General features: G+C 43.1%; 23 protein-coding genes across 44 annotated transcripts; 10 read left to right on the top strand and 13 right to left on the bottom strand.

Moving 5' to 3' along the window:
• Positions 1–26,977: 26,977 nt before the first annotated feature.
• Positions 26,978–44,796, top strand: tbx21 (T-box transcription factor 21). Its single transcript, XM_029527994.1, has 6 exons — positions 26,978–27,820; positions 36,427–36,581; positions 39,153–39,274; positions 39,466–39,624; positions 40,099–40,160; positions 40,407–44,796. The coding sequence occupies exons 1-6, from the start codon at positions 27,273–27,275 to the stop codon at positions 41,224–41,226; spliced, it is 1,866 nt and encodes a 621-aa protein (XP_029383854.1). The 5' UTR covers positions 26,978–27,272; the 3' UTR covers positions 41,227–44,796.
• A 1,012-nt stretch (positions 44,797–45,808) lies between these two features.
• Positions 45,809–53,489, bottom strand: osbpl7 (oxysterol binding protein-like 7). The gene is made up of 21 exons (XM_029527677.1): positions 53,358–53,489; positions 52,251–52,394; positions 52,056–52,109; positions 51,865–51,978; positions 51,639–51,791; positions 51,454–51,556; positions 51,256–51,374; positions 51,086–51,175; positions 49,993–50,143; positions 49,784–49,890; positions 49,523–49,691; positions 49,136–49,279; positions 48,910–49,046; positions 48,139–48,276; positions 47,777–47,840; positions 47,595–47,673; positions 46,832–46,976; positions 46,593–46,743; positions 46,355–46,481; positions 46,155–46,277; positions 45,809–45,917 (listed from the first exon to the last, which is right to left on the bottom strand). Exons 1-21 carry the CDS (start codon positions 53,487–53,489, stop codon positions 45,809–45,811), a joined length of 2,553 nt encoding a protein of 850 aa, XP_029383537.1.
• A 3,288-nt stretch (positions 53,490–56,777) lies between these two features.
• Positions 56,778–59,140, bottom strand: mrpl10 (mitochondrial ribosomal protein L10). The gene is made up of 5 exons (XM_029528031.1): positions 59,047–59,140; positions 58,670–58,839; positions 58,181–58,345; positions 57,563–57,707; positions 56,778–57,413 (listed from the first exon to the last, which is right to left on the bottom strand). The coding sequence occupies exons 1-5, from the start codon at positions 59,084–59,086 to the stop codon at positions 57,184–57,186; spliced, it is 750 nt and encodes a 249-aa protein (XP_029383891.1). The 5' UTR covers positions 59,087–59,140; the 3' UTR covers positions 56,778–57,183.
• Positions 59,141–59,741: 601 nt separating this feature from the next.
• On the top strand, positions 59,742–62,183 carry pnpo (pyridoxamine 5'-phosphate oxidase). The gene is made up of 7 exons (XM_029527937.1): positions 59,742–59,940; positions 60,406–60,530; positions 60,603–60,702; positions 60,775–60,828; positions 60,912–61,040; positions 61,123–61,193; positions 61,914–62,183. The coding sequence occupies exons 1-7, from the start codon at positions 59,749–59,751 to the stop codon at positions 62,077–62,079; spliced, it is 837 nt and encodes a 278-aa protein (XP_029383797.1). The 5' UTR covers positions 59,742–59,748; the 3' UTR covers positions 62,080–62,183.
• Positions 62,184–63,278: 1,095 nt separating this feature from the next.
• prr15lb (proline rich 15 like b) lies at positions 63,279–67,962 on the bottom strand. The gene is made up of 2 exons (XM_029528069.1): positions 67,809–67,962; positions 63,279–64,328 (listed from the first exon to the last, which is right to left on the bottom strand). The coding sequence occupies exon 2, from the start codon at positions 64,299–64,301 to the stop codon at positions 63,963–63,965; it is 339 nt and encodes a 112-aa protein (XP_029383929.1). The 5' UTR covers positions 64,302–64,328; positions 67,809–67,962; the 3' UTR covers positions 63,279–63,962.
• Positions 67,963–69,234: 1,272 nt separating this feature from the next.
• On the top strand, positions 69,235–74,074 carry cdk5rap3 (CDK5 regulatory subunit associated protein 3). Of its 2 annotated transcripts, none has more exons than XM_029527849.1 (14): positions 69,235–69,374; positions 69,602–69,647; positions 70,001–70,132; positions 70,393–70,493; positions 70,674–70,722; positions 70,982–71,160; positions 71,294–71,427; positions 71,669–71,813; positions 72,046–72,153; positions 72,379–72,460; positions 72,554–72,642; positions 73,192–73,397; positions 73,515–73,686; positions 73,941–74,074. In XM_029527849.1, the coding sequence occupies exons 1-14, from the start codon at positions 69,369–69,371 to the stop codon at positions 74,004–74,006; spliced, it is 1,515 nt and encodes a 504-aa protein (XP_029383709.1). In that variant the 5' UTR covers positions 69,235–69,368; the 3' UTR covers positions 74,007–74,074. The 2 variants fall into 2 exon arrangements, with proteins under 2 accessions (XP_029383709.1, XP_029383708.1); XM_029527848.1 differs by having other exon boundaries at positions 71,294–71,430.
• An 844-nt stretch (positions 74,075–74,918) lies between these two features.
• On the top strand, positions 74,919–84,303 carry nfe2l1b (nfe2 like bZIP transcription factor 1b). 3 transcript variants are annotated; one of them, XM_029527351.1, is made up of 6 exons: positions 74,919–75,098; positions 76,077–76,912; positions 77,947–78,168; positions 80,178–80,267; positions 80,363–80,527; positions 80,756–84,303. In XM_029527351.1, the coding sequence occupies exons 2-6, from the start codon at positions 76,355–76,357 to the stop codon at positions 82,133–82,135; spliced, it is 2,415 nt and encodes an 804-aa protein (XP_029383211.1). In that variant the 5' UTR covers positions 74,919–75,098; positions 76,077–76,354; the 3' UTR covers positions 82,136–84,303. The 3 variants fall into 3 exon arrangements, with proteins under 3 accessions (XP_029383211.1, XP_029383213.1, XP_029383212.1); XM_029527353.1 differs by lacking the exon at positions 74,919–75,098 and adding an exon at positions 75,502–75,718; XM_029527352.1 differs by lacking the exon at positions 74,919–75,098 and adding an exon at positions 75,502–75,968.
• A 462-nt stretch (positions 84,304–84,765) lies between these two features.
• Positions 84,766–89,051, bottom strand: cbx1b (chromobox homolog 1b (HP1 beta homolog Drosophila)). Of its 6 annotated transcripts, none has more exons than XM_029527359.1 (6): positions 88,892–89,051; positions 87,848–87,929; positions 87,345–87,501; positions 86,988–87,141; positions 85,650–85,744; positions 84,769–85,563 (listed from the first exon to the last, which is right to left on the bottom strand). In XM_029527359.1, the coding sequence occupies exons 2-6, from the start codon at positions 87,900–87,902 to the stop codon at positions 85,422–85,424; spliced, it is 603 nt and encodes a 200-aa protein (XP_029383219.1). In that variant the 5' UTR covers positions 87,903–87,929; positions 88,892–89,051; the 3' UTR covers positions 84,769–85,421. The 6 variants fall into 6 exon arrangements, with proteins under 6 accessions (XP_029383215.1, XP_029383219.1, XP_029383214.1 ...); XM_029527358.1 differs by having other exon boundaries at positions 84,771–85,563; positions 88,877–89,051; XM_029527357.1 differs by having other exon boundaries at positions 84,773–85,563; positions 87,345–87,549.
• Positions 89,052–90,062: 1,011 nt separating this feature from the next.
• On the top strand, positions 90,063–97,568 carry snx11 (sorting nexin 11). The gene is made up of 7 exons (XM_029527403.1): positions 90,063–90,236; positions 91,659–91,698; positions 91,997–92,083; positions 94,047–94,147; positions 94,468–94,563; positions 94,651–94,875; positions 95,145–97,568. Exons 2-7 carry the CDS (start codon positions 91,675–91,677, stop codon positions 96,220–96,222), a joined length of 1,611 nt encoding a protein of 536 aa, XP_029383263.1. The 5' UTR covers positions 90,063–90,236; positions 91,659–91,674; the 3' UTR covers positions 96,223–97,568.
• On the bottom strand, positions 93,701–126,605 carry skap1 (src kinase associated phosphoprotein 1). Of its 2 annotated transcripts, XR_003842220.1 has the most exons (14): positions 126,347–126,605; positions 125,168–125,273; positions 124,555–124,580; positions 124,277–124,384; positions 111,755–111,835; positions 111,460–111,543; positions 111,251–111,375; positions 110,780–110,843; positions 108,843–109,025; positions 106,474–106,527; positions 106,222–106,319; positions 98,911–99,013; positions 94,326–98,569; positions 93,701–94,235 (listed from the first exon to the last, which is right to left on the bottom strand). XR_003842220.1 is itself a non-coding variant. In XM_029527404.1 (13 exons), exons 1-12 carry the CDS (start codon positions 126,384–126,386, stop codon positions 98,921–98,923), a joined length of 1,062 nt encoding a protein of 353 aa, XP_029383264.1. In that variant the 5' UTR covers positions 126,387–126,605; the 3' UTR covers positions 93,701–98,569; positions 98,911–98,920. The 2 variants fall into 2 exon arrangements, 1 of the variants encoding a protein (XP_029383264.1); XM_029527404.1 differs by having other exon boundaries at positions 93,701–98,569.
• An 8,859-nt stretch (positions 126,606–135,464) lies between these two features.
• Positions 135,465–136,604, bottom strand: hoxb1b (homeobox B1b). The gene is made up of 2 exons (XM_029527845.1): positions 136,052–136,604; positions 135,465–135,778 (listed from the first exon to the last, which is right to left on the bottom strand). Exons 1-2 carry the CDS (start codon positions 136,602–136,604, stop codon positions 135,465–135,467), a joined length of 867 nt encoding a protein of 288 aa, XP_029383705.1.
• Positions 136,605–138,047: 1,443 nt separating this feature from the next.
• LOC115060421 (homeobox protein Hox-B3) lies at positions 138,048–139,555 on the bottom strand. The gene is made up of 2 exons (XM_029528353.1): positions 139,306–139,555; positions 138,048–138,586 (listed from the first exon to the last, which is right to left on the bottom strand). The coding sequence occupies exons 1-2, from the start codon at positions 139,553–139,555 to the stop codon at positions 138,048–138,050; spliced, it is 789 nt and encodes a 262-aa protein (XP_029384213.1).
• An 8,440-nt stretch (positions 139,556–147,995) lies between these two features.
• Positions 147,996–149,474, bottom strand: hoxb5b (homeobox B5b). Its single transcript, XM_029527121.1, has 2 exons — positions 148,835–149,474; positions 147,996–148,243 (listed from the first exon to the last, which is right to left on the bottom strand). The coding sequence occupies exons 1-2, from the start codon at positions 149,472–149,474 to the stop codon at positions 147,996–147,998; spliced, it is 888 nt and encodes a 295-aa protein (XP_029382981.1).
• Positions 149,475–150,720: 1,246 nt separating this feature from the next.
• On the bottom strand, positions 150,721–152,486 carry hoxb6b (homeobox B6b). Of its 2 annotated transcripts, XM_029527119.1 has the most exons (3): positions 152,036–152,486; positions 151,107–151,139; positions 150,721–150,977 (listed from the first exon to the last, which is right to left on the bottom strand). In XM_029527119.1, the coding sequence occupies exons 1-3, from the start codon at positions 152,484–152,486 to the stop codon at positions 150,721–150,723; spliced, it is 741 nt and encodes a 246-aa protein (XP_029382979.1). The 2 variants fall into 2 exon arrangements, with proteins under 2 accessions (XP_029382979.1, XP_029382980.1); XM_029527120.1 differs by lacking the exon at positions 151,107–151,139.
• Positions 152,487–157,315: 4,829 nt separating this feature from the next.
• On the bottom strand, positions 157,316–164,739 carry ttll6 (tubulin tyrosine ligase-like family, member 6). The gene is made up of 15 exons (XM_029528158.1): positions 164,611–164,739; positions 163,362–163,555; positions 162,605–162,723; positions 162,088–162,218; positions 161,848–162,004; positions 161,605–161,748; positions 161,359–161,444; positions 161,036–161,261; positions 160,394–160,572; positions 160,088–160,276; positions 159,336–159,498; positions 158,758–159,012; positions 158,601–158,681; positions 157,961–158,096; positions 157,316–157,614 (listed from the first exon to the last, which is right to left on the bottom strand). The coding sequence occupies exons 2-15, from the start codon at positions 163,552–163,554 to the stop codon at positions 157,316–157,318; spliced, it is 2,358 nt and encodes a 785-aa protein (XP_029384018.1). The 5' UTR covers position 163,555; positions 164,611–164,739.
• Positions 164,740–168,804: 4,065 nt separating this feature from the next.
• On the top strand, positions 168,805–174,198 carry calcoco2 (calcium binding and coiled-coil domain 2). Of its 4 annotated transcripts, none has more exons than XM_029528041.1 (15): positions 168,805–168,883; positions 169,344–169,535; positions 169,623–169,725; positions 170,180–170,340; positions 170,624–170,743; positions 170,842–170,967; positions 171,075–171,188; positions 171,272–171,378; positions 171,468–171,537; positions 171,688–171,855; positions 171,933–172,121; positions 172,411–172,527; positions 172,604–172,793; positions 172,881–172,903; positions 173,688–174,198. In XM_029528041.1, the coding sequence occupies exons 2-15, from the start codon at positions 169,350–169,352 to the stop codon at positions 173,850–173,852; spliced, it is 1,839 nt and encodes a 612-aa protein (XP_029383901.1). In that variant the 5' UTR covers positions 168,805–168,883; positions 169,344–169,349; the 3' UTR covers positions 173,853–174,198. The 4 variants fall into 4 exon arrangements, with proteins under 4 accessions (XP_029383901.1, XP_029383902.1, XP_029383899.1 ...); XM_029528042.1 differs by having other exon boundaries at positions 171,269–171,378; positions 173,691–174,198; XM_029528039.1 differs by having other exon boundaries at positions 171,269–171,378.
• A 523-nt stretch (positions 174,199–174,721) lies between these two features.
• snf8 (SNF8 subunit of ESCRT-II) lies at positions 174,722–177,164 on the bottom strand. 2 transcript variants are annotated; one of them, XM_029528043.1, is made up of 8 exons: positions 176,799–177,164; positions 176,655–176,705; positions 176,143–176,281; positions 175,934–176,038; positions 175,790–175,862; positions 175,544–175,685; positions 175,271–175,345; positions 174,722–174,898 (listed from the first exon to the last, which is right to left on the bottom strand). In XM_029528043.1, exons 1-8 carry the CDS (start codon positions 176,850–176,852, stop codon positions 174,761–174,763), a joined length of 777 nt encoding a protein of 258 aa, XP_029383903.1. In that variant the 5' UTR covers positions 176,853–177,164; the 3' UTR covers positions 174,722–174,760. The 2 variants fall into 2 exon arrangements, with proteins under 2 accessions (XP_029383903.1, XP_029383904.1); XM_029528044.1 differs by lacking the exon at positions 176,655–176,705.
• A 933-nt stretch (positions 177,165–178,097) lies between these two features.
• msl1b (MSL complex subunit 1b) lies at positions 178,098–183,014 on the top strand. Of its 2 annotated transcripts, none has more exons than XM_029527772.1 (9): positions 178,098–178,233; positions 178,749–179,461; positions 179,558–179,757; positions 179,887–180,203; positions 180,351–180,415; positions 180,499–180,566; positions 181,238–181,362; positions 181,456–181,528; positions 182,226–183,014. In XM_029527772.1, exons 2-9 carry the CDS (start codon positions 178,841–178,843, stop codon positions 182,314–182,316), a joined length of 1,560 nt encoding a protein of 519 aa, XP_029383632.1. In that variant the 5' UTR covers positions 178,098–178,233; positions 178,749–178,840; the 3' UTR covers positions 182,317–183,014. The 2 variants fall into 2 exon arrangements, with proteins under 2 accessions (XP_029383632.1, XP_029383631.1); XM_029527771.1 differs by having other exon boundaries at positions 179,887–180,245.
• A 1,654-nt stretch (positions 183,015–184,668) lies between these two features.
• chmp2a (charged multivesicular body protein 2A) lies at positions 184,669–187,119 on the bottom strand. Of its 2 annotated transcripts, none has more exons than XM_029527773.1 (6): positions 186,982–187,119; positions 186,054–186,221; positions 185,791–185,970; positions 185,583–185,713; positions 185,261–185,322; positions 184,669–185,151 (listed from the first exon to the last, which is right to left on the bottom strand). In XM_029527773.1, exons 2-6 carry the CDS (start codon positions 186,219–186,221, stop codon positions 185,030–185,032), a joined length of 663 nt encoding a protein of 220 aa, XP_029383633.1. In that variant the 5' UTR covers positions 186,982–187,119; the 3' UTR covers positions 184,669–185,029. The 2 variants fall into 2 exon arrangements, with proteins under 2 accessions (XP_029383633.1, XP_029383634.1); XM_029527774.1 differs by having other exon boundaries at positions 186,957–187,094.
• A 642-nt stretch (positions 187,120–187,761) lies between these two features.
• Positions 187,762–189,687, top strand: mrm1 (mitochondrial rRNA methyltransferase 1 homolog (S. cerevisiae)). The gene has a single exon (XM_029528066.1). The coding sequence runs from the start codon at positions 187,926–187,928 to the stop codon at positions 189,069–189,071; it is 1,146 nt and encodes a 381-aa protein (XP_029383926.1). The 5' UTR covers positions 187,762–187,925; the 3' UTR covers positions 189,072–189,687.
• Positions 189,688–190,124: 437 nt separating this feature from the next.
• Positions 190,125–206,291, top strand: fbrs (fibrosin). 3 transcript variants are annotated; one of them, XM_029527763.1, is made up of 18 exons: positions 190,125–191,932; positions 194,085–194,261; positions 194,633–194,659; positions 194,813–194,842; positions 195,113–195,161; positions 196,032–196,377; positions 196,478–196,749; positions 197,129–197,373; positions 197,505–197,549; positions 197,696–197,794; positions 198,126–198,194; positions 198,417–198,455; positions 198,900–198,971; positions 199,096–199,249; positions 199,633–199,713; positions 199,833–199,916; positions 202,165–202,381; positions 202,970–206,291. In XM_029527763.1, the coding sequence occupies exons 1-18, from the start codon at positions 191,630–191,632 to the stop codon at positions 204,540–204,542; spliced, it is 3,882 nt and encodes a 1,293-aa protein (XP_029383623.1). In that variant the 5' UTR covers positions 190,125–191,629; the 3' UTR covers positions 204,543–206,291. The 3 variants fall into 3 exon arrangements, with proteins under 3 accessions (XP_029383623.1, XP_029383622.1, XP_029383624.1); XM_029527762.1 differs by having other exon boundaries at positions 198,111–198,194; XM_029527764.1 differs by having other exon boundaries at positions 196,514–196,749; positions 198,111–198,194; positions 202,970–206,290.
• Positions 206,292–207,349: 1,058 nt separating this feature from the next.
• srcap (Snf2-related CREBBP activator protein) lies at positions 207,350–237,506 on the top strand. Of its 2 annotated transcripts, none has more exons than XM_029527214.1 (33): positions 207,350–207,571; positions 210,024–210,100; positions 210,479–213,573; positions 214,725–214,988; positions 216,131–216,316; positions 216,423–216,563; positions 216,762–216,954; positions 217,728–217,897; positions 218,103–218,196; positions 218,295–218,384; positions 218,478–218,651; positions 218,768–219,003; positions 219,160–219,337; positions 219,495–219,631; positions 219,820–219,989; positions 221,559–221,888; positions 222,133–222,319; positions 222,420–222,589; positions 223,982–224,133; positions 224,333–224,548; positions 224,665–224,829; positions 225,095–225,250; positions 225,349–225,678; positions 225,996–226,162; positions 226,849–227,162; positions 227,258–227,460; positions 228,364–228,533; positions 228,635–228,831; positions 229,322–229,436; positions 230,098–230,223; positions 230,637–230,813; positions 231,127–231,210; positions 231,376–237,506. In XM_029527214.1, exons 3-33 carry the CDS (start codon positions 210,718–210,720, stop codon positions 236,122–236,124), a joined length of 12,897 nt encoding a protein of 4,298 aa, XP_029383074.1. In that variant the 5' UTR covers positions 207,350–207,571; positions 210,024–210,100; positions 210,479–210,717; the 3' UTR covers positions 236,125–237,506. The 2 variants fall into 2 exon arrangements, with proteins under 2 accessions (XP_029383074.1, XP_029383075.1); XM_029527215.1 differs by lacking the exon at positions 207,350–207,571 and adding an exon at positions 209,243–209,394.
• Positions 237,507–238,837: 1,331 nt separating this feature from the next.
• stx4 (syntaxin 4) lies at positions 238,838–243,648 on the bottom strand. 3 transcript variants are annotated; one of them, XM_029528152.1, is made up of 11 exons: positions 243,452–243,648; positions 242,788–242,790; positions 242,239–242,343; positions 241,525–241,624; positions 241,373–241,447; positions 241,227–241,297; positions 241,002–241,110; positions 240,377–240,450; positions 239,959–240,096; positions 239,769–239,879; positions 238,838–239,383 (listed from the first exon to the last, which is right to left on the bottom strand). In XM_029528152.1, exons 1-11 carry the CDS (start codon positions 243,479–243,481, stop codon positions 239,306–239,308), a joined length of 894 nt encoding a protein of 297 aa, XP_029384012.1. In that variant the 5' UTR covers positions 243,482–243,648; the 3' UTR covers positions 238,838–239,305. The 3 variants fall into 3 exon arrangements, with proteins under 3 accessions (XP_029384012.1, XP_029384011.1, XP_029384010.1); XM_029528151.1 differs by lacking the exon at positions 242,788–242,790 and having other exon boundaries at positions 242,239–242,349; positions 243,446–243,648; XM_029528150.1 differs by lacking the exon at positions 242,788–242,790.
• Between the last annotated feature and the right edge of the window lie 11,430 nt (positions 243,649–255,078).

Genomic DNA, 255,078 nt, shown 5'->3' with positions numbered 1-255,078 from the left:
TGAGCGTGATTAAAAATAAATAAATAAACAGACGCATAAAGAGTCACTTTTACTTCCTCTTTCTGTGTAAATATTCGAATAAATAAACAGGAACTTGCACTGAAACGTGGCGTGAACTGACTTCTTTACCTACAATTGATGTCATTTGTTCGTGGTTACATTTCACACCCTGCACTGACACTCATTTTAGAGCCTGTGCTGCACACAACACTTCAAATTGTTGTTGGTACAGTTTGTGAGACATCAGAATAAACTGCAATAAAGATGAGACATGCTCAGCCATCTCTGAAGCCTCATCTGAAAATTACACACGTTCAATAACAAATTTGAAAGTCGAGTCGTTTCTCATTCATTAGGTTCAGTGTGCGCACACAGCCCCCCTCACAGATCAAGGCGTGTGTGTGAAGGAACCAGCGCTGAAGAGCACTACTCATGCTGTTTGTTGCTGCATTGCTGTTTTCACACCAAGTGTCTCAGCCACTTGGTGTGAAAACACACGACACCCAGTATGCACCACACAGTCATCGTCCAGTCACTTCCTCCACATCTGCCTGGAGCCTGAACGAGGCCCCAACATCTGTCCCAACAGCCAGTCAGGAACGACTGCTACATCATCATACAAATGTAACAAATAATGACACACTTATTTCGACTTTAACGATGATGGGCACGGTCTAATTAAGTGTTTTATTTTATTAATAACAGCAGCTGCTTTCGAGGACGAAATGAATGAATTTAACAAATGAAGTCTTGTTGATTCTTTTACTCAGATGTGTTTTCACAAGCTAAGAAACATAATTTTGATTAGTCTTCCATAACAGAACATTGCTTTATGAAATATGAATTTTTATTAACCGTGAGAAATGATTGTTTTAGTTAAAAGAGATTAAGTCAAATTAGTAAAAATGTTGCTGTTGAAATATAAAAAAATTATAGAGTTTGAAGAAGTTAAGAAGCCCTAAAAAATACTAATAATAACAACCCATAAAACGTGAGAAGTCAGGGTCATTTAGTTTACCTCACATCATGGCCGCTTACCAAGTTAGTTTCCTCAAGCTTTACTTTTGTGCCGCTAACCTCAATATGTAGTCTACCTCAGGAAAAAGAAAAACGCACCCACCCATCCGGGCCACAAAACCACAAACCTGGTACAGGCAGCAGAAACCTGCAGGGAGAAGTGACAGAGAAAAACCACACGGACTCAGTCAATAAGTGATGAAAAGCTGCACTTTCTGCTCACCGATCAGAACAACAACTTTTACACGACACGCACAACACAAAACACAGCTTTCTGGCACTATAAACACACACCAGCATGCAACAGGCACACACACACAAACACACAATTCTTAGAAGACAGGTTTTTTTTATCATCTGTGTATTTCCGATAATCCTCACCACATCACCTGTCTGTTGTTTTACTGTTTTTCTAAGTCCCTCGCACTTCATTCACATTTCTCATGTTCTGTGGACAAAAGTTCAAATTTATGGATAAATATAAACATCTTTAAAAACTCATTTTGACAGCATACTGTCTGAAAATTAAATACTGTCTAATCTGCTGAAAATTATCCAAAAGTACTGGAACAAAAAAAAAAAAAAAGTCTCTAAATATTCTGTCAATTGATTTTGTTGAAATTCACCAAATTAGGTAAAACTCTGCTAATGTGGTTTGAGGTTTGATTTTTTTTTTGGTACGTGCTACAAAAAAAAAAATGTACCAAATATCAGATGTATTTTCTGTCCATGTTGTGGTCCAACAGTATTTACGCAACAGTGTCACTCACTATGTAGTACGCTGCCTTTTAAAATGTGACTACGACATCTTTTCAGAAAAAGAGTGTTGCTGATGGGACCAAGTTGGTGAAAGTGAAGATGAAGGACTTGTTGGTTGTTCAGCCTGTCAGAAGTTCACCTGATCAGCTCTGAGGAATGAAACTGTGGTTTGTGTAAATTTGGGCTGAGAGCGATAATAACAACACTGAAAAACCCAGAGCTTCATCTCACAGAAAGTAGAAAGACATATTACACTCATACGAGTTTCAAATGAAGACTCACTGTCATGTAGAAGTTAAAAATACTGAGAACCATTGAAGAAGTTCCGCTGAAAAAGCAGCATGTGGCTGCTACCAAAAGTCTAAATAGGGATTGAATTTTGTTTGAAAGTTGCAACTCCCCCGTCATCAGGTGAAGACAAACCTCTCCCACTCTTGCTCAGTTTCCATGTGGGAGGTGTCCCATGAGCCCACTAGATGGCCACATAAACCACATCAACCACAAAACGTCAGGCTGCTTCATGCCACAGCGGCAGATTCAGGTCCGGTCTCGTTCACATTTATGATATTAAAACATTTAACAGGAAAAAGAAGTCAGAATGAGCTCTGCTGATTCGCTGTCCATTGGATTGATAATTAGGTGTGACGCATGTGGCTGCATCTCATTAGTTCCTAACCCTGATGTGGAGAAACGACAAACAAATGATCAATAACAGATAATAATAATAAATCTGCAATTAGATAGTTACATACATTTACAAAATAACTGTTGTCTTCCAAAATGTGTCCTTTCCTGTGCTGGCTGTCATGCAGATATAATGTAAAACCAACAAAAGTTTAGTTTTTCTGAATTAAATAGTGTGTGTGATTCTGAACCGATCGAAAGGCCAAGCGATAAGAGTACTACCACAGTACTGACTGCTGCATGACATTTCCCTGTCAGTCTCTGCATTTGTTTAGAGATACAGCTGATCCAAAACAGATTCCCCACCTGCTGGTCTAATAGGAATCAGTGCCAGGGTCCCATATCACTGACTGCATGTTCGACATGCAGGCTGGCAGGAGGCCCGAACCAGAGATCGAACCCTGAGCGAGTAAACACACAAAGACAAAAAAACAAAGCGCATGTACAGTACAATGACACACATTCACACACAGCAAAGCAGACACATCTGCACTAACACACGCTTATACGCTCTGACACTCCAGCGCACACAATCTGCACGGGTAGAGGTGCAGCGAGTGTCTGCGGGAGGCGGTGAACTGTGTTTGAACCGCTGACCTCTGTAACTCACCCATATTGATGGCAGGCAACAAACTCGCTCACTACACAGCGCTTCAGCAAGCATAGCATGGCCCCGGGGGAGTGTAGGCGTCAGAGTGTGTGTGTGTGTGTGTGTGTGTGTGTGTGTGTGTGTTTGGAGGAGGGGGGGGGCTGGATGGATGGATGGATAAATGACAAATGAGTGAAAAATATTGCTGGTCAAGTTTATTTTGTTGAGGTGTTAAGGTGGAATAACAAAGAGACAGACAGGGGAGGGAAGAGTGAGCACTTCGGACTAACTGGACCACACTTATGCAGACAACACAATTTCTGTCTATCTATCTATCTTTGGCCATGTAGTGTTTATTACAACTCTGACGAGCATGTGTGTTTGTTTGTGTCCCAGTTGTGGCATGTGACTGGATAGAGTACCCCCCCACCTTCACCACCACTCACGTCATGTGACCTCGCCTGTGTGACACCGATTAGTTCCCTCCCCAGCGTCAGGGGTGACACAGAGGTGACCCACCAGCCTTCATGAATCATTCACCTCCATGTATAATTGTCTAATTTTGCAGTAGTGTTGCACCGTAAAGCCAAAGACTTTACTCTCATATGAAACATTTAGCTCCATGCAGGCGTCTCTGAGGAGTTCACACGTTGGTGGTGGCGTGTTCTTATCTGTGACACGTCCTCCATTATGCATGTTAGAAGGTAGTGGCGGTCAGCATTAGGGCTGAGCTGCTCGAGGAGGTACGGCTTTTTACCCACAGCTCTGCCTCCTGCGTTAATATTTGATCAACGACAGGCAGCCACGGACGTCTCACCGGGGTCTTCGGCAGTACACCCCTCTCAGATGCCCGTCCCAGTGACATGGAAGAGATGACCTTTGTAGCGTTCCTGCCGAGATCACTGTGGATATTTTCAGAGCTCAACAAAAATCATGGACATTAATTTTTCTTGTTTTGAAGAAAGCTGGGGGTGGGTCACTTTAATGAAGGCACCAGAAAAAGGAAGAAGAGTTTTTTAAAGTCAGATGACACATATATATATATATCAGAGTTTTTAGATGAGGCTGAGCAGGCCAGTCGAGTTCTTCCACAGCAAACTTAAAAAAATAAATAAATAAAAAAATAAAACACGTCCCACTGACACAGAGACAACTCGTCCAGACGGCCGAGGGAGCTGAAGCAAAACAAATGGATCCTGTGGAGCCCCCAACCAGATTAATTTGGGTATTTAGTGTATTAAAAGCTCCAGACTGAGATTCACAGGGTTGTGAAGGCCTGAAATATTACAGTGTGTAGGCTACTTCATCCTGCTCCAAGTCTCCTGGCAGCTTAACGTGCCAAGCTTCCAAATATAGTGGAGCTTCAGTGTTTTAATACTACCGTGTGCTTTTCAAATGTCTTCCTTTTCCATTTTTGTGGCCTTTAATGATTGTTTATTATAGAAACTGGGGGTGAAAACTGCTCCAAACAATCTTTGAGGCAAACAAACGGAGGCAGGTGCTTGAGAAGCTGCCAAATCAACCATATGGCCCTTAAGGTGGGGACGGAAGCTCTCATTTCCTTCCCACAGTGAAACGTTCAGCTCAGCAGACTCCGTCCGAGCTGTGGATTCTGGGAACAGATGTGACAAAAGGTGTCGTAGCCCGGAGCAGCCCGCTCGACCTCGGACGTGGACGTCTTCCTGGAAAAGTGTTGATCCCGTCTTAACGCTTGTGGCTTTATTGTCACTAACAATATGGAGCTGAGCATCACTGCGGCGAGGAGCAAGGCTGCACCGGTCTCTGCTCCCTGACAACGCAGAGACTGATAGGTGGCCATATTGCTCGACTCGGGGAGTTTTCATCATTAGTCTGCGCCGCGTGGCAAACGGGTGGTGTGGCGCCCTTTTTTTTCCCCCTCCTTCTTCTTCCTTACAGGCGGCAGTATCACAGCTCTGATCTGTCACCCTTCGCTTGCCTTAATGTGTGAAAGCAAGACGTGTTGCGCCTATTAGCACTTCTTGCCAAGGCTGGCATGCTGATCCTTCATCCCCGGGGAGCCCGGCAATATGGTGCCGCGTGGTGACCGCCCGCCAGCCCTGGATCCCGCTGTCACAACACATCACACATCCCTCCACACTGTGGCAGGGGCGCCAAACAACCAGAGCCAGAGGTCTTCTGGGGGGAATAGGACCGAAAACTTTCAGTGAGCGGGGGCCGATTGAGTCAGTTTTATTTTCAATTAACGATAACAAAGCTGTCACGTTTGGGTCGGCAGAGAGAGTGACTCGGATCAGGTCAAACTCTGCGCCCACACTGCTCATCCTACAAGAGTTCATCCACCCAACTGTGAAGCTGAAGTGAAAACTTTTTAGTCGAGTAAAGATGGCAGAAGAGATTTATACTCCAAATATATTCCGATTATATTCCAAATTAAACTTATTAATAATTGACTGCAGCCTGTGTGGCCACTTTCAGATCGGTCTGCTGCCCAGAAGACGAAGCTCTGTTCAAAGGGTGTATTGTGTCTTTCACAGTTCATCGTCGTCTTTTAAACACAACAACGGTAAAAGTTTTTGTCTAGAAATAATTTCCATCGTCCGCTCCTGGCAAGAAACCACGTCTGATGGCAGCGAAAACGTGAGATTGATCAAGAACAACAACAACAAAAAACAATTATGCCAATCTGTAGTTTGTAAATCAGCAGAATTCAGTAATTCTGTGAGAGAAGGCGAGAGAAAAGAAGAGTCAAAAGATTTGAGCACACTCCAGTGGGAGCATGTCATGTATACAGTAACAGCTGATTTTCACACCTCCTGGTGCTCAAAGAGAAGATTCTGTCACTTCTTCTGTAGGTTCAGCGCTTGAGACATCCAGTCTATCTCCTTCATTCTGGGGCTTCACAGCGGTGACGTACAGAGGGACAGGAAACAGGCAGGCAGAGGTTATGACCTGGTGAAGTCTCCGATTCGTGTCCGTGCATTAAACTATTCTGTCTTCCTAAAACCAGAACACAAACCGGACCGGGCTCTGACTGAATCAATCTGTAGCACCGAATATTGAAATGGTACAGTTAACGGCAGCACACTTTAATCAGATTCAGTCGTGCAGTCAAATTTGAATATTATTAAGGTTGCATGTTCCCAAACAAACATCATTTCACATCATGGTTTGTTTTGTTAAGAAAGAAAGAAGTTGTTGAATGTGTTAATTGTGTCTTTTTTTAGTAAACCGTGCTGTTTTACTATAAATGGTGACTGTCTCTATGAGGACTCTGACCAGTCTGCTGAATATACTCCCTCTGTATAGCAGTATGAGTCATGCAGCTACTGTCATGTGTGTAGTTTCCCTCATCCTGTCAGCGGAGCCAGCATGCTGTTATAATAAATCATACATAAAGTGACAATTCAGATTAACTAACCATCAGACTCCATTGGCATCCAACCAGAGACATCACCTTACAACCAAACCAAAACTGAAAGTAAAGTGACTCATACCCAAAATACTCCACAGAGGTGGACACCCACAGTGCAGGCTGGCTTGTAGGATGATGGAAAAACAGTTCAATTGCTGCGAGCAAATACACAAATTGGAAAGATTAAGTGACTACACAGGATATTAATGGCATGTGCATGCAATAGTTTCCGTTTTGTGTGCACAATAAGCTCCGAGGTCAGAAAGAGCCAATGATTCTGCTGCCCTGATCTGGATCTGGTGGTGATGATGATGATGGGTGGTCTTTGCCCGGCAGTTCATCAGTGTTGTGAGTCACAGAGGCTTCCACTGACTAAGTTGGGGTTTTGCAGACCACGAACAAACAGCTCAACCACAAATGTGAGTGAGATCTGCCCACAGAGTCTCAGTTCAGATAATTTAGAGCCTCTAGCTGCTGGTAAGTCCTAAAATTCATCTTAACGGATCTCTATTCCATCCTGCTACTTTATAAATTCATGTAAAGGTTTAGCAATCTCACTGTAAGAACACTCACTGTTAAACATGATTTCCATCATTCATCATTTACTAAATTCAGCTATGACTCCTTCAGACATAAAGTCATGGCGTGGGAGTTCCTGAACCTTTAATCGTGCAAAACTTAAAGCTGAATGATGTTCATGGTGCCACATGTAGACCAGCACAGATGCTATCTTTGAAAACTGTTATCATGGTAGAATCTGAGGTCTTTTATTTCAGTATCTCACACAGCACTACATCGCCCGAGCCACAAAGCCACACGTTTACCGTGTACACGCTGCTCTGCACACAGCTGTGTAATGAAAAGGTCATCTTAATGGAGGGCATTCGCCACACAGCACGACTCCCTGTCACAACTGTACTTACATGCACGCCATCTATACCCGTCATGTACATGCTGTAATAATCAAAGCAGGTTAAGAGCCTCTCTCAGCCATGAGTGTGATGCCTGTGAGGTGCCTGTTGTGCACAGCTAATCACCACTGATCCACTGTGCCACCGCGGCAGAGCCCGCTGGGCAAATTTTGGCGCCGTGATGCGTTGTAGCCCGAGCACCAGTGACGGACGGGTTCTGACCTGAAATTAAATAAAAACTCTCCATGCCAGTGGTGACGCCCGGACAGTAAAGGATATTTAATCTCTGTGCTGGAAGCAGTGGGGGGAGGGCTATAGGAGGAAACAGGATGAGGAAGCAGGGGTTCGTCTGCTGAACTGTCACAGCTCCACGCCTGGCTGGCCTTGCTCACATAAACACTGACAAGACAAAGAGGTGACACATCCCAGCCTTCAGGCGCCCAGGTTCATGCACAGGGAGGCTTTTACCAACATGAGCACACGGCTCGAAGAGGAAACCTCTGCACACACAATGTTTTTAATACTGAATTCTGCTTCCCTCCTCATGACGGCTGATCAAAGTCCAGAGTGCGTTCCAGCATAACATGCATGTTTAAAAGCTTCAAGAGAGGACACTCTCACACATGGACCCGCTAAGATCACACATGAAGCACAGACAGACACGTTATGGTCCGCAAACGGTTCGTCTGACAGATGAAGGGTGGCAGAAAACGATGCCAAAACAGATTGAACTTTGGGACGTTTCTGCTTTGGACAGCTTCAACAAGCACAGGGCACTCCGCGGTCACCGGAGGGCGAGGTGCCGGTCAATGCTGGATGTGGGAGTGAGAGGGGAGGGGATGTGAGGATGGGGGAGATGGGGGGGGCCAAGGCGTTGTGGTGTCACCATAATGTCAGCCGGTGTCAAGTGCAATCTTCGTTAGCTGTAATTTTCTGAGCAATTAGAGAGCTTATATTGAGAACGCTCGGCAGCTGACAAACACCCAGACTGGCTGAAGGAATCCCTCACAGCCACACTGGACGGATACACACACACACAGCCAAACACTGAACAACAGCCAACAATCAACACTTTCCTGCTCTCCTGTGTTTGCTCTGCGTAGTTGCCTTCTGTGCCTTTTTCTCCATTGACATCAACTCACACCAGTGTATGTAAAAACACAACACAACATACAGGCACAGCTACACATTAATATCAGTGTAATTTTGTACTATTGTACATTTAGCTAGGTTACACACACACACACACAACTTCTAAGTAAATTTAAACCAGCCAATCCCAAAATACAGGCTGTTATCAAGTGAAAAGTTTTACGGGCCAAAAAAATTGTAAATAAAAAGGAAGTGTGTCATTTATGATGCTGCTGGTGTGTGACGGGGACGTGATCCGGAAAAGCCACCTCGATATGACACCGTTAAAAAGGGGCATGTGGTCCCAGTCCTCTCACACACAAACTGGGTGATGACTGACTGACCCCCCATCATCATGTCACCCCCTTCCCAACACACACACACACACACACTACAGTGTATCGTATGTGACAGATGCACACGAACACTGAAGCATGAGCAGAGATGATAAATTCAGAAACACACTTGAAGGACAAATACACACACAAAACATACACTTGTGTCTTTGTGAGGGCACTGATGGATGTAACCATGACAACTGAATATTCTCATCCTGGAATGAGTTGAGTGTGAAATGCATAAAACAAGATTTGGATTCTACTGATATTTAATGTTGGTAAAGTTGAAGCAGATTCCTTCATTCTCTTTTTCTTTTTTTTAATCTGAAATGTCCATTTGGGACATTTTAATCACTTAATTATAAGAGAGGAGTGTAGAGAGACAGGAGGAGGAGCAGGGGAATTACCTTCAATGTGCACTTCAACTCAGAGATAAATAAAAAAGGTGCTTCTCATTATCAGTCAACAAAGATTCTTTGTCAGACTGTTGAATGGAACGTTGAATTGCTGGTTTCTCTATAAATGACACTGATCGGGCCCAAAGACACACACTGAACAACACTAACACGAGTAGCACTGCAGACTAAGAGACCACAGAGGAAGAAGAAAAAGAGGAACAATAAAGTGACTCACGATGAAAAGATGGACAATCTGATAACCCACAAACTGTGTGAACTTTATCTGGTTTGGATCTGTGTGTAATCCAGGATATGCACATGAATGTGTGCGCATCCCCCCTGTGACGGCCTTCTGGAGTGACAGGCGTGCCATGGACTTAAAAAAAAAATAAAACTCTCACTCTCTCTCACTTTCTCTCCATCTCACGCAAGCATCCTCTTTCTAATACTTTCAGAAAGCCTTAGCATCTCCAGTGTCACCCACTGTTTTTACTGACATGCGTCTATCTGGGACGAATTCGCTGCCCACATCCTGTCTGCTCATGTTGGCTGGTCCCTCGTCACCAGCAGACGCCAGAGCACCAGCATCTGTCTCCACAGAGCCCGGATAGTGAGCTGATCAGGATATGACACTGGCCTGAAACCCGGGCGGCGCCACCAGCTCGCACAACTGCTTCAAAGGGGAAAGTATAACTGTGACGCAGCTGTGGTTTCAGACGACAGTGAGAGACAGCAGTCCGACAAACAGGAGGCAACAGGCTGAAGATGGGCAGAGAGGGAGCTCTAATACATCAATTTAGCTGCTGCTGATTGGTCTAAATGTTTATCCAGGTCACTGTTCTTGCACAGTGTTTAAAAAGTTTGTCTTCTACTGTTGTCTTCTACAAAGTTAAAGCTTTGTGAAGAAAATAGTTGTTTTGTTAGTTTTTATTTCTTAGCCATGAAACATATTTTGGTTGAGCACCTGAAGACCTGAGGGGTGTGAGATTAGATTTAACATTTGAGGTGCTTCAATGTGTAAAACTAAATGGAAATCAAGACATTAAACAGTCAACTACTGTTTAATGACAGTGGCCAAGCCAGTCATACCTCAGGACTATAAAGACTGCCATAGCATCTGGGACATCTCTCACAGGTTTCTGAGTGCTTTTGAAGCTCGGGGCGGGCTGCTTCTCTGTCGCCATGTTGGCAGCGCTGGACGCCGCCCAAGTCCCAGCTTCATGGCAAATATATTCATAGTATGCAGAAATCTAAGCCTTAATAAGTCAGATGGAAATTCTAACACATACAGTTGTCATGAAGCGGTGAAATTATTTTGTTTGTTTTTATTTAGTTGTTTTTGTTTTTCGTTTTTTGAGTAAAAGATTGTTCATGTATTTCTGCTTTGAAATTGGACATTTGAACAGGACAGTCAATTTGGGACTGACTCTTTTGAAGGCAGACTCTAATGCTCTGAAGAGGTACTGCAGGATTTGGTAATTTAACGTCCCAGACCAAATGAAGATGAAGACAAACCTCCATGTTTATAGAGCTGAGGTAAGACGTGTGTGTGTTATTAATTAAAACTCTTGTTCAGTTACAATTCACATTTTTAAATTTGCATATTTTCACCTCCTTCGAACCAACTCTGCGTGATCCTGTCATTTATGAGACTTCTGTGGTTGTACATCCTTGTCGGATCCTGTATCTCTTGTTTTAGTCCAACAGTCGGGGTGAGAACGGGTGAAAAGGAGGCAGAAAGAGACAGATGGAGAGACGCACCGGACAAAGACAGAGGAAGACAAACACAGGAAGGAAAAGGATGTACAACAAACAAACAGGAAGAAGGAGGAAGGGCTGCTCTCATCATCCGCCTCCCTCCCTCCATCTTAAGGTACCGGCTGTATAAATACCCCATTCCCCCCCCTCCAGGGCCAACTCAGCCCAGCAGGGCCCTCTCTGCCCCCCTGTGCCCCTCTCTCCTTGTCCAGCTCCCTCTTACGTTGTCTAATTAGGATCCTGGGCCTTGTTAGGGCCGGCAGCCCCCGGGGGCCCCGCTGATACAAAAGCTGATTCCATCTGACGTAACAAGTCAATGCCAAGGGGACAGATGCTAATTTTAATTAATTAAATGGAAGGGTCAGCTCGTGACAAACGAGGGCCAGAGGGAGGGTCGGTCGCCGGTGTGCTTGGACCAGCCGGACCCCCCCTCTTCCTCTGGAGGGGGTGATCAGCCCGGTTGTTGTTATTCCTGCTGTTGTTCATCTCACAACGCTGGAGCTGGCGTTCCCAGATGAGAACTTTACAGGCAAGTCATGGCTGGTAGGCAGAAGGTGATTGGAGGGGAAAATAAAAGATCTTGGCATTTCAGCTTGTTAGCACAAATTACGACATGCGTTAGCCTTATTGGAGCTCAAAATTTTCAAGGAAACGATGCTTCCCCTCACCGCCATCTCCCTTGTTAATTTTCATTAAAATTACAATAATGGGCAATTATATTTGTCCTTTTTCTTCTGCATCAGTAAAGTGGACCAAAACAAGAAGAATTATATCTGCCTCTGTGGAAACAGAAGATAGTTTTCTGATTATTTTTTTAGGTTGATTAATTGATTGATTGTTCAGGAGATCCAGTTTGTAACAGTAATGTATATAATGTAGAATAATTTAACCCAAAGGGTAGAAGAATTTAGCTTCTTAAATGTCTTTGAATTTGATTAACAGAAACATCGTGCTATTATAGACTTCCTAATTCACTTACAATTTGTTTTATGACTGTTTAGATATTTCACTATAATGATTAGAGCTGGGAAGGATTTTTGGAAAATAAATACATTTTCTAAACACAAGTCCAGTCCAACAACCCAACCCCTGTGCAATTACATTTACACTCCTCTACTTTGCAATGTTAATGAGCAGATTAATCATAACAAAAGACAAACCCCCCCTCCCATCAACTGAAACATGACTCAGGAAAAGATCATAATCTTGGTTTGATATTGTAAAAGTCAACTGTGGAATGAAACAGTTTGTTTTTACTTAATATTTAAATGAGTACGCAAACGTTCCCCGAGCTCAGCCAAACTCCTGAATACATGTAGGACTGAAGATTCAAACCCAAAGCCTGCCTTCTGTCCTGAACTTCCTATGCTGTACAAAGACCACGAGGTGAACAAGAAGGTAAACTTTGATGTAAATCTGAAATTAAATTTACAAAAAGACATTTGATGCTCATCCTCGACATGAAGACCTGATTTTAACGGGTTCCAAAAACCATCACGGTCCGACACGCAGTCCCAGATTCAACTTGTTCTGTGTCGCGTCCTATAAAACAGTCCTGAGATCAGACTGAGCTGAAGTTAATACCGTGCTGCTGTCAGCATCAAAAGCCTTTTGTCTGCATGTGTGTAGACCTGCAGAATCAACCACAGGTACATTCTCAACAGTACAGACCAAACCACAGCTCTTTCACTGTCTCCTGGCTACTGAGGTCTCATTTTTGATAAGACAAGCTGCAGAAAATAACCCAAATGGTGGCGATAAGCACACTTGACTTACTGTACATCCTGTTCTGATTAAAGTGTTGAGCTCTAAACGTATGAAGGATCCAAACTCGGTCCCTCCCTCCTTGCCCCTCTGCTCCTCTCTTCCCTCTGACCTAGTTTTGGCATTTGATCCTGACTGGGAGATCAACCCCTAGAGGGTGCACAGTGTCAGCCTCGTACCACGTCAATTCCCACACAAAGGGCACGCTTTGTCACTTCATATTTTCAAGGCTCCAAAAGCCTGGCTTTTTCCATTGTTGTTTCTGTGGCAGGGGTCAATTCGTGGTGGTGGCCCTGCCTCCCTGTTGTCCCTCCCGATGGTGCACCTGCTGCCATTGTTGACCATCACACAACAGGGAACCAAATGTCTCCGTTCACAGCATTCCACCTATGGTGTTTGAGATAATCTGTTGTTTTTAAACCGCAATGTAATTATTTCAATACAGCACTATCTCTTCAGCAGAGGCTTTTACATGAGAGTTATTCAGCTTTGACGGGGAAATAAAAATTTGCACAGAGACAAACAAGTTGTAAACAGCAAACATCTTAGCTAGATCTGGATGACAGTTTTGTCTCCCCACAGAAGTGTGTCTGATGTGGTATAGTTAAAAACCTGTGTGATCATCTGATTGCTTGCTTGCGTCTAACCCTAAAATTTCTGCAGAGCTCAAAGTAATGAACTCCATGTTAACAACTGATGAAATCAAAGGGGGAAAAGCAATACAAATTAGATTCAAGTTGTAATAAGCTGCAATGATCCTTAAAGTGGAGAAAGTTTTACTCCAACTACTTTCCTGACACTCCCTCCCTCCGCTCCATCTCCTCCATGGTCTATGACTCAGAGAGATGGGGCATTTTATCATGGTGTCCTTGATGAGGACCAACACAAATTACCCAAAGTGCCATCTTTGCCATCACCACTTACTATTCGACAGCAGGAGAGTGAGGGCTGCTCCTGGCAGGAAGTGAGCCCATAACCTGGCATTATCGGTGCCAAGCCGCGGCCAAGCGAGCGACCGTCACAGCCAACGCTGTGCCGGGGGTCAGCAACCATCACGCACGGCGGCCTAATGCTGCTGATGAGAAAGAGCCCGCCTCACAGGCCTGCACACCCCCGAGGTGTGGCCACTCAGCGTCAGGTTAACCTGAGCTGACAGACTGTCCACCACGCTGCACTCACATGGGCGTGCACGCACTCACACATGCACAGATTCATAAAAATACACACATGCACAGATGAGCAAATGAACACACACAAATTTGTAATAAAAATACTTACAGCCACAAAGCCTCCTTTTGCACACAGACACACACAGCACACTAAAGCACAGAACAGACTTTAACATACTTCATATTTGATTGCTCTCCCCTCTAGTTTTCAGAGAAATATGACACAAAAACATGACGACAAAGCCAGTACCACTTTGAGCTAAACGTTGGCCTTACTGGAGCAACGTGTAGAAGGCAGGTATGATGCTTAACAAAGCCACCATCTTAGTTTGGATTTTCCAATTCGTCCAACTTCCCTAATTAGTGCAAAACACAAAGAACAGCCCAAACTATTAGGTCATAAATCAAAGTGTTGTAGAAATATACATTACATATTCACTCAGAATCAAAACCACTAATGATTCTTGAGGAAACGTCACCGAAGCATTTAAAAATATTTTGAGCCAATACCTTTAGGACAGAGAGCCATTTGTCAAGATAAGTAAAAACTTCAACCTGGTGGTGTCACTGCAGGAAAAGTCAGCGTGGCCTGTCGGAGTCATCCTCTGTGAATCTTATAATAATCAATCCAGTAGTTGTTGACGTACTTCAGTCAGGACAGAAGTGGTTGGGCTGACTGAGATTATTCTCCCCACAGCCTAAAGTTCTTAGTATCACTGAAAAATGTCACTCTTTGTACGTTCATCAACTGAAACAAATATATTGAAGAGTGAAATGCATTTGTTGCAGCTGACACTGATGGGAAAATGAGGTAAACATTCACATTAATAAAGGACGAAGGTTGGATGGGTGGGGGTGGTAGTTTCATACCGTGTGTTTGTGTCAGCTTCTCAGTGTGGTTACAGACAAGATTAGAAACGTAGCGTGGAAACCATAGCAGGTCAAAAGCATCTGATGTGAGATGCATTGTATTCTAAGACCTTTAACTCCTCTGCTGTGTGGATGTTTCACATAACGTTAAACACGTGATGCTCCACATCAATCATTTTGAAATTTAAATTGTTGACAGCGACATCGATTCTGGCATTTCCTGCATAACTGTGCTGTTTGAGTTCGGGTCACCTCAGCCGGCCAGTTTAAGTAGAATCCATTTATGTAGGTGAACAAACTGACGCACAGGATGATGCTCGCCGTATCCGCTCTGATGTCACAACTATCCACACGTCAGGACAGGACGCGGTGATCTACCTTACCCAACACACACTGTGCACGTTAAATTCTTCTGCTGTACACATGTCGCTGTTCATTTCCAACCAAATCCACATCACATCATCCTGCCGGCACAGTCAGAAAGTGGTGCCACACATTTAAACCAACAATCCACAACACAACAGAACCCACACAGAGGAAGGCAAATGGCTGAATCCACAAAAACTCATGACACAAACGCGTTCATAAGCAGCAGCTGTTAATTTGAGTAAATGTGGCAGCATGAGTGTGAACAACAGCATAGAACCGATGCTTTAGTTACTGTAGATACAATTACTGTACAAACTGTACAAACAGCGACCTCTGAAAGCTCTTCAGCCCAAAACCTCAAACAGGAGAAAACTACAATACATCTCAGATCACAAGCCAAACAACAAACAAACAAACAAACAAACAAACAAACAAACAAACAAGCCACACTCAGCCACTCACAGTAAATAATATGAAGTCAGCACCAAAACTAATGTTGATAAAGAGCTGAGAAAAGTAGTACGGACTTATCTGGAAGAGGTGAAGTGATGTGATGCACCTTTATGGAGGAGGCTTCAAGGTCCCCAACAAAAGGCCCAGGTCCGGTCTGAGGACAAACAGGTCCAGGTCTGGTCTGAGGACAAACAGGTCCAGGTCTGGTCTGAGGACAAACAGGTCCAGGTCCGGTCTGAGGACAAACAGGTGGTGTGGAGAAACAGGTCCAGGTCCGGTCTGAGGACAAACAACAGGTCCAGGTCCAGGTCCAGGTCCGGTCTGAGGACAAACAGGTCCAGGTCTGGTCTGAGGACAAACAGGTCCAGGTCCGGTCTGAGGACAAACAGGCCCAGGTCCGGTCTGAGGACAAACAGGTCCAGGTCCGGTCTGAGGACAAACAGGTCCAGGTCCGGTCTGAGGACAAACAGGTCCAGGTCAGGTCTGAGGACAAACAGGTCCAGGTCCGGTCTGAGGACAAACAGGTGGTGTGGACAAACAGGTCCAGGTTCGGTCTGAGGACAAACAGGTGGTGTGGACAAACAGGCCCAGGTCCGGTCTGAGGACAAACAGGTCCAGGTCCGGTCTGAGGACAAACAGGTCCAGGTCCAGGTCCGGTCTGAGGACAAACAGGTCCAGGTCCGGTCTGAGGACAAACAGGCCCAGGTCCGGTCTGAGGACAAACAGGTCCTGGTCCGGTCTGAGGACAAACAGGTGGTGTGGAGAAACAGGTCCAGGTCCGGTCTGAGGACAAACAACAGGTCCAGGTCCAGGTCCAGGTCCGGTCTGAGGACAAACAGGTCCAGGTTCAGGTCCAGGTCCAGGTCCGGCCTGAGGACAAACAAAAGGCCCAGGTCCAGTCTGAGGACAAACAGGTCCAGGTCCAGGTCCAGGTTCGGTCTGAGGACAAACAGGTCCAGGTCCAGGTCCAGGTTCGGTCTGAGGACAAACAGGCCCAGGTCCAGGTTCGGTCTGAGGACAAACAGGTCCAGGTCCAGGTCCAGGTCCGGTCTGAGGACAAACAGGTCCAGGTCCAGGTTCGGTCTGAGGTGACCTGGGAACAAACAGGACTGATAAGCAACATGGCGGCCTGTTGATTGTGCCATTATCACACTAGATCTGGTCGGATCGTAACAAACATAAAACAAACGGAGAAGTCGGGAACTTTTCTAAGTGTATGAAGAAAAGGAAAAAGTAATAAACACACGGCTGTATGATTTCTTTGACTTCATCTGTTTTCTTTTTTAAATATATATCTAAATAAAAAAACCGCTCCGGCTGCCCGCACCGACTGCACGGCGGTTGTTATGCAACACAGGCGGACATTTTTATTGAATCGCTTCCTGGTTTCCTTTTCTTTCTTCGTCTTCCTGCTCAGATTGTTTACAGTACTTTTATTTTATTTAACTTTTATTTATTTATTTTAATCTGAAGTTTCTAATCTGTTCAATAATCCCCGTTTTCTGTTACTGGCGTTCTCAGTCGCGGAGTGATACGGGTTTGTGAAAAGTAATTCTACGTCACAGCTGTGAACCAATCAGATCGCTTTGTAATTGATAATAATATGTTCACTCGTTCTTTATTATTATTATTAGTAGGAGTAGTAGTAAATAATTCAATTAAAATTTGTTTTGGATCAAGTCCTACATTTTTGTTGATTCTCTCAAAAATGACTATGATGAAGCCTGGCTGAATATTCCTCGTCCTCAGATTCCAATACATTTCGTTTTTTCTTAAATCAATTATGATTTATTGGAATATAAAAGCGGTACTGATGGTGCTCTGGGGTGGTTGATGTGGGTTGGGGGTGAAAGGAAACACCGTGGTGTTGATCTCCTGGAATGTGGCATGCCAGAAAGCTGGCTCGGCTGGCACCAGACCAAATGCCTTAAGCCCCCCCACCACCAAGACTCTGGCTCTTTGCTCTCCTCCTCATGGCCGTCGTGTCCCCAAACCAACTCCCCCTTCCCTCTCCTCATTTCTACCTCTCTCTGTCCCCCGTCAGCCACGACCCATGAAACAGGAGAGCTGCCATCTCTGCTTCCTCTGCCCGGATCAGCGTTCTCTCTGCCCAGGCCTCCGGTCAGAGGCATTCCTTCCCCCCGCTGCTGTTGCTGCCCGGCTGTCGCAGAGGGCATCCAGAATAGATCTCTGACGTCCGCCTGGTTACTAGAATACGCCAACGTCCCAGGAATCAAAGGAACACAGGGGAGAAACACACACACACACACACATACACTTCGCAGACTTAAAACACAAGTAAATGTATTTCTGCACACTGACACAAAGGTCCAGGGACACTGGGACCTCCAGTACGTCACGGTCAAACGCACAGTCACGAATCAGGCTGCCATGAGTCTGTCACTTAGAGAGGCGGCTGCCAAAGAGAGTCCTGCGGACAAGAAGCTGAGAGCCCGAGGGCCAAATAGTGACTGGACTATGACCCCATATGTACATATCTATACTATCAATACTGAACCGCTGGAGCTGAAACATCATAGATGTGATGTAAATGTCCAAACAACAGTATGTTCCCAGAGAGGTTAACTCTGTTTCTGTTATTTCACTTTGATTCTCAGCAGCTATCGGATGGATATCTATGATCTTCATCGAGTGCCTTCAGCAGATGAAGGTTTTCACTTTCTCTCCTCTGAATCCATGATTTTTGGATGGATCCCACGAAAAGGAGAGTCATGATGGTGACCACACGACTTTCGTCTGGTCTGACTATTGGAAGGAGTCTCGTGAAATTTGGTCTGCGGAGGAGGAAGGACCTTACTGATTTTAGAGATCCTCATATTAATAAAACTGCAGTCTTAAGGACAAACTGAGTGAACAGGAGCGGGATCTCAAGGAGACAAATCAGTAATGATATCAAACCAGCATTTTCTTGATTGATTCACCTGTAAACTTCTTTTTTTTTTTTTTTACTGTTTCCTTGACTAAAGGCCACATACCAATGAAATACTGCTGCATTTTGTCCTTGGTGCTAATAAGCAAAGCTTAGCACGCTGTCATAAGCATGTAAGTATGCAGATATTAGCATTTAGCTAATACACACAGTCACAAAGCCACTGAAGTGGCTGAAGACTCCATATGCATCATGTTTAAAAGGTGTAGTGTTGCATGGCTGTAATTTTTTGCATCCATTAAACATGACACATTGCATTGTGGGATGGATATAACTAGTGTGCGTGCCACAGATGGTACTCTTTCATATTGCACTATGGGAGTCCTTGAGTTGTCTCACTAAGAATTAGATCATTCGAATCAAAGTGTGCAGGCTGGACAACATCAGTAAAAATGGATGAAAGGAGGGCGAGAAGATGCTGCTGCTTTGATGAGGAAACTTTTAAAAAGGCTGGGGGAGGAAATGGAGGAGAGGTTTGGTGGTGGACAACGCGGCTGTCACTTTTGCCATGGGTCTATTTGCGTGATTCATGTTGACTGAAGCCCTGCGTTTGTCAGAGGAGGTGTCTGCAGTAAAAGTGCCACAGCCCTCCAGATTGACACTCATTAGTGAGGAGCTCCGAGGCAGAGGGGGCCCACAGGGGGCAAGAGGGCAGCAAGGAAGGCGAGAGGCCTCATCCCACTAAAAATAAATTATTTCTAATGATTGATACAGATAGCAGTGGACTGATAGGATGAATCAGAGAGCTTAGGTGTTGGCGGTGGCAGGCAAGACCTCTGGTTGGCAAGCTGTTGTCAGCTGAAACGCAGCTTTAAGCCAGCGTGTCCGGCCGAACGTGTCTGAGCTGAGTCCCACACACACAACTGCATGTATACAGCACCTCACGACCAGTACACCTTCCCCCCTCGTCCTCCCCCTCCGCCTTTACTTGTTGTGCTTGACCACCCCTAGCAGCGCCCCTCTGCCTCCTGTCACTCAGGCCATAGACACAAATATACACACTCGCATTACACACATTGCACACAAATGCCAGCGCTTGCCCAAGAGCGAGTAAAACAAACAGGGGCTGCCGGACTCCAGCATCCGCCTGCACACACACACACACACACACACTGCAGAGATGGCCTCGTGTGTTTTAACCCCGTTGCACTTTCCGTGTCTTCACATCCCCCAGAAAGGCACGTCCATCACTGTGTTTGTGCATTAGATCTGCGGCTCAGGTCATTCATCGCTCATGTCTGGAGCTGCCAATCATTCAATCAATCCCAGCTTCATTACAGTGATTGTAATATCGAGGCCCCCAGCATCAAGCTTGCAGGATGTTGAGGAGCAAAGGGGCAAGATAATTTTAATACAGCGTTCAGATCAGATTTCCTTCAAAAGTAATTTTCTGCTGCACCTACCCAGGCGGTGTTCTTCAAACACAGAGTCAGGGCACAAAGGGGGTCGAAAGTGGACCATCAAGTGGGAGTTAGTTAAAGTTGATCAAACTGCTGTGATAGCAACAGCAAGATCCACTAAGATATCTTTGATTCTTTGTTTTAAAAGACTGACGTTGACAAAAGTCCAACAAAAGGCTTTTGCTTGTGGAACATTTCACTGACTTCAGGAAATGTGATGTAATTCACCAAATATTTCGCTGCCAGCAGCAGTTAAACGTCTCATATTTCTGTAGGACATCCCCTGAATTCCACCAGTTACGTTACAGCAATTTAAAGGATGATAAAGTAATTTTTCAAGTGTCAGTGTGGGATTAGGAGGGCAGGACAAGCACTCACACACAACAGAAACCATGCGAGGTGACTTTAGGGCCTCGGTCCCCGTACGAGGGTCGTCATGCCTGGATAGGTGACAGACTCATGGAAATCCCTGACTGAACCAACAGCACCTGACACCTAATTCAGGAGGATTTATGGCCTGATAATTGGGCATTAGAACAGGAGCCCATCCAGAGAGGCAGCCGGACATCAGCTGCCACTCCGGATCGACAAAGACAACAGAGCTTGTCACCGACGGAAAAACTCTCCATAACTGAGAGAAGTTCGTCAGGCAACACCAAATGAAAAAAAGTGGAAGGCGTGGATTTTTCATTTTTCATTCTATTCTTTGGTTTAGTTCTAAACTGGAGTTTAATTCTCCTCTCTTGTCTGTAAACTAAATGTAAAGCTTTAGCCTGGTGGTGGCTAGCTTAGATTAGCAGAGGGACTGGAAACAGTTTGCTTGGCTGCATCTTATGGTGATGAAATGTGCCTGTAAAGCTCAGGTTAAATTAAGATCAGTTACAGAGGACACATCTAGTCTGACTCACTAAGATTCAGTCATGCACATAACTTATCCAATAAAACAAGATATATCATTTTAATTGGTGATCTTTTGAAGTGCTGTGAGGTGGATTTTGTTACCTAGGCCAGCTGTTTCCTGTATTTATTCTACGACGAGCTGTAGCTTCAAATTTAACATACAAATTAATGATCATCCCATGAACACCCAGTAAAGTAAACACAAAAAATACCTCAAGACTAAACTGAACTCCTGAGCTCATTCAGTCTCACTTCCATATTCTCAGTCTTACTCATATAAAAACATACTATATGAACATGGCAACATGCCAAGTGCGTAATCTAGGCCACTGGCCAATAGAAACACACAACCAAACCACACAACCACAACTATTCATTCACAATTTCAGTCATATATAGAAAAGGTTACCGCCAAAGCAACTCTGCACAGCTGCACAGTCCGAAATGCTTTTTATGTTTTACCTGCAACTGACTTTTCATTTGGCTGTAAGGAAATCCCCAACAGTGTCTGCAGACGTGCATCTGAGACCTGCACCAACTGACCCCAACAGCAACGTTCAGTATGGTCGGGTCAGCTCGGACCTGACAAGGGCGATGATTTCTTAATGTAGAAACAGGGCAACGGTACGGCGGCCCGCTTTGGGGGGGGGCACTGTGGTTAGGGTTACCCTAACCCTAACCCTAACCCATTCATGGAGCAGTCCAGAGGAATGTGTGGAAGTGCACAGCTGCCCTGTTTTGTCATGGCCGTGCACTGCGCTGTCTGCCTGAGAAACATAAAGCCGCCAGTGTTGTGTGTTGTTGAGCAGGACCTCCCATGAATCCACGAGCCCCAGACGCACAACCCAGCATGAATGAACCTACACGGGCACCAACTTACACAACTAAGGCTACGCTCTAAAGCAACACCAGTCATCAGTCAGGCGCTAATTTATTTTAGTTTCGCTCATTAGCTCAAATTTATAACCTGCTGACAGTAAAACCGGTATAAATGCCAGTATTATGCATGTGCACCTCAGTTTCTATACAATTTGTGTCCAAATACTGTATCAGCACCTCGAAAAGCTGATTAATTCACCATTTTAATGGCACAGAAAGGCACCTCAGGAAGGAAATGTTAAAGCCTTAGAGCGGTAAATGATTCAGCTGCTTTAAAATTAATCAGGGTTTTGTAGAAAATGAAAAGATAAATATCTGGGGGAAAAAAACATTGTGAAAGTTTTGTTCCAGGTTGCATGTACGACAAATGGAGCTGAGGCAAGCTTTAGGTGCGGTGGCCCAGTGAGCATCGATCACACACCGAGGCTTAAATGTTGAATCTTGATGACGTGACACGGGGAGATAAAGCAGAATCAGGACAGATGATCTTACAGCTTCAGCTTCAAAAAGGAAATTTGAAATTCAACCACATGGCTGGGGATCTGAGTATGAAGCTCTACTGTACGGGTCGACCGTTGAGTTTCAGGTGATGTTTCCACGCCGAAAGGTCAAAGAGCCGTCCAACGCCGTGCTGCTGCTTGATGCCTTTGGTGTTTAAAGGGGTGAGGTCAACCAGAGAGGGTGCACAGCCTCACTAACCCCCTTCCTTGAAACAAGCTCAAAGAGAAAGTGGTAATTGTGTGGTGAAGGGTGGGGGTCACACCAGTCAGGGTGTATGAGGTCCACCGGGGTCAGGGAGGCGGCTTCAGACCAAAGGGCTTCCTGATAGGAAATAAACCTGAACTCATTTTCAAACTTCTGTTCCATCCTTTAACCAGGCGGTGACAAACACTTTCTGAAAACTGTTCTCAATGCTCTTGATGTTGGATCGTCATCTGAGCCTGGAGGGTGCAGCTGCAGGTCTAGTGTTGCCCCCACCATGGCTGGGGACGTCTGACAGGACAGAAACCCACCCAGCATTGATTACCAGCTAATTATAGGCTAAGGAAGTGGCAGCTTGTTTGTTTCTGGGTTGCTGAGGAATACATTTGCACTTCACGGAGAGTTCATGAGCCATCATGTGTGAATTCCGCTGAGCACTTAGTGTTATCGTTTCTATCTCACTCTGCGAGGAGCTCACAGGAGTTCTCTGTTCTCTGTTTCCTCACTTTATTCCACCACCCTCTGTTTTCACAGCCTCTGTGGGTGGTGCCTCCTGAAGCCCTCGTTCACACCCCGTGCAGAGATTTGAATAAACATATGTTGCGTTAATTATGAACCAATGCAGTGGCGGGCCTGCGACAGGAAGGCGTTCTTCAGGAGCCACTTCTAATGAGAGCATTTGCATGGTTATTATGAGGGATGCTGTCGCTCCCAAACACCTGCTCCTCCGCACCGCCTCGCTAACACACCCACACCCGGGCTTCATCACTTTTCTACCATGGGCCTTCAATAAATCCATCAATGCCTCAGCAGTTGTCTTCTGTGTGCTATAACTCAACATTACGTACAACATATAAATAGCAGAATGTTAAATTTACAGGCTAAAGAGTCTGTTGCCATAAAAGATACTTAATGTGGTACAGTCAGATACTGGGAATGTCTTTTTCTCTAATGCCTAAAAGTGCACAGAAAATCTCAGGATGTTATTGAATGAATGTGTTAGCTTTTTTAAATATTCCTACAGTGCTGATGTTTTAAATGTTGTGCCTCTATATTTGAATGTAACAAGACGTACAGCCTGATTTCTAAAAAAACAGATTTTTGAGTTCTGTGTTTACGGAGGTTGGAAGTTTGATTAAGATATCAGGGACTGATGAGTCGTTTTGTGTTGTTAGTGATAAATCTCTCTCGTCTCTCTGTGATGATGATAAAGTCATATTTTTTTTATTTCCCTGCTTGTCATAAGCGCCAAACTGCTGTTTGACTGGAATAAGTGCTACGGCTCAGTTGATTTGTGAACTCTGTGTCAGGCATGTCATGCCCACCCACGTCGGCTTAATGTCAAGATGAGGATATTTATGGCCGGGCAGTTATGCACCTAACAGGGACAGTTGACTTAAAACATGAGCGTGGAGGATAACAGCTAAAAAAGACATAAAAACACTAAAGAAATGAGCACTTTGCAGATACAGAGAGGTCTCATTGCAGACATTTCGATAATAGGAAGGGGATATCAACTGCACGCTTACATAAGCCTGACATGGTGACGTGGTCAACATTGTGGTCATGACTCGCAGCAAAATGTTGCCTCCTCAGATTTCAAATGGGGGACTTGGTGGGTCTTTCTGCTGCAGATTCAGCAGGAACAAGTTGTAAACTGGCGTCAACCTGCTTCAAGGGTCCAGCATACTTCAGACCAACTCCTGAGCAACGTCTCTTCCATGAGGAGGGAAAAGTGTTTATATCAGATGGTTAAAATTATAGAAAACGTTGTGGGTTAACAAAGACGTGAGAAAACATGCTAATGAGGCAGAGAAGAAGAGGAAGCCAGAAGCGGAGGGGGGCTTTGAACACTTCTCCTGCAACACAGTCCCTCCCCAAGCTACACAACAAAGTCAAGAGGATGGTGAATTTCCTCATTTACACATACAGCAGCTACAGAGCGACATTCATCGTCAGCATTCATTAGCCGCTGGGGGCACTTTATTATAAACACCAGATTAACACCAGGTAGTCTTCTTCTTCCACTTTCGTATCCAACACTTGATTTGAGGCGCACAGAGGCCTTTAGTGTCTGCCAGGAATCCAAAGCATCGTTAACGATGGGAGTTATGGTGTAATTCCCACAATCTAATAATCACCGTCAACTCTTCCTCTTCACAAAACCTCATCTCTTTTAACGGGTCGGCGCAGTGATACTGTTAATGAAGACATGTTGAGACATCTGCTGATGTGCTCATCACGTCTAAATCTGTCGGCCCACAGAAGCAGTGTTGAAGCCGGCCACACTTGTTTTAACTGCATTCTTTTACAACCATCAAGGTTTTATATCAGCGTCCAGTTTCAGAGCACTTCCTCCTCTCATGTCTGTGAGCATGAGGGATATTAAAACTCGCTATTTATAACTCCCGTTGGCCAACATTGGCTTACGTACAAAAAAAGGCAGCAGAAGAATTTCGATATGTGATAAATCATAAGATCAGATGTGTGCTTCGATTGAAGAGATGGACGATCCTGCTGCCCTCTGTGGATGAACGCCACCTGACCTGCTAGTAACACATCCAGGAGCAAATGAAAGCTGATTGTGCCTCGCAAGGTGATGGCCTGGGGGCTCCGACCGGAAGCGGGAAGAGAAAGTGGCAACCCCAAGGCCTGGAGGTGGAGGGGGTGGAGGGGGCGGGGGCAGGATGGACACGCCTGGCTGGCCGTGTTGTCGCCCGTGCTGCGGCCCCTCTCGCCACCCGTGTCAACACTGATGACTTCAGCCGGTGTCCTTGTGAGCTCACCTTGCTGGAAGAGACACAGGAAGTGGGATTAGAGCGGTGACAGTGTCGAGGTGGATAACTGTGTCATACCTGCACTGGAGGGAGGGGGGTGGTCATCAAAGCGTGTGCACTCACATGCGCATGCAGCTGCTAATACATAAAGGGTTTATCTCCCTCAGCTGTGTTTACGGAGCAGATCCTCCGTCCAGGCTGCTGACCGCTGAAAGGCCTCAGAGGGCAGAGGACGTGTCCGTCTCACCGAACTCAAACACTTTCATCCACACTGGGGTCAAATGGTGTGTGATTGGCCACGAAGCGCATGACATCACGAAGACACGCTCTGACAATCACAGCAAGCGTTTGTGGAAGTGCACTTTGCATACAGTGACTGGTACTGAAACCTTACCTAACACACACTGAGCTGTTCTGCACCCACAAATGTCACCTTGTTCAGAGAAAGAACAGCTCAACCTTATAAATCTGGTCTTGCGTAGTCCAGGTCTGGGTCTGAGTCTGGGTCCAGCTCTTTTTCTCTGTCATGGCTGTGGGATGTGAAATTGTGTCCTTCAGCTGCCGAGAGATTTAAGAAACAGGTCCAAATTCCCCAGAAAAAAAAAAAAATCCAGCCATGACTAAAATGTATATTCTTTCATTTTACTGTATTAACACTACATGCTGTCATTCTGATTATATCTGAATATCCACATATGGGGGGTTAACCCTTTTTAATTGGCTACTAAATAATTTATTTATTTTTTTTACATCACAAATAATCACTTGAAGCACTTGATGTAGAAAAATTATTTTAGAAAAGTTTCAGCTTTCTTTCTGAAAGCCAAATTTAAAAATTACATTTATTTTATTTGGCAAGATTTCTTTTATAGCTCTCTTAACAGTGACAACGTTTAAGCAGAATAAGATGATAATGTAATTAACACTTGGCTGGCACGGTGGCTTTGTTTCTGCTGCAGAGGCGTTTTAAGGTTTTTGAGCTGCTTCGTGATTCAGATGGAAAATATAAAATCAGGTTCAAATCTGGTGGATGATTCAACATCTCAGCTCGTTTATGGTAAGAAAGGAGTCAATAAATGAGTGAACAACCGTCTTTCATAGAATTGGCGCAATCGACTTCAATTAAAATAAATCACGTTTTTGTTTTTTTGTTTTGTTTGCTTTTTGAGCGAAATTAAAGTGAAATCCACCAATCAGTGAAAGAGGAGGAAATAAATTACATTTATTTTCCCATAATATTTAATTTAAAGGATTCGAAGAAAATGTTTTAAAGACTCTGAAGTTATTATTTTGCTGTTAAATTATAAAGTGAATTTAAAGTAGCAGACAACGTGTGAACCAGGTGATGTAGATAACTAATTATTAAACTAGTCCGTGATCGTTAGTTTTAATTGCACATTTGTCTTTCATTTAAATTCAGTATTAATTATTCATTACCCTTTAATGGAAATGCAAAATATATATATATATGTATTTATTTTTGTTGTAGTTTTTATTATTCTACAATATTTTTAATTATCGACATTTAAAATTCCTTCTTAAATACATGAAAAGCTGTTTGCATAATGTTAAAGAGTAGTGTGTGTGTGTCTGTGTGTGTGTGTGTGTGTGTGTGTGTGTGTTTTGCACGGGGACCCGCCCCTTTAATATCTGGGGCCAATCACGTCCCGCAGCTGATCAGACACACCTCCAAAAGATGACCACAATCTAAATGTATATATCTTAGTTTGGAGGAATCCGTCTGAGCCAGAGGTGGGGGGTCAAAAAAGACAGTCAGACAGACAGTCAGACAGACAGACAGACAGACAGACAGACAGACGGTTATCTGCCCAGGCCATAAAGAAAGTTTAAAGAGCCGGAGTCTCTTGAGATTGACCGAGCCAGACTCCACATGAGAGTCGGTGATGTCAGAGAGCTGAGCCGTGAGAGAGGACAGCACTTCAGACTGGAGTTTTGATTTTGTTTTGTGTTTGTTGTTTTTCATTGCACATGCTCCTGTTTGGCTGGACGCGGCAGCGGAGCCTTATGCCATTACGCACAGACCTGGAGCGGGGCTGCAGATGGGCGGCATAGGTGGAAACCTCTACCTCAGCATGTTGAATGGGGCTGAAACGCAAACTTTCGGAAAGAGCGCCGACATCAGCAGTCACCTCCACCGCGGCGGGAAGGATCTAGCCGACTTCAAAATGGGGATTCAGGACGCGAGGTTTTACTACCCGGACCCGGTCCAAGGCGGCCAGGACGCCCTGGCTCTGCCGCACCACTCGGAGCAGGTGGTGGGGGGGTACGGAGCGCAGCCCGGCCGCTTTTACGCGCAGACACTCAGCAGCTGCCCGTACGGCGGCGTGCGCTCCCCGCCGAGGAGCGCGGCCGGGCAGGGCTACATCCCGGCGGCGGGGGACGGCTTCCCCACGGCCGGGAAAGACGTGTACTGCCCGTCCACGGAGAATTACCCGGCGGGCTTCCAGCACGGCTACCAGCGGCCGCCCCTCTACCCCCTACCTGGGCTACAGGTGAGCGGGAAGACTCAGGCTCTGCTCAATAACTACCCGCTGTGGGCCAAGTTCCACAAGTTCCAAACCGAGATGATAATCACCAAACAGGGGAGGTAAGTGTGACAGAGCAGCCCGGAGCTCCTCTCTCTTTTCTCCACCTTTCTGAGTGCAGGTGGAGCAGCTTGTTGCCGGCTCTGCTCAGATTTTGGCTGAAAAAAGGCAGCGCCAATTACGCAGCGCTGCGCTTTTGGCTTTCAGACACGCTCCAATTCAGGCTGCTAGTTTGATTATCAGCTGCCACCACATCACAGTGAGCCCTAGAATTAAACTCTAAACTATATATTTTTTTAAGAATGAAATCATTTTATGGCCTTTTTCTGCAGAAATCACCAACACTGATCAGGTGGCAGCTTTGGGTTTTTGGTTCCGGTTGATTCACGATTTTGAATTAATTGAAGTCCATTTCTGCACTTCTTGTTGTTTTTGGTCAAAAAGAATTAAATGAACAAGAAAGTTTCGAAGTTCACCTGATGCTAATTTAAATATGTCTGAATGGGGTTGAATTATAATTTAGGCCTCGTTTAATTCGGCGTAAATAATTTTTTTTATTCCAACCTCCATGTTTGGTTTTCCAAACTTTCAGGCTGTAACAATTTGACCAGATCGAAAGTTGCTTTGAGCAGAAGCAGAAGGAGAAACCAAGATGGAGAAAAGTTCAGCGACAGACTGAAGCTGATGGGAAAACACTTTGACCTCCACAGTTTAACACAGCAGGCGAACCAATAACAGGCAGAGAAGACAAAACTTTACTTTCTCTCCGCGATGGAAGCAGGAGGGGCACAAACCCCCTCAATCAAATTTCCTCCATTTAGTTTCACATATTTTGATCTCTCATTTTTTTTAAATACTAACGATTTTATCAGTGACATTCTTTTTTTATGTGTCTTTTTAAAATGAAGCTCGCTTTTTTGATCATGAAATCTCGGCTTTTTATCTCGAAGTGGCGGCTTTGGAGGCAGATAAAGTGAAACTGTGATATGAGATGGCAGTAAACAACAAAAACAACAATAATAATAATAATAATAATAATAATGTGTAGGTCCTGGCCTGGGATGGGGGTGTTGGGGGGGTGAGATGGGTCACCGAGCATTAGGACTGAGTCATCACAGAAATCCAGCAGCTTGTTGGTTCGACAGAAGGTTTGGGGCTCCGGGTTTCTGCAGATCGGTGGACTCTGATATCTGACTGAGTTCAGCCAAAGCTTTTTACTGAATAAATACATGATAGCATTTAAAATAAGACCCCCTATTTCTAAACCCTTAAAAAGGAGGAGTGGTTTTAGCCATCTGGAGGAATTACTGTAATAACAGAAGAATTCCTATTTTCAGCTGCAGGTTCGGGTCTTTCTCAAATATTCCCTTTGACCTGCTTGGCTTTCTTGATTTTCTGGTTGACTCCTGTGTGGCTACAGCTGCTGTCAGGGTTTTTCTGGGTGCAGTTAGATTACATTTTTTGGAAGTTAGAAATAGTTTGAACACAGTTCCTCAAGTTTTACTTTGAGTTTCCTAAAGCCTTTCACCTTGTTGCTCCATCTGTGCAGTAACCTATGATTATTATAAATGTCACACCGAGCGTTGGTTGGTGAGGGAATTTTAGCAAAAACAGAGAAAGTTTCAGGTGGTTTGTTGCAACTTTTGTGTTTGTATTGTGTTTCTTGTAATTTTTCTGTGTGTGTGTGTGTGTGTGTGTGTGTGTGTGCGTGACATAACCAGCCCCGCTATATTCCTGACATGAAACAAAAATAATATTAACTGTATTTTTTAAAACACACTTTTTTGTCTACTTTCAAAGCAAAGGCAAGTCAACACACAAAAACACACACCTGTTAGATTTTCCCTCATAGCTGTGCAAATACTACCCACAATAATAGCATGATCGGTGTAATGGGTGCAGAGGTGTTATACCTCCACTTGCAACAAAAAAGCATATTTTCATGCTGCATAAAAACCACAAACCTCATATTACAAAAATTTGAAATCCTCCCAGTGAAAATGTGTTTTTGTTTGTTTTTTTTTTCCTTTATCTCTTGTCCTTCCCCAATAATGCAATAATCACATACGGCAGTAAGAGATAAAGGCACATCATGATACAGACTTCTTTGCAAAATAACAAAAACTCCCTGCAAGATTTTGAGTTGAGAAGAGCAACAGCAGCCCAAAAAAAAAATTTTTTTTGTTTTTTTTTTTTTTTATTATTTACAATATCAGAGGTTATATCCTTCTTAAATTTTCATCCCGGGTTCAGACTGCCACGGTAATTTTGCAGTGTTTTTCGAGGGAAGTCTGAGGGTCTGCAATGTTCATCAAAACCCCAGTTTCTGGTGGAGTCAGGGTGAAAGACGCTGCGGAGTGGAGTAAAGAGCAGGGTCAAACACCACTGAGCCTTCAGATGGCCACGCTGAGAAGCTGAGGCATCTTTGAAGTTCAGGAAGTCAGAGAGCAGATTCTCTCTCTTTTTTTATGCTTTCTTCAGTCTGCACTAGATGTTGGCTGCACTGCCTGACAGATCTCTCAGAAGTTTTGCTCATGTACCACACCTGGGCTTTGAAATCTGGAGACATTTTCATGGGTCTGCAGCAAAAGAGAGTTGGGGGTGGGTGGGTGAATTCATTTACTCTTCTCACGAACTAAATTCAGATCACCACAGTAGATGATGCTCCCTCAGCTGCACGGTCTATGCCTGACTCGGAGGCAGAGGTCGACGAGGCCGAGGTGCAGCAACATTTGGAGTTGTCCAATTAAAAAAACAAAAAAACAAAAAACGACAGATTCTAAATAACGTGATTTTATGGTTTAGTAATAATAGAAGAAAAAGTGAAGTGAGTCAAAGTGAGAGGAGAGAGAAAAGTTTTCTCCTTATTAATTTGTTTGACCATTGATCCTCCAGCTGGTTTCCAGTTAGAGACTTCAGATATGAGTCAACACAATAAAGTTTTCCCTACGGTGGTTTTCAGGTTTTCAAGCTTCACCAAGGGACTTTTTTTCTGGAAATTATAAATTAAATATAGATTGATGGATGCCAAATTACAAGTTCCCCCGTACCCCACCGCACCCCTCCCCCTCCCCAAAATAAAAAAGCCCAGGCTAGCACAAAGTGTCTCTAAGTTTATAAATTCATTGAATGACCAACCTTTTTTCCAGAGTTGGTATGGCACATTTTGGAAATGATCACTTCACATTACCAAGGAAATAAGAGTGGGTGTCATCTCTGCCATACAGTTTCAGTACAGTGATGTCAAACATGGCTTTCATCATCATGTTCAGGAGCCATTTATTTCATCAGTTAGCGTTAGAACATGTAGTTTATAGGAGTGTTTGGCCATCTTCTGCATTCCTTCTCTTTCTCTCTGTCTTTCTGTCTGTCTAAAAGCAGAAGTGCAACTATTTCAAGGTTTTGGCAGTATGACCTGTCACTTCCTGTTCAGCTGTTTATGTGCACCGATACAGCTTTTCGCAGAAACATCTAGTGCCAATATTTTTCAGAGAGCTAAAGACGGGCTTCCTCTAACCACGTTATCACCTCCACTAATAACTCAGCGGTGAATTCTACAATCTTTTGAGCCCCAACGAGGGGCCTACGCTGCCCCCACCCATTTCTTTTTTCAATGGTGTTTCTCCATTTTGGTTTACGAGGGTGTTAATATAAAAACAAGCTGCTGATTAGATACCAAATACTGAAAATGTGGTATGACGTGAGTTTTTAGTAGTAACAAATTTCATTAAAAAAAAAACTAATTATAATAAATTTAGCAAGTGTGTGTTTATTAAAGCTTCACACATCTTTTGAGTTGGTGCCAATGAGCTTCAATGGCTCCAAAAAAAGAAGCTGCTGCACTGCAGCTAAAAATAGTCTCAATGAAAAACTCTTATTTTCATTTGAGTGAAATTCACTAGAAACTACAGTGCTACCTGGTGTAGATAATTACAGCTTCTATTTTTAAATGAATACATATCTTTATGACCAATTGTGAGGATTTGAATCTTCATCAAAGGAACTAAATGACTTGAGTTGGTTGATTTTGATCAGGTTTGATGATGCTAATAAAAATACAGGCCAACGTCAGCCTTATCCAATATGAGGCATGAAACAGTCAGAGATGACACTCCAATAGAGGAAGGAACCTTCAGCGTGGTGGCTGAATTTCTCTGATAAGTGCAGAGAGTCGCTGTGCTGAGGACTGCTTGTGTCCGGCAGCAGCTGTAGACTGGCATGTTTTCGTCACAGATGATCAAGCCGCACACGCGGTGACAAAAACTGGACCTGAACTCCTGTCCGGATGAATCAGCGGGTGCGCTCATGTAGAAAAGTCTCCCTCCCTGGTGAATGTACAGCTCGTCTCCTCATCTTCAGCCTCCGCTTCGCATCCCCAGGACAAACCCTCCCTCCCGTCACTCCACCCTCTGCTCTTTCCCTTTCCCCACTCTCTAACCTCCATTTCCCCCCGCGGTTTCCCCTCCTGCACTCTCTGTCTACCAAAACCCAACCCCCTCTTCTTCTTCCCCCAACATTCACTCAGTTTATTTTGATGTTTTTTCTCTCTCTCTCTCTCTCTTTTAAATGTCACCACCACCAGTACTGCCTCTGTATTACTGGTTGGTTCACCACACTTTGTCTGTTTTGGAAAAATAAACTCCAGTTATGAGTATTCATGTGCGTATATACCTGGATCAGGCTGACGGGAGCACCAGCCATTTGTGGTTATTGTCAAGTTTTCCACTGAATCAGAGTGGCACGCTGGCAGGTTGGTTAGGGAGTGTGTCTGCTAGCTGCAGAGCTGTCGGTTTGATTCCCACTGGTGTCCAAGCAGGTCCACGGATCTGTCCTCCAGCCTACCGTAAAATCATCTGTGAAGAAACAGCAGACACTTCAGTTCTCATCGTGAGTGTCAAGTAAAAATAAAATAATATATCTGTCAGCCTGTAGTCTGAAATGGCACCACATGGCTGTCGCCACACGCTCGATTCATGCACGCCAACATTTGTTTTGTGTTTTTCAGCTTCTCGCCATGAACTCAAACTGCCGCCCCCACATGCAAATACCTCTGTGTTGTGTTTTCTATGGTTTCCCCCTTTGCAAAGTACTGATTTCCTATAAAAGCCTAAGTATAAGTGAATCGACAATATCAGTGGAGCAAAAATTAAAACAACTCATCTAATTTGTAGATTGCTATGGCAGAGTGTAGGTGGGTTCAGTCAGTGAGCTGAAGAGCAGAGTTTCTGTTTTCACTTGTATTAAACGCAGCAGTGGAAGAGGAGCCCTGTCACCTGTTCTCTGCAGGCCGCTAAAGAGCTGCTGCCACGATTGTGTTTCATGCACTACTGTGATTGATTGTTGAACTGAACTCAATGTGTAGCCAAAAAGACCCAACTGAGACCAACCAGTGAAGGGTTTTGTCTTACCAATGAAGGGCAAGGAAGTGTGTGTGTGTGTGTGTGTGTGTGCTCAATGAACAACCATAAAGACACATCATCTTAAAATGGAGAAAAAATTTGTGAATGTGACGCATCCATTTTTGCAGAAATAACAACTGTGATACATACAAAAAATAGAATTGTAATTGTCCTTAATCTGAAAAGTTTTTAATGTATAGCTTTGGTAAAATAAGAGCAAAGCATTCTATTATCATCAATACGTTTATCGGTGATTTTCCTTTTAGTATTCATTATTTCCAAAGAATGACATCTGTGGTTTTTAACCCCATTTACTCAAACAGGACCAGTGGGGACTATTTTCAACTGCAGGTTAATACACATGTGACCCAGTATGGTTTCTTTATCCTGGGAATTTTTTATTCTTTTCTTTCTTTTAATTTTTTATAATTTATTCTAATAGTAACAGTAAGAATGAAACATGAAGGTCAAGGAGAAAGTGGGAGGAAGACAGCAGCAAAGAGCTGACGGTTTAATGGATTATTATTTTTTACTTATTTCACTGGATATATTACGATAAAGCTCTGAAAAATAAGATCTATTCATTGTAGGAAACATTTACCCATCAGATCAATGACTAATTTTACAATTTCTTGATGATGAACAAATATAGAGACTTTTCTTTTCAGCAGCACCTAAACGAAAAAAAAAAAAACTATATTAAATATTTGGCCAAATTTAAATACAGTCTGGAAGTATCTCACTAAACAAGGGAAGAAGCACCGCATTAGATTACAGACATGTCAGTCAACTCTTAGATCTTCAAGAGTCGGTCAATGTGTACTATAAACGCAGACTAAATTTGTTATAATGAAGGGACTGATTTATGTCCAATTTTTACAGCTGCAGCTTCATGACCTTATTGTTTTTCACTGGCGCCTTTTTACTGTATAAACACACACATTCATAAATACTATGAAACAGGGATGCCCTCGCTCCAGTCTGCTGACAGTCCTCCCTTTGTTTTTACACCACTAAATGGCCAAATGACTTCAGGGAGGACACGCTGATTTAAAGTGAGATGAATTTCCTGCCAGATGAGGTAACAGTGCTTGTATCTTAAAACAAAACTGCACATTTGTATTCCTCGTCTCTGAAGATGCTTTGTCAGACCATCTTATCTCATGTGCAAAGACATCAGGGTGTCAGTGCATTTACAGCAATGATGAAACAATAGATCTTATCGTTTTTGTTTCCCTCCACACCAAACACATTTCATAAAAGAAAGAAAACAGCATTTCTTATAACAAAGGAGTTTTTTTTCTAGTATCAAGTCAAACGTGAACAATGACTAATATAAGCCACTGTATTACCATCTCTGTGCATCTCATCTCCCTTTTCTCATTTGTTAGGAAATTTGGGCAAACCCCTGTTAGAAATAAACTAAAAAAAAAAAAAAGGTCATGAATTTTGAAATGAAGTGGGTGTTGAGTTCAAAGGTCAAAGGTGATAACCTGATTTATTTACAAACCAATGACCCACAATAGAAAAGGCATTGATCGGTGCGTTTAAGGCCTGTCGGACGTTTCGTCTTCTTTCCCATTATCAGTCTCCTGTCTGCTGCAGTCCGTAGCAGCTGTTATCTTAAGACTACACCTAAAAACCGATTGTTTGATTTTTAAAACGTGTCTCTTCTGCTCTCTTTAGGAGATTCCCAGCCCCCCCTAAAAAAAACAAAACAAAACAAAACAACGCAGACTTTTTGGAAATGGTTGTGAAAACAACATGAACGACGAATTAAAAGTGACACTGACCTTGTTTGTGTCGCTGTTGTGGAGTTGAATTCTTCCACGTTAACGTTGAAACTTCCTCGTTGTCTTCGTTTTTCTAAATTTGAGTCAAAGAAATTTATTACAACGAAACAATCGCGGAGACAAACAGCTTCCTGTTTATAACGGCCGGCGCATGCTCAGTGCACCCGTGTACGTAGCCTACCTTAGCCTAGCTTAAGCTAGCCTAGCTTAGCCAGCTAGCTCCCTATAATACATAACTTATTTTTTGGCATTTTAATGTTTGTGGACGTTATTTAGTCAGTTTTTTTTAGATTAGACTTTAAAACATCTCCGTGTTTTGATTGTTCGCTATTAGCTGTCGCCAAAACATAATTTTTAAATTTTTATTCTTCCATATTTGTGCAGAATCCAAACTGGGGTTGTGTTGTCTTAAACATGATGACAACAAAGTCCTGACAAACCTCACAGTCGCAAGCACATGAAGCAGTATAAAAATGTCAATAAAATAATAACAATAAAATAAATAAAATAACAACCATCATGTAATGTCAAATAAAAAAATATCAAGATGCACATTCTTGACAATTAAATGAACAGTTGTATGAAATGGCCATTTGTTCTACTCACGTAGATAAAAAATGCAATAACGTTCCATTCAAACACAGTTTGATGCTGCTTTGTGTTGATTATAATGTAAAATGGGAATTACCCTGCAGGGTTAGCAGCACACACTGTAAGTGTTTCTGTCAGTATTACGTGCATTCTTGATATTTAGCATATGCATCACTATCCCAGTGTGTGTTTCCTATTTTGCTTCTCAGTGCTCAGGTCTTATTGTTAGTTTAACTCATCCTCTGCCCGTCTCCTCCCAGTCACCCCGTCTCTCCGAGGCCTTCTCTGATCAAAATGAGTTCATGTATGTAAAGCTCCTGCAATCAGGAGCAGCTTCTGGAGCATCTTTTATTAACAGCAGCATTAAACATTCACCTACATACCCCCACACTCTTTTACTCAGCTGGTGAGAAAGCAGAAAGAGTCATGAGCTCCAAATTTGAATCACCTCCGTGCTGTACCACAAAGATCGTGGCCCTTAAATAGCTACTCACTTATTTTATCTCATTTACAGCAGGACAAACTGCACAGATGGAGTTAGGTGAGTAAAGCGAGAGCGCTGTGATGAATATGTCGAACTAGGTTTTGTCAGCTTTTGCAGAAATTTGGGATTTCTTTCAAGACCTTGTGTTTGAAAAATACTGAATGCAAATTAAATACTTCATGTGAGTCAGGTCCCCACGGTAGAAATCCTACATGCATTTCATTTTTTTACTTTTCTTTCTACATTTTTAAAGTTTCAGGATCCTTTACCTTTACCTTAAAATGTCTTTTCATTTTAGCCAGTGGTGGAATAAAATGTAAATATAGCTATAAATATCCAAAATAACTAAGTCTGATTGAATGTTATGTTTCTGCTGTTGTTCTTGTTGTGTGGTTTTCCAGGAGGATGTTCCCCTTTCTGAGCTTCAATATCAGCGTGCTCGAGCCCTCTGCTCATTATAACGTCTATGTGGACGTGGTTCTGGCAGACCAGCACCACTGGAGGTACCAGGGAGGCAAGTGGGTCCAGTGTGGGAAAGCAGAGGGCAACATGCCAGGTACGATAAAACTCACAGTTTTGGTTTTATTCTGACACAAACTGCGTTCATCTGATAACCAAAAGTGATTATGGCTTTCTGTTGTGAAAGCTGCCACAGATATGGTTTCATCAAAAAGTACAGATTCATTATTGAGAAAGTTTAGACAGCAGTTTCAAATCTAATTCTTTTAGTGTTATTTAAATCAGCGGTCCCCAACCCCCGGGCCGCGGACCAGTACCGGTCCGTGGGTCTTTTGAACCGGGCCGCGCAGAAAGAATAAATAACATACATTATTTATGTTTTATTTATTATCTGAATCTGAGCTATGTTTTATTTTGAAAAATGACCGGATTCTCTCCGTTACATCCGTCTATGACTCACTCTTGAGCTTGTCTCGGTCACGTGATATGTTACTGCTAAAATTAAACCCACAAGCTAGCGAAATGATTAAAAAAGGATAGTTTCTTTGTGAGGGGGAAAAGGCCCAGTGAGGAGACAGAAGAAGAGCCTGTGACTTCCATGAAAAAGAAAGCTGCATTTAGGTTCGGGGTCAGGGGTCAGAGAGGATGTTACGATGACGCTGCTAATAAAGTTGCATACGAGTGCACAGCGGATTCACGTTTATTATGACATTTAGAAAATAGCACGGTTTTTATGCCGATCGTATCATTTTATTTTGTTGCATTTATACGCCACACCTTAAAGGCTGGTCCGTGGAAATATTGTCTGACATTAAACCGGTCCGTGGCACAAAAAAGGTTGGGGACCGCTGGTTTAAATGATTATTGCTGTTTGTATTTGAAAACATCACATCAATTCTACACAAAACTTTTCCCCAAACATCGTAGTTTTTGGTTCCAGGTTTCATCGGCGGCCATAAATGGAAAAAATAAATAAACACAACCTCACATTTCTTTCTGTGGTCAATTCAGGCACAAAGTATATGATCTAAACCTCAACTTCACTTCTGGTCAGCCAGTCAGCTAGGTCTTCTGCGTGCATGTGAAATGGAGGATCTTGAGGAAGTGGTTTCTTTAGCAATATTGTAGCAGACCTACATGCAAACAGTAGGGAAACCAAGACATGTGTGATGACAAGCCTTCTGAGAGGTTTCTGTGGACTATCTGATACTTTAGTTAGCGCTCTGCTGCTGTTTACTCTGCAGGGAGAGTGTCGGTGGGTGCCATGTTATTAAATCTACTTTAAAGTCCTACAAATTATGAGCTACATTCATTTTATCTTACATTAAGATCCCTGCCCTCAAATTACTGCAACTTTTATCTCAGATGTTCAGACGTGATAAAGATCAGGTGGCTGGTGTAAAATATGAATTTTAATGTCAGCATCTTATACTCTGTGTGTGCTTTTTCAAATGAGATGATTTGGGTGTTTTTTCTTTTTGGAATTTAGAACCGCCTTATAGCAGCTGTCTCATAAAAAAAAAAAAAACTTTTCCAGATAGAAGTGAAACTGTTTTCTATTTCTTACATTTAGTTTTTTTCAGCCAATGAGAAGACAGATTATTTTGTTTCAGCCTTCTCCTTAAAGCTTTTTAGAAGGGCAATATCAGATTCTTTTGAACTTTACAGAAACTGCATGATTCTCATATATTGTGCACTTCAAGTGTTTTTTAACTTAGCATTGATCTAATTAGTCACCAAATTCATGCCAATGACTGTTTGGATTTATCAGAAATCTGATTTTCTTTTCACCTGTCTCCATCCATCCTCTCCTCCTCCTTCATTCATTCATTCATTCATTAATTATTTCTTCCTGTTCACACCTCAGGGAAAAAAAAAAAAAAAAAAAGAAAAACACAATTGCAAGTCAACCAAGACGACATTTTGTGTGTGATTGATGATAGACAAACCACAATTTTATAAATGAAAGAAAGTGCAAAGTGTTGTCACACATGTGCCAGGTGTTGTGGAAAGGAGATTCTTGGTGCACTACAGCTGTGGAAATTGTGGTGAAACAGCTTCACTCAATTAGATTTAATATTGCACTTATGTGGTATGCACATATAAGGTTAGCAGGTCATTGTGGTAAATGCTGTGAAAAATCATGGCGCTGAGATTGTATCCTGCAATAAGAATGCATCTAAGATAAAAGGGATGGAAACAATATCATCTCTGTTTACAGAAATGAGATCTCGATTTCAACCAAAATCTATTCCTTTAGGTAAAGGTGACTGAAATGTGGCTTTTATATCCAACTTATTGAACTGAGTCAACCACACAGAGGTAAATTATTTCTGAAATGAACACGACAAACGTAGCTATCTATACGACAAGATGAACGTTTCTTAATAAATATTTATATTTATTGCACTGCCCATACTGGTTGCCCTGAGAGGGGGAGGATTAAGTTTCATGGCATCCATTATTGTGAATTGAAATATATTTAGTTCATCCTGTTTTTATCTTCATGGCTGACGCTGGGACTGCAGCTTGATAAAGTGACAGAAAGCAGAAATCAGAATGTATTTTTTCACAGTGACAGGGAATATTTTAACACTCTGAACGTCATTTACCATCTGGAGGGATCACAGATGTACATGCGGCTCATAATTTGCTTTGGCGTGTGCAGGGAACAGGATGTACATGCACCCCGACTCCCCCAACACAGGAGCTCACTGGATGAGACAAGAGGTGTCATTCAGCAAACTCAAACTCACCAACAACAAGGGAAGCACCAACAACGTGGCTCAGGTACGACCCTTTTTCCTGCTCGCCACCTTTTAGTCATCAGAGTCTGTTTGACTGTATCTGCGTGTTCTACATTTAGCGGATGAACGAACTAATTCTGTTATTCCAACAACAAAACACAGACATCATGTAGTAGCTTCAATTATAAACAAGTCCAAATCCTTCCATCCAACTTTCCCTCTGATTATCTCCAGATGATCGTCCTGCAGTCGCTCCACAAGTACCAGCCTCGGCTCCACATCGTGGAGGTGAAGGAGGACGGCTCGGAGGACCCCTTCCTCTCATCCAAAGCTCAGACCTTCATCTTCCCTGAGACTCAGTTCATCGCCGTCACGGCTTATCAGAACGCAGATGTGAGTCACCTCGATCGCAACGAACAATGGGCGGCCTCGGCCCGTTCTTCGTGCTCATCCTGTTTCAGAAAACCTGCACGACAACACCTCCATCACCTTCTGTGACACCGTCACAAAAGGTCAAGGATTTATGTCGCAGCTGTGTTTCAGATAGAAGCTCTGTTTTATTCACGCAGGCATCAAAAATGCATCCACACTAATTTACATTCCTATAAGCAGCTCTAAGTGTTAGCATGTGCTCAAATGAGTCTGCTCACCTCAGCTGACCTGAATTACTGCCTCCCCCCTCCTCATCCTCCAGAGTGTGCTCTATATCTTCCTCAGCTCCTCCAATAAGCCTACATTGTGTGGCTCCCAAACCAAAAGAGGAAGCTGCACGTTATCCTCATGAATTATTCGCCTCTTGTTGTTCGTGTGCGGTCGCTCACTACTTGTGTTCTTCCTGTGTCTACCCTCCTCTTATTCCCTGCACAGATCACTCAGCTGAAAATAGACCATAACCCCTTCGCTAAAGGTTTCCGGGACAACTATGACACGTGAGTACATTTCTGTTTTAACAGCGTTTGTAAAAGAGAAATTATAGTGAATCCTGTAAATATTCAGATCAGTGTTTATACTTTTTCTAATAGAATGGCTGCAGGCCGTGCTGAAGTTCTCAGCAGTGCAGGGTGTGAGGGGCTGTGCGATGTTTGATAGATAGTTTGAGGTTTAGGCAGGAAATAACACCTTCTTTATTTTCCTTTTCTTCTCACACTCTCTTCTCTTCTCCTCCTCCTACCAAGGCTGTACGCTCCTCCTGACTCTGATCGGCTCACCCCCTCCCCTACAGAGAGCCAGCAGCTGCTGCCGGGGAGCTGCTATCCCCAGGGCTACCTCTCTGAGCAGTACATGAGCCCGCTGCCCCAGAGCCGCTTCTATGGCCGCGAGCCCATCGGCATGGGCCAGCAGCACAAAGACCTGTCCTCCAGCCCCAGCCCCCACAGCCGCTGGTACCTGCCCCCTCAGCAGGGCGTGGCCCCCAACCGGCTCGACTTCCCTTCCTCCTTTGAGGGGGACTTCTCTGGAAACGGCTTCTATAAGCCCTTTCCCTTGCAGACGTCCGCTCACCATGCCCTCAGCTACTACCAAGACCACCCTTTTGCCTCCACTAGCGTGTCCGTGTCCGGAGCCACCTCAGCAGGCTGGAGCACCAGCCGCCCCACCCCTCAGTACCTCAGTCACCCCAGCAAACCGGGCCCGAGTCTTGGCTGGCTTAGACCCATATCGTCTTCTTCCTCCTCCTCGTCCTCTTCCACGTCACCTGGGAACCCCAGGCTGCTCCCCCACTCGCTCCTGGAGCCGCTGCAGCCGGCCCTGCTGCAGGACAAGGCCAAAGACACTGTGGGGGCGGTGGGGGAGGACCCCTGGCTCGAACCCCCGTCTGTGAAATCAGCAGACTCTGCAGACTCAGGCTTGTTCGAGGGCAACGTGGGGGACAACAAGAAGAGGAGAGTGTCGCCGTACACGTCCAGCACTGAAAACTCCCCACCCCCCCGCAGTGGAGACATATGTGAGAAGGACAGCAACAGCAATGCAGACTACTACGGCTATTACACCCACTGAAGACCTCACACATCGCCGCAGTTGCCGCCATCTCTCGCGGCGTCTTCCCACACCGCCCTCATAGACACACAAAGGTCTGTCCAGTCAGGTTCAGATGCAGCAGAAATGTACCAGAAGTGTCAAACGATTACAGGAGGAACTCTTAAGGTTTCTGTCAAACTTACGGTTGAACTGGAGTGGATGTGACTGGGACGCTGCCCCGGAGTCACATAAACACCCAACAGACACACGGACCTGTGACTGAAGTCTTTGAAACATCTGGAGATTTGGGGAGGAAAAAAAAAAAAAAGCAAAGATAAACATCTGCATATCTGCTAGCTGACAGACGCCTGCAGGGATTGTCTGTTCTTTCTGCATCAAACGCTCTCTCTGTCTCTTTTCCTCTGTGTCGTCTCTGTCTGTCTCTTCCTCGCACAATCTCTAAATATGCTCACCTTCATTTGAGCTTTTTTCACGGCCTGCCCTCTTGATCCAGCCCGAGTCATCTGCAGAAGACCTGCTCGGTGCAGAGGCCAGAGCGGCTCAGCGAACTCATGTCAGGGGGGTTAGGAGAGCTTAGCAAGCACATGCTCCGAAGTGAGGCTGCTAATCTGCCTCATCTGTTCATTTCAGTGTGTCACAGCAGAAACACCGAATCTGTACAACCAGAGGCAAAATTGGTTTCTAGGAAATCCTGATGTGGCGTTCGAGTTTACATTTCCAAAAACACGCTGCCTGGCTGCTGTCAAAGAAATGCTGGCTGATATGATTAAATCAAAAGGTTTCAGTGGTTGACGGATAAATAAATGTCTGACAGAAAGAAAATATCTTCTATCTTAATTCCATTCCTTGAATGGATTTCACTAAAACCAATTAGAGAATTGAATAATTGTTTTAGTCACTTGAAGCTGGTTGCAGTGTCTCAGGTCTTGGGCCAGAGGAGGAATTACAATTCTTAATATAATAATAATGATTCTCTCCATTTACTGACATATCACAGACAAAATTACGAGATTAAATCATCAGATGAATAAATTATATAAATATTCAGCAGTTATCTAATGACAAAAAAGTTTTCAATCACGTCATGGTCTTCAGTATCATCCGATGGATGACCTTTGACCTGCTGGGGCTGATATTGGTCTGGGATTTCATCAGAGTCCACCAGCAGCGACGTTAAGGGGTTGGGTGGTGTGTTGGAAGTGCTGCCTGCCTTTGACTGTAGCCAGATGAGTAAAGATGGAGCCCCATGGGGGCCCTCTGGTGGCCGACCTTCTCTGCTTTGGATTTAAATGCTTTTAGCTGCCGGTGGTTTCACATCAAAATAAAATAAAATAAAAAACCAACAGTTTGCAGTTGTTTGAAAATGAAAAATGCATTCGCCGTAAGTGCAACCAAACTTGGTGCAATTTTAATATCTTTAATTTAGAGATAGTTGTGATGCTTGCTGCCAGCTCCACATTGACTGTTCTGATCGATCAGGCCTCGGCTACTATCAGTCGATTTTAAAAACGCTTCTGTCACTACACACAAATAAAACCCCGGATCAGTCAGAACACTGACATGGTGCAAATGGAAAACTCAATCTTACTAATCTTACTCTTCTCAATGCTCTGCCGTGCAACGTCTTAGCCTCGCTTGTTTGAATGATATAAAAGGATGTAAACGGTTTTTGGTCGATGAGTGAACTGATCCTGAATGTGCTCCGTTACAGCAGCAGAGCCGCAGCACTAAAAGTGGGTCAGTGGGTGCAGCCACATGAAGCTGCAGGTAAACAGACGAGACTCCGTCACCCTCAGACCACCAGAACAGGAATCACAAAGTGACCAGACAGCCACTCTGCCCCCCCCCAACCACAACCCCCCCATCCCCGTCTGCTGGCCTATCATTTGGTGACACTGGTTGACAGAGGCCCGGCTCTCAGCCTGGTGACAGAAATGAAGACTGAGGCTGCAGTCGGCGCTGATCAGAGATCTGCTCCTCAGTCCTCCCCAGGTGTGCTAATGGCCTCGGACATCACTGGGGGAGGGGGGGGGGCAAGGAAAAGCAGTTTTTTGTTTTTTGTTTTAACTTCAGAAGAGATGAAATGACTTCTCTTTCGTGAGCTGATGAAAAGTGTCCATTCTGTATATACTGTTTTATATTTACTATCTTCTGATGCTTAATTTGAGAGAATAATGTGTGTGTGTGTGTGTGTGTGGGGGGGGGGGTTATCTTAGCTTAGCATAAAGACTGCAAACAAGGTGGAACAGGTGGAAGCCTACCAGTATGAAGGAAAACAACCCTTCTTAAAAGTACAAATTGTCATTTTACTGTTTAGATTTTAAAAGAATTAGAGTCCTGAGTTTGTTGGAACCGGACGAACTCAGATGAAATGATTTAAATTAACTTTGTCCATATTATTCAGCTCTCTGCATCTAAGCAGATTTTCCAAAATGCATATTCCCACACAGCAGTAAAGACGAAATGGAAAAAATCAAAGCACATCCAAGATCTGCATTTTGAAAACTTCAGGATGTCTGGAATACTTTAGGGACCAGACGCAACTTCAGGCTCAGCTGAATCAAAAATGGCAAAGTTAAAGACAATAAAACTTTAGATAATGAAAGAATTCACATCCTGGCCGAGTGGAGGCATCAACAAACCAGCATTTAGAGCTGAGTTTATACTAATATGAATTTCAGTTTCACCTTTTGTTTTTGGTGTTTGGTCACTTCTCTAGAAGGATTTATTTCTTTATATTTCTAAAACCTTTGGTCCTGTTGGCCTTATTTCACACGTTGACACTCAGTTTAAGACTTTAAGCTCCTATCTGAGCTGATTTTGTGATGAAGCGTTCTATAAAGACTGGGACTTAAACTGGATCCACTGGAAAGTTAAGATCATCACAGACATGATGCATATAGATGTAAAAAACAACAACAAAACAAAACAACTTCTCTTCTGCAAAACCTGATCTTCACAGTGATGTTGATGCAAAAAGGACAAACTGTGTGACAGTTCAGCCCTCGACCTCAGCATTTAAGTAATAAAATGAAATGAGGATAAAGTGTAAATTTTATTCTGAGTGGAGAAGTGAAACAGGATGAAAAAAATATGTATGTTGCTTGTGTAACATTTCCAAACGTTGTACAGTTTCATGTTTATGATGAGAGAAAGGTGTACCTTAAGGTGTAAAATGGGCAATTCTTGTTTCAAGTGCAATTAATAGACAGAAAATTAGTTTAGAAATGATGACTGAATTTAAAAACACCTGCGGACGATGTCAGATATTCACTGTTCGTGCTTTGGTGTCCGAGGTTTCACATCAAACAGCTTTCACGCCTCAGGAATGACCCCTGCTGGAAAACTCAGCTGTTAACCCCCCATTTCCCATAATCCTGTGTTTCCCTTCAGCGGGAGATGAAGACTGTGAGCATGGAGAGATTTTACTGTAGTAAAGTAAATAAGAGGAGAAGAGGACGGTTTTGTTTTGTTTTTTTGTGTGGTCCATGTGAACTGTCTGTGTCAAGGGAGCAATAATCCTCCTTTGACTCCTTCATTGAGAGTTCAGAGGGGGACACTTATTTATTAAAGGTGACTTCAGTGTGAGTGTTGTTGTTGTTTTTTTAATTATTATTATAAAATTAAAGCTTACACAAATCTCTGCCGTTTTTGTTGTGTTTTAAGTGGGAAGGTTTATATGTAATTTCATCTGCCGGGCGCAGATCTAATAAATTCATTTTCACTCAGAGTAAAAACACAGTTGCATTATTGACAGTAAATACGGTATTTTCATGTCTCCAACCAGCTGGATATCCTTTTTACTATATTAATGAAGTAAAAATACAATATAATATCTTTCCTCTTCTTTTAAATATGTATCTATAGTGTTGGTAAATGTTATTTTAAGGTTTTGTTACATGTTCACAAAAAGAATCAAATAAAAAACATTAAAACACGACGTCCGTTCACAACAGCCAAAGTATTCAGACAGATACTGTCTTGAAATGTTTCCTCCTTTCGGTCGATCATCTTCAGCATCATACTGTACTTTACATCAGTACTGGGATCTCATCACAGACTCATATTTGTAATTATCAGGTGAAATAAAGAATCCTTGGAGCATGAACTTATTTGGGTTTATGCTTCATGCAGAGTTCAGGCTGCTGTCATCAGCATCATCACCATAAATCTGGTTCTCTGTCTCCTTGGGGTTTTATGATCTGTTCAAGCAGAAACATTTTCTGGCTGAAGTTTCTCAAATCTGACGATTTGATCTTCTTCTTTGGTGCACATGAATCTGAATGAAATGAAAAGACCCGGCCAGGTCTGGATCAGTGGCTTCGGTACATTAATACAGTAATCTGTCGGATCCGATCTGACTAAGATAACAGACCTCTGTCTACCCCGACAGGAAAACTTCAGACGAGTTTTCAACTGTTCATCTCAGAGTCAGCCAGTAAAGAGAACAAAGATACATAAGCTGGGTGATCTAAGAGCTCCAGGTAGCTCCACAGCTGACCTCCATGAGCCAGTCATGAGGAGCGCTCTGCAGCACCTTCTCCACTCTGCCCCTTCGTCTGAGCGGTTCATATATGCTGCTCAGAACGTCCAGCGCTCGTCACCACAGTTTTATGTTTTCAGTGTGAGCAAAGCCTGGATTCTCCCTGAGCTTCCAGTACGTCCCGTTGGCCAACCACACGTCCCGTCCACAGGAGTCTTTGGCTTTCCTTCAGGAAGAAACAAAAATAACATTTAGAAACTCAACAGAACTTCACAAACACAACCCGAGAACGTTGTTGTTGTTGTTGTTGTTCGTTTGTTTTTCTGATTGTTCAGGAACATCACTGGAGAGCAATCTTTGGATTATTATTGACATTTGCTATTAACAATTAGAATAATTTTCTTTACACAAGAAGAAGCACCATTTATGGATATCTCTGTAACAATCAGGTGTTCAAACTTACTTGAAAAAGCGAGGAGCGTGCTCTTCTCCCTTTTTGCCGAGCTCTTTCCTCCGTTCTCTCTGAATTCCCTCGATCTCGTCTTTCTTCAGGTCGGCTTCTTCCACCTTTCCCTCTTCCAGCATTCTAGAAGAAGAGAAATTGACATCAGCCCTGATTTATTTCCTTTCCAGAAGATGGATGTTCCCCCGGCTGCGGCTCACCTTTGGTCCGGGCGCAGACGGGAGTCGGTCAGCGGCAGGAGAGGCCTCAGGTCCGGGGTGAGTTCATTCAGCTCCATGGCGAAGGTGGAGAAGCCGTAGTAGAGCAGATAATCCTTTGGTTGGGGATCTGTGGGGGGGGCACAGGCCTCTCAGGTGACTCTTGGATTTGTGCTGATTAGTCTCATTCTGATTACACCGACACCTGTTTGGTTAATGTTGTCAATGCTTTGGGACTCACTCGGCTTCCAGACACACTTGGGGGTCGGCAGAGTGTCGCAGAAGATGCCTTCATGCCACAGGCCGCCGAAGCGGTGGATGACGCTCCCGCTCTGGTCCAGCACCGTGCCCTGCACCTCGTTCTTATTTGTGTCTGAGCCCCAATAACGAGACTGAAACACAACGTTAAGAAAAAGTCACCTGAAAACCAGAGCGGGGGAAAAAAAAGAACTACATTTAAACGTTAAACGTTTCAGTCACCTTGACGAAGGTGATCTTGCAGGTGCAGACGTTGCTCTTCAGGTTCCTGATGGTGACCTCGCCGTAGTGCTCCAGGTACCGCTGCTGACTCAGCACGTTATGGATGCAGGTCACCACTTTGTTCCACTCGTAGTGATCGCCGTACCTATTGAGAGATAAAACCGGAAATGAAAGTCATCAATGGGAAAACTACTTTAAAGTTGTTCAAGCTGCGTTTCGGTGTTTCTGCTTCATTGTAAACTGAATATTTTTGCGGTTGTTTAACTGTAAACAAATTAATGTCGGTCCAAAACGAAAACACTGGATGTTCCCCCAGATGCCTAATGGTTAAAACGTTAACCATCATTTGGCCTCAATGTCCCCTCAACTTCAACTGGGAACGTTTTTTTCCCCACATCGTAACCTCCTGTCTGTCTGTCTGTCTACTGCACTCACTGACAAATGAAGGCAACAAAAAATAAAAAAATCACTTCAGCCTTTCATCCTCATGTGTGATCAATCAAACGCAAGCAGCATCTGGATGGATGGTTTGAAAGTTTCGTCTCGTCTGTGGCTCCTGAGCCTGAATGATGATGATGGCGGTGATATTCACACAAAGTATGTCACGTCTCATTGCTCCCATTTGATCTCTAATGGGGAGCTCCTTCGTCACTTCACATAAAGCACGATTCTCCCGCACACCTAATGGCTCGTGTCACGCCTCATCGAACACAGACACTGCCGTACATTTGGAAATGTAGATGAGTGAAGTCGGGCTGTTTACCTCGGCAGAGTCACGTTCACCATTCCTGTGGGCAGGATCTCCAGGGACTTCCCCCAGAATTTGTTTTTCCATCGTTGGTCTGTTCCAGATATGAAAACGTATTACTGATGAGACACACAATACAGGCGTCTTCACCGGAGGAAAAAAATATTTATTATTATTACGCCCACTGAAAGTCTCACCTTGCCAAAAAGTGAAGCTGTCTGAGTCTGCGTGGCAGGCAGAGATGGGCGGATGGTGGCAGACCTGAAAGAATAAAAATCACTCCTTTTTATCCAAAAATAAAGATTATTATTACTGAGACAAAGCAGTCACTGAGCTGCTGCTCAGGAATTCAGGACTGAAATGTTGTCATTTTCACCTGATTGCTGTCTCTTCTGAAGTGTTTGTGGTTATTTTTTGATGGCATGATTAGTGAACACTTTCATTAAAGCCATAAATCAGCTCACAGCTCTGAGCGGCCCAATTAAACCAACGACCTTTCGTTGGTTTGGAGGCAGCTCAAGTCTTCTCTCATTTTAAAACAGTTCCATCTGTTGGTCACCTGCTCGCTGATGAAGCGGAAGCCCCGGTCCTCTCTGACGCACTCGTACGTCTCCCCCAGCACCGGGTTGAAGGGCTTGTAGCGGTTTCTGAACGTTGCTGTGGAGTAACCGGAGATGGCAAAGGCAGCAATATAAACCTGCAAGAGATAAAAGACACAAAACGTGAAAACATGAAGTTTAATTTTTCTTGAACTGTGTGGACAACAACAAATGGACTGCACTGTCTTGTACACAGCTCTCTTTTGTGTATTCAGATTTTTATTAAATTTTATCATTAATAATATTTATTCTGCTTCATTCATACATTTACATTCATAATTGTTTTATTTTATTTCAGTTTTATTGTGTTTATCTTCCTTTTATGCATATTTACCAGGTGTTGTAAATTTAGCTATGACCCATTTTAGTGGTTGAGACAATTATCCTTATTATGTATTTATTTCCATATTACTAGATTTTGTTATGTATGATTGTCATGTATGATAGGAAAAGGACATATATTGTATTATTTATGTAATTGTACACGGTACATAATCTTATATGTAATTGTCTGTAATGTGACCCAGTTCCTCCTGGGGGGTCAGTATTCTGATTGTGAGTCACTTGTTTGCTCACCTGCCTGTTAATAAACAAAAGAAATGCTTTCAGTTTAATGAGGATGAAGACAGCTGCTGTTATAATTACCAGAATAAAAAAATACAGCTGGAATCTTGAATATATTCTTTTTTTTTTTTTTAACTACAGGCAGGTGGGGGGGGTGGGGGGCTCACCATCCTCTGGTAGGGGTCCGTCGTGCTGTTGGCGGTGTCCAGCAGCTCGCTGTACTCCAGCTCCTCACACAGCCGCTGCAGAAGGTTCACAGGCTCGTTGAGAGCAGCAGGCATGGACACCCGGGCCAAGTCTTTACCTGGGGGGGGGGGGCAACAAGCACATGAGCCTCAGGGAAACTGCCCTGAACTAAAGCAGAATGACTGGGTGGGTGTTTGAGGTCCGGACCTATGTTGTTGTAGAGAATAGCCATGAGGCCCACGTGGCTGTTGTCGGGACAGTGAGCGGGAAGAGTGCGGCGGCCCCTGCTCTTCGGGACGACACTGTTCGGAGTCCTGGAGATGCTCGCACGGTACTTCCTGGTGGCCGAGGCTGCAACGATGGTGACAGGAAATGAAACAGTGATGTAAACCTGAGGCTAACTTGGTGCAGGAATGTGTCCCTGAGGAAAGAGTAAAGTGCAGGAGTGGGTCATCTCCGACTTGAAGTGTGATGCTGTGTGTCTGCTGTTACATTCAGCTTGAACTAAGAGACGCTGACTTCATGAGACTTTGAGGGAGAGCGCTGATTTGGGCCACCATCACTAACAGCAGCTCTCAGGAGGAAAACACCCACCGTGTCCTTCCTCAGGCTCCGAGTTGGTGGTGCTTCCGTCACTGAGGCCTGACTCTTCAGACACCTCGGAGGAGCTGCCACAGAGGATGTCGTCGCTGGCGTCGAAGTACTCCGCCGCTGAGTCTGCCACTGAAGGGGGCCCGTTTGATGAGTGGCGTCCTGCTGCGGGCTAACGAGGGAGGAGGAGGAAGAGGGACAAAGAAGAACCAGCCATCAGAAATCAGACGGGGCTCTCCGTCAGAGGATCTCCTTGAATCGTACCTCGGCTAACGCATTGGACTGGTGGATGTTGTTGGAGTCCCAGACTTCCTGCAGTTTCTGCCTCTCCTGGGACAGAGTCTCGTGAACCATCTTCAGGGAGGCGAGCACTGAAGGGAAGTGAGACAGAGAAGAATCAGCTGCACGTACCATTAAATCTTCCTTTCCTCCATCACTCTCCCGGTTTTATATCTGTATCTGTCTTCTCTGACCTCGTAGCGACATGGCGCAGATGTCCTGCTGGATTTTTTTGCCCTCCGGCGATGTGGCAGGAGGAGGGGACAGCTGAGAGTAGACATAGTCAGGGATGGACGGGACGGATGCACCGAGGTGAGACGAGCTGTGCAGGTGGCTGGAGGACAGCTGTGAGGTGGACAAGAGGAGATATCCACTTCTTATCTGTCCATTCAGGTTTGAATCTCCCTGTCCTGCTATCCAACGTGAAGAATGAGGCATGAACCATAAAACTATACAAAGACTGGATTAACAGCCTAAAGCTTTAATTGAGATGACAGAAACATTTTGTATCAACAAACTGTTTTATTGTTGTTTGCATTTTCTGGTCTTATTCTTGATGCCAGCGATTAAAGAAATGAAATGGAATTAACCAAAATGGAGCAGAGTCTTCATTAAGTCCCAATCATTGCAGAGTGGAAGGTCTGTGTGGTCTAATGTCATTACAGTAATCTCATCAGCGACTTATTCGCTCACCGAACTAAATGTTGAGCTGGAACATCACAGCCCTGCAGGTTTTCTGTCCTACCAGCTTCTTTACAGCGTCCATTTGACATTTCATGTTTAAATCAGGCGCTGATAGGAGAGAAAACATCCAGAGCTGTGATTCTGTGAAAGAGCAGGAACCAAAACTACGGATTAAACATCTAAACTAAATACAGGTTAAACAGATTTTCTAGAGCTACCAAATATTGTTCTGTTCTCTGGATGCCTGATAAAACAGTTTACGTGGAAATTAACTTCAACTACGCTGGGATGGATCAAATGTCATTACTGATACAGGTACAGTTCAGTTCCAGGAAGACAATTTTCATGTATTTTTAGAAATCAGGTTGTTTTGTGTTCTGCCAATTGGCCACTCACCGATTTAGTAATCCCACGAATAGGCTTTGGAGAAAGGCCCCAAAATGTTACAGGAGGGTCGAGATATGAAATTACTTAAACCCAAATGTTCAAACGAATCACCAATAATCAGTCGAGCAGTCAGAACTTTCAATAAGCTGAAAAAGTGAATCTATAGATCAATATAAAATGATAATATCTGTATTATTCAGCCTGGTTAGGTCTTACCATTCCCAGGGCCTCCACTCTGGACAATGTCCGAGAGTGGCCCCACATCTTCCCCGACTTTGGCTTCTTCGGCTTCTCAAGCGACAGATTCTGTAAAAGGAACGGAGGAGAGGTGAGTGAAAACAGTCTGAAAGGAGAGGTTTGGGTTTGCAGCCTCCTCAGCCGGCTACCTGGATGCTGATGATCCGCTGCAGGTCTCCGTTAGTGAACGCCTGGCCCACCTCCAGCGCCTGCAGCCTCTGGATCAAGCGGTTCAGCTCAGAGAGGTCCAAGTGGCATCGGTTCAGCTCTGCAAGAAAGCACTCCAGTTTTTTACCACAGGGCACTGAAAAGTGTCACCTCCTCCCAGTTCGGACCTGCAGAGTCACCTTGGACGCAGGCATCCGGGTCGTGGCTCTGCCGCAGCCAGGCAGACACTTTGTGGTTCACAGCGGTGTTGGCTGCAGGCAGATCTGACCCCCCAGCAGAGCTCTGCACACAGAGAGGGGGGGGGGGGTTCGTCTCAGGCTGGCTTTCATTAAGACTGTTGACTTCACTGATTGTTTTTCCTCACCAGGTCTCCGTTTCTCTGAGCCTGGCCGGCTGCAGCACTGTGGGGCAGAGTCTGGACGAGGCCGCCGTGAAGATGAGCAGCCTCGTTCTTCTTGAAGAAGCGGTGTGCTTGGAGCTTGGTCACCCAGATGTAGAAGAGTTCGTGGTTCTTTGCCTTAGAAGAGAAAAATAAAATCATTCCCCTGCAGGCTGGACACCTTATTCCATGACTGCATTCATGTCTTTACCTTCATGTGATAGAGGATGTCCCCGGCATCCAAGTCAATGCGGTTGGACTTCTTATTTATGGACATGACAGAGAGGCTCACGTCGAGGGAGCCCTGGACTCGTCCTCTGGAGACCTGCAGGGGAAACAGATGTGTTTTCAATGATTTAAAGTGCTGGCAAATATATACATATAAAAAAAACGTTCACTTACATCTTGTTGATTTTTGCAGTAGCGCAGGATCCCAGCTTCCAAGACAAAGTAGCGCTGGGAAAGATCCGACATTATTGTTTGAAAGGTCAGTTTTTATTTTTAAGGTTAGGCAGAAATGAAACGTTTCTACCTCCAAAGTTCATGGAGAAAAGAGAAGAAATGAAGTGAAAACTCACAGACTTTTTCATTCCTCACCTTGTGCCAACCTTTAAGCGGCCACTTCCTCCTCTTCAGCAGATACCCCTCACAGATGCCCGGGGTGGTCATGTCCGGAGGGTTGTCTCCTCCTGAGTGCATCTCTACAGGAAAGTCATCAATCACTTCCCAATCTTTGATCATCTGTGGACCAGAAAGAGCAGGAAATCATATCCAAAGGCCAACATGACCTAAGAAGCTTGGACCAGGATTCATTTTGAATTTCTGCCTGTAAAAAAAATGTGAAAAAACCAGTGATGGATTAAAAACAGTTGCCAGCTAGTTTTCTGTCGGTTGATTAACCGACAAATTGTCTGTTAACAGTGTAAAACCTCATTAATGTGGATCCAAATGCAAAAATACTAAATGGAGACGGTTAATGGGCTGTTTTATTTGCTGTTACATTCATTTTATGTTCATACTTCCAATTTTATTAGTAATCTCTTAATTTTGAAGCTGATATAAACGTATGAAAGTCTGATTACTGCTTCATAATTGGTCCTCTCTTCTTTCCTTCATTTTTTATTTTTCATGTCTGCAGAAACTCCCACATTGGAAGACCTCGTCTCTGGGAGGAATATTTTTAGCTACAATATATTTAATCATCAAAATCATTTACAGATTAGTCACTAACGAAAGCATCATACAATAAATGAGTCTGTGGCTGCTTATCTCCATGACAGAAGTAAAATCCAGCTGATTTAAAGCTTCAGCCTCACTTTTCTGAGTTGTTTCAAACAAAACAAACTCTCAGTTGTGATGAAAACAGTCCGGGTGAAGCTGCAGCAGAAGTCAGATGTGATTCTGGGTCTTGTTGTGGTTCAGGGTGGGCCCTCAAAGGAAGGAAAACCCTGTTCACGGTTTCTGCACTGGCTTTATTTTGTAGCTACAGCTACAAAATAAAACAGCCTCCACAACCTCTTTTTCAGAATTGGCTGGCAGCACCTCCACTTGTGTAGGTTCCACTCGAGGCCTGTATCTCCCTCTCTGTCTCTTTCTCCCCAACACGCTGTAAATTTGGTCCAATGACCTCAGATGAGGATGTCGTCAATCAGCCGTCATGGCCAGTCAGCCATCACCCCCCGCAGCGAGTGACCTGCGACTCACCTGTCTGGAGTGGCGGGACGACACGGTGCTGCTGCTCCGGGAGTGGGACGGTTTGTGCCACGTGGGGGAGGTTTTCTCCAGGCCGCTGGCCAGCGACTGGCTGCGATTGAGCGAGGAGCCGTGAGAGTCCATGTCCCAGACCGGGCCTCAGGCTTGTGGCACCGGTGCGATCGGCCGGTCCTGTCAGATCTGCTTCAACCGAAAGACGTCTGAAACGACAGGACGAGAAGAGACGACGATGAGACAGAAGAAAACAGATCGAGTGGCTCAATCAGTCGGTCGGAAATATTAATCCCAGATATCAAACAGCCTCTTTGCTGTTCCAAATTCTAAAAAGGCATCACCATGTCTAACAGTTTACTGACAGATCTCAGACTTCTGTTGTTATGTGATTAAGTAATAAAACTGAGTCATTTAGAAGAAATAATTGTGAGATAATAACGAATGGACATTGTCAGCAGCTGAAGGTGTGTAGCAAAGACGCATTTTCAAGAATGTCCTGTTGAATCAATTCAATCAAAGATTGTTTTCTCAACAACCTGATTCACTTCTCAGTCATAAAAAGCTGAGAAATACAGGAAATCGTCAGATTTGATGAGATGAAACCTGTTTACTTCTGATAAATGATTTTTCATGAATCTGGCTGTTTCCTACAATCTAAGTTTGATACGGAAACAAAACAGAAAACTTTCAAATGCACCAGCAGGGAGTCCAGCTCTGAAAGTGAGGTTGATAGTGTCCTTTATGAAGACTTGTATGATGAGTGAAAGTGCTGGACAGAGCAGGAGATCGGACTCTGTAATCCGGTTACCCAACAGAGGTGAGAGCTGAGCTCTGGGTTCAAGCCTGTGATGGCGTAAAAGCAGCCTACAGTCCAGAATATCCTGGACCTGGATCCTCATCCAGATCACTCAGGATCTTAAAGTGCCTTCAGAAAAACAAAACTCCAGCCAAACTCACACAGCAGCAAAAACTGCTGCTTATTTTCAAATGAACAAGTCAAAGTCTGAATCTGCTCGAGGTAAAAACAGGAAGTGAACCTTTGAAGGCCTTTTGAAGCAGCGTTCCATAACGAGCCACAATCCAGCCGTGGAACAAAAATTTTAGAACAAGTCAGAGAATTACTCTGCAATACACAGATGTCTCCGGGACCTTGTTCCCTCCCCTTTAGGACCAGACTGTCTGAAATGAAAACATCCTTCATTTTTCTGCTGAAATCCGATTAATAGCATAATAATAATCATAATAACAATAATAATGCTATTTAAAATAATAAGGATGACTTCAGAACCAAATCTGGGCAAAAAGTAAAACAAGAGATAGATATGAAAGAATTAAAGGAAAGACTGAACACGAACATGAAGTCCTCGGTTGTGCTGCTGTGTGGCAGCGTGGCCTGCACCGCCTGCAGAGAGAGGATTACCAACTTCTGCTTAATTGGTTTTTCAGGGATGTTTATAGCAGCTCGTCAGTCGGGCCTGAAGCAGCGGGATGCCAAAGACCACTGACCAGCGTCACAGCAGGACGACGGGCAGAGGAGTGCAATCACACTGGATCAGAGCACTCACAACAATAAGACGAGGAAGGAAAAGAGAATATCGAAAGGATGCAAAGTGAAAGATGTTTCATCCTAAATCTGGGCTTGCTGTTACGTAAGGCCAGCAGAGGATGAGAGTAACTGACCTCAGTGATGGGAGCATGTGGTGGAAACAGGATGAAGGGATTTGCAGGTTTCTGAGCTCACTTACTGAAGGAGGAGCAGAGAGAGAAACGCGTTTTCATGTCTCTTGACATCAAAACCCCGAAGAGATGTTTTCAGATTTGCACAAAAAAAAAAAAAAAAAACACACACACACACACACACACCAAAAAAAGGTTGAAAGTGTTTCCTCAGAACAGATCAGCGACAACATGAACTCATTACATCCAACAAAACAAGTCAGAGGCCTCCAAACTGGGGGGAGGATTAAGATGCAGAGATTATGACCATTATAATCTCTTTGTATTTGGCGGAATAAAAACTGCTGCCAGTAAAATGTGGATCAGATCAGTGGAGGATGGAATATTTATGAATGAGCGTATTTCTGAACGTGACTCTGATTTACAGCACAAACACGTTAAACTGACGGAGTGGGGCTTATTAAATAGAAGCACAGTGACTCAGTATCTTTATAATCAAACATCAGATGTAAGGGAATGTAAATAATACAACAGTGTGATCGTTGGCAGAGAAACACACTCATTACATAATGAGGAGGCAGGCAAAGTGATTTTACTTCCTTATTGATGTCCCACGTGTCCTTCTCACCTAAAGCCATTAAAAAAATCACAGCGAGAGAAAGCTTCACCTCATTTATCCAACTGTTTTGTTTTTTATTTGAATATATTTAACATGTTCCCAAAAAAACCCAACAACACAGAAACAATACTGGACAACATACAGATTCTATAAATCACACTGGCTGTTCTGGTGCAATATTTAGTATTTTCATCCGAACATTCAAGTTTTCATTTGGTGCTTTCTGAATCAATGTAACAAACAAGGAAAGCTGTTACCTGAAAATCAGCGCCGACTCTCATCATCTGCTGCGGATTCACCTGATAAATCCAACTGGAGCCGACAACCTGGACAAAACCGACATTTCGACAAGCAAAACGTTTTCCCCGTTGAGAAAAAAAGGGGAAGTCAAAGTACACGTTTCACCCACAGATACTCACTCATCTCTGTCTGTCTGTCTCTCTGTTGGATGACTCCCTCCAAATCCAAGGAGAGCTGCTCGTTGTGCTCAATGTGTCCTGGACTTGATCCGCATTAGCTGGAATTACAGAGTCCAGCAGGGATGTGATGGTGGAGGGTAAATCTAACCGACCTCCACTCACGTTACTCATTTTAAAGCCAAAGAGAAGGGAAGGGGGGGGGGGTGTTTTAGACAGAGTATTTTGAGGGGACATTTAGGTGTTATGTTTATTTTATGGGCTCTTTTTGTTCATCAGAGATTATTCACAAACAAACAAGTTATTTCTTTATGCAGATAAAAAATGTTAAATAAAATTAGACTTTATTCTCATGTGTGTAGCTTTTTTTTGCCCCTTTTTATTTTCAGGCAGTGGTGACACTTGCTTTTTGCAGAGTGGCTGTGCTTTTGGGTTCAGTGCCTGAGTAATGTCTGTCTCACCCAGAAAAGCCATAATAGACTAACTGACCCAGATTAACAGCCATAATCTGCAGATTAGCGTATCAGGATCTGTGACCGCTCGTGTTTATTTTGGCTGGAGTGGCTTTCACGATGCCGCTTATGTTGTGTAATAATGAAGCCACTCAACCTGCGGCTGTGAATCAGACAGAGATTCTGCATTTAACTACGTCTGAATCAGGTTTTTAAAAAAGGGGATTTTTTTCAGCAATGCTGTTGTCGCCAACATGAGGCTGGGGGAGGAACTTCTTGAATGTAAAAACTTTATTCTGATGAAGCAATTGAGTTGACAACATTTATTTAGATGCGACATTAACTTTAAATAAAGTAAAATCTTGGGCAACAATGGCATTTTGCAGCATCGACCATCCAAGACTTCCATCAACAGGTTGAGCACTGACACCAGTCAAGCCTGCAGAATCCTTCAGTCACTACAGTGAATGTACAGTTCTCCTCCAGGCAGATAAACACGAGGAGATTTAGTCCAATGTAGTGCCAACTGGACCGCTCCCGGAACCTCGTTGCTAAATGAAAATAAATGCTAAAGTGTGCCCCGACTCTGCAGCCCCTCGTTGTTCAAAGCAGCAGCAAACCCACAAGGCAAAACAGTCCCAGAACCCTCCTCTGTGTCTCTACGTGGCCTCCTCGGCTTTATGCTCTTTGCTGTCCGGGCTCTGCTGTTTGACGTATTGCTGGAGCAGCGCCGACAGGTGAGCCGGGTGATGCTGCAGCATGGAAGCAGTGTGGGAGGTGAGCATCGTCAGCCCACTGACCAGCTGACCCTGGGCCACAATGAGTGATGGCATTTTGGAGTAGCTCACTAGCCCTTCCACACTCAGCAGTGTGTTCTCTACACAGCCTCCTGTTGAGAGAGGAGCAATCTGTTGCAGTCAAAGGCTTCTGAAGTGTCAAGTTTTGTTGCCTCTTTTTCTTTTATGATATCAAATACAAACTTTTGCATCTCACCCAGTGAAATGTACTAAACAAACAAAGTGTGCAGGACAAACATACCCAAGAGCGTCATCTGTGGGCTGGACCTCAATGTCATCAGCAGCTCCCTCACCTTTGGATCTTTACTAACAAGCAGGACCGTTGGGCCGATGAACAGGGGAGCCATGTTGCAATAAATACTGCCTTTAAGGAACGTCTTCATCACCTGAAATGAGCAAGAATAAAGAGTTTAACTTCAAATGATCTTAAAGCTGAAATTCCCTTAAAAAAAAGTTGTGCAGCATCATTCAGAGATGATGCACTGTTTCACAGACTGACAGGAAGATAAGAAGTTCAACCCTTAACAACTCTACTGTGTGAAATATCCATATCAGAGGAGGTTAAATGAATGTGGCTGAAAAATGTTAAACAAGAAATTGTTTCATATTTTTAAAATACAAAAGTTAAGACATCAAGTGGCCTTAAGGCGCTTTCCATGATCTAGTGTTCTACTTTTATATCGCTACACAATTCTCTCCTCTCAGATTTCCTATCATTCCTCAGATGTGCTGAGTTCAGTTAACAAAAGAGCACTCAGGAATAGTTTCCCCTGAGAAAACTGAAGAAAGACTACCTGTATGAAAAACTCACTGTTACAATCAACAACAAACAGTCACAAAAATACAAACATTAACCCACCTGATTGGGGAAGAACTTGACCAAAATGCCATGTTTATGGAGTCGGTGCTTGAGATTCATCATGTCTTCAGATTTGCTGCCGTTATTCTGGACCACGGCGACCATTTTACAGTCCTGAAACAAGCTCGTCAACTCCCTCTTCATGAGAAGCATCAAACCAGTTTCCTGATCAGACAAAAAGACAAGTGTTTGTCTCACAGTGATGCCAAATCCTGCAACAATTATTATTATTATTATTATTATTACATTATAACCCATAATGTATTGGATGTAATGGATTATTGTGTATCTGTTTTTGTGACTTATCTTTAAACTTTAAATTCAACAAAAACAAGAGAAACTTTTAAAACTGTATGTAAACACAAGCAGCTGAGAGAAAATGTAATAATTGTGAAGTGTTAACTGTTGAAGAACTGTTGAAGCAGGAGATGGATGTTGGTTATTTTAGCACCAGGTGTTCAGACTGTGCTGCTCTGTGATGGATGTCACCTGCTGGAGCTCTTCGTGTTTGGACGGATAGGCGCCCGGAGGAACGGCCCGTGTGGGAGGAATGTACTCTGTAACGGCCAGGAGCTTCTGCCTGATGATGTGGACCGGCTTCCTGTGGCGGGTCACCGCCTTGGAGCCGTGTCGGACCGTCTGAGTCAAAGGAAGCCATCCTGAAAGACAGAGAGAGACCCGCTCACAGCTCCGCTCTCCGTTAGCTGCCGTGCTAACAGCCGTGCTAACTGAGGATTAACCGAACCGAGCTAACATTAACGAGCTCCAGGAAGTCAGACACAAACCGCCAACCCGCTCCAAAACAATAAACAAATAGGAAACGAACAAATAAAGCCGGTGATACAGTTTAAAGTCTAAATAATTACCCTGTTTGGGCAGCAGTTTCACACACAAGGTCGCCGCCATCTTCGACAGGAAACCGTTTTTCCGGAAGTGACGTTGTTAGAAAGCCTGCCTTCATTCACATCGGTAAAAAGCAAAGTACCCATTTAATTAACCAAAATGAAATACTACTACTACTAATAATAATACTCATCATCATCATCATTATAACATTTGGTCACATTAGGGATTTATATTTTCAATCACCACTGAACCGCTGACATGACATTTAACTGTTGTCTTTGTAAAAAAAAAAAAGGAGTCACAACTGACTTTTTTGTGAGTTAAGTGGGTTAAATTAAGTAAAATTCTAAAATTCATAATTCATCATTACTTATATTGAGATGAATCGTGCGAAATGATGATATTTTATGTATAATTTATAATTGTTGAAGGCTTTCCCACTGTGTTGCTCCTAATGACTGACGTGCCCTGAATGCAGCATGGCGCATCGATGTGTTGTTTTAATCATCGCTTCGTCACCGCTTTTCCGCTTTATCTCTCCTCTTCCTCCCACAGCCTAATTTAAAATTTATAGCAGAATAAAACGCGCTTTGTAAATCATGCATTAAAAAAAGGTCCAGTTTGTTGAATTGTAATGAAGTTTTACAACACATCCCACTCCTGTTACAAAATCTGTTACGTCACGGAGCACGCAAGGTTACGTCAGCGTCTGTTTGACAAGCATGAGGCGCAAACTCAGTGTGGATTTCTGCAGATTAGTCACTTTTTTTGGGAGAAATCTCCGTCCAGCTGCTGTGTCCCGGACTGCGGGCCAACGAAGCGCCTTCTCACCGCGTTTCTGCAGGAAATCAACGACCTGCAGGTCAACAATGGACCTGAGCGACATGAGGAAGAAATACAAAGGAGACGAGGAGGTGAGCAGCAAAAGTCCAGCCATCTGTGTTGTCTGCAAGGTGACTGTGACCTGTATCTGCACGGCTGGGTGAGTTTCGTGTGCAAATGCTGCACATGAGTTCTGCGTTAAGGTCAGATCGGTTTCTGCAGCTGGCTGCACAGCTGCAGAAACTGGGGTCCGCGTTTTCGTGTTCAACTGTCTGGACTGCGCAGCCACATTCAAATAAAGCTCTTTCAGACCCCAGATGCTGATGTTGAGTTGATTATTCAAGAGAAAAGAACTCTCCTTTTTTATGGGAGTGGGAATAATCGACTAAATATCCTGATAGAAATGTCCTGCAGTCAGTGAAACTGAAGAGGCTGGACTCTACAATGTGACAGTGATCCAAAGTGGATGTGAAAATGAGGCTGACGAGGGGCCTGAACATACAGAAATCAGCTTCTTCCTCTTGGATTCACACAGGATGTGTTATTTTTGTCCTCAGTGCTTTGAAGAGAGTCAACTTGTGTCCCTGGATCCAATCAAGCAGTTTGGAAACTGGTTCGACGAAGCCACAAAGTGCCCAGAAATCGGAGAGGCCAACGCCATGTGCATCGCCACTGCCACCAAGTAGGTGACTTTTTTTTATTTCTGTCTTCTCTCACAGTTTATTCTTCACTCTCTCCATCTTTGTCTTCTCAGGGACGGACGCCCGTCTGCCCGAATGGTCCTCCTGAAAGGTTACAGCAACGAAGGTTTCCGCTTCTTTACGAACTATGAGAGCAGAAAGGGTTCAGAGCTGGTGAGTGACGAGCCGCTCGTTTGCTCTTTCTCTTTTTAGCATCAGCCCATCTCATCTGTGTTTTGTCCACAGGGGAGCAATCCGTACGCATGTCTGGTCTTCTACTGGGAACCGTTAAACAGACAGGTGCAGTCATTTCCACCTTCCTATCGGCTTCTGTCTGTCTTATAACAATTTAGTGGATTTTATATTAAAATGTTTTCATCCAGATCCGCATTGAGGGCAACGTGGAGCGGATCCCCCACCAGACCTCCTGTGAATACTTCCAGTCCCGACCGAAGAGCAGCCAGATCGGGGCCGTCGTGAGTCGACAGAGCACTCCTGTTCCCAACAGAGACGTAAGAACCCAAACTGTGCTGCGTCGAGTCAGTAATGCATCACAGGTTGATAAGTCAGTCTTCACTGTGTCCTCTCTTTTAGTATCTCAGGCAGAAAAATGCAGAACTGGAGGAGAAATACAAGGAAGCAGACGTGCCGATGCCCGACTACTGGTAAACTTCACTAATTGTTCTCTGCAGGAGGAAGGTGAACAAGATTCAGTTGATTAAAGTGTTAATTTCACTTCTGAGAATCTCAACACAACTTTCACAACAACTCCAACAGCAGTTTGTGTTCACAGTCTTCTCTTTTATTTTGTACAGGCAGCAAACTGCATGTTGTGGTCATCTGCTTTAACCACACAGTAGGCTGATGTGATGCTCAATGCTAAGCTAAGCTAACGTTCTGCAGACCCGTCAGTCTATTGTGACCCAAACAGCATCAACATATGGGCGTGTTGTTAAATAGAACGGCCCCAGTCTCAGGATTCAAATGAAATCAAATCAGATTTATTTTTTATAGCACCAAACCATAACAAAGTTACATCAAGGCACTTTACATATACAGCAGGTCGAGACCAAACTCTTTATAAAATTATTTAAAGAGGCCCAACAGATCCCCCGATGAGCAAGCACTTGGTGACAGTGGCAAGAAAAACTTCCTTTAAGAGGCAGAAACCTCGTGTAGTGTGAGAATGACAGCAAGGGAGGGAGATATTCAAAACAGGTGTAGGCAGGAACATGATGCTGCGTGGAGTTCATGGAGCTGATGCTGTCGTCCAGAATCATGGCGATAAGGGAGCAGCAGGCTGCAGGACGAGGACAGGGAGAGACACAGACTTTGGGATTCGAACCCAGAACCTTAACTCCACCTCTTCCGTGCTTCGCCAACAGGGGCGGCTACATCGTGAGGCCTTATTTGATCGAGTTCTGGCAGGGACAGACCAACAGACTGCACGACCGCATCGTCTTCTCCAAACCGAAGGATGGCGAGTCGGAGCTGGAAGAGTTTCAGCATCAAGCTGAGGGCGGCTGGGTTTACCAGCGACTGGCCCCTTGAGAGGGGCCCCCTGAGAGGGGCCCCCACAGGGAAGGGCAGAAACTCACCTGGAATATGCCTTGACCATTTATATATTAAAAAAAAAAAAAAAAATCTCCTTACCTCAGTTAAAGTAACTTCTCATCTGTGCAGTACTGATGGAAACTGTGTCTTTGAACCTGCAGTCACACTTCAGTGGGTAGAAGAAGTGTGACACAACCTGACCGTCCCGTGCACCTTTACGTTTCCGTGAATTATGAAATGAAAATGTCCCATACAGGAAGTGCACTGACTGACACGAGGGAGCGAACTCCACCTGGGTTCGTTCTGTAATGATTGACTGTAATGTCGGTTTTTCAGCAGTCACAGTCGACCTTTCGGGCCAGGAAACTCATTTTTCTAAAAGCATCACAGTTCTCCATTTATCTCTGTTAACTCCACAAGGAGGATTTTATTTTGCACCATCTTCAGACCTGCTGAGCTCTCATTTAATATCCTTTAAATGATGAGTAAATAATTTGTGGTTTAACTAACGCTCTCTTCACTTTCCCTCTAATTGATACCAGGTGTTATTGTGATTTCCAGGAACTTTCCTGTGAATATTATTGAATTTCTGGGAAGTCAAAGGAGAATATCTGACCCCTAAAGTTAAGTTTTTTCTGCTCATACAGGTCGCCCTCAATGTTAACTGTAATTAACTGTGTGTTGATTGTAACAGTCTGTGACAGTTGATCCAACTGCCTTTTAATTACGAGATTAAAAGAGCTTATAATGTTTTTGTGCCAAATGTTGTGGATCTATCTTTTATTATTGCTGTTTATTGTTCAATGAAGGAAATTTAGTTTTCCAACTTGATTTAAGTGAAATAAAGTTGAATTTGGAACATGAAGACCGATGAAGACTGTGAATTTTGTGCCCAGCAGATGTCAGCAGTACAGCATTTGGATCAACAAATGAACGGCTCAAAACATGAAACATTTTCATGCATTAACAGCGGGAAGGAGTTTTTAGATATTTCTTGCAGCGAGCGCGTCGACGTGATGAAAGTTGAAGAGTGGAAGCACCGAAGGTTCAGATGTCTTACCATCATCATGCCAACACTCAGCTGAAATAACAAACTGGCTTCAAAGATGGACGACAGCAACATCAAGCAGCTGTGAGATAACTGAGTCCACCTGCCTGCACAAACACACCACACTCACATTAACACATCTTTTTTATTTAACATTTATTAAAAACAAAACACAATGTTTCTACAGATTTCATAAAACATATAAACAGTTTAGTTTTTTTTTTTTTTTGCCATCTGTGTGCAGTATCAACAGCAGTCATTAAAATCAAGTTTCTATTTGCTTTGGTCATAAAAACGTCATAAAAATTTACTTTGCTTTGGTTACACACTACAAAGACATTTCTTCACTTGTGTATTGATTGAATAAGATATAAAAAAGAGGTTTAATTCCAAAATCACTACATCTGTAATAATAAAAATAAGAACCTTAACTACAACAATGTTGTTTTTTAATTGTGGAGAAGGAGATGCATGAGCTTGTTTTGTTTTTTTCATTTTGCTTTTTTATGTCAGTGATCATTTTTAAACAACAATGAGAATAAAACCTGTGATAAATCAGAAGGGAGGAAAAGTCTCCTGCTCTTTGTTAAGCTCTGTGAACGCCAAATGGCCGTCTGCTGATACTGGCTGTTTGTTTAGGTGTGAGTCCACTGGTTACAGTATCTGCTGGGTGTGGTGCACTAAGTGTTTCTCCACTTTGCACGCTGCACATGTGCTGCAACATGGTTGTGTTCTTGTTGAGCTGTCATGGGTGTGATGCTGACATATGACACTTTTGCGATCAAATATGTTTGCTGTTGTTGTTGTTTGTTGTTTCCAGGAGTGTGGGTTGTTATTTGTCACTCTTCTTTTTGTGGTTCTCGTCACTGAGGTTGTGCTCTGCAAACAGATTTGGGTTCTCAGCCAAAGTGGCACGGACTTTCTTCTTCTCCTTGAAGCGACCGGAGTGGGAGACCTTGACGTGGCGGCCCTTGGTGGCTGATTTGTCCACGATCTTCTCCAGTCTGGCGTTGAACTGGCTGTCCATGTGGTCCGGGGGCGGACTGTTGCCCCCTGAGTGCTCCTTGTTCCCGGTGTTGATGCCATACTCGGCTGGGATCTCGTACAGAACCTTGGATTCGGATTTCTTCTTGCGGGAGAAGGTCAGTTTCCACCAGCTTTGGTCAGCCATGGCACCAACGGAGACTGCAGGACTGACCTGAAGAGCACAGACCAAAAACCAAAACTGTCAGTTTACACACCAAATACAAGTTTCCTCTTCAGCTGACAACATTTGGGGACAGTTTTTACTCCAAAACGTGTTGACTATGTCTGAATTTGGTATTATCAGCAGGATTTTGTGCATGTAGGTGATTTAAGTCAATGAGGCCATTTTAAACATAATTAACTGCTGAACATGAAAACATGTTGCCACGTGGAGTAGACCAGAACAAAAAGAGTTTTAGATTATTGAAACATTACTCTTAATGTTTAATTGAATTAAATGGTTTTGTGTATTTATATTGTTTTCTTCTTCTGTTTCCTATGAAAAGTCTGGATCTGTTAAAGTAGAACATCCACAAACTGTAAAGTCGCGTCAGACAGAAATAATAAAACACCTCAACGTTGTAGTTTAGTGTAAAAGATACACATATAAAACTGAATATATGAATTACATACATTTACATTTAAACATATGAATGTTTCCTGACTCTTGTTTGATAAAAAAAAAACTTAAAAACTTAAAAAAAGGAACTACAATCCAGAATAACTTTAATTTTAATGTCTAACTGTTGATCTCCTTGATGAGGAGGTAACCTAACGGAGTTGGGGGGGGAAACCTGACACTCTGCTCTCGGCTGATAAATTAATGATCATCTGAACAGGATCCTCTTTCCCTCCCAGGTGATCTGATATGATTGTCCTGACGTGGCTGCAGGAGCTCACAAAGTTATGTAACAGTGAAGTGAAGGCGACTGGATGACCCATTTATGTGATTTCATGTGTGATCCTCAGTCACATCGAGACCGTGTGCTTAAAATAACTTCCTCACCAAACAATTATTGACCCAGCGAGGGATGATAACTTTTTATGTGTCACAACATCAATCGACCGTGCAGGACTGAAGACAGGGAAAATTTTGATCCAGATTTTTGTGTTTGTATCTTTTCTTGAAGCAGTTATTTGGCCTCACTTTGAGTTCAACTACAAAAAAAGGCTCTTTAAGTGGAGCTTTCAACACATCTTACCATCTTCATCAAAATGATACTGCAGACTTTGCTGTAATTTAAACCAACTTTTTTTTAGCTAGCAATAGATATTAAATCTTTTTATTAATTTTTCAGCACTTTCAAATTATTTCCAAGCATCTGTCTCAGCCTGCTAGTTAATGTGAATACTAGCTGCATAATTAGTCTTTTTGTTAAATTACTATTTTGCTGATTTAGCTTTTAAAATTTGACGATATCAAATTCACATATGTGAGATTGGCTGTTACTCTTTGTCATATCTTAACACGTTACTGAGGCCATCTCACACTTTAGGATGCTGTAATGAGTCTGAACAATGATTTAACAGCAGATGAATGAATAGAAAAATCAGCAGCCACAGGCCCAGTTCAGACCACGTTATCAGCCCATCACCAGTTTGATTAAAGCTGTAAACCTTCACATTTCCTGGGTTTCTCCTGCTCAGCTGCTTGACAAAGTCTTTGAATATAAATCTGAATATCAACATGTTTAATTTGAATTATCACAAAATACAACTCTCACTGCAATGCAACATTAATACAGATAGTTAGTACAAATATTGTTGGAATTATACTCATAAGGACTGAACACCTTGACCTGAATGTTTCTATTTAATGCATTTTCATACTTAGCTCCTAATCAGAGAGACATGCATGTCACTCAGCTACGTTTAGCTTTCGATTCAAACTTAGCATCTCTACTAATATTGGTAATAAAATGATTTTATGAGCTTCTCAAAGCCTCCAATCCCAGGTTTACAAGGGCCACCAGGAAGCAGTAAACCCGCTCTGCTGTGGTAATTTTTTATCATGAAGCACCTATGCAAATAAAGAGTCCATGCCCTTTGCAGAAACACTCATCTTGCTCTTATCTGAGCCGTGTGATGTCAGACGGCAGCTGGCATGAACGAGCGGAGCAAAGGTTCAGGACTGACGCAGTTGAGCAGACAATTGACTTTTTAATTAGTTTTTTCATTTTTCAAAAAATTGCTGAGAAGTTTAAAACTGCAATCACAGAAGTTTTAGAGGAACAACTGTTACGTAAGAGCGCCTCTGCCCTAGGAAAGCCTAATTGTGTTTATTTGTGACCCAGTTGTGTACAGACAACAGATAGTGCTGCTGACCAAGAGGACCTTTTATTGGTTCCCCGGCGGCTGCAGCTGCTGACTCACACCAGCATTTACTTCAGTTTAAAATCATTTTTGGATTCAAGCCCTAAATCTTAAGCTAATTTAGCTGAATTCAACAAAGCGCACAGCGTTTCTTCTTGTATAATGCGAGCGCATCTCCATGATAAATGTTTACGCAGCATTCGCATAGTTTTGTTGATCTTCCATCAAGCAGTTTGTGCAGAGCAAAGTAACCGAGCGGCACTTTCACACCGTGTTAAGTCCGAGAGCACAGCGTACAATGTGAACACATATTTCTCTTGGTCTTCCATGTTTGACTTAGATGTGACCTTTGAGACAAAAAGCCCTGTTGACACAAAGGAGGCCCTCCATAGTTCTCTTTAATAAGTTACCATGTATTTTGTCATATGTGAGCGAGCTGGCCCGGCAAAGCTCCAGAGATCAGAGTAGGGAGGGAACGCTGTGGCAACGTTCGGAAATCACTAACCACTAACCAGCTGCACAGTCGTTTCAATGGCACAATAATGTCTGAGCCAGAGAGGGAGAGAACGAGGGAGAGGAGGCTCCAAGGGCACCGACGACTGAGCTGCCCTCATAATTGAGCTGAAGGTTCAATAGATTCTCAGGTTTCATCCTTTGTGCCAGCTTCACTGTTGACCCATGACAACAAAGCTGAATGAGTTGATGAAGGGGCCTTGGCCCTTCTTTGTCTTATCTTTGTGATAATACCAATATGTATCTATGTGATTCTTAAAAATAAATAAATAAATAAATAATTTTCTCAGTGGACACCTTGTCAAGCTGTAATAATGACAGCTAAACTGTCGTTAAAACTTTGTGTCTAAGTACAAAAATCCTATCAAATTCACGACTGTGTGACTTTCATGATTTAATTAAGGAAGAAATATTCTCTTGGTCACCCACCAACTCATACAGGCCTCAGACATCCATCTGCACCATCTAATGTTGCATGGGTTTGGTCACATGATGCACTTTTCTTGTGTTTTAGTTTTTTAATATTTCTTTACATCAAACACTGAAACACCGACCTCCTTCTTTTGGCCTCGATAATGTCATTAAATAGCCTGTAAGGTCCGACCAGCAGTCTGAAAACCCACAAGTTGAGAGTTTGGACTCATTTTTGTCAGTTTAAGTCTTTCAGTAATCAGCTCTTCGACTGTTGGGTCAGTTCTACCATTGGCAGCTGCACAGAGGCCATGACAGAAATAAGTCCTGGACTTCGTTGATCTGTGTTTGTCGCATTCTGACATGTTGTGTTATTAAATATGTAAAATTGTATGTATGTCAGAGCAGTTCTTACCTTGTTGACGACGAACCGGCTGAAGAGATTCTCTCAGATGTGATTCTGCGTCGCCATGATGACCAATTCTTTCACTCCTCTCTGTGTGTTTTATTTTTCTTCTTCTTCTCAGGTGATCATGCACAGGTGCAGCATCTCTTCCTCTCTGCCTCTCACTCCCTGACCTTGTCCTTCTGTACACCGCTCCAGCACACCCTCCTCAAACACACACACACACACACACACACCTAAAGCCCGCCCAGCTGCGTGCATGAGTGAGTAAGTGACTGTTGTAACCATGTGATTTAGTGAGACCTTCCTTCGAGCCAGGTTGCTTAAAACAGGGTTAATGTGAACTTGAGAGGTGAGCAGCTTTCCAAAGTGTAAATAAAATCCCTTTATCAGTGCCACGTTAGGCCCGGTCTTCTTTTAATGTTGAATTTGCAGTATCAAGTTGTCTTTGTATTTAAGTTTCTGTTACAAAAGTCTTTGTGATCTCTTTAAATTGGAGAGAGAGCTTCAAAGAGAGAGATCGTCTCAATGAAGGGAGTGTCACTGGCGTTTTGCATCAGGTTGTGCAAAATCACAGACAGTGAATGTACGCTTACTTTGCAAGTTTGGTCACCAGTCAAATGACCTAAAAGTGGATCACTGCTGCTGCTCACACAGGGACTTCTGTCCGATCATTCCTCGTGGTAAAAGAGGTTCACAGATGATTTAATAAAACAAAAGTAAGAAAGTTCCTTTATTCAAAGAGTATTGAATTTTTTTGTCATCTAGTGAGTTACTAACTGATTAACTGTATAAATGCTAAAGATGTAAGCTTCTTGAAAGTTTTTTAGGTTTTACCAACCAAATTCATGAATTAAAAAAAATTTAAATAAGCTGCAGCTCATCTACAAATGGGAACTATTGTTTCTAAAACTAATAGTGTTTAAGTGACAGGGCCGCTCTAACACTAACCCACGCTGACACTGAATATTAAAATGTACTGAAACATTTTCAGTACAAGACCTTAATCATTCAATCAACACGAAGCTCTTTATTTTACCACACCCTGCTCATATCAGGTAATAAATAACTGTTGAAAATAAAACACAACATAAAAGTCAAAAATAAACCCATAATGCGGAACACCTTTATCAGGCTGATAAAGATAAAATAAAAAAAAAAAATCTGGGTGAATAATCAGCGTAAAACTACAAATATTAAAAAGGAAAACTTCGATAAATATAAAATACAAATCTGAAATAAAATTATAATTACAAGAATTAAACGGAAGACAATCCGGCCTCTACGCGACAACACTCCCCTCTGCCGGTGGACCGAGTAACTGCAACAAGTCACAAACACCAATCAGCTGCAGGCATCAGCATAGCGCCACGCCATTGGTCAGTTCTTTCGCCGAACGTACCAACGCCCCTTCCTATTGGCTCTGCTCTTTGTAACGTGTCGTAAACAGTGAGATCCGGATGGGGAAAACAGCGTGAAGTAAACTGAATTTAAATCGGATGATTTAAAGATGACACCGTAAAAAACCTCCGAGGAGAACTTTAGTTTTATCGAAAAAGAGAAAAGAAAATGGAGGTGAGGGGAAATAATCGCTGCGTGACTCGGTTTTAAGTAGCCTGCTAGCTAGCGTTAGCCTGCTGTCACAGGCAAAGCGAAGTTAAACGTTCAGAAATGAGTGAATATAAAAAAATTTTGTTTGTTTGTTCAGTTTTTTATGTTTTTGTTTGTGAAGCTCCTTTAGCTGTTGGAAAATAAAACAACTAATGATTCATCGCTGATGTTTGTTCACTGTTTTCTCGCAGAGTATTCAAAATCTTCCCATCGATATCCAGACCAGCAAACTTCTGGGTATGAAACACTAACTAAAACATTTTTACTGTATTTATTCTGTTTTTAATTTTTTTTAAACATATAGCACTTTATTAATGGTAACAAAGACAACACAAGTATGCATTTCTACGTATTTTTATACAAATGTTAATTTCTCCAAAGATAGCAAACTGTTCAGACATTCTCTTCTGACTGTAAACAAATGAAACTCAGGAAATATATTCAGTTTCGACACAAATAGTTTGGCTTGTAGCAATAGTTTCCTGAAGGAAAAATCCCAACTCATTATTTTCAAAGAAAGAATGAATTCAGTGTTATGTAAAGTCACAAAGAACAGATGTTCATTTTAATGAAATATTCCTAACACACAGATTGGCTGGTGGATCGACGACACTGTAATGTGAAATGGCAAAGTGCAGTAAAAGTCATCAGAGAGAAGATCAACGCTGCCATCCAGGACATGCCAGAGAACGAGGAGATCAAGCAGCTTCTCTCTGGCTCCTGTAGGTCCTTTATATCCCCCTATAGACCGTCGCTGTGCCCCTCCTCTGCTAACACCTCAGTTTACAGGGCTCAACATCCATTTTTGTGAAACATAAATTACCACAGTTTTCCAGAATTTCCAGAATTCTGCCCATTTGGGTTTTGTTAATATTATTATATTATCTTGAAAGTTTTTGGAAGGAAGTTAGTTTTCTATTTAAAATGTTTGGACTAAAATAATCATTTTAAATGACTTTTTTTTTTTTGTTTCCATCATTAGACATTCACTACTTTCACTGCTTGAGGATAGTGGAGATACTGAAGGGAACAGAGGCCTCGTCTAAGAACATTTTTGGCAGATATTCATCTCAGAGAATGAAGGTGAGTCAGGAAACCTTCTATTGTCTGTCTTACAGGATGTCACTCAGTCTGTCAGATGTATATCATTAGTGCCTCAAACCAAGTAGTGTGAAAACATCCTTTGCACCGCGTGCTTCAGCTCTTTTAACTGCTAAATAGATCCTAAGATTTGGATTTGAATTCAGGTTTTTGTTGCTACAGGACTGGCAGGAGATCGTGTCCCTTTATGAGGCAGATAATGTCTATTTGGGTAAGTTACAGTAAGTTACATCCAGAAAGGGAAATCCTCTGCCTTGTGTATTCATTCTAGTATGCCAACATATGCCAACACAGTTTGAACCTGTAAAATTGTGTGGCACAAAAACACAAATCTATTCAAGGGGAATGTGGGTCCAGTAACAGTTGTTTTTGCACCATTGTGAAAAGATAAAGGGATATAACATACAGCCTACATATTAATGTCTGCACAGAACAGACAGACTAATTGTGTATCTGTCTCTCTGGCCCAGCGGAGGTGGCCAGCTTGTTGAGTCGCAACGTGAGTTATGAAGGCCCGGCTCTGAGAAAGCAGCTGGCCAAAGCCCAGCAGCTGCAGCAGGAGCTGAGCAGACGGGAGGTAGACTGCCAGAGCTCGGCTGCACATCTGAGGGAACAATATTATGCTGCCTGCAAACAGTATGGCATCACAGTAAGTACAAACACGTCTTTTGGAAACAGTCACCTTTTTATTAAAGGACAGGTTGTGACATGCTGATTGGCCAGGCTGTTGCTCTTTGTGCTGCCATTTATCATTCTTTTGCTCTAATTTTTTGCTCTTTCAGGGAGAAAACGTGCCTCGTGAGCTTCAGGCTCTGGTGAAAGACTTGCCAGCGGTTCTCAATGAAGTCGGGAAGGATGCAGCAAAATTAGAGGAGCAAATTCAACTTTACTCTGCTTTCACAAACTTCGTATGTGAGTGGTGAGTTCATCATCAGCACCATCACTCTGGCTCTACAGTTCTATTCCTTCAATTTTACTGGCTCACACTGTGAAACTTGGTCTTATATGAAACCAAGATGTTTTTAAGATCATAATAGGTTTCAAAATATTGTATTAGTTGCTGGACTGGTACATACATACATATCGAAAAACACAAATATATTCTTCAGTGTATATATCACATGATTTGTCATGAGCTCACATTTTGTCACTTGTAGGTCTGATCCGGTCCTTCCTATGCTGACATTTGCCCAGAAAAAAGGCAACACAACATTTTATGAGTGGAGGACAGGGAAAGTCCCCACAGTTGTCGAGAGGGCAGTTGTCGAAGACGCAGCTCCCGATACCACCACAGAGGACGCAGTTAGTTTTATTGACTCTTTACTCATCAATCAGTTATATTTCAGAAATTTTCCGTCTTGGAGCTGAACTAAGAATAATCCAAGTCAGATTTAGCTTTGTTCACTTATGAAGTCTTATTGTATCCATTTTATTATACAGTCCAAGGCTGAAATTCAAATGAACAGATTTCAATGTCTCGAAATCTCAGTTCCACTGATTTTGTGTTGCTGTTGTGTTTTAAAACCCGCTTTAGATCGACTGGGGTGACTTTGGCCAAACAACCGACTCTCTGGGTGTTAATGATGCCATCAAAGTTGAGGATGGTATAGACTGGGGTATCAGTCTGGAGCCGAACGCTGAGGTATTACTTCTCAACCTGCATCGTCTTTATTAACCTTATATTTTACAATGTTTGTATCTAGGTATTCAAATAAATAAAGAACAGTCTCTGCAAAAACAGATTTCATTCAGACCTAGTTGAGTATTCAAGCATTGAGTAAAAGTTCCTCCAGTTTCTGCTTTTATATCCACACTGTGCTCTTGTATGTAATTAACAATAACCAACATCTGTCTGCCACCTCTACAGGACACCAGTGCAGGTGGTATCGACTGGGGTGACAGTGAAGCTGCTCCCATAGAAATTGAAGTTTTAGATGCAGGCACAGACTGTGAGTATTTATTTATGGCTTATAAAAACATCAGTATGTCTTCTATGAAGCTTAACCACATGCTTAGTGGTTAAAATGTGTGTCATCTTGCAGGTCCTGAGGGAGTGGCAAGAGGTGACGATGCTTTGACTATACTGGAAAACTCTCAGTCACGCTGCCAGTTCATTGACGAGCTAATGGAGGTAAAAAGTTTGTCTATTTTTTTAATTAATGAGTCAATCATTCAATCATTCATGTGGTTACGAATAGAAAGTTGTGACAATATCCCTCTTGTCATGGTTTTGCTCAAAAATCTGATCTATTGAAGTGATGACACTGAATGCTGAAAGCCATTCAAATTATACTTCAGTGTACATTTTTTATTTTATCCTGATTAATGATTTTTAAAAAAATTAATCAGTCATCAGAATTGTTGCTTGTGCAATATAACAAGCCATGCCCTATTTTGTATGTGTCTTAAAATGAATGTTACATTTTCTTTTTATGTCTAAATCTAACAAATTTTCCTTAATAACTATCATAACATTTACAGCTCTTTGCCTCCAAGTGGCCAAAGTAATCAATTTATGTTCAGGATGACAACTTAATATTTTGTTTGCATATTTTGTTTGAAGAAAGTTACAGTCAAAATAAATGGGAATGAATTATTGTTAGGTCATTTAATGAGTCAGTATCTAGATTTTTGCTTATATATAACAATGAAGTGACACTGGTTTCATATGTCGGTGCAGCTTGAAGTGTTTCTAACCCAGCGTCTAAGTGAGATGCAAGCTGAGGGGGATGTGGTGTCTATGAGCCAGTTCCAGCTGGCTCCTTCTGTCATCCAAAGACAGACCCCTAAGCACACCCGGGAGATGCTGTCTGTGGTGCAGGACCTTCTGGGCCGGCTCACGACTCTCCGGATGCAGCACCTCTTTATGATCATGGCCTCGCCACGGTGCACTATACGTTTAATCTCTTCGCAGAATTTGACGAAATGCTTAATAATGCAGAAATCTGGTGTTGATAGGTGGACAATAATTGTAATTATCGTTCATCTAAAATATGTGTTCAGGTATGTCGAGCGTGTGTCAGACGTGCTGAGACGGAAGTTGAAACAGGCTGATATTCTGGTGCTGAAAGGTATATCAATGGTGGAGAAAAGACAGGAAGCCCTAGAGGAGCAGTCAAGGCTGGAGCCTCGTGTCGACCTGCTGGCAGGATGCACCCGGGAACTCCAGAAACTGGTATTAAGTTACTGTTTCGTTTTATTTATGCTCACGGGGTTGGTGATTTCCCAGCTCAATAGAAAGAGAGTGAGGTTATGCAACACTTCTGTCATCCCCAAGAGTTCAGTTAAAAAACTCTGCAGATAAGAGTTTATATTAATATAAAGGATTGAATATTTTGCTGAAATTTTAGAATTAATATACACAGTTATTATACACAGTTTGTATTCCTGCAGTTATTTCTAACTGTCATCTGTGATTTGTTTTTGCAGATTGAAGCTGACATTTCAAAGAGATACCACAACAGACCTGTCAACCTGATGGGGGTTAGCATATAACGGACACTCAAAAAATATTTTTTTTTGTCATGACTTGCAAAGAGAAATAAAAGTGGTATTTAATTTAATGTCTTCTGTGTTTTTTTTTTATGTTATATGAATTTAGACTGAGATTTCACATTTAAATTTTTTTAAACAACTATTTGGACAAATTAATAAAATGGCTCAGGTTTCTAAACAAATAGCCATAAAATTGATTTGTAGCTTACAGTAACTTCTTATAATTATCATATTTTCATTTTAATTGAGTATTACTCATGTAAATTACATTACATTGTACATTTAAAGTGAAGATTTTTCTGCTTCTTTTCAAATAAATAAAATTCAAGAAATGACAATGGTCATGTTTCTGACGTTTTTGAGTTTTGTTTTTTATTGTGTCTGTGTTCATCAGATTGTGGTGACATAAATGAGCTAATGTATTGTCAGGTTACCATTGTTTTGTATTCACTTTTTATTCTAAGTATCTGCTTCATGATTTTACATTGTTATTAATATTTGTACATCACATGCTCTTTTGCACTGGTACATTTATAATGATGTTTATTAATGTGCATGAGAAGGAAATATACACAAATAAAACTGCTTAGTTACAGTTTTGACGTTTTGTAGATGTGGACTTTAAAGCTAAATGCAACATTTTATTTTATTATTGATACCAAAGTAAACCTGAGTGCTTCTCCCAATGCTGACTTTTTAAAACGTGATTTTTATTCGGAAAACATAAACTCAGTGGGCAGACCGCTTATCCGCCACTGAATAAGACAAACTTTGCTTTAAACTTTTTATTATATTGACTGTGTTTATTATGTATATTATATTTATTATGTTTATTTTTATTGTTAGTCGTGTTGGAAGCTGATGAAAGCTTGCCACTAGAATGTTCTACGCATGCTCAGTGCAAAAGCGTGTTTTGGTGTCAAGCGGCGCTGCTAGGCTAGCCGGGCCAGCTAGCAATTTTGCAAGTCATGGTGGGCCATTCAGTGAGGAAAGGCTAAATCGGGGAGCCGTGGGGAACTTTTAATAAAACCTGGATTTTATTGTCGCTCTTAGCTGATAGCGGGATTTTGGGCATGGATGCACCGTTCATGCGTAAGTATCAAATCAAGAGGTTTTCAATTTACTAATACGTTACAAGCCGATACATAACCTGCACTGATTCGTAACATTAGCTGACGTTTAGCGGAGCCGTAGCTGGGCAGGTAATATTTATGTGCCGGTGATCGGACCGAGCAGAGTGTGTTGTTTAAGTTACTTTTCAAAGTAGTTGGAATTGTTACGGTAGTTAGCAGCGAACTAGCTAGCGAAGCTAGCTCCGCGCAGGCTTCCTTCCTCCAATGGTAATTCAGAGTTTCCTCCAAGCCCCGCCCACGGTGTATTCTCACTGGCCGGGCCGGCTGGAGTCATGTGTCGTCACTACGTCTGAGCGCCGCGATTGGCCGGATGAGCCGTCAGTCAGCTCCTCACCACTTGTTGCCAGGGAGATTGTTTGATGCCACTAGATAAATGCCAGCAGACGTTACCTGCCACACTTTGGAGGGTAAACAGAGATGGAAGCCGACTAGCCGAGGCGACCGTACGTGTCATTACCGCCAAACATGGCCGGTGTGAGCGTGTAATGGCCGTGGCCGGCGCCTGTCGACATAATGTAGCCTCGGAGCTAACGTCGGAGAGGAGGGAGGGACCCCGTCCGCCACCTAACGCCGTCGTTGGTGCGTGTGCTAGCCAGCCCGGCAGCGAGCTTTCTCGACTCCCTCATTCACCTTCAGCAGCCCCCACAAGAAGTAGTTGTCCTGTCGAGGGTGGGGTGGTGTCTGCTGGTTTCATTTTATTTTCATGCCAACAATGAGAAAGACATTGCGCCGTGCCAGCAGACATCACTTCTCGAGCGGCTGCAGCGGGCTAGCAGGTCCTGGTTTCTGTAGGTTTTTATTTACGTGTGCCTAATGCCAATGTAGGAAGGTAAGACCTGTGTGTCTACAGGCTGAGAGCAGGCTGACTGTAGTGTGGATGTAGCACAGTTTGCAGCAGAGCAATAAAATGTCATGTCTTACTTTCCTCTTTTGTCAGGAATGGGAACCTTATGAAGAACAAAGCTCTGAGCACAAACCGGACCCTTGCAGAAGTGGAAACCCCATCTTGGATGCTAAATACCTTTTAAACTTAAAGAATCCTGTTGAAGACCCTGTCTCTCTCCCCCACCCCACCTCCTCACCATCTTTCATCACTTTTAATGCTCATGTATCCACCTCCTTCTTCTAGTGCTAGTACAGAAGTAGTGATCCAAGGTAGTTGGCCCCATTTTTGTTTTTATCTTTTACTTTCACCTTTTGTTCCTTTGTAAAGAAATGCTTTACCTGAAAAAGTACTTCACAGAGGGCCTGATTCAGTTCACCATCCTTCTGAGTCTCATTGGGGTGCGGGTGGACGTTGACACCTATCTAAGCAATCAGCTGCCCCCACTGAGAGAGATCATCCTGGGCCCTAGCTCAGCCTACACCCAGACACAGTTTCACAACCTGCGCAACACGCTGGACGGCTATGGCATCCATCCAAAGAGTGTGGACCTCGACCATTTCTTCACCACTCGAAGGCTGCTGAACCAGGTACGCCAGCTGGATCGCCTCTCTGTACCGAGTCCTGAGCTCAACACCTGGCTAGTGCATCGCGACTCTGAGACTGTGGTGTCCGCCAGCAGCCAGTCCAGTCCCAGCATCACCCTGGACAATGGGGCCGGCCTAGAGGACGTTGACAACCTTGACGCTACCCCGGCCATGAGGGGAGGAAGTGGAGCACCTGAATCCACGTACAACCTGAACGCAGCGGACAGCAGCCTGGGTGCTGTGGCCCTTGAGGGCAACCAGGAGCAGGGGAGCAGGGATGGCAACGACGACCTCACCAAAGAGGTAGTGCAGCTGACAGATGGGGGGGCAGCTGTCACAAGGAAGTGAGCAAACAATTCCTTATGACAGCTGTGGCATTAATCAATCATGTTCTTGTGTTAACATATGAACATGGGCAATTATATGTATATTTTTTGACTGGCGTAATTTTGTGATTAACAGACAAAGGAAAAGCAATTATATATTCAGAGAAATGACTGTTTTTGCTTAGTTAAGGTTCCTGATGACAGCTGCATATTATTTTAGTTACAATTTTGTCTACAGCTGCTTAAAAGAAAAGTTAAATGTAAAAGCAAAAAGTCCAACTTAGCCCCGGCAACATCACAGTCTTGTGTCTCTCATGGTCCACACCCCTGGTCTTTCTATCAGTGTCAGATATTTTTAGTCAAACCAGTTGAGTCACATTCACTACAGCTGTGATTCTGGTCACATTAAATGTGACCATTAATGGTGCAACTTTAAAAAGCACATAGAAATATATTCTCCCTGAAATTACTGGCCTGAAACAATAATTACAAGACGTTTTCCTCTTTATGTGTTAGGGTTAGGGTTAACCCTAACACTATAGCAACATTGCATAGTTTGTTTGTGTCACTGGTTATTTTTCTATTTGCCTTTTACCTAAGTTACTGAAGAAAACTGGCACAGAATGGTCTTATTGATGCCGTGGTATGTTGTCCTGAGATCAATCTAGATTTTCATCTAATCACATGATAACCACCATGCCAAAGTGTGTATGTCATGGTTCAATCATCTGACTATATTTCTGTTACATGATCTGCCTCTCTACTTCTAAAATTACCCCCTCCATAGGAATAAAAGCTAAACTGCTCATATAAAAGATAAACGATATAAGTGCAGGCTTATCATCATAAATAAGTAAATATTTTCAGCTTTAATGCCCAAATGTTGGACTTCATTTTTCTACAGTACTGCTTTGGCTTCAACACATTGAATGTCTTCACAAACTCTGGGCATTAACGTAACTTCTCGCTGCACAAGGCCATTTTTCAATGGTTGCTATTGTGTTTTTCTAGGACATTGACTTGATTGACATCCTATGGCGACAGGACATCGACCTTGGTGCAGGAAGAGAAGTGTTCAACTACAGCAACCGTCAGAAGGAGAGTGAGGAGGAGAAGCCCAGCCCACAGGAGAACAAAGACGGGAACGAGGAACAGGAGAGCTGGAGAAATGGAGTGAATCTACAAGGTGCTCAGCCAGTGGATGGGGAGACTGGAGAGAGTATCCCAGAACAGGTTTGTAGAATTAACGGATCTTCATATCAGTGTGTTTTGTCCAGTGGGAGGTGGTACATTTAACTGCCTTACGCTGCGTAGGAACAAAATGGAAACCTGGGAGCTGCACAGTGGTAATAAAAGATCATTTTGCCTGCTGGAAATGAGGTTTCATTTATGTGGAGACATATTCACCAATAGCCTAAGACAGTGTAGACTGAAAGTTTGAAGCAGGAACACTTTTTAACAAGCTGTTTTATAACTGCCTTAACATCCGCCCTGACAGCTGCGGATGTTAGGCCATAACATCCGGGGGAACTTTTCAGAGTCCTTAGACCACTAATATATAAATCAGATCCAGACACATCCAGCCCATCTCGCACTGATATCTGTCTTATCTGTGGTATTTGTGGTATTGGTTAAGTTTTTAGAATGTTCTCCTAATATTACGTCAGAATGGTCTGACTTGACCGCAGCAGTTAAGAAATAACTTGGCCACAGTATTTACCAACAGAACAACATATTAATAATGCAGGAAACCTTTGTGATGATATAAACATGTGTCTGTTAAGGGCCTTGCAGTGAATTAGCCTTTAATGAAGACATAAATCACTAAAGTGCAGATTTGGGAACTAGACTGTCAGAGCTGACCGGTGTGGTTAACACAGATTCTTTTACCCTTCATAAGAATTCGCCAGGACACGTGAGCAGTCAATATATCTGATATTATGGTGAATTCAAACGCTAAACTTCCATTAAATCCATCTGCTGATCATAAACAACTTGTACAGAGTCATTTTTTTGTTTCACTTTTTTATTTGAATATGGAATCACAAAACGAATTGTTTCATTTTCGTTCACTAGAAATCACCTAAATTTTAGCAGGAGGGAAAGGTCTAAATATGAAAATACTCACAAGGCTTCACCACTTTTGCCATGGAGTCAGCGTGCCGATCATACGGGTGAATTCACAACTGTCTTTGTTACAGTTAATAACAAAAACTCACTCCGAATTTAAAGCTGAACTACTTTAAACTTGACATTGTGTTTTAGTTTTGTCAGGCAACTCCACCATTGGCTGTTTGTTGCAGAACTGCACCTTGGAAGTTGTAGTTGATGTTATCCTATAAAAACTAAACTAAATAAGCCGATATTTTCAACGGCAGTAGTTCGATGTTTGCGCTGATGATTCAAGCAGAAGAGTTTTATGCTGATCACGCTGCCGAAGTCTGAATCACTTAATGGCATCTAATGTAAAAGAAATATGGAACCAGGGGCGCCCAAAATAACTCCTATAGCCGAGCCTATATTTACACAAGATCATTTTACAACTGTTGGAACAATGTGCACCAGGAGAGTAGTGGGATTTCTCCTGATAAATCAAAATGGAGACTGAGTTTGAACTTGCACTCCACGTATCGTAGCTGTTATCTTGTAAAGAATTTATTTTCCCATAATGCTATGCTACAAATAGCCCCTATCTTTGGCACTATTAAGATTTACAAAGACCAGCTGCACTCCTGACTTAAATTGCTCAGAATCAGAAATGTCCTCGTCAGCCTTTTTTTAATTATTATTATTATTTTTTTTTACATCAGAGAAGGTACATACATCCACGGCCAACTGTAAAACACTTAAGTGCAGCATTATCCTAGTTGGAGCAAACTTATATACAACTTGAATAAAACCTCAGTTGGGTTGAAGATAACCTATCAGTTTATGTAGAAACTGCTAATTTTGTTCCTGGTAAGTGTTTGAAATATTTTACTTAATACTTTATCAGTTTTTAAAGCTTCTTTCATGAAGCTGCTTAATATGAGCTGCTAAAGGGAATGGTGCCGACTTTATTTCTATTCTGTGCTCATTTTGTCTAAGTGTTACCTATCAGTCTGTCTGATTTCATCATGATGGTTTTTAAGAAGCAGACATCAATAAAGATGCAATGATGTGTGTAATAAACAGATGTGAGAGCAGACTAAAATCTGTATTTCTTATAAAACAAATAATCCACTTGTGTGACGTTGTCCCAGCTCCCAGGTCTGGGCTCACAGACGTCTCTGTCTCTACAAGAATGTTTGCGGCTGTTGGAGGCCACTTTCCCTTTTGGGGAAGAATCTGAGGTAAAAACATAACGTTTGTTGTTTCACATGGAATCTGAGCTTGTAAAAGGAGCTGTTTGGAGTGTTTTCATTAACTGGTGGATTGTTTTAATCAGTTTCCAGCCCCGGTTGTTGCCCCAGAAATACCAGTTTCCAATGAAGAAGTTCCCTCTACATCTCAGGGCCTCCCTCTGGCACCACAGCTGCCTGCAGCAGAGCCTAGAGCAGAGTTAGACCTGGAGCAGCAGTGGCAGGACATCATGGCCATCATGGAGCTACAAGTACGTCCCTTCTTTTCCAATTCAGCAGCTTCAGCTGTTCACATGTTCTTTGTCCTCATTTGTTTTTCTTTGGAGAAAAATTGGATCCAAAACAAAAGTGAAAGCAGTGAAAGTTATTTTTGAAGTATAAAAAATTAATTAAACCAAAATGCAGATTTTTCTCATAAGCTTGTGCTTTCTAATCTGAGGAATATATGAATTCCCTAAATATAATCTTCCTGTTTGAAGGCGATGGAAGTGAACAGCACTTCGCTCCCAGCTGACTCCGGCACTGCTGGTGGCACAAATGGGACGACTGAGTCAAACACGGCGGGAAACTTTGGACTTTCTGCTCGCTCAACACCAATAAACCAGGATGTCAGCCTTCACCAGGCGACCCTCCCCAGCTGTAGCCAAGACTTCCCCCAGATTTTCAGCCCTCAGTTGGACTCTGTTAGCATCACGCCAAGAACCACCATGCTCAGACTTTCCTCCAGCAACTCCAGCAACATCAACTCCACGTTTGGAGCCACTAACCTGACAGGGATCTTCCTCCCGCCTCACATTAACAGCTCCAGCAGCAACATCACATCCACGCCCATCCTGCCTGATCCGTTCAGTACGCTGCTGGAGGAGTCCATGCTGGATGAGATCAGCCTGCTGGACCTCGCCATGGAGGAGGGCTTCAGCCAGGCTCAAGCTTCCCAGCTGGAAGATGAGCTTGACTCAGACTCTGGTCTTTCCCTGGACTCCAGCCACAGCCCGGCCTCGCCGAGCAGCTCCGAGACATCCTGCTCCTCTGCGGCTTCTTCCTCCTCAACATCCGCCACCTTCTCAGAGGAGGGAGCTGTGGGCTACAGCACTGACTCCGAGGTGGCCACTGTGGAGCCGGAGGAAGGCGCTGTTGGGGGCTATCAGCCCGGATACAGTAAGCTCTGCCGTTTGAGCTATCAGGACCCCTCCCAGTTCCACAGCCTCCCTCAGCTGGACAGCATCGGCCACAATCACACCTACAACCTACCGCTCTCCTCCACGTTCACAGAGCACCCGGAGCTGCCTATCTCACCCGTGAAGAAAACTGTCCGTGACAAACAGAGCTCGAAGCTCCAGCCCGCTCAGGACTTGCTCGACAAGCACTCCAGTCGCGACGAGCGCCGAGCCCGGGCCATGAAGATCCCCTTCTCCAACGACAAGATCATCAACCTGCCCGTCGAGGAGTTCAACGAGCTCCTAGCCAAGCACCACCTGAGCGAAGCCCAACTCGCCCTCATCCGTGACATCCGCAGGCGTGGCAAGAACAAGATGGCGGCGCAGAACTGCCGCAAGCGCAAGCTTGACACCATCATCAACCTGGAGCAGGGCGTCCAAGACCTGAGGCGCGACAAGGCCCGGCTGCTGAAGGAGAAGATGGAGTTCATCCGCTCCATCCGGCAGATGAAGCAGAAGATGCAGAGTCTCTACCAGGAAGTGTTCACTCAGCTACGGGACGAGGAGGGCCGGCCCTACCCCCCCAGCGAGTACTCGCTCCAGTACAGCGCCGACGGCAGCGTGCTGATCATGCCCCGTGGCGTGACGACTGCCGAGCAGAACCGGAAACCCGAGAAAAAACAGAAAGACAAAAAGAAGTGAGGGCGGACAAACTGCTGTTTATTCTGTCACTTTGCTAAATCAATAAGAAAGATTTCTGCAGATGCAAGAGAAATGTCCTTTTTTCCTTTAAGAAGATTCTGGTGAGTAGAAAAATGGCATTGTTGACTACTCTTCCTGCATTAGTTTCTCCCTTTTCATTCTGTTCCTACATGTTTTTTCCTGGAAAAACTTCGAAGCAGAAGTCGCTCTTGGTTCGAGCACTGATATTTCATTATTTAAACGGGGGGGAAACAGTCAGCGGGGGAGAAGAGGGATATAAAAGGACGTAAAACGAGCTATTAGATTTTTAGCTGCTCTTTCCTTTTGCACCAAAACCACTGAGGATGGAGATTTGTAGGGGTGGAGACAGGACTGGCACTGAGGAACGTGGGAGGGAACGAACACTGCGGACGTGGACGGGTGGAATACCTATGCACTGAAGGTTTTAAAGGACTATCAGACACATCCTACCCTGGAGACTTTGAGTGATTGTCAGTCACTGAAGCTTTTAAGTTGCATATCTTCAGGCAAGCAAAGGCGTGGATGGGTGTGGGAGTTTAGATACCAAAGGCTTAAAGGAAGTCCATCATTTTAGGATGCCATTAACACCGACACTAACCAAAGGTTGAATGGCGCACCTCACTCGATCCAAATACATCTGAAATGCTCAAATGCTGCACTCTGATCCTGTAGGTGTGTGTCACAAATTCCAGTTTTTGAGTTGGTTTGTGGGTGGCATCCGAGTTCAGAAGACAGGTGGAGGGAGGATGTTGAGAGGAGGGTGAGTCAGAGGCTGCTGAGTGTTTTCGGGTTGGTCGCTGCTGAGACAGGCTTGAAGGGGAAGTCCTGAAAGAGGAGGAGATGGATGTTTTTCTTTTTTTTTTTTTTTTTTTTTTTTTTTTAATAAGGGAGGAGGCACGCTGCATTGCAAAATGTATCTGCTCCCTCATGAATTATACATAGCACTGTAATTTGTCTTTAAACGGCTTGGCTATATGCATTTTGCCATGTCTGTCGCTATTCCTTTGCTGCAGGTTTAAATACGAGAGCTGCGTTAAGGGGAGGCTCTTATTAACTGTTCATAATCTGTAGTATAAGCAAGGTTATAGGTCTAGCCACGCCAGCTTCACATCAAAAGTCCACACCCTCTTTGTTGATTCGAAGACCTGTAATGACAAGAGAAGTTAATGGAAGTTGGGCTGAGCCGGGAGCTCCAGAGGGAGGGACCGTACGATCGCCGCAGAGCAAACGCTCCGGATCATCTGTTGGTTTCCTTTTTTCTCTCGGAGGCGCCGTTTCAGGCATCGACTTGAAATAGGCTTAGTCGTCGCCGTGGTGAAGCGATGATCTCTTTTATTTGCCAACGTTGCCCAAACAAAAGCCACTTGAAGCGAAGTGTTGGTTTATTTTGTTTTGTTTTTTTTTTTTTAACTGCTGTAAGGCCGAGTTGTTTGGCTTAAATTATTATGAGTCCTTGTTTTTAACTTTTTGCGTTGTTGACAAAGTGAGCCAAGTTGTTCTTTGGATGAACTGACAGCGTGCGTTGTGGCCGCTTTGGTTTAAATGCCTTTATTTCACAATCTCATTATCTTCACTTTGAAAAGGTTTTTGAGAACAGAAGAAAAACTGCTCTCAAAGTAGAAGTGCTATTACTTGTCTATTTGAATGAAGTTTGTCAGTACATGTGTTACATCACCTTCTGTAAAAAATAAAACAAAAAAAAAGATAAATAAATACATAAAAAATAAATAAAAATAGGTCAGTTGTTGCAGCTGAGATAGCAGTTAGGCTAGAATATTTACATGAGGCTGAACAGAACTCGCAACATTATGATGTCCAAAAAAACTTTTTGAAGGAGACGCGTCCTCATTACATGTGATATTCAGGCATGAAATTCTGGTTAACATTCACTTCAGTGTAACCCGGTGCAACACCAACTATTTAGTACAGCTACTACTTAGTGCACTTTTTTCTTTTTTCCATCTGTCTTGTTATGTAAATATTTTCATGTTTTGTGTTTGTCATGATTTCTGAAGTTTGTCAAATGTCTCCATAACAGTCTCACCCTCTGCTTTTGAGTTTGGATGTAGTTCCCTGTTTTGAGATATTTGCTGGCAATCAAGAATTGTTTTTATTGATTAATAAAGTGTTTTTATTTTCACCTGTGACTCTTGTGTTCTGGTTGTGGTGACTTTTTTTTGTGGTATTGTGCGTCGGGGGCTTTGTAGTTTAATGTTGGTCACTGTTACAGATTTTGTGGGATTCAGTAAAGTACACCTTTTTGGAAAAAAGCCTCAGCGCATTGAATCATTGGTAACAGCGGGACTGTCGGTCATCCATCACTGATGGACGTGCCCGTCTTCTTGTCGCGGTGGATTTTTGTCTTTCTGGTTTAAGATCCTGATCCTTTAGATTCTTAGTCTTCTCTTGGTTGTAATTATGGCTCAAAAATACATTTTGGGGGGGCTTTAACTGTTGGCTCTGCTTTTTTTTTTTTTTTGTTAAGGCCATTCAGGAAGGAATTGACTGAAAATTAATTCAGTAATTTCTCAAGCAAGAAATAACTAATGTGTTGTTTTCTGGTTCTCACATTTTGCATCTTGTGTTGAGGGAAATTCAGAGAGAACTAAACGCTGAATGGAGTCAGCCTTTTAAAAACCCAACGTCAGGGTTTTGTCCAAACTAGTCAGCTCCAACAATAAAGTTATTAAAAATCTCAAGCGTTACTTCCGTTGCAGCCTTGCTAGTAATTGTGAAGTGACACTAGCATGAAACAGCACAGTAACAAAAATTGGTTTATTTTCCAAAACTGACAAGCAAGACATGATCATGAAAAACACTACAAACATTAGCAGTGACCAAATCACTGAGAAGGTTCATGATCATACACCAAACGAGGCCAATGGAAACGGCTGAAATTCTCTTTTGCCATCAAAAGCACCGACGATCAAAGTTAAAGGAAACAACACGTGGATGAAATAAAAACATCACCTCACTGATACGAATGTTGGAAACAGGTGACTCTTGGAACAGGAGTGGATACTGCAAATTAACACTGTTTTTACATTTCAAACGGACAGTCAAGCAAATCTGAAGCATATATACATTTAGATAATACCCAGGTAAAAGTGGAATCAAACGATGCCGTACTACACCAAAAGACAAATGAGTCCAATGGCGTCTTGCTTGTCTCGCCCCCTCCCCCCGCCGTGGCCCCGCCCCTTCAACCCCCTTGTTGAAGATAGAATGAATTTCAAAACTACAGTTTTCTTTTCTTCCCCCTGCATTAGTTCTTTTCGTCCTTTTTCTCGTCCTCGGTGGGATACGAGTGCCAAGTGAGTCTCTCTTCATAGAAGGAGATGACCACCTGCGGACACTTAACGTTGGCCTCTTTCGCCGGCACCAGGTCAGCCTCGTCTGAGTTTTTCCTGGACAAGAGAAGAAGAAACTGTTTAACTGACCTCACCGGCTTCACCCAGAACTCTGAGGCCGTGACGTTACAGCCCAAACCAACCATTTCATGAGGAACATGAGTTCTCCTGTGGAGTCTGTGGCACCGATGATCCTCTCCGGATCCAGACCTCGAGCGAAGCCCCTTAGCTTCTCTGTCTGAGGATCGGAGAACAAAATACAGTGGCAATCAATGGCAGAGCAACATTTTGGCATAAACAAGGTCTGAATGTAAGAAGGAGGCTGCTGCAGAAATGCCAAACATTCGAGACATGTTGAACTTTTGCCACTGAACGTTGGAGGATGTTTGTTTGTCGCTGCAACAAAAAGCAAAGTGTGTGAACAATCCTGTCTTTTTGATTGAGCGGAGACAGAATCTAAAAGCCCGTAATATTTGCAGACATTTTTATAAATGTAAATAGATTAACAGATATTAGATGGTAATTCAGCCACATTTTAGATCACAATGAGTTAAGTATCTGTTTTTTAATTGTCTTTTAATGCCTCATTACTGCTTTTTTTTTTCCAATTAACCTGCTGACTTTTTTTCCTCATTTCATTAATTCATCAAATGACTGTCATTAAAATATGAAAGTGTGAGAAAAACCTCGTTATATCATAATTTCTCACAACCCGAAATGACTGAACTAAATCTGGAAAATATATCAGACAAAGAGAACCATCAAATCTAAGAGGTTAAGACCAGATAATGTTCTCAGTGCTTTTAGACACGTCACATTGTTGCCCTTTTAAACCTTGCTGTTGATGTCTGTGATGTCTGTGTTGACATTAACTGTGTGTCATTGACTGAGGTCTAGTACAGTCTGGACCCAAAGCCAGTCCACTTGGGCCCTCTTGTGGATTTGGTGACACTGTGGGAAGTCCTGACATTTGATGATCCCAGAGTGAAGGAGCTGCTGAAGAATCCAGCCGGTTGGTGTTTTCCATCTTTTTGAACCATTCTGTACACTTCATGTTGCTTTGATCAGGAATTTCTTTATTTTAACTTTTCATTAGACGACAGAAGAAATTACACTTAATGCTGATAATTCTGTTTTAATCGGGTTCACTGTGATGTCTGCATCAAGCTTTAAGACTGATACACATCTGCAGTAGGTAGGGATTCTTTGAGGTGTGTTCAAATACAACTTTTAAAGCGGTTAATGAGATATTGAATGTTTGCATACTAAGTGTGTCGGGACCTTTATGGTACGTGGTTCCATGAGTTGATGTAAAATCTAAAAACAAAATTAAAACAGATCTTCTCAGAAATATTGTACTAACATTCTTAATTTTACAGGATTTTATATAACTAAATGTGACACCATCAGCGTAAACTGCCAAAATTATTTTCATGGTAGTGTTTCGAAAAGCAAAAACAAAACCAAGAGTCAAGACTTACATCGTCTTTCTTCTTCTTTGATTTACTGTCATCTCCTTCTGCTTCTCCAGCCGCCTTTCTCTTTCCATCATGTGCTGATTTTTGGGACTGCAGAAATTCTGCAATCAAATCTGGACAATCCAAGTTATCTTCTGGCTCCCACGTGTTGTCTTCACTGCAGATATCAGTGCATAAAAATACAGTATTTATGTGTTAAATTCATGAATGTGGTCATCTGTGATATTTTCATTCTCTCCTTTGTCATTATTTTAATACAATCTCTGATTTAGAGGAAATAATCTGGATGATGACACATCGGCCAACCAAATTTATTTAAAGTGATAAATACATTTATCAAAACTCCCCACATGCACTCACTCAGAGAAGCCTTTCCACTTGAGGAGGTACTCTACCCTCCCTTTCACCACCCGCCGATTCAGGACCTTTTCCACCACATACTCCTCCTCCTCCTCCTCCTCCTCGGCAACATCATCAGCCTTCTTGTCCTTCTTCTCAGCTGAAGTCATTTTGCTCTCTGACGGGTTAGAAACAGGAGCGATGAGCAGATCCTTTGTCACCGTCCCTGGAGACACCCATTTGTTTGGTTTTTTTAATTGCTGAGCATTGAAACTGAGAAGTCTTACTGCCTGCAGGTGTCTACGATTCAGTAGCTCACATTTGGGACACATTGTTACTCTGGTTCACAAACGAATGGGAAACACTTTGGTTGAGCTCACTTTCAAATGGATGACAAACATTTACAGAGCCACTTTCGTTGACATACACTACTTTCCCATTGCTTGACTCTTTGACACACACCTGACCGCACAAGGACAAGTAATACAGAGACATTTATGTTAGAAAATAATGATATATAAAACCTTCTGTAACAGTGGGACCATCGTTAGAGGGTTCTGTAGTCAGGCTCATACTCATCAGGTAGACCTGGGGACCAGCAGGTTCCTGGTCAACGTCAAGATTGTTGCATGATGGAAGCAAGCGGGAGTCAATGTGGTAGAGAGGAGAGAACAGCATTGGAGACTGGGATTTATTTTTAAGATACAGGGGTGACAGTGAGGCAATGCAGATTCCCAGCAGACGGTGTGTTTTCAAACTTTATTGCCCATTACACGTGCAGACATGCACCCCACCGTGTTTGTTTTTCTGTGAAACTGGTCAGAAGTTTATTTCTGCTTGCTTAAACAGATCGGACTGCGTTTTTCTGCCCCAATCTGCATCACCTGAAGTTACCCCTGTACCTCATGACATGGTGCAAACTCGTCATCTCTTAATGTGGAGGAAGAGGAAGCGTGTCTCTTTTTCTTTCTTTCTTTTTTTTTTTTTTTTTAAGCTGTGGTGCAAAAACAAAATAAAAACACGATGCTACATCTCAACACAAACATAAACAACGCTATCTGCACAAAGGTGGGCCCCTCGTGCACGTAACCGCCAATCAGCATCAACAACAGCTTTGCAACACCTGGCGGCGGCTCGTGTATCACACAATGCTAACAATACACCCATTTGTGTGTCAGTAAAACACACACATGCATCTTAAGAGTCGGGGGGGGGCTTTCGCAGCTGCTAACATTAGCTGGGAAAACACAGCGAAGGCGACAAAGCCTCGAAGGGGGAGAGCTCAGTTTGCAGCTAGCTGCCGTCTCCTCCATGTTGCTTTCTGGTTAGCAGCTAATGTAACATATTCTGGGATGTCTGCGGGTCAAAGCGGCCGATAAATAACAAGCTAAACGAGAAACCCGTCTGCTGATTCACACGCTGCTACGATCGGCTGCAGATAAACGTGTTAAACTAGCTAACGACGAAGCCCCCTCACGATATTTGTTATTTATTTATTTTTAATTTTTTTTTTTTTTTTTGGAGGGAGGAGGGGAGACAAAAATTAAACTCACCTTAAAATGACTTACAATTTCTAACAGGTCTTTTTTTTTTTGGGTTGTTTTTTTTGTGTGTTTTTAAATAAAGTTCTCCCCGGGGCCGAAATAAAACGACACGCCGGGCTTCCGTCCCGCTGCTTTTTCGGTGATAACGTCGCGGTTTGTGTTGAAAATGTGCTGTTTCCGCCCCTCCGTCTGGAACCACAGCAAAAAAAAAAAAAAAAAAAACACACAACTGCAACACAACCGAGTCCGCTGCGTCTGCGGCTGCGCAGATCGCAACGCACGTGGATGTGCTCACCGTGGTAACCGCAGCCGGCCGCAGAGACCCGGATGTCACTTATAGATCTGCGATTGCAGAGAGCGCGCAAAACAAGGAGCGGCTCGACGGAGCGGACTGCAGGAACAGTGATTTAGTCCGAAAATCCCCGTGAAGATAAAACACTGCTCCTCTGTCAGCTTTCATTTTTAGTATTATTGCACAGTTACGACTCATGCTGCTTTTTTCCCCGTTAGATCTGTATTTTTATAGTGATACTTTTGGCAGGTTGTTCCTGTAAAGGACTGACGTATTCACATCGTTTTGTGTTGTAACAGTGGGATTGGACATGCGATGGATCATTTGTTCAACCCTGTTGTTGACATCAATCAGTCAGCCAGAACAGATTATAAAGTTTATGGAAACATCATCAGGGCATCATCCTGTCCCTGATAACATTGTCCCAGTTTAGGAGAGGGTTTAGTGAATGGGCAGTGAGGCTTAATCAAGGAGGTTTTTGTAGTTTTGTGACACTGTGTGATGTCACACAGTGTCACAATCTGATCTAAAACTGTAAACCTTTTAATGCTGAATGTATAGATAATTCATTAGTGGATGTAAAACATGTTAATACACGAGTGAGTGCTGCACTTTGACTCCGCAGAGGAGAGATGATTTTTTATTTTAAATTTATTCTCTTTATGACTTTATAACTTTGGCTTAATTCTTTAAAAATATTTGCTAGATTTCAGGTAAAAAAAAAGATAATTTTTACAGCTGTCATTTATCCCGTGTGGCACGGTTTTTAAAAGATGAATAACTACGCCAGATAAAACAAAATTTACATAATAATATTTATTTGTTAAATTAATTTACCGGTATTTCTTTGTCAGGTGAAACCACGCCCCTTTGCCTACGCCATCACGCACGTTTCCGGTAGACGGCGCGTCACGGCGTCGCTTGTGACTTGCGAAATGGATCCGGCAGCAGGTTCGACCGAGCAGCGTCCGGTTTGGAGGACTTTATCGGTAAATACCTCAAAAAGGTCGACGGACAGGACGACACCGACAGCAGCCGGCCGGACTCCGCTCCGCAGCTAACACAGCTCCCAGGAAAGTAAGTGGCTGTCGTGTAGCGTTAGCTTTTAGCTAACGTTCCCTTTAGCCAGGCTGTTTATCCGGAATAACTAACTAACTGAGTAACCGAGTAAATAACTAACTGAGAAAATAACTAACTGACTGACTAACTAACTAACTGACTAACTGAGTAAATAACTAACTGACTGACTAACTAACTAACTGACTAACTAACTAACTAACTGACTGAGTAAATAACTAACTGACTGACTAACTAACTAACTGACTAACTGAGAAAATAACTAACTGACTGACTAACTAACTAACTAACTAACTGACTGACTGAGTAAATAACTAACTGACTGACTGACTAACTAACTAACTAACTGACTGACTGAGTAAATAACTAACTGACTGACTGAGTAAATAACTAACTGACTAACTAACTAACTAACTAACTAACTGACTGACTGAGTAAATAACTAACTAACTGACTGAGTAAATAACTAACTGACTAACTGAGAAAATAACTAACTGACAAACTAACTAACTAACTAACTGACTGAGAAAATAACTAACTAACTAACTGACAAACTAACTAACTACCCCAGTAAATAACTAACTGACTGAGTAAATAACTAAGTGACTAACTGCTGTTTAAAAGCTTTCAGTTTATCACAGTTTCCCTTCAGTCTCCTTTTAGTGGCTCTAAACTTTCACTTTGCGGTCTGAAGCAGAACACTTGACCCGGTTCTGTCTGCAGCAGAAGAAACTCCCATTACAGCAACAATAGTGTGTATTTTAATGGAGGATGATGAGACCCCGTTAACAGGGACTGCAGTCGGTGTCATTTATGGACACTTCAGTCTCTTTCTGGTCATTTTAAGTCGGTTCAGTTTCTCTTTCTTGACATTTATGTGTCTCAGGAGTGGTGGTCTGTGGTTGTTTTATGTGTTTTTGTGTGATAAGACATGTGAACAGAAGCTCTGGCCTGATTCTGAATCTTTTTTCTTTATTGATTATGATATAATGAATTCAGTATCAAAATTCAGGCGGTAATAGATTTGGAACATTTGGTTATATTTTCTGACATTTACAGTAAAACTGTTACTATAAAAACAACAAGTTACTTAATAGTACTTGTAAATATTTGCATATTCCAAATTCACTCTCTCATGTTGCTGGTAATTCTCAGTCTTTGTGTCAGAGGGCAGATAAATGTCTTCACCGGTCTGTGATGGGTGAGATATAATGATTTTGGCTTAAAGGCACAACCAGCTGTACAATATGCAACTGATTAACTGCTAACGGGTAGATATAATTTTAGAATAGAGTTGATGTGACCTGACTCAAGGATGAGTCATCAACGCATGACACCACTATTGAAAAAGAGAAATCATTTGAGCTTTCAATGCAGTTTCTCTAAATCTCTCCTCATTCATTTGTCTGTTTTTTATTACAGTGCAGCGCTTGGTAGGATGAACACCGTTCAAGTAGAAGATGTAAGTAACTTCCTAGATTAATTTGTCATGTAAGTTCCCCCTTTGGTTAAACCAAAAACAAACATTTTGCAGACACACCTTTTCTTTTTAATGCAAACTTCCAGTTAATGCGTGCCGAAGAACAATGGCTCCATTGAAGAGTTAAAATGAATTCATCTCTGTGTGTTGGCAGCGTGTGTCCAGTCTGCATAGTTTAGATCTTTATCAGTTTATGATCCAATGAAACAGCACAGCAGTTTTTTCCCCTGAAATTTCTTATGTCATTTTATTTTACTATGACTTTGTGTCTGTCCTACAGGAGTTCGTTGCAGTGCGGGTCCAAGATCCCCGCATGCAGAATGAGGGCTCGTGGAATTCATACGTGGATTATAAAATATTCCTGCATGTGAGTATCGATCCAAAATGACACCATATGATGAATCTCATTCAGCACTGAAACTAGTGAGCCAACAACAGAAAAATTATCAGTTTTCCCTTGTGCTTCATTAAGACAATTTCATGATACCTGGGGGGAGCTTTCTGCCAGGCAAGAATTACCAGTTCTTTTAAGATGTCTAGTAGTTTCTCCTGCTCATAAACCCTCCCTCCATGAGACCTTTGTGACTCTTTTCTGTCTGACATAATCAGATAGTTTTCAGCAGATTCCTGACATTTGTTTGGACTGGAGTTGATGTTGTGTAGGTGGCAGTTTGTGTTGAGACGTGCTGTATCAGCAGGAAGGCATTGTGTGGGTGTTGACTCATGAAATTGGCAAAGATCCTGTGACCCCACATGATTCATGTTGCATTTGGTCGATAAGTTGTGGCTTTACGTTCAAGCTTTAAATAGTCAGTGTTTTACTGAATATTTAACCTTTAAAAGTTAGTATTTCAGCTCCAAATATAACTTCAGAAAATTGAGATAATACTCCAATAATTGTCTTTAGATGTGCAGAAAACTATTAACAATATTTTGATACATTGACTATATCTTAGAATTTAGGTGTTGAACTAATTTAAAGAAAAATTTTTGTCCTCCTGCTTTTGCCACTTATGAAAGGTTTTTGTGAACCTGGGTGGAAAATTCCCAGTATGACTGTTCCAGTCATTTGAATTTATGAAATGAAGGCAGTATTTTTTTAATGGTTAATCTAGCCACCCATTCATCCGTCCCTTTTTAATGATTAATTCATTAGGTTATTAGGAATAATAACGGGAAGTAATGATGAATGTGAAATTAATGTAGCTTGGTGTTTTATTTCATCCTGTAGGAGGTATGATTGCGTATAAATTGCGTTTCTGTGTGGAAATAAAAATGTATTAAAGTCTGAGGACCGCTTGAGACAGCAGTGGATATAAAACACTGAAATCTCCCAAAAAAAAAAAAAAAAAAACAATCACCCAAATGTTACTGGATGGTTTATAGCTCTTAACATGTTGAACTATAATCAGAATCATTTCTGGAGGACTGATATGTTGACATTTGAGTCTTCAGATTTCCTGTTTTGTCTAAAAAAAAAAATTGTTTCATGTATGAAAAAAAAAAACAACCCCAAACAAACAAAAAAAACAAAAAAAACTGTAAATGTCAGAAATTTCCAGTTTGGAAATATCAGACATTTCCAGGTTCCTATGAGAGCTCTGTGTCAGGGATGTTATGGCCTGTCAGATGGCAGCTTGTTCTGCAAACATGAGTGGACTGTCACATGCAACCAGAACCAATGGCATGCGATAATGCTTTAGTTGTGCTATGAGCGTGAGCTGAGTGTTCATGTGTCGTTAGCTGCAAAAACAGACGTAAATGTAAGGTTAAAGGACGTGGCTGCTTTTTAAAAAAACGGCTGTCAATAAATCCAATTACACTCAAATTCATTAGTTTGTCTCTGAGTCACTTTGTGGGCCTCCAGCTTGGCGTTTCCGGCGACTTAAGGAAACCTTTAAAAAGCAGTCAGTCACATTTATGAGGAACAGCTGGTCCCTGTAGTTTAATGCAAATGTTAGTCAAACTGGAACAAATCGAGCGTTCACCGGGGACTATTTCCAGCTGCGTATGAATACACATTTCATCATATTGCGATTATTTTTGACAGGTTTTATGACATAGGTCACGTTTCTGTTGGAGGGATTATTTCTACGTTTCCATTTTCAGCGGAAAACAATGTAAAATGATTTAAAGGCTTGTTCTGTTATGTAGGAGGGTAGATGTTGTAGTCCTGTGTATGTCTGGAGTAACAATTCAGTGACACATTTTGCCTTATACAATTTAGAAATGATCATATTTTGATGTTTGGTTGTGTTTTTTTAAGAGCAGACAATGATGTGCAGAGCCTCACTCTCTCTCCATCTGTGTTTTTAAATTTTATTTCTCAGACCAACAGTAAAGCCTTCACAGCCAAGACTTCCTGTGTGCGTCGGCGCTACAGTGAGTTTGTCTGGCTCAGGAAGAAGCTGCAGAAGAACGCTGGTTTAGTGTAAGTTGTTGTGAAGATTTGTGTTCTTTATGTCCATTCAAGATAGTGAGATCTTTTCACGGCTGAGCAGCTCCAAGTCGCTCCACCTCTGGAACACATTTTACACAGCAACTTTAAAACTGATCATGTGTTTACAGCCAAAAGCATCGATTAATGCGTCGGAGCTGGCTGGACTCACATTGTTGTTAATCCAAGACAACAACGTTGGCTGCAGATCAGCAGGACCTTCCACAGTTTACCCTCTGTGTGACATTTATTAAGACAAATCGGATGTAATGAACACAGTAAATGAAGCCTTTTTCTTGTTGTCCTTCTCACAGGCCGGTCCCAGAGCTGCCAGGAAAATCCTTCTTCTCCTTCAGTAACGACGACTTCCTGGAGAGGAGGAGGAAGGGACTTCAGGTCTTCCTGGACAAGTCAGTTCCTGATCTTGCTGCTCTGAAGAAGGTTTTGGTGGCAGATCTCACGTCATAACAGCTGTTTTTGTACCATTGTTCTGACAGAGTCGTCCACATGACAGTATGCCTGTCAGACAGCCAGCTCCACCTCTTCCTCCAGACCCAGCTGCCCGTCTGCCACATCCAGGACTGCGTCCAGGGCCACACTCCCTACACGGTGACGGACGCCATCCTCACCTACGCCTCGTCCAACTGGGGCTTGGCTCAGGCTCAGGAGGACGACTGCATCAAGGAGCCAAGTTTGACTGTTTCTTACGAGTCCATGGAGAGGTACGAGGAACAGATCTAAATGTTCTGACTGTTATTTGGTGTTCTGTTCCTGCCAACACTTCCGTCATGCAGGACTGAGTGATATATTCTGAACAATTAATAATGAAATGCAGCTTCAGCCTAACAGTTTGAACTGATGTTCAGACAGGACGGCCTGCCTTTTTGTTAAGCTAAGCTAACTAGCTTCAGGCTGTCCAGTTATGAGCCTGGTCTCCATCTTCTGATCTGAAGTTGGCAAGAAGGTAATTTCTTTCTTTCCCACTCTGCAGCCCGGCTCCTCATCAACCCTGCACACAAATTAATAAAGAGATTTTCACCCCTGAGCTTCTCTCCTGCGGGGACCCCAACCCTGCTGAAGGTTTACTGGAGCACCACGATGAGGACACAGCTCAGTTACAGCACAAAGAGAAACCCTCAGTGAGGATCTCCCAGGAGAACAACCGTCTGCAGGCTGTTGTTGAGAGCAGGCCAGCAGGGGTGAGCTTCTATGTGGGTGACGACATGGAGAGCCTCAGCCTGGCAGAGCAGAGCCAGCAGAGGAGCCGTCAGGTCCAGACGCCGGTGGAGGTGCACTCGGTCCCGGTGGCCGGCTTTGAGGAGGACTGTACGACAGATGGGGCATTTGAGGGATGCAACAAAAGAGAGGAAGAGGAAACATTAGATTCTGAAGAAAAGTTCACAATGGAGGTGAAGGATGATCTGTTGGAGGAAAACGTTGATGCCAAAGAAGGTCCCGTTTCAGATCTGAGCTGTGTGGCGGAGTTTGAGACGTCAGAGCCAGACAACAGAAAACATCATGGATCTGTAAGTGAGGACGACGAGTTGGACGTCTGTGCTGAAACCGACGAGGTGAGCAGCGTCCTGGATGTGGTTCTGCAAGTAGTCCAAGATTTGGATTTGGTTGGGACCAAAGATGAGAGCGAGGAGGACTGTCACTCGCTGCCATCTTCTAACGAGAGCATCATCAAGGTCAGCGAGGACGAGGGCGTTTGTGACGAGGTGGACGACTCGATCCAGGCCGCCAACGGCTACATGGAAACTCCTCCTGACGACGTCTCTCGTTGGTCGGAGGTGGAGGCCTCGAGCAGGAGCGTCCTGGACCTGCAGATGGACGGATGCTCTGTGGAGAGAGAGGACATTTCTACACAGGAAGCGCTCCAATACGTGACGTCTGTGGACCTTCACTCAACGGTAGCGAGTGGAGATTGGACTGAGAGCGGTGACTTCAGCGTCTTAGAGACCAGCGGCACGCCTGCATTAGCTGACAGTAAGTGTGCCGAGCAGGAAGCGCTGTCCTCGCTGTCTTTGGACACCTCCGAGGACATGTATGAGGTACAGGTACGATAGATGAACGGCTGAAACGTCACCGGAGCACACAGAAGTTTGTTTTAGACTTACTTCACCCTCACGAGCGAGATGAGCGGATGGTGGGAGTCACATGTAGATTAACACAGTATGGACTGAGAGTTGTGTTCTGTTACAGGTGCACATTATTAACTGTCCAGGTTTAATATATCAGTCAGTCATACCTTGTCTTAAAATAGTCTGTATCTAATGTTGGGTCACGCCTCTGTCTGAACAGCAGAGGGGGCCCAAGTTCACAAAAACAAACGAGCATCTTCAGCGATCTGATTATTTTGACACATTCAGTGAATATTTCTGCCACTAAAAATGTGTGCAGATGTAGATACACTTCAGTTAAAAGACTTTTTTTTTTAGTTTTTATATCACCATTCTGTCTGTCCTTTGAAACAGAACTGCAACAATAACCTGATTAATCAAACAGGTCATTAACAGGAAATTGATCCACATTATTCTTTTGGTCATCTGTCATCATCTGACATTTAATAGACAGAACAGAGAAAAGGTCCATTGTTAGTCCATCGCTGCTCTGAAAGGAATGTTTCTGATTGTTACTGGTACTTTCATAATGTGATTTACAGAAAGTGAAGATGCTAAAATACTCCATCTTCAGGTGTTTGTTTCACAGGCCGTGTTTTCCTGAAGAGCTGCACAGAAGAAAGCTTAGTGTTATCTTTGTTCACTTTCACTGGGTTTGTTTCAGGTCCCTCCAGTTCAGAGTAAAGGATGACATAAATAATAATAAATAAATCACGTACTGATATTCAAACACCCCACATTATATTTATATTTGTCCCATTGACTGCTGATAAATTATGATAAATAAACCTGCTCTAACGCAGGACGCCATGGATCCTTTATGTTTGATGAAATTCACAGAAAAATCTATTTCATCCCGAAAAAGTTCAAATAAATACTTAATTTCAAAAGCAATTATCAGAATAAGAACGTCAAGTCTGAAGTCAGCAGTGACCTGAATTTAAAGAGAACCACAGAAATTTAATTAAAACAAGCGTAAGAATCACTTGAAGCACTGAGCAGGCGACGGCAACACTTTTCAGTCTTGTCATGATAATAATAATCGTGTTCTTGTAATTTTCTATTTTTTTTATTCATTAAATTTCCCTACATTAGAAATGAGCTACACTTTGAATTTACACACACTAAGCTTTATCTGTGAAGATATTCGTTTCAACCATGAACACGGTGCCGCTTCTGTTCTCACTACAGTTGAATTAAGGTGATTAATGAGTTTAAAATAAAATGCTACACATGGAGACACTACGGCTGCTTGTTATTCTAATTCATTTTGGTGCTCTTAAAAAGAAAAAGGGACCTGCTGCTCATCGTGTCGTTTCAGAGAAATGAGCCGTGAAGTGTTGTTATATTTGTTGCTGTGCTGAATTGTACTGATCAGCTCCGACTGAAAGATCCTGAACTGTCCAGTTGTTCCGTTTGCTTATTTTCTACACTGTAAATCACTTTTTTTTTCCACGTTCAGAGACAACGCTGTCTGAGGGCTTTTCTGACCTGGATCGATGAGGGCACTGATAACGAACTGAATGAAGTGTCCACATAAACATACCAACTGACGTCTAGTTCTATTTTAAATAAATAGTTTTCGCTCTTTAATGTTTATTTCTGTGTTGGTTTTTATTTTCCACATTTTGTTATATTTAATGCTCCAGACTGCCTCAGATTTGAAACAATCCTGCCACCTAGTGGGTACAAATTTAAGAGTTTAAATCACCAGAGACTGAATTTATCCTGAAACGAGCAACACAACGCAGGTAGAATATTTTTATAAATCACATAACATTTATTTGTTTTAAGGTGTCGGTGATAAACATTAACTATAAATTATCAATCAAGATATTGATGATGGATAAATGTATAGTTTTACAATGACCACTGCTTTTTCAGCAGGATGGCAGTTCAACTGTTCTTCTCATTATCAAATGTTCATTTTCTGCATCGCTGATCACACAATTTTAGCCATAAAATACATCTTATAGTATATATAAAGAGCTCAAAAAGCCAAATATAAAATGTTTAAATCATATAAAAAAATTCCTAACCCAATCAATAATGTTTTTATAATATATTAATATTTGTTAATTAGCAAAATTGTGGTCGTTTAACTGATGAACTGATTCATCAACTGACTCATCTTGAGCTCGAACATCTATGTAACAGACAGGATCCTTTACAAATGGTTTATAGTGTACGGAGACGCGTCTTCTGCTCATTTACATGATAAAATTTATAATAAGACAAAATAAGATGGAAAAATGAGAAAAGATGACGTGACAGGCCTGATTTGTCAGCAGCTCTGTAGAAGGAAAAAACACCATATCAGAGGAATGTTCATTAATAATTCAGTTTTCATTTTAAGCTGTGCCTATCTAACATTATTAGGGAATCATTTTCTTAAATACGACAACTGACGCTGCGATCAGGCTTTTGTTGCACTTATTTATTCTCGCCCGTCGCCCATTGCAGCGTTCACATTGCTTTATGCAGTACTTCTTCCAGCCAGCAGATGCCATAAATGGCAGGTCAACGACTGAATATACCTCAGCGGGGCTCTGGATGTGTACCAGGGGGACTGTTTCTGTGTATTAGGCCACAGTAATGGTCCATAATGCTGATGATAAAAGAGTAGGTCTGTACCTGTTGGAGCTCAGAGGATGTACGCAGGGTGCAGGAAGTCCTTGGGGACGATACCCACGGTGCCGTTCAGCTCGCCGACCCACCAGCCGTGAATGTTGTACTCCTGGACCCCGAAGAGAACAAATAAAGAGTGGTAAGTCTCTGAGGGAGCGGGGAGCAAGTAAACAAAGCACCGAGTTCACATTTTCATTTGATTTTAATATGAGGTTTGTCTCGTCTTGTTTAAATACAACCATTGAGCCGTGATTATCATGTGGCCCTTGTTGTCTTCTGAGGCGGCTCAAATAATAAAATTAGAAACACTCTTCTGTCATGTAAACGCCAGCAAAGGAAATTTAGAAAAGTCGAGATCACACCCACAAAACAGCCAGGTGCAATATTGTAACAGCCGCATTAACCCCGAGGGTTTTCATTCAGCGACGGGGACAACAGTAAACAAGACGATTGAAGCAGCGAGAGCTGAAAAGAAAACTGCTTTTTGGAAGTGATGAAAAGCCGAATCGACTGCCTGCTCTCCCAGACTGATAGCAAACCTTCATTTTTCTACTGTGATTAAAAGAAACAGGATCAGGGATTCAGTTTGTATTCATACAGCCGACCTTTTCTTTCACAATTTTGCCCGGAGAAAATTTTCCATTCTGATATTGTCTTTATTCTTCGACTCGAATCAGGTGAAGAAAAACTACTCAAAAGTCTTCAAGGGGGGGAAAAAAAAATGGCGTGTGTATAGAAAAAAATTATGTTGCTGACTGACGGTGACTGAAAATACACAACCACATCATAACACAGGAAATAAAAACCTTTGGGGCTTTCTGACAGATGGGAAACTGCTTTCAGAAAACCTCTGGAATTTTTACGGGCATTTCAGACTGTGGGAATTAATTTTAATGGCCTTCAAAAAATTTAAGTGAAACGTCTAATGACAATTCAAATGCGTCAATATCGTTTGACTGAATTCCAAAAAAAATCATACAAATGAGAAGAAAGAGCATAATCTCCACTAAACTTAGTCAAAGTTTATTTACTGTTGCTTGATTCTTTTAAGTTTCTTTTAAGTAAAATTTTAGTGTATTTAGTGTAAATGAGTTAAAATGAGTCAGATAAAAATTTTACTGCATTTAATCATAACTGGAGGAATCAAAATAAAATCATTTTCTCCTAATGCACAATGAATTAGAGGTGAAAATAATATAAAGCTGAGTGTTAGAATCTAAAAAACTTCTCTTCAGCCACCACGTCATGTGATCACAGCAGTTGGGCTCTAACTAGATCTGCAGTAGATCAATATTTGGCCGGAGACCAGAGCAGGGGAGCATCCCTCCTCTCCTGTCCGGCAGATTGAGAATGGCTGTGTGAATTGTGTTTGTCTCTGCGCCGAGGACGAGACAGAAACGCTCAGTGGCTGCAGACACGCGCGGGAAAGTTTGTCTTCACTTCTTGCTCCTAATAGCAAACAAACGTCCCGACCCGACACCTCTCTCCAGCCAGAGGAATGAGCCCTGCGGCTAATGAGCAGTGTTTGGACGGCGAGGAGGGATGGATGGCTCACAAAGTGATAAAGCACGGGGCTCCCGTGTTCTCTCAGCACAAGCAGGTAGCCACAATAAGCAGCCGGCCCGTCCAGGCCTCATCATTTGGCTCTGACTGACAATTCAGTGTGTGTTCGAGCTCATCACGCAGGAGAAAGTTAGGTCCGAAATGGCCTTTTTATGCCCCCCATAAGACTGCAGAGGGAAAAGCCCAGTTGTGGAAAGCTGGCTCTGGTTCCCAATCGAGAGGACGTGAACGGAGGAGGAGGAGAGGGGAGACAGACGGACGGAGGGGGAGAGCGGCAGCGAAACAGTTTTTCTCTCCCTTGGGGGCGTCGCAGCACTATTCCACCAACCATAGTGACAGAGAGTTTTATTTATCTCCGCGGCCCATCTGTGCAGCCGGTCTCAAATTCTCCCTGAGAAAGGTCTTTTGGATTATCAGCGCCGCCATTTTAATACAACTGCTACATCACAGAGTGGGTGCCAATGGCGGTGGAAGTCTGTCAGGCGTGCAGAGTCCATCTTCCTCATACTTGAAATGGGTTCATCCAGAGTACACCTGCTGTAATAGGGACATTCCAAGAGGCGTGGAGAGTAAATTATCCAAATGACAAAAACTGTGCTAAGTGCTCAATGTCCTCCTCCCTCTGTTTGTTTTCCCTCTTTCTTCTCTTTCAGCTGGATTTGTTTTTGAAACGTTAAGGCCCGGGCAGAGCAGCCCGTTCTGGCCCACTGTGGCACTGAATGATGGGGCCGGTTGTTGAGTGTGAATGGTCTGAAATGGAAGATGTTCTCTCCACTGCGCTCTGGGGTGAGCTAAAGCTGAGCTGTAGGAAGTATTGACCAGACGCCCCGGGATGCTGCAGCCTGGATGCAGATCAGATGGAGGGGGACCGAACAGCGCCGTGTTGTGGCGGCTGTGGCGTGTCGACTCGTTAACCTCCCGGTGACTCCTCCGCCGAGAGAGCCGGGGAATGGGGGTGGGCGGGGCTGGCGCTGAGAGCAGGTTGCCATGACAACACCTGCAGTGTACCGGCGCGATCGTTTATTTACCACTCAGGGGGCTGCTAATGGTGGCATTCTGATAGGACCATCACTCATGTTCCCGACCGGAGGACGGACTGACAACCACCCGAGCCTGAAGCGGGGAGAAGGTGAGTCGAGGCGAATCACGATGGGGGCGAGGCAGGTGTCGTCGTCACCAACTCAGCTCCGGTTTCCCTTCTAAAATAAAATGTGAAATTCTGCAGAGACCCTGACTACACGTCCTCGTCTTCTCCTCGTTTCCTTCCTCAAACACACACATACAATCCCAAATGCATACAAACTATGGGGAGTGCTAATAAGCCTGACACATGAGGCATCTTTCCTCGGCCACCAGCTGACTGAGGCAGGCCTTGGGCGTGATGGAGCGCAGGAAGTCTCTCATTGCCCTGCTGCTGAACCCGCCGCCTGGGTGTTACAATCTCTCCCTCCCTCCCTCCCTCCCTCCCTCCTTTCCTTCCACCTCTCCAGTTGCAGCCTCTCTGCTTGCATCCTCTCGTTATTCCCCCTCCCCCCCCACCCCCCTTCGTCCTAACATGGACTCATCAGAAACACCGCAGCTCTCTGCAGTTCTTCCATCACCGATCACACTAACAAAGAAGCATGAACACCTTGTGCCAGACCGAAGCCCATGATCTGTAATCTGCAATCAGGTTAGCGAGCCCTCCTCACTGCTCACACAGGTACACTTCACAAATGACCTGCTAAAACCTGAGGAGAGAGTTGTCTGGGCAAAAAATAAATAAATAAATCCCAAAAAAGCAAAAAAGCAAAAACCAAATCCATTCAGAAATCTGAACAATTATTCTGCACAACCAGAGATTGAAATGGCTACTTAGTGTCCATTTTTTCCAAGTGGGCTTTTAATTAAATCAGTGAATTGGCTTCAAATTGGAAACATGACAGAGCATGAGAACGTTTGAAAATATCTCAGGGACGATGAGATTTAATAAAAAGAAAACCTACTTGCTCCTTTCTAATGCACGCCTGGGATTACAGATAGCTCCTTAACTTAATAGCAATTTAAAGTGGATTTGTGTATGCCACTGAGTGTCTGTAATGATGGCTGTTTACGCCGCCCCTCATTTATAATAATTAAGCAGAATGGATTGGGGGTGGGTTGCTCGGACACGGTTCTGGGCTATTGGCTTGGGCTGAATAATGACCTACTGTAGTTGACCGGGGGATGACCGCTGCCTCCTGCATGACCCCAAACCCCAGACTCACCCCCTGCTACTCTGGGTGGTAAATAGGATGTCTTGCCTGTCTATAGCGTCTTGGTGTCTATGGCCACAATAGCAGCCAGGGGTCTTTAAATGGGTGTGTGACAGAGAAAAGGAGAAAGGAGAGGGGGGACAGAGTTCACACAAAAGAATAAAGGGACCCCCCCGTCTTTGTCTCTCTTGCTTGACTTTTCCCATCTGATTGTTTGCCCACTTTTCCTTTTCTTCAGCTGCATTCAGTCGGTGTGACCTGTGGGCTGCGGACCAAACCGCCTTGTAAAATAGACACGCAGCTCGCTCTGACCCTGAGAAAAGACGGTAACAGGTATCTTTGAGAGAACACCAACGGCCCTTTTTAAATATAGAAATTTCTTATGTGTTTTCTCTCCAGCGTTTTCCAGAGGCCATAAATCACAGCACATGAATTTAAACGGCTGTAAATCAGTGCTCGCTGTTTGTATAAGTTGTCATTTATGTGGGATGTGATTCTGCTCCAAACTGCCACAAGGTGTCAGTGGTGTCCACGTTCTCGTTGCCACTTAACAGGCAGCTGGAACTGAGCACTTGGGCCAAATGTGAAGTGACGCTGGACTTTGGGGAGACATGCCCGATTGGCTGGCCGAGCTCACGCTCTCTGCGTTCTGGTTGGACGGCGGATGGAGGAAGAGAGGTGAGCAGGGCGACGGAGAGAAAGAGGGGAGAGGTGGCTGCAACGCTTGCCAGAGTTTTAAGGACCCTGGATGGGTTTGTGCCATAAATCTCTTCCCACTCCATCACACCGTTCTCCATGAGTGCCTGTGGGAATACAGGAATGTGACAGCTGACCTGTAGAGCCCGTGTCTTTTGATTCCGGATACATAAATTAGAGGGCAAGAATGCAGGACAACCTTATGGTTGAGGGTGGGACGTGGCTGGCGATGTACACAGGCATTATGCACGTCAGGGAGAAGTGAAACAATAGCTTTTAGCCGCTGTGATGAATTAATCTCATATTGTTGCAACACATTATGAATCCCATAACAAATTGTCCTTTTGCATGTTGGAGAATACGCTGCAGTTTAGATTCTTCTGAAGCAGAGGAAATGTGTGTGAAACATCTCAGCGTTTTAAATCAAGAGACTGTGATGCTGCAAAAAACTTCAGCTTGCCAGAATCTATCATCACACACTAAAATGTCAGTGTACAGCCATAATGCGCATTAGAAAAATGCAAGCCCTCAGAAATGAAATGCCAGAGCAAAAATCACAAGATGCATTTCACTGTGTGTTTCTACCTCATGTATCAGCACGCTGAGCATCGACATCAAGCTCTGCGGAAAGCAAGTTAGGCAACCAACGGCAGGGGCATGCTACGAGATTAATTCTCTTGAACTAATGGGATTCATATGAGTTGTGAGGTTTCTAATTTATTTACTTTGTCAGTGATACACAGATATGCGTGAACACACTGCAACACACACGACAGGGGGAGGAAAAAAAAACACAAATACAGTAAAAATGCCCCCACTTTACAGTAAGTGAGAGATCAATAATGATGGATGAGGGCCTTTTATACAATCGGCATGTTCTCCTCAGTTCACAGCCATATGACACCACGCCTGTGGCTATCCCATTCTGCACTTCAGCAGTCAATCACATCCCAGCTTTAAAAATAACAGTTTGTTAGCACCATTGATTTAGCACTTAGAGCGTGTCCTTATTACCTTGTAATTATGGTCAGTGTTGACATAACAGCACAGACAACCAGGCCTCCCACCCTCTAAGAGAATTTATGGGCCCTGGTTTTATTACGGCCATTTCATGTGTCTGGGTCCCCAGTTAAGCGACAGACTTGAGTTCTAGCCAAGGGCCCGTATTTCACTCATCCGAGGTCAGGGTTCTCAGGAATCCCCCGTAAAACTGAACGCCAACAGGGCCCGTGTGTACACAGAGAAGACACAGGGAATCCCTCCCCAAGGGCTCATTAAAATAAATAGCCGATTACAGGCCATAATCCAAATAATGCTATTCACAAGGGGAATGTGATGCTATTAAGACGCAAAATGGGACACAGGTGGAATCGTGTCGTCACAGAAAACTAAACATTCGGAAGCCGTCCGGAGATCACCTTTAAATAATTTACAGCCAGGCCCTCACTTTAAATCCATTAGAAGATAGTTAGAGTCCTCTCTCACAGTCTGTCACTGTGTTATGACTCCAGCATACAGCTTGACAAAACAAGAGTAATCTGTGTCATTAAGATTGTGAGATACTACGACCGAGTCTCGCTTCCAAACCTACAACTTCAGTTTGCTTTTAAGGTCTCCAGCGAGGCAGTAATCTGATCCATACAGTGAAAAGTAATACGCCTGGCAGGGCTGAAGCTGTTTGAGACGATCTGTAGCATAGAGCCAGGTCCCCTTTGTTTCCCCAAGTGCGCTGCCTTTGTCATCTATGTGTGAAAAATGGACACGGCTGTTTTGACATTTCCCCCTATCAAGCAGCACACACAGACAGGGAAGGCTGGCATCTCATTAATCTGGCACTACAGAGAGAACCTCAATTAAAAGTCTATCTTGTGTGAAAGGCATATTTCACCTGTGCCACGTCTGTTGTTATGGACAAAAGGCTCATCGCTCTTCTACAGCAACTGACACTGTTCGCTTGTTTGTGCGAAATTACAACCTTCTTTAATTTCTGTGTTTTAATATCACAAATAATTAAAATTCTGTTTCTCTAACTGCTGATCGGAGATGCAATAGCTCATGAGGCTGAAGGCATAATTTCTCCATCTCTAACTTATAATTACTGACAAGAAAGCGGAATATGTTGTAATTTCCTCCTCCCACCACTCTTCAGATAATTTAACCTAAACACGGAACATGATGATTCAATTTCAAACCCACCAATAGCGTACAGCGACTGACAACAAGTCGCTGTACGCAGCAGAGTAAAAGTGCCCAAATTACAAGCCATTGATTTCCAGTAGGGTGGCTTTTCCCTAGTAGATACTCTGCATGTAACTACAAGATGGCCATAAAACACAAGGAAATAGATTGAGAGAAAAGAGCTGAGATGCAGGATGGCTTCACCTGCAGTTTATGTCAAACAGAAAGGAAGAGCTTCGCATGGCTGCCTACTCAATTAACCCCTGTGATAGAGGCTCCGTAATGAACAACAGCACCATTACGCAGCGCCCGAATGGCACTTCACCCTAGTGGCCCAGGAATAGACAATGCCACTGCTGGTGCTTCGCTGCTGCATCAAGACACAAGTGCTCACCAACAGAGGAATTTAGATGTTGGGGTATCAGCATGTTGGGATAGTAAATGAGGACAAAGTGATTACTGAAGTTGATGTTGTTTAACCCTTAAATAATTACACATTTTCCACATCTGGCACACGTTTGACTCCATTTAAACTACTGTAATTGCTGCTGTACTTAGATGTACGACTGGGCGCGGTCAGGAGTGGCTTTCATTACAGATGAACGAGGACAGGAAAGTTTAAATAACCTCTGATGCTGACACTGACCTTACTAATGATGTAGATGAGATCTCCTCTCTGGAAGGCCAGCTCGTCTGGCTCGTCCGCCACGCAATCCCATAAACCCTGGTAGTAGTTAGCGTAATCTGATGAGCAAGATGAGAGGAAATGCGGCGCACAAAATGTAAATTAAAAACAACACAATGGTGTTTTCTCCCATCAAAGACAAAGACAGTTGGTGTGAACTATTAAGCTGCAAATTTTCTCATTATTGGCACGAAGCTGTAATGGAGGGCTGACCTGGTTTGTTGTTGTTCTCACTGCTCTCTTCCGTCTGATCAGGAAAATCCTCCTCTACACAAACAAATGAAAAGACAGAATGCTTATCCTTGTCTAATTTAATCTGCTGTTCAAGTAAAAAACAATGTTTCTCAAGATTTTATTTGTCTCACAAATGTGCAGCCCAAAAGAAACAACAACAACATAAAGAACAAAAAGTATCATCAGACGATCTGTGATGCATCTGCACGACCCATACAGTTTGTTTTTCTTTCACCAGACAGAACTCGTTGATGAGAATCAGTTGGTTGAAATTAATCAGAGTCACAGACGGGAAAAGTTGAAGAGGACGAGGCTGCCTTTAAGGCAGGCGGAGGCGGTCGTGTCATCGACTGCGGGGCGTGGCCCCCGGTGGTCTGAGAGGTGACACAGTGATATGCCTGCCCTCTGTCTCCCACATCCATCCTTAACACTAGCAGGCTGACAGCAACGCAGCAACACTATCCACCTTCCAGCACAACCTGCGCCTCTGCTTCCAGGAAGAGCAGGAAGGACGGCACACACACACACACACACACTCTGTATATCCACCATGTATACTTGTGATCACATGTACAGTTTGTGACTGGATACAGTAAATGTGAGAGGTTGTCAAACACACACACAGTGACTGGCACTTTCAGGTTGTCACACAACTAATTTTCTTTAAAATGCACAGTTGTGTATAATCACAGTTTCTCTTGAAAAGATAAAAAAAAAAAATCTGTTTTAATTTTGTTTGCAATAGGCCCAAACATTTGTTCAGCACTCTTCAGCTGCTGTAGAGAAGAGCATCCTTCAGTCGAGAGGCCACCGCTATGGGCCAACGGTTTCTATATCAAAGTGATTTAATTTTCCAGTCAATAAAATCAGTCATCAGCACGAGAACCAATACCACCAACGCTGCATTCTGCCTGCGACTGAGCCATGTTTGGACAGTTTTGCTTCGACACGAGTGAGGTAAGCTTGTCACCTCGAAAATAATGCTTCACTTCTACTCTCTGCTTTCCTTCACTTGTTCAGCTGCAAGATGTATCTGACAAGGAAGCATTTTTGCAAACTTTTAATATTTCCCCACATGTTCAGTGTTAATAACTTTAGGAAAATAATCGTAAATTTGAATGGCAACTCTTGCAAAGTAATCTTAAATATTAATGTAGGCAATAAAGGAAGAAAAGTCTAACAAATTAACAGAGCAGTCACTGCAAAGACTGCTAACCAGCAATATTTCTATTTGTTCAGAAAGAACGTAGATTCTTTACATGCAAGCACAAGCAGCTTCTCTTGACTCTTTTGCAATTCAACAGTATTTAATCAGTGTAGTGGCTAGAAGTGAGCAAAGAGAGGTGCAGAATGATTGATAAGTGAAGGGGTGAGAAAGTGAACGAAGGAGCCCGTCATTCGATATGCCATCTGTGGTCAGGGCTTGTACCTCTTCCCAGATGGCTTTGAACGCTGGCGTGACAGTCTGAAGACTGATTTCCCTCTCACCAGTGATTTTGGCAAAGGTAATGTACTCACTGAGTGAAACTGAATCTTGATATATCTTATTTAATAGAAAGAGTGATGGACGACGGCCCTGAGAAGATCGGATCACCCCTTTTGTCCTTCTCGGGATCTTGTAGCCACCCTGACACATGGGACTGTCTGCCCCTCGGTGCAGACTCACACACTCTCTCCCTCTTGCAGCATTCTCCATCAAACTCTAATTTCGATTAAATTGTGACATTAAGAGTTCCAGAACTATTTTAAGCCTGAGAGATGCAGTTTTTACTTCCTTTCAACTAAATTGCTGTTGCTAGGCGATTTTGGCCAAAACTCTGCTTAGTGGATTGAATTGTGGGCTATTTGTTGCCTGGCAACATTAGCTAATTGGACGCTCCATGACAAAGCATTGAGAAGGACTCGGCTCTCGCTGATTTCCACAACATAACTGCTTCTCAGCAGATAGCTCTCAGTAAGATGAGGACGGAGACCGGAGGAAGCCGATTTCTTGTCGGCATGAGGGGAATCTTCCCCTTCCTGTCCTGTGTGGCTCTGCAGCAGCCGCCCCAGTCCTGACAAGCTTATTAGTGTTGCTTGATTTAAAATGAGTGATCAGTCTGGGTTTTGTGGTGATAGGGAGGCACCTGGGAAAACAAAATTCACAGCCAGGGAAGATCATCACAAATATTTCTTGTTGAAAAAATCCCTGCGGGCTGGAGTGTGTGTGTGTGTGTGTGTGAGAGGCAGAGTGTCTGTGTCTGTTGGTCTGACTGAGTATCATGATAGTTTGTGTTTGCAGCACCTTCCTGTCTATTCATCTGTGTGCGGGTGTTTGCCGAAACATCCGTGCCTCCACATCCTCATACCTGGCAGCACCTCATAGATATCCTCGTCCTCCTCGTCGACCTCCTCCGGCCCAGCTGCCTGTCTGCGGCTCTCAGCGGCCCCAGACGGCGGAGTGCCGGTCAGCCCCCCAATGTCATCATAGGGCTCCTCTTCCTCCTCATCCTCCTCCTCCTCCTCGAAAGGGATGAAGTTGGAGCTGAGATCTATCAGGAGAAGGAGAGATCATGTGATGGGCGGTGTCAGCGTCAAGATGGAGCACAGTGTGGCACAAAAGACACACAGATGCATTAAAGGGTAAAGTAAGAGGAATGTTTGAAGGGTCCTGGCTTCACAACAGGCTGGACTCAGGCTGCACATAATGATCCTTTTTTTACTGTCTTCTCTTGTGTTTTATAATCTTTTATAACACCGTCAGGTCAGTCCTATTTGTAATAATAGAAACACTCTCACGTTTATCTTCAATAAATAACTTAAATGATCTGTTCAGTCTCCGCAGGGTTCACCAAGTTAATTTTAAGACTTTTTAGACCTTTTCAATCGCACTAAGTTTGTAATCTAATGTCTGTTTCATCAGTCAAGAAATGAAAGATAACAGTAAAAAGCACTGGAGATAATAAAAGCAAGAATTATATTTTTCTTTTTTCATATATTTGTATAATGTTTTTGTTCTTCAGTAATCCCTGGCAATTTATATTGCTGAATAATATTGTTATTAAATCATTAATATGAAAAGCAGAAAATTGATGGATACATGATTCAACCAATTTCTTTAATTCAAGGTCTGGGACATCTCTACTGGGAATTTTCCAGCCAAAAAAAATAAATAAATAAATAAAACACTTTCATGAATTATGTTACTCCCATTTTTTGTTGCTCTTCTGATCAATAAATTATTTTTAAAAATAAGTTACAGAAACATTGCAATTCAAATTTTCATGTTCTCTATAGCTTCTTTCTTTCTTACCTAAACTGTTCTCCCTGTATAATCACATCTGTTGTTGCATGTCATACCTCTCCTTATGTGCATCTACTTTCACAGTCAAATAAAGACCAAATGCAATAACGATAATCTTTACACAAAAAAAAAAAGAATATAAATACTATCTGAATTTTCCACAAAGTTCTTAAAGGAGTGGCCACAAAAACAGGGCACGTAGTAAGACTTCTTAAACCAGTTAAAAAACAATCTGCATGTATTGGATCAGACTGCATTTTGTAGTAAAACCGGACTGGAAGGAAGTAAGACAAACTGCCGAGTGTCTGTTACTTCCCGCAAATCAGTGGCCCGGCCCGAGCCCATTTTAGAGTAGACGAGGCACGAATGCTCGCTCAGATGGAGGAGCCGTCTCATTGCAGGCGACTGCCCACTGCAACACAGGGTATCAGGTCCTCTGCCGTACTCCAGCGGCCAAGCAGAAATCAATGTCACTGGAGGATAACCAGAACATCTACCAATCAATTTCCTGTAAGTTGGAATTCGGTAGGAGGGTTAGGGGAGCGGGGGTTGGGGAGGAGGGAGTTTGACGGAGAGCTGGAGCTACATGATGGTGCACATGACATGGTGGGTGACATGTCGAATGAGGAGATTCAGGACTTGTGTGTTCTGCCGTGCAGTTAGTGATGGAGTGGGTGGTTTTTCTTTTGAGTCGGAGATGATAAAAGGCTCCCTTTCATTTCTGACCTTTCCGCCCCCTCGAAAACACAGGCGAAGTTTGGCAGAAGAGAGAAAAAAAAAGTCTGACTGTGTTTTTGCAAAAGACAACTAAAGTGAATTTTATTTTTTATAGCTAAAAATGAATCTGTCTCGGCACATGACATCCTCTATAACCCCCTATCCATAAACTCTTGATTCCAAAAAGGACATAAATAAAGGGAGAAAACCTAGGAGGAGCATCAAGAAAACAAAAAAGCATAAAGCAAGCGGTGTCAGAGACAGAACGAAGAGATGCTGGCTTACCTCTAAGAACAAAATTGATTTGGTCCACCCATTCCCTGGCCTCCTGAGGGCTGCTGGCAGTCAGCTGGAGGGACAGTCACAATAGTACATAAATAATAATAATCATCATCATCGCATCTACGGCTGCATTTAAACAGCTTTTTCTACTTTGAGGCACGGACCAAATCTCCTCTTATCTGGCCAAGAAAAAGACAAAAAAGAAAATATATTTTCTAAATGATAGTTAGGAAATAATAATAATATTATATAATAATATAAATAATAAATGATATTTTTTACACATAAGGCTGCAACTATTATCTTCTAATTATCTCTAATCTCTAATTATCTCTACCATCAACTAATTATTGGTCTAGAAAAGGTTTACGGTTCAAAAAAACCAATAAATATAGTGATAGTATTTGTGTTTAGATTGGTTAATATTTGATGTTTATTTGACATTAAATTACTTGCTGTGAAGCTTATACAGACCTGAAAAGTCCGTCTTTGAGGTGCAAAGAGCTCAAAGCAGCAATTTTTCTTGGAGTCTTTTCTCAGGTTGGGCACCAGCTGTGCACTGTAGCCGTTTATATAAAATGAACCTTTCTGCTGTTTATCTGTGGGGAGGAGAGCACATGGGAGGTTATCTGATTCAGATTAAGTATGTGTAATGTTTCTGCATGTCAGCGTCTCAAACAAACCTTTTTCACTCCCAAAGTAGTAGAATATTGAGTTGTTCAGGACACACCATCTCTTCTGCCACTCAGGGCCGAAAAAACTGTGGTCTAAAAGGATAAATGGAAACAGATCAGCATGGAAATGACCCACATGCAGGCAGCTATTCATATGCAAAATGGGCATTAAACAGCTTATTTAAGCCAAATAACAGCAGTTTCCTTCAGTGTGTTAGTGTTTCACTGAAACCATTGATGTTATTGTTTTGCAGTAAAACTGGCCAAATCTTGACACTTTACTGCTGTTAATATGTTGCCACACCTTTTCGCTTCTTCTCCAAGTAGCCTTGCTTCAAGATGTTGCTTAGGTCCTGAGCTGCTACAGGAGAGATGTCCCCATAGTCTGTGAACACAGGAGCAGTTTGTCAGTTAGTCCTCCAGAAGCTGAGGTATTTTAGTGAAGGCCTATAAGAAATACTCAGAGACCAGTGACATCATTCAAGTCTTCTAATAATTTCATTTTAAATGATTAATTTGTTATTTTAAGGCACTAATCAACAAATCCTTTCAGCATTAACTCCTAATAAGCTGCACTTAAATCTACTTCATTTTCAAGACAACACACACACACACACACACACACACACAAATATAAAGTCTCCATCCATGTGGATCAAATACATCCCTGCTAGCCTTTAGGAAACCGGATCGATACATTTACAGTGCTGCTGAGCACTGCAGTCCATCCATCCACTCACATTGCACTTTTAATGGGAGCAACCTTCCTGTGGGGATTTAAACAACTCTCTTCAATTTGCAAAGTCAAATTTTAAACTTGATAGGACAATGGTACAACTGCAGAGCTTGAAGTTAATTAGTGCAGTTATTGGAAAGTAATGAACTTCAGGCAGCATTAAGCCCACTGTGGCATTCAAACGTTTTTGGATGACTTTGCTTGCTTTTTTCACCTTTGTGTTTACATGAAAAGTGTTTGAACTAGTCGTCCATCTCAAGAGGGGCAGTTTAAACCAGCTGCTCCATGTTGAAAAAGTTCCAACAAGAAATCTGCCCCATTTGACCTATTTTCTAGCCTTTAGTCATTAAGAGGGGAACCTGTGAGATTGACCCCAGGTCGACCTCGAGGGCCGTCTTCCGCCCAACACTTCAACAGGACTACCTGCTTTTTCCATGTGTCAAAAACAGTTTCCTCTGAATTCATTAGTCAACAGGCATTAGGAGGAAAAAGCAGCAGGAGAACAGGACGCGCCGTTTTAGCCTGAAACGCAGGAAAAATTTAAAGACAATTTGTGTGACATCCCATACAGGCCACTGATGACAGGGGGAATGCCTGGAGTCCATCCCCCTCAGAGAGGACCTGTTTAACTGCTGGGAAAACCCAAACATGTCATCCCAAACAGGGTCCACTGGCTTAAACAAAGAGCATCCCCCTCCCCAGCGGTACAAAAACTCTTCTCTCTTTCTCATTGACAAGAGTTAGGGAGATGAAAAAAGGAGCTGCAGTTGAGCGGCCTATCAAAATTGTTGTTTCTCAGTCAGAATACCTTTGATGCAAAATAAAGCCGATAGTGCCTTTTTTTTCTTGGCAAACATTCAAGAGATTTAAGTTCATAAGAGTCAAAAGTGTGATCCTGCCAAACCCTGCACCGCCTCAGCTCACGGGTCTGACAGATGAGCAGGTCATTCCAGAGCAGAGCCCCAGACACCTCACAGCACTAACACGCTCACATATCATCAACCTGCCTTTGTGGATGGACTGACTGGTGACACTATAAATACAGAGGTGCTAAGGACTGTTTTGTCAAAGAGAACCTGATTCAGTACATCATAACAAACAGCAGTCATTATGCTCCTCCACCTCATCTATCCGCCGGCAGTCCGTCCATTTTTTTTTTTTCCCCGGGCCTGTTTCCCTGTTGCGGCCCACTTCTAATCCCCTCATCCGTCTGCTTCCCTCACTCTTCATTTATCTAGAAAGGTTGAGCCCGGCTAATAGATGAGGAGGTACAAAATCAACACAGGATCACTCTGATCTGCTTGAGTCAATAAACATTACACATTCATGCGTGCTTAATACCTTAGCGCCAAGTGACCTGACCTCACTTGACTGTCTCTCTTTGTATGAACACACGAACACGAACACAAGAGCGAAAAAATGGCAAATACGAGTGAAAACTGGAACATGAGGAAAATAGTTCTAGTTTCTTCCACAGGGTCGCAGCACAACCCAGAAGCACCGTGCTGCTTAACGCTTCTTGCTCCCACCCTAAACAAAAGCCGATGCTGATTGGCCCTGAGTTAACAATGCCTCCTTTTAATGAAAATTACACACTAACACCTCTTTGGGACCAGTGCAATTTTAAGAGGATATTCAGGGGTAATGTTATTTGAAACAGCCTCATTCAGAGCGTTAAAAAAGCCCAACAACCATCATGGTGTTTGAGTTTTGAGTTGGAGTACAGGCACAGAGAGACACATTAATGCATCTAATTAAGGCCTCATCAAAATCGCAGACAGACGGCACTCCTTCATAAAAATCATAAATTGCTGTATCAATTATTCAGGGCAATGCCATGACTTCATTTTCATCCCTTTTGCGTTTTAATTAGCACCATCTACAGCTTTGGTATTGACATTAATTTGATGGCAATTTATTGATATTTCAGCATAACCTATTTAGCTGAGTGCAATTACCAACAAAGAGAAGCAGACAGATGTGATGCTGGGGTCGCATCACGTGTTTCGTAAATCAAGGTGAGGAGTTGTTACAGGCCGTGCTAACTGAATCTAACGTCTCTCAGCGGTCATCAGCGAGGAAAAGATTTGAGTCACCCAACCCCCCCACCATCTCTAAATGGAAGGAGATAATCAATAGAAATTGACCAGAGATATGTGTTTAATTGATCCTTGCGAAGGAGCATTTTCATGAGCGAGCTGACCTGTGGGCTGATAAGTGCCACGTTGTATTGCCATCCTGAACTTGCTTTAAACTCGAGTGGGGGGGTGGCGGTGGGGTGGGGTGAGATACACAACAATGCATCTGAACTGCCAGCGGTTTTGCCACAGCCACAATCTCTCATTTGGTTATTCACACTCTCTCAGCATGGTGTTATGAGCTCAGCAGTTGATCCTGCAAGAAAAGGCTGATTTATGTTAGCATGACCAGAGGGAGTTAATGTATTCTCTCATTAAAATCCACTTTAGTTAGGCTGAAAGTCAATCAAAGGCTGGATAGAAAGTGAATCAAAATGAAGGGAAATGGTTGGGTGGGAGAACTAATATGTTACATTAGATCTAACGGTGGTCATAATGCTACATGGATGTTATGAAAACACAAAAATGCACCGAAGATGTTGACTGTCGCGGAAGATGGAAATGCTGAAGGAGCGTGAGCAGCCCCTGTTATTATCTTTTCACAGAGACAGTAGGAAGGCAGAGGGAACCGAGTTCAGTCCCAGCGGGGGGCCTTGTACTTTTAGAGTCAACCATCTGAGCCACAATTGCATCCCCAGCTATAGAAACATTTCAGTTCGCTATTTAAACAAAGCCGAAGATGAAGCCCTGTGTAAAAGCCGTTTTCTTTCCTTCTTCCTTCTATTAACCTTTTGTTGCCTAAAATCATGCAGTTGTGGAGCTAAGATGTTTGACACACCAGCCGTGCCATTCAATACTAACAGGATGTTTGGAAAGACGTTTAAAAAAGCCAATTAACAGAATATTTTTGCCTTGCTCTGTCCATCAATGTCTATCAAGTCTATTTGAAGTCTGCATGCCATATGTGATGTCAAATACTGGTGGTTTTAAAGTACCTAATCTATTCTTTGTCTTAATGAGTGTGTGTGTGTGTGTGATATATTTCACATATTTGCTTAAATGTGTACATCTGTAATCTTTGCGTTGCTATACTGTAGATTTGTGTTCCTCGGTGTTGAGACTCATCCGTTGTGGTGAAGTTATGACGGTGATATGTTCTGTGTTTGTCTCTTCTGTCACAGCTCTTATTGGGTCTTTTTTCCTTTACGATGGATTCAGCTACACACACTGCTGTCTTGTTTTCATCTGTGTTCGAGCTGTGACAAGTATTTCCAATATTGATTTATTTGTCTGTTATTTTCTCACTTCATTATTTGTGTCACGTAAGACTGTCACAAGTCACTAAAGCACAAACTGGTTAAATTAAACTGCTTTTGTGGCCAAAATATCTAGATATTAAATGCTACAAATATTTATGATCGAGAAGCTAAACTGGTGCATTTTTGGTGTTTCTACATTAAGAAAATGACCTTAAACAGCTAGAAACAGATCCAGTTTCTCCATTTAAACAATTGAATAATCATTTCCAATTTTAGCCCAATTTTAACTAGTTTCCTTTTTGTTTTCCTTTTTTGTTTTAATTTTTAACTCCTTCCCAAAACCTGAGCATTAAAATGAGCCTCATGGCAAAATCTGGCGCATTTCCTTGCCAATTCATAAAACCTATGAATAACTTCAGAATGTGAATGAGACTTGTACAGAGCAAGTCACATATTGCTATAAAATCATCGTGTTTACTTTAAGTTTAAAATGTAAATAAATAAAATATGAATTGGCATTACTATTAATGGGATTAATAAATTGGGATAAAAAAAAATCAGCAAGTTATGTTTTATTTCTCTTTTGCTTAGTCCTTAAGCGCGGGGGCTTTTCAATGCAAGAGGTATTGCATTGAATGCAGCATCAGGGGGCAGGACCTGACCTCCGCGTGAACTCTGCTGATGAGGTGAAACAGAAGGCAGAAAGAGGCTCCCCCAGCCCTGAGGGGGCTGAGGGGAGGAATGCTGCTGATTCTACAGACGAAGCGAGCGAGACCGCAATCCTCTTTGATACCGTCCTTGATTAGGAAAAAGGATTCACTCAGTGCACCTTCACCCACCCGGCGCTCAATCTGCACACAGGCCAAAGCTAAATTGATACATTTTTCCTCATTACAGTAGGAGGCCCTTGCTGTGCGTCCCTCCAGCGAGGCGGCCGTCAGAAGGGAGGAGAGAGACTGAGAGGCACTGAGGTTAAGGGCAGAATGTCTTCCCTGCCCTCCTCTCCTCCCTCTGATTTGATTAGGACTTCAGTCATCGATACATAAACCGTGTTTAGGAGCTCCTAATGCATGTGTTTGAACCAAAGAAAACATGCAGTGCATTATATCAGGCTGCCTGATGCCTGCGTTGTCGTCTGCTGATGTTTAATGGGAACAGGAATTTAAGCAGAGTGATTAAGTTTTTTGTTTTGTTTTTTCTCTTGATCAGGGATGTCGATCAGGTTAAACAACAAATATCTGTCTCTCTCTTGACTGGAGCTAAAAGCTTTTCTAGGTGAAGCTGTGTAAAAGCTTTAACGTGCATTTCTGGGGGAAAAAATATAATAATAAAGATAAAAATAAAAAAAAAATAAAAATCAATGAAAATGCAACTGTGTGCCATGCAGAGATATCAAGTGTTTCTTCTCTTTTATCGTCTGACTTTGTAACACAAACAAAATTTATACACCTTTAATACAGGAATTGATGTCAAATCCTTATAGTTTCCGTTTTCCTCTATTCCGTCTGCGTTCAAGCCGCACAGGCCAACCACTGTAAAGACACTAAGGGGCTAAATTTACTATGTGACATTGGCTTCCCCCTGGGCAGCTATAAGCAGCGTCTACACCGACCCTGAATTTCCCTTTTCTAGATTTACTACCACGATTCAAATGCTTAACTGCAGATACAATGATCCTCTAATCGCTGGGGATGGTTTTCAGCTGCTACACTGACAGAGACTTAAAAAAAAGAAGAAAAAAAAAACACTCACACACACACACACCCCAAAAAAAAAAAAAAAAAAAACAACAACAAAAAAAAAATAAAACTGTAGTATGAATATAAATACCAACAATGGAAGAGTTCGGGCCCACAGGAGAGCCTGTGTATCTGTGATAAAAACCGGATATAACGCAGTCAACGATGCAGCCTGGGGGGAAAAGCACTCAGAGAAAATCAACACACTCGCCCTCTGAATGTGCAGTTATTGCAACCTTAAAATGCTTCTGTTAGTTCCACTAAAATGCTTTAAATATAATTTCAGCAATAATGGTAAATAAATATGTTGGTGAGGACTGTGTCAGTACTTCCTGACAAATAGCTGATGCCTATTACCTTTATATATAATCACTCTTATTTTATAGTCACTGCTGTTACATATTATGCCAATAAACAATTATATGATGCTATCTTTCTTTGACTCCCTTCATCAATCACTGACAAGTCAGTGGGCAACAGGTATTACAGGAAAATTATTCCCTCAAAGCACATACAGCCAAATGTGAAAATCAGTCTCAAATCTGACGCTATTTGTATTGCTTGAAATTAGAATATTTAATTACATTTTTTTAGCGGATCAAATTTTAGATTTTTTTTTTTTTTAACCAACTGGGATTCATATAATTAAAGTCAATGTATTAGTTCCTATTTCTAAATCATATAAAGATTATTATTCATTCAGATAAATTTCTCCCATTACGGATACCATACATTTTTACTGTTTTACTTTCATTCTTAAAATTTCCAAGAGCTCTGTACCTAATTCCTGTGGGGATATATTTATTATATATTTTTTGTAGGTTTCTATTTAGTCAAGTATAAAGTAATGACAGTTATTATTTCAGAGTTGGCCTTTTCTGAGCAAACTGGTTGCAAAGTTGCCTTTCTTTTGCATGAGAAAATATGGCTAATTTTGAAATACCTGCAATTGAATAACAGTAAAAATTGTGTGTTACAGTAAATACAACACACACACACACACACGGTTAACATGTACAAGTTAAATAAAAATAATATCCTAACTATCTATTTCAATAACATTTTTTTAAATATTTAATTATTCTCAACGATTTTGGACTCACATCTGTTTAAAAACTAACATGTAAATGAATCTGAAATAACAGGAAATTGTTCTGCGGTGCGTCATTCAAATGAGAAGGGTAAATCATCCTTTATGACAGTAACTGCAGCAGAAGTCATTCAAAACTGAATCTGTGAAACGTACAAATGAATTCAAAAAAGATTAAGCAACATAAAACAATAAAGAACTATTTTTTTAAATTCAGTATTTTTTGAGTTTATAAAATTATCCCCAGAGACATGAAATTAAGCTGAACTACCCAGACCAACTAAATTTAAAAACAATTATTTTATTATGTTCGTTTATGTCTGACATTTCTTTGAATGACACTCTTATGCTAATTAGATGGAGAGGATCTATATTTTGAAGTTAATCATCTAAATATAAATTGGTTGCTTTAAATCAAACTAATTACAGTTTTTTTAGCACCAAACAGGGCAAAGTTTTTGTGCAATTAAATACCGTCCCAATCTACTCTTCTCTAATTCTACTTCTGTGAGATAACTAACTTACAGCACAGGCCAGTATAAATCAACGATAAAAATTTCCATTGTAGATGAGCAATCCTCAAACGGCGCATAAGCCGACAACAGCCCTGTCCCACTTGGCACACACACGTTGACGACTCATCTCAGCCGTGCAGAGATCTCGATGTAAAGAGGGATGCATCCTCAACATCCCTGAATAACTCCACAAGGGCATGTTAATGACCTTAAAGTGCTACATTACAGCAACAATTAAACAGAGGGATCCCAGAGGCATTGGGAGCCGTCGTGTCACTGTCTGTTTACAGGCCAACACATCTCTCCCATCACCATTTATTTCCCTAAGAAATCAGCGGGGCCACCTGGGCTTGGCATTGAAACTTCATTCATCTCCAGAAATGGATTCCAGTGGAGGGCAAAATCAAATTCTCATTTGCAAGGCAGGGGGAGAAAGAGAGGGAGTGAATGCAGGAGGTACCTGGGAACGCTAACCTCTAGGTGAACCCGCCGCATCTGATAGTTTTGCTATTTGTCTGTGACATTGACAGCTCTGGGGGAGATTAGGAGCCACCCTGCCCCAGCTTCCCACTTTGCATTCTGCCTATGTGCCTCTTTACAGATGGACTGCTGCACATTTACCTTCGCCTGTTTTCCCTGGGTTTCAAACATGACGCTACACCAGAGGCAACGGAGGGATGTAATTATATGCAATGCAACAATAAAACAAAGCAAACGAGGGGAGAGCTACGTCGGAAGGCTTACAAACCAGGAGGATGCAAAAACTACACAGTGTGGCTTTTGGTGGGGGTGAAACCAGAGATGAGAGTGATGGATGCCCTTCGGTTAAATACGTCCAAATCCCCCCTTCAAGCCGCTCTCTTCTTGCCAGCAAGTGTGAGTGAGTGTGTGAGAGAGAGTGTACAAGATTAATAGTGTAAACAGCGAGGGAGAGAGGGAGAGAAAGGCAGCCGAGAGAGGGAGAGAGAAAGGGAGAGAAAGAAAAGACTATCAGCATCTGCAGCAGCACAGTAGCCCTAGGGGAATAGTGTGAACTTTTGAACCCTGATGGCGAGCAGTCGCAGCGATGCACAGAGCCTGCTCCTGCCTCGTAATGTGAGTGTGTGTGTCTCTCTAGAAAAGCACGCAGGCAGCAACTGAGGGAGGAGAGGAAAGGAGAGCGAAGGAGAATGAGGAGGAGTGGAGGTCATTAACATATTCCTCGCTTCCTTGCAAACGAGCAGCCGCTATCCAAATGTCATGAAATCCATACACCGATGAATGCGGTGAAAAATTAATCTCCAGGCAGATATTCTGATGGATAGATACAGTAGATGGCTATCAGCGAGTCTGGAGAAACTTCTTGACTGATGGCCGTTGTGTGACGGGAAGGCCAATCATTCACACAACTCTGGACTGAGTGCAGACGGGTCACAGGTTGGCCAGGCAAGAGGCCAAAAGGTCAAAAGTTCAGTAATTGGGGAGACGGCACAAACACAGGCCAACAAACCTGCAGGGAGGTCATCTGTGCAGACCCCAGAATCACCATCCAGGTGCGTCTCAAAGAGGAAACACTGGTCTTAACGCTACTGTGCGATATATTCAGCGGCGTTCCAACATTTCTGTCTGTGCCTCTTGTTCATTTAAAGTCAGACACTTTGTCTTTCTCCGTGGCTTAATTTGACTTCAAACATAGACAGGGGCCAGTTGGCACCTAAAACAGCGCTGATTTACCCCCTAATGGGGCATCAATCCATCAGCTGGCATCGCCTTTTCCTGTTTCACCTGCCAACAGAGCTGGGCACGCATCCTCAAAAACACTTCATTTTATATAGCTTTATCAAGCTTCAGCCAAAACGACAAAATTTTGATTTAATATTCTATTTACCGGCATCGTGTAATAATATTGTTACTCCGTATATTGGCTCCTCATATTCAAATGAGGAATCGCCAAAAGCGAGACGTAATTTCAAATTGGTTATCCTACTGCCTTCTATTGCAAATTATTGGGTGGGGAAATTGGGCCAGGGCAGTAATCACTGCCAGTGACAGGAGTCACATTCCTGAATGCTTTACAAAGGCCTACACAATAAAGAGTGATGAAAACATTAGTCAGCTGAATTATCAAATATAAATTTTAATGCAAAAATGCCAAGAATGCTGACGTTCTGGCTTCTAACAACAAAAATATGCAGCTTTTCTTTGTCAGACTGGAAAGTAAACTTTCTTACCAAATATTATTATAATTATTATTATTAGTAGGTGATTCAATGGGGGAAAAAAATCCCCCCCAAAAAAGAAGAAAATCATTGTCTCTATTTTAAATTAAATTTTGGTATATTTTCAGATATCAGATAAATAAGATTAACAAAAATATGTAATACAATAATACCAATTAATGTGGCATAATAAGAAAAGGTTCACGTGAAATCTGAGTTTCAGAGCCAACCTAACCCACACCTGAGCAAATACGTGCTGTCTGGTACATAATCAAAGGACCATTACAATCGCAAAGAAGAAGAGGAAGATGTTTCAAAAGCACCATCTTTTTCTTTTTTTTTTTTGGCAAGTCTCTTGAAACAAAGCTCTTCCTGCGGCACTCTGTCATCACTGCAGCTTCCCTGCCAACAACCCCGAGCACCCAGCGGTGCTCCCCAATCAAAGAAAAACAAACAGGCCATTCCGACTTCGTAAACTTGACCCGCGAACAGCATGACAGGACTAAAACCCCGACATCTCCGGCTGTCTCCTGGGGAGTGCATGTGTGTGTGTGAGATTTGTACACCAGAGGGAGAAGTTTAATACGTAAAAAGCAAAGCGTGTGTGTGACAGTCAGTGTAGGAAAAAAAGAAAAACATCCTGCAAATGTGTGTGAGCCCCATAATAGCGCTGAGATTGGGAAAAAGAGAGAGAGTGAGAGAGGGGTGGAGGTTGCTAAAGAGGGCAGACGAGGCTGGGGTGAGGCTGCAGGCGCGGTCAGGTCACCGGTGCGGTCGGCGGGTGAAACTCAGTTCACATTACCATGCAGACACCCGGGCTAACAATGGAGGCTCCATCTGTTCCTGTCAGCCATTACAAATCTGGTGTCACCCAGTCCGCTGAAGACAACAGGCCACCGCATCTAATCAAACGGCGCAGGCTCCTCCTGCGTGTAAAAGCAGCCATCGACTTCACACTCACTCACTCTCTGGTTAGGGAACAGAGAGCAGCAAAGGCAGGCAGTCGATTACCACGGATAATACATTCTCAGAGTCACAAAGTCTCTATTGTGTACAGTAGGCTCAAACGAAATGATACAATTACACTGAGGAAAAAAAAAGACTCAATTTCCCATCTTCTCCTCACAGCCAAACCCCCCTTTTTCCCCCTAAATCACAAAATCATAATTTATTTTCACAACAAAAAGCTGAATTTTGCATTAAAAGGAATAAAAGAAAATTGAAGTCGTCACCGTGGATGATTTGTCCTCTTAAGAAGACACTGATTTCATTAAACGGTCACGCCATTATTTTCCAAACCTTCCCCTCTTCCCTTGAAACAGACCGCCCAGCAGAAACGTGTGAGCCATTTCTTTCAACTGGCAATGAACAGAGAATGAACTATGAACTCCACATGCCCTTTTAGTTAGGACACAGGCCATTCACTACGCTAACACGGCAGCAGTCCCCCAGCAATAAAAAGGACATAGTGCTGCAAGGTGTACATTTCTCTAACAGAATCAAATCTTAGGACTGAAAAGAAAAAATGTGTGTTTTCCAAGTGTACTTATTTAGTGTCAAGAGGCACCAGTTGGTGTTAATAAAAGAAATATGCAAATGAAAGATAAAGAAGATTCTCGTGGCGCTGCATAATTGGCTATTTCTCACATTTAGCATCGACAATGGTGTGGCACCGCATTCGAGTTCTAACAGCTATCGAGCTCCACAGTAACAGACGGCGTGGTTTGTAGTTGGGCACGTTACCATTATAGCCTTAAGGGGAATTTTTAAAAGCATTTTATTGTTTGATTTTGTTTGTTTCCCCGAGGAAATCTCGCAGTGTTTATTCTGAAATAAACAATTTCAAAAAATGAATCATCGTTGTCTTGTGGTCTATGTTCCCGCCATCTGCTGTGATTTGTTTACTGTTTTTTTTTACAAAGTTGCAGAGAGAAGCGGGAATTATTTGTTTGTGGGCAGAGGACGGAAGAGTTCATTAAGCCGTTTCCAAATAAGGGGATCATTTTTGACTACATCCAGCTGGCATTAACTACCGGTATCACAAAGCGATTGCGGTGACGACATGTTATTTTATTTCTCATTGGGAAATTCCACACGATTCAGACTTTACCTCAAGAGAGGAGCTGAAATAGAGTGCTGGGTAGAGATTGGCACCTGAGGCGGCCGAGTCAGTAATGCCCACCTGCAGCATGTCACGTCAAGGGCTATTAGCTGGAGCATAACGTCAGAAATACAAAAACTCTGAACGGGAGGGAGGGCACGTCCGAGAAAGGAAGATAGAGAGAAAGATTGATAAAGGGAGAGAGGGATAGAGCCCACATGGCCCCTCAGGTACAGTGTTGTATTTCAAACCCGGTTGTGAAAGAATAGAGGGGCTCGGGGTCAATCAATCACTGCATTAGCCTGGAGCTACAAAGCCTCCTCTCTGTGTGGGCTGCCTTCATGCCTCCCACACTCTGCACATACAGCTCAAGGCTACAGACCAGGAACAGAAGATCTGCCACTGGAGGGAGCTCTAGGTCACCATTCAGGCCTTTGTGAAACACCAGCTACAGGATGGCCTACCTGCACACTGGCTCAGAGGGAGAGGAGAAGGAGGAGTTGCCGATGACATCACCGGAGTGAGGCCAAAAAGGTAGGAGGCCAGCGGAGAGGGGAAATTTCACAGATGTGATACAGTTTCTCAAATTAATAAGGCAGGCTACCATATACAATAAAAGAAAAGTCTGCCTGCGCTTCCTACGACATGTGTAGGGGTGTCAGGAAGGGTTGTTGAGGATCATGTGTTGAAATTGAACTTGTTGAGTTATCTAGATGAATACCACATTATCTCTGTGACACTGACTCCTCCTTTTTTTCTTTGTCGATGCCAAATTTGTCGTACACTGTATCCATTCAGTGGAAACACATGTTCAGAAAAGATAATAAGAGGCTTGTACGTGTCATTATTAGAGCTAAAATTCTATCCCATTTTCTTTGGTTAAACTAGGTGGTATGATCTGTAAGTTACTTGTCATCTGGGCCAATGTCTGCTGCAGAAATTTAAAAATTATTGTCCTGTTTTACCACAACTAATGTTGTGAAGAAAAAGCCATTAGTGCTGCTTTGCCATGCGGAGACAGCCACATTTAGAATTGTACTGCACAAACAAGCGCAGCTCTTTCTCACACACACATACACACTCAGGGAATCTGGACCATTGTGAACTTACACTCAGGGGCTCCATCATCCTGGTAGTCTGAGGCCACAGAGGTGTCATCTGATGGGGCAGAGCGACCCAGACTGGAGCTGTGGTTGTCATCAGAGCCGTCATCCTCGACTGAAAATGTTCAATTGAAAATGTGTGTGAAAAAGAGGGAGATAAAACACCCAAAAGTGAGTGAGTCAGACAAGAATGTCATCTACACAGAAACACACAACAGAAACAACTGTGTGTAGTCAGTGCTAATAAAGTACTTTGATTACTGATTGTTGGGTTATTTTACTTACATGGAAAGGGAAACTCCTGAGGATTTCTGTAAAATCAAAATTAGCATACATCAAAATCGGTTGCATTTTACATCTTTCTATGCTTTCATTTTTCACAAAGCTCAGCTTCATTTTTGCTTCAAAAATTCAGTGAGCATTTCCTGTAAAAAAAGACCACAAAACCTCAAGTTATCTGTAGAAGAGCATGTCTCTTTTATCACCAAGTGCAGGCAACAGCAGAGATGTTTGTTTCCGGAGTAAACTCTCGCACAACCTGCAAGAGTTTCAGTTCTTTGGGTACACGGATTGTTCGTCATGCTTGGAAATTAAATGACATTAAGATTAAGATTAAATTACCCTGATCAGAAAAGATTATTGTACAAGAGCTGTACAAACTTTTAATTGCGGTAAGAATGAAGTCCTGAAGGTGACACCATTACACTAAATGAGTTCCTTTAATTTAGTAAAGCAATTTAGTAAACTGTGTTTAAAGCAATTGCAGCAACAATTAAAGGTCTAGTGTGATATTAAAAGCAAAAGTAAGATAAGGAAGCAATGAAATTATACGTAAAGCGGCTTCTGGGTCTCTCCCTCAAGACTGATTTAATGCTTCTTCCAGAGATAAAAAACCTACCTCATGTGGACGACCCTGAAGTTATTCTGTAAGACTTTCCAGGCCTCTTGGGCATCCTCACTGAGTTTCTCACTTTGAAGGATCTCAAACAGAAATGTCTCACAGTCTGAGGAAAGAGAAAGCATTGAAGGACTGTCAGGCAACATGGTCACAAACTAAAGAATAGAAGAAGACATTTAGTATTTAAATCAAATCACACTGTTCTTGATCAACAAGTCTGTAACTGAGTGATTGTGACAGACTGAGCTCCTTGAATTATTCACTGTTTGCCCCCTTTGCCAGGCATGACGACAACAACATCATGAACTTGGCATATGAAGTTAAAGCTTGAAAGTTAGCTGTCTGGTAGTTTATAATGCATATCAAGGTGTGAGAGCTGTTGAAGCACAGCAATCTTAATTTCATTAGATTAGCCAACAAGGTTTTTACTTCCTCCTCCGTCTGTTTGTTTGATTGAACACAGGATTATAAAAAACAGCTGAACTGATTAGCCCCAAACTTGGTGGAGAGGTGGGGCATGGGCCAGGGAAAACCTCATATTTTGTCCATCATGAAAACTGAAATATCCCTGCAGGTTAACTTTTACATTTCCAAGGTCGCTTTGATTGAGACGTTACATTTTGCTTTTGGCGCGGGTTCGCTTCTGAAAGAGAAACGCAATCCTGAATGCTGATCAAGTAAGCATTCAGGATCAACATTTTCTGTCATCATGCAGCTGAACTGGACTGTAAAGTCATTTAAAAGTCAGTAGGCCTGTTGTAACTCAGTGACACTAACATGACACAGCTTTGTGTGTCTGATCTTCATGATACTGTTGGCAAAGCTGGCTAACATCCTTTATCTGATTCTATTTCGTTGTGTCCTCACTCACACAAAATGAATGTACTGACATATGCAAATGCTCCTTCAATGGCCATATTTGCTGGCACGGCAGTACATGCAAATCTATCTAATTCCATGGTTCCCTTTACAGATTAATACTCCACAAATGTGTCTCCACGCTCAGAGAACCTAAGTCAGGCAGAATTATTATATTATCAGTTGTAAATTTTATATTTAACCCTGTCATCATGATAAACATTTCTCCTAACACTAAAATTTCCAAAGTCCTCTGGAATAAGGATTTTGATATAAAATGGTACTGCATAAAAGAACACTGGAATAAAATAAAGGAATTACCTTCCAAAAGTCTCCTGATGTCTTCCGGGAGTGTCCCCATCCTTGTATATGTGGTGTCCAACTAAAGACACTTTGGCTCGCTGACCTTTCAGATTCTTTCTGACCTTTCACACTTGGCTTTTTACACCACAAAACAGCCTATTTACATCGAGCCTTTGGCATATTATTACAGCTCCATGGCAAAAACAAAAGGCCTCTCATGCACAAACACACTGCCACGGCATCCAACTACCTGTGCCCTTTTGCTCTGAAACCTAACTTCCGTGCGTGAACCTACATTTGCAAAAAATGGGGAGGAGCAGATGCAAAGATGACAGCTTCCTTTGCACGTTGGTTTCTCAGATGAGGTTGATGATAATATTGAGACGAACGTAAACCTTCCTACTTACACAATAACACGACCTCAAAGCAGGGCTGAGTGGGGGTGTGAACCTGGTCACTGCTTTTAGCAGCACTACAGTCTATAAAAACCGATCTTGAATGAAGCCTGTAGATGAAAAAAAAAAAAAAACAACATTTTAAATGCATGCAAGTGTTTCTAGTGAGTCACAAATTTCTCCATTTTAACTCAAGTGAATATTCATTACTCATTCATTGATTGTTGAGTTTTATTCCTCATTTATGCTGAATTGTATAGTCACTGGACACACATTGTGTGTGATGATCACTTACTGCTCTCTTTATGAACAACTGGAGGTGTATCCGCTGATCACCCTCTCACCCTTACCTATAATTAGTAACAAACTATATTGTTATTGCCACCAAATTTTCTACAGGGACTGCTTGGATTTAAGGAGCATAAAATAAAGCCTTGCCAGGATTTATTTAGCTTAAAAGCCCGTGGAAAGCATTGTTTAGTCTGTGCAGTATAAACTCCACTGGGAAGACTCAAACACTGATGAGTGACGCATGAAGTGCTGCCCTACTTTGTGGTAAAACAAATAACATCTTGTTTATTGGCTGGATGGGGCTTTCTAAGTGTTTAATCACCTGTCAGCAGCCTCAAATATAGCTTGTTTAGTCTATTAAATACTGCACAGCCAGAGCAATTTATTACAGACATTTGCCCAAATAGGAGTACTGAAATTTCCACTTAACGTCCTCAATGTCAACACGTTAAATGTGCTTTTCTGATAGCAATCTTGAGTTTCTGTTTTACCCACCTTTTAGCTTGTTGCTTGTTTACCTCCTCATCAGGACGCTCACCTGGTCATTCACCTTTCAAGATGGCGGACATCCTGATCCAACCGCCGTCCACACCAAAGAAGAAGAAGACGACCAAAATGGCGTCGCTCCACCTGTTGCTGGAGAAAGAAGCGGTCACTTAGCCCAGATGAGGCCCCTGACTTTCTACGGCAGAGCTTGTTCGTTTCCAACTTAAAGTCCCTTTTTAAAAGTTTCTCTCGAAGATGGTGGTGTGTTTAGCCGAGTCCGGCCTGCCAACGTCTCAGTTAGCGGCCGTTAATGAGCCAGCTTGTTTAACCTTAACCGGCCCCTGAACGCACCAGCGACTCTCCGGCCGGCCAACGTGTTTTTACGCGTAAGTGTATTTATTTATTCCACTCTCTGTCGTAAAACACGAATAAATTCACTTTAAATGGTCTTATATGATATTAGCTTAGCTAGATGCCGCTAGCTTGTTTTTACACGACGCCACTTTCGCAGACGCTGCGTTCATGGACTCGCAGTCTCTCTCTCGCGTCAGAGTTTTTACAAAAACTAGACACTGGATCACTTTGGTATATTTACATTTAATTGTACCGTTTTTATGCTTTCCTGTAACTTCAACAATCAATGCTGGGAGTAGAATTTAATATTTTCCTGAAATGTCTGTTTTTACGCGTTCTTTTTATCGGCGCTGCGTTCACGGCCCACAATTTCGCTGTCTTAATGAGGTTGTAAAATGTGAAATTGGCCTACTAGCAATAGTTTCACAGCAAAGGAATATTTAATTATTTAGTTTTATTTATTTTATTTTTTGTAAATTTTCCTAAGCGGTTTGCACACACACTGCCTTCAAGCACTCATCATTCTATAATGTGGCATTAATTAATTAATTGTCCATTTAACTGATGTTTGAAATAATTTTATTGTTGAAATCCAGGGACATTCAGCTGTTTTATGTTGTGATGCAATTACTGTATCTGCAAGGTCATCCAACAATAAATAGATTTTCACATTATTAAACATTGCCTGTGCTTGAAATAGCACATTTAGTTACAGTACATATCAAAAATTCTCCCTTTTGCTTTTTAAATTCCTGTACACACCCAAAGTTAATGGGTCTTTGATTGAAGCTGAAAAAGTAATTAGGATATTTCTGACAACAGATGAATGCAGCATCACTGAATCGGTCCCTCACTACATCTGACAGGGCATGGATGAGCGGTTTATATTACCAGTAGACGATGAACATCAGCGGGCTGGGCCAGGCTTCTTCAGACCCAATTGACATGTGTAGCAGAGGCAGTGGTAGATGTAGTAACACTAGCAGAAATAGTGTTGTGCTTCTCTATCGTATTATTGATCCTGTATTACTGAAAGACTACAAGGAAGGCCATTAAGTAACCAAAGCTCAATCACACACTGCTCACATCAACAGAATAGACTGGATATCAATCAGGTCTATGGAGACTTTATGTATATCCGACTGCTAGGCTAAAATATGCAATGTATATTCAAACTCATTACATAATTCAGCAATAAGGCAACCTCATATAGACACCCAACATGAAAAGCCTTTCACAGACTGATGTGAGTGTTTTTATTTTTAAGGTAAATTTTGTTAATTAAGGTTAAAACCTAAACATTGATTGATTGTCCTGGCAATAAAACAGCGATGATACCTCATTTAGTACAAAATAAAGTGTTTTATTTATTAAAATGTGAGGTTGACATTAGCAGAAAAATCTCATATTTTAGAAACTCGGAAAATTTAATCTTTGGTATTTTTATTTTAAAAAAAGCCAGTTTATCAAAATGTTTTGTAATTAATTTTCTCTTGATTCTTAATTGTTGCACTTTTGCTATTTGATGAAGCAGGCTTTTCTTAAATAGGGAGTAAATTAGAGTAAAGGCAATAGTTTTCTCTTTCATAATCAGATTTGAATAATTTTCCATATTTAATGTCAGTGATTGTATCATGATGGTCTCCTTCTCTGTCACCTCTCTACAGGAAGCCACGGGGTCAGGGCGAGTTGAATCTCATGTCAGAACTGTCCCCATGTTGACCTGCGCCTGACTGGCCTCCCAGCTAAAAGCCCCTGTGAAGGTAAGAGGAACTGGGGTCCCCTCCCGTGGAAAAGAGGTTCCCTCCCCTTGACAGCTCCACAGAGCTGCAGCCACCTGCCTGCTGGGCCAGCCCCATATGAAAAGGGAAGCCCTTTGTAATCCGACGGGGATTACACCACCCAACAATGCAGTGCTGAAAGAGCGACAAAAGCCCTGTATCAAACGCTGCTGAGGGGGAGCAAGGCTATGATCTCCCACTACTACCAACACTGACTCCTCTGCCACCTCTCATCTCCCCAAGAGGCTCCCCCCCCCCTTTAGCATTCGCTGCCTCTGTCCTCCTTCTGCCCTCTCATCTCTAGGATCTGGCCTTTTATCAGCACATTCCTTTTCATTTGCATTGCGGTGTGGGGAGGGACAGCGGGTCTCTCTGATCTGATAGAGCCAGGAGAGGGAGTCAGGAGGATCCTCGGGGCATGAGGGGTGTGTGTTTTAGTGTGTGTATCCTGTCCTGCAAACACACACACACATCACATTGCATTCTCAAGATAGGCAAGGGCTCTCACAGTCTAGAAAGACAAATAGTTAACCATGTCTTCCTGTCTTTCAGGCTCTATTTGTCTTTACCTTTGTTTTTTAGAGAAGGAAATGTTAAGGTGCAACAATTAATTCATCATTTCCAAAAGGTCGAGATCATACTGATCATGCTGTTTATGAACCTTTTGTTCTAAATCACCCTGTAATAATAGCTGTCACCTTTCACAATAGCAAGAATCTCAGGTTGATGCTCAAATTTAAACATGTGGCAGCAAATTTAAACTCTTGATTTAATACTAAAAACAGGTGTTAACCTGATTTTTTTTTTTTTTTTTTTTTTTTTTTTAAGGGTCTATTTGTAAATGTTTCTGCCACTCAAGGAAATAAAGCAGAGGTAGTTTGCTTTTCGGATTTCCTCAGAATCATTGTATTCCAAACCCACCCGTTTGCTCAAACACGCTTCAGTGTAGGGGGTCTTTGGCGGCGGTGAGGTAAAAAAGCAATGATGGATTGAGGACACAAAAGACAGAAGAGCAAATGTGTTGCGCTAAATCTACAACCTTCACTCAGGCTTACATTGACTCACTTTGGAGGGGGGGCAGGGGGGGGTTACCTCAGCTTGTACTCAAATCAATGTTAGCCCTGAGAGCATTGAATAGAAAATCATTCAAATTGTATTATGTTAGGATATATGAGCCATTTCAAAATATTAATTCAGCATTATTTGAGGTGTCTGTTAAGGATAGCAGTTACAGCTAGCAGCGTGTCGACTCGACTGAGTGATTGCATGCCTCTATTACACGTGATATATGAATGTATGAGAGGGACCTATTTTTCATTACCAAGACATTGTCCCTAGGGGCAGTAGTTAAAGAAGAATCTATGAATTATTCCCCTGGAACAACTGGCCCTTGTCAAAAGGCGAGGAGAGAGGGGAAAGGAAAAAGGAAGTGCATCACAGTGGATGGTGGTGGGATCGAGAGACTAGAAGGACGCCAGAAGAATGTGTCTGAGCTCGAGCTTGTGATCCTGCACACTGCTGCCTCTCTCTCTCTCTGTCCGGTTAATTGGAATACAAAGCAGAGCGGGGTCGATGAGAAAGCGGTGGTGGTGAGGAGGATGCTGGGCGGGGGGGGGGGGTGCTGTCTGTCTCCACCAACACTCAACCTTCACTGCTCGCTGGGAATTGACTGGGGAACCAGCAAGCGAGACCGACACACTGTCACTGGTAAAATGAACTGTCACCTTGCATTTCTCAACCTCCTGGCAGCATCGAATTGGCCGCTTTGAACCATGTGACGTGACACTGATTGAGTTCTGGTTTTCCCCCCTTCTGGGCTCCAAAGGAGGGAGCTTGGTTAATTTCAAGTGTGCAGGCTCCCCATGCAAAGTATGCCGGCAGGCCCACATCCAGGCAGCGAGCTCTGCTTCAGACTGGCATCTTTGCACTAAACCTTCCATGGGCGTGCCAGTCTTCCTCACCACCCCTCATTATTTCATTGTGTTGCTTCGTTACTCTGCCTCTCAGCTGGTCTTGTTTTTTTTACGGCATATAGTCATGGCGGTCTGACAGGCACATGGAGGAGGAAAACTATTAGGGGTAGCCATTTGGATCCTGGAGGCAATCCCAGGGAGTATTAAGACGTTAACCCTGGCCAAGTCACTTGTCTCTCTCAGTTACTATGCTGATGGAGTGGAGAAAGGATGCAGTTGCACGGGGGGGACCCAGGAGGCTGGGGCTCCAGGTCTGCGGCTGCTTCAGATCCAGTCGAGCCTGACTCAGATGGGGGATGGTTGTCAAGAATCTCTAAGGCAGGGCTAAACAGAGAAAAGAGCCTCCGTGCCGTAACAAAGGAAGAAGCGAGTGTGCCATTCATAACTAGGCAGCATTTCTTATCAAGGCTTCGCTGAACAATAATGCTGGACAAATTGTGGGAATTAAATTATAGACTAGATTTACTATTTCTCAAGTCTGTCCTAAAAACAATATTCAGGTGCCCATGAGTGCAATGAATCAGTTTTTGGCCACCGTAATCACTCGTCCTCTTCATGTTGGGGCTGTTCAGAGAGCCGTTCATAATGAACTTCCAGTCACTCTAAGTGATGGGGGAGGACATCAACAGCCCCTGTTGTGTGTTTGAAGGGGTAAAAAAACATATTTTAATGTTTAACCAAAGCTACTGCAGTCAAATTTAGACAAATCACATGGATATCTTCCGAATATGCCTTATTTTTATTACAAAATTCCCTCTATTACAGCTCAGGAAGTCAAGTCTTTGTGGGGCAGCACAAAGACACCGAGTTCATTTGACTGACGAGGTTTCATATTGGCTTCAGATATTCTCTGGAGTTTCATCTTGCTTATGACTATGTGTAGGCCTAAGTTGACTAATTATGAACTTGTGGATGAATGTTGGTAAAAATCACACAGTCGTGTTTGATTTCTTATATTTTGAAATCTCACACTATTTGTCACTTAAAAAAGCCTCAAATGTGGTAAATAATGCGTATAATTTTTATCTTTAAGAATCGAAATGAAGCAAAACAGTCTGTTTTAATTATTTAATTCAAAAGCAAAAATCACAAATCTGCTTCATTAGACATTACAACTTTGATCTGAATAACAAAAAACTCAAGTCGACCTTTTGATGTAAGTGAGGGGGCATCAGTGCGTTCACCAGAGAGGGCTTTAGTACCGATAATACACACACATAATGGATGTTGTATGTGTAGAATATTGCCTATAAATAACTTACCACATCCCAAGGTAATGTCCTCAAATAGCTGGTTTTGTCCAACCAAGAGCCCAAATTCCTTAAAATATTTATATTTAAGTAACTAATTTACTTTATTTTTAAAATGACTCATTAATTATTGATTGATTGTATTAATTGTCTGATCGTCGCAGCTCCGATTTCTGTTCTTAGTTTGCAGTATAGTATTTCTTTGGACAGACATTGTACGCCTGTCTTAGCCTTTAATGAAGGTTAGTGGACTGTAACAATGCACCAGAAACAGTGATGGGAATAAGTCCAGGGTTTAATTTCGTTCTTTGGATTCAGCCTGATATTTTGCATTTCATATTTAATTTCCTTCATTAGCAGATGTTCCTTCACAGCTCAGTTTATTTCTGCGTCCTGTCGAGGGACAGATAAGTGGTGTTAACCTAAATACTGTGCCTGTGTTTGATATCTGCCAATAAAAATGACTCCTGTGGTGTCTCTTAGATGACCAACCCCCCGTTATCCCATGAATACTGTATCTAGTTTTCCTTTGAAGCCGCGGGACCCTGCGGAGTGACATGCAACAGAGGAACTGGTAGAAAACCAAGGAAGTGAGCCTTGCAATAGACTTGTAAAAGAGCCTGCAACAACTGCAAACAGCATGGGGTACAAACAGCACTGGGTTGACCTCAAAGTGCAGAGGGGGTGGGGGGGGGACAGGCTGGGTAAAGATGTTGAGGCTATCTGAGGAGAAATTGGCCGGTGGCGGCCGTGCATATTAATCGTCTTCATGATTGTGCAGTCAGGTGTTGATGCTGCAGGCTCTGGGATTATTTTTGAGGCTGTGTAGGATCTTCCCTCATGTCCCCTTTTGTGTTCATTAACCATTTTCCTCTCTCGTCCTCTCCTCGCCCCAGATTTTCCAGCAGAAGGCAGCGAGGGCTCCGCTGATCCCCGAAGGTGAAAAACATCCTCCGCCTCTCCCCCAGCTGAACATCTGTCTCTGGTGTTGGCTGCAGCGCAGACTCTGACACCTCCAGATGGAGAGCCCACTGGGAGCACTGAGGTATTACCTACAGAGATGGCAGGAATCGCACCTCTGAAATGAACTCCTATGCTTGTTTTTTCCACTGTCCCCTTTTTGTGGTGTTGAATTTGTCACTATTGGCCATAACGGTTGTCGCCTCCCCAGTCCTTGGCCTTGTGACTCATCCGAAAGGGGGGAAAGCTTTTTGGCTTGTAGAGAAATGCACGGCAGCGAACCTCTTAGCCCTTTTCTAATTTACAGTAATGGGCCGTATGGTATTTCAACTGTAACTTCTATTCATGGAAGTGTATTAATTTTTAATATAGTTGAGAGAACTGCATACTCATGCAGATATATTTCAAATGATTGCTGATTTTCCATTTCCTTGAAACATGTTTTTCAGAGGCCTAAAATAGTTTAAAGTTTGCACCACATACAACACTGGCCAAATGGGTTCTAACTGGATTAGTCTGAATATTAAAGCAATACCTGCAACCAAAAAAAATTACGTGTGAGGGGTCTGGAGTTGAGTCCTCTGAGTCACTCTGGTGTCTTGACAGATTGACTCTGCATTCATTTGTGCCTGAACTCTGTGTGAACCTCAGTGTTAGGAAGAAGGGCACCAACAGGCCAGTGCTGCTGGGGCAGAATCTGTGTGTGTGTGTGTGTGTGTGTGCGTGCAAACCTAACACCCAGTGCAAATATTGAAACTGCTGCCCCTTTTCGCATCAGATGAAACAAGGTGGTCAGGTTCTGGCAAACGTTTAGCTAAAGGTGAAGGCAGAATGAACACGGGGGTGTTAAAATTATCATCACTACTCCAATTTTATTTTGTTTGTTTGGGTTGGGTTTTTTTTTTTTTTTTAGTATTTAACTTATCACGTGAAAATACAAATGGACTTCAGTGACAGCCCGTGTCAGCTGTATCCAAGCAGAATTTGGGTAACAAATCAAGGGTGAGACCTGGCTCCCTGGAGTTTGTTGTCATGTTTAGAGCCCCTGGAGGTATTTGGAGGTGAAAAGGTCAGTGGGAACCACCCCATGTGTTGTGAAAGATTCCTCTTGTCACATTATGCAAGGAGATTCTGGTGAGACTATTAATGGAAGCAAATATATACAAAATAAAAGTTTGTAATGCAGTTTGCAGCTTTGGAACAATTTATTTTGAACCTGTACATTTAAGAATAGAGAGCAAGTTCTGTATCAGCATTTCCCCACCTTTTTATAACATACACAAATACAACTTTTTTTAAATCCATTTTATAAACTTTATTACACTAAATCATTTCAACAATAGTTGGAAAATACCCTGTAAATAAATAGTGCAAACAACAACACTGAGTAGTTCAGTGCTCCAACAGAAAACACAGCATGGCCTTATGATAGGAAAGTTACAAAATACAGAATGGGTGAAAAGACTTCAGTATTCAGTTTCTGAAATCGGTTCTCTATAAACACATACCCTGTTTCTACCTCACAAGTCCAAATTTCACAGTTTGGGGTTTTTTGTTTTTTTGTTTTTTTTGTTTTTTTTTCCTGGAATGAAAACTGCTCAGGCCACCACAGTCGGAGATTTTTTTTTTTTTTTGAAAAAGTCACACTAAGGCTCGGATTCCTTCCCCTTTGCCTTCGGAGGGGTGTCTGGGCCGGACGCTTTCTCCACGGGTCCGGGGGTGTTGCTCACCGCAGCGCAGCCCAGTTTCTCCCGTTTCTTCTGCTTCATCCTCCGGTTCTGAAACCAGATTTTCACCTGCGTCTCGTTGAGCTCCAGACTGGCGGCGACCTCCACCCGCCGGGCCCGCGTCAGGTATTTGTTGAAGTGGAACTCCTTCTCCAGCTCGGTCAGCTGCTTGGTGGTGAAGTTGGTCCGGATCACGTTGTGCTGGCCTGGAAGCCCGAACTCGGACAGGACCGCTGAGGAGAGACACGGATGAGTGGATGATGGAGGAAAGACAACACGGGACTTAGGGAGCTAATGCATGGAGGAGGGGTGAGAATGAAAATGTCAGAATGAACAAGAAGAGCTACAAAAAGTTAGTTCCTAAATGGTTTTTCAAATTTAAAAGAAAAAAACTTAAGGTCACTTGAAGTTGGACTTTGTTTTTTACGCTTTTTACGCACAGAGGTCCCATTGGACTCTAAACTGGACTTCATGTCTCTGATTCTGCAGTCAAAAGAAGAACTAACCTGTTTTAGGAGGATTCCTCTTCACTTTCATCCAGTCAAAGGTTTTAGAAGCTTCCTCCACATGCTCCAGATCCTTCTCTTTACTCTGGGGCGGTAACCTTGTGTAAACACCGTCTGGATATTCCTGCTGTCTCTGGTCTCCGCTGCCGAAGTGCAGATACTGGTTTCCAGGTCCAGGCCCACAGCTCTCCCCGGTGTAGGGGGCCATGTTTGTCCCAATGGGCGAAACTTGCGCATGAATGAAGTTCCGGTCCTGCTCGGAAGCGAGGCCGTACTGGTGGTGTCCGTATTCCAGGTGTGACCCATACATGGAGTTCCCCGGCGTTGAGAACTGCAGGTCCAGGTTGACGTGGGTCTGGTGGTGCAGAGGAAGGCTCGGAGTCTGATGAGGAGCAGGACTTGCAGCCACTAAGCGCCCGTCCGGTGCGTAACTATCACTTGTTGCGCAGGAGTTGGACGACATGTATCCGTGGTTTAAGTTGTTGTATCCGGCCTTGGCACTGAAAATGTTGGCCCCCCGGTTGCACACTGGATAGTCCAGGAAGGAGTTCATCGTGGACCTGATGGTGGTTGGTTTTTTTGTTTTGTTTTTTTTTGTGTGTTGTTTGTTCAGAACTGATCAAGACTGAGCACTCATTAATGGGTGCTCCCTTTGCCCTAACCTTCTAGGTAGTATGTCAAAGCTGTAAAACTGCCTTCCACCCTCATATCACCTTCCTGACACACCATGTGACCCTCTAAACGCCAATGGCATCGGACCTCCAGCACTCCTTCAGGTCTGCGGGCTCGTCCATCAAACGGCTCGCATTTACATGACAAATGCTTCAATCAAACTCGCTCATCCATCTGATAAGAACACAAACATCAGGACGCGCTTCCAGGCTGTAGCCTCAGAGGAGGAGAGAATGCCAAATTTATGACAGTAAAAATAATCACTCTGTGTATCTAACAATAATGTTGCGAATGTAATTCTAACATTGACCTCCACAAACTTGTAAAATTATTCTTTCGTCCAAAGATGAAAAATAACTCCTTAGTTTTAGTATATATATTTTTTATTTACGGCCCATTTGGTGGTGTTCTTAAGATTCTTAATATGAATTATTTGTCAGTTGTAGATCAGTGCGCTTAATAATAACTTCTTTTTTTTTTTTTTTTTTTTTTATTAAGTAAATATCGAAAATGCGCCAAATCCAAGTCAGGATCAGGATGTGCGTTTTCTAGTTGGCAAATGATTTCTCGGGGCTTTGGACAAAGTGAGTCCTGCAGACAGACTTCTGTGATTCAGACAGTGTTGATGAGAAGGAAGAGAGGAGGGGAAAAAGGCAGAGCAGTGAGTTTAGTCATCCATCATGCGCTCTTTTTTTAAAGATGGACAGCTTGTGTGGCCCAGTTTACCCATAAAGGAACAAAGACGCGCTTTTTTTCTGCTGGCTTCTTCAGTTAACGACATTCATACTAACATCTAATATCTCCCCAAACCTATCCAGTCCACAGTGATCCTTAAGGGTGCTGTAATTAAGAGTTAATGTGACGCTTTAGACCTGAAGAGCTAATTAGGCTTTAACAAAAAAAAAAAAAACGAAGATTTGCCACCTTGGCCAAACGCGCTGCTGGCTGTGAGAGGAGGGCTCAGTCAGCAGAAGCTGCTGGGAAGGTCCCAGTAAGCTGATTTTTATTTATGTTGCCCGAATAACAACAGTGACAAATAAAATTTTGAGGCACACAGGCCTTTGAGGGAATGATTAAACAGGGCGCATGCGTAAAAGTCAACACAACAACGGCTGAAACCGCTCAAGAAGAATAAATATGTAGAAATACAAAGGAATGGAGACTTAAGAGAAACATTTAGATGGCTATTTGGATAAATAACTAAATGATAAAGATGCATGCACCAGGACAGTTTGTCCATAAATTATTATTATTATTATTATTATTATTATTATTATTAATGCTTTTTTTTTCATGGGGAGTCACTAAATCAACATCCTGTCAGCTACAGATGAGTCAGTTTTGGAGCTTGCATGATTCTGTCATGAGGAGCACAGCTCTGAGAGAAATATGAGGCGTCCACGTTTGTGTTGTAGTGCGCGTCAAACTGCGGGCCGTGCGTGAAGCCTGGAGCTGGATACTTGGAGTATTCTGCCGGGTAGGCCGGCTGTGAGGGATGTTGTTGGGACTTGAGCGGAGGAGAGGCCGGCTGGTAGTCCCCGCCCAGATGGACATAACCCAGGCTCGACAGAGTGGGGCTGTCCGGGGTGGAGGGGGAGGACGGGGGTGAGGAGGGGGAGGTGGCGCCGAGGCCCTGCACCCTCTCGTCCTTCTTCTGCTTCATCCTCCGGTTCTGGAACCAGATCTTGATCTGCCTCTCCTGGAGGTTGAGCAGGCTGGCCATCTCCACCCGCCGCGGCCTGCACAGATACCGGCTAAAGTGGAACTCCTTCTCCAGCTCCACCAGTTGCGCGCTCGTGTACGCGGTGCGCGTCCTCTTGGAGGCCGGGGTCGCGCCCGGGCTGTGCTCACGGTCGGTGGTGTCTGTGCAGACAAACGGAGAAAAGAGTGTGTGGTCAGCAGAGCTTTAAAATATTTTATCTTAAAATTCTCTTTTCCTCCGAGAACATTTAGTTATTCTCAGTGACTGCCCCGTTTTCTTTTCGCTCCTCTTCACGTTATTTTGTCCTCTTTTAATATTAAACTGTCAACCGGGTGACAGCGAGCCTGTTAATAATTAATACATCTTAAATTATTGAATAATAATTGAACAACAGGCATAAAAACCAATATCCTCATAGGAGAAATAAAGAGGGAAATATATGGAGAGAAAGTGAGAGCTTGTGATGTGATAAAGAAAAGAAGATGACCAACTCTGGATACATAATCTGTTAATGTGTCACTAAAATAAAGCCACTCCTGGATATTATAATTATAAAAATTTTCCCTTTCCAAATATATAAGAGATTATGCTCCTTACAAATTATAAAACAAATGCATCATTTTCTGCAGCGTTATTTAAATTGTATTTGCTAATTATCAGGACAGATAGTTAATCATAATGTTCATTATAAAGAAACATTAATATCCGTGTTTTATCGCTTTAAATTAATCTGCATTGTCATAATTATCGTTTAATGGTTTATTTAGTGTTTTTTTTTTTTTATAGGTTTTTGAAATGTGTCGCACAAATAAATATTATTGTTTACTCTGTGACGTCAGACCAAGATGTGAGCTGATGAAGAGGCCCTGTTCATACAGACCTGAGCTCCTCCTGCTGTGTTTCTCATCTGACTGTCTGCACTCTTTCATCCAGGGGAAAATCTTTCTGCTCATGGAGAACTTGGAGTTCTGCTGCTTGGGCCTCCGCTCCGTTTGCGCCATTTGCTGATGTGAGGCTGCTTCACGGTGACGATGATGAGGATGGTGATGAAGAAGAGTGAGTCCGAACCCGCTGACATCTCGCTCAGACTGGCTGAAGTGGATGTTGTGAGCTTCGTTGCCTTTCTGCATTTCCATGAAGTGAGCACCGGGGCCCCTTTGACCTTCTGACGGAGCGCAGGCAGCCAAATGTCACATGGCAGGTTTCCAGAGACCCCCGCGCCTCCGGCCTGAGAGGATCCGGGGAGAGGGAGGGCAAAGACGGAGACAGAGTCAGGGAGGAGACCACATGATCCATCTTATCAACTCAATAGTATGTTGACATGAATAGCAAACCTCTCCTGCCCAAAGAGGCAACCAAAAATGGGGAGTTTGGCAGAAAGAGGCCAAAAGAAAAACACCAAATCCAAGATGTTAAAATAATAAGAGAACAGATAAAGATTTAATTGAACACATTCATTCTCCTCTGTTTTAATAAATATAACCGCTGATATTTAAAAAAAAATCACATAATTTCTCTAAAATACAAATATTAACTCTCAAGCAAAAATAATAATTAACACCCCAAATATAATTAATCATCTAAAAAATGCATTAATTTTAAATCTAGAGGTACATTTCTTATTTTTTATTAATTTCACCAGGCCTTTACATCCAGTACACGTTAACGTTTCCAAGAGAAAGAAATGTTATATCACATCTTAGTGAGAATCTCATCCATCAAATACAAAATAATACAGAAGTCCATTGTTCTCTGCAGCTGTTTTTATGACCCGGACTGAAGCAAAAGGCGAATTAAAAGAAACAAAAAAGAAGGGGAAGAAAGAAAAATCCCATCTTTTCGGGCGATATCTTAATTAAATGAAATTCTCTGTCTCGGATATTAAACAGGCTTTTTGAAGGAGGGAGGAGAAGTCTGCAGGCATGCAGCTTTATGAACTCTGGGTGAACCGCTGCTGGAGTCAGCCTCGTAAATCATAAAGACACATAACCCAGTCAACATCCCGGCTGCCTCACCTTCCTCCCGCTCTGCCGACAGCCCTCCATCCCTGCCTGCAACAACCACAACAACCAGCAGCAGCAGCACCACAACAACAACAACAACAACAACAACATCAGCAGCAGCAGCAGCAATTCTCACCTTCGTAATGATAATAAAAAATTAAATTAAATCCCGCAGATTAGAGTGAGAATAATCCGTGCAGAGGGAGCGGCTCTCCTGCGCTGGGTGATGGTGATGGTGGGGATGTGGCTCCGCTTTGGGGGGGTGAGGAGGATGAGGAGGAGAGGGGGGGGGCAGGCAGAGTGGACAGTGTTCCTGCAGTTTACATCGCCTTGCATAGCATTTCTGCAGTGTGTGTGTGTGTGCTGATCATGCAGGCTCAGTTTCATATATGATAATAGCCCCCGCTAGAAAGACTGAGGGGGGGTGAAGAAGCATTAAGGTGATTCAACAGAGCTGGAATATGTGGACACTGACCCCCCTCTCGCTCTCTATTTTAAGTGGATTCAGATAAGGAAAATGGTTTAAGATGCCCCCCCCCGCCCTCCCCCCAAACCACTAAACTGACACGACCCCAAAAAGCTGCTATTTTTACCACCTCCCTGCTGCACAGCCACAGGAACACAGAGCTGCTCTGTTGTGTTTGAACCGGACTGGGATCTTGTCCAGAGCTGGAATAATAAATTCAAACATCCAGTGGAGGAGCTGTGCCAGCTGGGGGGTGGAAGGGGGGGGCATAAAGACATGAATTACTCAGGCAGCAGAGAGCGATCACTATTTACTCTGGGCTCCCTTTTTTTAAAAACACACTCACATACCAAGTGCATTACGTCTTATTTATGTAATGGGAATTTTCCCCCTCTAATTTAGATGAGTGATCAGATGGACTCGTCCTGCGTCCATCTGAGGGGGTGAGGCTGTTCTGAGGCCCGTCCGGGATCTGGTCTGGATCTGGACCTGGTCTGGATCGATGGGCTCTGCTTTGATCTCTCATCTTCACGTTGTGCTCCGTCGCCTAGATCGGCTCATTAAGGTAATATTTAACTAAAGCAGCCTTGATCTCTGAGCCATGTAATCCCAATAAATCCCAAAGGGCCCAAATATGAGAAGAAAATTAAATTCTACCAGCCTCTTATTTTAACATTTTCACCTAAATTGTGAGGAAACTCATGGCTGATATTTAGTTTAAATTTAGAGATAAAATGTTTGGTCACATGCATTTTCTCTGTTGGGCTGCAGAAACATTTGGTCTCCAGTTTATTAGGTACACTTTGTCCAAATTAAGCCCTCTAATAACAGTTTCCTTAGTGGACTGTTGCACTATTCAAATCTCTTGAACCTCAAGCTTCATTATTATCAGGAAAAAATAGTTTGACATAAAAATAATTAATTTACTGGACTTCCATTCAATTCCAATTTGGACGGTGGTGGAGTTTAATCAGCTTCTAAATTACAAGTATGATGTAGTTTTAGTTCCATTTTATGCTGCTGTCATACAGGTTAATATTTTTCTTTTTTATAAAACTCAACAGTTTGAAAAAATGGTCAAATTAGCTTCATGTTAACCAACTGAAACACTGAAGTGCTGCTCATTCATGAAACTGTTTCTTTAGGATATACATACATGACACTTTTACTTTATATTCTTAATAATGAGACATGACTTTAACTTTTAACAGTATTTTCAGTGTGCTACTGCTGCTGTAATTTAACTGTATCCAGCACTGTAGGTGTCACTGAGCAAACAACAAATGAGCTAACCATCTCCACATGTTGATGAAGACCATTTAATGCAGCATAAAGCTCAGGAAACATCCAAAGTCAAACAGACAAGCAAGTAAGTGTTTATCCAGTAACTGCATTACTGAGTGGTGTAGAAAGATTATAATTATGAATCTATAAATGTATATAATGTAAACTTTATCTGTAACAACACATTGTTGACTTAATCCTTTTGCGTTAATTTTTGGAAACTTGTAAATATATCAGATAAATGTAAAACTGTGAAAAGTTTTTGCCTGAAATGTAGTCAGGTAAAAGTATCAAGGATCAGAAATGGAAACATTTGAGGGTCAAATTCATTTAGAAGTTCCTGGACGATACACAGGTGTATCAATATAACCTGACAGCTACTGTGAATCTGATGGATAGTCTGAATGCTGCCTGTAAAGTCACCGTCAAAAATCAGAAGTAGTAAAGTCTTTAAAAAAATAAATAAAAATAATATATATATATATATATATATATATATATATATATATTTATAAAAAAAAACAAAACCTAACTAAACTTTATGGTTACAGTTGTCCTTCAGATCCAACAACAACCCTGACCTGCACTTTCTACAGCCCATAACTCCCCCCTCCTCACCCGGCCTGTCTGATCTGTGATGGACATGCACACCCCTGCCCCCCCCCCCCCCCCCCCCCCAGCCTCACCCTCAGCCTCACCCCTCCATTCAGTCTGCAGGCCTGCTGACAAATGCAGCACACTGCAACGTTTCTTGTCAATTAGCTGCAGGGACCACGTGTCCAAAGGAGCCGATTTATAGCTCTGAATCAATATGGAGACGGTTGAGTCAACAAAACCAGCAACTTCATTTTCCCACAGTCAACACAAGCAGAGCAAAATTCATAAATACGAGCTCAAATTCAATAAAATTACACAATTAAAATAAAAACAAAAAGAATTGAAACAGTGTTAAAATTGTAAAGGAAAAGTAAATTTTCCACATTAATTAAAACATTTATTTGAAACCACACAGTCAGGCCTATAATATTTATAATAGTGTTTTCACACACTAATTTAATTCATGTGGGCAGATAATTAATAAAAAAAAACTGTTGTGTAAATATAAAATTATTATTGCTGATAATTTCTAAACATGAATAATTAAAGTTGTACACAGAACATTATTTTGTTCCAAACTCTTTATCTGCAGCTTATAAATATTAAGTAGGGTCAGCTTTCAGTTTCCCGCCCACCACGCTGTTGTTCCCTGAAATTAAACGCCTCTGCTCTTCATGTGACACAGCACATTAAATATAATCTTTGAGGAAACTTACTTTTTCCCTCTGCGCCCTCATCCTCTCTCCGGGACAGATTCTCCGGCCGCTGTGGACGGACTGCTGGTCGTCTCCTCACATTTCCCTGCAAACTCGAACTCCTCCTCGCTCCACTTCAGTCAGTTCCAGTGAAAAGAAGCCGTGATGAATGATGGAGCTGAACAATGCTCACATTCAGGGCCTGTCCTGCAACTTTCTCAGATGTCATATTCACCCCCCCCCCCTCAACTCCCAAAAAAAAAATAAAAAAAATACACAGACAAAGTCCTGGAAACATGTTGTAAATTCAACTTTCACCCAGAAAACATCAAACCACCAAAACTTTCTTCTACAGTCCAACGTACATAGAAAAATAAAAACAACAAAAAAAAGCTTGGCCTCCTTCAGGGCGAAGCGTCATCACCTACATGCTCCCCAGGACACGAATCTGTGGCTGGTTTAATTTTACACAAATTCGGATCTACAGGGTGCACAAAGATGACAGGTCGGGCAGCTTCTCTGTAATCCCTGCACTTTAATCCTAATTTAATCAGCTCATACATCCACAGCAGTGTACTCACATGTCAGAGCAGCGCTTTAATATGACCTTTACACACAGATCCAAACACTGCACACTTTTCTCATAAGCCACCAAGCCTGCTGCTGTTAATATTAATAAGCCTCTAGAAATAAATGGCTCTAATCACACGTGTGCAGTTGGCATGTATATGGTAAAATGTAATTAATAAGGAGGTTTAACCTCCCAGGTCTGCCGTTAATAAAGGGTTTTATAAAAGGCACTCCATCAGTAGGTCATAGAAATAATCCCGTCAGATTGTATAACCAGTCAGAATGAGTTTTTATGGATCTATAAAGCATTACCAAATGATTTTATTAATCATTAATAAAGGCCATTAGTTCAAAGCAGAAGGGGAAAACACTTCCATCCTCTGAGGCTGCATATGTTTGCACAGATATTTTACAGTTGTGTGGCTCAGAGAAATTCATAAACCTGTAAATGCTCTTTAATGCACATTATGAGCTGCTGTTTGTGTGTCTGTCATGTGAACCTGAACGCACACTCCACCCTTTACTGATCAGACATATAATCCCAGTTTGACCCCAGAAAGCCTCTCCATAATAAAAGAGCCATAATTAGAATGTGAAAAAAGTTTAATATATCTGCTAAAACTATCAAAAGTTGGATGTTTCCTGAGACTGATGCATTATTAAATATAACATTATTAGATATTTAATACTTCATATAGAGTTTTGTCCTTTGAGAGCCGATTACAGGGCAAAGAAAAGAAGAAGAAACAGACTTTTACATAAATTCTTTACACTTTTTTCTAAATATTGGCTCATTTTAACACACAGTTATTCAAATGAAATAGTTTGAGAAAGCGTTTGTTTCGAGCTGCCCTGTTTTGTGTAAACTGGGGAAACACTTAATCAGGACTAATTAAATTACTGCAGTGATAATAAAAATGAAGCTGTCGGGGATTAAAGGTCCACTCAGCCCGGACAAGAGGGACTCGTGAACTCGCTAAAATGCGCGCTCCCGATGAGAAGAATTAAAAAAAAAAAAACCAAAACTCATCCATCATGACCCGGCTCGGTCTGAGGCGCCCTCTGCTGCCGGACCTGCTGCACCGCAGCCGGACTCATCCTGCCAGATGTTTCAGCATCTCTGACCGGTTCAAGGTGACGGAGGTCTCCGGGATTCTGTCACCGGGATTAATTCACCGCCTCCGGCCTCGGGAGCTCCGAACGGCCGCTGGCGTAAACTTCGGCCCATTTTGCTAATTAAAATGCGAAATAACGCCAGTTTTCTTCTTTTCCACTCAACGCTAAGAGGTGATATAACAGATTAAATTAAATTTAGAGTAATGGAGCTGGAACTGGAGGAAATACATATTTAACTAGTTAGTGAAATAATGAGACTTTTATTATTTTACCGTCTTTTTTGCGGCCACTTTCTCCAAAATAAAAAAAAATGTAAAATCCTCTTCAATCTGGGCAACTTATTTTATTTTATTTTATTTTTTTTTGTATTTATTTTTCTGTAGACATTAGTGTTTATATCCAGTGAAATAAATCAGGGCTTTGCTGTGATGGAGCTGGGGATGCTCTGGACGGTGACAGTGCAAAGTCTGACGCATCTGCAGCTCCACCGTCTCCTGACCCGGCGATGATCCCTCCGCATGAATAATGCATGAGATCCGGGTACAGATTACCCCTATCAATATGCAATAGTCATTACGCTGCTTAAATTGCCACTTAATAGTTATGAATATGTGGAAAATGTCTGGGACCCTTATAGCCCACCACCGGTTTTCCACTTCTTTATTTTTCAGATTATTTTATTTTACCTGGAATGATTTTTTTTTTTTTTTGAAAATATTGCTTAAGTCCGACGGAGTCAGTTTCCTGGAGATAATATCATTATGTTTTATTAGTGGCCGGTGGACAATGCACTTTGGCCCGCAGAGCCCGGGATGTCTTTATGTGCAGCCAGTGGAGCCTGAGTCTCAGAGTCCGGCTCCGAGCTTGTCCGGGACTTCACCTTTGGCCGCTCGGTGACTTGACACAAGCGGATAAATCACTCCAGGACTCTGCTCAAGTTCGGCTTAAAGCAGCTCCATAAAGGCTGTGAGATGGCCTTAAAGTATTATTATTAATTCTAATACTATATTTTACATTTTTATTTTCATATGAAAAAATTAGTTTAGCTTTATATGTGTTTGTTCATAATCATCAGATAATACGATTTTCCTGAAGAAGAAAAAAAACCTGACTTTACTCTCAAATCGCTGTTTTAGTTTAAAGCAATTTACCTTCCCAATAAAATACAAATAAAATTCCCATTTAAAGTAAAAAAAATCTAGCAGCCATAGTTAAACGTTTATTCCAAATCTTTAAAATTTATTTTATTTTATTATTACTATTTTTTCCATCTTAAAGCAGCTAAATATGACTGGACCCCACTTCCATCCCCAGTCCAGCCTTTCCAGTCCCATCCATGCAGTTAAGCCGTCACCCTCATTCAAGGTTGTGAATTATATAGTACATTGTCTACTCCCCAAAACCATAAAACCAACTTTATGGACCTCACGTGACTTTTCACAGTCTGTAAGTAATATAGGCCTATACAATCTTTGGTAAGGGGGGATTTTTACCAACTTCAGTCCTGCCTATATACCTGTAAGCCAAAGCCACTCTTTTTCCTTTTTCTCCTTTTTTTTTATTTCTGAGGGGGATTTGATCACCAACACACTGCCCACATGCCAAACACGCATCTCGCTGCAAAGAGGTCAGAGGAGGTAAGTTTAAAAAAAGTCTTCTTTCACTCTGTCTCTGCTGAAATCCAAAAAAAAAAAAAAAAAAAAAAACAACAACAACAACAAAAAGCTGGTGTAAAGAGATGTTGATGGTCTGACATTTGAAAAGCTCCTTCTGGTTAATCATTAAATGACTGAGTCTAATTGGGCTTAAAAAAAAAAAACAATAACAACAACAACAACAAAACAGACCAAAGCTTATTACGCAGCTTCACCTTTTTCCTTTTCTGCCTTAAAAAAACAAAACCAAACTCTTCTGCCTCGTTTGTATTTTGCTCTCATTGATAATACAGTCGAGACACGTTCAAAGCAATTGAGAGAAACTTTATTTTCAAGCGCTATGAGTTCACTTACAAATACAAAAAGCTTATTGGCGAAAAAAGCTTACATCACTGCCTATCCACAGAATAACCCTTTGCACTAAAAATTTATCACATTGACAGGTTGAATACATTTGCATTGCTCATAATTAGTTCTAAACAATAATAATAATAATAATCATAATAATAATAGATGCACAAAATATCCTAGAGCTACACATCGGCTTTGTTTATGAAAGTTTATGGATGTGGCCACAAAGATAACCATCAAAAATAGCAGTAAAAGTTAACACTAAAGCGCTTTTGGATGGCCCCGGAATAACATCATACATTCAATGAAGAGCAGCATATGGTTTGGAAACTTTTTTCTCTTTTCTTTTTCTTCTTCTTCATGTTTCTGTTTTTGTTTTTGTGTGTAACTGTACAATGAATTTACTCCTGTTAGACCGTCAAGAAGTTACAATAAAGAGCTCAAGTTTAAACACCTTCAAGAGAGAGCAAAGAGCATGGACAGTTAATCCCCCCCCACCCTCCCACCCCTCCCCAAATAATATTTACATCTTCTTTTCACCCCCAAATAGGACATCTAAGCTATCATAGTACAACAACAGGAAACTAAAAATGGCATTTTCTCTTTTGAACCACAGAATACTTCTTCTTCTATCACAATAGCATGCTGGAAGGTGCTGCGCTTTCAATAGCTTTACAGTACTCATGGATTTCTTCCTTTCTTTCTGTTTGTTTTGTTTTTTGTTTTTTTTTTGTTATTTATTTTTTCTTTCTTTTCTCCTCCTCCTATTATTATTAATATTATTATTATTATTATTATTGTTATTATTTTCCTTAACTTTTGCCCAAAGTTATTCAGTTGTGGAAGGCGCTGCCTCCCGTCACCAGACTCATGCTTTTCAGTTTATTGTCCTTCTTCCACTTCATCCTGCGGTTCTGAAACCAGATTTTGATTTGTCTTTCGGACAGACACAGGGCGTGGGCTATCTCTATCCTCCGCCGTCTGGTTAGGTACCTATTGAAGTGAAACTCTTTCTCCAGCTCTAGCGTCTGGTAGCGGGTGTACGCGGTTCGGGCCCTTTTCCCATCAGGTCCAGTCATATCTACAATTTTACAGAAAATCCAGAAAATTAGCAACTGCACCGAACAACATGAGGAAGAGAGGGAAGGGGGGGGGGGGTGGAGGGGGGAGGACTGAGGCTGCTGTTTTTTTTTTTTTTTTTGTTTTGTTTGTTTTTGTTTGGAGGATGTGTGACAGACTGGAGGGGTCACAACATGAAATGAGCTGATGCAGTAGGAGGGGAAGCGTTGCATGCAACCAACAACAACACAAAACAACACTAACAACACTAACAGCAACAACGCGGGGATCATCGCCCTCCCCCACTCACCACCACCACCCCCCCCCCCTCCCTCCTTCTTCTCCCCCACTCGCCCCCCCACCCCCCGTCCCAACAGGTCTGATCTCCAGATCCTGAACCTTAAAACTGGGAATAAAAAGCCTAAATCTGCACACATCTGCAGCGGCAGTTAACCCGGACGGCCCCATAAAGACTTTCCAAACAGCGCCTTCACCCCCCAGATCCCCCCCAGATCCCCCCCAGCTCTGCTCACTCATGCAACACCTGACAGATTTATGGCCCCGCCAGCGTGACACCCTTCAAAACTAAATATTAGTAGATGTGTAAATATACCATGGCTTATGTGCAGTTTCCGCATCCAGGGGAATATTTGTGGTGTTTGGCAATCATTAGCTGTGGGGGTGGAGGAGGTGGCGTTGGCTTCCTGCTGCTGCTGCTGCTGCGCCCGAGCCGCCGCCGCCGCCGCCGCCGCCGCCGCGCCGGAGCCGCCACCGCCGCCTCCTCCGCCGCCGCTGCTGTGCGCCCCGTCCTCGGTCTCGGAGGCGACGGTGGCGTCTTCTATCTCCGTGAAATGAGCGCTGCCGGTTTTGTTCAGGCCGTTCCCGGCCGAGGTCGCGCTCCGGTCGGACGGCGGAGAGGGGCTTTTTAGTTCCAGCGGCTCTCGGCTGGCAGTGGCGCACGACGGCGGCACCGGATCTGGGGACGAGAGCGAGCAGTTGGGCGTCTGTCTGTACCGGGCGTCCGGCCCGAATCCCCGGGCATCCTCTCTCACGGCACCGAAGTGGCTGCCGGTGTTGGTGCGGTTCACGGTTAGGTCCATGCCATTGTAGTTGTAGCCGAAAGACCCGGAGTGCATGGTGCCAGGGTCTCTGAAGGAGCCGCTCACAGCGCCGTTAGTCCCATAATTTAGTAACTGATAGTCGGAGCCATTTGGATAGCGCCCTGAGAACGAGTTTACAAAGTAAGAGCTCATTTGCTTGGATTTTTAAAGCCTCGATTTGTAGATCTTTGTCGCTATAATCCTGTGTGCTTGCACGATTTATGGATGCAATCATGAATTATAAGCAATGAAGCCCTACTGTACTTTGCCAGGTATGCGGCCAAATATGGGAGCGCGTTCGGGAATCACGTGCCTTTGTTGACCAGTCGTAAATCCTCACTGATGACTTCAAGAGGTAATTCATGCTCCATGGTTACAAATGATGACGAAATAATGGTCGTTAGGCTCCAGTCAATGGTGCCTCCCCGCTGCGCCCGCAAGAGCCGTGCGGGCAGAGAGCGCCATCTTCCGGACTGTGTTGGCACTGCCCCCCCCCCTCTCTCTGTCAGGGCCCCCGGAGCCATCCATCATTTATGTAACACACTGATAATATGGGCCACAAAAGGCTCAGGTAACACATAACGGAGACTTATCAGCCGCGATGTTGGCAGTTTAACGCGCGCCATGTCAAACAGGAAATTATTGAAATCTTTATTCCGGTTTGATGTGAATTTATAGCTTTATTGTGACTTTAGGAGCCCAAACTAACATTAGCCTCTTATGACTCATAATATTATAAGTGATGATAATATTCTTCCTCCTTGAGCACGAATGAAAACGAGACAAAATTTTCCAATATACATCAAAAAGCCTTTATTTTTCTATGTACAATTTCCTAAACAAAATATTGCACACAATATCCAGATGTGCATTGAACACAGGTGAACAACAATAAATAACATGTAACATTTGTCATCTGTACAAATTCAGCAACAGCTGTAAACAACAAGCCTAGACTATTATAGAACAACTACAGCACAGGATGTACAGAGAAGGACAAAGCCTCTTTTAATGGCATGAGGAAAACCAGAATAATAATAATTATAATTATAATAATAATAATAAAAACTCAGTAGGTCTATGATCATGAGGTAACAACATTTTCAGAAACTAAACACTAGAAATTATTTACATTTTGGCGGATTTTTGCATAGTCCCCTAAATAAAGACACGAGCACAAGGACAAACAGGGAGGACCTGATTTTCACCTAATGCAGACACTGTTACCGTGCAGATACTGAAGTCAAAGTCTATCACTCTACACGTCTCTAACATGTGATTTGCAGCACTTTTATCTACAGAGAAATAATACACGTTTTTATTCTGGGGGTGTGCACGCAGACACACACGCACACACACTCGTGGCTTTCTTTCTCTCAGTGTCCCTTCTTTCCTTCTTTTAGCTCTTCTTCTCCGCCTGCTCTTCCTCCTCCGGCGTCTTTGAGGGGTTCAGGAGTTTGTTCTCCTTTTTCCACTTCATCCTGCGGTTCTGAAACCAGATTTTGATCTGTCTCTCCGTCAGACACAGGGCGTGGGAGATCTCTATCCGGCGCCTCCTGGTCAGGTAGCGGTTGAAGTGGAACTCCTTCTCCAGCTCCAGGGTTTGGTAGCGGGTGTAGGTCTGTCGGCCCCTCCGGCCACTGCTGCCAAAAGGACCTGAGGGAGGGAGGGGGTGGACGGGGTGGGTGGGGAAGGAGGGATGGAGGGTGCAAGGAGTTGAAATCATCAGTTAATTATTAATTGTTTGTCTCTTGTCAATTTCCAAAGTGTAGGAGGAAAATCTACCTGAAATTGCACTCAAAATCTGAAGTGGTGCATCTGAAAAAATACAATAAAGCGGTAATTCAGTGTAGAGCAGCTCTAAATCACAAACTCAGAACATACAGATAAATGAATTTACTCTGCATAAAGTAAAACTATAATACAGCCATTTACTGTCTATTTTAATTTACGTTTTCTCCTGTAATATTCGTCTCAGGACGCCGCTCACTGTCTTATATTCATGATTTTAAAACAATATTCTCAGAAATTACAGATTATCCCTCTTTATTGTGCTCATGCTGCATCTCATAGAGAGACTCTGGTGGTTTCTGCACACATTTAATCCCAAACTCTCCTAAATGATGCTAATAACGGATGGCTAGCTCGTAATGGTGATAATCTGGTGCGTAAAAGTGAACAGTCGGTCTATTTCCTCTCTTATGACAACATAATTTTGTTGTTGAGCTCTTTTTAAAAAAATATATATATTTCTTTTTTATTTTTGCGGTGACATGAAGGTTTTTCAGTTTGTCATCAAATCGCTGCTGCTGGTTAAATGAGAGTAAAACAAAAGGCCCAGGCTGAAGCTCCATGTGACAGCAGCACAGAGCTCGGCTGATGCAGTTTAGGCCTTAGTCGTGTGTGTGTGTGTGTGTGTGTGTGTGTGTGTGTGCGCGCGCGCGCGCGATCGGTGGTGTCCGTAAGTGATGATGAAGCAGCCCTGAAGGCGCGTGGAGCTCCGCGCGCAGTCGGCACATCCACAAAGTCCTACTTTGTTTCCTCCGCCGTTTTAAACCTTTAAGCTGATTAAACGTGAAGCTTTTGTCAGGTAAACTCTCAGAGCCCCCCCCCCCCTCCCCCTCTCACCACCACCAGCCCCCCCCTCCCCCCCCACCACCACCACCACCACCCCCCCACCCCTCCGGAGCTCACCGGGCACCCTCGGTACTCACCGGCGGAGCAGGCGTTCATCCTCTGCATCCAGGGGTAGATGAGGGTGGAGGACTTGTCGTCGATGGCGCCGCTCATGCTGACCGGCTGCTCCGGACACTCCGCTTTGCGCGGCTGATGCTCCTGAGTGACGAACAGCGGCTGCTCCTCGCGGCTCGAGAAAGCGCACGAGCCCTCCGCGTCCTTGTAGAAAGTCCCGACCGGGTTGTAGTCGCAGGCGGCTCCGCCGCCGGCCCGGCCGTAGATGGCCGCGGCCGCCGCGCCGCTCTGCTGGTAGTAGGACGCCGGATAAACCTTCTCCTGCATGTTGGCCGCCCCATACGTGGCCGCGTTGGAGTAGTGTCTTAACGGATCGGTGTATCCCGAGGAATAGAGCGGTATCTGACCCAGGAGAGAGTCCTGTCCTCCCGGCAGAGACACGGGAAAAGTTGAGTTAACAAAATAGGAACTCATTGGGTGGACAACGGGGTGTATATACTCCGGAGGAATATGATTTGTTGTCTTTTATAGTCCAAGTGCTTTTGCCATTACTTTATCGGAGAATTGGTTTTTGCTGAGAGGGGGGGTTGTGAGGTGCCACTGAATACAGAGGGGAAGTGTACCATCTGATCAACCTCTGGCCAATCACCGCCGTCTGTGCTTCCACTATTGCACCCGTGGGGGGCTCTTGTTGCGCGCAGGAGTCCCCGGTGAATCGAAATGAAGCGCTCGAGTCTGTCGGTCTTTACGCGCGTTCACACACACACACACACACACATCGATAAAGATGCTGCGACTTCCACAAACACACGTTCACAGAATAAAGAAGAAAAGCAATACAATGCACGTATGAAGTGTGTATGAAGAGACACGTCATGTCGTTTTGCGCAAACACAGTCCAGGAAAAAAAAGACGCACTTCTGCACCTCCGTAATAAACAAGCACGCATGCACAACCTCTCTCTCTCTCTCTCTCTCTCTCTCTCCTTCTGTCTCTCTGACACACACACACACAACACACATTGGGAATAAAATGCAAAAAAAAAAAAGATGAAGGAAGAAACATCGCAATAACGCGCAAAACACTGCGCATTATTTCCTTTTACGCACAAATTAGTGGGAAATATCATCATCATCATCATCATCATCATCCTCTCTGAGTCTCTTCCTCTTCCTCCTGCCTTCAATTCACCATCGTAAACAACCTACAGTGACTAACAAACCCCCCACAGATCCAGATCCAGATCCGGGTCTGATTCAGGTCTGCGTCAATAATGTGATTTTTTTTTTTTTTTTTTTTTTTTTTTTCCTCCAGTTTTTTAAAAGGTCCGAATCAGAGCCGGATCCCGGATCCTTCACCAGCTGTGAGTCCAGACACAGGACAGAGCGGGAGGGGAGGACTGGAGCTTCCACACACACAGACCATCATCATCACCATCACCATCATCATCTTCATCATCTTCACCTTCAACCACCGTGATCAAGTTTTCCGTGTTCAGACAGAGTAAGTATAAAAGATGAAAGTCTGAGAAACAGGACTCATGTGATTCAGTTTGATACATTCACGTTGATTTTATTATTAAAACCTATAAATGTTATTCTCCATTCTCCGTCCATTATCAATATTGGCTGCTTCTGATTATTCATTCAGTAAAATTAAAGCTCTTTTCTCAAATTCACAACAACGATGTTACAGGATTTGGAAAAAAAAGCCCCCCGTCCCCCAAAAAAAGGTGATATTTGTCAAAATAAGATTCTGAATTTATATTTGTGAACTTCTAATTTCTACCCAAGTAATTATCTTTCCTGGTTGGAAAGGTTTCCTTATTAAGTGAAAAGTAAATTAAAATAACGAAATAAAACAGTATGTTGTTAAAATGACGTGGCTGTTCAATCAGGTTGATTAATTCAATGGGAATATTTATATTTTTATGATTTTTATCTCATTAAAAATAAATAATCCGATTTTTTTCCCTCCCCCGTTTTGATAATCTCTGTTGGGACAAATATTTTTATTTAAATGTTCGAATATAAAATGAATAAACAGCAGCGAGGCCGCAACAACAACAGCTGCAGAAACGTGACCACAGCTGGACACAACAACACAACACAACACAACAACACGCAGAATGAAACGAAGCCTTTCTGCGTCACATGATTTTTTTTCTGTAAAAACTGACGCATCGAACAGGAAATTCAGCTAAATGTTTTAATGTGCGGATCTTTGGCTCCAAAGATCCACCGAGGGCCACAATCACAGAAGATATCTCCAGAAAAAACAAGGAGGAGAATTCAAACAATGAAATAAAATAAAATAAAACACTCTGAGGAGGCGGCGCCGCGCACCTTCAACCTAAAAGACTTCTGAGTGTTTTTTCAGAATAAAACCACCAAATCAAATCATGTGAAATAACACAAATTACATTTATTCTGCTTCCGGACGGATAAAAGGTGAATATGTGGCTGTTTTATTTTATTTTATTTTTTAAGAAGAAAAACGTGCCACGGCTGTAGCACAGGCCTTACATGACCACCTCCATCATCATCACCATCATCATCATCACCAGAGTCCAGCCTGTCTGGCCTCCAGTCATCATTAAACATCCTCCACTTTGCTCCAACATGGAGCCTCCGTCTGACCCAAAGTGGCTGTGCTGTCTGCTTTTCAGCCCTTCAGGGGTTAAACACACACTGAGCAGCAACTGGTAGTGAAACGGCCACACAACGCAAAAAAAAAAACAAAAACCACACAACACGTATCACAGAGAAACGACGACCATGTTAAACTGGATCATTTCCGTTTTTCTTGCAGACCAACGTGAGCGGATGAAGAGCAGATCTGCGGTGCCCCTTACCTTTGTTGATAATCCATCATTCCGCCGTGAGCTGCCACTGATCCAGAAAAGGTCCGGCTCTGATGTGACCACATGGACGTAATCCCGCCAGCATCACCTCCACCATCACCCCCATCACCCCCCCCCCCACCACCACCACCATTATCATCATCATCATCATCAGCTGCTTCATCCAGATTTTCACCAACACACAGCTTCACATTAACATGGCGCACACGGCAGGCAGAAGCTCCCCCCCCCCCCCACCCCTCCATCCTTCCTCTTCCTCCTCTTCCTCCACCTCCCCAACTCCAAAAATAAAACAAAAAATGACGCACAAGCATCACGACGAGCCAACGTCTCACCGCAACAGACACACGGGGCTGGTGCATAAACATGGAGCCCCCCCCCCCAGAAAAAAAAAAGATTGTGTTTCTGGACTAAAGTGAAAGAGCGCCGGAAAAAAGCAGCAGCTGCAATATAACCTCATGGGAAATAAGTTCCCCTTCCTGCCGCCCACCTGACCGCCGCCGACCAATCCGGGAGCCCGCAGAGTCGTAAACTTCCGTGGCAAAGTTGTAAATTTTCATAAACAGCGGCCGTTTTTGTGCTTAAGAGCTGCTTTTCTCATCGCCATCTTTATTTTCTCCAAAGGCCCGAGATGTTAAAAAGGGGACAGAGTGTGTTGGGGGGTGGTGGTGGTGGTGATGATGATGATGATGATGATGATGGGGGGGGGGGAACTGGATCAGGAGGATTTGCTGGGTTCACTTTGGACCAGGATGGTGGACTTGGTTCTGCTCCAGACTCAGAAGGTGTGTACAAGATCCTTGTTGTTCTCTAATCCAACACTGAAGCATTTAAAATGGCAGATTGTCTTTTTTCTTTAAATCCTGAATTTTTCAGTTTGAACATGAAAACCTGAACCAGCACAAACCCACTTCCTTCTTGTTGAATCTGGAAAAAGGTGGTTTCAGGCTCGTTTGGGTCTGAGCCCATCCAGGCCGGAGAGCGAAATCTGATGGAACTCATTTCGGATGGAATTAATTCCTTAAAAACGGATTTCTCCTCTTTGTGCCTTCTTTGTGGATTATTTCCGTTTAGGTTTGCTCTGTTTCAGATGGCACAAAGAGGATTTCCGACATTTACAGGCGCAATAAAACCATAAATTCCTGAAATTCGCAACACGCCTCCCCGATTTTTTCTGCAGCTGCCGTTTCATTTAAAGGAGACTAAAAGTTTCAAACTAAAGAAAAGTAAATCAGAAACAGTCACAGAATTAGCTGAAATGTAATTCTTTTTTTCTGTGTCGGCTTCAGAAAACATTCGTGGTTTTTTGTTGTTTTTTTTTTTGTTTATTTTCAGAATATTTATTTCTGAATCTTAATTTGAGGCCTTCAGAAACAAATCTTTCGATTCCAATCAGATGAACTTTCAGTTTGTTTTCCGCGACAATAAATTCCAAATAACAGGAAAAATAACAGGAGCGTTTCTGCAGAGTTTAAAATAACTGAGCTATTAAAACAAGCTTTTCTCACAGGACCGTCTTATTTTGGAGAATCTCCTCTGTAATGTGTGCAGCTAGTTTTTTTTTTTTTTTTTTTTTGTGTTTCCAGTTTGTCACAGAAACACAGAAACCGGAAGGAAACACTCAATAAAAGTTTATAACCTGCTGAGTCCACATCAAACCACAAACAGCTGCTCCACTGTACAGCAAAATAAATCAGTGTATTTTAATATGAAATTAATAATAAAAACATAATAAATTAAGGCAGTAAAATAAATAAAAATAGGAATAAAAAAATATTAATTGAGCTGCAATCATTTTTAGGAGGTAGAAAAAAATCTATTTTATTAACTGTCAGTGCAAATAAAGTTATTTCAACACAAACAAATGTCCTTGAGATAAAAAGCAGCAGGCCTTTATTAATAACATCCTTCAGTTCCAATGCTCTTTTTCAAACTGAATTTTTAATATTAATTAGTAAAACTTCATGAAATATGAATCAGACTAAGTTGGAGAAAGCCCCAAAATCTGCGGGATTGTGTGATCCTGCTGTGTTCAATGAGGCCTGTCTGCTTTTATTTTGGCACCAAAGATGAAGTTTGAGAAAATCCTCCTCAGACCAAAATATGACAAATCTGTGAACACACAGTGTGTGGAATGGTCAGAAAGCTGTGAGGTTGTTTGTGCTGTGTGTGTGTGTGTGTGTGTGTGTGTGTGTGTGTGTGTGTGTGTGTGTGTGTGTGTGTGTGTGTGCACGTGAGTGGTGGCGAGCAGCATCAAATGCAGGTGTCCAGAAATAAAACGTCTTTAAATAAGGCGTGTTCCTGTATCGTCACAGTTTTTGGGCCTCACGCGCTCTCTGATTCCTGTTTTCTTAAATCCATCTGAATCTGGAGCAGCTTGGCTCAGACTGTCGACCGGCAGCAGGTCTGGACTCTCCTGGTGGTCGGCGGTCTCGTCTCCTCACTGCCCTGTCCCGTGCTGGGGGGCCATGCGGGAGGAGTTTCGGACTGTGTGAGAGAAGCCAGGCCTCCTGAGCAGCGGGGCTCGGTTGGAGATAATGAGCAGGTTCTGCAGGGCAGCGGGGTCGTGGGACACGTAGGCGCAGCGCAGGCCTCTTTTAGGGACGTGGTTTATGACGGGGACGGCGGGACGGGGCCGGGTGACGGTGTCGGAGCTCCTGCTGCCCTGTCCGGCAGCCAGAGAGCCGCTGACTGATGGAGGAGGAAACAAAATGAACACAAAACAACAACATTTGTGTTTCCTTTTGTTTTTAGTGAAATTTTTAATAATGCTGCTCTCTGAAATCTCATACTTCTAATTTCAAACCAAACTCCCACAGCTCTTCTATTATTAACCAGACCAATAATAAGAATCCCTGAGCAAACACATTATTGATGCTTGTTGTGGCTGGATTTAATGAGAAATTTAAATATAAATCTACCTTCTGATGATAAAGATACTTTTAATCAAACCAATTTTATTTTTAGAATATAAAGCACAAACAAAAGAGGCAGCTGTTTCTTATAAATATTTAAGATGGGAAAAAAAGCCTGATTGTGACCGTCTGAAAACAGAGACATTGTCCAGCTGCGTTAACGTGTTTACCTGGCCACTGTGTCCGCCGGGCGCTGACGGGCCTTCGTATTTCTGCCGCCATGCTGAGGCTCGTGGTCTCGTTCAGGTTCTTCGGGTGGAGCGTGGGCCGGACTAGACGCTGCTGACTCATGTGGGAGTGGATGTGCTGCAGGAAAACAATGTCATTTTAATGTTTCAGCACCTTTCTGGTGTGAGGCGGCTTCAGCAGATACATTTGGATTTATTCTGGAATATTTACATTTATATATTTTATAAGTTCAATAAAATAAACCACAACACTCAAATATGTAGTTACAAGAAGAAAAGAAAATTAATTAAAACTATTTTGATTTTGGTTCAGCCACATATTAACTTACTAAAATCTGAGTTAGATTTAGTCATTATAGGCATTTTTTTGTTAAAAAAAAACAAAAACAAATTAAAGATCTCACTTCAATATTTTCAGAAACTTAATTTTATTGTTTTATATAGATTTTATAATCAGCAGATCATTAATATACCAAACGCGTAAAAATAAATTAAAATAACAGGACATTTTTGAAGACCCTGAATCTGAGCTGATCTTATTTATTTCAGTGTAGATGACTTTAGTTATTTCTAAAATAAACCAGACTGGACGCTGACCGGCTCTGTGTCTGAGGTCGTTTACCTGCCGTGAGATTTTGGTGCAGAGCTGCTTCTGCTGCTTCTGCTGCTTCGATCTGTGGGAAACCTGCGTCAAAGTGTCCGGCTGAAATAAAAGAACTAGTTAGGTGGCTGCAGACTGAACTACATAGAATGAGATGATCTGTAAAGCCTGTGCTCGCCTTCGCCTGCTGCCTCTGCCGGTGGCTGCAGTCCTCCTGCGGGGCTCCCCCTGCGTCGTTCTGGCCGTGCAGCAGCTGGTAGATCTGGTCCACCACCCCCAGGTCCTGCAGTAGTTTCTTCCTCTGGAGCAGAGCGTCCATCCGCTCCTGCTCCTCCATGTCCGTCTCCTCCTCCTCCTCTTCCTCTCCCTCCTCCTCCTCCTCTTCTCGGACTTCTGGGGCTTGAGGATCCGCCGTCACACTGGACACTGGGGGCTGCAGAGGCACTTCATTCAATTTGTTTTTATTGCCAGACTGTGTATGCAGCCTCCAGTATGTATTTAGTATATATTAACAATTACTGTCACTGAATAACCTTGATAACACTGTTCGTCTTTCCGGTCTTGACGATAAAACATATTTGAATTTGAAATGAGGGACATCTAATAAAAGGTATCTGCAGGAATATTATTCTGGCTAATCTAAATTGGGTAAATATATATTTCCTCTGACTGTAAGGGGTCAGACAGAATATGAGACATTCGTCACAGCACCAGGCTGTCCAGCTCCCTCTTGTGGCGTCTTTAACTAAGCCTCACCGGCTGTGGCTCAGCGTCTAGGCCTGAGATGGGGGGTTGTGTTGATGCTCGCTGTGGTTTGGCTCTCTCCCCCGCTGTCTCTCCCTGCAGGTCTCTTCTCTGAACCCCCTTCTGATCTCTTTCCTTTTGCTCCTGCTTCAGTCGCAGCTCCTGCAGTTGTTGCCTCAAAACAAAAATGCACAGAAACTTCAGAAACTCTCCACTATAAAGAAAATTATTGAAGATTATTTACTGCAAATTAAATTATTTTCTTTTTCTACCTTTTGTTTTTTTATTTTTAATCAAGCATATTAATTACTGTCTTTATATCCTTCTCTTTTAGCCAGATTTATATTTTGGTCCAGAACAGAACTGATCTCTTTGCCACATTTAAAGATATATTAAAAACATCTGACTGAGATTGTTTTTTAAACATCAGAATCAACGTTAAATAAATTTTTCTGTTATAGTAAATAGAGGTAGAGTGGATCTAGTTCATTATTATGGACCAGCAGGGGAAACATTAATTTATATTGCTAAATGAAAAAGCAAATATACATATACACGTATGCAGATATATTCTGGGAAAATTCAAAGATAAAAACATTTTGAAAAAAACAGTGTCTTGTTAAACTAGTTCAGATTAAAGTTTCCCTGACTGGATGGATATATTTGGAATGTTAACTGTGCTCATCCATTCCAAAAGAAATGATTCCTGTTCATCCCTGACAGCTTCATGTCCTCGCTGAACTGTCCTGAGTATGTTCAGGTACCTGGCACACTCTTCTCTGGCCTTTGACGCTGCCGTCTCCTGGAAGAGTGAGCTGCTGTGTTTGAAGTACTTGTCGTATTTCTCAGCCCCCTCTCTGGGGTAGATCTTCTTGAAGCCTCCGAGGTGTTTGGCCTCGTATCTTTCCATTAACTCCACCGTGGCTGCCTGGCACTGACGTAGTTCCTCTGACCTAAAACACACAGAGAGAGAGAAGCAGTCCGTCAGAATGTCTACAGGAAGCATACACAATCAATGTATGACCTTGGGGAAACATTCACACACCATTTGCGTCTGACATGAACCATACCTGGCCTCTCTGGAGGCTTTCTGCTGCAGCCTGTCCTTCACTCTGCGTCTCTCTTCTTTGGTGATCTTGCGGCGGTCGCAGGCGCCCAAGTTGATGAGAACCAGGGTGTCGTACAGCAACGCGTCCTTCACCTCCCGGTCCAGCTGAGAGTCGGTGGTGAAACTCGGGGAATGGTTCACCTGCAAACACATAAAAATGTTGAAGTGTTATTAGACATCTAAGATAATAATCAATTTCCTGTGTAGCATTTTTCCCTTAAACCTCATTAGACTCTTCAGATCACATATAGCTGCTCCAAATACCAGAGGAGAGGCTTAACCCACACAAACCCGAGCAATCCAAACATGACAGAATTTAGGAAAAATTTATATAAAATGTTTCGCAAGACATCTGTAATATTTCCATTTGAGGGAGTGATGGAGCCATAAAAACATGAAGGTCTGTGTTTGAATGTTTAACGTCATAAAGCTTCAATAAACAGAATATATGATACAGTCAGGCAGTCTGAAATAAGATAAGAGTTTTACAGAGAGCGTGTGAGGCAAATATTAAGGTATTAAACATACAATAAATACAATACCCTTCTGTGACCAATTGTATTTAATAAAGGAGCCTGTTAAGAACATCTGATTGGTCTCTCACCTCCAGCACCCAGGGCCTGAGGCGGCGGTCCAACAGCACGTCGAAGCCCAGGATCTCGAAGCAGGCACTGCCGGTGGTGTGGTTGGGGAAACACGTCTGGTAATTATGCTTGAGGATGGGGTGAGCAGAGATCAGAGTCTTTATGATCACATCTTCAATGTCGTTCCACAACTTCTCTGTGTTGCAGCTGATGGATTCCAGGTGCTTTTTCAGGGTGGAGAGCTTTCTACACCAGGAAACATAAAGAAACACAGTTACAGCAACGTGAAGGCAATTGTGTTTGTGATATTACAAAACCGACATCTGTTCAAGGACATTCATACCGTTTGCTCCCAGTGTCTTCGTCACGGACAAAGTTCTCACTGTGTTTGTTGATGGAATAGTTGGTAAGATGCATGCACACGTCATCCTAACATCACAAAGACAAGACAAATACGTCAGATACGAAGAATCACACCTGATCAGCGTAGCCCTTTGGTAAATACCCCTGGCTTGATTTTAATATAGCTATATATCTATGTAAATATTGATCATTTGAGTTTCAGAGTCAATAACACAGACAGTCTCACCACATTGCTGTGTGTCGGTTCGTTGTACTGTGTGGTGCAGAAGCGAGCCAATCCCTCCTTGAACATGAATATGCTGAATGGGTCACATGACGTCACCAGCACATAGATACGTAAGTCAAACTTGTACCCGTCAATGATGAAAGGCTGAGAAATAAAATAAAAAAAGTGTTCACATTAACCACCTTGTTTCTGTCTTGGCTGCTGTGTGTTGGTCGACTTAATGACATAAAAATAGACTCTCACCCTGGAGATATAAACCTGACAGATCATATGATCACCAGGTGGAATGTCTTTGCTTGATTTGGTGATGAAGATGCCTTTGCCTTGGCATCCGGTGTCCGGCTTACAGATATACGTCTTGCTTTTTTTGGCCCTGGTGTAAGCTTGGAAATCACTGTAACTGCAAAATACAGAATTGGATGAGTACGTTTATGGAAAGATACTTAGAAGAGCAAAATAGAAGAAGAAATGGTACAAACTGACTCTGCAGGAAGGCACCACGTTCTCGGAAAGATATTGTAGTCTTTGGGGAAAAGCTTGAGCATGCGGTTCATGTTTCTTGCCAATAAATCTTTGCGGCAAATCTCACTCATCCCTGGGAAATGGTTTATTTTCTGCAAAGACAAACAAACAAAAACAGATGTCTACAGAGGAAACACTCGTACTTTCATTCGTAGGATGAGGTGAGGTACGACAAAGTAAACTGCTCCACCTCATTCATGCGAGAGTGGGAGAAGTCAGCAATAACCTGTTCAATTACACTGTTTGCAAATCTTTTAGAAGCTGCCATACTCATGAGTAAACATATTGAGAATAATTAAAATGACCTGTAAACATGTGAAATTAAAAGAGCAGAATGACTTTTTCTCAATGATCCATCACCAGAAGTACAAATTGAACAGCCAGACAATTATTGCAGAGTGCTGAAGTAGTTTTAATTAGCCGTTAATGATGGTGGCGGTCCTGTGAATGCTCAGGTGAGCCAAATTCAGTCATATACCTGGTAACGCTTCATGTCCTTAACACGGTCGAGAGACACAGAGCAGTCAGTCCAAAAGAGCGTCCAGTCTTCGCCCTCCACTGCTTCTCTGAGGCCGTACCTCCGAGCAGCTCGTCGCACTGACGTAAATGACACATATTATTTTGTTCTTCCTTTTGTTTCACAGAGGCAATGCGGTGATCTGTTTTCTGTTTTTAGGGCCCTTAGCTCACTCACTCCCTCAGTGTTTAAAAACAGACCAAAGGTTAAAGGTGTTTTCCATCTGGCTTTTAATTTGGTACCAATATCATTAAAGTCTGGGTGTTTGTTGTGCATGTGTTCATGCTGAAACAGAAATGTGCCATGCCAAATCTGTTAAGGTAGCAGAAAATTAAAATAACACCAAATTAAAAGCACACAAAAGTGCTTGTTTACATTCTTTTTGCTACAAGTGTGTTCAGCTAAATTTATCTGCATGACTAAAGATGCTGCAGAAAATAAAGATTCAGATTTGTTGGAAATTGCCACAAATATCGGCATTAAATCAAACATACCACTTTCATATTTGCAGTTGGTGAGGTTGATCCACAGTCATCTGGAAGAGAAGAGAGACAGAGAGAGGGACAGCCATCTGCTTTGCTGCAAGGTCCTACAGATGCCTCATTATACTCGTCTTCCTTTCCCCGAACGATGGGGACAAATGAGAAAACAGAAACCTAAGAGCCCCCAGGACAAATTATAAAATCATAACTGTCAGGGTGCCCAGCAGTTAATATACCTGCACTGGGAAATGACTGTAAAAATACAAATGGGGAAGCTCCAGCAGTGAAGTACCTCTTCTTGCTCTTTCTCCTCTTCTTGCTGATGGGTGGCAGTGGGGGAGTGAAGGCTTCGGTTTGGCTTTCATCACCCTCCCCCTCACATTTATGTTCATCATCGTTTCTGTCAGGGCTGTCCACAGGTACACCCATCCTGGATGTGCCAAAAACAGAGACAAATGTGCTCATTTGACTATGAGCAGACTGGAAACACAGATGATAGTGTAGACAAAAAAAAAAAAAAAAACTAAACTAAACAAATAATGTCATTCCATTTTCCAGCACTCGTCTGCTCGTTTACATAGTTCTTTTTTAATGTGCTACGCTGCACAGCCTCTCAATGAAATTCAATCAAACAGAACAAAGTACATGCTGTAAGTGCACGCATGGAATCATGTTTCCGTTTCCATTTCTCTCATCAGGTGAGTGCTTTGGCTGTCAGCACATTGTCACACAGGGGCATTCAAAAGTTATCGTGGCAGGACGGATACAAATAACAGTTAATACTACAACAATAGTGAGGGGGATTAATCCAAACACCGAGCAGAGCCCAGGTATGCCAGAAATAAGCACATACGGTGTAACACTTCACGTTCTATTGATTTCCGCAAAGAAACAAAAGTAGAACCACTAAGTTAAACAATACACTCAAAGAGCTGTTTTTAAGTCTTCTTAAATAGATCATATTTTGTGTGTATGTTTCATTTTGGCAGTTGGCAGATGTCAACACATCACAGACTAAAACTCATGTCTGGTCTCAAATTACAAAGAGTCTACAGTCACTTAGCTGCTTTTTGAGACAGTAACTAGACTAGATGCTAACAATGATGATGCTTATATACAATGACTTAACACCAAGTGGCCTACAGCTGAGGGTGGTATCAATAATTATCAGGTATTGTGTCATGAACCGAACCATTCATGGTGGTGAAAGATTAAATCATCATTATAATTCATCCAGAGAAGACACTCTCACAGAGATGGGGAGATATTTTCATCCAAAGCAGAAATTAATTTCATGATGGTTTCAGGAGTAATCCGGGAATCATCAAAGTTACTGGGATTCAACCTCTGGGGATCATGAGAGTTTGTGATAACTGTCATAGCAATCAAATGTCAGTCTGGACCAAACTGGTAGCTCCACAGGACAATCGACATTGTGATCCAGAGTTCAGAGGAAAAAACTTGGATGCATTTGATTCTGCTAACCTGTAATCATCCGCCTGCACACTGGACTGAGCTCAGCAGATGCCAGTCATCACAGCAACGTCTCAGCCGCCCGCCTCTGTCTCCTATCTGGTGTCTTGCAGGGTGAAGGTGAGGTCAAGTTAATTCGTGGTAATGATTGTGACAGAATACTGGGGTGGGGGGTGAGGAGTTGTGGCATTAAGGAGGGACATCCCAGGTACGCTGTGGGAGGTTACGGTGCTAGGTAACAGTATTCTGAGCCAGTGATCTAGATAATCCTGGCACTGAACTACGAGCTTTACATCGGGCCGAGACGCTCCACTGACCTCAGCCTGGATACAGTTACGGGCCTGCAGAGGAGTTCTCCAAGGAACAGGAACACAAATTACACTTTTGTTTTACCTGTCTTCAATGAGCAGTGACTGGACTCAATAAGAACCAGTTTGTTAATTGTGGTATGTCCCTGCCACAAAAAAGGAAAAATGTCAATTACAAGTAACAGATTTCGTCTGTTTCCCAAAAGCCCAAAGGTATTTCATTTGTAGTGATATGAAACAAAAACTTTGCATTTTTGAAGGAGAAATAGGACGAGGGCATTGTGTGTTTTTACCAGCTAAGTTACTTAAATGTTCATTTAAAAAATAATATCAGCTGTTGATTTGCAATTTGATTACTTATTCGGACTATGAGGTACACCTCTCAGTGAAAACAAATTCAGTCTTTTCTGCAGGTTATGATGCTGTTGTTTGTTGAAACTGCCCTGAAGAGGTGTGGATTGACCGTTGTGATCACTGTCGATGCTACTGATAAATCTATTATGTCTTCAGCCCTGATTGTTATCCAAAAAGACAACTCCACGAAGTTCAGTTTATAAGTTTTAGGTAGGTGTACCAAGAAAAAGAAACGACTGTACTCACCTGCATTGTTAAGCCTACATTTGAAGATAAAGATGATGGAAGATGCTGCCCCCTTCTGTCTGCCTGCTCCCCTAGTTGGTCCAAGAATCTTCACCCTAAGAGCCCTTAAAGACGCTGCCGCCCTCCTCGCTAGATAAACCAAAGAGCCACATCTGAACTTCATGTGCCGTCTGCCTATGGAGAGACAATAGATGTGCATCATCACAAAGATAATAGCTCAGTTCAGATGGACTTACACACTCAAGCAAGAGGCTCAGCGGTGGATCCGATGACCTATTAGAAACTGTCGGGACAAAAACCCGATCCCTCTTGACATGTTGGGAGAGAATGATCAGGTGACCTCAGCAGGGAGCAAGTGGAGAGGGATAATCCCTGATATTTGTCCACTGAAACAGGAGAAGCACTTTTCAAACACTCAAGTTGTTAAATTTAAATCTGTGCTGAAAAGTGTTGTGGCAGCGTGTGGCATGAGACAGCAGGCTGGACATCCGTCTTCCTCTGCAATTTGAAATGGAGAGCCTTCATCTGAAGCTTGGCCTTCCACTGAAGACATTAAATATACAGCTCAGGCAGAAAGGAAAATGCTGGTCGAACAGTTGGCAAAGAGGAACAGAAAGTAGACAAACAAGACACTGTATATAAAGTTTCCAAGATGTCATGGCAGCCAAGCAGGTATCAATCAGACATAACAAGGCTGGATGATAATGAGCTGGAAGAATGGCACACGATGGCCAACACTAGTTGCTTGATTAACCAGTCAATCATCATGAATTAACCATTAGCTGACATCTTACACGTTTAAATACTTATCTACCCTTTGTCTTCCTTATGACGCTTTGGAGATCGCCTGCCATGTTCTCAGCACTGATGTCAGGAGCTGAATTGATAACTAATGATTGTATGTTCTTTTTATAATTTGTGTTGTGCATCGCAGAACACCAGTTACATGAGCTCTCATACAATTACATTGAAGAGAAATTATATTTCATTATGTGGAAAGTGTAATTTTTATGGAGTGATATTAAATAAGGGTTGGAGGAATTGTTTGTTTAGAAAAGAAAACAACATCTCAGGTTATTAAAGAAATAAGACAATGCTGCTATTTACTTTGGAGGACTTGTAAATAAGTACAGCGTCATAAATTGTATTTGCAAATTGTTATTCTTTGTAATTTGGAAATTCTGCTCTATGAGATAAGCAATTGTCATTTTTTAAAATCAAGGTTAGTGAACCATTTTCTTATTTGTTATGCCACAAGTAACATGAAAGAAAACAACGTTTATTATGGAGCCAACAGTAGCCCACGCCTAAAATCCTGTCAAGGAGCCAGAACAATAAACACAATAAGATAATTTAATCCTGGAGTCATTTGAACTGTGGCGCTAAAATTTTACACTAAATACAAAATGAATACATTGTGATGACATGTTTTGCTGCGGTCAGTGAATACAAACTTTGGCTAAAGAACAAAACACCCTCAGTACCAACTGAGGAAACTTAGTTGGCACTAAAGGTAACTGGGGGGTGAATATAGTGAACACACTGAACATTATAACCATCATAACTGCTTGATTGGCCAAATATTAACAGGAAGACTGTTAAATGGTGTGCAGAGAAACTCCTACAGTCCTGATCACAGTGTCTCTCCACATTTACTCCATATAATTTGGGATTAATTTTATACTGAGCTAATTTCCTTTAAAGTGGTTTCTGCTGTTTTTTTTTTCCAAACCTAACTGATCAATCAGTGATCAGATTTTATTGACAAGAACAAACCAGCTGCAGGTGCAGTTATTAATGTTTAAATGCTATAATAGAAAAAACAAACAAACAAACACAATAATAACAAATTTAAGACATGAAACTTTGAGTTCTCTGAATCTGACAGAAAATTAGCTGTTAGCTAGCTTGATCACAAAAAAAAAAAAAACGGAAACATATATCTGTACATTTTTCTGTGTTTACTCCTCAAAACAAAGCGCTTTTTCTGACACAATCTTAACGTTTAATTTAGTTTGTGGATAAATATTTTAGCTTTTTATAAAGCAAGACAAACACGAAGCTAAAAAACGCGACATACATGTGAATGTATACGTCCTGCCGTTGCTATGGTAACGGACAGCGTTAGCTCCACCAACTTTTAAACGGCTGAGAAAAACAAACAAACAAACAAACAAAAGAAAAAAGACACATTTACCGGAAAAAAGTCCTCCGGTAGCCGGTGTGTCACGCTGGCCGGGCAGCCTTCAGTCCCGGGGTCGTCGTCGGTGCTTGCCGTCGGTCGGTCCCCCTTGTTGAGCTGCATCCGGTAAGTGTAAACATCAGCCAATCACAGCATCCGGAGGTGTGAGCGTTCTCGTCGCTGATTGGTTGTAGGCTCACCGGTGAGAAAAACACCTGGTAGGTTACTCCTACAGGTGACATTCTCTGTTTTAACGAAGATGTGAAGAGTTTATATGAAGAAAAATAAAAATAAAAAAATAACATGTTTGTTCCTTTTTGTGCTTTGTTTTAATTTGCAAAAAAAAAATCATTTTATTTTAAGACATCGCTTTTATACTGTTAATCTTAAATTACAGAATTAGGTGTTTCACTGATTTCTTTGTGAATTTCAAATATAGCTAGCTTGTTCGACAGTATTTAATTATTAATGCAAAAAATTATTTCTTGATTTTCAAGTGAATGTGAAAAAACCCTTGAGGTCAAACATCTTCTTTAACGAGTTTATTCTAGAGGGTTCATAGTTTTAAATGTTATAAAGTAAATGACAGACCACAAAAATAAAAACAGAACAAACACAACACTGTCAAAAAGTGGACAACTTTTGTGGACAACAAAAGAGTTTGGCTCCCTCTTGTGTTTTTTAGAGTTAAGGAGGAAAGAATGTGTTTTTTTCATTCGGACTACATTTCCCACAAGACAACATAAACTGGTGATTTCAAAGGGAATCAGAAAAAAGGTGGGTGACTCGACAATTGTGTGACAACAATGGTTAAATCAAGCCTAATATACCATAAAAGGTTTCCTACAACTGTTTTATTAATGATTTAACCACAAAAAAACAAACAAACAATGTTGAAAGCAAAAGAAAGTAATGTTATATGCAAATAACCGGTTTAAAATAAAATTACTTTTTTAACCTATAATACAAATAAAATTGATTCATTATGAACTATAAATGAATAAAATTAATACTTTGAGTTGCATTCATTACCCCAGTGTTAAAAAACAAACAAACAAAGTGCCAATAATGACGCGTCGCCGAGCATTTACATACATGATGTTCCGAAAACTGACAGCCCCTGAAGGCATCACCTGAAGACCACAGTCTCCATCGGACGGTCGATTCTGCTGCTGCGCCAAGTTCCAGCTAATATGTAAGTTTTTATTTTACTTTTCAGAAGCTTGTCATCATATCGGAGTCATTAGAAAAGCTTCTTATTAAGAAAAACAAACAAAAAAACACAAGGTTGTTGTTCATCAGGGTAAACAACAAAATCTGTTTTTGGTTTCCTGACAATAGATCACTTTCGGTTTCAACCTCTCACTTTGTTATTTTGGACTTTAAAAGTATTCTAACAGCAGATTAAATGTCACCCACAGATGAAAGGGAGAGTGTAAAGATGGGAAGTGATTTTTTCTTTTTTCAGCTGTGGGAAATTAATTGAGGGGAATCGTTTGTGTTGTGTAATCAGTTGGGGGTGAAATCAGAAGTGCGCAGATCAGAGAGGAGGGAGGCTGAGTGCAGGAAGAAGGAAGCCCGGAGGAGCTCAGCTCCGGCCGGTGTGTGTCAGCTGCTGTCCTCAGTCACTCTCCACATGCTGTGTTTACTGCCAGTCCAGCATGGAGCTCTCCCCAGGGCCGGAGGCGGCAGGGGCCGGAGGGGACCCCCCGGCGGCCCGCACCTTCTCCCAGGTGATCTTCACCGACATCCCGCACTCATACCCGCCGTCAGCCGCCATCACCTGCAGCTACACCTTCTCTGCGGCCTACCAGCCCAGCTCTCGGGACTGGGTGGGCATTTTTAAGGTGGGGAGTTTGTTTTTCTTTGTAAATAGGTCGGGTCAATGTTTGTTTTTCTGCACTTCAGATGTGTTTCTAACTTTTCCTGTGCAGGTTGGATGGAGCACAACAAAGGACTATCACACCTTTGTGTGGACGGAGCCATGTCAGGACAGGGAGGACCAGCAGTCAGTGATGAGACAAGTCGTCTTTAAGGGTAAGATGGTTTTGGTTTCAGTGCAGGATGAAATATTTGTAATGTACACAGAGCTCATGCTGTCAAAACGCTCTGGACTTCTTATATGTAAACAGTTGTAGCATAAATCTCACCTGCCGACACAGACGGTCAAATCCTTTATACAAACTACACAATCTGATGTTGCCTGTTTATGTCTCTGTCTTCTCTGCTGATAAGAGTTTATCTTTCATTAGACCGTAGAGGTTCTGGATTTGGGAGTCTAAACTTGTGAGGACACAGACAGGGCGTTCAGTAAAACACATTCTGAGTTTGGACAATTTCAGACAGTTTTCCCTAACCCCATTTCATTAACTAACTAAATAAATACTAATTACCAAAAAGATCGCCAGATTACACGATGATGGCTCTAAACTTTAGATCTCATCCTGTAGATTTTATTCCTAGCAGTCCTCTCTGGTCTTTTCTTCATCAGAGTACTACCTGCCGAAGGACGAGATTGAGTTCTACCAGTTCTGCTACGTCGACAACTCGGGCCAAGTTCGAGGAGCCAGTACTCCCTTCTGTTTCAAAACTCCAGAGGAGCAAAGCATGGAGAGCAGCCAAGAGGAAGACTTCCTCATTATCACAACACAGGTATCAAACACTGTCCAAAGACACTGTCCAAAGATTAGGAGTGGAAAAATAAAAAATAAAAAAAACTGATGACTATGATTTCCTGCAAAAATTGTACTTTAAAGTTCTGTATTTTTAAATTAAAACAATTTCACAATATGATTTTTTTTTTTTAGTTTAAAGTAAGTAAGTTTAAATGTTTCTACGCTTTTCTGCTGATTCTTTTACTCAGATAAGACATCTGTACCATTATGTTAGTGTTTGTGTTGACTTCCTGTGACCCTTCCTGTGGCCCCTGGCATAGGTTGAACAGAGCATGCGTGAGAAAGCTGAGCTGCAGAAAGAGTTGGATCAATCCAGGGAGGAAAACGAAAGCTTGAAAAGAGCTTTACAGAAGCAAATAGAAGAGAATGCCATCCTGAAGGTCTGCTGACTGAACACATTTACTCATTGTGCAATAGAGAAATAAGCAAATAGGGATTGAACTTTGATATTTGATGCAGTGTTAATGACATTTTTCAGGGTCAGAATGAGCAGAAGGAGAAAGAGAAGAGTCAGGTGGTCAGACAACTGGAGCAAACCAAGGAAGAAAATGGAAACTTAAATAGCACCTTACAGCTGAAGTGTCAGGAAATGGACGATTTAAAGGTTTGTTTTCTTTAGTCCACGCATGAAATCTAATCTTCTTCTCTTCTTGGAGTTCTGCGTTATCACTTTGAACAAAAGCCAAAATTGCTAAATGCTGTCACTACCAGGAGAAGCTGCTGGTCCAGCAGACAACGCAGGTGGAGATGCAGCAGCAGTTCGAAGCCGAGCGGGACAAGCCAAGTCAGAATTCCAGCTGTAACGAAGCATCAGTTCAAGCTGAGGTGAAGATCATTTTAGCCTCTTTTTTTTTTAAATCCTTCTCATCCTCCTGTTGTAATTCTCCTTCACCATCTTATTCCAGAAGCACACTCAGGAGAAATATGACCGAGCTGTGATGAAGATCAACCAGATGAAGGAGGAGCGCAAGGAGCTGAAGGAGAAACTGGATGCTCAGAGTGAAGATATTTCCAGGTGAGTCTAGTCTTTGCGGCTTTCTATTTTCATCCTGAAGATGTTGGGGAACTTTTAGAACCTGCTGAATTATGTTTTTGTGTGTTTAGGTTGAATTTACAGCTCAGAGAAGGAGTGCGGGAACTTGACAAAACAAGAGACAGCATCCAGATACTGGAGGTAAACCACCATAAAAAACATAGGCTACCAAGACATGATGCAAAAACAAGCTTAAGAAAGACTAAGCTCCCACAGAGAGAGGAAAAACTTTCCTGAGATGTAACATTTGGGTCCAGACAATATTGAAATTTGTGTCTTAAACGTTGGCAGGTTGATCTTAGCTGCAGCAGGAAGGAGAATGAGAGCCTTTCTGCAGAACTGCAGAGGCTGCAAAGCATCATGCACAACATGGACGAAATGAGGAGGGAGAACCAGGAGTTATGTCGGAGGCTGTCGCAGCAGGAGATGCTGCAGGAGGCGTCGGATGAGGATCTGCAGGTGGGAAGAGCTAAATTTCTATGAAGGCACTGCATGAATCAGACACACTGCACAGAATAATGATGTGTCCTCCTCAGGTTCAGTGTCAGACTCTACTACGTCAGCTACAGGACGCTCGGGCGAAACTGGAGGATGAGAAGAGGGATTCCATGAATGTCAAGAGAAAAGCTGAGTATCTGAACAGTCAGTACAATGAGATCAAGAAGCAGCTGGAGGAAATGTGCACAAAATGTGACGAGGAGCAACGGAAAAGTGGCAAATGCGAGGTAAGGTCTGAGTTTCTCTGACTCAGAGAAGAGAGAACTTTACTTTACATGAAGAAGAAAATCAAAGTGAATTAAGTAACCAATAGAACCAAATGAACCAGTCGAATAAAATGTTAAAAATGTTAAAAAACAAAGAGCTGAGGAAGATTCTCAGAATGGCAGCAAATTCCTGCAGCAGGCTCGACATTCTTCCGTCCACATACTTTTGGCCAACTAGTTTATAGATGTATCCATAGTCAAATGTTTGTTCTGTGTTCAAATAAAAACTAGTTTCTTGTAAATTTGTCAGCTACAATACAGAGAAGCACTTGAGATGATCGCAGAGAACGAGAGCATCATTAAGAAGCAGGAACACGAGATGAGGCTGGTGAGCCACGAGAGTGAAGAGCTCACCAGAGAAAACGAGGTAAGTTTTCACAAACGCCTCGCTCACTCAACAAATATTCCGTTAATGATTTTGTGACTCTTGTTTATCCCGTCAGACCCTCAAGAAGGACATTGAAGGCCTGCGCAGACTTTGTTCTGACCTCCAAGCCGCTCCCGCTGCCGCCGCCACCAACTCGTCACAGCTGCAGCCTGACACCACCTGGCCATCTGAGGACACCTCCACCAGCTACGAGTGGCAGCAGCAGGACACGTCTGATCGGTCTGACAACCTGTATGAGCCCTCAGGTGAGAATGTCTCACAGAGACATTTGGATGTTAACTGGAGATTAACCGTGAGCACTCAGATATTAACTGACCTCTCTCTGCTTGCAGGGACAGAAGAACCCGAGGAAGAGGTGAGTCACTGATTATTTCCGGGGGGGGGGGGGCACTTAGAGCTCAACCTAAATTTGTCATCGCAGACTTTTTCTGTGTGTAATCCCCTTTTTTCGTTCACTACAGAAGACATAGGCTTATAAATTATAATGTTAAAATGTGATGAGCTCGACTGGGAATGAAATGACAAAAGTCAGGTTCATCACTCGTTAGTCTGTGGTCCTGTGAGTGCTTGTTTGTTTGTGTGTCTCGTTGTGTTGCCAGTATTTGCAGTGTTGACCTCTCAGGGCTTCATGATGAAATGTCAGAGAGCTGCAGAAGTCAGTGAAGGAGGTTCAGTAAAGCAGTTTCCTTTCTGCTAATATTAATAATAATAATAATAATATATTTTTGGACATTTATCAGAGGTACCCACAAAACAAACACAAATATATAAAGCGTTGATTTCACTCTTCATGAATCGATTGATACCAAATTGTCTTTAACACGATTTCCCTGAAGTCCCTCGTCCACCAACAGCAGGTGTTTGTTTCTAATGACCTGTTATTTATAGAATGGCATATTATAGATGTAGTTGATGTTTCTGGTCTTATCTCACACAATGAAAATATCAATTCTAAAGACAATTTTGTAAAGAAGTGTAGGGATCAACTGCAACCTCTGAACGTTACATCAAAGAATATTAAAACACTGCTGAGTTACTCGGATGTTTACTGTTTATTTTCGTTCGGACCGGTCTTAAAATGTAATCCGCTGCGTTTTTAGTTACTGCTTGTAATACAGCGTGTCTATTTCTGTCTGCAGCAGACCCTCGTGTGTCGTCACTGCCAAGAGCGCTTCCCTGGCATCACCCGGAACGAACTGGAGCAGCACGAGCAGAGTCACAGAGTGTGTCCCTTCTGCACCATGATCTGCGACAACATGGAGCAGTCTGTGTTCGAAGACCACGTCTACAGCCACGAGTTGTGAGGCTGGCGACGTCGGCCCTACGTGTTAGCTGACTTTATTCAGAGGACTAGTCATGTTCCCGCATGTTTATATTCTTTTATGGCAAATTACACTGTACTTAAAAGTGTGTGCCACCGGCGTTAACCATTCATTTACCAATCAGTGAAGAAGTAGCTTGGAAAACAACTTTATGAAGGTTTGGAAAAAGATAATTTACGTCATTTATCAGCCAGGAGGAACTAACAATCAGGATCACAAAACTCTTTTTCCAGTCCAAGCAGTTCATTTCATTTTAAATGGGCAAAAAAAAAAAAAAAAAGCTTAGAAGGGTGTTGTCATTTAAGTTCATAATAAAATGATATAACCAGAATTATAAACTTACAGTTCAGCTTTGCACCATTTATCCTCAGAGGATAACTTTATCTACTGTAACCACATCTGATTCATTTATTTAAAATGTATGTGAATGGATGAACTGATGATGTAGGAGAGAGTGAGGAATGTAACAGATGAATACATGTCAATGATCATATGGACTGCTCAGTCCTGGTGATAAAATAAAAAAGAAACTGACCCTCTTTGTTTATTTCTTTTTTTTTTTTATATACTGATATCTGTACATGAAAAATAAAACAGGTCCATGTCCTTGAAAGGCACCTGTCCACCAAGAGTACAACACAGATCTTACACGACTTTCATTTCCAGTGTCGTGGACATCAAGCTGCTTTTAGCCACCACAGGAGCACTTGTTGCATAGAAGTCACTGAGGGAAGTTTTCCCTCCTCGTGTCCAGAAACTGATCCCAGAGGGAGTTCACCTCCCCCCCTGCCAACTCCCATCACATGCCTCTTCCCATCAGGCACATTTTGTTTACCAACATGTCTCTAAAAGTGTCAGCAGCTCCTCCTCCCTTTTTTTTTTTTTTCGTCTCAAGGTGTCATCTGATTGGCTTCCTCCGGTGTGACATCACGGGATGTGAGCTCAGAGAAGAGAGCAGGCAGCCAGTACTGCGCCTCTCCAGCTGCCTGAGAGTCCAACCAGGCCAGGCCTTCCTTCAGCAGGTGATCCTGGAAGTACATGAGGAAGTTCAAACACTCATTTAACACCAGCAGCTTTTGCCCCCCAACAAAAATGAAATGATTTATCAAAATAACAAGAGAAGCTCTCCTTTCACTGACTTGTTACTGCAGTTATAGATATTTCCTGGTGAAAAACTTGGTGATTTTACAAATAAAAATTGGAGGGGGGGGACCCCTCCTCATTATGAGACAACAAGCTTCCCCGCTACTGTAGCTGTCACCAGTAACAGTGTTAAAGGGTAAAAATCACATGTTGCAATTTTGGATTGAAACTGGATCCGTTAATGTCTTTGGAGCCTCCGAGCAGAAGGAGCAAGAATCAAGCTGACATATACATCTGAACTTCACTTTTGAACCTACCAGGACGTGACAGGCTCGCTCCTTCTCCCACTTTAGGCCGTCCTTGATCTCGCTCACTGTGACGTATCCCTTTTTCTAAAAATGAGCAAATACAGACAGGTTGTCGCTGTTTGGGACACAATGATGTTTTTAAGGCTTTTTCTGTCAGGGAATCCATAACAACACTGTCTATGTGCTTTTTAATGATTATATTCAAGCATATCATTTTTCTCCTTTTCATTTATTTACACCTGACCAAAGCCCAGAAAAACAAAGCTAGAAACGGCGTCTCACCTCCGCAAGCTGTAGAACTACAGTGTGGTCCATGTTGAGCTCTGCTGGCACCGACTGCACTAAGTAAGAACCGCCAACAGGAATCATCCCAAAACCATTCCCCATCACCTTCAGTTTCTTTATGGCTCTCATCAAGTCATCTCTAGGATACACATACACACATCATTATGATAAATATACAGCTCCAACCAAACACATGGACCTTTCATCATCAAAATGTGATGCTTAAATCAGCAAAATACTTACTGGCTCACATCCTGAGCGTATTTGCCTCTTCCTTTCAGTACTCTCTGATGGAGTTCATCCAAAGTAATGAGCCCTGGAAGGAAATCCACTTCGTGAGTATCAGTACAATGTGAGCCGCTGTGTTTTCACTGACAAATTACAGACCTCCATTTCTGTGTTTCAGAGCCAGGCAGACCTCAATGATCTGTACACCGAGCTCATAATAGAAGTCACCAACTCCGAGCATCTCAGACCAAAAACCTTTGCCAGCTGTGGAACAAAAAGAGGACCCATTATCCTCAGTCACCATAAAAATACACAATGTAAATAAACTTCTCCTCCTCCGCTCTTTGTATTATTTGATGAATTCTCACAGGCAAGCGGATCAACTCCGATGGTGGCACACATTTCCTGAAACTGGACCCTGAACTGTGAATTCTTTCTGATTTCCTGTTTGTGTTTGCTGGCAAACTCCTCCAGGTTCGATTTGAAGGTTTCCAGCTGCTTGGACATCTGGAAGAAACACAAACAGTTCAGCAAATAAGCCAAACACCTGGCTTCTCTGGTTCTCCCTGTGAGACGGCACATTTCTTCGTCTCCTGTTAAAGAAAATATCACATGTTGGACACAACAGGAAATTTAATGATTTTATTCCTAACGCCAAGACAATATCACAAGAACTTATGAAGCAAACACATGATCAAAATAATTGAGCAGGTATTCATTAGTTTAATCAATAAAGGAAGTGACACTTAGATGCCACCAAGCCTCTATTAATGTGTGGAAATAATTTCACATTATTTTTTAATGGTTAAAAATCAAGAATTTTTATAGTTAATTTCTACTTTTGCTGGCTGTAATTTCAAATATTGTCCAGTGGATTTACCTGGACGATCTGATCCTCTGCAAGAACAGTTCCTCTCTCCTTATATTTGGCCTAAATAGATAGAAAGAAGAAAAAAGAAACAGGATAAAGTACAGATTTTAATCAACTGTTAACGAAAACACAAATGTCTGGTTCTGAATTTACCTCTGCCAGCTTCTTTTTGGCGATAGCTCCGGCTCCTACACCTCTCCGATGCATTTTAGATTGAAACCGGTCACAAAACGTTGACTTTAAATCTGAACTTTGTCTTTATGGAAAGTGAACGCAGAGAAATACAAGATTTAGCTCAAAGCTAACTGCTAACGGATGTTTTTTTTTTTTTTTTTTACTCTTCACTTTGGTTCAACGATGTTAGAGTTTTTTCTCCAAAGATGTAACATCTCACACTAACAGTCCGCTGTTATATTAAACGAAAAAATGACGACTATTGAGAGTATTTTCTGGATTTTCTTGATATTTAAAGGCAATTCTGTGCAGGTTGTGTTTCCATGTTGATAAGCAGGAAGTGGGCTACTTCCGCCTGTGCAGTGACGTCACCAGCCGACTCCAGCGCCCCCTGGTGTTATGGCGAAGAGAGCAGCTGATTTTAATTGTATTTCAATTTCAGTTCAACTCGTTTCATCTGATTATATTCGCCAACAAAAAACAAGGGAAGGAACAACAACAAAAGAAGAATAAGTTCCCCTCGACAACTGAACTGAAGTAAATGTAATGAATTTCATGTTAGGCTTATTAAAGTCTGGATAAAAAATGCTCAGCTGCATTACATTCTTACGAAATAATTAGTTGTTACTCACTGGGCACTATTACTGTACTATTACTATAAAATAAGTCAGACAGGTACAGAAAGGGAGTGCCAGTTATTGGCCGTTTTAAACACCAGAATGGGGCTAGAAGATTACATTTTACTGATAATGGAGCCAAAAACGAGATGCCAATGAGCAGCAGTTCTGCTCCTCCCTCTCTCCTGGCACTGAAGCCCAGAAACCTAATGCTGCAGCGGCCGCAGTGGCTCACCAAACCAGGACAGCTAAAGCCTGCAGACCTATAGTTTGGTCTGTTGAATGTGGATTTCTCCTCAGGCACAAAACCACCGACTCCTTAGAGCACCAAGCACCCAGGTTGGTGGTGGAGTAATAACATGGAGAATATCAAGATCAACCAATCATTGTTTCTCACCTGAGAGTGAATTCCTGTAACAAGATATAAATCTGGCAGAACGTGTTTGGCACGGAGCATCATGAATGTGCATCTTAGGAGTGTAAAGAAATTATGTAATGCTTCAAGGAGCAGACGCTCAAAGAAATATATTTGTGGAGTCAATGGTAAAAAGAGCTGAGGATAGAGGGGGTGGATGTGGTGCTGATGTGGTGCTGTGTGGTTGTGTTGCTGAATGACTGTGTGTGTTTTGTGTTGTGAAGCTCTGTCTCCCTCTGCTGCTGCTTCTTTCTCACCAAAACCTTCAAAACACAAGAAATGGCCAGCCAACGAATTACGCATGCGCAGTGGTGGGCGCTTTAAAACAAGTCTTGAGGAGGGAACATGAAGTCTCTGCAGGTGGACTTGAATTTTAGCCGAGGTGAGCTTTAAAGACACAAAAAGCCCACACAGCAGTGACAAACTCATTTGAACGGTTCGTGTTTATTCCGTGACCCGATGAGTTTCGCTTTTAGCTCCGGTGCCGTTTTTTTGGGGGGGAGGCGAAACTAGCCGGCTAGCGTTAGCGTGCTAGCTAGCTAGCCAGCTAGCTGTTATTGTTTTTCATGATTTAGCGAGAACCAAAATGGAGGAGAAGGCTGCTGCTCGGGTCCTATACTGCCACTCCCGAGTCCCCGTGTGGAACCCCCCCCCCCTCACACCGACTCCTATCCGCTCATCTGTCAGTCTAACCGGGTTGTTTTGTCTCAGGAATGACACTCGGGTCTTTGTACCGCAGTGCTAATGTAGCTTAGCTTGCATTTCAGACCCAGTGGGCGATTTTAAGGGGAGGATGAAAAAAGATGGACCAGATTTCTCCTGCTGATACAGCTTCCCATGATTGCTCCCAGGGTGCACCCCGTTACACAATAACACATTTTTAATGTTGTTTTTCAGGATAGCAGCTGCCGAGCTCACATGGGAAACACGTAGCTGCGGCTGAATTGCATCGCCAAGGCGTTGCAGGATGAGAAGTGTGAGTGCTCGCCATGACTCTGAGGTCCACGCTGCTTCCAAAGACGGGATCCAGGCACAGCACTGACATCATCGACTTCGACAAAACGCACATCGGGGCCGCCACAGTGAGCCCTGTGAGCCTGAAGAGGGAGTCCTGCGACTTTGTCATAGATGTTCAAGACGTGCAGGGAGGCCAGATCCCGAGCAAACCAAAGGTCTTAGACCAGAATTACATGACAAGCAAAGTTGCCCTCGCTGCCACGGTTGCAGAAGTAGTTCAAGGAGACACTAAAACTGTGGGGGTATTGTCCCCTGTCAGACCAATGGGGGGTGAGGGAACCCCGGTGAAAGGTAAACCCCTCTCTGTTGACAACATGGATAACCCTCAGATGGCTGTGAACAATAACTCTAAGGATGCTGGTGCCGACGACAGCGCGAAGGGGGTCATCCCCGGCGTCCTCGGCACCGCGTCCATCGAACTCTCCTCTGAGGGCAAGTGGAGGAACATCAAGAAGACCCCTGCCAACCCCCACACACAGGCCAACTGCCTCCGACAGATCCTCCTCCTGCAACTGGACCTCATTGAACAGCAGCAGCAACAGCTCCAGTCCAAGGACAAGGAGATAGATGAGCTCAAAGCAGATAAGGAGACGGTGTGTAAAAGTACAATCTTTGGTGTGGTTTATAATATACTCGTTTCATTTGCATTTGAAATTACATATTTCTGCCCATGGCTTTTTCTCTTGCAGCTACTCGCACGTATTGAGCGTATGGAGCGCCGCCTGCAGCTCACGAGGAAGGACCCACCACGTGATAAGCGCCTCTTCCAGCCCCTGGAGCCGTGGACCCCTGACAAAGAGGACATGTGGGATCTGGATGTAGAGGACAGTCCACAGCCCAACCAGGCCACTCCACTCCCTTTCAGTCGAGGTGGTAAAGGTCAAAAGAGGTAAAATGAACAATGCCAAACACCTGTATTCAATCAAGCCACAGTTATGAAACATAATCAGAAAAGTGGAAGTTGCCGCCCACCACAGATATACACGTCAATTCTTAATTCATTTCTTTCCATACTCAGGAAATCTTGCTTTGGAGATGCAAAAGTCCAGAAATCGCGGGGCAAGAGCGCCAAGCTCAGCCCCCAGAAACCAGAGATTCAGCCTGGCTCCCCTAATCAAAGAGAGCTGCGCAGTAAGGAAACCCCAGAGAAGACAGTTCCTCTGAAAGGGGCTGAAAGGGACATTTTGCTTCCCTGCAAAGAGGAGCCTGAGCTGAGCTGCCAGATGGAAGATCTGCCCTTCATGTCTACTACAGAGATGTATCTCTGTTGTTGGAACCAACCTCCTCTATCCCCTCTGCGTGAGACTTCCCCTAAAAAGGAGGAAGAGGTGGCCAGTGAGTGGACTCCTCATGTAGTACATGATATGCTGATTGTTTGTAAGCCTAATCTATATCCCATCTTTAATCACTTTATCCTTCAAACGTACTGAACACACTATCCATGATTGACTTCTCCTCCGTCTGTCTTTTGATGCTCATCAGTTCCATCCTGGAGAGAAAATTACATTGAGCCAATCGATGATGACGACTCGCTCAACTCTGCTGAGGTGAGCCACGGCTGAGCGCTGATGATTTACCTCCAGAGTTTCAAAAGTTCGTAAATAACGTTTGAATTTGTCTTCCTATGAAGCCGCTGGATGATGGTGTGTTTTTGAAACGCCACTCAAAGCTCGAGTTGGATGAGAAGAGGAGGAAAAGGTACCATCACTGACTTTGTGTGAAACAAGTCAGCCAATGTTTAACTATGAATAACATAATTAAACATTTTTAATAAGGATCAATTTAATTAGAGATGTAGCATGCAGATACTTCAGATTTCTGTTGACAAAATATTAACATGATGGACTTGTTATGAGTTTTTTTTACTAAGATTGAAAGTGATAGAGAAACATGAAAAACATGCCTAACCCTCAAAACACATCCGTGACTCACCGCAACAGTTTCTTGTTCTCTGTCACGCGGCACAGATGAACACTAATACTAATATATAACTTATGACTGATGCTTCGTTGGCAGGTGGGTAAAGTACAGTTGGCCTTCCTCACAGATATCACTCTGGTTTTGCATTATTCACTCATCAAATGCTTTTAATTTGCTCTTAATATTTACTAATCAGTGTCGTTAAAATCCAACTTTGAGGTAGAATTTGGCCTTTAAAATAATATCAATATTTGTATCACAACATCAGGATCCAGATTTAGTCCATAATGAATAATTTAATTTGTGCAACAGTGAAGTCCTCAGCCCTCTGTGTAGTCTGAAAGTGACATGAATCAATATTCAATCCAGCAATAAGACAAATTAGTGGTTTATTAGCTGCACGACTTCAAACCCGATCTGTCCTCATTGCGCATCTTGCACATTTTCAGGTGGGACATCCAGCGAATCAGAGAGCAGCGCATGTTTCAGCGTCTTCAGCAGCGCATGAACAGGAAGAAAGTCGTCCAGGAGACAGAGCCGGAGCTTTCCTCGTTCTACCCCGACATTGAGGATGGTGCGTCTGCATTTCTAAAACTTGGCGCAGTGTAATTTTGTAACAGTGATGAATCTCTGAGATTTTAACTTCCCTCTCTTTAATGTCTTCCAGTCGAAACAATCGTGATCACTCCCTTCTTGCCTGTGGTGGCGTTCGGCCGACCGTTGCCCAAACTCTCACAACAGTAAGTCTGAACTGCTTTATGTCACATTTAGGCCAATGATCCACAAAGTTATTAAAGACATCAGCAAATCCCTCTGGATGTTCCGTGATACACTTTCAAAATGGATGCAATGTGATTAAAAACTGGTGGCTGTACTTCACTTCAGTTATTACATCACAGCATGGATTATTTAGTTAAAGCAGACAACAACAACAAAAGGTTCAATAACAGCTGTTTTCTTTATTGCTTTACCCCAACTATTGAAACTTTATTGCAAAATCTACTAAATAAGTCATCAATCATCCACTAATCCAGAGCAGATTCAGGATTTAAAGTTTTAAAGTATTGAATCCAGTCTCTTCAAAACGAGGCTTTAAGGGTTAGTTTCAATTGCAAAAGTCTAAATAAGTTTGTTACTGCTGTTTTTTTTTTTTTTTTTCAAGTCACATTCAAAGATATTTCATTTACTGTCATGATTACAAAAGGCAGAAAAATGTTTCTTTTTTTTAACCAAATCACAGCTGCATTGAGAAGAAGCACTTTTTTTTTTTTAAATCTATTGATTCATGGATTGACCAGTCTAAATTGCATGAATTTACTACATCTTGCCAAATTATTAAGAGTGTAATAAATACTCCACAGTTAAAACAGAAACAGGTTCATAGAGTCTGTTTGGTATTTGTCTTTGAATGACAGAAAATGTTCGTTTTCCCTCCAGGAACTTTGAGCTGCCTTGGCTGGACGACCGGAGCCGATGTCGCATCGAGGTGCCCAAAAAACACACACCTCACCGGACGTGTCGGAAGTGAGATCCACACGGCACGAAGAGCAACGAGACTGAGCTCCACGCCCAATTACAGAACGCCTCATTTGTCTTGTCTGTGGGGGGGTTGGGGAGCTGGGAAGGCGGGGGGGGGTGGGGGGGGGTGGGGGGGACACACACACACAAACCTCCAGTCACTATGTATAAATGTTGTTGCGTTCAAGTCTGTGGGAGACAGGCCAGCTGATCTCCCACAGTGCTGGGGGAGCTGATGGGAGAAAGCTGCACTCACTGGGTGTCCGTGATGTTTTCAGCCTCATTTGCACCTCTGAAAGGAAGACTGAAGGCCCCCCCCCCCCACCCCACCCCACCCCACCCCACCGCTCCATCCCTCCATCTGTGAGAACCTGGTGAAGGGCACACATCAGTCTCTGTCCTAATAAATGTATCAACACTTATATGCATGTTCTGTGACCTGATTGAGATGCATTTAGTCAGAGCTGTGCCATCCAAAACTGATTTTATTAAACACAAGGGAATTTGTCAGTTCTTACGCGCAGTCTGGGGACTCTAGTCTTGAGCACATCAATGTTTGGGGCAACAAAAAAATTAAATCTTGGTTAAAAAGTAGAACAACACATATGAGATTTTGCTCCGGGTGTTACCTGCCACGTTCATTCTTCCTGCCTCTGTGGAAAAAAAAAAAAGTCGAAATCTGACTGTCGTGCTGTGTATTACCGATATTGTTGTCCGCACACAACTTCAAATGCAATTTATCAATGTTCAGTGTGAGCCACACTCAGCATGGCTTTATAAGAAAAAGAAAATGCAGCTCTTGAACCAATCCAGTGTAAGAAAAGCAGCCAAATGATTGTTCTGTGTTTTTGAGGTTTTGCTTCATGAAAACAAAGGCACGGAAAATGAAACCCATGGTTAAAAAATTGACATGAAACACAGTGATCTGTTCCTGCTTTTGTTTCTTAGTTTTTTTTTTCTTCTTTTTATGTGAGTTGCATGGACTCTATTTAGCTATATAAAAAAAAAAAAAAGATGGTAGCATGGCCTAACCCCAAATGAAAAGTAACCTCTGTTCATTGGACTACAAAACTACAAAATATTGTTCTTGAAAGCATGATTATTTTTTTTATTGATTTGAATTATTTTCTTTGGTGGGGCGACATGATAATAGCAAAGTACAGTTTTCAGCTTGTGTCTCCAACCGTAACAACACGCTTCCATTGGGTAAAATATTAGCTGAGTTATGTGTATGCACCGGTCTCGAGGACGCAGCTGATGTCCACAGAAACCGTGTTAGATGCTAAATAAACTTCCTAGCTGTAGTCTTAGCGATGTTCTCCAGTATGCTCTCTAACATGCTGCCAGTTAACCTCTCCCTCTCTGACTTAATCTCAGCCACAATCGCAGTGTTTGATTTTTCTGCCTGTGTTTTCCTCGCTGCGTTTGCTCAACCTGTTCTATGATGCAGTGGCTTTCTGCAGCTCCAGTTCAGCTGCCCGGCGTACATGTTGGCAGACTTTGGAAATACATAGTTGTTTTTTTTGTTGTTGTTGTTGTTCTGTACATAGCTTTCAGAAACAAATGTATATAAAACATGCCTGTTATTTTTTTATTATTTAATGTTGGAAGTGTTGAGTACATTCAATATTGTTCTATGATTGTATGTTGACAAATTGACAGTTTTGAAAGTTACATTTTTTTGGAATAAAATTAACTTGTCTATGAATCAGATTTGGATGATTTAGTTGTCACAAGTTTTTGGTTTGATGGAAAGGAAATATTTTTCAGCCTGACATTGATATTTAATAATTTAAAAACTTTCCTTTATATAAATATAAAGTGAACATCATTGAATAATAGATAATATAACTGTCCTCCAGAGCGCCAGAAAACTGCTAAAGACAACCAGTGCTTTAAATCTGGAAAAAAAAAGCTTTATTGAATAAAGAAAAAGCCCCCAAAAATAATAAGTAGGACACTTTTTCAAAAATAAACAATGACTCCTTATTAACATTTTGCCAACAATCCTGCGGATCTCAAACATCGTCAGTGAATAAACAGGCAGGACACGGGAGTGCTTTTCTAGAATCACCTTTCTTTCTGTTACCATTTACAGAATATTGTTAAATATTCCATTGTACTGAATTTAGACTGAGAAGATGTGGCGATATTACACTGTAATTTTCCATCTGCCACAAAAATAAACATTGCCAAAAGCTTGTGTCACGTATGAAACCGCATTTTATATGATGATGACGAAAAGAACACAACCCAGCCTGATGTACAAAAAGTGCAGAATTCTTAATGTGTCACCCATATAAAACACCCACCTCTGTTATATTATCAACTTCCATTTGGTTTGTAAATATTTTGTGATTAGTGTTGATCGAAATTGTGAAAGTATCAGGCCTTTAGGAGTTAGTATTTACACACTTTTTTTTTTTTTTTTTTTAATTCTGGATATTTGCATCGTTCACCAAAGTCCTAAATGAGACATGAGCTTTCTAGGCCTATGAATAATAATGACCATGTCTGGGTTTTGTTTTTTGGATAAAATACATTAAACACATAAAAAGAAAACACCTCAAACAAAAGGCCATACACCCTTATAACACCGGCCGTTTGCTCAAACAGCCAATGCTGTGCCAGTTTGCACCTTTGATAAGAATCTAGACATAAAGATTCGAGTATAGTTGTATCTGCACTGACACTCTGAGTTGTCTGTTGGTTCTTGTGCCTGTTTAGTCTCTCCGGAGGTTGTTCAGCCGCTCCTCCAGATCGGCGTCTGCGTCAGCCAGGGCAGCCTGGGGCTCGGCTTTCTTTCCCCCGGCCACCGACAGGTTTCCTCCCGGCGTCGGGAGATCTGAAGTGAACACAGATCACAGATTTTGGTTTGAAATACAGAGATCTGAGAGAGCAAACAAACGTGTAGAACTTACAGAAACGTGATAGAAGTTTTAGATTTTTCTTACGTGATAGTTCGTCGGACAGATTCAGACCCAGCTCGTCCAGCACTTGAGACACGATGGCGTCACTGCACAAGAAACACAATCGCAGGTGGACCACAGTGAGTGCAAAACATAAAGATACGTACAACTAGTTACTTAGTTTGCTGTTTTTGAGGGCCAGCTGTTTTATGAACGTAGAGAGAAAAGACGAAGGTCAAAGTATTACACAACCTCATACAACCTTTTAATGTATTCTGATTTTGATTTGAAGGAAGCATCAAAAGTTTTATTGTAAACAAATGCGGGATAAAAAAAAGAGTTTGCAGACAGCTGCTTTCCTCCTTACCTCTCCTCCTCATCATCTTCATCACCCATTGCATCATCAATGGCGTCATTCATCATCTCTTCCTTCATGTCCATGATCTCACTCTGTCGTTCAAACTCCATCATGATCTTCTGAATCTGAGGCAGTTTCAGCTGTGAAAAGGAAAAATGTAAATACGGGAGGCTGGTTCTTCATGTCCATTTATCACTACAGTACTAATTCGACAGACCTGTCTGTTCATGGTGGCCATGGCTTTGGTGACGCCTTTCATGGCCTGTGCCATGCTGTTGTTGGACTTAAGCGTCTGTATCTTTAAGCTCACAGCCTGGATGTTTGCTTTCATCATGATGAACTTCTTGACGTAGCGCCTTGTGCGAACTAAATCCTTGGCCATGATCTTGACGGCGTCCTGGAAAGATCAAAATAAGATGCCTTAGCTGCTCTCCGAACTAATCTATCCTCATAAAACAACTTTTGTCTTCCTATTCTCACCATTTGTCCCTGTTTGGCCATTTTCTTTATATCAGCAATGATCTTCTTCTCCTGTTGCTCTAGTTTCATTCGCTCTCGGTCCAACTCTCTCATGGCTCGGTTCAGCGCCCTCTGATTCTGCCTTAGCATCTCTTCCGGAGTCTTTCTCCTTCCAAACAGGAACTCCATCTGGTTCAAAGCAAAAAGTCAACACAGCCAACGACATAAAATCAGATACTTTATCAAATACCAAACATTCCCTTGTCTCAGCTGTGTTTCACTATTTTATATGATCGAGAATTGAATTTATAAGTTTTGGGACTCTGGGAATATGAGGTAATGAACACTTTTCACTCTTCTTTGATATCTTATATAGTAGTTTAGTAGGCAATCATCTTAATTATCTTAAGATAATTATCTCAATTATCCTAACTACCAATTAATGTGAGGAGCAATCCAAATATCCAAGATGTCCTATTCACTTTCGAGTGTAACTGGGATACAGCCATTAATCGATTGATCGACATCTTTTCTGTCGTGTACAGCATTTACTGAAAATAAAATCTTTGTGGGAATGATCAGCACCGTTTCAAACAAAAAAACTCGTCACATGACAGAAGGTCAAGCCTAGAAAAGCCTGAAATGTGAAATCGACCAGCTGAAGAAAGTTGGAAGTTGAGTTTTGACATTCGAGCAATCGCTTAACATCCGGTAATGTTGATGAGGAGAAGGAATAATAAATTATTCACATTATAATGTGAAAAACGGCCTGTTTATACTCGGTTTCCTGGACTAAATTAGTCAGCAGATATTTCAGTGACTGGAGGCCTGAGCTGTTCTATCTGGACTGTCCTGCTCTTTAAATCTGTTCCTGTCTCTTCCACGTTAACTCCCCAACACAGACCGACGGCAGCCGCCACTCACGTCGTCCACACCGCGTTTGTCTCACCGTGAGCCGCGGGACGTTAATCCGGAAGGTACAGAATGTCTCAAGGCGTCTCCTCCGACTCCGAAGCGACACAAATTTAAACGATTATTTGTTTTCTTTCCACCTCTTCCGTGTTGCGATAGTTTTCGCTTCCGGGAAATGACGTCAACGCGTACGCACAGCGAGACGTTCGACTTTTTTTTCCGTTGCGTCACGCGCGAAAAGAGGAAGTAGAAACTTTCAAAATAAAAGAAGAAAAGCTCTCAGCGAAACATATAAAAAAGAAATACAATTTAAAACGATTAAAAAAAATACAGTGCATTTTAAAGACATCTTGTTTCTTTTACAACACATCGCCTGAAAATAGCCCTGAATATTTGTTTTATTTTGATTAAAAAGATAGAATCATAGTTTTTAAGTTACAGAGTTGTATGAAACATAACACATCAGTGTTACATTTACATGTTTAAATAAGATAGCATAATTATTTATTGTCATAATACTCGGGTATAATTATATTTTCATGGCGGTTATACAATAACACAAATAAAAAAACAACCTCAGAAAGCAAAAGCAGCAATACCAATATCATGTTAAAATGGTGATTCCTACGCAGCTATCAAGATATAAAGCATTGTGTGAGCTTGTACTACAGTTAGAAATAATCGGTCTGATAATTATCGTTTTTGATGCTGAGAATTTTTATTATACTAAAATTCATTTTAGTTAGGCTTCTATTTTGTAAGGATCGGCTCTCAGTTTCCGGTGTTAACTGGCGCCTTCAACGCAGCCGAGCTGTACATGTGCGTGTTTCACAGCAGAAGAACCAAAAACATTTAATTCCTGGGGAGGACAGAAGGTGAAGATGGTTGACAAAGATTTACTTGACTCATTGTGACGGATGCTGAAGCACACTTCTCTTACACACCTTGTTACCTTTTGACTGATTTCAAACCATTTTTGTCATGTGGGTATTCACATCAGCAGCCTATCCACACAGGCTGCTGGCTGTTTGGGGAAGGAGGTTGCAGAAGCTGGTGTCTTCCTCAGGAGTTGGCTCTCAGTTTGCTTCTCACCATGTCACAGCTTCTGTCCTGAGCCCAGAGGACGGTGGCATCAAACCTGCGGTGAAGAAACGACACAGGAACAAGCCAGTTGTGTCTGAAGGATGGCGGGGCGGTGAGAGGTCAGTTCAGAATGAGATCCCGGTGGTGCAGAGGATAACTCAAAGGAAGGGAGACGTCCACAGGGTGTCGTCTGAACTCAGGAAACTGTGTCTGGAGGATTCCCCTGCGGGGAGGGAGAGCTGGGCGACACCGAGGAGGACACGAGACTCCAAAGCAGAGAGCCATGAGATTGTTTTTGGCATTGCTCCCTGTCTCCTGGCTTTGACTCAGGGTAGAAGGAAGGCCCTAAAACTTTTTGTCAAGGATGGCGAGGCCTCCCAGAGAGACTCTGTGTTAAAGGTGTGCGAGGAGGCCTGTCGAAGAGGAGTACAAGTCCAACGGGTCCACAAGAAGGACCTGGAAATGATGTCTTCTGGGAGGGTACATCAAGGAGTATGTCTGCAAGCCAGTCCTCTGAGCTATCTCACTGAAGACAGAGACCCTGGACCCAGAGGTAAAGACACCCCTCTCTGGCTGGTCCTGGAGGGAATTCAGGATCCGATGAATCTCGGTGCCATCCTGCGCTCTGCTTACTTCCTCGGCGTAGACAGAGTCGCCAGCAGCCTTCGCCACAGCTGTCCACTGTCCCCAGTGGTCAGCAAGGCCAGCTCGGGCACCATGGAGGTGCTCGGGGTGTACGGATATGAAAGTCTTGAGGACATGTTGAAGCTGAAGTTGGCACAGGGCTGGCAGGTGGTCGGCACAGTCGGAGCAGATGCACAGGGGTCTCAGAGTCCTGTCACCCAGTGCTCAAACTTCCAGGTGACTAAACCCACGTTGTTGCTGATAGGAAGTGAAGGGGAAGGATTGTCCCAGGAGCTGCTCTCTCTGTGCCAAACCCTGCTCACCATCCCAGCTGGCAGAGATTTAATTCCTGGCGTAGAGTCTCTGAATGTGTCTGTAGCTACAGGCATCCTCCTGCACGCTCTGCTGTCGACCAGATGACCCCAACCATGACTCAAAAGTTCAACCAACTGCTTATAAAGAGCTGTAAACAGTCATTCTGTGAGGACAACTCGGTGGTGGTGGCTCTCAGAATGACTCCATGATGTCGATGCCCTGTTCATTTTTATTTCTATTTACTTTTTTCATGTCTCTCTTGCAATATGGATCTTTATCTAAGTGATGATTAAATAAAGATTATATGTATAGTACATACACAGTTTTAATAATTTCTATTTTTCTAATTTCTAATAATTTCTTCCTGTTTTTTTACAACAGTAAACTCAAATGTATTGACTAACCCCTAACACATATGTCACTTGTGTTTAGAGGACTACTGGGCCTTTTTCACTGATTGATGAAATGTCACTCACTGAACAGTCAATCAGCTGTTAAAGAAAATAATTGCCAGCTGTGATAATGATGATAGTTTTGGCTGCAGACTTACTGTACTTCTGTAACGGAATAGTAGGAATTTGCCGAAGGTTTTTTTAGTGAGTTAAAATGTCAATGATTATTTTCATTATCAGCATGTCTAACAATGGGGCAATTTAATTATCGATTAACTTAATGTAAGCTATAGGCTGCTCACCTTTCAACTTTTTTATTTCCCCTTAAAAACTTCCAAAAAAACTCAAACTATATGGTGGTATTGATGGACTTTTGCATCAGATTGGCTTAAATGATTCAACGCTTACAAAATAAAATTTTCATCAATCAACAACTTATTTCATCTATATAGAATTGGTCAGTTTCTGGGTGGCTGGAGAAATAATAAATCATTCATACATGCTTAGAGTGGAGGTCAGTTTATGGTACAGAGATGGGTGTCCGTTAACTTTTGACTATTTGGTTTAAATCAGACTCAATAAGCAATAATCCTAATTTCTAATGGCTGAATAAAACAGATTCCTCTGAGTGTGGGAGCTTTGCATGCTTTAGTTTATTATTATGAGGTAAAAACGCGCTGGACAGAGTGGTGAACACACTCCACATGGAGGCAGTGTGCACAAACTGGAGCTGCCAGCAGGCCAGTTTGATGGGTGAGGAAGAAGAGCGGCGCACACAATGCACTGCACGGCTGACAAGGGTTGTGTCTCCCCGATTTTCACGACAAATTTCCAATTCAGTGGAAACTTGTGAAGGGAGCAGCAGTTCACTTCCCCCTCTGCGAGCATTTCCACTCCGGATTTGGTGAGAAAAGGGGCGAATCGTCGAGCGGAGACCTCCGGACTGCGGTGCAACTTCTCCCAAACATTGGATTTACACAGCCAGGGCTGCATGAAGGAGCTGCCCGGCCCGCCGGGGGCTCGGCCGACACCCTCGTTTATGGAAATCGACACCGAGGCTTTGATATTTGGGCCTTGATTTTTTTTTTTCTCTTAATGCTGGAGGTGGAAGGGAAGAAGAATTACAAACGAAGAAGCGATATATTACTGTTATACTGACCATTGGTTGCTAAAAAAGCCATCGCATCCCTCCCGCTTCCTTTTGAAAAAGATAATAATTTAGAGGTTGTTGTTTAGCCGGCTAACGCTGGCTAGCCGGAGTGCTAACGTTACGTCTTTCTTTTGATGTGATGCGAATTCAACCATCACCATCGGCCATTAACATTTCGACAGCAGGAAAAAATTATTATATCGGCTCCTGGATGTTAGTTAGCTTCACACTGCAGCATCCGGCCTGTCGGATTTCCCCGACACGATTCAAGAATATAATTTTATTCTTATGTTGCGGGCTGGATATTATCGTAAGGTATCGAGTTAGCCGTGCGAGCTAAAAAAAAAAAAAAAAAAAAAAAAAAAGCTAATTGGCAGGAGTCAACAGTGAGATAGCTAGCAGAAGCGTTGAACTCAACGGGACATCTCGTTTTTTGTTGTTTTTTACTCCTGGATTTGTGAGTAATTGAAGAAAAATAGCACTTCGCTGTTTCAGACCGAAGTCATGTCACGGCAGCGGCTGTGTTAGTTTGGGCTACCGGAGTGATTGGCCTCGCTAACCAGCTAAAAGCGTCTCATTTAGCTAATAAATTTGTCAGCGTGTGCAGAAAAAATAGGAAACCCTTCAGATATACTGAGAGATGCCAGCGGTGGTTTGATTTTCTGCTTTAAATATATCCACAGGGGACTTGGGCCGCTTTGTCAACAACACAACTAGACTTGTCTTTTTTTTTTGTTGTTTACATGCGTGTAACTTATGTAGGTTGTCGGTTGAATTTCTTGCTAGCTAGCTAACGTTAGCATCCTCCCGGACGCACAATCAGCGATGTCCTGACGTCCGTGTGTGTTTGTGGGTGATTTTAAATTCTGATGTAGGTCTAAGTTTGATTGAAATGACACTAAAATTTCGCCGAAAGAAAGGCCCCAGATGCCAACGGACTGTCGTCAAAGGACGGTAAATAATAGCCACTGGTTTCATTAACGCCATTTTAACGGGGGCTCCTTGTGAGGGGCCTGTGTGGTGGTGTTTTATTTGCGGTTCGGTGCCTTCCGCCGGACCGGGACTTGAATAAAGTGCCTTTCGGTCTCACTGGAGCTACAAAAGGAGGATCCGGTTTGAACATGGAGGGCCCGAGCCGAAGCACTGGATTCAGGCAGAGCCGCCGGTCCCGATCACAGCGAGACAGGGAGCGGCGGAGGAGGAGAGTGGACCTGGCCGAGGAGCGGGCCACATCCCTGTCCTCGGGCTCCGAGCGGGAGGCGTCCGGGACCAACAGCGTCCTGGGGCCCGGGGGGAGAGAGTGCCGACCCGGATTTGGGAGACACAGGCCCCCGCGCCGGAGGAAGAGAGAGTCGGTGTCCTGCGAGGAAGACATCATCGATGGCTTCGCCATTGCCAGCTTCATCAGCCTGGAAGCTCTGGAGGTAACCGTGTTGGTTTTCTGTCAGCTGTCACACATCAAACAGCCGTAATTCTCCACATCAGAGACAGCTAAGTGATGCATGGCAGCTGGATCCTTTCCACGAATTTATCTAAAGTGAGGAATACAAACCTATTATGTGTACACACCCCCAAATAATAATTAACAGTCATTCAACTTTCCTCCTCTCCATCATGTCAAATGAGACTTTCTTCCCTCCAGCCAAAGGTGTGGAAAGGCTGCACATTGAACTCCTCAACTCTGACACCGATCCTTCCTAGGAAAAGCACTCCACTCAGACCAAAACCTAAAACCCCAAGGCATCCCTCTGATGGGTTCTGGAGAGGTCTCAATTATTCATGTTCTAATTCTGTTAGGTGTTGATGAGCTGCCAAATGGCTTTTCAGTGGAAAAAAGGGAACAATACACGACTATAATTATATATTAACGCTAACCCCTTTAACAGCAGAGACGCTTTTAGTCCATCAGTTGTGGGACCAGGACTCTTCACCTCATCTTATTCAATCTTAACTCGCTCAGGTTAATTGTCTATATGTTAAAATTAGAACAGGAAACTGAAGTCACACGAAGTTTCCACAATGTATTTAGAGATTACTATATACTGTACTACTGTACTTTGGTACAGAACATGTGGCCTGGAGATGCCACTAGACACATTTGGCATGCAAATAAAGACAGAGTAGGTTAATATGGGTAAATTAGCCTTCAGGATGAGGATGATAGCATCCGCATTTGACCTTGGAATTGGGACATGAAACCAAATTATTTACTTAGTTATGTTGCAAAACTGCCTTTTTGTGCAAACATACAGTCCTAATCTTCTCTAGGGTAACTTGATTTTATAGTCAAATGGACCAGATAATACTAAAATTAGTCGGCTGGTTATTTTCTGAAAGTGCTAATGGGGGGAAAAAAAAAAAACCCAAAAGCTAAAATTTTATCAGTGATTAGTGGTTGAATGTTTCAGCTGCCTTTGAGAATTTTTTGATTTCATGTCTCAATTTATTAAAAACCAACTGCCTGCAGGTAAGGTCATTTATTTAATAGTTTCACAAATTAGACAACAAATTGCAGTGACCTTCACATTGACCTTTCAGGCTTAGTTTTGTTTTGGTCTTGATTTCAAATGAAGTGTGTATTTCAGTATTTTCTATAATGAATGAAACAAAGTTAAATTGTAAGGCCAAACCAAAGCTTTGTACTTAACTGGGCAATGACAATTTGTGGTGGACTGTTTCAGGTTTACTGTGTCCTTTTTTTTAACTTTCAATACTGTTATATTGAAACATAAGCAGCACCTTGGAATTTTCAGATATTATATTGGATTGTTCTTGTTTTGTTTAAAATTGGTTTCTATTTGTACTGATACCTCTGATGTAATATTGATCACTGCTTTTAACGATGGCGAAGAAGAAACAAGTTCCAAACAACCAGTCATTTTCTATAAGTTACTGGTTTTCAACAGTTTTATCTTATGACCTTTCATAGCCAAGAATCTCCTACTTGCAAGACACTGATTATGTTCAGGTGCCATTTAATGACATACCACGACTCCTTTTCCTTTTAAAAACAAGGAGTATCATGTGCAAATACATTTTTTCTTAGAATACTTTCAGGGGTCCTGAAGAGGTAAACCTTTGCTACAGTTTTTGGTGGGATCCTGCAGAGATGCATTTTCTTCCTTTTTCCTAACGTATAAATCATCTCACAACTTATCACATTTATCTTTTCACCTGGGGAGAGATGAGAAATATAGGAACCTGTTCACTGCATCATACTCTAAAATCTTTGTTCTTTTGGTGGATACATTATAAGAAACACGTTTGTTATCTCAAGGCGGTGCAGTTTCACAATAAAACAAAAACCAACAAAACAAAAAACCAAAAACCTAACATGCCATATAATTGAGTCTGTACACAATCAGCAGAAGTAATAGCTTCATTCAGACTGCATTACATCATTCTTGTTTCTATTTTTTGCTTTTGCTTAGAGTAGAAACTGTGCAGAAATGGGGTTTGTCAGGACATTTATCAGCATGTAGCTAACTCCTGGTTGTTGGCCTCAGGCACACATGTTCATGCTTTTTGGTAGACATGTAAACCATGGTTTTATTGATATTTTTCTCCTTTTATCAGATGGACTGTTCACTAAAGCCCAGTCAGCGCACTGATATGCCGGGAAGGAGGAACAAGGGGAAAAGAGGCCCAGAAGAGAACGGTGGAGGGCCACTGTCAGAGCCAGAGGAAGGAGCCCCTCACAGCTACCCCAGCAGCTGTTGGTATCCGGGCAAAAACAAGAGGAGAAAGATAGAGGTGAGTGGATGTGTTAGTGGCTCTGAGGTGTTGCTGTGTTTGGGTCATTAGCTTGTCGTGTTAGTCTGAGTTAATTCTTCATGAAATAGGTGTGTTTGCATTTCTTTAGCATTACTGAAGTCCTGTCTTTGAAAATTATCAAGTTCAACTGGTTTCATCATTTCCTTTTGCTCAAATTTGACCAACACCCATTAATCAAAGGCTCTTATTTTCACCGAGTGATTCCATGCAATCAGGAAATCTGTTTTTGATGTTTAATCACCGTAAATTTTACACACCTTTTCCAGTTTAACCACAAGCAACAGCAAACTGGAGCTAATTACGTTGCTTATCGTGTATTTATTTATTTATTTATTTGTATTTTTTTTTAGGGACACCCTTTGGAGACGGGCTATATTGTAAGTTTCTTCTGACGTTGCTCTTACTGGTGCTCTCATTTATCACTGTTACATCTATAAATTGCTTAAAAGCTGCACATTCTCTAATATTCCAATAGATGCTAATCTGAATGGTGTTTTTCTTTTTTTTTTCCCCTCCCTGTCTTCTTTCAGTGTGACACTGAGAGTGATACAGGAGACAAGGTGTGTACTGCTTATGTGTAATCGATTGAGTTTTCATTGCATGCTTGTCTTATTGGAGAATGAATTTATAACACTTATCACTGTATAGCGAGACAGCATTCATAATTGGGAAAAACTTTCTATGATTCAGTGGCCTTGCAGCATTTGCAACCTCAATACAGTGAAATTGTTGATTTTTATATTGGTAATGGATATTTTGATATTCACTAAGTATAGATAGTCTGATTAAAATAAATAAAAAAATATTTATTTATTTTTTTCCCCCTTCAGGCTTCTGACAATGACATGGATCCAGTGTTCACAGTCAGCACTAGAAAAGGTATGGCGGAATGAGAGACGTGGTTGTCTTATTTTTTTTATTGATATATTAATATATATATTTTCCCCCCCTGCTTCACATTCAGGATACGATAAACTGATGTCAGCTGATGGCCCCTCAAGTGGTTATATTTAGAGCTTTACCCAAAAAAAAAAAAAACCCCAATGTATTAAAGTGTCCAGTCTTTGATTGTGTTCCTTGATTCAAAGAAGTGTGGCACCACTTTTAGTTAATCATCAGCTATGCAGCAGACACAGTCACGTAGAATGACACAATGTGCAAGGAGATTGATTGTTTGGTATTTTATTGTGTGGGTCTAATTAATTTATGATTTAAGTTTCTGCACCTACTAATACAGTTCAAAATCCTTTAAATCAATAAACCAGAAATAGGAAAATCCAAAACATTGAAAGGGCGGAAGAGTTAGTAGTCAGTTTCACTTAATTCAGAGTCAGTTTCACTTAATTTCCAGTGACTCAAGTCCTACCCTGCAGCCGGGCTGAGTTCAGGTACAAATTATATCCAGGCAGCTTGGCCCAGATGCCATTCTAGTGCCCATGTTCATGTGTGGCTTAATCATACGAGGTCCCTGCTTATTAATCTGTGGTACATCATCATGTTGTTATTTTTCTCTCTTGTTGGTTGTTGTTTTAGATAGAGAAGTGTTTTTCATACCATTAGAGATGACGACACTCCGTCTCAGACTTTCTGCATATCCAGATATATGTTGAATATTGGTCTCATCCAGTGCTCTGTTTTCATTAATCACGAAACACAAATGGATCTTTTGGGTTTCTCTGTAAATGCTAGATTTCTTTGCCCCACTCCTATGCTTTGTTGGAAATGCTAACCAATGATTCTGTTTTTTAGTTGTGGAGCCTGCCCCCTCAAACATGGGCACATCCATGGGGAAAAGCTGCCCGTCTCTGCCGGCCCGTTGTGGTGGCGTCTCACGGTTGATGGTGACCCCGCGAGTTTCCGGCCTGGAGCGAAGTCAGGAGAAAAGCCTGGAGCCGCATTTCCCAGAACCTATTTCCTCTTCTACCTCTTCTGCCTCCTTCTGCCTGCCTTCCCACTCCCCAGTCACAGCCTCGGGCACGGTACCCCGGTCCAGCCCGAACAACAGTAACGGGAGCCGTCACAATGGCAGTCCCCCACTCTCCAAACACAAGGCCTTCCTCACTCTGCCCGGACGATCTCACTCCATCTACAACAGGTATGTAACTCAAACTTGCACAAGCACTTGCATCATATTCATTTTGGATTCAAGTATTAATTTTATTTTGAGTCTCACCTTCTCAATCCGTTTTCTGCAGAAACCACGATTCATGCTTAAGCTTTCTTCCGTTCAGGAGCAGCACCCCAGTCAAACCTCCCTCATCTGCTTCATCTGTTGCGTCTTCCTCATCCTCCATGCGCCCACCAACTCCCTCCACCAGTGTGTCCATGCCCCACAACAGGGGCTCAGGATCCTCAGGGCCCCTCCGACCCCCATCCCGAGCCAGCTCTGGGGCCCTGTACACGCCCTCTCCTGGCCTGCCTCCCCCTCCACCTCTGCTACAAGGCCCTGCTCACTCAGCAGCAGCAGGTAAGCTCAGCTCAACAGAAATGCTACTTTTCACTGCTGTTGAGTCTTTTCGTCGTTCAGCTGTTTGTGCAAACACTGTGACTAATGTGATACTAAAATAGACCAAAACCAGACTTCCTCTGGTGGTTGTCTAGGGTGTAAAGGAAGTTGTGTATTGATGGAGTGAGTTCTGATCACAGACGCAGCACAGCAAGTACTGCATTCTTTGTATGAAGCAGAAGCTGCTTGTTTGACTGTGTTGTATTTGAAGATTGAAAGAGAATAACCTTAAAAATTGCACATCTGACTTTTAACTGCCAGATTAAATGTAGCGAGGACACTATAGTTTGGATTTAATAGTTGCATCCGATCTTGAAATCCCACTGCTTGAATTCAACAGAGCGTGAGGGCAGGCGCAGCGTCCCAGGAGCTGATAACAATGCAGCAACTGCAGGCCGCTCCACTCCGGGTGGCCCATCAGCGTCGAGCTCCGGGCCAGGTTCATCCGGCCGGACGTCTCAGAACCAGCAGAGCATCCAGCCCATGGCTTTCCAGTTCCATCAGCACAACCACCAGCACCAACACACGCACACGCACCAACACTTCACGCCGTTCCTGCACCCCACAGCTACTGCACCGCCTCTGGTGAGATGCTCTCTGCTGAAATGCCGAAATGCAATCATCTGTGTCGTACTTAGAGTTCCTGTGTGACCAGAATGTGGAGCAAAATCTGTTTTTTCAGATGTTTTAACTCGCACACTGTCTCTGTCTTTTAGTTTGATAAGTATCCAGGCAAAATTGACGGGCTGTACCGACACCCTGTGAGTATCCTAAATCATTTTACTGATTCTGTAAGTGGTAGTAATTCACAGATTAATCTGTTAAGGCTGAGAGTATAATTCACTTTTTAATACACCTAAAACAATGAAGTGTCTGTCATTTATATAAATGCCCCTTGTCATGGCAGTTCTTCCCACAATACCCACCGCCCTCAGTGCCAAGTATCCAGCCTGTGATTCCTCCCACCGGGCCTTTCAGCTCTTTGCAAGGAGCATTTCAGCCAAAGGTGGGAATATTTATCTTTGTGCCTTTTGTATTGCACTGGATGTCATTTTGTCAGAGGGACACACATTCACATTTACCAAGGTGACAGCTGGGTCCAGTCAATCACCCACACTGAAAGATGCAAGTGGATATAAATACATAGCATGTTTGATAACAGTTTGACTGTCCTGGGGGGGAAGGGTGATTCGCAGACGAGCTCTGACCCTCATGCAGCAGGTGTGCCGCACTGGAAAAGCAAAGAATGATGTCAGATGTTTTTCAGTTGTGGACCTGTAGATTAGTAGGTTGTGGCTGATGTGTTGTACTGTGTGTGACAGCCTCTTGTCCCTCAGGGAACGGGTCCTGATATATCTGGACGACTTGGGGTTGTGCCTCACCACCTGCAGCCCAAAGACCCCAGGGTAAGGACAGAATGTTTATTTCCAACCTGTTTGCATCATCCCTCCAGTCATGTTGTTTTGGTTGCATGGGAAAAAAAAAAATATATGGATGAAGGAAGCCAGTTTAGGTTAGGATGTGCTGCAACATGGGCCTAGTCAGTGCAGTAAAGAGTGCAAAACTATTTCTGATAAAGAGTGAGACATGATGATTAAAAGTGGTTTCACACTTCTGTTCTCTTGTAGCTAACTGATCCATTTGGGACATCGTTGAAAGTCAGTAATGTAAGCGAAAACAGATGTTTTTGAATCCCTTGGCTCTTCAAAACCTTCAGCCTGTTTTACTTTCTCACTGCTTCACTCACTCTTTGCACTAATCTCACTTGTAATCTTGACTGCTACTGGTCTATTCTCTGCCCTTGCACACCCAGTTAGATATTTCAGACCCAGAATCTTTTTTTTTTTTCCCCCCATAGTTGTAATGTATGTGGTTACTTATGATTTTTTTTTTTTTTTTTTTCCCTGGCTTTTTTTATATTCCGAAACTGACACTGAGTCCTGGCAAGTAACTTTATCTCCAGCTGGAAACCCCAATCTTGTGGAGAGGCTAGATGAGATATTTCTGAACATGACGATGGACATCTGACTCTGTGTGCAAAGGCTTTCAAGTTGTACATGCCAGATTCATGGAATAACATAGTAAACTCCTGTGATTTTTGTGCTGTGCAGAAACCAGGAAAATGGTGTGCTATGCATGTATATGTGGCCTGGATGATTCTAAGCCATCAGAAAAAAGTAAAGGTATGTGTTTCTTATTAATCTCATGCAGTTTTCCTCCAGATGAGATGTTCACGGTAGACAGAGGAAGGTTTAAACACAAAGTTTCAGGGTTTCTATAGTTAACTCTTCTGTCCACGTCTTCCAGCTGATGCAGGCAGATCCTCACAAGTTGGACTTCCGTGGTGAACTGCTGGTCCGTCTTCCTGGAGCTGGGGGACTTGGCCCACTGGGGCCAATAGGAGGAACCCTTCCTCACCCTCATGACCCGACCAGACCTCCCAGTCTGTTCTCAGCCACAGGTGTGTGTTTGAACATTTTGTCTGTGATGAACAGCTGACAGAAAGGGAATTCATTATTATTGATTTGACAGCTTGAAGACATAAAGATTCAAGCTGCCTGTTGTGTTTTCCTTAGCTCAGTGTTTGAAGTGGTTGGTTTTTGTTTTGTTTTTTTTATCTGCTATTATAACTTACTGAGTTCCTGCTCTGAGTACCAGTCATCTTTTCCGTTCGGCCTTTCCTCACATCCCTGGAGTTTTGACAGCTCCTGTAGCATTTATACCCAAATCACAGCATGAAATGAGTGAGGAGTTCGGTGCGCTTGATTTAATCACTCGTGCCTTTTTTGTGTGTGTGTGTGTGTGTGTGTGTGTGTGTTTTACTACAACTTTCCTACAACTCAGGTGCAGTCAATCCGTCTTCAGGCCCGTTCATCGCTCCATCAGCGCCCCATTCCTCCTTCCTTGCATCAACTGCGCACTTGGGTAAGAGCAACTTCCAAAGTGACGTCTTCAAATAATTGAAAATCAACATTTAAATGTAATGCAAATCTGTGGTGAAACAGTATTTTTAATATTCTTTTGACTGTGTGTGTGTGTTTCAGATCCTTATGGTCGATCCCCACCTTTCACCCCGCTTGGAGCTCTGGGTTCTGGTGCCTTTGGAGGACTCGGCAGCCCAACATTGGGTCAGTCTTGAAACATGAGGCATAATGAGGACAGAGACCATTTTTTGAATGCCTTTGCTTTTTTTGTTAGTGTCTTCTTAAACCATAGAGTCATTGGTTTATATAAGATCTGGATCAACCTGACCCTTTACTGGACCACTCCTGCTTTACTTCTGTCTGGCAGAGCCACGTCTCTGCAGCGGACACTCCTATTTTTCAGAGGCCTAGCTGTCAGCTGCTTGTATATCTAAAGTCTTTGGGATCAATCCTGTGTTTTTCTGATCTCAGTGAGGAGAAGTTCATCTGAGTTTATTGTGCTGACAGAGAGACATGGACTATGAGACATTTAGGGCAGTAGAGACTTTGGAGCAAAAATTTTTTATTTTTTTTCATTACTGCTTTTATGCGCTGATTCTCAAAAAAATAGACTGACATTCTTTAATGACAACTTAAGAAGGAAAAACACAGATATGAAGACATGCAAGAGGGCTGAAACAAAGGCGTGTGTGTATATCTTCAGGCACAGATCAGGCAATAAAATGCCATCCTTCAAGTGCAGTTAGAGTAACTGTAGATTGATCCATTTGGAGGCTTTTCAGATGGCGAAGCCCTGAGTCAGGATTTTACGACTCTCATCATTGGACATTGGTTTATCTTTCATTGCCAGAGTCATGAGATAAACGAGAGAAATATGGCATCAGATTAGAGTAAATAGCTGGGAATGTACACACATCTGATGGGTCACTGCAACTTCTTGCTTTATGAGTTCATCTACCTGCCAAAGTTGAGCCACATTCAACATTTTTTTGTGCACATCCATCAGTTTTACAGTTTTACATCTGGAGCCCCCAGCCTTGGCCCACAGTCAGGCAATTAAGAGGCTGCGCTTTTGTCAGCCTTATTGTTTGGTGGAATTGTTCCATCCTTTCCTAATTTGAATCCTCTTTGCTCCAAAGTCTGAGTTAGTCAAACTAAGAATGTTTCTTTATCCTAGAAGTGTAGATAGTGTAGATTTATTGCTGATGTTGTGTACTGGCATAAAACCCAGATGGAGGTATTAGAACATATCTCCCTATGGTGGCTCAACAAGGAAATGGTTTGCTGGGGAATTACACAGGGGAAATTGTGCTATAAGACTGTAACCTCAGACGAGACTTGCTCTGTCTGGCTAACACAGACATCTGAAGCCTCATTAGTTCCAGCTTAAATCTGAAATACATTTTTGCAATGCTTTGGTTTTAGTCATATGAAGAGATCATATCAGGAGGAATCAACAAGTGCCCAATATGAGCACTTATATATGAGCCCAATATCTTCAAGCTCTGATGGCACTCTGTCTTTACGGTTGATCACAAAGGATAGTTGATAAACTATATTGGAAGACAAAATAATTTTTAACTAATTGTGAAGGTGAGGGTTTAATCCAAGTATTGGCTACGTCTGCTTTGTATTGAGTCAAAAGCTAAAATTGGCTCTCAATCTAACTGTTGGTATCAGATAATGAAAGAGGAACTGGGGGCACGGTTGCTTCCAAAGAAACTACCGTCCTCATGAGAGACGTATGAGTAAAGCTGCTTACATCTTCTTGATCTTTTATTAACCCACAATTTAGTTTTAACAGTGTTCAGGTGAGTCTTCTCAGAAGTCTGACTAACTTTCAAACCATTACAGCAGGACTATTGAGGCAAACTGATGTCTGGTTCAGATAAAACTTCCAATATATATTAAAGCTATGACACACACTCTGAATGTTTCCCTCGTCCTGCTATTATAAAGCAGTGTAGCTTTAACTCAGGCCTCGGTACTTTCTGAATTAAGGAAAAAAAAAAAACACTCAAGACAATTGTGGTTTGGCCTTTTCATTGCTTTTTTGAGCTTTGGTACATATCAGACAAACAGCCACATATAAAAGTACAGGGTTAGATTCATTTAATGGAGTGGCCATGAAGACTGAGTTGCCAAAAAAAGATGCAGGAAAGCACATCTGTCAAATTGGAAAAACTAAATGTCATGCAGGTGGTTACATCATTCAGTTGTTTGATAACTTGTCTCCATCTAAGCCCATTAGTCCAAAGAACTGAATGTTAAACTGGTTAATCAAATAATACAAACAAGCTGAGTTGGACCGTTCTTACTCAGATGTGTAATTTTTATGACACTGACAACTAAACCTGATGTACACATGTACTTTTTTGTTATTTATTTTAACTTTTATAAAATGTTTAATTTGAAAACTTTTCCAGTAAAACATAATGTCTTCTGTCTGCAGCGGGCTCCATGTTTGGCCCTAAAGACTCACCAGCCAGTGTAGTTGGGAGCTTATCCACCCCCAACCATCATGACACGTGGAACCGCCTGCACGGCGGCCCATCTGGGTTCCCTGTTGGCCCCAGCTGGGCTAAAGGAGCAGACAAGAGGGACGAGAGGGAGAGAGGGAAGGAGGGAGAGAGGCGAGACATCCCCCACATCAAGGATGAAAAAGACAGGTGTGATATTCCGTTTATTTTAATGTTGGCTTTAAATTTAAATAAAGAGCTGTGTAGTGGTCTTTGTTCTCATGTTATTCCAGACAGTCCTGTGGTTGAAGAAAAAAAACTCTAAAAGACAACCGTAAAACACACAAGACCAATTTAACCCAAAGCAGTAGAGTATCAACAACCTTTCACCTCTCTACATCAGATTAAAAATCATGAATTCTAGTTAAACTTGGATGGCCAATGCATGTTTTCTACCTTTTGCTATTGTTGCATTTTAGTTTTGCAACCACCAAATAATTCCCTCATTGTTTTGTCTGTAAAATGTGAAGCTGCTGAAAGATGTCGAAGCCTCAGGTGGTTCATTCATTTTGATTTTGTCAGTCCAACATCTGGAGAGATCCAGTATTGTATCAGATGACGCAGAAATGGACTGTGTGTTTTTACAAACAATTAATCTTTTATCAGAAGAGTTCCTGGTTAAGTTTCTGTTTCTACATAAATCACATAATTAATTCAGCCCCATGCTTCATGTGATGAGTTACACAGCTGAATGTTGGTCCTTTAATGGTGTTCATGATGTAACTCATTCTTTTTCAGAGACAGTATGCTGTATGGCCGACCACCTGTGAGAATTTCTCCGGTTGGTCCGCCCTTCAAGCCACGCAGTAGCACCCCGGTCTCCCACATTAACGGCCACAGCAGCACACTGGGGGGGATCAGTGGGCCGATTGAGGACCTGACACGGAGCTTAAATAGAGACAGAGACCGTGAGCGAGACAGGGAGGGGGACAAGAGGCCACTACCAACGGTGTCTTCACGAGCGCCTCCGCTCGGCTCTTCGTCTTTAGTAGCAGACAGGGACAGACCACGGTCTTCCTCATCTTCTGTCCTCACTACCCCCCCTCCCTCCAACCGCTCAGCCACGTCTCCTTTGGACCTTTACCCCCGCCCGTTGGCCCCAACAGCACATAGCCTCCACAGTGAACCCTCGCACTCCCAAAGAGACAGCAACCTCCCTGCTTCCTCCGCAGCCTCTGCCACCGTCACCTCTTTGTCTCAGGCCAGGAAGTCTGACCGGACCACTACACCTGTCGCCAAGCCTCCCATTCTGCTCCCCCCGGTTAAAGTCAAGGAGGAGCGCAAAGAGGAGCCAGAGCACATCCCCATACCCCTGCCCCCTCCAGTGCCCAACCACAGCTTTGACCGTCCCAACAGTCATCCCCACCATCCAAGTTCTGGTACTCCTTCCTCTTCCTCTTTATCACTGACTCCCACCCCTGGTGTCCCTCTCCCTCCACCCACTCCGAACCCCCCCTCCCACCAACACCTTTCGCTGCTGGACCGCTCAAGAGCCTATCTGGGGAGCACGGCAGGCGCTGCAGGGCTGGTAATGGGTTCAGGAGAACGTTTTCCTCATGGTCCGGGTCAAGGGCCATCACAAGGCCCACATAGCTTCACCTGGGACCCTTGGATGGAGCTTGCAGCTCAGCAGCAACATCAGCATCGTCGGGAGGCTTTGGCACTCCGGGCAGACCCTCATCTGGCCCTACGATCTGATCCACATCTGGCCCGGTTGCTTCAGCATCAGCGCCTTCTGGAAGCAGAGAGGGTTGCGGCTGTAGCAGCAGCGGCGGCGGCGGCAGCCACCCCTCACCACCCTCCGACTTCTACCTCTACTGCCTCCAGCTCTGCTGTTCGCCAGGAGTTTGGCATAATGCCCCATCCATTTGACCGGCCTCATCAGCTCGGACCCCCAGGTGGAGGCCTGATGGATGAGGAGCAGCGTGCCCAGATCCTGAGAGAGGACTTTGAGCGGGCCCGCTACTTTGGAATGCACCCACACCTCCCAGCCGGCTCCCACCTCTCCAGCCCCTCTCATGCTGCTACTGCCGCTCACCTGGAGCAGCTCCACCCTGGCCTTCTCTCCCACCCACTTCCCCCGGGAGCCTCTGCTGCTTCTCAGCACCACGCAGGTCTCTACTCCCGCCTAGCCCCACACTTAAATCCACACATGCCCAACGGCCTCCTGGCAAAGACCCCTGCAGGCTTGCTCCCAGTGGGGGCACCGCCTCCGCTCATTCCGTCCATCACCAGCCGATCGTCCACACCTCCCCGCAGACCCGGGGAGCTGGCGCTGTACAGTGCCCACAAAGATGGAGAGTCCAGATAGTACAGGGACAACACTGGAGGAGATTCAGGGACATGTCAGGATCACTGTGCTGCTCTCAACCTGCCCCCTTTTCCTCTTGCAGACTACTAAACCCTGCCCTCCAAGTTATACAAACAAACCAGCTGCAGTCCCCCCCAACACACACGCACACACACACACACAGAAGGAGGGGTAACCACGACTGGTTGGAGGTGATGGTAGGGAGGGAACTGCAAGACTCATCAGTGTGACTTGGAATATGCCCAGTGGTTCTATCAGTGCAATTTAAAGGTACATGGTTTCTGTGCATCCTAATGTATTTTTATTTTATACTGGCTGTTGGTTATTACAGTACTCACTTTTGAAAGCTGTAAAAAGAGGTAGAGGACAGCTTTTCTTCATTTGTCAGGTGAATTGAGATCCATGCTTTTCAAATCAAGCCTTTTCCGGGTGGATTGGAAATGACTTCCAGAGGGATGTACGCTTTGAGAACACTTCAAGGGGTTCATCCTCAGCTTGGTTAACTCATGGGATGTTATAAAGCCCTCTTCTACACAAATCAAGCCTGATATTGGGTATTGTGGATGAGGGTTTATTTTAGAAATACAGTCGTAAAGTGGTGCTTTCTGTTCTGTCTTTGTGTCTTTTTGTCATTGTGAAAAGACAGATTACTGATGAGACCATTTATTGAAGATCAGTAAGCATCGTACCTCAGTTTCCTGCTTTACCCAAAAATCTAAACCCCAAACCCTCAGCTTCACTGATAATGAGATTCAACCTTTTAGGTTTGTTTTTTTTTTTTTTTTTTTTTTTTTTTTTACATTTTATTTTATTTTATTTTTTTCAAAGGATGAATGGCAACATGAACTGTACTACACTGTGTGAGTGAACACAGTATTTTAGAGCTTCCTGTAACTGTTTCCAAGTCTCCTCTTGACTATATGAGCAGGACCAGATTATAGTAGTCTAGAGAAATTGCCTTTGTAATTATTATTCTTAACATTAATTATCTTCTATAATAATAAATATATTCACTGTTATGTTATTTGTCATTGTTTCGGGTATCAACCAGTACTCTCTCCCCAGGTAGTAATGTTTCAAATCATGCAAAAGACCATACAGAAGGCTTTCGTCACAGAAAACATTTTAATGCTCGTGAACATGAAGCCTTACTGTTTGCAACCTCTGGCCTCTTCAAGGATCTCGTCTATGACTTTATTATGGTGAGGGGGAGGTTGGCCTGTGTGTCACTGGTTCTGTGCTATATTCATTTGGGACTATGGGAGCCTTGTACATTGAACTGTCGGGTTGTTTCATCAACAAAAATAAGTTATATACGTGGATAAGTGGGACATCTGCTGAAGAACTGAGGAAAAAAAAAAAAGGACTTGTGTCAAAAGACAACTAGACAGTGGGTATCCTGAGAGGGAAAAGACTGGGTCGATTATTTTAATATGACCATTTTATACCTTTCCAACCTCTCCCCTAGAGACCACAAAGATTAATTATTAAATGAATTGTTGTTTATTCTGTTGTGTGGGTCTTTTGTTCTGAATATTTAAAACCAGCTAAGAAATATTTCTATTCCTGGTTATTCTGTCAGCTCATTATAAACAGTTTGATCTATAGATTGCAAGCAAATAGTGAAAAACGTCCAATACAATTTCTCAATTAGAATGAAAGCCCTTAACAAGTATATATTTGCATTTTAGAAGATGAAAATTGATTTCTTTGGCTCTCTGATCCCTAAAAAAAATGATCAATCATTATGTCTCAACTCTACTAAATGGTCTAAGTTTTGCTTTCTATCTGGCTAATTTTAATAACTCTCATAGAGATGCAATGTACTTTGTTCTTTTATTAATCAAAAAACAAAAAAACAACCACCCATCAACTAATTGTTTTATGTGTTTGAGTTAAACAGCAAAATAATAAAAAAAAATAAGTCACATTAGAAGAGCTGATATTATTTTTCCCAAGAAAAATAAGTCAGAGGAAATGATCATTGAGAGTTGTATTCATTTTATGCTGATTGGCTATTAGTTTTGTTCTAAATCTTGCATTTAATAGAGAACAACAGGAAAGTCTTTTCCAATGGCTTTTAATAATAATATGGAAAATCATAATATTTACAATGGTCATGTCCTATCATTGTCATTTCATCATCTGAAAAAGCAAAACAAATTTACCAAAAAGTCTATTAAATTATGACTACATCTAACATTTTCCTGATTAACTGACCATTTTGTCAGTAAGATTATTGTTAAAATTTCCCAAATTCACGCCCTCACATGTCCTGAGATGAGTGATTTACAGTCAAGCCCCCAAATATATTAATTAACTGTCATGTAATGGCAAAGAAAAAACCTTAAACCTCCACATCTGAGAACCTGCGGCAAAAATACAGAAATTTATTTTTTATAAAATATTTAAATTCATTATTTTATTTTAATTTTCTTATGATAATCAACTGTTTCAGCTGTAGTTTATGTAGTAGTCCAGTTATTTTACCGAACAATGAAGAGTTTTACAATCCTTATTGATAATAAAAAATGACTCAGTCATTAAAATGATTACACGTATAAAGAATCATAAAATTCACCAAGCAATGTGTGGAACATACAAGACTAAAGATTCTATTATTTAAAAAAAAAACCCATTTAATTCGAGTAAGAATAATCCCCTTTTATAGATATCCTCTGAAATAAAATGAAATAAAAAAACGTGCAAATGATCAGAAATATATCGGCAGTTCAAGTGGCGCGCTCGACGCTATCTCGCGAGACTTCCCGGTGTTCAGTACTTGGTCAGCAGCGACGGTGCTCCACCATTTCGCTGCGTAAAGTCTCCTCCCCGCGACCGCTACATTCTGCGCCGAAACCCAGACTCTCCCGGTCCGTACTTTAACTTCTCCCCGCCGACCTAGTGGTACCTCATTGGGTACCGGGAGAAAGTTCGGACTGTTGGCATCGCGGATTGAGTGCGATTTTACGCGGATGACGACTCCTTCAGCGAGAATTTAGTAAAAGAAAATCGGTCGGAAATTTCAGGTAGGTGGGAACTTAAGATGGCGGCCTTGAGAGGGAGGGAGGGGGGGGGGGGTTGAAGGGGGAGGGGGAGCAAGGAGGAAGTAAGCGGGGGTGCAGGAGGGGAGCTCCGACTGACGGCAGGACGCGACCAGGCTGCGTTTGGTCTTGTGGTCTAATTTGGGTGGTTTGTGTTGAACTGTCCGGCCTACAGACCGAACCGAGGCGGAACGGCGAGAGATGAAAACCGCAGCGGCATTTTAAACCGCGCTGACAGGAAGCAAACAGAACTGCCCCGCCGTTTCCTTCACAGTCGCTTCAGAAGAGCCAGCCGTGGTGGGACGCCGCAGCCCCCCTCCTCCATCCCCGTGTAATCATTGCAAAATATATATGGAACTTTTCTAACATTGTTAGTTTACATTTAATAAACAGTCTGACTAAAAACAAACACCCCGGTACGTGTTTAAAAAAATATATATTTATATTTTGGACGTGTGTATTTAAAAAAAAAAAGAAAAAGAAAAGATTTGACCCCACGCAATGACGTCACGAGTGAGTGCCCCCGCCCTCCTTCTCCTCTGTAGTGCATTCAGAAGCGGCTTTCTAATGCAACTTTTTCGGCTGTTTTTTTTTCGTCCCCCCCCCCTTCCCCCTCGCCGTCCCGGTGAAGTAACTTGCAAAATGTGTCGGTATAAATATAACCACCTCTCATTTTTTTATTTTAACAAGCTAAAGCGTTACATAACTGCGGGTGGGATGTGGCGCTTGCGCATCAAATGTACTCTTGTAGCTTGCTAGTTAGCATCAGCTGCCACCCAAGCAGTGTTATTGTGGAAGCTAACGCTAGCTAGCTAACTAGCTAACCCACCACACAAGCTAACCCGGTGTTGTGTTCAAACACCTCCCTTCCCCGATCCCCTCCCCACCACCGCCACCCCAAGTTAGCACATCCAGAGGATTTATGCTTGTCTTAGTTAACCTCAACACAGCCCCCGTTTCCTCCCCACATGAATCCAGAAACAGTTACCTGTCCGGCGGGTAACCATAACCGAGGCTACCGTCACCCCAGCCGGCTCAGGGGACGCTACTCAAAGAGGAGAGGGGGGGCTTCGACGTAACACCGGTAACGTTAGGCGTTCACATTAACGGCTAAACTGTGTGGGGGGTTTTATTGAGGGAGGGGGGGAGAAAAGAAAAGAAATGGAGAGAGAGGGAGAAAGACCACGACCCCACTTTCCGCTCCGACCAGGAATGAAAAGTCGATTCGTATTTCATGCTTTCATCCGGGCTGTGCTCGCTGCACACACAACTACCGCAGAAAAGGTGTGTTTTTGTCAGGCCACACGGGGTTTTTCCTCCAAAGTCCCCGCAGGCACAGACCGAAAACATTCACACCGGAGAGGAGATGAAATGAATGAGTCGGAGGCCCGCGCGTTTGGGCACCGGCTTTTAGCCTGAGAGCGCATGTTGCAGAATTTCTAACACCTTCCTGTGGGCGACTGCAGCAAATGCAACTCGGAGCTGCCTGTCGTTTAATGCAGCTTCACATTTTTTATTTTTTATTTTTTATTTTATTACTGCTGCAAGATAACCAGACTGAAAGCCAGCCAGGTGCAGCAGCTCCGATCAGAAGTTGACTAGCTTTAGCTCTCTGAGTGAATGCTGCTGCTGCTGATCTCGTGATGTGACAAGCCGCTCATCGTCCGACACACTGGGACATTTTTGTTTACTAATTGCATTTGTGATGAAATTCACTCCAGCTTTAGTTCCTTCATTGCAGCCGTCACTGTTATCCTCACACACCTGCAGCATTGCGTGAAGTATTCAAAGCCCTTAGTTGAGTCGAGGTATGTAAATAGAATCAGGAAAATGAACTTAATGCATTAAAAGTTAAAAGTCCTCAATGCAGTAAATTTGACTGTTGTATACTATGAGATTATTGTAGCACGAGAATGAAGAGCAGGATGTTGGTGTTGTGGTTGGTTAATACAATGATAATAACCATTGTTGCTTCAAAGAATTATTCTCATTATTGTTGAATCCCATTTTTAAAATCAACTGGTTGTTTGGCTGAAAATGGTGAAAACTTTCCAAAAAAGATTGTCCAGAGTCATAAATGATGACTTTTTTCCCCTGGCTAACCTCTGTTGAAATTATTACAATTGCATGAAATTGTTAAAGGACAATCAGTAATTTGAAATAATTTACATTTTTTTTTTTTGCATGATGAATAAAGAATATAAAATTAGCTGCATTTGTATGAACATCCTGTTTCAGAAAGTCATCTTTAGTTTTGCTTGCAAACATCTAAATCTGTCTAAAAATACACAATTTCCTCCCAAAATAAAGTGAGGACACAAGTTATAATACTTCAATAAACAAGTTACTTTCCAAGGTTATAAAGTTGTGCACTTTGTAACCTATAAGTGTAGTTGCTAATTTGACACCCATCTGTTTGTGTTCTTTGCCTCCTCAGAATATGTGGAGGGGACCCTAATTTCAGCATCCTGGAAGTAGAAAGCACAGAAGATCTGTGTCTCACACCACAGACAGGTGAGATGATGCTGCTTTCTGATTACTTTTGATGTAACATCACATGCAATGTTTGGAGAAGACTTGGTTATGGACTTCATTATATTTTCTCAAGATTAACTTGGTTATTTTTCTCATAAAATGAAATTGACCTAGAACTAGATGTCTGAGTATTCATGTCTTTTGTAAGACAGTGAGTCGATGGCTGGTAGGCGGTGAGGAGGATATACTGTCCTTTATTCTAATTAAAAAAGAAGCTGTGGCTGCCTACGTTACCTCCACAAGAGCTATTTATTTGTGCTGAGTTACTCTGTCGTCTCCCTATTTATTTTTCAGGGTTCAATAAATTACCCACTTCGTCCAGACACTTTGTTAACATTCCCGTATTACCACCTCCAGGTGCAGTGTGTAGCCGGGGCAGCACAGAGGAAGGAAGCTCTGGGGAGGAGGCGGCGCGGCAGCGTGCCTCTCCGGCTGTGGATCTGCTGGGTGGCAACCCCCAGGCTGCACAGAATGTGGCTGGGGAGTCACCTCGGCATGCCCCGCAGCCGGTTGCAGCTGCCCCCCGCCCAGTCCCTCCGTTCACCAGTCCGTCCACTGTGCCATTGCCAGAAAGCACCGACTCGGTGCACCTCGGGATGGATAACACCTCTGCAACAGCACTTCCCGAGACTCTCCCCGTCGGCACTGTCTCCAAGGACAGCATCTCAGAAGACGGCCCAGCAGAGGACAGCGTTGATGAAGTTGTTGGAGTTGCAAGATCCTTGCCAACATCACTTACTGAGGACTGTAGCTCCTCTGCTGAGATGCCCCTTTGTCCTCCTCTCTCCTCTGATGCAAAGATTGAGAGCACAGTGCAAGAATTGCAATACGGGTCACAAACTGATACAGAGAAAAGGCACTCAAATAGTGAAACCAACCAGATTCAGCCACCTAAAGAAGGTGCTGGACTCATGGTTATCAGGGGGACAAAGGAGACACAGTCCGCCAGATTGGAATATAAACCAGAGACTGAAACGAATGTGGAACTTGTTGAAAAAAAGCAGACGGGCAGAGATATTTTCCCGCAATCCCCATCTCAAATCTGTTTCACAGACTCATCTCCCTCTGCCCCACAATCAGGTGTTAGTGTTAAACTCCAAGACAGCACAGAGCACGGGGCTGCGGTGCAGTCCGACATGGACTCACTTGATCACACAAATCCAGGCAGCCATATACCTCCCACAGGTGATGCGTGGCAAACTGATGGTCAACAGGACTCAAAATTGTCCCCGCTCCCTTTACCCTCTTCTGACTGTAGTGAGATTAAACAAACTGACGTGTCAAAAACACAGCCTAAAGTCAACAAAGAGATCTCAAATGATGTCAGAGAAATGCAGAAAGGAAATTCTTTGGAATCAGTTGAGACATTGGAGGATGTTAAAGCTCTTGTTGAAACGCACCAAACTCCTCCAGCTGAGACCCCAAAGTCAAGAGAAACACTTGGATTATACACTTTTGGCAACAAAAGCTCAGAGTTCAGCAACACAGCTGACAAAGAAGGCGTCGACATCCAGAGCAGCTGTGGGCTCCTCGGAGGAGAGCAGGTGGAGAGCAGCGCGAGAAAAGAGCAAACTGACACATCCTCATCTGACGTCCCAACAAAACCCTGCACCGCTCCCCCTCCTCATTTCGACACAGGCATAGTGGTCTCTCTGCAGGGGGGGCAGGTTATTGAAACAGCTCATCCTTCTCCTGCACTCGCCATGACAGAGACGCCCCTGGTTTCAGAGCTCACCGAAACTCAAGAAATTGTCGTCGTAAGAGAGGAGGCTCATATCAGCGAAGATTGGTCCGCCATGCAGCTGAACCAGAGTTACCTCCTGCAGCGGGAGGACGGCAGCGTCTGTGAGGCTGCCATTGTTAACGAACTGAGCCCAGATCTTTCTACAGCAGAACCAAAGCTGTACGAAGAGCGGGTTCAGGCGCACATGGAGTTGGTTTCGCAGCCGGTGGAGGTGTACGAGTTTTGCGGCCTGGTGGAGGAGGTTGCTGAGGAAACGGTGTGTGCCAGCAGCAGCGCACAGTTGCCTCAGTCTCCAGGATACGAGGTGAACCTATTCAACGCTTTACTAGAAAACTCTGAAGAGTATGCGGTCAAACAGAACCTAGAGATGCACCTTGGGCCATCTATTCACACAATCAACGAAAGCAATGCTGTCATCATTTCCCAGCAGCCTTTGCCTTCATCACAGGATGCAAATAAAATACAGGCGAACAGTGACTCTCATAATTTATCCATACAAAACACGAGGGTGGCCGCAGTCGGACAGCATTTGGTGTTCGATGCGAACCAAGCTGTTCAAGTGGCAAACTCAAGTGCGGTTTGTTTAGTTGAAGTAGCTGCTGTTACAACTGACTCATTCAATGTTCAGGAGACAGGCACCAGCACACAAATTGTGACAAGTTGTTCACAGGTCAGTGCAGCAGTCACAGACCAAACAGAGGTGAGTGATTCTAATGTAATTCACACTGCTCCTGAAAAGCAGGAGGCTGAAGCAACAGCTGGTTCGTTATCTCTCGTGTCCCCGGTGGTTACCGGCGAAGAAGTAGCGATGCAGCCGTCCGATGCTGTTTCAGTTCACGTATCGCATGTAGGAAGTCAGCCCTCCCTAATTCAGACCCCAGGAGTCACTGTTGTAAGTGCCACAAAGCCTGAGGCCTGTGTTTCTTCACTTGAAGGGACCAAAGAGATGCCATCCCAGAATATTCAGTCTGTTGCTGTGCCCACAGAAACCAACTCAGATGCTTTCTGCACCACTCGCTCCTCTAATGTTATAAATCCAAAGCTGCTCCTCCTCAATCCAGGAGAAACTCCTCCCCTGAATTACTCACCCTCCCCTTTGGCAGAGGTGTCCAAGCAACAGAATGCGGCCGGCAAACTGGCCAACGCCAACAGCTCTTGGCCTGGCACAATGTCTGAGGAGTGCCTTCCCCAAACTGTCTCTGCAGCAGACTCTTTATGTGCATCTGTGGCTCTCAGCAGCCACAAAGTCCAGGTGCAGTGCTCCGTCAGTCAAAACTCAGTGCCGGCTGCTGTGCATGTCAAGGTGCAGCCGCCCGCTGTGAGCGGTGGTCTCACGCTCGAGCTCGACCAGACTGCATCTGTCTCCCCAACAAACGAATCTGACAAAGAGGCCTTAACCGTTAATAAAATCTCAGCAAGCAAAGTCATTTCCCAGGATGATGTCGTCACACCTCCAATCCCTCACATGCTCCCAGCTTCAGACAGGGACGGGATGACATCGGTCGGTCCTCATAACCCCATCTGCCAGCCCAACTCCCTGTATGCAGAGGACGAGGGCGAGGACATGGAGCAGGACGACCCGATGGGGGACGCAGAGGCTCAGGAGGTCACGTCGGGACAGGTCAGCAGTCCGGAGGAAGGCAGCGACGAAGAGCCCGACGCCGACAAAACAGAAGGGGAAATGACCTCTCCGAGCTCGCCACATCAGGTATTTTCATAAAGAACACGGGATGTTGATTCATTTTACTTTTTTATCAAATACACAGAGAAACTGAGAGGGATGGATGAAAGGAAGCTGTTGGTCTGAAGGCAGGAAGACAAAAGATATGGATTTGAAAATTGTTGTCTGCATCATAAAATAAGCCAAAATGACACATCAGTGAATCACTGGGTGTAATTCTAAAGCATTTGTCCTTGGCTGCCAACACAAAACAGCTGTTTCAACCTCTGCTTAACAACAGTGGTGAAATGTGAAGTCTTCATCTCAGCTCTGATTAAGATGACACTAAAATTATTAGCTGTTCCTCGCTGTATGCCCCCCACCCTGAGGGCAATGTTGATCTAACTTTCTAATCGGAATGATATATCAAATGCCACATTGAAGCTCCTCCACAGCAGCTACTGAGGCGCCCAGGTCACAGCATGTATTAGAGGACCGATTTTCAGGCTGTGCTGATGATGTTGTCTTTCAGGCAGAGGACAGTTTTATAAAATTGTTCAGAGAGCTGTAAAATCAGCACTGATCTTAGTAGGATGATATTTCTTAGTTGAAATCAGATGCACTATTTTAATTTCAATTAAATTAAACCCACAATGTCATGATATGCTTCTGTGATCCATATCAGCTTTGCTGGCATGTTTTTACCTCCTTAAATGTGGAGTCAGTTCACTATTCTACCCATCTGCCTGTCATCCATGTTGATGACACTTTATTACTTAGTGATTTTTTTTTTTATTTTTTTTTTTTTAAATTCTTTTAAGTTGGCTGCATGCTAAGCCATGTGTGTTTTCCAGCCTGGACAGAGCTGGACAGGCAGAAAGACGCGGTTCATTCAGGTAAGTGGTGGCAGTGAGACACCCAGAAAGGCTCCTTTCATCAAGACACTCGGGCACGTCGTAGTCAGGTTCTGTCACTGTTAGTTTGAGCTCAGAAGGCTTTTCTTTGACTTCAAATAGGTTATGATTTCAGGCCTGCATAAGAAGAGAGCAGACAGAGAACCCATCTGATTCAGGAGCATGTCTGTCTTTGCTTCTTATAAACACTTGGCACTATGCATGTTGCTTGTGTTATTGTTGGTAGTGCTGCATTATCGGTGAACGTTTTCAAACACTTGCTCTTTATCCTCCTCTGGGCTTCAGGTGCGGCAGTGGATTGCAGACAGGGTCACCGTTAACTCATCTCCCGTCTCACCCTCCACCTCCTCCTGCTACCCCGGGCCCTCCCCCCTCAGCGACTGGGCCATGCCGCGTCGGGAGAGGTCTTCGCCTCTGCGGGGTCCACATGGCAAATTTGTCTCTCCTTCCTCTGTTGGTGCCTACAGTTTGTCCTCTTCCCCTCTGGATCAGACTCCTCAGCGACCCCGTGGAGAGCGTCACACGGACATGGCAGAGTTGGCTAAACATGTGAGTTCACCAAAAAGTCCCTGTTGTGTTTTTTGTTTTATTTGACAGGAGTAAAGAAGCAGGATTACTGCTTGAATTCAAAAGAATTTACATTATTGAAGGCCATGACACTTTCCACAGGTGGTCTGAGGTGCCAGTGAGAGAGAGTAAATGTGCGATTTCTTTGGTTAAATGCTTTGAATAGGCTGCTCTTATTAAATCAAACTAATGGCTTTGAATTGGCAAAAAAACTTGGCTGGCAGCAGTCTTTAAACTTCCTGCAGTCGGGAAGAAGCCAAAATGGTTGAATGTGATTGGACCTTTTCTCAAAAGCACCTTTACAGGAATATCCTCAGATTTTCATTTATTTATTTATAGGTTTTATTCCTTGAATAATTTAGGAGTCCCTCAGGCCTCACTCTTAAGACCGCCAGCTTCCAATCTGCAATTTTGATGGCTTCCCCTCCTTCATTTGTCTCTGTCTGGTTGGCTTATACTGAGGACGGTGGAGACTGAGAGCTATGTGGAATAACAATAATGAACAAACACTTAATGCTGCCACTCTCTTGAGCCATGACTCACAATGATAAGCCCAGGTATATCTTTGGGAATCTAATGATTTGATTTCATTCTGATTCCTGATGTTTGGAATGAATTCTCAAGTGTACAAATGAGAAGGTAGGCGAAATCTTTCATCACTTACTCCAGAGCCACTTGTATCTACAGTCACTGAAATGCAATAGGAAACATTAATTGGCAGCTAAATCATCTGGTCTGGATAAAAAAATTCACTGTAAATGTGAGCACTGTGGCTGCAGCTAAAGACTATTTTCACTCAGCAGATTAATTTAGTCTTCACATCTTGATTTATTTGAAAGAAATTCCAAACAGAAAATCTATGTAGATGCTGAAATAGTTGAAATTTTTCTCCGTATATGAGGAGTGACTGATCCTTTTTCAATGTAGTTGCCATATACCTTTCGTGTTGTGCCTTTTCTGCTCCATTAATCTTTCAGAATTATTAACCACAAGAAAAGCTTTTCTGGCTTTTGGTGACTCTGAATTGTAGAATGTAATTTTTATTTTTTACTCAAACCTACATCAGTTTCAGGAACACAGTGTCGCAGGATTTACTGAGCGGTTTATCGTCATTTTCCCCGCAGGAAGCAGACATTGAGCATCGAACTCAGGCACTGAAGCGAGAGGGCTTCTGGTCAATGAAGCGTCTCACCCGCCTGCCGGAGCCACCACGACCCAAAGTTCACTGGGACTACCTGTGTGAGGAGATGCAGTGGCTCTCTGCTGATTTCGCCCAAGAGCGCCGATGGAAGCGAGGCGTGGCCAGAAAGGTAGCGGAAGACGGTTCCCAGCACGCGTGTAAATGTAACTATTAAAACCTCATGTTATTAGCACACCGGGACGATGACGCATTTTTCTCTGATGTAACGTTATCAGGTGGTACGAATGGTGATGAGACACCATGAGGAGCTGAGGCAAAAAGAAGAAAAAGCCAAGAGGGACGAGCACGCTAAAATCAGAAGGGTTGCTTCCTCGATTGCAAAGGAAGTCCGAGCTTTCTGGAGCAGCGTTGAGAAGGTACAGATTATTTGCAGAGGCCGAGCAAACAAAACATTCTGCTGTGGTGTTCAGCTACAGAGTCTGAAAGGATCAGGATTGGTTGTTTTTCAGATTCAACAAGTCAAGTCATGAGCTTTAGCTTTCAGTTTCTAGCGTTTGTCTTTATATTTTTGGAGTGAAAATAAGGAGGTGGTGTTTTCACTTCTATCTGTGAAGGTGGTGCAATACAAGCAGCAGTCCCGATTGGAGGAAAAGAGGAAAAAAGCTCTGGACCTTCAGCTGGACTTCATCGTTGGCCAGACAGAGAAATACTCAGATCTTCTCAGCAAGTCACTCGCACCCAGCAGACCTGCTGAAACTGTCCCTGTGACTCCCCAAAAATCCCTCCCGCCTCCTGCGGATGAGGATGGTAAGCAGATTTATTTATTCATTCTTCTTCTTCCTTATAAAGAGAGCAAACGGTGTCAATTTTGGAGCACTGAAAGTACTTTAAGGGCAGATTAGTTGGTTCAGATAGGGACGTTGTCATAGCTACACACCAATGGCGGAATGTGACTAAGCTTCCTGAGGTAAAATGGAAAGAAAAAGCTGTTATACATTGTTAAGGTTGCATTCAGGAAAGAATCGAACATTTGTTCATGGGTCTGTGAAAAGTCCACCCTGTTACCTGAGCTCTACTGCATTCTGGATGGACCGAAGTGGTGCTAAGCCTGTTTGCTCTGTCAGATATTAACATGTCTTCAGGTACTCTGTGCACTGCCGTTCGATGACTCGCAGGTGTGGGCCCGTCAAACTGGCCAAACTGGTCTCCTACGAAAGGCAGCTGATTCCTAAATCATGGAGGGGAACAGTGCCTTCTGATTTTGGGTTTGTTCAGACAGCCAAAGGACCTTATTCATTTCAGCGTGTAACTAGATCAGCACCTTTGTTTTAAATTGAAGTAGGAAAACGACCATCATGAATATCTGTTCTTCACGGACCAAGAGAGCATCCTCTGATTTAGCCATTCATCCATCCTCAGCTCTTTCTGGGGTTGAGCACATTGTGGTTGAAACCTTGCCGTCTGGTCTGGTTGAATATGAACCCGACCAACAGAGATGTGTGCCACACTCTACTATTTGGAAATGTATTTTTCCTTTTTTACAATGCCTTCTACAAAAGAAGTTTATTTTCTTTACATAGACAGAGACTTTGAGCCTCCGTGTGAAGAGGAGGATGATGAAGAGACGATAGAGGTGGAGGAGCAGCAGGAGGGGAATGACGCTGAGAGCCATCGAAGGGAGATTGAACTGCTGAAGGAGGAGGGCATGTTGCCCCTGGACCAGCTACTCAGCACCCTCAAACTGCCACAGGTACCACTTGCTCATGAGTCTTCTACTTCTAGTTATTGTTCTTATTATATATCAAATGTGATTCCATAATTTATTTATTTATTTTTTTTTTTTTCATATGGCTTATGTGTGAACTGGAACTTTTCATATTACATTTTTAAATATCAACATAAGTACAGATTACAGTGTCATTGTCATTTAATTACTGAACTATTGCATTATACAGGACTCAGGCTCAGAGGAAGAGTGCTCTGATGAAACCTCTTCATCAGGTAAAGAGGAAGATGATGATGGAGAATTCACTGCCAATGAAGAAGATGGTAAGATTTCAGTTAAGGTTGTACACGTTTTGGAAAATCTATCTTTGGTAAATCTAACCTCACCTAACCTTTTTAATCTAAATTTGTTTTCTGTTCAGCTGAAGATGAGGAGGACACCATCGCAGCCCAGGAGAAAGTCGAGGGAAATATGGATCATGCAGAGGAACTGGATGAACTCGCCAAAGAAGGTGGGGGGGGGGACTTTTAAGGCTGAGGAGCTTTTCTTATTCCTGATTATTCGTAATAGGAGTTGTCAACTCACATCTCTGCTCCTCCTGTAGGTGATATGAGTATTGAGGAGCTGCTGGAGAAGTACAAAGGAGCTTACGCCTCAGACTTTGAGGCACCTTCTGCTTCGGGCTCTAAAGCGAGCTCCGATTCTGAGGTGTCCGGGGACGAGGAAGAGGAGAGTGAAGAAGACGAGAGTGACGTAGAAAGCAACACGTCCTCCTCAGGTATGAACCCCCTGAACAGACAGGCCAGAGACAGAGCAAATTCTGAGGAGGGAAATATTTCTTTTTCAAGATAGTTTGCCATTTTTATTACCAAAAATAAAAACATCTTCTCTCAGATTCACCGGGTGACAGTGGAGAGGAGGATGACAGTGATAAGGAAGAAGAGGAGAGTGAAGAAGAGGAGGACGATGATGATGATGATGACTGTGGAGACGAAGGGATGGAGGTTTTGCTAAAGGAGGGAGACCACAGCCCTCCTTCCTCGAGCTCACGGCCAAAGAAAGAAATCAGCCATATTGCTGCTACTGCAGAGAGCCTGCAGCCCAAAGGCTACACCTTGGCCACGACGAAGGTCGGTCTTTAGGATAAATGCTGATCTTCCTTCTTTAAGAAACAATAGTTTGGAGGAAAAAAACTTGTCTGGGTCTAATTTGTGTGTTTTAAGTTAAAAGATCTAATCTTGTGCAGTTCTGGATCATAGTTTTCTCATCTTTTCTTACAACATAAGGTCAAGACCCCCATCCCGTTCCTGCTCCACGGCACATTACGAGAATACCAGCACATCGGACTTGACTGGCTGGTCACCATGTATGAGAAAAAGCTAAATGGCATCTTAGCTGATGAGATGGGTCTGGGAAAGACCATTCAGACTATCGCTCTGCTCGCTCACCTCGCCTGTGAGAAAGGTAGCAGACAGACTCGTTACACTTTTTGTGCCACTGCAGTTTAATGGTGTAGCTCATTTCAGTTCATGATGACTCATTTTTACAGTTATTGAACTTCCTCTCCTTCTCCTTTTTATGTACAATGGTTTTCATTTTGTTGTTTTTGTGTTTTGCGTAGGTAACTGGGGCCCTCACCTCATCATTGTCCCCACCAGTGTGATGCTCAACTGGGAGATGGAGCTGAAGCGCTGGTGTCCAGGATTTAAAATCCTCACATACTTCGGTAGCCAAAAAGAGAGAAAGTTAAAGAGACAGGTAATGAATTCAGTTCAGGCTGTGCTTTTGTTTAGTTTTTTGTTTTTTTTTTCTGCATTTGGCAAACTTTCAGTGAGCAACAGTAAAAGCACAACTGTTTGCATTGAATTGCAACTAAATGTGTCTGTCTGATATTGTAACAGACACAAGCTGATTTCTCCTCATCTTCTCCTGTCTTCCTCTGTCAGGGCTGGACGAAGCCAAACGCCTTCCACGTGTGCATCACTTCGTACAAGCTGGTGCTGCAGGATCACCAGGCCTTCAGACGCAAGTCCTGGCGCTACCTGATCCTAGACGAGGCTCAGAACATCAAGAACTTCAAGTCTCAGCGCTGGCAGAGCCTGCTGAACTTCAACAGGTCGGTAGAGCTGAGCGTGGAGCTGTAAATGAGTAATTGTAGCATCAATGATTCACTGTAATTGTGAAGAGTAATAGTTGGATATTTTTGTGAAATAGGTTTATTTGCTGCTTCTTTTTTTTGAGAGTTAACGGATGGTCATACCTGAACAGTACATCGAAAGCAGTGGATCCATAAACAGATCACTGCTGAACTGGCTTCATTTGGTTTATTTGGTTTTTTTTATTGGTTTATCAGTGTATCTGCCTTTTAGTTGTTTCAGGAGACATGAGCTGTTCATAATCACTGTGGCATGCATACCTCGTTTACTGTGTACCTGCATGTCAGGACTTCTTTCATAAATCCCTTTTTCTCGCTGCTGAAGACAAAATAAACACCATGTTCTTTCAGTCCTAACAGCAGCAGGTCTTAATATTCAGAACAATGAGTGACTGTATTTTCTATGCAACACAGTTGGCAAGGTTTATTGTGCATGAAAATGGAGTTTTGTTGAAGAATTTATCAAATGTAAATCAAACAGGAGGTGCCAGTTGCTCAGCTGCAGGTTTAAGAATAATCCCAATAACCACACACAGTTGTTTATTTAATCTTTACTAACTCAAGTCTTAAGATAAATTCTACAACAACAAAAAACAAACTCCAGATTGCCCTGGATGAACATTTGACCTTTTTCCCAAAAATTTGTCATTGTATATTGATTGGTTAAGCAGCCCTATAACAGACTGGTTGGGTCACACGCAGAATAGTTTCCTGGGAAAGCAGAAGGAAAGATGACAGAGCAAAATGTGATGCTGACATTTGTGTTTCTGGATCAGTTCTTTCACTGTTTAGCCCGGCAAAGATCCATGCACCCACTTTTCCCCGAACACACAAGACTCACACCGAGTGTTGCTCAATTTATGACATCATAACCCAGCAGAGATAGATGATCATCATCTCCAACAATCTTTTTGAAAATCAGACTTGTGCATGGAAAATCTTAACAAGTATCAAAAGCAGGATAGATTTCTATGAACTCACATTTACTGAAAAAAACACCCTCTTCAGTGTCTGTAGTGCTTCAACCATTCTCTCTTTCACTATTAGCCACGTTTGACTTCAAATGCATCGCCACAATCCACAGTCTGAACACTAAACTGTTTACCTACAGGCCAGAGGGATGAGCGGATGTGAAAGTTAAGCCTGCTAATCTTAACATTTGAAATGGTGTCTTATTAGAGCTGCTGTAATCAGATAAACCTGCTATCATGACTGTCACACAGACCTTTCCCAAACAGGAAGCACGCAATTTCATTTTGTCGAAGCTTCCAGTTTTAGATCTTCTTTAAAGGTGCACAGGGTGAGACAGAGAGACGCTATAGTGTTTAGTTAGGCTCTCGGGCGCACAAGGATGAAAATGAGGAAACATGCCAGTCAATTGTGCGGAGCTTTATGGCTTCATTACAGCCAACTTGATTTTACAGCTTATTGGGTCTAAGTGGCTAAAAAATCAGCCAATGCACTCCACTGAAATACGCACTGATGGAGATCTTCCCACCTTCATCTAAACTTCTTCTCTGACAATTGCAGCCACCGGCGTCTGCTGCTGACAGGAACGCCTCTGCAGAACAGTCTGATGGAGCTGTGGTCTCTGATGCACTTCCTCATGCCCCACGTCTTCCAGTCGCACCGCGAGTTCAAGGAGTGGTTCTCCAACCCGTTGACGGGAATGATCGAGGGCAGTCAGGAGTACAACGAGGGCCTGGTGAAAAGGCTCCACAAGGTGCTGAGGCCTTTCCTGCTCAGGAGGATCAAAGCTGACGTTGAGAAGCAGATGCCTAAGAAATACGAGCATGTGGTTCGATGCCGCCTCTCCAAGAGACAGCGCTTCCTCTATGACGACTTCATGGCACAGGCCTCGTAAGTTGAGAATAAGATCCAGTATACAGTAACTTTATAAAAATAAAAAGCTGAACTCTCTCGCTCTCTCTCTGAAATATCTGGAAATAAAATCACAAAGTATTGTATTCGTGTAGCTGGATTTACCAAACTAAAAGTAAATATCCACTGATGGTTCAGAGGCTTGAAGCATCAAATAATCATCATCTTTGATTCAAAATTAAATACCAAGTACAAGTTTCTTCATTCACCATCCTGTTCACAGGACCCGGGAAACGCTGGCTAGTGGTCACTTCATGTCTGTGATAAACATCCTCATGCAGCTCCGCAAAGTGTGCAACCATCCCAACCTGTTTGACCCTCGACCCATCCAGTCTCCCTTCATCACACAGCGCATTGTTTTTCACACAGCCTCCCTGGTGCAGGAAGCCCTGGATGTCTCTCCTCTCAAGGTCAGCATTTCAATAAAAATGTAAAAAAAATGTTTTTGTTAGAAAATTTCAATTATTGAGTCCTTTTTATTCAGATTTTTATTTATGTTTTTGTCCTCAGCGCTGCGACCTGTCGTTGTTTAACCTCGTCAGTATGGAAAACCGGGTGTCCCGGTACCAGGCGGATGTCTTCCTGCCGTGCCACAAGGTCAGCCGCCAGCTGATTCAGGAGATTATGGAGTCTCCTGAACCCCCTCCGAGACCCAAACCAGTACGCATGAAGGTCAACAGGTAAACAGTCCATACTGATGCTCACTGACAATGGAACTGATCCCGCATCAGCTCGTCTTTCACTCTTAGGTGTCAATGTTCTATGGGTTAAGTGCTTTTTCTAAAGGTCACCTCAGGGTGTTCGGTCTGCCATGAGCTCCATTTAAAAACTCGAGGTTTCAGCCAAGAAAAGCTGACTATTATCTGGCACCAAACAACAGCCTGTCTAGATACTCTATGTCCTGCTTCTCCCACTGAAATGATGTAATATTCCTAACTTAACATTTTCCTGAAGAAGTGGACATTGAAAGGTTAAACACCTTGATCTTGGCATTCTTGATGGGGAATACAACTGTTCAGACAGATCAAGTTTCCAATGTGTGTAGAAGCTGGTGCATTAGGCCTTTATCACTGCTCCAGTGCTGCCGGCACTCAACTAAATTTGGACAATCTGTCAATAGTCCTGATGGCAGCGTGAACAAAGACAGATGGTTATAGTAGTGAAAGTGAAATTGATTTGTTTTCTGAATCTTCTTCCATCAGACATTCTTTCAAACACCCATGTGTCTGTCTCCAAAGGCTTACAGACATCAGTCAAACAAGAGCATCCATATCTGAACATCAAAGGTTTTAAGCCCCTTCTGTACTGATCAACAAACCAACTAAGACCTGCTAATATCTGCCTCCAATGGAAAAGGCCACAATTGGCAGGTCTGGACATTCACCGGCTGGTGTGTGTGCTTTGTAGTGTCGCTCCTTCAGCTGTGTCCTCAGTCCGGACAGAAAGGCAAACCCTCTCCAGTGAAAAAGGGGTCAATCGGCTTTTATTAGCAGTTTCACCTTCATTTAAAAACCCGGATATACCCACTAATTTTAGTGGAGTAGAGAAATTAGAAATCCCTAGTTTTATTAAACTCCTGAGGTTTAATGTGGAGAGGTGCTGTCAAAGGCCCGTGAGACCTGGACTCATTGAGTCAGAGCAGAATCCACTTCAGCGTTCAGTCTGATTTAACTTTGAAATGTCTAATCAGTCTGAGAGAGCAGCTGGGATGGAGCCCTCTTTGAGGAAATACTCTTTATAGTCTTGTTTTCTCTCTGTACAGCAAAATAACACAAGCAGCAGATATTAGAGCACATTGTGTTTGAGTCCCAATGCACATCTCCTGGCTACACAACACCTGAATTTCTCCAGACGCCATCATTCTTCTGAGCCATGAGAGGACGGGGGAAAGTTAAAGGTGGTAACTCACAACTGTCAGTCAATACTTGAACGTACTTCAAGCTAGGCTGCTGAAAGGTGTCAGTAGTACAAAGACTGACGTGGAGAAGGAGGGGCGATTTGATGCTCGTGCTTTTTGTTGTGAAGAAATGAATGAATAAAGACGCTGATGTTCCTCTGCCTGTTTGTTTTAGGATGTTCCAACCGCCTCCTAAAGGTGACAACAGGCCGGTCTTGCTGATGAACAAGCCAACCTGCTCCGTGCCCCCTGCAGCTCAGACCCCCAGACCGCCTCCTGCAACTGAAGCCTCAGCCGCTCCTGCACCTGCTCCTGTCGTACAACAAGGCAAGTCGAACCCCCCCAAAAAAGACGTGAGGGGAAAAAGAGAGAAGCAGAAATATCTTGTTTTTAAAGCATCAACAAACATATTCTCAGTAACGCATTTGTTTAGCTATTGATTTTTGATTGCTTGTTGTGGTTCTCTATCATCTGATGCCACAGTTGGACCGGAGCACTCATTATTTTCTCTCCCCATTTGTTGTAGTGGTGTGTTCGGTGGCGTCCAACCCCACTCCGCGCCCACCGTTGCATCCTCCAGCTCAAACTGCAGTGAGATCCAGCACACCCAAGCCAGTGCTGACTGTACGGCCTCCTGCTGCTCCCTGTGCCGCCAGCATCCCCGCTCATGCCAATCCGACCCCCGGCAGCGTGATGCCCCAGAGGGTTCTGCTCAGTCCAGACATGCAAGCCAGGCTGCCATGTAAGAGCATCATTTTCTTTCTCCAAGATTGTGATTAATAGCTCTTGGACTGCTTTGATGGTCAGCTCACTTCTAACTGATGGGTTGTAAAGTTTCTCTCCGTTTTCCCTCCTAAGCTGGTGAGGTTGTGAGCATAGCCCAGCTCGCCTCCTTGGCAGGCCGACCTGTGTCGTCATGTCAGGGCAGTAAACCCGTCACCTTCCAGCTTCAGGGCAACAAGCTGACTCTGTCTGGGGCCCAGATCCACCAAGTCCCCGCAGCCGCTCCACGTCCAGTCCAAGGTCAATGTTTCTCCTGATGGATGAAGTGTCATTTCACTTCAGTCTCATATATATGCCAAAGATTCAGTGGTTAAATAAATGTAAATATGTGTATATTTCTATGTGTTGTTTTTTAGTATAGTTCAATAGACCATAGATTGATTTAAAAAAAAAAAAAAAAAAAAAAAAAGGGAGAATGTGAATCATTTAATTTTCCTCAAATCATCACAGTATTTGAATTTTAAGACTGGATTTAAACTGCTGGATGATGTCTCTTCCTCTGCAGGTAACGTGATGCACCTGGTGTCCAGCGGTGTGCAGCACCACCTCATCAGCCAGCCGGCTCAGGTGACTGTCCAGAGCGCCACCAACACCCACCCTGCAAGCACCTCTTCCACAGCCCCCGCTGCCAACCGCCTGCCTCATAACACCTCCTCCCAAGGTTTTAACCGCCGCGCTCTGTTTGTTGTTCCACCTCTGGACAGACGCAGAGGATGATTAAAATCTAGTAAAAACCATCCCTGTCTATTTTCTCCTCAGTGACCTCCTCCGTAGTGAGCAGCCCCGGTGTGGTGAAGATCGTTGTGCGTCAGTCAACAGGCAAGGAAGGCGGGCCTGTGCCCACCCTGGCAGTGGCCCCTTCCCCTCGTGTTGCTCCTCAGGCATCCCCTTCCCTGCACGCCCACGCCAACACGACCCCTGTCAGAAACACTGCTCCACTGCAAATTGCGCAGCGCACCCCTGGTCCTGCTACCGCACATTACACCATAGCTCCTCCCAGAAACACTAGCTCCACACCAAACCAGCCCCAACCCCCCCGTCCTGTCCTCAAAGTAGTGCAGCCTCCTCCATCAAGCCCAGAGCAGCCAGGTAAGAGAACGAGCCCGAGCTATTATTCTCTCTGAGCTCTTTGTCTGCATGACAAGTCCAACTGGGTCACATCGCTGCATGTCAGTGTGTTCTTCCCACTTTGATGCGTTTTCCTCAGTCTGCTTTGAGCAGCAGATTTTATTGTCACATACAGGAAAACATGCAAGAGAGACAGAGGGGATTATCCTTAAGTCATTTTTGTTTGTGTAAACTTTCCTTTAGAATTGTTTTTAGATGTCAACTCATCATTGGTACTGCAGAATCATGTTCGTTACACCAGCTGTTCTCCTCTGACCCCCCTCCCTCGTCATCTCCAGCTCCAGCGACCCCCTCGTCCTCTGCTTCTAAGTCTTCATCCACGGCACGTGACGGCAGCAGCATTCAAACGGCGGCTACCATGAAGTCAAGATCGAGCACAGGGGCAAAAAATTACCCTCCACCCAGAAAAGTGCCTCGCCTGCCCCCTCGCTCTCCTTTCCACATGGTGAGCAAGTCGTTCCCCTCGAGAACTGATGCTGTCAACACACTGTCGCAAAAATATGCTTTGAGGAGTGATGCTTTTCCATAGATACATGAAACTCCTCTGACCATGAAATAAACAATGTTCAGAGAGAAGCAGGTCTTTGTATTAGAGACAGGCCACAATTATCGCATCATTCCACAATGAGATGAGACTTTGTGTGTTTTCATGGTGATTAATTGCCCTTGTTGCTCTTAGCAAAGTATTTTTCATTGAGATATTTAAGGATATTGACATGTTCTCCTTTTTATACGCTGCCAAACACATTCATATCAACACTAACCCACAGACTCCAGGTCTGCGGGTCTGCATGTGTGGTCCAGTCTGGATTCTGGTCTTTTTTCACCAAGCATTCAGTTATTTGTCTCATTCAAAGTCTTTTTGTATTGTAATTGTAATTTGGAAAGAAACATCAGGAAGCGCTGAGTTTTGTAGACAATAGCTTAAAATCAATTGGACACAAGAAAAATTGGATTAATTAGTATGAAAATATCATTTCAGAGCAGCAGACAGGTGATTGTTGTTTAGTGATGGTTTAGTGCCCCCCCCCCATGGTTATGTTGTTGGTTTTCCTATTTGAATGTCTTTCTGTTATCACTACTTTTATCTCAGCTCTTTGCCTGAGCCGTGTTCACCTTCCTTCTCCACAGTCCTGGCTGGCAGACAGCCGCAAACAGCAGCACGACAGCAGGCTAGACTTCATCATCCGAGTCAACGAGCAGCACTGTGCAGCGAAGCCCGTGTACGGCCAGGAGGTTCTGGACTTCCTGACTTTTCTCCCCGGTCCCCGCCCCTCCCCGGCCGCCTTGAGGACTGAATGTGAATGGGTCCGATCGGGTCAGAGCAGCTGTCTGTTCACGCAGTGGCAAAACAAATACGACTACTGGTATCAGAGTCAGGCAGTGAGAGAGGCCATCCACAGCATCGAGGAGAGGGTGGAGCTGCTCAGTGACATCATAGACCGGTAACTGGTTTTAGACACGATCTGCCGCTGAGGATAAAAGAGCTAAAGGAGAAAGATTTGTGATTCAGCCTTTTGTTTTTCTGCGGTTTCTATAGGTTTACATTCGTGATCCCTCCTGTAGAGGCTCCGCCGATCTCCATGCATTGCTGCCACCCTCCTCCCTCGCTGAGCCACAAGCAGACAGTCTTCTCCTCCATGCTCTCAACTCAAGTCGCCCCACTCACCCGAAGTCTCCACCGAATCCAGTGTAACATGAGGACCCAGTTCCCAGACCTCAGACTGATACAGTACGATTGTGGTGAGTGGACAAGAGTCAGAAAACTGGATGATTATTATGTTTTTATATCTTTATTAAAGGGCAGAAATAAACTTAAAAGCCGATATCATTTCTCGCTTTTTAGAGAGAGACTCAACTCTGTTTTAATTTAAATGGGCTTTAATATTAAAACATGTAGCGTGCAAGTCTTCCATTCTTAGAAATTGTAAAATGTTTTGCTCTGCAGTCATATACCTTAAAGTAACAGTGACTCATGAGTCTCTGTCATCCACCAGCTGACTGTTTATTTTTATCACAGGAAGAATATAATGTCACCTCTGAGGTTTTTAGCAGATTATCTTGTGGTTTGTCACAGATTTTGGAGATAGAGTAAAAACTGCAAAGTATTAATGTAAAAACCAAAAATCTAAATAAATAAAATAGAATAAAAGTTTATATATACAAAATGTATCTGGAAAAATACTCTGTAAAATGGGACCAGCATGAACTGATAGCAAAAAAAACAAATGAAATAAACAATGAGCTGAATAACTATTTCGAAGAGCAGCACAACTGAAGAAGAAGCCCAGTAATGCCTGTTACATAACAATATTTATTTAAAGGTTGCCAGCTTTAGTTCCCACTGGTCGAATCAGACCAGATGAGAGAAAGGAAAGAGTTTAAGAAAACTCCTTCAAGAAACAGAGTCTGTAATTTGAAGTGCCCAGTCTCACTGACAGCACACAGAGGTCATCTCCTTATTCATCTAAAAAGCCTCGTTCATAAAATTCATAAAATCCTTGTTAAATCGTTTTGGGGTTGTTGTTTGTTTTTTTTTTTTTGGGCTTGACTGTAACTGTTCTAATGAAATAATGTCCTTAATTACAACCATTTTAAATTTAGTGCTCCAAGTGTTCAGTTTATGATCCTGCTCTGTCTGTGCAGGAAAGCTCCAGACTCTCCACACTCTGCTGCGAAAGCTAAAGACAGGAGGCCACAGAGTGCTGATCTTCACTCAGATGACACGTATGCTAGATGTGCTGGAGCAGTTCCTCAACTACCACGGACACATCTACCTCCGCTTGGACGGCAGCACACGGGTGGAGCAGAGACAGGTTGGCGCTGACCTTGTATTCAAATATTCACATTTGCTAAAATAAAGTTTTGGACAAATCTGATGCGTTCTCTCCATGCTCGTCCTTTATTTCTCCTCCAGGCTCTCATGGAACGCTTCAACGCTGACCGTCGCATCTTCTGCTTCATCTTGTCAACACGCAGTGGTGGCGTTGGGGTGAACCTGACGGGCGCAGACACCGTGGTCTTCTACGACAGTGACTGGAACCCCACCATGGACGCGCAGGCTCAGGACCGCTGCCATAGAATTGGCCAGACCAGAGATGTCCACATCTACAGGTGACAGTGATACTGGAGAAGGAGCGGCTGCAAGTTTCCTACAGACACAAATAACAGTATAACAGGAAGAGGAAGAAATCTGGTCGGTTTAAGGCTTCTCCTTCATTTTGACCTCAAGCATTACATTAAAGCCGTCAGTGTAAAGGAGCTCTTATCTCAGCTTCAGTTTGGATTAAACATAAATCTAGTTTAACATTTTTGTCAGAGCAGAGAGACACGGACAACAATGATATATTCAGCTCACTTGCTCTGCCTGACTGACTGTAAATATTCACTTAACTCATCTGGATGAAAAAGAAAGATGGCAAATAGTCAATTAATTAAAAAAAAATAATTTCAGGAGCTGCAACGGGAGATTTATTGTGCTCAGTTAATAAATAGTAAATGAATCATTTTGTTTAAAAGTCTAGATAATTAATCTACTGAGGTGGTTGTAATTTCCTCACACTGATCAACTGTCTAAATGTGACTCCAACACGTTCTTTCTCAGGCTGATCAGTGAGCGCACGGTGGAGGAGAACATTTTAAAGAAAGCCAACCAGAAGAGGATGCTGGGAGATATGGCGATCGAAGGAGGGAACTTCACCACAGCCTTCTTCAAACAGGTAATTCACAGACTTAACGATTCACTCAGGCTTTTAATACAAAGAGAGAAAACGTTATCGTTTGTTAAAGCGTTTACAACCAGCTGCGCAGTAAATAAAATGATAATGATACTAATAAAATGTATTTATACAGCGCTTTTCAAACTAGAAAATGGAGCTCAAAGTGTTTTACAATAAAAATGGTAGAAATAAAAAGGTCAGTTTCAGTCAAAGGGATAAAATCTAAAAGAACAAAATAAAATCTAAGTTAAATAAGTCTTCAGTTGTTCTCAATGAGCCGGGATCTCTTAAAGCTCTTGGCTTTATAAAGAACTAAAATTAAATCAACTAAGTTTCTCTCATTGCATCTTATTTATTTATTTTGTGTGTTTGCTGGTTAATCATGATGATGAATTACCACCCAAAGACAAACGTGTAGCCGTGCTCCTCTCCTTTAATGAAACTTGTTCCAATTGACCTTTTACAATAAGACCACTCGTGCCTTTTGAAGCACCCCAATGTTTCTGTGTTTTCTAATTAATCTGACTAAATGACACCGGCAGCACAGCTGCTTATTTAATATTTGTGATGATGTTGGGACATTACACACTCAAAGTGACTCTCTCTTGTTATTGGTCCAGCACAGAGAACACTTAAACTCATTTCCATTTTTGTTCTTCAGCAAACCATCCGAGAGCTGTTTGATGTGAACGACAGCGAGAAGCGAGAGGTGGCGGTGGAGCTGTCGGTGCCTCAGGCTGAGGAGGAGGAGGCGGTCAACAAACAGAGCACCACAATCCTGGAGCAGGTTAGAGACGAGCAAAGATTTAAAGTGTTCAGCACCTCCAGCATGCATCCATCAAACGCCAACCTTGGATGTAGACTATGGAAACGCCTCCTTGACAGACACTTTGACAGTGTAAACACAGTAATGCAGAGGGATGCTTTTAAAAATGATCCAGTGAAGAGCAGGATGTAAACAAACTCTCAAGAAGTCTCAAAAACAGATTTTTGAATCAGAGTGTCACAACACTGAAGAACACCCAGTTAAATCAGAGTGTTTGACAGTGATTAAAATTGAAAACAGCATGGAGTCCCACACTACTCCGATGTTGTTACTCAGACAGCTTAACACGATATTCTAACTAATTTACTCAGTTTATCTGCCGTCGTTGATGTTTGTGTTTGATTTCTATTTGTTTTTGACTCCGCCCCTTGCAGGCCTTGTGTCGCGCTGAGGATGAGGAGGACATTGTGGCGGCCTCTCAGGCCAAAGCGGAGCAGGTGGCAGAGCTGGCAGAGTTCAATGAGAACATACCACTGGATGATGGAGGAGAACAGGAGGAGGTGGAGGAACTCTCCAAGGCCGAGCAGGAAATAGCTGCTCTGGTGGAACAGGTGAATAATCAGTCCAAACTGGATCTGAATTATTCATTGAAATCAAGAACAGAAGTAGTTTGACCTCTTAAATGACTTGTTCCACATCTGTAATATTAATCTGGTGGTTTAAATTCAGTAGATGCATTATATTGAAACTATATTATTTGCTATCTTCCAATGTGAGTGTATAATATTGCAATTTCCGCTGAACTTCTGGTCAAAGCCAAAATATTTGTCTGTCACATCCTTCTTGTTGTGCCTTAAATCTGAATTACAGCAGTACAGATTGATTGTGCTCAGCTGACACACTTTATTCTCCGCCCACCTCCAGCTCACTCCCATTGAACGCTACGCCATGAACTTCCTGGAAGCCTCATTAGAAGATGTTTGCAAAGAAGAGTTAAAGCAAGCGGAGGTACGGCCATATCAAAAAAGTTATAGAATAAAAGGATTACAACTGTAAAAACTGCTGTCATAAATTCAACATGCATCTGTTGAAATGTTTCAGCACAGAACCTAAACAAAGTGAACATAAATGATCAGGTATGCTAAAAAGAAATATCTGGCTGTGTGTTTATAGGAGCAAGTGGAGGCAGCCAGGAAGGGCTTGGACCAGGCCAAGGAGGAAGGTCTGAAGCTTCACGCCTCATCTGACGACGATGACGATGACTTTCTGTCACCGCCAGCTTCCGTGGAGCCCGCTCAACCAGCTCCAGCCCGCCGTGGCCGTAAACCCAAGGACAAGGACAAGATTGTTGCCTCTACGAGGACAAGCGGTCGGCTGCGTGGGGCCTCGCCCGAAACTGAGGCTGAGCCTACGACCCCCAGAGAAGTGCCTGAACGACCCCGTCTGGGTCTGCGAGGACGAGGAGCTGCCAAAGACAGTGGTGCTCCGTCCACCACCCCATCCCGCACTGACCACCTGAAAACCTCCACGTCCACAAGGCCCCAAGACACCAGCAAATCTTCAAAAGCTTCATCGCCTGCCAGAGATCACCAGACCACCAAAACCAGGACTCTACCAAATCGCTCCCATCCCAGTCCAGTGCCTTCCCCTCCTACAACGTCTCCCCCAGGGGGGAAACAACAGTGTGCTGTGGAGACTGATGGCAAGAGCTCCAAGGCAGGCCGGGAGGACAAGGACATGGAGAGCGAGAGGAGGATGTCGGAGTCGTCGCCTGAATCCGGCGGCCCTGTGGACCAGCAAGCAAAAGAGGACGACAGCAAAGACCACAGTGCCATGTCTCCCCCGTCCACCAGCTCCAGATCCCCTCGCAAGCGTCAGTCAGCAGATGGCGAAGTGCTGCGGGGCCTAGTGGAAGACTCCCCATCAGCCAAAGTCCTGCGGAAGCTTCCAGGGAGGCTCGTCACTGTGGTGGAGGAGAAGGAGCCACGAAGGAGGCGGCGGCGTGGCAGCGGCACTGGAGGTGGAGCTTCTTCAGAAGAGGCAGCAGCAGAGGATCCTGCTGGATTTGTTGATGAACCAAACAAAGACAATGCACCACTGAGCCCGGACAGCAAAACTAAAGATACTGTTACGAAATCTCCTCAGGATCAAGAAGTGACCCCGAATCCGTCTGTGCAGCCGCCGCCCGTCAGAGGTTACCCTCCGTACTCTCCACCCCACCTTTCTCCTGACATGCCTGTGCTGAGAAACCTTCCCGTGCGGCGCAGATTGGAAACTGAATCTCGCATGGCTGCTCAGCTGGGAGAGCAGCAGCAGCATCTGGGTCGAGGACGAGGAGGAAACCAGTCCAGGAAAACAGAAACACCACCAGGAAGAGACCCCACTTCCACCTCCTCAGAGTCCAGCGTGAATTCTCTTGTGACACCTTTGAAAAGAAAGCGGGGCCGGCCCCCGAAGACTCCCCCTCGTCTGCTTGAATCCGACAACACAGTCACTCCTTCCCCACAGCCCACCTCGCCGAGCGAAGACGGGAACCCCCCTCTGTCCCCCAAACGGAAGAGGGGTCGTCCCCGCAAGGACTCCACAACACAGGCAGATGCTGTTGGTGAAGGGCAGAACTCAAAAAAAGAGACCGCCACCCCGGATGTGTCTGACTTATCAAAAACTGACAGTAGCACAGAGTCAGCAGTACCGTGTCACTCATCGGAGGCCCCCATACCTGCTGGTCCGAGCCCGGATCAGGACTCCCGGTCCACCACAGCTGAGGAAACAGACACTCAGACTTCAGCCCCGGCTGCAAATCCAGTGCAGGTTTCCACACCAGCCCCAGCTTCAGCTCCAGCTTCAGCTCCAGCACCATCTGCACCTGCAGCCCAGGAGAGCCCACCCCTCCCTGTGGCCTCCCCCTCATCAGCCTCCACCCAACTCGGTAGTTCAGCTCCGGCTATAGTTCTGAGCTCAGATGTCACATCGGTCAAAGCTTCCTCCGTATCCTCTGTCACGCCCATCCCAGTCCCTGTTACCGCGGCGTCCCCTCCAGCTCCCAGCGCAGTCTCATCGTCACCTCATGGTGAAGACGTAACACTTCAAACTTCTGCAGCTCCTGTAGAGCCACAACACTCAACATCTACAACTGTGAAAACAACGCGGCCGGATGCTGCCAAAGCTGCCACGGTCATCACAACGGCAGCCACGGACGACGTCAGAGCAAGTCCAACATCTGTCACCGCCACAGCAATCACAACAGCTCCTGCCGTCGTGTCACAAACAAGAAGTGTTCCACCAGCAGTCACCACTACTGCAAATCCAGCCACAACAACTAAAATTACTGCAGCAAAGGACTCAGCGCAAACCTCCAGTCTGCCACCAACAATGTCCACTCCTACCGCTGTAAGCTCCGCCCCTGCTGCAAGTTCATCAAGCCCAGCTACACCTTCTTCAGAAACGTCCTCGTCGTCTTCCCTCACTAAATCAACAACTCCCATGAAAACAGTTCAAGTTTCTTTATCCAACTCGGCAGCAGTCACAACAACTTCATTAAAGACGCTGAAATCAAATCTATCAATCCAAACCTCAACAGTGACGACAGCTGCAGTAAAGGCGCCGCAAACAAGTCAATCGAGTTCCTCGAGCTCCACTGCTGTCTCAACTACAAGCCCTGCCAGCTCCTGCAGTGTTTCTTCAGTGCCAACAGAAACAACAGTTTCCACATCTGCTGCAAGCGCAGCTCCAGCCTCAACAAAGACAAATGTAACAACCACCAAAGTCGCTGCCAAACCGGTGCAATCATTGAAAGAGGTTGAGTCCCTAGAAGGCTCTCCTGCTGCACCGAGTCCAGTCTGCAATTCATCGCCAACTACGACGACTGCCAGTGTTACAGCAGCAGCAGAAACGAAGGCAGTAATGTCATCAACAGAAGGAGTCAAAGGAGTCAAAGAAACGACATCTGAAGCAGCAACCTCCCCTAAAGAGGAGACAACCACTTCTTTTATGGCTGCAACAGCAGCAGGAAAGACTGTGAGCATCCCATCCACAACAACATCATCTACAAATGCTGATCCAGGGCCAAAAACCGTCACCACAACTTCATCATCCTCAGAAAAGTTAATGACAGTTACGACCACAAACATCCAGCATTCCACCACCACAGCCGCTCCTGAGCCAGGAACATCCACCGCAGCTGCTCCTGAGTCCACCCAGAAAACCCCTGCAGCTCCTTCTCCTCAAGAACAAAGCTCACCTGAAGGTTCCACCACGGCCCAGACGACGCCTCTGCCCCAGCCATGCACATCTGCCCCCAGTGTGTCAACTGAGAAACCTTCCACAGAGTCTGCATCTAAGAGTGACCTGAACGAGGCGAGGGCAATGGAGGTCGACGCCGTGGAGGCGGGTGGGAAGAACGGCAAGGAGGAGGACAAGAGGCAGGAGATCTGTAAGTCTCAGCTTAAAAAGAAAAAGGTGGAGCGTCCATCTGAGGCGACGACTCCCACCTCTCAGAAAGAAGATCCCAAGCAGCAGAAGGTGGAAGAAAATACAGAAGATCACAAACCTCCCATACAGAAAAGGCCGCTGAGTCGCCAGAGTAGCCAGGAGTCCACCTGCTCCTCTTCTCCGTCCTCCGGCGGCTCAACGACAACCCTCACTCGCCACGCTCATCACAAGAGGACGTATGAAAACAGACATCCCACTAAGAGGAGGCGGATGGACGTGACCTCAGAGACAGGGGACGAGGACGCAAAGGAAGAGGGCGGGGACAAAAACAACGAAGGCGGCGCCTCCGCCTCTCGGAGGAGGCGCGCCGGGTGTTCCTCATCCGACAGCGACTCCGACAACGATGAGAGCGGGAAGGAGCACAGATTGACTCGCTCGGCCAAACGCAGGCTAGATGAGGATGAGGAAAAGGAAAAGGGCAACGGTCGGCCCGGGAAGAAACCGGCACGCAGATCTGACAAAAACGCATCAAACGCCAACGCATCCACAGGCGGCGAGTCCGGCAGCGACACGTCTTCTGTCAGGATCACCAGGAAGTCTGCAGGATCTCAGCCTTCACAGGACACCAAAGCTCAGACCAACAGCGCCCCCTCGGTGCCTCCCGAGCCCGAAGTTTTGGGGAAAAGGTGCTCAGCGCTCAACGCAGCCGCCAAGCTTCTAGCGATGAAAGGCAGAGTGGACACCCCCGGACACACCACCCGGAAAGACTCTGCGGCCAAGTCCACCGCGACCCCCCCGGCCTCTTCCTCAGACAAGAGCCAAAAGCCTAAAAACAAAAGTGTTCCTGCTTCTCCTCAGAGCAACTCCATAACGCTCACAAACAATAAAAGCGGCAGCAGCAAACCCTCAACACCCAGCCAGTCCAGCCGCTCCGCCTCCCGCTCCACCCGACAGTGTCCCGGCTCTCTGGTTCCCCCTTTGGAGGCGGAGTACAAGAGGTCCAAGCCTGAGGAGAAGGACCGAGGGAGCAGGAAGTTTTCAAGAGGCAAGGAAGGCGAGGCCGAGGCCCGTTCCTCGTCCAGGGGCCACAGCGCCTGCAGCAGCATGAGCAGCGACGGTGAGGGCGACGGCGGTGGACGCAGCAGCAGAAGTCGCAGCAGCAGCAACAGCAGCCAACGGACCCACAGCATCAGCTCCCAGAACACGGAGCACAGAGAATCCCGCGCCACTTCCTCCGGCAGCGAACGCGAGAGGGACCGCAGCTCAGACCGGGCGAAGGCCAAAAAGGAGCGGCGCGGTCAACAACGGGAGAGCAGGAAAGACAACAGGAGGTCTCAAAAGCTCTCGCAGGAGGTCACCGGCGGGTCGGGAACTGAGGGGGCGCCGGCCCGGGTGCTACGCAGCGAGGCGGCTCTGGCGGCGGCACAGGCCCGGTCTCCGGCGGCAAACACCCGCTCCTCTTCCAGCCAACAACGCCACAACAAGACATGATGGGAACGCCAAAGGGAACAAAGAGAAACGGATGCCAGAGTGTTGCTGTTGTTGCCGAGCACGATATGAGAGCACGTCACGACCGCCAAGGTTGCTGCTTTGTCCGCACTCTAAACGAATGCAAGGGATCTGAGTGCTGCACAAGCCGGGGGCCTCCCTGCCTCTTGGGCCCCCTCCCTTTCCAACCAGAGCTGGTCCCCTCGCCAGCTCAGCTCGTGTCAGCCGGGGGACGGCCCAGGGGCGCCGGACTGAGGGTAAAAAATACAAAAAAACAAAAACGGCCTGGCGCCATCGTTGTGCGTCCCTAAACGGACAGACAGGCTGCAGTGGGTCATACTCACCACTGGGACTTCAGGGGAGGGGGGGGGGCAAAGGTGCAGGAGGTAATGAAGGCAAACTGTTAGTTCACATAATGTACTGTACTCGTTAAAGACTGGAACACTCAGATCTTATGTGTTAAGACGGGATTATTCAGCACCCTCTGTTAGGGTCATTAATGTGACATTAAAACTTCAGAGTGACCCGTTCTGTTGTCAGTTGGAGGTTTTAGAGAGTTTGGTTGGAAAATTGAATCGGCTGTCCTGACTATTGTTTCTTTTTAGTCAGTTGATAAGTTATGCATATTTTATTTTTTCCAGGGTATTAGGAAGAGAAACAGATCTGTCAATGTGATCTTTGCTGCACTATGCTGGAGCTTGTCTTTGCTTGGGCCCCTTCTTTCCCACGTCGACGTCTTTCTGTTCATTGGATTCATTTTTAAAATCCAGCCTTGCATTTCTCATTTGCACATCCGATAAACATGGCCCTCGGCTTTTTTTGAGTACATTGTGGTCTAGTAATTAGTTTTCTTTTCTTTCTTCCTTTAAAAAAAAAATCAACTTGAGCAAATTAATTGGTTCCTGGTATCTCACAATGTATCTCTACAGATCAGAAATCTACTAATTGAAGTTGCAAACTGTCATTTCATCTGGAGACAAAATCCAAATCTTCCCAAAGGAGGTTGTTGTTTGTGTCCACTTTTACATGTATTTATATTGAAAGGGCAAGTAAATATAATGGAAGTTAAGAGTTGAAAGGGTTTGTACCTCAGATTGCCTTGTGAAACACCTGAAGCCGGGGTGTTGAGCTTCTATTTAAGGAAAAAAAAAAAAAAAAAAGAAAAAGCCAAATGAAATAAGAAAAAAGAAAAAAAAATTCCCCCCCGAAAAACTTTAAGAAAAACACTCTGTGCATCAGTACAACCAAATTACTGTTTTATTTTTCACCTAAGGTTTTTTTGTGATGTCACTTCATTGCTATTTGTTCATGTAAAAGAAATAAAATGATAAAACAAAAAAAAAAAAACTTGGACAAAATATGTGAATAAAATTACTGGTACAGTTCCAGATGACTGTAAATTGTCGATTTACTTTTTGGACTTGTTGAAGCGATTTTGAGCAAAGGTTATATTTGAAGGGGGGGGCAGGGGTGGGGAGGGGGGAGGGCAGTTCATGGTGATGGTCTTTTTATTTTAATTTTATTTTTTTTTTGTTAATTTGTCTATTTGTTGCATTCCTTTTGATCCCTTGTAATTCCACATTATTTTACTTGAAAGATTAAGACAATTACAGTTGAATAAAAAGACCAAAAATTTCTTGCCATTTTTCATTGTGTTGAAGGCTTTTGTTTTTCGAACTTCTTCTAAATCTGGATTATAATTTACAGAAAGAATTGAGGTTAAAAACCGATGAGCTGCAGTTCCTCTGACCTCCTGTGTTTCCATCGTTGAGTTAAAAACGTGTAACTCACCTGTTTGTTTTATTTTAGCTCCAAGTTGAGGGCTGAAGTCCACCCACTGTGACGTCGGCCACCCATTCGTGAGTTACTGTTTTCCTCTAAATGGGACAATTATTTAAAAAATGAACATCTCGTGTTGAAGACTTGAAACTAGAAAAGTGAACCATAAAGTCCTAACTCAGATTTGCCAATACTGATAAAAGACAGACACATAATAATATAATGTGGCAATATTTTATTTTTAAAAACAAACCTATATTAAAATAAATGAGCGTGATGCAAAATTGAACAGCCATAATATTTTATATTACAGTAGAAAAGTGGCTGCTGTTAATTAACCTCTCTGCCTCCAAAGGAGACGTCCAACCAAGAATTGTTCTTGATCATTTCATTTTTAGTTTTGTCATATTGTGTTACAAATTCTCGTTTCCACAGTTTTTCCAGCTAAATTCCGTTTATTGCTTAAGCACCATCCGAAGGCTTGGCACAATGTGACAAAACCAGGTCTGAGTTGGAGAATAGTGTCGCATGAGGAGAAGGACTCAGTGGAATCGTTGCTGTGAGTGATACAGTGATACAGTAAAAACTCACTCCATCCCTTCTTAACATTAGTGCAACAGTCTGAGCCGGACATAAAGGAGAAGGCACAGTTTAGAGAGAAGAATAAAAAAAAAAAAATAAAAAAAATTTTTACTTTTGTTGCAGAACTTCTCTTGTAGCAGCTTACACGATGGTCAAATCACAAAAACAAACAAAAAGGGGCCTTTGGACATTTGGCAGGGAGGGGCTGTTATTTAAAAAAAGAAAAATCTGTATTTACACATGTAGGAAGTTTGAAACAACTTTCAAGTTTAAAAAAATCATCTGCATAAAGTATGTCTTTAATTATCAGCATTATAGGTTATGTACAATTATATTAGCCTACCAAAGGAAAGCCTTACTCTGTTAAAACTGCTTTTTTTTTTTTTTTAACACCTCTGATTCGTCCAGAAACAACGAAACGAGAACAAATGCACATTTTTCCTGAGTACAGTATGTTCAGCGCCAGTGTCAGGTTTCAATACTGCATTGTGCCATGCTCAAGGCCACTTGTTTCCTTTTTTTTAATCATGTAAGGGAACTGATGTAACAGTCCACACTTTGTCCAGCGCTGCTTCTTGAGCAGAAGCAGAAACGCAGGCAAGATTGTGGTCATTCGGGTTAAAACAGAGAGCCCTCATCTTCTAAAAAAAAAAAAAAAAAAGACAACAGAAGGAAAAGGGGCCATTAAGGAAGACAGGAAGGTTAGAAGAGAAAAATAAAAGGAGGGGTGACGACAGAGACCACATGACTGCGTTCATCCTGTGGGCTGATGTATTTACATGAATTGAAGCCATAATGTGCTGCTGAGCGCCGACTCCCGGCGTTAGGTGAAGGTGGTGACCACCGAAATGACTAGGATGAGGATGAGGATGGCCAGGCAGATGGCGATCCAGATCTTTTTCTGCAGAAGACGACAAACAAGTTCAACACACAAGTCAGAGAGAGCATTTACTGCGATGATGTCGCTGAAATAGAAAAATGTTCTCATCTTTAAAAAAAAAAAAAAAAGTTTATTTTCATGGTGCTTCACAGTAACTTTGTGATACGACAGGGACGGAGGGCTCAGCTGTAGAGTCTCATAATTACCATCTGCCCTGAATGCAGCATTCGAGCTCTAAACACCAGCCAGCTACAGGTTTGTTTTTAAGGTGAGTAAAAACTTAATTATATAACTGCTGTGAATTTCACTCTTCATGAAGACAAAGTGTGATGTGGGTGCAGCATCAGGTGTGACACAGGAAGTAGAACCAGATAAGCACTTCCTGGTGTCTTTCAGCTTTTTGTACCTTGCGTGCTTTCTGCTGATATGTAACTGCTTTCTCTGTGCTTTCTTTTGCCTTCTCCACATAGTTAGCAGACTGATTGATGTTGGTTTCAATGCGGTTCACCATCTCCCCCTGCAGGAAACAAACAGAGATCCTGAGTGCTCATCAATCAGCTGTTTGAGAACCAGAGACTTCACCAGCGTCACCTGACCTGAGCCTCCACCTCCATAGCCAGGTACTGGAACATGTCATGCAGGTCTTTGATGCTTCTCTCCAGTTTCAGGATCTCTTCGTGTCTCGACTCGATCTCATTCAGAGCCTGCTTCGTGGCTTTAGCGTCGCTCAGGATCTGTTTGTCAGTGCAGATATCAATGAATTGCGGCTCATCACACAGAAGAACTGTCACAAGATCTGTGTTTCATTTCCACACTAAGATCTACGGTGACGCTAACACAGATCTACGGGCTGCACAGGATTCTCCTTCACATGCTTACCAAGTCTTCTGTCCAGTCTGAGCAACTAGAGAGGCTAAACAGAGCAAGTCAGTTCATGTCAGACTGCAGACTGCAGCTGATCTCTTACTGTCTGTGTTGGCCCTCCTGGTATGTTCTAAGGTCACGTGCACTCACATTTTGAGTGAAAACGTCCGTCTGGCCACTTTCGAGCATTGCGTCCAGGGCCTCCTCTGTGACGTTGGCCCCAGCTGAAGAGGAGGGAATCGGATCAGTGTTGTTGTTCACCTGATACAACATGTAGCAGCGAGGCCCTGAACATAACAGACCTCCTGCTGCGTTTCTCACCCTCAATTCACTCTTTGTCATAGTGAAAGCACGAAATGGCCAAAAGATTACTTTAAGAAAGAAGAAGTTGTGGGAAAGAGAGAAAATGAAAATATAAATTTCCCCGTCTTCACTTCCTGTCAGTCTTGTGAAAATAAGTCATTTTGTCATTTAGGGCTGCAGTAAACACAATCTTCATGTCATTCATTTCAGACAGATGCGTTCAGCTGGGCCCCCGAAACTGACAGGAAACCTTTACTGGGGACCTGAAGGTGCTCCAGGGCTGAATTACAGCCACAGAACCACAGAGAGCTTTAAAAGTCATGAAATCTGCTCTGAAATCTACAGGAAGTCAGTGTAGGTATAACCTGAGTGTAACAGCAGAAAATACCAGAAGGAGAACGAACTGATGTGAACTTCAGGAAGTCATTAGTCAAATAAAACCACAAAAAAACGCTGTGCTCCGTGTACTCACTGATCTTGAGTTGCCGCTGTATTCTCTCTACGTTTCGGTCTCTATACTGAGCCTGGATGGTGTTACAGTAACCCATCAGCTCCACGAACTCCTTGGACAAGACGCCGTGCTGGAAAGAGAAATGTTTGAGGAAGTTTTAATTTATTACTTTAGGAGTTGATGAGATGAAATATTGTTTGTTCCTGGAAGGATGTTGCAGCTGGAAAGCTTCAACTAGAGCTCCACCTGTGTGCGCTGCATCCGAACATGGATGGGTACATATTTTCCATCGTCATCTACCTTCTTGGGTTCAATACCTGTAGAGAGAGTTGAGAGGTCAATCTAACCAACAAAAAAACAAAAAACCACAGCTGTTATCTATAAACACTCACTTTTAAGTTTTCTCTGGATCTGACCCGCCAATGTTTTTATCTCCTCTCGAAGAGCCTGCAGCTCTTTCATCATACCTAAACCAAGAGGAGATGAGATGATGCGACCGAGTTCATTGCTGTCCAACATGAATATTTTCAGTTGCAGTCCTTACTCTCCTCTGGAAGAGCCACGCCGAACACAGCCTTCTGCTTGTTCTCGAGGTCTGACACCATCCTCTTCAGACTCTGCAGCCCTTCCTGGATTTCTTGGGACTACAGAACCCCCCCAAAAAAGAAAAAAGCTGATGTGAAGCTAAAGCTTCAAAATCACTCCCTCAATTTAACTCCAGTTAAAACCCTGAGACCAGTTAACAAACAGCCTGAGCTGAATTAAGGTCCTTTATACATGTTCAACTCCAAACCTGTGACACCACCAGTTCTAATGTGTAGTAGTCATATTACAAAGCAACAATGCTGAACATTGACTCTCTGATTTATGGTTTTATAATCAAAGTTATTTATTTATTTTTTGGCTTACATGTTCACATTTTCAAAAATGGGGATTAGACTAATGTGTTAGTTCAAGGTCAAAACACTGAGTCCTTGTTCACGACAGTCCAGGACAGAGAGACTGGGATTAACAGGGACTGAAATGTTGACAAAACAAGTTTTAGAAAGCAGCACCACCTCAGACAGGATGATATCTGTGATGTTTTCTCCAAATTTAAACTACAACACTGCACATTCTATCCGTTTCAGAAGGTTTTCTTCCCACCAAAACAAACTGGTCAAAGGAAGACAACACTATGATTTGACGCTCAAACACAAAATTCATGATCTTGCTCATCTTGGAGTTGAGTAGAGGAATGTTTAGAGGATAAACAGACCTTTTTGAAGAAGGCCTCGCTCTCCTTCTCCTCTTTGGCTGAAGAGGGTCCAGGTTTGGTCATCAGAGCTTTGCCCTCATCATCGTCATCCGACGCCTCGGCATTCTGTAGTCACATCAGAATCATACATGAGGAGAACCTGCAGTCACGTTTTGGATCAGGACTCTTTTAGTTCATTAAAGTACTGCTGATTATTGTACTGTGTCTGACAGCAGCTGTGCGGAGAATTCATTTTAGTTATGAAAGAAATGCTACTCTTTCCACCCAGGCAACAATAACGTTTAAAAAAAACAGCCCATTACCGTTGATTCTTTCTATGCATTTGCCAAAAGAGGATCTGAATAACAAACGAGTTAATTTGACTGAAAGTCCAGTTAAAGAACATTTGTGACACACTAAACACTGCAATCACACAATTATGCACCCGACCACAACAGAGCAGGTCTACATCAAAATAATGATAATTAACCTTTATGACAAAACCAAAACTGAACTGAGTGTAAGGACACAATCTAATTTAAGCATTTACCCCTTTAGTGCAGTCAAAACCTGCTACAGCTAATAATTAATACAGTGTTCATTGTTTTAACACATTTATCCTATAAATAAAACACGCACAAAGTTTGTTGCTCAGGTTTTTATGAGGGAAGGACAAATAATGACTATTTCACCCCCTAAACCACCTCAGACCGGGTCTGGATCAGATTTCTAAAAGGCCAAACTGACTAACAGGAAGAGTTTAAAACTAATTGTCACATTTATCCTGCGAATGAAACACAATTAAACTGAGATGTCACTGTTTTTATGAGGAAAGGACAAAAACAGTGTAGCCTCCCTTCCCCACCTCAGACCGGGTCTATCTAAGCTGTCAGGTCCAGTCCGGGTGCTGACCGGGACTTTAACGGTGAACCGGACAGCCCTGCCCTTCCCGGCCTGGCTGCTCATTTCGGGACAAGCGGAAGCTGCAACCAGTCTGTCTCTTCCTCCAACTACTACAACAACAACAATAAGCAAAAAGCTGACATTCCACCGCGGGAAGTTGCTTTAAATCTGCTAAGCTTTGTGCCTTTAATGGCCCTTCTTGGCTCCTCGGTGTTACTGGGGGCTGTGGCGGAGAACCTGAGCCGTTAACGGCCGTGAGCCGACACCCGGACTCCACTTAGCTGCCGTTAGCATGCTAACGCTAGCGCTAGCCGTTCGGTCCCAGACTCACGTTTCCGAGCTCTTTGGTTCTGTCCCGCATCTTTTAACGACGGAGCCCGCACAGACTGCCTCTCCAGGCCGGGGAGCAGGTGAGTAGTTCCCGAGCAGGCAGACTTTACTGCAGAAGAGACAGTTTCCTTCCCTCCAAATGTCATTCAACAAGTAAGCTCCGGCAGTAGCTGCTTCTTCTTCTTCTCCTCCTCCGTCTGGTTCTTCTTCTTCTTCTTCTCCTCCGTCTGGTTCTTCTTCTTCTGCTGCTGCTGCTGCTGCTGCTGCTGCTGCTGCTGCTCAAAACAGCCTGCTTCGGCTGAGCGGCGCCATCTGCGGCTCCGGAGGTTTATAAGATTATGAATTCATCTTTTATTTTCTTATTGGAATAAAATACAAACATCCGACTGACATTCGGTGTTGGTGCAGCTGTAAATAAATAAAACTAATACAAAATATTACAATTAGCCGCGGAACATATGAGTCTACCAAGGAAATGCGTGAAGATTATTCAAAAACTTCGAAAACATGCTTGCGATTGTTGATTTAAGTTGTCGTTTAGAAATTGGACACCATCTTGTGTTTGTTTTTATTCAGATGCAAAAAGAAACAGAAAGTAAACAACTTGACCAGTAGATAGATGGATAGATAATGCTTAAAGTGTTGCATAAAGTGACATAAAATTAGCACAGTGTGACAAAAATAACCCCTAACTGTTCAAAAATTACCACAACGCAACAAATAGATGCAAAATGATCACAAACGACCCAGGAAGCTTTTGTGTTGAAGTTATATTGTTAACAGGACTCTCTCACAGCCACAAGATGTTGCTGTTTGTCTGCACAGACCAAAACCTTCAAAGCTGTCATTCAACCTGAACTGCACCTGAATGGGAAGTCACGCCAACAAATAATAAACAATGTCAACATAAGTATTAATGACCGTTTCTTGTAAGTAGACTTTGTGGAGAATGATTCGAATATGACACCTGACATTTCTCATCAGATCATCAGATAACAACCTGCTCAAAAGCTGTTAATCCTGATGTGACTTGATAAAGCACATCGGGCAGCATTTACTCATACAGATTTAAAAATTACTTTTTATTAGAAAAAATCTAGTTTGAAACGTTGACGCTAATTGTTGAATACTCTCTCTAACATAAAATACTCTGCACCGTTTTCTTTGTTTCGTTTTGTGTGTGTTTGTTGACAACCGATCTAGTTTGGCATTAATTTAATGCTCCCTAATGAACTACATTTGCCACGCTATGTTTTCACACCTTTTTAAAGTAAACTGGTTACAAACCTGTTTTTTTTTTCTTTTTTTTTTTACTTGATCAAACTAAATGAAGTTCAGAAAGAATATGATATGATTCTGTAAATGTGAAGTACATTTCCCGTAATATGTCACATTCTAATACTGTATAATTTATAAGATGTGTCATGTTAGAAAATTCTTCTATGTGCATAAAAATGAACCGCACTATCCGTCCGGTCAACGTTTTAATTTAATTTGACTAAATGTGTTTCAGAACGAAAAGGAGGCTCGTTCGTGAACTTCATTTCCCATGATGCACCGGGGGAGCGTCGTGTCGGCAGAGAGCTGTCATCACTGGAGAGAGAGAGAGAGGGGGATAGAGAGAAGGGAGAGAGAGAGAGAGAGAGGGAGAGAGAGAAAGAGAGGGAGGGAAAGAGAGAGAGAGATAGTGAGCTAGAGAGGGAGAGATAGAGAGAAAGAGAGAGAAAGAGAGAGAGGGAGAGAGAGGGAGAGATAGAGAGAGGGAGGGAAAGAGAGAGAGAGATAGTGAGCTAGAGAGGGAGAGATAGAGAGAAAGAGAGAGAAAGAGAGAGAGGGAGGGAAAGAGAGAGAGAGATAGTGAGCTAGAGAGGGAGAGATAGAGGGAGAGAGAGATAGAAGGGAGAGAGGGAGAGAGAGAGAGAGGGAGAGATAGAGAGAAAGAGAGGGAGAGAGAGAGAGAGAGAGAGAGAGAGCGGGGGGAGAATCGCACCGGAGGACACACACCGACCGGCCTCGGCGGCGGAGCGAGGCGGATTTCACCGTCCGCCGCTGCAGAGACTGAGCCTCCTCGCCTGCCGTAGATCCTGCGGAGCTCCTCTCCTGTTCCATCAATGACAGAGATGTGGAGCGGCTGCACCGCCCGGCGCTAACGCAGAAAAACACCATGAAGAAGCAGTTCAACCGGATGAGACAGCTCGCCAACCAAACGGTGGGCAGGTAAGAGGCGGATTAATGTCGGACTGCTGTTGGTTATTTCAGCTTTATTTCTGCTTTCTGCTGCTCTCATCTGATCCGAGCTCTGACTGTCAGGAGGTCACAGTCGCAGCCTGGATGTTGTGTTGGCTGATGGATGGATGGATTGATTGATGGATTGATAGATAGATTGATTGATTGATTGATTGACCCAGACCCAGATCCGGATTGGTACCCAAGGAGCAGGGCGGTCCCCGGCACCCTGCTGGGGAGGGGGTCAGGACACAGAGCTCCATGGATGATCACCAAACGGGCCTGCTGGGCTAATTGTGTTAAAGTCAAAAAGCTCAGTTTAAAGACCACAAAGTGATGCAGGCAGATACCAAGAACACAACAGAGGAGCGAAACGACAACAAAACATGTGTATACAGACACACTACATGACCAAGAGAAGCAAGGAAACACAAAAATACTACACTGAAAATGACAGTGAAGGGAAGGAAGATGACAAAGAATGAGGGCCATAAGAGGACAAAATAAACTGCAGACACAAGTGACCACTAAAACTACAGAAAACAAAAGAGTTGAAACGGACCAAAAAAAACAAAAAACAAAAACCCATAATGGCCTCAAGAAGATAAAATAGACAAAAAAATGAAAACAAAGGAACTAAAACAACCACAAAACTACCAAAATAACACATAAAATGTCACAAGAGGGGGAAAAACTAAACAATAATGATTACGAGACTAAAAAGTAACCACTAAGATGCAAAATGACCGTAAAGAGAAAACTCAAAATGAGCACAAATAAATGTAATATAAAAAAAAGTGACTAGGAAGTCACAAACAAATATACGACAAAAACTGTGCAAAAATATGAACACAAAGGGAATAAAACTAACAAAATCCTGACTGACGCTCAGGTTCATTCACACGGATTTATTTCTTCAGAGAGAAAACTGAAGAATTGAAATAAACTCAGGCTGCGATTGTGACGGGGGCCTACGAGGTTTTCTGTCGTTTGGTGTCATGGACGGATGTAAACGTTAAATCAAAGAAGCCCAGGAATCGAACCTTGGGGAACTCCAATCGTTGAGGACGATGAAACAACGTTTATAAAAGCGCCTTTGGCCTTTTCTGACTCTGCTGATTTTATTTGTTTGACTCGATATTTACAGAAGCTCCCTCAGTATAAATCACAGTACCCATAATCCTTAGCTGCGTCCCTGAGGCGGAAAGCGTTGCTGTATCCTGGAGAGTTCCAGGTTAGGTAAATTAAATGGCTTCTGCTGTTCTGGTATCAAGCTCCAGATAAGCTTCTCTTTAATCCTGGATGTTGGAGTCCTGCTAAGTGACTCACATGCCGTCCCATTCAAACTCGTCATGAAACGTCACGCTTGATGAACATAGAAGTGATTACTCCGAGTAAATCCTGACTGCACGAGACGGCATCAGATAGTATGCAAATGTAAGAATAGTTGAGCTTAATGTGCTCAGGTTTATGTGATTTATTTGTTATCAGTTTGTCTGGTTTTTTCCCCCTGTGAGGATTTGATGCTGCAGATAAATTCAGATTTTGTAGATCTCTCAGTTGGGACTAAAAAAACTTTATGACCCATTTTGGCTGTCGTGGTTTTTGTTTGTTTACTTGTTTCTTTTTTTTTTTCTGAATTGCATTTGGAGCCACGTTGTTCATGTTTTGTCACTGCAGACGTGTGAGTGGCAGAACTCTGTCAGAAGGTCACTGGTGCCGTCTCTTCTTTGAGCCTTCAGGTCAAATTAAAGTGGCTTGGGAGGAATCGAAGGTGAATTCCAGTCAGAAAGGTGTAGCTGCAGCTCAGCTCGGAGTTTGTGTTGTGTTTAGTGTTTGTCAACCCCACCCTGAGCTCCGGACAAAAGTCAATGTCAACATCACACCCTCTGCAGTTTGGATCAGGTTTGATTTAACCCTTCTGTAATTGTTGAAGGTCGGTGACCTTAAAAACAGAATCAGTTGTGTTTCGGCAGCCAAAAAGCAGGCTGATTTACAGCCTGTCTAACTTGTTCCAGGTTTATTATCAAGCACACATTGATTATACTTACAACCGCACCATAACCTGTTTGTTTTAGCTCGGCTGACAGCAGTAACCGACGTCGCTGGCACGCCGACAGGGATTTTGTGTCAAGCTATCATGTGCTCCGCTCACCCACACTCGCTGCAGGCAGAGGCGCTGATACGAATCAATGAAGAAAGGTATTACTGCAGCTAATGCCCAGCAGGGTGGACCTGGCAGAGGTGTAAGAATTCCCTGCAGGACATTTACCCGTTACAAAAAAATGACTGGAATTGTGTGCTCACGGGGGGTAAAAACTCGGAGCAGATAAAAACAACCAATTAATCATAAAGATATAAAGATAAAAAATCCACGTGAGGAAGGCCAGGTGTTTGTTTATTTCTCCTCATCTGCCTGAGCGCTGGAGGACCGCAGCCCAGTGAGGCAGAACGTCCCAGTAATGAGTTTTAACCTGTATCATAAGAAGCAGAACAGCAGGGGCAATTAGTCATATTTAGAGGGGAGAGACTCCAACACAATGCCTGACGGCTGGACACTCAGGTAATTGGCAATATTTCCTCCATGACCTTGGCAGCCAGCGTCACCTGGTTTGTTACAAGGAAAGCTCAAGATGGACTGTAATGGAGACTTTATGTCCTGCAGATCCAGAGTCTTTCTCTATTGAGCCAGGAAAAAATCAGTGATATTAAACTGTAAACTGAGCTGGCCAAGATGGCAGCAACAACACATGCAATGACCTCAACACTCAAATGCTAAAATAATACATAATTCCTAATTAGGATGAATAAAAGTGGAGCTTTTCATCATAAATAATCAGCTTCACTGCCTCCAGCCAAAAGTATTTAGGCACATACCTGTCTTTAAAACCATGACGCGTCGTCTAAACACTTGGATTTCTGTATATATGAAGCAGCAATCATATAAAGTGTTATTTATTGATCTCCAGAAGAGTCATTAGGAATATTTGTTGCATCTGGACGAAGCCAAACTCGCTGTGTTCCCCTTGAAGCTGAGATACTGGCCTCCTGGCTCCGGCTTTATATTGAACCAACAGCACCAACTTTTCTGAACTAACAACATAAACAAACAACCTTTTTCTCAAACCATCTCAATAACATAAAGAAAACTGATCTGATGATGAAAAAGTAAAATGTAGTTTTATCTGTCTGCCTCAGTTGGTTCTTCATTTTAGGTTTGTATTTATTAATCTATGCGATAAATGGGACGCTTGCTGCGATGTGCTACCTGTTTCAGTATTTAAACCTTTGGATGTTTGTTCTGCTCGTGGATTCGATTTGCATCCTGAGCTGGGGATTGTTTGTATCTGTTTTCTCTGCCTTTATTTACTGTTGGATTTTTGAGATTTTGAGCCTGGGAAACGTCCATCTGTCTTCACAGTGCAGAAAAACACGCACATGAGCATCCTCTAACCAACGAAGCATCTCCCTCTCAGGACGACACTGCTGCATTGCTCCAGTTAGAGATATAGGCCAAGGGAGGTTCAGACACAGTTAAATTCATCTCCAAAACAGTCAGCCTGCACCATAATCCTGTGTAATGCTGCGTAAACTGTGCGGCTGAATGAAAATGTGTAACTCTCCGTGAGCACAGCGAGGTTATGGCAGGAAGGGGACAGGCCTAATCCTCTGCTGGCTCCGTCACTTCTTCTGCAGAGTATTTTTAACTCATCTGCCCATTCATGTATTTGTGTTGGCGATAAAGCGAAGGACGCTGGTTATTTGACTTGTGGGCTTGTGGACAGAAAAGTCTATTAATGAAAACACTTTTGCGCCCCCATAGAAAGCAGAAGTAGATGCTAATCCAGATTCTGTAGAAGGAGGCTGAGGACATGTCAAGGTGAGATAAAGCTGAACATGAAAAAAATGAAATATTAAATAAAATTTGAAAATGGATTTCTAATCTCCATCGACTGGCAGGAAATAGTTTATCATGCTGATGATTGAAGGCAGGACAGTAATAATGGCTTCATTATTTTTTGTTTTGGATTTCATGCGTTATTGTTTCCTGTGTTGTATTCTGATGATGGACGGCCATTCTTCTGGTTTCCTTCGAACCCCGGCAGCATGTCACTGTCACACACACACACACACACGTTTCTATCTCGTCTTTTGCTGAGCATGTGAGTACGGCTGGATTCATCTGGATTTGTGGGCTGAGCTCTCAAACACTTTGGCCATTCAAACCGAGCACTCGATGGGTCGTTCTGCCGGCACGCCAGATGACGAGGGAATAAAATGAGCTGAACGTCCATCAACGTGGATGCTACACTGGAAGCTGCTTATCATTTGAGTTGCTGCTTCTGTGGGGCCTGTTCTGGTGGATACACTTCACAAACACCAGGACAGGATGAAAATCTTTCATACAGCAGCTGTAAATCAGCTAACAGTTTGCATTCTGCCTGATGCCTCTAATTGTTTGCTGCTGTCCTCCTCTCTCTTTCCACGTATCCAGCGTTTTATCGCAGCCAGTAAAGCGGCTCTCATTTCCATGTTTTTCTGTGGCAACTGTTTTGTGTGAGCTGATAATATTCACATCAAACCCTAAGCTAGTCCTGACACTAAATAATCACCGGATAATGCTTCCTTTGTTGGATGGGAACCAACTGTTCCCCGAAAGATTTCAAATATTACACTAAACCCTTCACATATTCCTTAAAATGTCTATTTTCATTGGCTTTACATCGTTCTGTGTGTTGTGTAATTATTAACAACTTTACAAACATACCTGACTAACTGTGGATCCAAATTGTGCTGACAGTCTCCTGACAGTCCATCAACACAGACCTGCCATATTTTTTTCTCCAGGAAAGAAACCTGTTTGGTAGAAATGAAAAGCTCCTGTCTTGTATGTTTATGACTGATTAGTATGAATGGCTCCACAGAGGTGAACGTAAATTACCTTCAGTGACTGCCAGACCGTTCAGCTGAAAGATAACAAACACATTTGTCAGACATGCTGCTGCACGTGTCTGTTTGTGTGTGTTAATTCCAGCAATTTCATCAGGAATTGATAATTGATTGCTCTTTATTTGGAACGTAATCGGTATTCATAGCCAGGCAGTTTTAACAGGGGGAATACGCAAAGCCAGAAAATTCCTGTTGGTTTTAACGGCAGTCAGTTCGACGTGTGGCTGCTCAAGCTGCTCAGGGTGAGAGGGTGAAGAGGAGGCCGGACAAACAGGACCTGACATGATGACATGATATTTACAGCAGGAAGTGTTGTGTCTCTCTGGCCTCCTCCGAGGTGTTGATTCGCTGCGGGAGAGAGAGAGCTTTAATTATGAGCATCATTAGAGGCATTACTGTTCCCTCACTCATAGGTCCACTTTTATTTGCACGCTTGTGTGTGCACGTAGCTTTGGTGTGAATCTGTGTGTGTGTGTGTGGGCTGAACTACCTGTCTGAGTTCTCCTCATTAATCATGATGAGGCTCCATTAATGATCATCTCCACAAGCTTCACCGTAATCAGGAGTTTTAGAGATGCTGTTGTCCTGTGACGTGACTGTTTGGGTCAGCATAAAGACCAGGAGCTCGTCAGTTTGAGCTTCAGCTCGAAATCAGCCGTTTCTTGGTCCACTGTTTGTGTCAGATGCTCTTTATCCCCCCCCCCCCCCTTCAGAGTCAGTCATTCTTCGGTGTCCTCCAGGTTTTGACATCCTTTCAGCCTCTCGGTCCTCCAGTGTAAACCTCACTTTGTGAAAGTGCAGCATGCTTTGACAGCTCTGCCCTGAAGCTAATTAACGTAGAAAGCTGAGATGATGAAGCTGAGGCTGTTTGGACGGAAATAACTTTGACACAGAGGGGGGTTGATGAGGAGGGGGGGGATTATAAAGCCACCTCAAGGTCACAGAACTGGATCATGTTTGGGATTTAATTACTGTGGAGGTTTGTGCTTCTGCCAATCAGCTGTGGACTTTGAGTTGGAAGTGGAAGCAAAATGATATTTTCTGGATCTGTCTGTCGACGCTCTTCGGGGGCGTCGGGTTTGTGGGTGAGACGGAGGGAGATGTCATTTCCAGTGGAGCGTTATTGAAGTCACTGAAGTAGGATGATGGCGATATTGCCTCAGGTTGTTTGCTCGAGCTGCGGCCAGACCAACGATGAAAGCCCAGCTCCTCTGCGCCGTCGCCGACTGCGTTATCATTTAGAAAATACTTTTGCCTCTTTTGCAAAGTTTTGAAATCTTCCAACAGGATGCTGAGATAAGGAAAGCTGTTTGCTTTTGGAGTTTGTTTGACCTACGTACCCAGAGTAGATTGTTAAATATGTACAGAGGATGAACTTAATCTGCCCTGAAGATGAATCGTCTCCTCAGACATGAAGCTGTGTGCGCTCTGAAAAGGTTCACTCTGGATTATAATGTATTTCAAGGTCTCCCTTTTCATGCAACAGATATTATTATCAGTCAAACTTTTATGAGTCTTGACGTTCACATATTTATCCAATTAGCTGATTAATTCATCTTTCACTGGTTCGCAGATGTGAGACTGCTGCCTTTCTCTCTTTCTCTTCATATAATTGGAAATGAACAACAATTAATGGATTTATAATGTGTTAGTGTGCGAAAAGGGCTGAAATGAAGTCGATGAAGATGCTCAGCTGTTTCTGTACTCGTCTGCAGCTCATTCAGACTTAAGTTAAGAGAAGTTTGATAAATAGTGTCTATTCTTAACTTCACAATTGGGATAAAAAGTGAATTTCAAATTCATACTTGTATCAGTTTGAATCCTCCAGGCCCCTTTTTTTTGGCACAGGGGTGTTGAGTCATGTTGGGGCAGGAATGAGTCCAGCACAAACTGTTGGAATTGCACAATTGTCCAAAATATCATTGTGTGATGTAACATGAAGATTTCTCCTAAACGGAATGAGAAGCTGCAGCTGAAAACCACAACAGCGTCCACATGAGCGACCCGTTCCCTCCGTCCTGTGACACACCCGTGATGCCGTGGCAACCAGGGTCTCTCAGTTTTGTTGTCGCTGACATTACCCACAAATCCTGAAGCCGAGCCGTCCTGGAAAAATGAGCTCAGCTGCAGTCGGGTCCCACCTTGCTTTAAAAACAGCCTGCAGCCTCTCTGGACTATTAAACAGCCTCAGCTGAAACCAGAGTGCTGCGTGAACGGGACAGGAAATGACATCACAAGCCGAGGGTATGGATGAAAGACGTGGGGGGGGGGCAGCACTCCCAGAGGTCCAACAGTATGTTTTCACTGCTGTAATGGACCCTAATTGGGAGCCTGTTACAGGAAGTGGCTGATGTCTCATTCAGGCCCGTCAGACCCAGCTGCCACACGCCAACTTCCTGTCATTACCTGACGCAAACCGCTGTGCCGGTGCTGCTGAGGGACGACCCACAAGTAAACATCTCCACACCGTGATGGACGGCAGCTTGAGGAGACGCTTTCTCACCGTCTCATTGTTGGTGCAGAAGAACAAGATGCAGCATCACAAGGTCGCCATCTTGGCGGCGTCTGGCTCCACCTCCAAAAGTCTCAGCTGCTCTGAAAAAGGGCAAGATTGGTGCAAATCCCATCCATCTGTCAGTCAAACAGGCCACGCCCTAAATCATGCAGAACTTTTAGCTTTAATGATATTTAAACTTTTGACAGGAAGGAGGAGGAGAAATGTTCACCAGAGGAACTGCACCACAGCAGTGACTTAACTTTTCTGTTCATATCATCGTCTCTGTTGCACATTTCAAATAAATCTGCTTTGAACTTGTCCTCCATAGATGGACTGAAAAAAGAAGCTGGAGCTCTGTGTCTTCGTTGACAGATCAGCCTCTCTGTCGCCAAGCACATGGAAGACGACGCTGTTAAGATCTCCCTCTCGGCTCACATCAGAGCTTGGCTGACGGAGGAGACAATCCGTCCTTGTTATTTACACATTATCTCCTGCAGCCAACTCTCTCATTCGTTTCCCGCTGTAATGGGAGGGATTGTTTCTTTTTCACCCCCTTTCTTGTTAGTTCTCTGCCTCAGCGTGTTGGTCCACAGAGATATTTATTCCTCCCTGCAGTGAAAGCAGCAGATGGTGATCGACACAGGCCGTTTCAGACTCTGGGAAATGATGCATTGAGCCTCACTGTCATTTTTTAGCTTCTGTTATTTCAGCCAAGTACGGCAGAGTTCAACAAATAAGCGACACACAAATTACATCATACAGTTTCTGATTGCCCAGCTAATTTCCCCAGCGAAATGAAACTTGACCAGCGAGTGGAAGCGTCCCTGGAGGTGCGGCCTCCGATCTGTGTGTGTTAAAATTTAATGGGGAGTCGAAGCCCCGCGGCTCAGGTGTCACCATCTCACCTGGCCGTGGTGTGAGACGAGGGGCAGGGGTGAAAAGGACAACCTCCCCCCGCCGGGGGACAACGTTGTGATAAACAAGATGAGACAAACAGCTTCTAGTTGTTGTTGTTGTTGTTGTGGTTTTGTCGACCTGAACGTGTGTCGCTTTGAATACAGTTGTCGTCCACTTGAACACTTTAACTGCCTGAAAATACAACTCGTTACACTGACAGTTTATTTGTCATTATTTAGGCGATCACTTAAAATGGTTCCATCTTCTCAGCTGTAACAACCTGCTTCCTTTAATTTCAATAATTTCCATAATGTCAAAGACCTGGACCTTTGATTTTTTTCTTACATAATATAATAACAAGAAGATTAACTTATCATGAATATAATCATTAGTCTGCCTGGTAACTACAAACGCTGCTTACGCATTATTTTCTGGCTGTTTCATCAGAATGTCTTGATCTTTAATTCTTGTTCAGATATTTGCTTCGGCTTTTATTTTTTAAAGGATATTTCTACAGGGCAGTATTTTATTTTATTCAGACCAATTGAATTCTGTCGCCACGCAGCTTCCTCATGACAAATGATACAAACCCAGTCGAACCGGCTCTAGATGCTTATTAATGTCTCGAATTTCAGGTAATTCAGGAATCGTTAAAAGACGAGCGTCTCCTGCAGTTTTTTTTTCTTTTCAACAGTCAGTGTTTCCTTCTCTGCTGGGATTCAGAAATGTCCTCGGTCTGCACAGCTCATAAATAACAGCCACGCTGCTAATGTGCTAACTGAGCTTTTCGGCCCGAACCGCAGCAGCTTTCCATAATAAAGTGTTATTTTTGGCCAGAAGTGGGAGCACAGAGGTTATTTTCCTCATACAAAATGCAAATGGGTTCAGCTGCTTGTTGAAACCAGCAGTGAGACTGCTATGTTTGCATTGTAGACATATACAATGTTTTCTGTTTCTTTATTGTGACGTTCGAATATTATTTAGTTTTAAATATAATGTCAGTAGCTCCCAAGCGGCATGAGTTGAGTCTAATGCGTCTGACTTGTTGCTCTCGTAAC

This window comes from Echeneis naucrates, chromosome 19 (genome assembly GCF_900963305.1).
Source record: "Echeneis naucrates chromosome 19, fEcheNa1.1, whole genome shotgun sequence".
Classification (NCBI taxonomy): domain Eukaryota; kingdom Metazoa; phylum Chordata; class Actinopteri; order Carangiformes; family Echeneidae; genus Echeneis; species Echeneis naucrates.
Note: the sequence above shows the minus strand (reverse complement) of the source record. Positions and strands in the feature narration are given on the sequence as shown.

Excerpts from the sequence above, each read along its gene's own strand:
- tbx21 (XM_029527994.1), top strand. The coding sequence starts at position 27,273 with ATGGGCGGCATAGGTGGAAACCTCTACCTCAGCATGTTGAATGGGGCT. Across the intron at positions 36,582-39,152 it reads AGCAGAGGGCAACATGCCAG|GGAACAGGATGTACATGCAC; the intron begins GTACGATAAAAC and ends TGGCGTGTGCAG. Across the intron at positions 39,625-40,098 it reads CGGCTTATCAGAACGCAGAT|ATCACTCAGCTGAAAATAGA; the intron begins GTGAGTCACCTC and ends TTCCCTGCACAG.
- osbpl7 (XM_029527677.1), bottom strand. The coding sequence starts at position 53,489 with ATGGACTCTCACGGCTCCTCGCTCAATCGCAGCCAGTCGCTGGCCAGC. Across the intron at positions 51,176-51,255 it reads AGCGGATCATCAGCATCCAG|AATCTGTCGCTTGAGAAGCC; the intron begins GTAGCCGGCTGA and ends TTCCTTTTACAG. Across the intron at positions 47,674-47,776 it reads CAGCTTCACTTTTTGGCAAG|ACCAACGATGGAAAAACAAA; the intron begins GTGAGACTTTCA and ends TATCTGGAACAG.
- mrpl10 (XM_029528031.1), bottom strand. The coding sequence starts at position 59,086 with ATGGCGGCGACCTTGTGTGTGAAACTGCTGCCCAAACAGG. Across the intron at positions 58,840-59,046 it reads GAAACTGCTGCCCAAACAGG|GATGGCTTCCTTTGACTCAG; the intron begins GTAATTATTTAG and ends TCTGTCTTTCAG. Across the intron at positions 58,346-58,669 it reads AACACGAAGAGCTCCAGCAG|GAAACTGGTTTGATGCTTCT; the intron begins GTGACATCCATC and ends TTGTCTGATCAG.
- pnpo (XM_029527937.1), top strand. The coding sequence starts at position 59,749 with ATGAGGCGCAAACTCAGTGTGGATTTCTGCAGATTAGTCACTTTTTTT. Across the intron at positions 60,703-60,774 it reads GCAGAAAGGGTTCAGAGCTG|GGGAGCAATCCGTACGCATG; the intron begins GTGAGTGACGAG and ends TTTTGTCCACAG. Across the intron at positions 61,041-61,122 it reads CTCCTGTTCCCAACAGAGAC|TATCTCAGGCAGAAAAATGC; the intron begins GTAAGAACCCAA and ends CCTCTCTTTTAG.
- prr15lb (XM_029528069.1), bottom strand. The coding sequence starts at position 64,301 with ATGGCTGACCAAAGCTGGTGGAAACTGACCTTCTCCCGCAAGAAGAAA.
- cdk5rap3 (XM_029527848.1), top strand. Across the intron at positions 71,431-71,668 it reads ACAAACTTCGTATGTGAGTG|GTCTGATCCGGTCCTTCCTA; the intron begins GTGAGTTCATCA and ends TGTCACTTGTAG. Across the intron at positions 72,461-72,553 it reads TTTAGATGCAGGCACAGACT|GTCCTGAGGGAGTGGCAAGA; the intron begins GTGAGTATTTAT and ends GTCATCTTGCAG.
- nfe2l1b (XM_029527351.1), top strand. The coding sequence starts at position 76,355 with ATGCTTTACCTGAAAAAGTACTTCACAGAGGGCCTGATTCAGTTCACC. Across the intron at positions 78,169-80,177 it reads GAGAGAGTATCCCAGAACAG|CTCCCAGGTCTGGGCTCACA; the intron begins GTTTGTAGAATT and ends ACGTTGTCCCAG. Across the intron at positions 80,528-80,755 it reads TGGCCATCATGGAGCTACAA|GCGATGGAAGTGAACAGCAC; the intron begins GTACGTCCCTTC and ends TCCTGTTTGAAG.
- cbx1b (XM_029527354.1), bottom strand. The coding sequence starts at position 88,001 with ATGCTGTTCTCTCCTCTCTACCACATTGACTCCCGCTTGCTTCCATCA. Across the intron at positions 87,550-87,847 it reads TGGTCCCACTGTTACAGAAG|GGACGGTGACAAAGGATCTG; the intron begins GTTTTATATATC and ends GGGTGTCTCCAG. Across the intron at positions 85,564-85,649 it reads CTCATGTTCCTCATGAAATG|GAAAAACTCAGACGAGGCTG; the intron begins GTTGGTTTGGGC and ends TCTCTTGTCCAG.
- snx11 (XM_029527403.1), top strand. The coding sequence starts at position 91,675 with ATGAACACCGTTCAAGTAGAAGAT. Across the intron at positions 91,699-91,996 it reads ACACCGTTCAAGTAGAAGAT|GAGTTCGTTGCAGTGCGGGT; the intron begins GTAAGTAACTTC and ends TCTGTCCTACAG. Across the intron at positions 94,148-94,467 it reads CAGAAGAACGCTGGTTTAGT|GCCGGTCCCAGAGCTGCCAG; the intron begins GTAAGTTGTTGT and ends TCCTTCTCACAG.
- skap1 (XM_029527404.1), bottom strand. The coding sequence starts at position 126,386 with ATGGGGACACTCCCGGAAGACATCAGGAGACTTTTGGAAG. Across the intron at positions 124,385-124,554 it reads TCAGGAGTTTCCCTTTCCAT|TCGAGGATGACGGCTCTGAT; the intron begins GTAAGTAAAATA and ends GAACATTTTCAG. Across the intron at positions 111,544-111,754 it reads CTTGGAGAAGAAGCGAAAAG|ACCACAGTTTTTTCGGCCCT; the intron begins GTGTGGCAACAT and ends TTATCCTTTTAG.
- hoxb1b (XM_029527845.1), bottom strand. The coding sequence starts at position 136,604 with ATGAACTCCTTCCTGGACTATCCAGTGTGCAACCGGGGGGCCAACATT. Across the intron at positions 135,779-136,051 it reads GAGGAATCCTCCTAAAACAG|CGGTCCTGTCCGAGTTCGGG; the intron begins GTTAGTTCTTCT and ends GTCTCTCCTCAG.
- LOC115060421 (XM_029528353.1), bottom strand. The coding sequence starts at position 139,555 with ATGCAGAAAGGCAACGAAGCTCACAACATCCACTTCAGCCAGTCTGAG. Across the intron at positions 138,587-139,305 it reads ACACAGCAGGAGGAGCTCAG|ACACCACCGACCGTGAGCAC; the intron begins GTCTGTATGAAC and ends TTGTCTGCACAG.
- hoxb5b (XM_029527121.1), bottom strand. The coding sequence starts at position 149,474 with ATGAGCTCTTACTTTGTAAACTCGTTCTCAGGGCGCTATCCAAATGGC. Across the intron at positions 148,244-148,834 it reads GAAACTGCACATAAGCCATG|ATATGACTGGACCTGATGGG; the intron begins GTATATTTACAC and ends GTAAAATTGTAG.
- hoxb6b (XM_029527119.1), bottom strand. The coding sequence starts at position 152,486 with ATGAGTTCCTATTTTGTTAACTCAACTTTTCCCGTGTCTCTGCCGGGA. Across the intron at positions 151,140-152,035 it reads GATGAACGCCTGCTCCGCCG|ATGCACCACTTCAGATTTTG; the intron begins GTGAGTACCGAG and ends GTATTTTTTCAG. Across the intron at positions 150,978-151,106 it reads GATTTTGAGTGCAATTTCAG|GTCCTTTTGGCAGCAGTGGC; the intron begins GTAGATTTTCCT and ends TCCCTCCCTCAG.
- ttll6 (XM_029528158.1), bottom strand. The coding sequence starts at position 163,554 with ATGGGTGTACCTGTGGACAGCCCTGACAGAAACGATGATGAACATAAA. Across the intron at positions 162,724-163,361 it reads ACAGTCATTTCCCAGTGCAG|TGCGACGAGCTGCTCGGAGG; the intron begins GTATATTAACTG and ends CATTTACGTCAG. Across the intron at positions 162,005-162,087 it reads ACGTGGTGCCTTCCTGCAGA|TTACAGTGATTTCCAAGCTT; the intron begins GTCAGTTTGTAC and ends TGTATTTTGCAG.
- calcoco2 (XM_029528039.1), top strand. The coding sequence starts at position 169,350 with ATGGAGCTCTCCCCAGGGCCGGAGGCGGCAGGGGCCGGAGGGGACCCC. Across the intron at positions 172,122-172,410 it reads GGAAAAGTGGCAAATGCGAG|CTACAATACAGAGAAGCACT; the intron begins GTAAGGTCTGAG and ends TAAATTTGTCAG. Across the intron at positions 172,794-172,880 it reads CAACCTGTATGAGCCCTCAG|GGACAGAAGAACCCGAGGAA; the intron begins GTGAGAATGTCT and ends CTCTGCTTGCAG.
- snf8 (XM_029528043.1), bottom strand. The coding sequence starts at position 176,852 with ATGCATCGGAGAGGTGTAGGAGCCGGAGCTATCGCCAAAAAGAAGCTG. Across the intron at positions 176,282-176,654 it reads CAGAGGATCAGATCGTCCAG|ATGTCCAAGCAGCTGGAAAC; the intron begins GTAAATCCACTG and ends TGTTTCTTCCAG. Across the intron at positions 175,346-175,543 it reads TAGTTCTACAGCTTGCGGAG|AAAAAGGGATACGTCACAGT; the intron begins GTGAGACGCCGT and ends GCTCATTTTTAG.
- msl1b (XM_029527771.1), top strand. The coding sequence starts at position 178,841 with ATGACTCTGAGGTCCACGCTGCTTCCAAAGACGGGATCCAGGCACAGC. Across the intron at positions 180,416-180,498 it reads ACTCGCTCAACTCTGCTGAG|CCGCTGGATGATGGTGTGTT; the intron begins GTGAGCCACGGC and ends CTTCCTATGAAG. Across the intron at positions 180,567-181,237 it reads GATGAGAAGAGGAGGAAAAG|GTGGGACATCCAGCGAATCA; the intron begins GTACCATCACTG and ends GCACATTTTCAG.
- chmp2a (XM_029527773.1), bottom strand. The coding sequence starts at position 186,221 with ATGGAGTTCCTGTTTGGAAGGAGAAAGACTCCGGAAGAGATGCTAAGG. Across the intron at positions 185,714-185,790 it reads TGGCCACCATGAACAGACAG|CTGAAACTGCCTCAGATTCA; the intron begins GTCTGTCGAATT and ends TCCTTTTCACAG. Across the intron at positions 185,323-185,582 it reads GAAGATGATGAGGAGGAGAG|TGACGCCATCGTGTCTCAAG; the intron begins GTAAGGAGGAAA and ends TTTCTTGTGCAG.
- mrm1 (XM_029528066.1), top strand. The coding sequence starts at position 187,926 with ATGTGGGTATTCACATCAGCAGCCTATCCACACAGGCTGCTGGCTGTT.
- fbrs (XM_029527762.1), top strand. The coding sequence starts at position 191,630 with ATGGAGGGCCCGAGCCGAAGCACTGGATTCAGGCAGAGCCGCCGGTCC. Across the intron at positions 194,660-194,812 it reads CTTTGGAGACGGGCTATATT|TGTGACACTGAGAGTGATAC; the intron begins GTAAGTTTCTTC and ends GTCTTCTTTCAG. Across the intron at positions 197,550-197,695 it reads ACGGGCTGTACCGACACCCT|TTCTTCCCACAATACCCACC; the intron begins GTGAGTATCCTA and ends TTGTCATGGCAG.
- srcap (XM_029527214.1), top strand. The coding sequence starts at position 210,718 with ATGGATAACACCTCTGCAACAGCACTTCCCGAGACTCTCCCCGTCGGC. Across the intron at positions 218,385-218,477 it reads GGATGAACTCGCCAAAGAAG|GTGATATGAGTATTGAGGAG; the intron begins GTGGGGGGGGGG and ends CTCCTCCTGTAG. Across the intron at positions 230,814-231,126 it reads TAGCTGCTCTGGTGGAACAG|CTCACTCCCATTGAACGCTA; the intron begins GTGAATAATCAG and ends GCCCACCTCCAG.
- stx4 (XM_029528151.1), bottom strand. The coding sequence starts at position 243,481 with ATGCGGGACAGAACCAAAGAGCTCGGAAACGTGAGT. Across the intron at positions 241,298-241,372 it reads GATCCAGAGAAAACTTAAAA|GTATTGAACCCAAGAAGGTA; the intron begins GTGAGTGTTTAT and ends CTCTCTCTACAG. Across the intron at positions 241,111-241,226 it reads TTCGGATGCAGCGCACACAG|CACGGCGTCTTGTCCAAGGA; the intron begins GTGGAGCTCTAG and ends TTCTCTTTCCAG.